This window comes from Pleuronectes platessa, chromosome 15 (genome assembly GCF_947347685.1).
Source record: "Pleuronectes platessa chromosome 15, fPlePla1.1, whole genome shotgun sequence".
Classification (NCBI taxonomy): Eukaryota; Metazoa; Chordata; class Actinopteri; order Pleuronectiformes; family Pleuronectidae; genus Pleuronectes; species Pleuronectes platessa.
The window spans coordinates 18413190-18629235 of NC_070640.1; the positions used below are offsets into that span (position 1 = coordinate 18413190).

At 41.5% G+C, this 216046-nt stretch overlaps 8 protein-coding genes and 1 long non-coding RNA gene across 21 annotated transcripts in view; 4 read left to right on the top strand and 5 right to left on the bottom strand.

Annotated features, from left to right (window-relative positions):
• The window catches only part of abr (ABR activator of RhoGEF and GTPase), a 139091-nt gene extending 94543 nt beyond the window's left edge, over positions 1-44548 (top strand). For 5 of the 6 annotated variants that reach the window (XM_053440916.1, XM_053440918.1, XM_053440919.1 and 2 more), the window contains 9 exons: positions 3223-3320; positions 3408-3539; positions 37157-37216; positions 37538-37647; positions 37780-37919; positions 39073-39207; positions 39356-39461; positions 40620-40776; positions 42968-44548. In XM_053440916.1, the coding sequence (XP_053296891.1) occupies positions 3223-3320; positions 3408-3539; positions 37157-37216; positions 37538-37647; positions 37780-37919; positions 39073-39207; positions 39356-39461; positions 40620-40776; positions 42968-43057 (1028 nt within the window). In that variant the 3' untranslated portion in view covers positions 43058-44548. Of the gene's footprint in view, positions 1-3222; positions 3321-3407; positions 3540-28632; positions 29214-37156; positions 37217-37537; positions 37648-37779; positions 37920-39072; positions 39208-39355; positions 39462-40619; positions 40777-42967 lie in introns of those variants that run through there. The other variant, XM_053440922.1, reaches the window with a different exon arrangement.
• A 495-nt stretch (positions 44549-45043) lies between these two features.
• timm22 (translocase of inner mitochondrial membrane 22 homolog (yeast)) lies at positions 45044-48590 on the bottom strand. Its single transcript, XM_053440923.1, has 4 exons — positions 48338-48590; positions 47212-47408; positions 46412-46484; positions 45044-46330 (listed from the first exon to the last, which is right to left on the bottom strand). Exons 1-4 carry the CDS (start codon positions 48588-48590, stop codon positions 46254-46256), a joined length of 600 nt encoding a protein of 199 aa, XP_053296898.1. The 3' UTR covers positions 45044-46253.
• Positions 48591-57162: 8572 nt separating this feature from the next.
• On the bottom strand, positions 57163-59813 carry LOC128456684 (uncharacterized). Its single transcript, XR_008341878.1, has 2 exons — positions 59561-59813; positions 57163-58132 (listed from the first exon to the last, which is right to left on the bottom strand). It is a non-coding gene; the product is annotated as an uncharacterized LOC128456684 (long non-coding RNA).
• Positions 59626-117052, top strand: specc1 (sperm antigen with calponin homology and coiled-coil domains 1). The gene is made up of 15 exons (XM_053440958.1): positions 59626-59826; positions 63981-64166; positions 64321-64456; positions 84197-85743; positions 87939-88146; positions 89128-89201; positions 90482-90657; positions 94473-94636; positions 95803-95903; positions 95995-96070; positions 96737-96881; positions 98394-98496; positions 108936-109052; positions 111141-111200; positions 115613-117052. Exons 2-15 carry the CDS (start codon positions 64005-64007, stop codon positions 115700-115702), a joined length of 3159 nt encoding a protein of 1052 aa, XP_053296933.1. The 5' UTR covers positions 59626-59826; positions 63981-64004; the 3' UTR covers positions 115703-117052.
• A 660-nt stretch (positions 117053-117712) lies between these two features.
• adora2b (adenosine A2b receptor) lies at positions 117713-132803 on the top strand. Of its 2 annotated transcripts, XR_008341930.1 has the most exons (4): positions 117713-117953; positions 118119-118588; positions 130034-130918; positions 132058-132803. XR_008341930.1 is itself a non-coding variant. In XM_053442235.1 (3 exons), exons 2-3 carry the CDS (start codon positions 118269-118271, stop codon positions 130758-130760), a joined length of 1047 nt encoding a protein of 348 aa, XP_053298210.1. In that variant the 5' UTR covers positions 117713-117953; positions 118119-118268; the 3' UTR covers positions 130761-132803. The 2 variants fall into 2 exon arrangements, 1 of the variants encoding a protein (XP_053298210.1); XM_053442235.1 differs by having other exon boundaries at positions 130034-132803.
• Positions 128218-146758, bottom strand: zswim7 (zinc finger, SWIM-type containing 7). 2 transcript variants are annotated; one of them, XM_053442241.1, is made up of 6 exons: positions 146599-146758; positions 145024-145045; positions 142143-142245; positions 136108-136212; positions 133433-133550; positions 128218-128894 (listed from the first exon to the last, which is right to left on the bottom strand). In XM_053442241.1, exons 1-5 carry the CDS (start codon positions 146672-146674, stop codon positions 133440-133442), a joined length of 417 nt encoding a protein of 138 aa, XP_053298216.1. In that variant the 5' UTR covers positions 146675-146758; the 3' UTR covers positions 128218-128894; positions 133433-133439. The 2 variants fall into 2 exon arrangements, with proteins under 2 accessions (XP_053298216.1, XP_053298215.1); XM_053442240.1 differs by lacking the exon at positions 128218-128894 and having other exon boundaries at positions 132111-133550.
• A 1374-nt stretch (positions 146759-148132) lies between these two features.
• On the bottom strand, positions 148133-199394 carry ncor1 (nuclear receptor corepressor 1). Of its 5 annotated transcripts, none has more exons than XM_053442231.1 (46): positions 199239-199394; positions 196329-196518; positions 192713-192807; positions 192250-192457; positions 191621-191803; positions 189925-190038; positions 187953-188009; positions 187757-187809; positions 186948-187014; positions 184473-184645; positions 183593-183683; positions 183191-183369; positions 182979-183033; positions 181940-182041; positions 175571-175701; positions 174638-174933; positions 171607-171672; positions 169137-169273; positions 168930-169023; positions 165604-166042; positions 165384-165507; positions 164388-164565; positions 163561-163728; positions 161221-161387; positions 160264-160378; positions 159069-159154; positions 158122-158290; positions 157907-158032; positions 157734-157817; positions 157386-157636; positions 156506-156812; positions 155966-156193; positions 155657-155857; positions 155085-155234; positions 154250-154435; positions 154018-154153; positions 153387-153859; positions 153058-153174; positions 152556-152701; positions 152235-152452; positions 151991-152137; positions 151511-151614; positions 151246-151299; positions 150954-151157; positions 150690-150866; positions 148133-150568 (listed from the first exon to the last, which is right to left on the bottom strand). In XM_053442231.1, the coding sequence occupies exons 2-46, from the start codon at positions 196437-196439 to the stop codon at positions 150309-150311; spliced, it is 7227 nt and encodes a 2408-aa protein (XP_053298206.1). In that variant the 5' UTR covers positions 196440-196518; positions 199239-199394; the 3' UTR covers positions 148133-150308. The 5 variants fall into 5 exon arrangements, with proteins under 5 accessions (XP_053298206.1, XP_053298205.1, XP_053298207.1 ...); XM_053442230.1 differs by having other exon boundaries at positions 151472-151614; XM_053442232.1 differs by lacking the exon at positions 171607-171672 and having other exon boundaries at positions 151472-151614.
• A 386-nt stretch (positions 199395-199780) lies between these two features.
• On the top strand, positions 199781-212952 carry pigl (phosphatidylinositol glycan anchor biosynthesis, class L). 2 transcript variants are annotated; one of them, XM_053442237.1, is made up of 7 exons: positions 199790-200274; positions 201666-201765; positions 208237-208327; positions 209441-209508; positions 210887-210918; positions 212000-212133; positions 212497-212952. In XM_053442237.1, exons 1-7 carry the CDS (start codon positions 200028-200030, stop codon positions 212623-212625), a joined length of 801 nt encoding a protein of 266 aa, XP_053298212.1. In that variant the 5' UTR covers positions 199790-200027; the 3' UTR covers positions 212626-212952. The 2 variants fall into 2 exon arrangements, with proteins under 2 accessions (XP_053298213.1, XP_053298212.1); XM_053442238.1 differs by lacking the exon at positions 212000-212133 and having other exon boundaries at positions 199781-200274.
• On the bottom strand, positions 212281-214621 carry cenpv (centromere protein V). The gene is made up of 6 exons (XM_053442239.1): positions 214373-214621; positions 214129-214222; positions 213923-214015; positions 213635-213704; positions 213435-213549; positions 212281-213117 (listed from the first exon to the last, which is right to left on the bottom strand). The coding sequence occupies exons 3-6, from the start codon at positions 214012-214014 to the stop codon at positions 212966-212968; spliced, it is 429 nt and encodes a 142-aa protein (XP_053298214.1). The 5' UTR covers position 214015; positions 214129-214222; positions 214373-214621; the 3' UTR covers positions 212281-212965.
• Positions 214622-216046: the final 1425 nt, after the last annotated feature.

The window sequence follows — 216046 nt, forward strand, 5'->3', positions numbered from 1 at the left end:
CGTTCTGTTCATTTTTAATTATTAGCCCATCAAAATCGAGTCTGTATCGACTGGAAAATATTCTTTATCCAGTTGTGTTTCAGATTGTTAAACAGATGTGGGATCATCTACAATGGCCTCTTTGTTCATTGCTTTCATTGAAAAATCACATAAGCTTGTACTAGAAGACCTTATTGGAGTTATTGTGTTATTTCCCCTCAGTGGGAAAAGACTTAGTATTCAGCCCGGGGCAAAGTTTTCAAACTGGGTCATAGCAGAAGGAGCAGGGAGTTGAGCTTCTCCCAAAAAAAAAGGAAATCAGTGGAAAACATGACCTAGTAGAGAAACATGTCGCTTTGTTCTTGGTTTGTTTTTATGTATGCATGATTGTCAGCCAGTGATCATGTGTGTTGGACTCAACTGCTGCTGCTACTCCATGTGGTAATAGTGTAGGGCCCGGCTACTTAGGAACAGCGAGCACAGATCCAAACTGAACTGCCACACTTTTTTTTAAACTGAGACACAAATCACACATGCATTTTAGGTGAGCCCAGCTGCATTCATGTGTGTGTGTCGGCCACATGAGCTCGTCCATATGAAGAGATTTCAACTGAATTTAGATTTGATCTATATTAAACTAATAATCGAGTCACAGTACAGATGCTACATGCCAATAAAAAAGTATAATAGCGATGGTGATGCTTTTTGCTTTATCCGAATAAACTTCCCCCCCCCCACTACTGGTCCCTTTCAAATTACAGCTCAAACACTGGTGGAATTGCACAGTCCCCTTGATTTCTGCGTTTAATCAATCCAGCCACGGCTGCATGCAGTGTAATGCGTTGTTTGCCGTATTTGTTTTTAGTCTTCTCTCTCTGGTTTTCATGAAAACAATTCAGTTACATCCTGATTTCATTCCCTCAGAGGAATGTTTTTACTATCTCCTTTTAGCCTTTAAGCCTCAGGATGGTGGTTGTTGGGACGACTGATTATTTTTAACTGATTATCACTTCCCTCATAATTCTGTGAACCTGCAGTTTGACCCAGCATTCACCGCAGCCCCAAGCAAAGATTAGCTTCTCCGTATAAGATCACAGACACATTACAGGGGCTGCAGTCCTCAGCTAATTGAGGTGGAAAAGGATGGTATCCATTAACCCGTAAATCTAGGGGTCACAGGCCCCAAGCTGACCAAGTAATCCCCCCTCATACTCTGAGCCTGATAGTAAGTGGCGGGAATAACAGAAAAAACATAGAGTTTGGCCTCTTTCACTCTGTCCTACTTACCAAAACCTTCCTGGATCCACTGCGAGGACACAAAAAGACCTCTCCCATGTCTGGCCCTTTTTGAGTTTTCAGTCTGGACACATAACGCCCTTTCAGATGGAGAGGAAATCCACTTCCAAAGAGAAATCTCAGAGCTGACCAGGACTTATGAATGCCTCTACTCATGGCTAGATGAGAAAGAAAGGTCCAGTGTCTAGAACTAAAGATCTATCTAACTTTAACATAACCAAACTTCTGTTTGTAGTCATGAAAAGTGACTGAAACGCAACTTTGTCCCTCACAACAAACCGACTGCTTTAGTCTTGATACACCATCTCCTCACTAAAGCAAACTCTTGACAAGTAGTCTGTGTGTTCTTGAGGTGTCGGATGTCGAACCAGAGGTGGCTGTAACAAGCTGTTATGCTTCTGTACGAAGCGTCAGAGTACGATAACTGCTACGTTTAATAAATATCCCCCAGATGGTCACAGTGAATTCCCCTCAGCTGAACTTCCTTCATACCACAGCTGCTAATCTCTTCCTCGTTGGGAGTAATTATGCCCGAACCTCTCAGGATGCAGAGAAAACAAACACAGAGGGAATGAAACCAGATGGAATGAGGTTCCACTATACATTGTAACCCTGTTAGTCATAAATGTACAGCTGCATATGTCCATGCTTTCACCTGAAGGTCACTGCTCACACTGGGTGGATGGTTGGTATCCTTCCACAATGGTAACCAGGCTTTGGTCAGGCTGTTGTTTTTGATGTTCCAGCCTAAACAGGACATCTGCCACTCTTTACCTAAGGGTGTGTTTATATATTTGTATATGAGATTCAGCCGACTCCCCTGATTCTCTTGCCCAATCTTGGTGACTCTCCTGGTGAAAGGTCGAGCCGAACAGCCATCCATCACTCTGTCAGGCGGAGGTGCACTCAAGGGACCGGGTCCAGGCTGCAGGACGAACTACAGACACATAACAGACAGCCGGTAGCCCGCTCTGTAGGAACAGCAACAACATTTGAAGAAACACATTAACAGACTTAATTGCTCCGTGTAAGAGCCGTGTAATGTGCTGGACTATGGCCCACTGTATTGCAGCTGTCCCTCAGAACGGTTCCACGCGCCCCCCCCCCCCACCCACTGTCAACAGTCCGCTCTAGGGCAGGGGGGCGTGGCGGCGTGAGTGGCCCAGACCTTCGTATTTCTTTTTATATTTGGCCCTCGGGATAAAAAGTTTGGACACCCCTGGTCTACAACATATTGACATTTGGAAGGGCTGTTTGGTTTTTGATTGAACATGAGTCTTTTTCATCCAGTAACTGGACATTTGTTACAAATCTGAATTAGCTATTTAATCATATTCAGTCGTCGTGAAAACCTTGTTTAAATGTCTTTAAGTACAAATGGTACTTTAATTTGTGAGATTTATGTTTTACTTACATGATGTTGACTGCTGCTAAAGTTTAAAGGAGATATACATTTGTATGAGTAGAAGGGCACTTGGAGAGAGCAGATCTGCCACGTTATCAATGCATCCAATGTACATGTATTGACAGTAGAAGCATTTGGATACACAACAAATGCCAACTGTCCTTAGATATTATCAGTATATATAATATATATTTATTAGATATTAAGATATACTTATATATATTAGATATTACAGCACAAATATTTCCTGGATGTGTTCTTTATGAAACTGAATATTTGTTTGCTAATTGCTGTCTCTAATTATTCAGACCTTTTGATGAAATGATTGAATCTCCATTTTGTGATGTTATGTCCCCTAAACATCTGTTTTAACGACTAATAACTATAATAGCTGCATTTTTACCAGATGACAAAAAAAAGATGTCATGTAACAGTCAAGCAATCCTAATATTTATTCAGCCTTGAGGTTTGAAACTGCATTTTGTTACTGTTGCTTTATTTCAGTATCTAATGGACGTGTCCACCTTCTTTGTTTCCATTAGATCTGTACTGCACCCTTGAAGTGGACGCGTACGGATACTTCGTCAGCAAGGCCAAGACCCGAGTCTTCAGAGACACCACAGATCCTCATTGGAATGAAGTCAGTCACTCAAATATCTCCTTCTACCGCACATAGCTCACAATGAAAGTTAAATATCTAATTCTCCCCTCCTGTGTCATCCAACAGGAGTTTGAAATCGAGGTGGAGGGCTCCCAATACCTGCGGATCCTGTGTTACGAGAAGTGCTACGATAAAAGCATGCTCAACAAGGACGACAACGAGATCGTGGACAAGATGATGGGAAAAGGAAAAGTCCAGGTAAGAAGAGAACAGATGAATGATGATGCTTCACACAGCGAGAGACGTCTGTGTCGTCTCGGGGGAGATTTCCCAACATGTGACTCATTTGAATTAGCTGTCTAGCCTCTGTGCACAATGAGTTGGTTTTGTTATTGTGGCTTCTAATTACGCTGGTTGGTTTAATAGTCTGAAATAGAGTTTATTTAAGGGGGGGGTTCCCCTGTGTTGTTGTGAGAAATGTCATAAAAGTCCCTTTCAGAGACTTATTAACTACAAGCTGCCTTCACAGTGGAATCTGTGGTCTCTTGAAACTGAAGCACAACGCTGCATCCTTGTTTAGGTTATAGAGTGCAGCCTGAAGAGGAGTCACGTTTCCATTTTTCCAGAACTTCTTAGGAAAAATGCTTTAGTTAGGTGAAGCTTGACTCCTGTCATTTACCTGCAATTCGATCAAATTGCTGCTGCACTAAACACTTCCTCTTCTGCAGCCTGCTGATCAATAGAGCTTCACTTTATGCATTAGAGTCAACTCTGAGGGTTTAAGTTGTTCACCTAACGTCCTCGTGTTTAACTTAGGAGATGCACGTGTCAGTGCTAGAGAGGAGTTTGAAGCAGGTTATTTTTAAACACTTTCAGCTCTCTGAATTTTACAGATGAAATAAACCAGTTAAAACATTTCACAGTGTGTCTGTTGCTGCTGCTCATAGCTGGCAGTTTGAATACAAATCTCATGTCTAACCTAAAAAGTTGGGCAAACGCCCACAACAACTGTCGTAGCATTTCCTGTTTGTCACAACTTTTCATGCGCTTCTCATTGACTTTGTTGTTAATGTCCTTGAATGTTACTTTGGATTCTGTCTGGGGAGCAAATGGGAATGTATCTTAAGCCGTTTCAAGACACGAACTCCGGAGAATGTCCAAACAATTGAGTCTGGACATTTGCTGGATCCTGAGATATTTGTATTCTTTTATCTTTTTTTTTTACGTTTCTGGTCAGTCGCATGTTGGAAAGGTCATCAACACGCCCATTCACTCGACTACTTACATGTGCTCACTCGGACATGATCCGGAGTTTTATTAGGGGTCTGGCAGAAAAACCTCAAGGGATTGTCCAGAGCAACTGACTCTGAACTTTGTGGTCTTACGTACAGCTCCTCTGGAGATTGTCAGGAGATTATAGACTTCAGTCATGTCTGAAAGCAGCTTTAAAGTGACATTGGTTTGTGTCTTGTCACGAGTGTTTTCCCAAACATATTGTTCTCAGTTGACGCAGAAAAAAGCTTTAATGAGCACACTATTTAAATCTTCTTTTTTTGGTTACAAAAAGGTTCAGTTGTTTGTCAATGGTTCAGCATTCAATCTTTTCCGACAGTGAAAACCACCCCCTGGTATGCTGCCAGTCAAAGAGACAAATGCTGCTGCTGCCGCTGCTGGGAACATCCACTTTCAGCCAAAAGACCAAATATATACAGTACATATTGGGCTGACTCCCTGCAAGAGGGGAAAATAAAGAGGGGGGGGGACGGACAGGAGCAGAGACAGAGAATGGCATGTTTTGTCCCAGACTCTGAGAGAGAGAGAGGGTGGGAATGCTGTGCTAGCGTGTACTACAGAGGGGGTTGTTTGGATTAAGGATGTGTAGTCGATAGAGAAAGAAGTGGATGATTTTGATAGAGTCCTCGCTGTCACCTTCACCACAGAGGGTAAAGACTCTTGTGCTTGCAGAGTTGGTTCATTGTCACTAATACGTGGTGAAATCCTGAGCAGGACTTTAGTTTTGTCATATAAAACAGTAATCTCTAACACATGGCTGTGACTGCCGAACTGACTCATTCACTGAAACGTTTTGACAGTGAATTAGCTGCAGGGACGCGAGTCTGCTCCACAGTCCAGAGTGCGTATCTAAAGAGACTTCCACTTGGAGCCAAGCTGTTTGCTTTCCTGGTGAAGCTGCGTTTAGAAGGAGCCCTCAGTGTTTTGTTTGCCTCTCTGGAGACCCTCTGATTTATTTAACAAGCTTGTGGAATACTGACTGACCGTAAATGGGCATATTGGGCCTGGAGTTTTCTTTTCTTTTTAACCCTCTGCTGTTACTTCCCTTTGTTACTGATGGGAAACGTGATCGGAAGATGATATGATTTTATTTTGGCAGTGACTGAGTATTTTATATATAGGGTTTTTATGCAGTCTCTTCTGAAAATGGTATGCTAGTATAGTCAGCAGGTATAGTGATAGTGAAGTCCACCAGTGGGCATATGCACACACATATCTGTTCGAAATGTCTTGCCTCTGGGGCTTGCAGCGTGGTGGTATGTCATGTATTAATTGTTATATGAGCAAGGAGCGGAGTCGTTTTAATGAGGGTGTGTGTGTTTGTGTGTGTTCACGCTCCAGTGTGTAGGTATTCATATAAATTAGTGTCTAATAGATGGTGTCATTTATTTTGTTCCTGTCCCCTGTCATTTAGGGCTGTGATCTGTCATATCTGCATCATATACACCCTCTACGGCTACACACACACACACACACACACACACACACACATACACACACACACACACACACACACACACACACACACACACACACACACACACACACACACACACACACACACACACACACACAAGATGACAGTAACGCTCATTTTAGCTTGATCGAGTGGCTGGTCCACAAGGGAAATACCTACCAGTTCATCCTGCTGACGTCCCCCACAGCAGATAACCTCTGATCTCTGAGGTCACGTGGCTAATCCTCCATTAAACAGCAATGTCGGGGTTCTACTCCCCCCTGTCCTTCAAACTGGCATTACAAATGAACTCTTTAATGTTTCCAAGCAGACATTAACAGTAAGTTATCAGTATCGGCTCTGAAGAAGGAAAAGAGCTGCTTTGTAATTGTTTGGCTTGTTGTCAGTTTTTTTTGTTCTTCAAGCACCTGATTGTCCTCTGGCTAAACAAACCTTTATTCAGCAACTCCGATTATTTTTGCTTTCAGACCTCAGACCCTCAAGTGGATGTGTTTTGAATTAAACCCTCTTCAGGACTAAAACCATAATACAATAGAACTATTTTCTCAGAGACTGTGCTCCATCTTGGTATAAAGATACACAGAGTCCTGAGCTGGTTACTGTTGGAAAGTGCAAACAGTCTCCTGCTTTGCCTCATGCATTGTGCAAGTTCTCCCAAGTGACCCTGATGTACCAGCTATAGCTGCAGATACTTGTCTTCAGAGGAGCGATTATATAACTGTGGGTTAATCGCTGTAGTGCTTTGTGTCGCAGAAACTCTCATCATATCACCCAGCATCAGTGATGCTTTCATCTGGTATCCCAGCCCATAGCTTCCCACAGGGCTCACCTCTTAGCACTTTTATTACTTTTCTTATCATGGAAGATGTGTGTTGTCTCTCATACGCCCACCAGCACCTTCTGCAGCTCAGTCTGTCGGCTGTTTGGACGACCGGTTCAAATCAAGAAATGGGATGTCTTGCGGTAGACTGACATTTTGTCCATTTTCAAAGTGCGAGGTGAAAGAGAGCGGTGTATGCCAGAGAGCTGGAAGTTCATTTGTGTATCTCGGCCAGCCTGACAATACAGTCAGCAGCTGGAGCAGCAGCAGCAGCAGCTGTGGTCCAGAGGTCAAGGAGGCAATTAAGTTACTTTAAACGCTTCATGTCTGATTGCTGCAGTTGGCGTCACAAATCACTGTCTACTCATACGGGCATGATGCACTGACAGTATTTCAGGCTCAGTGTAACTTAAACTTACTGGGCATATCATAATCTCCTCCGGTCACACATACACGAAAGTCAAGCTAATATGGCGGGTCAAAGTTTAACCTTAGACGAAACAATGCTGTGATTCTTCTCCTCACTCCCATAGATTGGAAGTGAATGTACGAGTGAGCCGTGCCCTAACTCCAGAAGTTGCCTGACAGTCTTAATATTAAAGTAATCCAGAGATAGCTGTCTGTACAACCGTGGGTGCATGGCCAACGGGAACAGCTAATAGCTAAGTCAGCATATGTGATGGTTCCAATTTGCCAAAATAATAATTAAAAGGGCTTGATTTTTATCCCACAGGTAACTAACCTTACTTCACGGCAGCAATATGAGTCTGTCACTGAGGAGGTGCTGGCCTATCCCCACGTGGTGCTTGATGAATGTCCTGCTGATACTGTGTAGCTATATAGAAGCTACTCTATGTACTGTAGCTGACTGCGGCAGCCATGTTTCGGTCTTCCCTTCAGTCACGAAACATGTGCAGTAATGTCCCCCAGCAAAGAAACAACACCTCAACTTTTCCTTTCCTCTTCCCATCATCCCTCAGACTCTCTGACCTCCCTCTGCATGATGCTGGGGGGGGGGGGGGGGGATAGGGTTGTTTTTATTGGTTTGCAATCTCCGCTGAGCGTAAGTCAGCCCCCGATGTCAACAGTGTTACAAGGCCTCAATAAGCAGTAACATGATCGTTTTGAACGGTTTCCTGGAGATAATGGGAGCCAGGAGAAGTTGGGCATTAGGAATGAATAGGGAACCTGGGTGATGAAACATGTTTGTTCCTGGCAACTCTTAGCTCCAAAGCTGAGGAGGAACAGGGGTGCACACATTAGCCATTGTTACTGTAAAAGTCCGGGTTCAGAGGGGTTGTAAACTTTGAGGCGAGCACATATGTGCACTCTCATCCCCACTTAAGAGCCAAAGCTTTTTCCTACATGAAGCATTAGATGCAAAGTTTGACGTTTTATTAGTTAAAGCGGCATTGTTTGGCCTAACAGCAAACTGGCCATCTGGATAATCGGCCGTGAAGTTTTTGCAGCCCAGTGGCTTTCAGCCAGCACAGGATGTGAAGTGCAGGCTCTGATCTAATCTTTCAGTGTTTGCCATGCCAACTTCAGGCTGTCATGAGATTGAAATACGGCCTGGTAAGTGTATCTAGAAATATGTTCGCTATGTGTAAGCGCTGAGGGAAATTTTAGCAGGACAACACTGAAAGTATTTGTCAGCAGACGGGTAAATAAATCTGCAAAGAAAATCCCCACAAAATTAAAAAGTGATCATACGTTTCTGGAATTCTTCATTTCTAAACTTCATCTAAAGAAAGGTTTTTTGTCGCAGTGTAGCATACAATTTACACTGATGGGAACAAAATTAGATTTTTCTCTATTTTGCTCTGCATGGGGAAAGCCTGCACTCCCAATGTTGTGTTCTGGGATGTAATATCTGTTCGAAATGTCTTGCCTCTGGGGCTTGCAGCGTGGTGGTATGTCATGTATTAATTGTTATATGAGCAGGGAGCGGAGTCGTTTTAATGAGGGTGTGTGTGTTTGTGTGTGTTTACGCTCCAGTGTGTAGGTATTAATATAAATTAGTGTCTAATAGATGGTGTCATTTATTTTGTTCCTGTCCCCTGTCATTTAGGGCTGTGATCTGTCATATCTGCATCATATACACCCCCTACGGCGCCACACACACACACACACACACACACACACACACACACACACACACACACACACACACACACACACACACACACACACACAGCTGTCAACAACCCTAACAGATGGGATTCTGCTGCATGTGTTCACCCCCCCTGGAGACTCACACACACAAATGGGTGATGGGCTGATGCATTGTAAATGATATCAATAACTCCAGCCTGCTACATTACGTAGTATTTATTAGGCCTGTGCTTCCTTTGTCTGCCGTGTGTGTGTGTGTGTGTGTGTGTGTGTGTGTGTGTGTGTGTGTGTGTGTGTGTGTGTGTGTGTGTGTGTGTGTGTGTGTGTGTGTGTGTGTGTGTGTGTGTGTGTGTGTGTGTGTGTGTGTGTGTGTGTGTGTGTGTGTGTGTGTGTGTTTTTGTTTTCATTCAGAAACAAAGATTGCTATTTTATTCCCTTTGTTCCCTCCACAGTCTTTTTTCTCTCAGTGATGGTTTTTAATGAGTCTCATCCCTCATAGTCTGTGTTTAATCATACAGCGCTTTTTTTTTACAGACCCGTCCCCATTAAGCTGAACTTCCTCATCAGACAATCCTTGATCTGTGGAGCTGATAGAAGCGTTCCGATGGCATTTTACACTTTCCCTGTCATCTCGCCTCAAAGAAAGTTCCTCACTTTGACAGCTTTCGCTTAAAACATCCTCGCCCTGCCACTTGGGATACACATGCCCTAAATAGCTACATGCAAACCTGTAAGCGGTCTTCTTAGATCATGCAAACATGCAGGTACCCACTTCTCGTCTCTTTGTGAGGAGAAAAGGAAAAACCCTCTGACACATTTGATCAATATTTGTTATGCAGCTTAATGTTTTTATTATTTTCTGGGCTTAATGTCATCTTGGTTCAAGCATTGGAAGTTATAGTGTATTTAAAAAAACATCTTCTTACAGAATATACTTTGGACTGTGCAGATGCAGACATGCACTGAACTCAAGATGATATGTGGAGGGGCTGTATATGAGTACACAAATGTCTGAGTCAGTTGTGGTAGACGTTCTCCAGAGTTCTCAGCCCCGAGTCAAAACTCAGAGTGAGAACATAGCAGAAAATGTATTAGGAGGATTCACCATGAGCTGGTGGGTGAGGGCATTTCTAAAACGCGATGGACCAAAAACTGTAATGATAACTACAGTCATTCCAGTCTAATCCAGTCTTTTTAGTTTTTGTCAGTTAAACTGGAAAGTGCCTATTTATTAGAATCTTTAAAATCAAAATCCCAAGTCATACTCACTCATATTATATCAAGAGAAAGGATATTCCATCCACTGAGTCTGACTGGCAAGCCACCTCTATAACTCCATGCTGCAAGTGTGGCTAAAAACTAAATAAACGCCACTTTTGAAAATGATGAACAAACTCTTACTAAATTCAGAATCTAATCAGATCCAATATAAGTGAAGGGGTGCCAGAGTAGGTTAAATTCTCAGCTGCTGGACTCTGTACAGTCGGAGGCGTTGGACGGTCTTTATGATTCAGCCAAGTTGAAAGAGTGAACTGTGAACCGCGTAGGAAGAGAAAATCTGAAAAACTGTTCTGTAGCTTTTGGATGACTGAGGACTCTGTGAACGAATAAAGTGAGACCATAAAAAGGCCGTTTGAAGGCCGAGCGATCTGTGGGACTTCTTTCTTTCTTTTCCCCTAATTTCAATAGCAAAAAAAACACTGCTCTCCTGCGAACTTCCAAAATGTCGGGGGAAAGCCGCATGATAATTGGTCCTCATTATGACATTGCATAATCTTCCGAGGAAGTGTAATAGATTGACAACAGATGTATGATTTCCTACTATGAACATGCATATGTAGCACATGTGGAGAGGGCAGAGACAGAGATGGAGAGAGAGAATAGGAATGAGATGTCCCAGATGGTGGCCAATTATGTGATGCTGGGAGTTAAAGTGAGAACAAAGGAGCTCATCACAGCGTGACGAACCAAACACTCTCCAGAGAGACACTCCACGCATTTACCACCGTCCCTTTGTCTCGTGGAAGAGTCAGGGTTCAGAGATAATTGGGAACAGTCCAAAGGAGGGGGGGCTCTGCTAATACATAGAGTGTCATATTTGAACACAGAGCTCATCAAGTGCATGCTCAGATAATACTGTGAGAGGGATCAAACCTCTTTGTCCAATTATAAGAGCTTTAGTTTTCCGTTTAGACCAATGAGGATCAGCTCACTGGGTTGGTTATAAATGTCCCACTTGCTCTCTTAGGATCAGCTGCTTATTGGAGCTGGAGGCTGAGAGCTGATAACACAGAGGCTCTTCAGTTTAAGAAGGTAGAAGAGGCCATTACTAAGACAAGTAGACTGCAGAGCTCACCGAAGGATTGTGTAGGTCACACTCAGCTGAAAAATCCCTGTGTGGTCGATGGAGGAATGTTCTGCCTGGAGATGCACACTCGGTTTCTGAGCTCTCCTCTTTGGTCGATTAAAGGTGTGTCTATTGTTGGCTATTATGTTCGCATTGGATTGTGTATTGTTTTGAATTAACCATCTAGAATGACATTCAGGAGGTCCAACAGTCTCCTCGTGGTAGCACATTTTGATTCACTAGATCCACTTTTCATAGATATCAGTGGCCTTAACATGACAGATTTTTTTTCATCAAGATCCAGGAATTATTCTCTGAGAAATCAACACACATTTCAAACGAAGCCCTATGTCACTATGTTGAAGATCCGGATCCATATCACAACCTGGTATTTGTTCAGAAATTAGCAAACTATTTAAAGGAGTAGAGTTTGACATCTTGGGAAATGCCCTTGTTTTTCTTCTTTGTGAGATTTAAATGAGAAGATCATAAAGACTGGAAATGGGGGTAAGCTGCTAGTCTTGCCCTGTCTGACATATCTTTTAAGCAGCACCTTTAAAACTCACACAATTACAATCTGTATAAAATTTTTTAAAACATCAGCTATTTTGGTTTTATTGCGTGTCTAAGCCAACCAGCTGCAGGCTGTAGCCTTTAATTTATCAGACAAACATGAGTGTGGTATATAATATATGTCCTAAAACTCTTTACCCAACTATTAAGTGTTTAAGTGCAGTATATTTCCCAAATATGCTGATTTAAAGAAGCGCCACCTCTCTCCTTCTCACTTTCCTCCTTCGTCCTTGGATGACAGAGGGTGGAACATCTCCTCAGAGACAGGCCTGCCTCTCTATCTTCTTTTCTTTCTTAATCAGATTTCACATCACTGCCAGAACTGAGGCTGTGACCACCAGATGCAACTCTGTCTTTTTTTATCCCCTAGAACCCAGCGAGACCAGGACACTTTCTCCCTCATCCTTTCCCTCTTGCTGTTGTTGGCAGCCTCCTGGCCATTATTAAAATAAATGGGCCCGAGCAACACGCTGTGTCCCAGCGTGGAGAGCTCTGGCTTTCATGTGTCCAGTCAGGGGACCAGAGTCGTTTGTACATCGGTGAGATGTGATGGATATCCATCTGTTGCTGACGTTCGCTCCGGGCTGCGTTTGTTTTGATCCCCTCATTACCCTGGGGAAGCTGGTGCTCAAGGTTGTACAGTTATGAAGCCGTAGCATTGACTCAAATGCCACTTTGTTAAAATGCTCCTCTGAGCTGTTTGTTTAGACGGGGTGATTGTGCAGGAACGTCGATGCTTTCCATATGGCCCGAGCTGGAGTCTGAGATTGAGCAAGTATTCTCCCGCTGTGGTTCTGCACCTCATTATGCATGGTTGATGAACAGTGGAGCCTGTACGAGCTTTCCTCTCAAAGGACTTGGAGATATTGTGTAGAGGACAGTGGGGCAGCGGTCTGCAACAGGAATACTTGGAATTCTAATTTTTGGCAGAATGCTGTCTTGTTTAATGTTGTATTGCCGAGGCATGAATCAAAAGCACATGCAGGAATTTCTCAACTTTCTGATTTTCAGCTATTTTCGGTATATATTTACTGACCTCCTCTGGGAAGTTCTCGTTCTTTAACCCTTCTAGGTTCAAAACCTTAACCTCTTCAAGTTCCGATGTGTTGCAGGGTGACCTCTCGGTTCTGCACTGTTTCCAACTACAGCCTATGTACTGTTTAGCATTTCACTCTAAATGTTTCTCCAGAACAGTTTTTTTTCTCTAAACGTTTCTCCATAAGACTGGGATTACTGACATCCTGGTTTTCTGTTCTGCGACCTCTGGAAGATCTTTGTGAAAGCAGAATCCAACGACAAAATTGAGTGTCAGCAGCAGTGGTTCAGATCTAATGATGTTTGTACAAAGTTCGGTGGCCTCTCCAAACAAGATGGGAGAAACAGCTGACAAAGAGCTCACTACTGTGGTTCTGATTATCAGCCATAATATTTTAACCATCCAAGGTAGATTCACTACATGCAGAGATTGTTAGACAACGTTACAGGCTCCTGTATAAACCATGAATCCATATGATGTCCACTGCGTTTTAAGAAAATTGTGTTTTATTTGCAATGTCAAGGAGAAATATTTCACTACCCACAATCCTCAACTGCAGAAGATTGAAGCTGATTAGAGCTTGCTTTTACCATGGAAATGTTTACCACAACTGTGAAAATCCTGTTGGATGGATCAGTGTAACATGATTTCTACGCCAGAGCACCACAGAAAATAACTACGGGGTTAGATTTAAAAAAGGAAACACATCGTTACAGGATAGTTTCTTCACTCTTTAAATAATCATGTACACAGTGTAAATATGCCCTTTTGGACTTCCCCATACTTTTTTGCTCCAAATCAAATGTGTATGGGTCATGATTCATCTCGCAGCTGGTCGGCCTGATCCCAGGCTTTAAACTCTGTTTATAAGGATTTTGTAAAGCATCAATGGAGAAAATGTTTGAGAAATTTACTTCTGGAATCGAGCCATTGTTAAAGTGGGTGCACACTGTTACACTCCCTTTGCGATGTCTGTTTAATTGTGTTTTGACATCCCTCTTGAACATTCACATAATTTTTGAAAGATGAGCCTCAACACTGGTGTGTGTTTGTGTGTGTGTTTGCTCCTTCCTAGGGAGCTCCTTGTCCTTGAACCCTTAGTTTTTGTTGAAGTATCTATATCCTGTGTCTGTGTGAAAGCCTCAATAAGCTGTCAGATCATACTTTATATGCTCCGCTTTGCCCTGAGAGCCCCAATAGCTCTCCACACTGCCCCTGTCACTAACAGAACTCTGCTTAATAAGGTGTTCAATGATCATGCTATACAAGCTTGTTTTTAAGGGAAGTGTTTATAATTTACAGTTTCTGAGCTCGTCGGTTTCCCAAATCTCCAGATAATACAGTTCCTTCACAGCACATGAGAGTGAAACAGTAGCTGACTCTGAATCAGTAGCTTGAGGTACTGCAGCTGTTATTTTTTAGGTTGCTGCGTGCAGGTTTTGTGCTGCAGAGGCATCTGCTCGGCTCCTTTAGAGATCCACGGGCGAGTCGAGAGAGAAAAGCTCCCAACCACAAACATGCATACTGAATTTGCCTTCGAGACTGCAGGTTGAGGAGAATGCGCTTATTAATAGTGCTCCTCTTCTTCTCAGGCTTGTAGGGAGATATTGCAAGGTCTCTAAAAAATGGGCCTTTTAGCCAGTAGCCTTCAACCCAAACTGTAAGCAATAGCCTGACGTACATTGGCAGAGATGAGGTCCAGATTTCTACCAAACCAAAACAGAACAGTAGGTCAGAAGCAAATAAACAAACATCAAGTGAGGGCATGTATTTAGATTTATGTTGTAGAATCGAGATGAAACTTTTAAAGTTTTAAAGCTCAATGTTTTTTCTGGTAAAAAGCTATATATATCTATAATGGTACTGTTAAAGATAGCCTTTTATAAGTCATTATTACTCATAAGGTATTTTACTCAGTCGATTCAGGTCATGGCTCAACCCTCTGTGCTTTTGTGTTTGTTTTCCCTTCAGCAAGTCCAGGTGACCTTTCCATTTTCCTTCCTCTCCTCTTACTGGGTATGAATTCTCAGTGTTTAATGTGAACGTAGAAGAAACTGACTGATCACGAGTAACATTTCAGCCACATGTACAGGATACACGTTCAGCTTCTTTTAAAGGATCGGGCTTTTGAAACTTCATGGTGATTTAGAAGTTGTTGTTGTTGAGTCTATTACATCCCGTGACATTTTGCTTTTCCTACGGCGGGACCGTGAGCAGTGCCCCTTGTTTGATCCTGTTTTATGACTTCCTGTCCCAGGGCGAGGGAGGGAGACTGCCCGTTTCCTGTTTGGACTGTACCGACTTTATGAACCCTGGCTGGTGTACTCGTCACTCAAGCTGTCATCTAATTATGTATTTTTAGGGATGTACGATATGGATTTTTTTCAGCCAATTCTGATAACTGATAATGACCTGCTTAACATTGGCAGTTATCCATACCAATAACCAGTAATCTCACTTTTTTATATTCAAAAAGGATTTTCATAAAACCTAATCGTTGTTGTTTGTGAACCTGAGCATGCAGCACTGCCTTTCAGAGCCTCATCCAGCCACTGAGCCGTCAAACTAAGGGTATTCACTGGATTCACAGTCAGAGGCTTATATGTCCTCGGAAAAAAATGTAAGCTTATGTCACGTACGTTGGTACATTGGCCTTTTCACTGGCAAAACCCAGATTGATTGCTTTAGCCTCTTGCTCGTCACTAGCACACTTCTTTCTACTAATTTCCAAATGCCTAAGGAATTCAAATCCTTGCCGAACATGAACGTCATGAGCATGATAACTTTTTCCCTGCAGACTCCATCTCTGCTACCCACTGGTGTAGTAACATCATTGCAGTTTTCTGCTCTATTTATCAACTTCAAAAAATATATATTATATATCCCTTTACTGGCCTATAATTTATCAGTCCCCATAATTATTGTGCATCCCTATATATATTTTATTTTCATCATGCAATATCAAAAAATGCCTTACAGCTTTCTTCCAGTCCTAAATTCATTTTGTGTGTCATTAATGTTTTTATAGTGAGAATCCTCACTGATCTTTCTCCAGTCCAGCTTCACAGATGTGTAGCTGACAGTTGGTCACCATGACAGGTCTTAATCTTCATTAATGAAGCAAAGCATTCCTCACTTGGCAGAAACACTTATGATGTAATGAGTTAAATTATGTAAACGTATAACGCTTCTACATTCTGTGAAACACTTGATAACAAAGCTCTTGTTATTGGCTTCTTGGATTTCTGACCCGAGACCCTCGGCCTCGGGCCCCCCTTTTTTTGGCCTCTGATGATGTAATTGTTTTGATGTGGAGGAAATGTTTCTCAAGTCCCTCCAGACATCTCACATGGATGTTTTGAACTTGTCAGCTGTGTAAAAGATGAGATCACTGCCAGTGTCCACAGCCTCATCAAACCCGGTGTGGGTGATGCAGAGCACGGCTGACACTGTGTCTAACATGTCCGGAATCAAAGAAGCATTTCAACCAGATCTACTGCACCTCTTCTCACATCACAAAAGATTGTTAGGGAATGTTAAACCTGTGCTTATGGTCCATTCAAGTGGAGGCGGAATAATTGGAAAAATTAGTTCCTGACAGGGAAAATTCACATGAATGCATCGTCAAGCCGGAGCAAAATGACGGAAAGTTGTTACACGATTTGCCAAACTGCTGACGTCGACTATAAACTAATGACCATAATATTACGATCAGCTCTAAAATTTAGCTTCTAATGTGAATTTGTCAAATGGTATATTTGTCACGTGCAAACTGCATGACCATCACTCTGTAGCCAAATCAGATGATTGTGTGATTGACATGCATAAGTTTTAAATATTCTATATGCATGTCACACCTGAATCTTTTTCCTTTGCTCTTTGTTCTTATAATAATATTGAAAAGAGGTGTCAGAGTGTTGTTTAAAAGTTATAAACACACAAATGCAACTCCATTCTGACTTCGAAGCACATGAACACACCGAAGTAGGAACAACAATGTCACAATTGGAACATCCAAGGATCACGTAAATGCACAAGATATTCAATCCTTGAATTTTAAACTTGCTTTTAGTTACAAAAACACAGCAACAGTGTTTCTGTCAAAGGCAGCAACTCACACTTTCTTGAAACTTCTTGAAAGTTCTATGATGTTGTAATGCAAAACTTTATTAAGGCACAATTAAAAAGTTTGCAATCGTAAAATATTCCACCATAAAGTGAACTACAAGAGTGCAGCAGTTTGAACAACCTTGGAGAACAACACGGTTCTCTCCGGCTCTTGGTGCTTCTCAGATGACGACTCCCCTCTGTGTGTTGCCTCGCTTGAAGCACCCTGTTGCATAACTGGCCTTTTGTTTCTGAATTCATCTGAGAAGTCTTTTTTTAAAAAGCGTCCCAGGCGGAGGCATAAAATGTGGTGATCCGGCGGGGGCGCACCGGCTCGGAGTGTGTACCTGTTCCCTGTTCTGCTCCTGCTTTCAAAGAGCTGCGTGGGAGTTTATGAGGGAGGGCACCTGTAATGTCTATCTCACAGTCACAAATTCAAATTTTATTATGTGTGTTGTACAATAGCCAGGAGAGGGATGTGTGCTCCTTGTGTGAGATTCAGGAGGAGTGTAGGAGTTGTTTGGGTCGTTAGCATCTCTGGCTGCTGTCTTGTTCCCCTCCCTCCACTGTGACCTGATAATGCTTCACTCAGCACACATGTGGAAGTGTCGTTCTGCTACAGTCAGCGAGAAGCCACCGTGATCCAGCCACACTAATCACTCCAACGCCTGCTCGGTATCGATCTGTAATGGGAAACACAAAGTAACACACCATAAGAAAACAAATGGCTTGAATACAAAGTGCTACAGAACAGAAAAAAATAGCTAAAAATACAGAAGGAAGTACATACATGATATTGTTAATAATATAATAGAGATAAAGAAAGATAATACCCTGGCATGGTAAAACTCTTGTTTAGTTTCTTATACGTCTTCTATACCTGTGAATTGGAAAGTGAAACCAGGCGAGTCTCAGAGCAGAGTGAAGGTGAAAGGAAAGAGGAGAGTAGAGTGGTACATCAGAGACGAGGCGTTTAGCTGCAGATCTTCCTCTTGAGCCTGAGGTGGTTTGTCTGCCCTGCTAACACTGTTACACAAAGACTGGTCAACATAACAACCCAGTGACCAGGGTTCATGTCTGGAGCCGAGGCCGCCGCAGTCTCCATTGACTGAGGAATTGATTTTCCACTTGCACATTGACTCATCTTGTTCACCTGCTAATGAGGTTTTGACCTGACACCGATTTTTTTACTCATTATTGGTGACGGAGAGGAGGATCTTGAAGGGTGTTGGGGCTGCTGTGAATTAGTTAGAGAAATAGCTGACCAGGTCGTCCAAGGAGGTGTTCCCGATGGGTGTATTATCACAAAGAGGTTTTCACAGATGTCCAAGGGAGCTCTTGATGGTAGAAAAACAGGAACATTGAGAGACCTGATATATTTTTTTCAAAATGATGCGGTTTGATTGAATTTAAGGGGACTGTGGGCCTTGGTGGAGGAATGTGCACCACTGATGCTGATACTCTAACTGGTACGGAGACAAAAAGCTTTTGTGGATAGAGATGTTTTAGTTTGAAAATGGCATTTTCAAACTACAACATAGTAGTATTGATGTAGCCTTAGCTTAGCGTAAAGACTGAACAAACAGGAAAACATATCAGCTCTATCGATATCTGCTTTAATCCAAGTCTTGGTTCAATGGGATGTTAAATCAGTGACCCTCTGAAGTTGCCGCTGGTTGCCTGGTATATTCGTAGACGTCAGCCTCCTCTTCATAACACTGGGAAATTTTTCACTTTGGAAGCACTGAGTTGGTTTTGACACTGTGGCTGTTTGAATCTTGAGTTGTACCTGTGTAAAACATAGTCCTATCCAAGCCTCTCGTCCTAACTTCTAAATACTCCTATTTGATTTCCCCCCCTGCACATTTCCCCTCAACCTCCAGTGGTGTAATACTTTCTTATCTCATTTCATGTCATTGACGACCGTCCTGTCACACCTCCTCCTCCTCTCTGTTATAGTCCCGTGTCCCTCCTCTCTCTCCGTGTAATCTTCCAGGTGGCTGCGTCCAGTCAGCCACGGGTTCACACTTCAGAGTGAATTATTCAAGCAGGTCAGCGGTGGTGTCGTCCTGTGAGGCTGCACTCTCTTCATCACTGGAACTGGGTCACACCGTTCGCTTCAGATGTAACGCAGCCGTGTCGCAGTCAGGCAGAGACCTCCACTTCAGTGTGCTGGGTTCACAGCCACATCACTGGAGGACAGGGTGGTGTGTATTTTCAGAAATCACAGCCGACTCTAGTTTACAGCAAAGAACATGTCACCTCTCAGACTCACTTCTTGAGTTTGTCCTATTTAAATAAATTAAACTACTGCCAGGTATGACAGCAACCTGTCTGCGCCTTTTCCAGAAATACCTGATAACGACAGTGATGCTTAAACATCAAATATGTATTTTGATGATAGTAGTGTGTAGTTTTATAATATTAAGATGTTTGAGTAGCTTTAGTGATTAAAATTTATTTAACACCAGTATTAGGGGTTTTGAACATGTAAACAGTTTTTTTTTTTCTTTTTCTATTTAAAGCAAAACCCAAGCTGAAGGTTGGCTGAGAATGTAGCTGCAGTGTTTGCTGGGGATGGGTGGATCAGATGTAATTAAAGAAAGTTCACGGTGTTGTTGAGCTGTAATTATCCCCACAGAGAAGCTTCTGGTGTGTATTCAACAAATACACTTGGAGCCTAGGGAGGACGCATTTGAATTTTGGTGTCGACTCTGCATCTAATGTTTTTGCCTTTATGGCTTTTTTTTTAGCTGTAACTGTGTCACATACAGACATTAACTCTGCTACTTTTCAGATATCAGGCTGACTTGGTTCAGTTTTATATTATTAGTGCTAACTTCGCTTTATACAGATACAGAGAAATCAACTGTGTCGTTAATCTTTGTGGGTAGCCATCCGAGTGATTTGAATGTTAATCAAATCATAATGAGGAATTAAATTAGACCGGATAAATCACAACTGAGCATCAGCAGTTAAAGCAAATGAAGTGGAAGTATAAAGATGTAGTAAAAATGTTGTATGCAGACAATGACCTGGATATCTGGATGGATGCTGCATGCTGAGGTGCAGCACCTGCAGTGTTGCTGCTTCACCATTTGCTCTTGCATCACTCTGCTTGTCAACTGCTTTGTGAGCTTTGCTTGCTCATGCTCAGTTTACCTCTCTGCTCTGTCCTTATCTGCCTCCAGTTTGTTCCATTTAGACTCAAAATACAGGTATAAACACCACTTTAAAAGGCTTTTCTAATGAGCTGATACCAGATTTACATGGAAGTGAAATATTAAGGCTTTAAATATCAGACTATTCATTGCGTTTCGTCCTTTTTCATTCATCCCGAATGCTTTGTTTTTCCACCCACTCTCCATCATAGAGAAGATGCAAACACACTGATCTCCATTTCAACTCAACCACACCCAACAACAGACTGGAGCTATAAATGATAATGTAACCTGCACCCAGCTCTTTCTCTTTTCTTACCCCCTCACTCTCCATCACCACCTTTTGTTCTGAAGTGCTTAATAAGTGATGGAGCGCTTAATCGAAGGAAGCCCCCCCCCCATTGGCTCAGATGAAAGAGAAGCAGGAATAATCTGCGGAGCACCCTGAGGCTGTGATTTCCCACCCTGCCAAACCCCCCTCCCACCTCTGCACTCCCATTTTAGCACTCACACTGTACCCTGAAGGACCCTCTCTCAAACAGCCCCCACACACACACACACACACACACACACACTCACACACACCTCCTTCTTTACACTGTTTACCCTTCCTATATCCTGCTTTCGAGAAACCGGCTGCAGAGATCAAAGTGGGAGACTGGGTCATCCCTTAAACATACTTATAGAGACCCTTCATATTTTAATCTGATTGAATTACACGTCCACAACATGGCTTGCGGCCATCAGTGTCACTGAGTCGATCATGTCAGTCACTCACAGGCCCCAGAGAGCGCACATGATGAAAACACAGCACTTTGGTGTTTTTGAAGTTAGATAAGCTCGATGCCGCTTCCCTTTTATGAATTTCCTTTATTGATACGCATGTCACAAACGATCACCTCTTTGCTCACAAAGGAATAACAGTTGGAACAGTACAGAGGTGAGGACAGGAATGTAAATGTGTTGGGATTGTGCAGCATGAGTCGGAGCTGCAGTTCAAAGTGGGGGAATCAAACTGTGGACTCTCCTTCTGTCTAACGGAAAACTGCTTTAACATAAGAGTCAGTATATATAGAGAGCAACATTAAACAGTGCATTGTGGACATTATCCTTGTTCTTTCAATTTCTGCTCGCTGTGTAAGTTTATTGTAAAATGTCCCAAATATTCAGTTTTAAAAGAACAGTTTGAAGTTTTTGTGAAATATGTTTATTATCTTATATGTCAGTATTTTAAAGTACCGTATCTAGCAATGTTTATTCATTTGCTGAAAGTTTCATTAGATGAGATGATCAATACCCTTCTACTGTCCATAGCTTAGTTTAGCATAGACTGGAAACAGGAGAGCATATACCTCTGCCAAGGCCCAACAGTCCCCTTATGAAACCACATTTAAATTCACTAGATCCAGATTTTTGTTTTGGATCTGCACCAAAGCCCACAAACTCATAAATATCAGTCCCGAAACAGATTTTAAACTTTTTTCATCAAGCACCATGAATAATAACATGGGATAACAGTGTAAACATTGATGCCCTAATTCATAAAATCAGCATAGTGCATAGTGCATCCTTGCATAGTGCATCCTTTCACCAAGTTTCGTGGTAATTAGGGATGCACCGATATGGAAATTCTTGGCCGATACCGATACCGATATTTAAAATAACGATCTGGCCGATAGCCGATACCGATATTTGTTTATTTTCTTTTTGTTGTTATTCATTCACCCTTTTGTGCCAGAAAAATAATTAAATCATTATTTAAAAAGCACTATTTAAAAAATGTTCAGCCCTTCATCACTCTTGTCTTTTAATGAGCACAAATTGAATCAGATTTATGAAACAATCTTTGATTTAACTAAACTTTATTTAACAGAGACATATTATGCCCATTTTAACGCAAGTTGAAATGGTTCCTTGGGATCTTAATGAAATGACTGTAACATATTTTGGTCAAAATACCACAAGGATCATTTAAAACAGCACCATTTTACCCTGTCTAAAACAGCCCTGTTAAAGTATCATTATAGAGAACGCTCTTCTCATTGATTTACGGTAGCAGTATTGCCCGTTTATTAGATGTGTTATGGCTTCTGTGTGTATGACGTATGTTGTCAATTCCCTTGTTACCTGTGCATGAGAAGGATGAATAGAGCCGATGCACATGAGAATAAAGTATTTAAATAAGTACAGACGCTACGCTCATACTTTTTACGCCAAGTTAAACTGCGTGAGTCAAGATAACTTAACAAGCCCTCCTCAGTTTGACCTGTTTTTAGTGTCGGGCAGAAATCACATCGCGTCAACACCCACCGTGGCCCTTAGCGATGCTTGTTTTAATTAAACAGTCGGATTCCCCTGGTCCGCACCAGTTCTCAGTCAGCTGCTAGGCGCCAGCCGAGGCGCACCGCAGGGTGCCCCCCCGCGCGAACGGAGGGTTCCCCCAGCGGTCGCCGTAGCTGAGGTGATCCGCGAGAAGGGCCCGACACGCGTCCAGAGTCGCCGCCGCCGACCGCCGTACCCGGTCCCCTCCGCCTTCCGCGCCGGCGATGGACACCACCCCGCGGTCCAAGAGAAAGAAAGCCCCCGCACCAGTGACGCCGTGAGGCGCCACCGGATGAGGACCTCCCGGTGCCGCACACTGAGCCTCTGGCGGCGCGGAGAGGAGGGCGACGGAGCGACTGCTCTCCCAGCCTCGGCACGTGCCCGGCGGTTTTACCACAAATATGAACATTGGCCAATGATATCGGTGAAAGTCAAGTTTATTACCGATAAGCCGATATCAGTAAACGAGGCGAATATCCGCTACCGATGTTCGGCCGATAAATCGGTGCATCCCTAGTGGTAATCCATCCCAACGTTTTTGCATAATCCAAACCAACCCACAATCAGACAGAGGTGAAAACATAACCTCCTTTGCAAAAATAAATATCTACCAACCTCATCTCTAAAGAGCTTTAATTAACATGTTATATATAGATACATAGTTATTTGTACACCAAAATGTAAATATGGAAAGTTATTTATTTTTTTCCAGGTCTGACATGCTACAACATTTTCTCTCAGGATACCTCGAGCCTCCACTTTTGAGATTTAGAGGTGCAGGTCAACCTCAAATCTCAAAAAGAAGCCAGTAAGTTTATTCTCAAAATAGGAAAATATTATTTAAAAAGTGGACTATACCACCATCCATTCATATTTTAATGGTCAGGAAGGACAGGACCTACAGACTCCACAGAGAGAGGCCCCAGCTGGATTTGAGCCTGGAACAATCTCCCTGTGCGGAGAGACATGGTTCGGCTTCCTATTCCGAAATATGGAGTTGCAGTTACAGGATCTCGTTCATGTCAGATATTCCAGCTATGTCATTTATGACTTAGTTACATCACACACTTGGTTTGTTTCATGCAAAGAGGGAATATAGTGAAGGTCGGCTACAAAGCATTTACAGGCAGATGTTTTCAGCAGCTGTAGAAGGCTCACATGATGTGAACTGTAAAGTAAAACAGGGGCTTGTTCCACAGCAAACACCTGACTGTCGACTGACTTCATCACAGGAGCGCCAGGACCATCCTACGTTCAATAACTAACCAGGCATGGATTCCAACCTGCTCCGTATTCATGTCATGGCACCACAGTCGTTAAATTGATCATTAATTTATCTCTGGCCTCTCGAAGGTCTCTGTGATTGGCAGGGTAGTGCTGAAGCCTGCAGGAGCCGAGGCCAGAGAATCGCGGAATCAACAGAATCACGCTGCTTTTCAGGGAGCGGCCGCGCTCTCTCTCTCTCCCCCCTCATGGAGTTTGGAGTAGAAACCAGGACCTCGTTCAGCGCTCCCTTCCCCCTTCAGTCTGGTCATATGGAGCAGCTTTACGAGGGGCTGTGCCACCCAGCCCATCTATAATTAAGAGCCAGGACTGGTCCTGATGTCAGAGCACAGGCACTCAGACCTGAGCCATCTGTTCTCTCACCTTTTTTTGATTTATCTGCATATTAACATTAAATAATACCCCATTTTAAGATAAAATGTCGGTAAATTGACCTTCAATAACTTGGTGGTAAATAAGATGTTCTGTGGACCTCCTGTTGTCTTTGTAATGATGGAAGAAAAACAGAAGAATTAAAGTACTATAACCCAGCCTCTTTAACACAGCAGAATGGAGTGCTTAGCCCCAAACCTGGTAGAAAAACATCGCAAGGATTTCCACTTTTACTAATTACTCTCTGCTCTTTCATGTAGATTCCCATTCCCACAAGAACTTAATCTTATCTCCCTGTTGAATGCCCTCCTACTCCTCCTCCCCGTCTTGCATCTTCCTCTTTTTTTTTTATCATTCCCATGTCTCCCAGGCTCAAGGCCCCACACAGTTCATCCTCTCATACAGTTAATTTATCTCTATGGTATATTTGTATCTATGCCAGGGCCTTTTAGGAAAGGAAGGGCCCATTATTCCACTCCTCTTACGCAGAGTGAAACCAGGGAGCTGAAATATTTTGCTACCGACAATATTTAGACAAACATTATTGTGATGCATCACTCTCCTGTTCTTATTTTCCATTTCGATGTCACATATGGAGTAAATTTGGGTTCTGGTGAGCTGCGGCGGTCTCGCTAACTGCGAGGGCTATTTTAATATGCGGAGCTGCGTGAAGTGAACCCACAGTATTCTGGGTTAACATGTCTGCATGCACAGTCAATGTATGGGCATGGTGGTTTTTACGCCATAAAAAAGTTATGAGCCAGCACCAGAGAGAGCGAAGCGCAAGATGTATGAATGTACAGTATGTGTTTGTGTTCCGTCGGGGGGAGTGCATACGTGCGTGTGTGTTCGCTCCATGATTTTGTGGATGTGATTCGTTGTGAAGTCTCAGAGGCTGGTTGACCCGGTCATAGAGACGCCTGGGAGCTGCTGCTACTCTATAGGAATAACTGCGATCTGTGAGTTTTTATGAATTGAGTCTACCTGGATGACCACAGGTGATCAACTTCATTATTGGGATTTTATTATATATGAAGAAAAACAGTCATAGGAAGTGTCATGGGAAATAAAGGGGTTAGAGAAGACAATAACATGACACACTTTTGGAATGTGAGGGAAACATAACTCTGTTATGCGTTTCTGTTTTTGGGAACTGCTCCTCGGTCACTATCCTTAGAGTTTGAGGCTTTTCTTGACGGTTAAAGATAAAACCAGCAGCCGAAAACATTTGAATGCAGCTACAGAGCAATGTTAAAATTAGGGCCGTGCATGACTAAACAGAGGGGAGAGGCATCAGCCACAATGTGAGCAATGTAATGTGTGATGAGCAGCAACCACTGTGGTCACAAGTGAACGTTATGATTTATTGGTTAGCACTAAGACATGGAGTAAGTGTAAGATTCAAACAGAAGATTCATACATCCACTTTCAGTTACACAGCAACACTGATGTGGATTTTAGAGAATAATTATTGATCTTGTTAAAAAAATCTGGCATGTTAAGCACAGATCCAAATAAACATTCAGATCTCCTGAATTTAAATGAGTGGAGAGTTGTCCGAGGTGTCCGCTCTACTGAGTGCCATTCTAGTTACTTATCAGTTGTCATTTTTTAGTTCTAACACAAAGAATGAGTTTTTTCTTCTCTCAACAACTACATAGCTTCACTTTACAGTCTTGAGAGTTGGCTCTACCAATTCTCAAGACTATTAACCGAATTACATCAGTCGACCCTAAAAAAGTTGCAATTTACATCTTCATTTTGTGTATTAAATACTCTGTTCTTTGAGCGTCAATTAGACAAAATAAAGAAATTAGTCACATCACCTCAGGGATTTAAATCTTACTAGAACTATGTCATTACTACGAAGTCAAAGAAACAGTCAGGGATGCACTAATCTGATGTGCAGGATCATTACCGGTGCTGAATCCTCAACTTCATCAATCGTTGTGACTGATCCACATCGAACTCAGATCTTCCTCTTTTTGAAGTTCAGTGTTTCAGTGCTGTCAGTTATTGGCACTTCAGATTTGGTGCCACATAAATCCACACAGCGAGTTATAGAGTTTTTGAATTTGGGGGAAAAATAGAGCAGAGGTCTCATACTGACATATGCACTGAGTTTGGGTTATGGGGGAGAAAAATGTGGATAAGTGCATCTCCATCAAACATGCATTGACTGATTCAGGTCAATTCCAGGCAATGATGATGACTATGATTTACTTTTTTATTTTCCTGCCTTTGTTCGTCTCTTTGATGGATGCTGTGGTAACAGACCTGTCTTACATCAAGACTGACTGAAGCACATATATAACTCTGAACATACACACAGTCATAACACTCGTCTATTTCTGTGTGCCCCTTCTCTCTCATCTTACCCAAAAATATCTCCCATCTCCCTGTGGGTTTTTCTTTTTCTTTTTCTTCCCCCAATTTTCAAAACATGGTTTTCCCAGACATTCTTTCCACGATGTGACGCATGCAGTGCGCATATCTCATAGTTACGAAGCCTGGCAGTTAAAAATACTCTGTGGCGAGGGTTGGCTGAGGTCTCCTCCATATCAGCCCACCCCACCCTCCCCTGGTCTGCTACGCTGTCGCCCACTAAAAGTCAGACAGTCTTGTTTGATGCTTGATCGTCGCCACACAACACACACTAACCCACATGTTAGTCTAAAAGATTGTGGTGTCAACTGTCTTCTGCTATCTGAGACGTCTCATGATGACATGATCAGTTTGTTTTGTTAAGCTCAGAGCTGACACAGAATTAACAACGGTGCAGTTCCAGTTGTAAACCTGCCTGTTTCTCTTGGCTTGTGTTAATGGTCAGACGCTACCTCAGAATTACTCCTTTGCATTAGTGAGTCCTCCTCAAACAGTGTATGTCCAAAGCTTTTTATAAATACGAGGTTTGTGTTTCATCCTACCTGGTTTATCTGCAGATCGACACAGAGTTCAGACCCAAGTTTTCAAATTATAGCTCTGTCATTCAGCTCAGTATATAAGAATCATGTTGCATTTTATCTTGCTAAAGAGGAAGTGATTCTTCAAATGTTGCTACCATTACGAGGTTCAGTACCCGTGTATCAGTCTGATATGGTGAAATGAAAACGATCAAATTATCAAAATAATCTGGCGGCGATTTTGACCTGCGGTTTGACCCAGTTACCAAACATTGCTGTTGTTTATCCGAGGATGGAGAAGAAGACGTGTTAAAAAATATATTGTGCGCCTAAATCGTACCAAATTCAACACAGCACTTCCTCGCACCCTAAACAAATGCACCTGCCAATTTGGAAGCCGATCAAATTAATCTTTATATCAATCAATTAAGGCTCTTGATGTTGAAAAATGTTTCCTCAGTGATTAAATCTGATTTTTTTTTTTTTACATTTGTGGGGAACATGCTCCTCTCCTTATCTGAACCCTTCATGAACCACTGTACCAGGCATCGGTCTACCTGCCTGCGCACAGCAGCTCTGAATCATAACAACCATTCAGCCCGGCAGTCTTACTGCTCTAAATGCAGCCTCGTGTCTGTAACCTTTCCCCAGCAGCTTGTTTCCCCCTCTCCTCTAATTCAAATGAGATGGGACAAGGTGGATGGAGATGGAGGTTGACAGGCACACACGCCGGCTGCCCCTTCCTCCGATCGATCCAATTTTCTACAGAGGAATACGCTGTTTTAAGAGCAGCCGGGCTGTCCTGTTTAATAAAGATGGTGATTCACTCTGCAAGTCTCGCAGGAGGTGTGAGCGCCTCTGTGGTGTGGGTGTCTTTGAGTGACTTTCCAATGTCAACAGACGGGGGTTAGGCATTGTAGTGGAAAAATGCACGCACAGTCGCACACACATTTACGCTGAGTGGAAAAATGGAAATGGTGGACCTGAAGAAGAGGATTGTGGTGAGAGAGAAAAACAACACAGACAGGAGGAAGGAGAGGCTGGAAAGAAAAGGAAAAAATGTGGCCCCTGTCACATCTACGTGGGACATGACAACGTGGAACCTTTTTAAAGCTTATTCGGTTGTTTTATCCATTAGAACATTTATCTGCTGTTCATATTTCTCAATCAATACCTCCCTACTTTATAGTTTCACACCTTCACTGCCTCTTTCCTCTTTATCACGTTCCTCCCTCCACTCTCTGGGAAAGGTTGACGAGGGGTCAAAGCACTGAAGAAGAAGCAGTTGTCCTTCTTTCATCCCTCCTTCACTCTCCATCTCTCTGCCCCACTCGCCTTCCTCATTGACTGTTTATTACTCCCACCATCCCTCCCTCCTCTCTTTTGGAGGTGTGTCCATCAACATCTGGAGGAGTGGGGGCTGCTCAGTGACAACGGGACCTCATTCACTCCCCCTCCCTCCCTCCCTCCCTCCTCTTTCTCTCTCTCTCTCTCTCTCTCTCTCTCTCTCTCTCTCTCTCTCTCTCTCTCTCTCTCTCTCTCTCTCTCTCTCTCTCTCTCTCTCTCTCTCTCTGCCTCGCTCCAGCGCTCTGTGTCTGTGTTTGCCGTTGTGGAACTCAGATTTGCTTAGTGAGGAGATGTTGGCTGCTGACTGTGGAGTGAGCTCACAGATAGGGACAAACCAATGCGGAATTATTATCAGGCTTATCAAGGAAACCATGGCAGCATCCTGTCCTCCTTCCTTTCATCACTCTCTCCTCTTCTGAAGTGAGTGATCATCTCTTGGAGCCTTTTTTTTGTTGTTTTTGGTGAATTCCCGGAGTGTCTCTTCACCAGCATCACCTGGTCCGCTGATCTGTGAGAGGTTAGCGTGGGGATCCAGCCAACATCCTCCACCTGTGTTTTGGTGGGAGGGGGGAAACCAAGAGGCGTTGGGATGACGGAGATCATGGTGTCGGATGTAAATTTGAACTCGGTGTGCGAGCGTCTGGAGCAGCACTGCTGCGTGGACCAGAACCAGCACAATCTGTCCAGCCAGCCGCAGACCCCCGTGCTCAAGAGGCACACCAACACCGGGGCCAAGCTATGGGGCCGCGTCCGCAGCAAGCTCCTCAGACAAAAGGTCTCTGGCTGACATATGCACACACACACACACACACACACACACACAAACACACGTCACACACATACACACATGTCACACACATACACACATGTCACACACATACACAACCTGTGTTTCCTCTTCTCTTTTATTTCGCATTTGTTCTTTCCTATTCATCACTGTGTCACTTCCATCTGTTTGCTATGTGTCTCTTTTATGTTCAGTCTGTTCCTCTCCATGTGTGCGCTCTCTCTCACCGTGTGTCTTTCTTTCAGTTGACTATTGTTCTTATCGTAGCGGCCTATTGACTGTCTCCACACGGCAAGTGATAGTGCGAAACTCTGAACCTGCAGTCACATCCACTACAACACATGCTAAATACTATTTATATTCATTTTATTAAATTTACTATAAAATCTTTCATTTAGGCCATTTAACTTAACTTTATCAGGGGAAAACGGTATATGTTTATCTGATATTAGAATTTGTAATGTATTGTATGCATTTATAGCTTATTTCCTCCAAAATTAAATAAATAAATCAAAATAAGGTCAATGCTGTTATTTGTTTCAGAACATCCTGATGTTAATGATTTGACAAATAACACCAGAGACTTAAAAGGCCAATTATTCTTTGGATACTAGACTATAATTGCGAGAGGTGTAAAGAATTGTCATCACCGTCCGTGTTTATGGAATAATAACTTCCTCCTCCCTATTGCCATTCCTGTCACTCTCTCCATCCACCCGTCTGTGTTTTTCTTCATATAAAGCTACTAGTGAGGACTGCATGCGATTTCCAAATAAATGGTAAAGCTCGTAGTTCAGTATCAGCCCGACTCCCTCTACTGCCGAGTGGAGGTACTGTCTCCGTCTGGCAGAACTGATCCAATGCCCCTTTGGCATTTTAAGCTCAGATATTTTTATCTGCCTCCAATAATTAACTGTCACATCATCCGCAGAGCTTTTTCCCACTATTTATCAAATAAGTTTCCCGACAGTGTTTGGCTATTGATGGATCTGTTACCCAAAGACGGATACACACACACACACACACACTTACACACAAACACAAGTTTGGTGCTGCATAGTTTAAATGCAGGTCTGGGATTGTGACTCATGCATGGGTGGAGGAAAAAGGAACATTTTCTTTTTCTCCAGATGCTTTTTGTATGTGGAAAATGGAGAGGAAGCACGTGAGCCCTTTTCTTGTTCTATGCATAGCTCTGCACACGCAGCTAAAACTATGACTAATGTGTCCAGATATGAGTCCTGGATGAATTTCTCTTTTTTAGTTTTACTGCATGTTTGCACATTTATTTAGCAGTCCTCCTCTTCTTCTTCACAAGTGCATCAGCAGCAGTTTGGGCTGTGGTATGAAGTGTTTCAGAAAAATAATTCAAGTCTAGGGTTGACTTGACCTTTCCTTCAGCGCTTTCCATTATTCAACAGGCAAGACAAAGGCTGACCCCTGGTTATACTGGAAGGGATAAAACTTGGAATTACTTTCTAAGCCCAGACTTAAATGCATTGACCTGCAGGTCCTGTATTGATCATTCTTTCCCCTGTACACACATCCCCGTCTTAATGTCAAAGAATGTGACTTTAAGACCATTTCTCTATTTCATTTTCATCTCAATATGGCAGCGTTATATTTAGTTTGACAGCATGTGATCCTGCCTTCCAGCCCATCACCCTGAGCAGAAATCCCCTCTCACCCAAATGCTCTGTTCATTCATTCATTTTGAATGAAGCGTTGCATGCCAGGTTTTATGAGTAAACTTGTGTTGCAGTCTTTTCCTTTTGATCCTTTCAGCTTTCCTACCGTGCACCCGCCCCCTTGCCTGGATTTCTGCCTCTACACGGTGGCTGTGAACGCAATGTTAGGTCATCTGAAACAGGAACATGTCAGGGGGCCTGAGTATTCAAAACGCATCTGCAAACATCAAAATCCGGAAAAAAAAAACATTATTTGCATAACATTTTTCTCCAATCTCCAATTTCTCTTTTATAGCTTAAATCACTCATCTTCAACTGGAATATTTATTTTTCTCTCCCATTTTCTCTATAAATTGATAAAACTTGCCTCTAAAAAATCTTGACTGTCCCTTTCTAAAACATGCAGCTATCTACTCTGAGAATTATTTATGAAGGATTCCCAAAGACCACAGGGGCTATTGCTTTTCTGTTTGCGAGCCTCTGTGGTATGCATCATATTATTTGGAGGAACATTGATCTTAGCGGATGCATGGCGGTATGGAAGCACAGTGTCGGGATTGTCCTCAGCCTAAAGCGGCACCTTAATTAAGACACAGTCTAATGAGATGCTGGGCTGGCACGGAACTCTAATTGGCCTCTAACCAGACATTGTGTGTGCGTCCCAGCAGAAGAAGAAATGATGATCAAGCGGTTAGCGGGTTGTTGTGTGTCTAACTTCACGTTTGGCTGTTTTTGTCGCTGGTGACCTGCTTGCCGGGCACGTTTTTGTTTATATTTTTTTTGTAGACTTTTCAGCGAGCTTAGCGGGAAGAACAATGGAGCTGTCGTGCCGGCTTAGCAGTGGAAGAGAATCTGATCCAACCATTATCATCCGTGCTCACTCTACCTCTCGCCCCCGCTGCATTTTAACCCACATTCAGAATTATGCTCTCCCATTTGAGCACGTTGATTAGTGCAGAGGAGATATTAAGCTTTCATCCTTCCCGTGTGCCTTAAATGCCAGGCAGTCCCATTATAGCCCTTTTATATAGGCCACATAAATCTCCGTCTGTCCCCACCGGAGGGCATAGCCTTTTATTGGCCCCAATCCATCCCCAGTGTGTGAGATCTGCCATTGGTTAATGAGCTCCAGGAGAGAGAGAGCAGGTCACTAAAGCATTCTGAGGTTGGTGCCCACAATGACCCGCTCGGCTCTGGTCCCACAGCCGGCCGTGTGCAGGTGGGCTTTAATCTCAGTGGGGTGACAACAAGGCATTCATCATCTAATTAAGCTGTGAGAGTTGGGAGATGGGAATTTCTGGTATGTTGTTAATGTGCTTTAACAATCGTCTGGGCCCAGTTAATAATGGAAAAGTTGTCATAGTTGTACATGAAGATGATGAGTCAGTTACAGCTGTGGTGATGCTGGTTGGAGCTGCTGCTGCTAATCGAGACGTTCACCTGTGTATTAAAGGTTCAGTGAAGCTCGGCTCAGTATGCGAAACCCTGAACTGGAGAATTGAATGTTGTCGCTGTTGAACTCACCGATCGTCAACATCAAATACGTTGAGTCCTAAATGCTCCTGCTATTTTATTCATATTATCATGTGTCCACCTTGCACCAAGTTTGACATCGTACTTCTTTGGCCCTTAACGATACTCGTGCCAAGTGTGAAGCCACCAAGATGAATGATTCTTGAGATGAGTGTTTCACATACATACGGATGTGTGGCTATAATTAGTAGATGGATGGATACTAGAGGGCCTTTAAAAGGGTTGCAAATATAATGTGTCATACTTTTTTGCAGAAAAACGTTAATCATCCATTTTTACTGAAGCATATGGGAATAGAGTGTATTAGACAGGGATATTTTTTGCTTTACAGCATCATTGAATACAGTAAGTATGTATTCAACTCAAATCCAGCGCATTAAAGGGCTTTTTCCCCCTTTTCTATTCTTAAGTGTAGGATAACTCACAATTCCTTCCACATCAGTGCTCTTACTCACCCAGGCTGCAGGCAGGGCTGTGTTGCATAAGTGTACTATGAATCCTGTGTGTCGCTGTTTACACGCCCTGCCAAACACACCGCCTGAGAGTTGAAAGGCTTATCGGCGAATCGCAGCTCTCCGCCGGCCCAGAACCCGAGCCGATTGGCCCGCGCGTGGAAGTCGACGGACGAGGAAACATGGCAACTGAGTCACATAGGCCTCAAATGGCCACAGTGACATCAGCAGCTGTTGACTAAAGACACTCTCACTGATGCAAACATAAACATTGTGCTTGAGTGGATCATGAGTCTAAAAATAGTGATCCGCTTGTATTCGAGGCAAATTAGACTGCAATGTAATGTGTTGGGAAGGAATGAAAACAACAACACAAGACTCAATCACTGCACAAACAATTCCTGTAATCCTGCTGGAGTTGAGGAGCCCTGCAGTTTGAGCAGCGTTCTAATTAAAGCACTAATAAAACGCTTTCTGCAGCTGAATGAATATTTAATCAGCAAGAGAGCATCAGAGGAAAACTGCCATGAAACACCAAGGACAAATTAAACAGAAATTCATTAATTTAGCATATCAGAGGATCAAGTTGTGTTTTGAATATTATCACCAGCATGTGGTAACTCTGCACAGCAGCAGTGGGCTAATTACGTGTGTGGGGATTTAATTATTGAAGGCTCTACACATCATTTCAGTTATTGTTTGACATAATGTCTCCTGCTGCTTTAGAACATGCATACTAATTGTTTTACATCTTAATAAACCAGCACTCATTTCTACAGACTCTCCACATACTCACTCTTATCATTTACATTGACTTTGTTCTTTTTTTAAATATACATTTTACCAAACAGTACGGTGTCAATCATTCCACGAACAACTTTAAAACTCCTTTTACAAGTTTTTCGTTTTCCAGTAAAGAAAGCTTTCATGTATAGTTTTCTAATGGATGATCATGCCACAGACCATGTTTCAGTGTAATGGCTGCAGGAGCCTGCCTTTTTTTGTTCTCCTGCTGTAGCGTTGCATGTGAGGAAGCACGTCTCCAGTGTGATGTGGGGGGTACAGCCCCAGAGGGGTACAGACCTTTTGACTGTCCCTCTGTGTCAGTCTGTTGTTGCCGTCAGTCTCATGATGACTGCAGCCGTGTGGCTCACATCTCACTGGAGAAGGAGGATTCAGTATCAGCCGGTTCCCGAAGTGTAGTGGTTATCACATGAAAAGTCCTCAATTTCGAAACTGGGCCGGAACACTATTTATTGATCTATGATACAGTCCCTTAAAGATCCAGTGTAAGATGTAGGTGAAAGGAATCTATAGGCAGAAATTCAATATTAAAAGAATCCTAATGATTTTCTCACGAGTGAAATCACCTTAATTGTACTAATTGTTGTTTTCTTTACCCTAGAATGGGCCTCAGGTTCTCTTTCATGCTAGCAAGCGGAGGGTGAGGTGATGGGTATTCAGCTGCAACATGAAACCTCTAGAAGTCACTATACCCACATATATCAGTTCCCTATATATGACAAATTCATCAAGATCCGCCCCATCTCACAATATTAAAGAAAGGGATTTTTTTTTTTTTATATAAACAAACAGGGTAAACTAACCTTTAGTGATTGTACCTCTGTACCAAGTTCCCCTCGCTGCATTTGCTCTTTCCCTGCATTGGCTATATGAAAGAAAGAGCATGAGGTAATAGAACAGCCTGACTGATCTTATAGTTGTTTTGTGTGTGTGGAGCAGTCAGGGCAGAGGACAGGCTCACAGCTCGCTGCCTCTGCTTTTGAAGTTGAGACTCTATTAGATATTTGTGCCTGTGCTCCTCTTGACTGACAGCCAGTCCAATCAGAGGCTGGAAAAGATACTGAAGTCAGCCATCCGTTTCTGTAGGGCCTACAAGTGGCTGCCACGTGCCCCCTGTCGCACTCATTTCAAATGCTTAAACACAGAGAGGAAGGATAGCATGATACTGTACAGAGTGTGTATCTGTCTGTCATAGATGCACAAATGTATTTATTGTATTCTATAATAGGAAAAGGCTGCAGCTGGGTACCACAACTGGAATGCGTACAAATCCTTTTTAAATGCGGCCCATGGCACAAATGAGTGAATGCAACAGTCGGCTACATTCAGAGTACGTCGGTATTAGCTCCAGGCTGCTGTCTGCTGTGTTCTCGCCTCAGTCGTGCCCCCTCGATACTTTTCACTACTGTCCTACAAAGAGAGCTTTGACATCACAGTGATGCCATCTTCATCTGAACCATATAAGCCTGAGGATGTTTCTAAAAAAAGTTAAAACACAATCACAAAACAGTTTCTGACTGGTATCTTTTTCTAGACTTTTGCATGAATGCGCTTAGATGTTTTATGATGTTTCTCCTTTAAGCATTCAGGAACAGTTTTTATTTTACTTCTCATCTGTCTGGACAGAGGTAAAAGGACAGATCTGTCTGGACAGAGGTAAAAGGACAGATCTGTCTGGACAGAGGTAAAAGGACTCAAAAACAACATTAATTCAATGTCCACCACCGTCATATTGAGACGAACATAACCAGCTTTATCACTTTATTTTGTTTTCTAGGCTATGTTAAGATTGACTCTCCTCTAGAGCCACACCTTTGTCTCTCGAGTCTTCCAGTTACTTGCTGTTTCTTGTCATTCAACATAGTATATTAAGTCAAATATGTGGCTCTGAGTTTGCTTCCTGCAGGCCTCCTCAGCCAAGCTGTCTGCACTCATCCCTTTAAACCGGCTCATTTCCCAGGAAAGACAGAGGACGGGAAATGAGCCAAGATCCTCAGAATTTTTTAATAAAAGAAAAATATTTAGCCCAGTCGAGGATACAGTTTTGAGATGGGTCAGTGAGTGTAACCACTGCCTGTAAATGATGCTTTTTGTTTTCACAACCATATTGGAGTTCATTCATTTTTAATGAGTTTTTTGGTTTCGAGCTTAACGGGGGGTAGCAAAGAGGAAATAAGGGGAAGGAACAGTTTTAGTTTTTTCAGTGAGTCCATTTTGCGGGAGGCATCAGCAGCGAGTCCTGGATCTTTGCCTGCCTCTCTTCTTGGCAGTTCTTGTGTAAAGACCAGATTGGGTTGATTACCTGTCCCTCGTGTTAAACCCAAACCCTGCTGGGAAAACAAGCTCTAACCATAATAGAAATGCGTGTAACCGATGCCAAATGGCCTTTTTAAGAGGTAATGAAATATGCCCAGTGAGAAGTTTTAATGGTTGCAGCCTAATGCTGACAGTAAGAGAAGTGTGCTGCCCCTGTGCTCATCCAACAATCATTATTTTCTCGAGTTCAACGCCATGGGGGGTTGTAATGATATAACTGTGGAGTGCGGCTGCTCAAACAGCCCATAAAAAAGACATTAGCTGTTGTGGCCTCAGCTCAGCGGGCACAGACTCCACGAGATCCATCTATTACGTCTCAGAGGGAATCATGGGACTCGCGTTCTAGACTTTGAGAATGTGTGCGGTGTAGTAGGCCAAGTGTCTGAGCCAATATTGAGCCCCTGTCGCACCCCCAAGAGACTGCAGAGGGCAAATTTGGGGAACATAAGTGGCATCATTCTTCTCCAAAGTAGACTATGAGACCGTGTTGTTGTAGAGCCGCAGTTCCCGGAGACACACACCCCCATGACAGCTCGACTGTGATCTGGGTCAAAGGTGAGAGATGTGGAGGATCGGTTGTGAACTCTGGAATCTCCGAACTCGAAACTGGGCGGGACCAGTGTCCTTTGGTCTCTAGCGTGATTGGATCCATTTCTGCAGAAATACTAGATAAACTGTCACTGTTCATCAACTTCTGAAGGAGAAAATGAGGAATGAAAGTACTTCACTTAAAAAAAAAATGAATCCTCTATAAAGGTTGTGTTATTTAAAACCAAATATAGTTTTCAGCAGATGTCACTTTTAGGTAACGTTGGCCTAATAATGTAGATTTTCTTTTCCCTGAGTGGGATTTTCCTTTGTGCCAAGTGTATTTTTCATGAAGGAGAAAAAGCATATTGTTTTGTACTGGTGGCTCGTTCCCTCGCTGCTACAGCGAACAGCTGCTTCTCTCTCTCCACTGTTAGTTGCTGTCATGCAGAAGTGATGTGATGCATGAGTTTTCATTTGTGAAAAACATCATCTAATGATCTGATTAAGCTGTGTCATCCTGTGGGAAGATCTCTGTTTGAATTCAATCATGTCTTTATTTGATAAAAGCCAAAAACTTACCGTCCAACGTGTGTGTTGTGTCTTTCAGCTGGATCCTCAGACGGTGCAGTCCAAGAACTGGCACCTGGACGTCATAGAGATGAACGGGGTAAGAGGAGTCTAGGGATTTTAACTGTGAAAGGGATTTAAATCATAACATACATACACTAAGTATTGAAATCATATTTGTTTGGCATAGGTAGTGTTAACTAACCCAGCTTTTCTCATAACCAAATCTGTTTCCTCACATTCCTGCTGGAAGTCTAAGAGCGAGTTTAGTCCTTGAAAGAATGAGTGCTTTCTTTTTTAAAAGAAGAACATATTTTTAAACATAAGCTATAAAAGGGGGTTGGTGATTGTCCCAAAGTCAAATTCTGGCTCCCTCAGAAAAATGCAGTTTACTTTAGCTCTGTTGTTTGTTCATCGTCAGATCAAAGTGGAATTCTCCATGAAGTTTACAAGTCGGGACCTCAGCTTAAAGAGAACGCCGTCCAAAAAACAGAGCGGGGTGTTTGGAGTCAAAATCAACGTGGTGACAAAGTAAGTATGTTCCTGTTATTGAAATCAGGATTCTCAAATCTAAATATATGAATAAATACAACCTTAAAACCCTGAATATTCACCCACCTCAGAAATGTTCTCACGGGTGTAACTTGCTGTTTCCGTCCACAGGCGTGAACGCTCCAAGGTGCCTTACATAGTCCGTCAGTGCATTGAGGAAGTGGAGAAGAGGGGGGTCGACGAAGTGGGAATCTACAGGATCTCAGGGGTGGCCACTGATATCCAGGCCCTCAAAGCAGCTTTTGACACCAGTAAGTCTCCACTCACTGGTTTCTGTGGGACACTGCCCTCCATCTAACTGGGGATAAAACAACCATACTGATATTTTCTGTCACCACCATGCAGCAGGGTTGGGAATCAGAGAACAGGCAAACTATATTAAACTCTACAGTATATCACAATGTATCAGTTACAGAAGGTGGGAAATAATTCAAAATGAAAAGTGCAATTTAAGCCTTTTCAACAAACACATACATAGATATATGCAACGTTGCATATTTACGAGAAAGAAGAGGAGTTCCTGAGGGAATTGTTTGCTGTGTCAGAAGACCACATCTTTGACTTAATAACTCATTAAAAGTCATATGGGCTGTGTACAAAGTAAATTTAACAAAAAAGCTGGCAAAAAGTAGAATATTTGAATTAAATAAGCTTATTTGATGGTAAAACAATGATCTTCAGTACTATTTTGTGTAAACCTAAACTGGTAAACTCGAACCTAAAGAACAAACCAACTTTACTGTACTGTATCTGTGCTTTAACCAGACATACTTACATGCTCAGTACACTCCTCTGACCAATGACTGTTTCCATTGTGCTGTGCCAATAAATGATATTGACTTAATCTGACAAAATACATGAAACTTAAAAATAATTAATTTTTTTGTCCCATCAGTGTAGCATTAAATAATTCATCCTATCAAATGATCTGATATCAAGTCAGCCATAAAGCATAAACCTAGTTTGTCCATTGTACTTTCTCGGATATGTAGTTTGTGCATAAAGATTGTACGTGTGGACGTTTAAGAGGAATATACTTTTAGAGACGTTACCGCAGCCCAGCGACGCAGTAAACAAGGTGTTGACTTTAACAGTCTGTAGAGATTAGATCTGTGGGAACTGTCAGCGAGTCCTGCTGAGGAGCAGCAGCTGTCAAGTCTTCAACTTCCTGATGTATAAGAGTCGTTCACAGCTGCTGTTACGTCACCAGGGTCCGACCGAGCAGAGGCCGTTAACACCTCTCCTTTCTGGAGGTGATATTCAACACATCTGCATCGGACTCCAACTGAGTTATGAGAGATTCCATCATTCCTGGAGACAGAGAGAGCAGCTGTGTTATTGTGGGTCTGTGCTAATGCAGTGTGTTCAGTTTCTAATCCCTCTGTGTCTGTGTCTGACCTGTAGATACCAAAGATATCCTGATGATGCTGAGCGACATGGACATTAACGCCATCGCCGGGACTTTGAAGCTGTACTTCAGGGAGCTGCCGGAGCCTCTGCTCACCGACCGCCTCTACCCCGCCTTCATGGAGGGCATAGGTGAGAGCTTCAGTAGAGGAGGTGTTTGTCAGCAGCAGGGGGCAGTTTGAGGATTTTACATAGGAGTTATGTTTGCCCATCTGGAAGGGATAAGGGTTAAAGTTAAAAAGCTTAATTGGACCTGACGTCTTTTTCCTCTCCCTCACAGCGCTCTCAGACCCAGCAGCAAAGGAGAACTGCATGATGCACCTCCTACGCTCGCTGCCGGACCCCAACCTCATGACCTTCCTTTCTCTGCTGGAGCACCTCAAACAGTAAATGAGCGCATGCACACACGCGCACACACACACACACACGGAAACCCTCCCCTCATACAGAAACACCCCATGGCCAGAGCTTTGCCTAAAAGGAGGAGATTTATTTCTTTCCAGCAGAGTTTTTCTGTCTCTGTTTTTTCCTCCAGTGACTCATATTCGATGTCAAAAACACAGCGACAACTGAGAAGCTCCCTCACCTCACCATCTTGCCAAATTAGTGTGTTCACCTGGAAAAAGGGCTTCATTGAGAACCCTTATGAGCCACATTTAAATTCACTAGATATTTCAGAGATTTTTATCTGGATCTGCACCAAATCACACACACTCATAAATATCAGTCCCTTAAACAGTCCAGATTTAGATCAACAAAAATGCGTAAAAAAAACAACTTATCTCTCAATGATAAAGTTAGTAATATCAACCTTCCTGGTTCCGCCCCCTGATCTGTATCTGCACCAAAATTGAATATGTTCTTTTCTGACTGATTCCACATCCTTTTACCAGTTTCATGGTAATCTGACCAGTAGTTTACACACAGTCCTGCTAACTAACAGACAAACAAATTCTTTCAGACGAAAAACATAACTTCTTTGGTTAAGGTTACTAGAAAAGTGAGATCATTCATAATCAGACAACATATTCACACACTTCTTTCATCCCTCCTCCTACATCCAACTCTTTCCTGATTAAAAACGTTTAACCCACTCTCAGGTTGTTGAACCTGTCAACATATTAATGTTTGACCAAATATGTACTGATTATTCAAGTCAAAAATCATAGTGGGAATCCTGACTCAAATAGGCGGTCAAATCAAATCATCTTATCATCCAATGGCCATTTGTCACCCAGATATTGCCATCCTGAAATGAATTCATTCAAAATGACATATTCCTTGAGGTCCTACGGAGCATTAATGACTTTTTTATATTGCTTTGCTGATATATTACTTTTCATTTAATTAAATGTTTCTGTCGAACTTTGCAGTAAGAGTCAGCGTCACGCACTCACCCACAGATTCCCAGTTCAACCACAGTGTTCTGCCTGTCTGCTGTGTTGTATGTGGCTCTGTTTGTAATGACTCCTCACCCGACTGTACCTTCCTGAGCATTAAGCCCTGTCCGTCCTGACTTGATGTCCTGTCTGTCTTTGCTACAGTAGTGTGGCTGAGAAGGAGCCCATCAACAAGATGTCCCTCCACAACCTGGCCACCGTGTTCGGCCCCACTCTGCTCAGGCCCTCAGAGGCCGAAATCGCAAAGGGACAGCACATCACCACCGCCTCTGACATCTGGTCACACGACGTCATGGCACAGGTACATACACACAGACCCACTTCAGACCGGGTATTAACATCCATCCTCAGTGATCCTGACAAATTGCCAGTGCTAAGCACATGTCTGAATGCATTCGAAGGGTCCTGAGATCTGATCACCCAAACCACATTCAGATGTGGTCATATTCTTTTCGCTGAGTGAACGTAAATTCATGCTGGACCCAATCTGAAGGATCAACTGCTAACTGCAGTTTCACAATAAATCATCTTTTCTTTGTACGCTTCTCTTCATATAAGGAAATAATGTACCTGATTATTTGCATACAGAACAGGGAAGTAAGATCCACAAGTTGTCACAGGAGGCACATTCAGGACACGCTTTAATTCCAAGTGTGAACACATGTGCTTAACGTTGAGCTCTTGTGAGCGGATCTCTCAGGACGGATGTTGATGCCAAGACTGAAGGGCCACAGTCATATCTGAGTTTAAGTTTTGGGTGTAATTTAAGTTTTGGGTGTATTTTCTGTATTTTTTTTTTAATTTTAACCTCTCAATGTGAATCCACACATTGAAAAACTCAACATGTTGAAATCTTTAGTTTAGTTTCACTATAAGTCTTCATGATACTGACTAGGAGTGTTCGCAGTAGACTGGTGTGTATTTTTCCTCGGTTGCGTCGTGTGTTTTCCAGATTCGTTTTACTCCCACGTCGCTGAGTGACCCCTGTCACTGCGCTCTGTTCTCCCAGCTGTATTTAGGCTGAGGAACATCCATTCATCTCTACTGAGAGATGAGCTTCCTGTGCACAAATGTATTTTCTTGGCAGAATAAACAATATCCAGAGTAAATCATGATAAATGGGGCAGCGAGCACATGTAGGAGGCCCTTCAGGCAATCACAGGGAAGCTGAGTGTTTGTAATGCAGCTTTTTTCAATTGTAAATGTTTATTGTCTAAGTATACAGAACGTCAAACACCAAAGAAAGATGCTTCCGCTCACAGATCCTGAATATAATCTCAGTGATGTATTTACCCTCATTCCAAAAAAACTACCTAGCAATTAAATTAAGCTCCACTGACTCAAACAAGACACTTCCTGAGAAGCTAAATGCTTTTTGTAAATTAAATTACTCACTTGAAAACTTATTTTCAAGGTAAGCTGTGAAGCTGCGCAGAATTAAACAAACCGTAAATTAAATTAAACTTTCCAGACGTATGTCAGTCTGATGAGACTGATTAATGGGGAGATTAAAGGACTAAAGTGCAGCGCAGCAAGGGAGCAGCATTAGACTGATTCATACATTTTCATCAAGAGGATTGTCTAGACATACAACAACATTATGAAATGTTCTAAAGGGATTTTGCTCCAGTGCCTTTCAAAAGTGACAAGTTGCTTAACAAAATAAAAGTGCAAAGATATCAAATCATAGAAAAGCCAGATCATACATAAAAGTGATCAATAGAATCTTAATCTGAATTCTGCTCCGTGGCCCAACATCAAAGCAGCCTGCTCACTACTTGGATATAAACTTTAAAAAATTTGCTTGCAACAAATCCAGATTCATTATTATATAGTTATAAATAATGATAATTCATAATATTTTTATTATTTAAACTTCACAAAAAGAAGTATACATTTTTTAAGAGAATAAAGTTATGAGGAAACCGAAATTAGTGATTAAATTATTCACTAATAATCACTTTAACCATTAATAAAAAGTGTTAAAGTTCAAAAGATTAAAAACCTTTAATGCCTAAGAAATACTTATATTGAATAGTAGAACTAGGACAGTTGATGCAATAGATCAGCCGCTGCAGCAGTGGCTATGATACAAACACCTCATGGAGGTGATCAATGTTAAAGTTAAAACCTCTGTGCTTGATTTATTCAATTTGCAATAAATCTCATTATTTATTCAATGTATTTCAACTCCACACACACTTCCCAAGGACAACATGATATACAGTAGATGTCCATTGCAGATACGTTTTCATCAGTATCAGTCATCTATCGAAAGTACATCCATGGGTTCGTTGCTAACAGGAGCTGCTCATGGCTAAATAGGGGGTGATGCAGTTTCCTCAATTTAATTTGACTTCCTGTGAGGAGGCTGCGCTGTCAGATTGTGAAACCCTCTGTATAACATGAAGAAGTATAGATTTCAACAACCAAGATGATATGTGTTATAAAATGACCTTCCTCTCCTCTCCTCTCCTCTCCTCTCCTCTCAGGTCCAGGTGTTGCTCTACTACCTGCAGCATCCTCCCATCTCCTTTGCCGAACTGAAGCGCAACACGCTCTACTTCTCCACTGACGTTTAAACCCCCCCCCCCCCCCCCCCACCTTCCTCAGGGTGCCACCTGCAGGTGAAAGAGTGGAAGACTCCATCCTGCCACTCGGTCCTCTCCTCCCAGAAGGCAGCTCATCTCAACTGTACAGCCCCCTCCCCTTCGATGCACACACACACACACACACACACACACACATAAACATAAACATCTCCTTTTCACGCCTCCAAACCAACCGCTCCCCCCCCCCCGCCCTGAAGAGATGGAGCCGAACCTGAACGGAGGTGGTGAAGGAGATTTCCTAGTCATCTAGTAGTCATGCGTCATGTCCTGTTTGTGATGTGAGGAGAGCAGAGCCAGCCCACGCCTCCCACCTGAAGACAACAAGGCATTCTGGGAGCACATGGGGTAAAGGATGAGGGGGGTCCAGATGCCGTGCCATGGTGGCGTGTGCTGTGGCGTCACCTTATGAGCCCTTTCCAGACTATCAGTAGTTTTGTGTTCTCAGAAGCCAGTCGACTCAGCCTCCAGCTGTTTTTTCTTTTCTCCCTGATCAGAGGCATTCCAGAAAAAACACGTTTTATATTTCCGTTCAACAGCTGTTTTCGTTCACTGTTTCTGTCTTTGTGCATGTGGTGGAGGACACTCGGGGATGTGTGAGTGACAACGTGGAGGTGTTTGAGTGACTGAGTGTGTTTAAGGGACTATAGAGGAACTTGTGAGGTTTCAAAGAGGCTGGGAAGTCATCCTAAGAAATGGCTGGCAACGTGTCTCTCTCTGTACTGACAGACAGGAGAGAACGGCCCTCCCCAGTGAGTCTTGGCTGGAATTAGCCCTATTTATTTTAAATATATATAATATGTGTGCCTGTACAGTTCTGTGCAACTAGAGAAAAGCTCTAAGGAGTCTGTTTTTTGAAGTTTATTCAGGTAGTGATGTTATTTTTAGTCCCATTTCCTCACTCACCATGTCCATGGCTGGTAAGCTGTGCAGAAAAGATCACCAGGACGTCTGCCGACCCATTTCAGATCACTCAGTAGAGAGAGACAAGCCCCTCCTTCGTATAAGGGTTGTTGGGGAAAGAAAAAAAACAAAAGAACGGACTTTTTTTTTTCTTGTTATTGCATTGCAAGCCTGTTCCAAGTTTCTTACTGCACTGGTATAATCTATAGGATGATTTGCGTAGTTGCCCTCATTGCATGTTCAGCTTGTCAATCAAACCAGGCCGGGTAACACCAAGGTTAGGTGGTCTCTGCAGGGCCCATGCTACGACTGGCCAAGTCCATCACTGCTATGTACAATGCAAATCTTTCTGCTATCAAGCCTGCGACATATCTTCAAATACTGTAAGCACTGCTAGATGAGTACTATTTGATATTTTTAATATAAGATGAAAATGGAATAAAAATGTTGTATTTTACTTCTTTTGAGAAGAATTTCAATATACTGTACTATTGAGGCTAAATGTCAATGTGAACTTTCCCCCCCTTTTTTAGTAAAATAAAAGCTCCCAAAACACTCTCACTTTGTCTGTTTGTGCCTGAAGAGTCGAGAAATACTATATCCCATTACATAAACATCAGGTTCCAGCTGACTATATGGTACATGTAATAATTGCCACCCTGACTGTCCATTCCCGCGATAGAAGAAAAAAGTATACATTTACAAAATTAGATTTATACACATTTACGGTATGTAATTTTAAGTGTTTGAGAATCCCATTTATATATTTGAGAATTGTGACTTCCACAGTTATTTCATTTTTGTATTCATTGTAAATAAAATTTACTATATCTTAGTTTAAGATTTTAAATCTTTACATACAGCGCCACCCAATGGTCAGTTTTACAATTGGTTCAAAGTGAACTCAAATGAGTGGCACTCAGTAGAACACATTTCTCCACTGAGGCCCAAGTGTCCATAAACTTGATCCATCTAAACCAAATTTCACACTCTCAGATATCAGTTCCCTAAATGTGCCTGACTTTCATCAAGAACCAATAATTGTTCCCTAAGAAATAATAGAAAATATTTTTTTTATTGAATTATTAAACAAGCACAAACAAAAATAATTTCCAGGATCCGCTCCCTGATGCAGATCATTAGTTATTTCTTAGCTCATGTTCCATAATTATAGTTTCATCAGCAGTTCAACACTTTTTGCATAATCCCGCTGACAAACACACAAACCAACAAACAGGGGCGTAAACATAAACTTGTTGGTTTGAGCGTTTTTATTATTGAATAAGATGGTGACTGGGAAAAATTCCATCTATTCCCAAAAGCTGATTACTGAGACGATGGAACAGTTGGCTCTGAACGACAGGACGTGCAGGTGTAATCACAGCAGGGCCTGTTGTGTGTGGACGGGACTCAAGCTTGTTTTAAATAAAGCGTGACTTGTTTTATCCAGACCCAAATGATCTTGTGCTTTAGTGTCCATATTAAATTAACTAATGTCGAGATATTCTTTATTGAGGTTTAAGGTTTATAGATGTTAAGTCTTCACAGATTTTTAGGTGGAATGTTGGTACTTTTATGACAATGAAATGCTTTTAGCTCATTAGTACATATTAGATTTTATAGTTTTCTTTTTTTTTTTTGGAGAGGAAAATAATTTATGTGACTGCACTGCATGTGTTTGTCCTGTGTGCATTATGCCAATTTCTCCTACACGCAACCGTGGTTTACACACTTGAAGATGAGGTTGGATCTGTGCCTATAATACATTTTTGTGTGATTATTTTGAGAAGTTCTGTTGTTGACTGCGCTTCAATATTTCCCCTGTACCCATGATGCACTATGAGTCATCATATTAAAAGGGATGGATGCCAGAGTTAACAAAAAAAACATATTTAATATAAATATCCTGATGTGGATTAGTTACTGAAAAATCATATCAATGTCCTGACTCAGAGTAACAGTGACTTTCATCTAACATTTATACATTTTACCTCTAAAGCTTTCAGCAGAGTTTCTTGATTTTCCATAACAAGTTGGTTTGTTTTGCTCAAACTTCCCAACAGACAAAAGTAGATGAAACACAGGAGGAAAACAGAAGTCAGGTCTGTTTCAGTTCCCGGTGGCGTCACTGTACAAACAGGAACCTGTGACTTCCTCCAAATAAATCAGTTCTGCAGAAATCCTCCATGGTAGATATTCACAGTGAGTCCTCACAGGCTCGTCCACATGTACAGATTCAGTTCTCACTGAGCCGCTCTTTAACGGCTCACCGCCAGTAATATTCAATGGCAGCAGAGAACGCAGCAAAACCTCCACATCCCAGGGCCCCAGCTTTCAGACCAGCTGCACAACAGAAGAAAAAAACCATTAGATGTAAAATACCTTGAATGTATAAAATGAGAGTAAATGTATCAGGCTACGTACCACGGAATCCAATTGCTCCTCCTGTTACGCAACCGCTGTACACTGCGTTTTTCCAGTCAGATTTACCCCGATGCTGCAAATCAAGAGCAGACACAGAAATAGAAATGGAAAAAGTGAGGAAAGAGTGAAGGTTTGTTTGTTTTGGATATCTACATAGCGTTGTGCAACAGTCTAACACCAGGGGGAGCTGTCACTCCATTTTGAGAAAGCAGAGGAGCTCTACAATAACATCTGTCAGGAAATATGGAAGATGAGGCATTTCCTTAAATAGTTAGTACTTATGGTACTTGTATAGCTTCAGTCCAAATACTGTCAGAGATCTGCTGAAGCAACACTGTGAAACCAGACAATGAATATTCCTGTGTACTTATACAAACATTTAAAACTGATTTCCAGTCAGTCAAACAACAATTATCAAATACAATTACTAACCTCTCCACACACCCCCCCCCCCCCCCCCCCCCCATCACACTGAATGAACACACCCCACTCATGTAGCTGTGTAAGTTTAACAAATAAACTTCGGCGTTAAACAAAGTGTTAACATTCATGCTACAGAGATCATTATGAAGTTTCTTAATTTATTTCTTTACTTTAAGCTCTTGCCTCATTCATTTATTCTTTAATATTTAAATCAGATTTCACACATAACTGATGTGTAGTATCATATATAAATGATTGATTTTTTTAAACCACATTCTAATGACAGTCTTTCATATCAGTCCTGTTTATGAACTGTGTGTTTATATCCATCACACATGATGAAGATGCCATGAGGAGCAGCCAGAGTTGGGACTTACTGATTCTATGACGCACTCTGTGCAGGAGAACATGGCGCCCACGATGGCAAAGTTCTTGGCGTAGGACATGCCCCTCGAGCCCATGTCTTTGAGGACTTCTCGAGCTGTCGGAGTTCTCAGGGGGTCTTTAGGATCGAAGCCAACGTTGGTGTCGATGCCGGCAGTGAAAACACCAAAAGCTCCTCCAAGAACGAAGCCTGTGGAGAGAACACACACCGACATGAGTGAGGTAATAAATAAAGCACGAGAGAATCTGCAGACTTCAGGAAGAAAATACTTGTGTAGTTCAGTCAGACAACTCATGTTAGAATGTTTACTGCAACCGTAGAACGTGTGAGTGTTTGGCGTCTAGGCTCCGACTTAATGACTCCCCCCCAATATGATTAGATAGATATGATGGGAATGATGAGCAAATACTTATAACCCCAGTTGGAGCCTACAGGTGAATGCTGGGCTGGTGGAGGGGCTGAAGGAACTGGCAGCAATAGGGAGTGATGGGAAATGTTCTCTGCTTATAAAGTCGGCCTAATAGGGTGGGTGTGTATTATAGATTGTGGAGAGGGAGAGATGTCACATGATGTATGTCACATGATGTATGTACGCTACTCCACTATGACTATTAGACCGTGACTGGTCATGTTAGTGTGATGTGTAGGAGACATGTGGGATCGTGTTGGCAGCTGATCGTGGATTATGATAATAACTCACATATATATATATATATATACACTACTACTGACCAAACCTTCATCATTAGGCCTACTGCTCCCTTCTACTCTGAAGACAAAAACCTCTTCATCTATGTTAGACACAGTCTTTCCTCATGAATGTAGTAAATATTGTTTTCTTGATGTGCTCTGTTACAGATGAAATGTATTGCAACACGACAGATCCCTAACTGGTAACTCACACTGAGGTCTTTAAGATTTTCTCCTCATTAAAAGTTGTTTTGGGGTTGTTCTCACTCACTGTAGTAAAGTGTAAAGGGTAGAGGAAGTCTAGCCTTGTACAGATCGTTAATGTGGAGCTTTGAGCCCAGAATCTAACAAATCCTCTATGATGTATACACAAACCTGTATATAATACACCTGTATATTAAGGGTCTAAGCAGCTGAGGTGTCTTTACCTCCCACACAGGCCAGCACGGACTTGAAGGCGCAGCTCTCCATTCCTCTCTCGATCATCTTCTGCTCGTCGCTCTTCATCGGCATCGGCAGTCCCCCCATCACCCCGGGGCTCAGCTCCTTCAGCGGCCGCTTGTCCCCGATCAGGTGCTCCAAGATCAGGCTGTACTGGATGGTGTCCAGACCCGGAGCAGCCGGGCCCGGCCCTTGCGGGTCTGAGGCAGCAGCGTCCGCAGCTCCCGTGGAGGCGGCCATGTTTCTCAATGACAGATCCTCACGTAAATGTAGCCCACGCTACGACAAACGTCTGCAGATTCGTCACATGTTTAACGCAAAAACACAGAAATAACCAAAATAGAAATAAATAGACTCATACGAATGAAAATTAAAACCGGGTAATATATTTATTAATTTTAATAATACTAATCTTATGTTCCAATAAAGAGTTGCAATTAGATTATTGTGTGCACTTTCGACACAAAGTGAACACGTGATTAAAACAGCCAGTGATCCGGACCCTCCAATAATGCGTGTGATTCAAACTTTAACTTTAAAAAAAAAAAAATTGTTTTATGTTCCACTCCAGTTTTTGATGACCCTAATAATAAAATTGATGGGGATGATGGAAATAATAATAATAATAAAAAACATTAATAATGATACAAAATAATAAATGTATTAACTGATTATAATAATGACAGCATTTATAAAAAATCATAACAATAATAATAATGTGGATTATAATAATAATAATGAGGAGAAAATAACAGAAATAATTAACATAATACTATTGATGAGAAGAAGAAGAAGAAGATGATGATGAAGAAGAAGAAGAAGAAGAAGAAGAAGAAGAAGAAGAAGAAGAAGAAGAAGAAGAAGAAGAAGAAGAAGAAGAAAAAGCAATGTGGTGTACATTAATGAGTATTTATAAGTAAATATAACATATAACAAACCACTATCATTCCTGCAATGAATGCTATTTTCATGCAGCTTAACTCTGTATATATCTGTGGCAGATGTTTTACAGATGTGTTTCACTTCCGGTTTAAATAAAGGGAACAACCAAATATGACTAAAGATAGTACTAAACTCCATGAACTCTCGTATGACATTATTTTATTTTTTCAAAAAAAAGACTACGTCTCCCAGGATTCACCTCGAGCACTGCGTCAAATCAGCTCGCTGCAGCGCGCGCTCCACCTACCGGCTCCAGCGCGGCACGAGCCGTTGGTGGCAGGAGTCGCGTGCGCGTGTCGGTGGCAGCAGCATCCCGATGAGAGGAGACACCGCGGACACAGCGGACAGGTGAGAGCCGCTGGTATCCTCATTACACCGACACCTCACACGACTCGAGCCGCTTTGGAACGTCCACTGCGTCCGTAAGTGTCCACCTCCCCTCCAGTGCGTCTCTGCTGTGGCTTTTAAACGAAGTAACGCGTGTGTGTGAGAGTCGCGCGGGACGTGTTGTTGTGTTGTCGCCAAACCGATGACAGCACGTTAGCCGACAGTAACAAGTCCCCGCTGGCGCGCTGTGCCTTTAATTTAATGAGTAATGATGACTAATCATTGAGGAGCGGACGTGTCGTTTGTGTTTTTAACCTGAGGACGTGTTAACTTCGTGTGTCATCGTGCGACTGAGATGTCAGGCGACATATTTCACATTTCACGTGGCTCCATCCTTGTTTTTTTGTCTCATTTTGCTAACGTTGCACCATTCCTATAGTCGTGAGTTCAGATGGATCCCTGCTCTCCACCTGCCTCGGAAACCTCCCTGTCACTGGCGCACTTCTTACCGCACCATGTCACAAGTCAGATCCGACAGAGATGGTGTTTTCTTACCGAAGCCTGGTGTAACCTGTCACCTCTGATCGGTCTCCAGTGTGGAGGGAAATACTGCAACTCAATCAAAGCTGGGCTCAGGATGTTACAAATACTGAATCTCCTCAGTGCAGCCATCCTTACAAAAAACAAAAAGTATCTTAAATACACATTTTCTCGCCTTATATGGATGAGGAAGAGTTTATTAATTAATTAAATGTTAAATGGTTTCCACTTATCTTAATCCTAATCATCAATCTCCATTCATATTCTCATTGGACTTTGCAGCCCAGCTATAAACTTCGGTCTTAAATGTTTTTTTTTTTTTTATCTTTAAAGCACGTCGATCAATAAAATGTTTAATCACCAGTCTTTATGTGCTGTAGCTAAACTCTGTGTAATTTGCTCCTGACAGGAGCCTGTGCTGACAGATGGAGTTCTAACTGTATTTACCACATTAGCCCCACAGCTTTGGCTCCCTGTGTTTTTATGTGCGTTTCACACTTTGCTGCTGTCAGCTCTGGCAGCAAAATTTTTTTAAATTGGAACCTTTTCAGTGCACGACAAGCGTTTTTCCCCCCCACAGACCCACCTCAGTGCGCTGCAAGTGGTTTCTCTTCACATGATCCGCTCGCCATTTGTTCCTCATTAGATCAGTGCCATGTGAAGCAGCGGAACAAAGTGTTGCTGTGTTAGTTATCAGTAGAGGTTTGTTCTCTGTGTCTTAAATAGGTTTGTAAATGCTTCAATGTGGCAAACTAGCATCCTGACTGAGCTACTGTGTATCACTCTTTTCTTACCATAAAATCTTCTCTTGTATACTGACAAAGTGAAGTCAGTGGCAGAGAAATTACTTAATTTTTTGAACCTATGCAATCAGTGTTTCAGAAACACTCGCTTCAATAATAAACCGTTGCTATTTTGGCCATGTATCGCTGTGGCTCATAATTGGATGTGACAAAAGGGGAAAGCTTTAAAAATAATCTAATTGCAGAGCTAATGTTGTGTTTAGAGGAGAAACCAGACTTCCAGTGGTACACGGCTCCTTCCTGAAAAACCCAATGTGCAACAAATGACAGCATTCACTTTCTTCTGATCCCTTTGATTATGCCAGTATAGTTCAAATAGGAGCAGTGCACCAGTCATTTATGATGCAGTCAATGTGCATGTCGTTTGTAGGTAATTACAGCCTTTGTTTTCCTCATGGTTAAACGCAGGCCTCTGTGCTCTGTGCTACACAGCTACACATTTGGTGCTTGATCTCCGTTCCGATGTATTCACGACAACACAGACATCTCCTGAGTGTTCAGGTGTGGGGGGGGGGGGGGGTGCAGGACAGGAGCAGCAGCACAGGAGCAGCAGCACCGGTGTCAGCCCATATCGCCTAAAGCTCCCTTGACAGCTTTGTCGATGTCATCTACATGAATGGCACTGCTTTTCCATCCTGAGATGTTTTTTTTTCTTTAGTGTTGCTTATTTAATGGGTCTCTCGTATGTTAGATGTCATTAACACGCTCACTGTGATTCACTGGGTTTTGAGTTCTGGTGGAGAAACTCTCAATTGGACATTTGCATTCTCACACACAGCCTCTCCGCATAATTTCAGGAGATTATCCAGAGTTCAGTGCTTGTCTTAGAGCAGCTTTAGGGTGTATTATTGATTACTTGGCTTGTTTGTTAGCCACTGATGGAGGAACACACACAAACAAACACTCTTACCTGGAGTCACACTGTATGTCCTTGTATAGCCTGGATCACTGAATCTCCCTTGTTTTGTTTTTTTCCTATAGCTGCGTTCATCCTCTGTTCAACTCATTATCCAGGCAGTTAGTCATTGGCTTTCATAGCCAAGTGCTATGTGGGGAGAACCCCTGGCTTGTTGTACAGTGGTGGTATGGCTTGTTTTTTCCTGAGAGGAAGTGATTACTGGTGATCATCCTGACAGCTGAAGAATTTAAATGTATGTGAACGTGACATTAAAAGGACAATTCTCCTCTCAGTCTCACACACTCAGGTATATGCCCTCTAAGTGTTGGTGTACTAGATTTACTTATGGTCACTACAAAACTGAGGGACACTTAGGGATGTCCTTCATGTGCTGCTGTAGCGGACATATGAAATGACTCAGGGTGGGGGGTGGGGTAACATTAGGAATGACCTTATCCAGCTGTGGTAGGAGCGGTGAAAGACTGTACTGCAGGGATGTGGTGTTGTGCTGTATGACTTCACATTCTCTGATGCTGAATTTACTGCCTAGTGATTCCACTACTCTATGGAAGGAGATCCCATTATAATAAGGACCTGTGAGACATGAGTTTGGGTTTGATTATGTAACCCCCGGCGGTCCTCCTGAACCTGATGCTGATCCTGTCGGTGCTGAATTCAGCAAGACCATTAGTTGCTGTGTAGTGTCAGCCGTTAATGACCTGTCAGTCAATGTAGATGGATCCAAGGTGTCCCCGCCTCTTGTCCAATGTCAGCTGAGATTGACTCCACCTCCCTGCACGACCCACAAAGGATACATGTTATAGATAATGGATGGATTTACAAATAGTCTAATTTATAAAGTAGCTCTATTATCAAATTTAATCCTGAGTAATGATAAGCAGTATCTTTGTTGATTAAAAAATTTAGATTGAAATTAATCTCTAAACAAATTCAAGACTAGATAGATCATTTCCTGCCAGCTGGGTCAGAGTAGTGCAGTTTTTGGAAGCTGGTGCTGGGTGCAACAACCAGGTTTCTAAATATACCAATCTAGCAGCAGTTTTCAAGGAAAACATCAGTAACCATGGGTCACTCCCTGTCTGATCATTACACTTTTTAGGCCACACAGTCACAGATAACGATGCCAAAATTTCAAACTTCTATCTTTCTCCCTTAATAAGGATCTCAGACAGATGTTATTTCAGTTCAATAGGTTTCTAAGATGACCAAATCATAATGAAAAGTTCAAGTGACCCCATTAGGAACTAACTGTTAATCCAAGCTTAATGTTCAAGTTCAGCGTTTTCCTAACCGTTGCATCAACAGGACCCTCATCCTCTAAGAAAACACATAACACATGTTATTTACCTTATTTATTCTTTTTTTCAGCTCTGTTTGAGAGTCTCTGATGCATTTAGCGTTCATTTACAGTTCAGTGGGAACTTAGAAGACAGACTTGTTATCTTTCCCCAGGAGGCGTGGCCTGGTCTGCATACAGATGGAGTGGCATGTCATTTACTGCAGAGGAGGAGGCTTTAATTGAGGAGATAAGGGGAAATGACCTGATTACTGCTGGAATGAGAACTGGTGTGAGCTTTAGTCAGTAAATAGGCAACCGCAGGCCAGACTCCTCTGGTTTGTGGTTCCTCGATAGTGAGAGAAGCTACCAAATGCTATCGGATCAGGGGCGTCTTGAGGACTCATCTCCTCTGAGAGCACCTCCTCTCCTGACATCCCCTAACGCCTTTATCTCATCTCCTACACGTTGTCTTATTGAACAGACTTACTACTTATTTCAAGGTCTCCACTGCACTGAAGCCTTAGTGGTGTACCTCAGATGCAAGTCACTTTAGATAAAAGCATGTCCCAAATGATATATTTATGTTATAAATATTAATAGAAGTGTCCTTATTTCTGACAGAATTTGAAGCTGCTCAACTAACTGGTTGCAACTAAATGCTGTGTGATATTTAAACTAAGTATAAACTCAGTACTGCCAGAGGCCAGGGTAGTTCCCTGTCTCCACTTCTACCAGAGACCTGTGGAGGAAAGTGCAGTGCAGTGGCACGACATTGCTTTCTGTCTGTGAGGTGTAGAAGTTCGCTGTGAAGGAAGGCAGCTCCAAGCATCGTCTTCCTGTGGCTCTGCTTTTAATGCAAACACCGTCCAGGAAATGGACCACATACTTGACAAGCATCACAATCTAACCCGCTAGCTTCAAAGAATGCTGCAGCTTCTCTAAATGGGTCATCTGGGCCCACTTCTGAAGCAAAGCTGAGATGTGATCACACTTCTCTTTTGCCTCCTCCGCAGCCTGTGAGCAACAGCGGCAACCTGCAGGGAAGTGTGATCTGCGAGTCGAGAATAAGTAGATGATGTGATATTATTATTATTATGATCCCTTCCAGGTGAACAGGACAAGCGGGTTTACAGCTGTGACGTTTGGCGTGTGCAGGGAGTGTGGTTTAAGTATTTGCTCGGTAGCTGAAAAGCTGTTTGACCCATTATAATCTCCTCTGGTCTCTCTTCACACAAGTGAAACACACCCACAGTGCACATCAGGTGGTTATTAGGCCACAAGTCTGTTGCAAACTCAAAGGACGTAGGGAGGGGAAAGCTCCTCCTGGGTTGGACAGTTATTCTACTCAATGGCTCTTATACTAAAATGTTCCGTTGTGGAAAAACACTGAGCTCTGTTGTCTTTTTTTATCCCCTCACGGTTCTCATGGATGCTATGCTAGTGTTTCTATGGAATCCGCCCACTCATACCAGACAGGAAAGCAGCTGAGGACTCTGCAACGTGGCTCTGACTGCCTGTTTATTAGACAAGAACTTTGACACTATCCGAGCAGGAAGTTGGTCTCTCGAGGGAGCGCAGCTCTGAGAAAGATGAAACGCAGGATGAAGTAGATGAAATATGCAAGAAGACTGTATCCATATACTACTTAAGGCCTGGTGAAAGAAGAATAGTAATTTTCTTGAGGGGGTAAGGAATATCTCTGACTGCAATAAGTTCATCATTTATTCTTTTTGAGGATGGGGACAAATAGATCTGGATGATAATTCTTGATTACAAGTTTTTTTAATCTTATTTATATGCATTAAGTTGATCAATTCCACACATAGCATATATCACTAACAGCAGAAAAGATAACACTGGCATTTATCTTGAGAGGACTGATACTTTATTTAATTTTTTTATCACTGTGTAAAGTTTGTGCATTGGTCTGTAATCCGAGAATGTGAACTTTAAAAAAAGTTAAATTCAAGTACACAATATAATGAAAATAGCTGTGAATATTCTGTCAATAATCCGATGTTAGCTTTGAACTTTGTATTCCTTCTGCCTCTTGGCCATGATACATCAGATTTAATGAGCCTAGCAAACACTTGTTTTTTTGAAAGTTTGGTAAGGAGGAGTTTTTCTGTGTTTTTATTTATATATTATAAAATCATTCTCGAAGGCTTGTTAGGGCTCTGATTGACTCTTTCCAGCAATATTTAAAGCAGTGGCTCTGTATACAAAGGCAGTTAGCTTGAAAGCTTATAGCATCAAACAAGATGTATGTGCAAACCTACATAGTTCAGCTCTTTTGAGGTGTTGAATCTTGGCTGGATGTTCAGGTTCCTTCTTCCCAGGAGTCTGAACACTTTAAATAGTGTTTGCACAGCTGTTCTAGTTTGTTTAGCATATTGGTTGTGATCATAATTCTTGTTTGCTGCTGTCTCTGCAGAAAATGTCACACATTTACAGCTGTAATTGTGTTAGTCATTCTGTGTGTTTGTGTGTGGGGGGTTGGGGGGGGGGTGTTGAGCATCAGTTTGACTGTTAGACCTTTTGGATTTGTTTTTTTGGGGAAAAGTGAGGACATTCTGGCCCTCACAACCTCAAAGGGCTTTAAGAGGGTAAAGACTTGGTTTCAGGGTTCAGGTTAGGGTCGGTTTTAGGTTAGATTCGATTAAGGGCCCATGGAATACATACACTATGTCAATGAGTGCCTGTATTAACATGACATGACAAAATGTGGCTTTGCAGACACTTACAAAAGCAAGTGAGGCAGTTTTGAGGCCTTCGGCATGTACAGATCTGGTCACATGCAAGCGGATCAAAATGAAGGCCCACTACACAAATGTGAGTTGTCAAACAAAGAGTGCTGAAAAGTGCCTACATTTAGGCCAGTATTTGGTTTAACTCATGTCTCGTTGCATCCCAGTTCAATCAATCCTGTCCACTGTAAGACATCAGGTAAAACTACTTACCATCTTATGATTTGATTAATATAGTATAGACAACTGAGAACTCATGGTTCATGGAACAAGTTCATGGACATTGTTTCTGGTGTGATCCTACGCTTTCTAGTTTTATGTGAAACAAGCCTGTCACTTCCTTGATGCAGTTTTTAGGGAAGACGGTTTGCGTCTTGTTGTGGACGAGTTTCAGGTCCCTCCAGACTAAAGGGGGAACCCAGAAGGAGAACAGAGACCGTCTCACAGCACGAGATGCAGACTAATCCCACCCTCTTCCTGTTTCACTTCAGCTGAGATAATGAGTTTTCACACTGCACTTTCTTAGACCCAGGTGCTGTACAGATGCGTCAGAGCTGCCAACGTGGTGAAGCACAATTATGAGCTTCGGTTTCACCCCATTAAGCACACATGTTTCTCTCACTTGCTACTGCCAAACTACTGATATAGTAACAGAAATCTATTCTGCCTCTATTGAAGGGGATGGTCACATGTTCAGCTGTTATTATGGCCATGAGATCAGTAACAGTAGCAACACATCAACAGCAAGAAAAACACACATAATATCTGCTTTCATTTTTGAGAAGCTTATTTCCTGTGTGCTAACACTGTCATCCGTATCATGTTAACCTTGTCATATGAGGTTCTAGTTAAATTAGACTCCAATATGAACTTTAGTGAGTTTATTTTATTTATAGATTAAATAACACTAGTGAAACTAGTGTAATAGCTAATGAAATTATTGTATCACATTATAAACAGTTTCAGCAGCTGCAATAATATCATTCATGAACATTTCTTTTCTTAAAAAATATTTTTTTAAGTTTTGCTTGACTTTTACCTTGACCGTTGATCTATTTTGAATTATGAAAATGGGTAATGCCAATTTTCCCTTACTCCTTTGTAATGTTACAATCACCGTATCATCCTTAACACCATAGTATTGCGAGCTCAGTGAAATCACAGCTTAGTCAAATTACAGATTGTTTTCAAAAGAATTGACTCACAGTTAAAATCTGTTATTCTGTTATTGTTAGACAAGAAGAACCAAAACTACTTGAAGTTTAAATCTTTATGTATTTTGTCAAATAGTTTTGCAGTCTCGAAAAATGGGAAACAAATATTTATTTATATTTAATTGTATCATTGTTTTTATGAGGACAAGTATACATCACAGAGTAGTGCTACGTATCACACCCACAGTAAAAACTATACATTGGAGCAAAGTCCTTTATGTTCTAATTTGCCCTTATCTCAAATATGTATTTGCATTTTCTAAAACTTCGTCAACATTTGTTAAAATGTTATAGATTTATAATGGAACTATAGGCTCAATTTAAAGTGATCATGACATATTTTAGTCTTATTTTAGCCACACACTCTGCTGAATGACCGTCATTTCCTATTTTGCATTTGTTCTCATATCCTGTGTAAATGTGTTGTGTCTGTGTGGAGAGTCGGAGTCAGTCAGTGCTGTTTCCTGTGGCCAGAGGAAGGGAAAACACAGAGAATCAAGATGCAGGAGTTGCCCAAGAGCCTGCTGAGGGGTTTTCACCCCTGAGACCTATCTCACCTCATCCAGCCACATACAGGCTTCATGTTCCATCATGATTTATTAATGATTGGCCTGTTTCACACTGTAGAGGCCTGCTGTTCCCCAATTCAACCATTTCTGTGTTTGTTTTTTATTTATGTATAAGGTCTTGGCAGTTTGGAAGATTATTCCTGTTGGAAACTTCTTAAGAAATGTCCTCATACATAAGTTGTCATTTTCAGTATGCTGGTAATTACTGGTCTATCTTTGCGGTGCTTGTGAGTAAGTGAGGTGGACATGAAGTCAAGTGGCCCTTTGCTTTTCCTCCAAGTACATGTTCTATATTGGGATACCTTGGACCGTTATTGTTCTTATAACATTATCCCTTTACCAGTAGAAAAGTGAGTTATCAATTTATTTTTTTGCTGCACTGGTGACTCCTCTGGGCACCTCCATGGAGTTGGACGTGTTCAGATCCGCTGGTGACACCGAGCTGTATGAAATTAAGCAAAAGGAAAGCAACAGTTATTTTACATATCATAGTATCTCATTTCTAGTATTTCTATAGTACTATGGCTTTTTCTTCTCGAATCACAATGAGGTTGACCTTTATTTTTGTGGGGAAATATTTTGATAGATCAAAAGATGACACAAAAGTTTGTACAGTGAACCTTAGTGGTCATGGTGTTCACATTTAAACAAACATTTTGGAACATTAACCACTGTTCGGGCTCACCACATTTTTACTTTAGTTTTATTTTTTTATAATAGAAAGGATTGAGTTGGTCTCCAGACAAATTTAGTTATGGGTGTGAATCTTTAAATGATTACTCCTGTCAGGTGTGTCTGCCCAGCAGCTGACAGTAATCGACAATAAATAAAATAACTTTTTGTTTACTATATCTCTTCAGATGGTTCCATATAGTCATCTTAGTGAAGAGTCATACTGGATGTGACCACAGGCAGTGAGTAAAGACAGGAGTGGTGCAGTGTTTAGACAGCATTTACCAAGGCTGCAATCAACAGAGGTAGTGTTTTTCGGGGGAAACATCACAGAATCTATGCAGTCAAAAACATGTAGCACTCAGAATCTTTATCTCTATCTGCATCAGTGTGAAACAGAGTGCAGCCTAAAAAGTGTTTCTAAACCCTTGGAAGCGCCCTTTTAAAATGAAGTATTTGTGGTGGTGGAGGGGTGTGGTCGGACCAAGTTCCTCAGTTTACCACTTGCCACAAACTGAAGCTTGTTTCATCGCAGTCCACAGCGCGGTATGATCTCTACCCACACGCTTTATAGCCCTGACATGCTGTACGTTGTTGGAATTAGACTGAAATTAGACCAGCATGGGAGAGCACACAATGGAGACCCCTACACAATGATCCACCCTCGCGTTAAGAAGTGTGTCTGACGGACAAAGATTGGCTTTATCCGTGGCGGTAGCTGCCAAAACAGCCTACAGGTCATTTTGAAATAAACAACTAATTTTCGATGTCATAAGTCATTTTTTATTCTTTTTTGTCAGAATGATTAATATGATGTAGTTTCACTGACACAGCACAAGAATGTGCTTCATGTGGTTTTAAATTTAAGACTACAATGGAACCATTATGTGTTGAACCAGACACAAACACACTCTCACACACACACATGGTCCCAGGTTAAATCAAAGTGCACACCACTGTGCTGTGAACAAAGTGCAGGAACCTGCCTTTCAGTGAACAATAGTTTAGGCTGTGTTATCACTCATAATAAATACCACTACCCTTATTCAGACAATGTATGGCACAGTAGTCTCGATGCAATATTTTGTAGCTCTATTTCTCCTCCTCCTCCTCCTCCTGTTCTGTTCTCCCTTTATTGCTGTTTTTCCGTCACAAGTAAGGAAGAGTGTGGAAAATCTGTGAGAGGAGAAAAACATACCCATGGCTGAGATTCTCTTGCTCCCTTCCTCTTTGCATGAGAGAGAGTGAAAGAGGCAGCAGCACACACAGCACGGCGGTTGGCAGCCTGCAGTACTTCCTCATCCTGACTGCTGTACAGAGGCAGGCAGCCGTTGCTCCTGACCCTTCATTTCGCCCTCAGAGGTTCTCCGCGGAGCTCGGTAAAGGGAAACTCTTTTTAGTGAGCTGTGCTTCAGGGCACTCGGGCAGAGGGCAGGCTCTAGGAAAGTGTCCAGCACCTAACACGTGAGTGAGCTTCACCACTGTTGGTTTGTTTGTGTATTTAGTTGTTTCTGTCTTTCGCGCTCTCTCTCATTTCTCACCATGGTGATATTGGCATATGAGGTGGTGGATGATTGTCTGGCTGTAATAGGAAAACCTGAATTCATTTTTATTAAAAGTTTGGAAGAAAGTGAGAACAACATCTGCTGCTGATGTTTCTGCCAGGTTTCTCACACAACTGTCAGTGAAATGTGGCCTTTGCTTAACTCAAGGATTAGTATATACAAAATGTTTTACAGCATTGGCTAACCAAAGATGACTGTATTTATGCTTTTGATGTTACAAATTGCAGTATGTTATGTCAAGGCTCATTGAAGCTGCTTTTAAAGTTAAGGTGCCAACCAACCACTGAGCATAACCACAAAGCATTTTTGAGAGGATGTGATGACACACAGAGACATTTAGCCGAGTATCTTATAGGTAATTTGTTTCTCTCTACCAGTGCATTTAAAAAAAACTATGCAACTAACATATGTACCTTTTTGCTAGTAACCTTATATGACGTGATAATTGCTGTCAATGTTGTATGACCTGGCCCAGGTCTAACCCTTTGAAAAGCAAATGCATACAAAGCATAAATGTCATTGAAATTCTTTAAGATTGACAGTCATATCTGAAAAACATCAACTATAATTTATTGTAGGAATATACAACAGCTGTGAATCTGTGTTAAAGTGAAGCCATAGTTTGGGACAAAGTCTAAAACAGCGCAGTAACAGTATGAAACTGTGGAACAGCACATTCAAAGCCGAGTAAATAACAGGTCTTTAAAAAAAAACTGTAAACGTGCAGCCACAGAATACCTTTCCCTCTATCTTTCATGAAATACTGTTGACATTTTAGCAAAAGCTAGCTACCGGAAATCACTTCCTCTTTGCTGCTGTAGAAACAGTACTTGCCAGGGGCAGTACAGCGCAAGTGCTGTGTTGAAGCGGCTAAGAAGAAGTGATTTCTTGAATAAGAAAATTGCAATTCTATCAGTGTGAAAATAACATTCTTTAATGATATGTTCTACATTAAGCTTTGTTTATGTTAATGTAATTGTTGTGAAATGTTTGAATATCTAGAATAATGAGTCACTAAATGCTCTTAGCCTTATAACGTGCCATCACAGTTGGGCAGCAGGTTTTGCAGCCTGTTGTAGAACTGCAGTTTCCTTTTTAAGGTCTATGAACGACAGTGACAGTGCCTTCGCTCTTATGCACAGAATGTTCCTGGCGCTGGAATTTTATTTCACTCCCATGTGCTCCATATTCTACACAAAAACATCAAGTGAACATTTAAGGGGTGGTGCACATGGCTCGTCCTGCAGTGTACCAGAACAGCCCACATTTAAGGTCAGAGAATGGTCAGGGCTGGTTAGCTCGAATTTCCTTCCATAATCTGAGGCAATTTGTGGTTGTGGCGAGCTGAGCTGGACAAGTTACATATTGGCTCAATAAATGTGTACATGCAGGGTATTTTCCCTGTTACAGTATATACTGCAGTAGGGGGTTGTACAGAGTAATTATTGGTTTAGTCTCAACATCTGTGCTATTTTTGCTGAGCAGTATAGTTCTACTGCAAGTTATAAAACTATAAATACCACTTTTTCGTACAACTAAATTATAGTAATTGTTGTCATGAATAATGGGTAGAATATAGGACTGGTGTCATTATATCTTATTTGACATGTCAAATTTGACCTATTGTATATCTTGACTTTAGCAATTTGCACGAGTTTCGATCTTGGTTGTGTGAAGAAAGCACATCATCCTCTCCCACAGGTTTGATTCAGATCAGGTGATATTCAAGAGACTGTTTCAATCAGACCAAAACAGATAAGTATCAGCTGGTATTGACTCCTCGTGCTTTCTCCTTATCTCATCGCAGCAGAGAAGTCGAGCAGCAACCGTCAGAAAAAGTCAAAGGACCTCCTCTGTCACATATTTTGCCTTTTACAGTCATCAGCCCGTTTTTGGAAGCAATATAATTAGAGTCAATGACAACCCATTACTTATGGCTGTGGAGACAACAAATTACATTTGTTTTTCTAATTTAGTATTTTCAGAGCAAATTCAATATTTAAGCTTCTTTTTTTTTGTTTAAGCCACAATGTCGTAATCTTACATGTTGGTACGTGGTTAAGTTCAGTAAATGTTTATCATTTTTGTAAGCTGAGTTGCTTCTAAATAGAGATACCAAAGTCACTGTCTTAATTCCGGGTTTGTTCAAGTTCACAATACACCTTTGCTGTGTGTCTCTCAAAGACATATCAGCTTGGTAACTGGGTCGTTTTAAAGTAAGTGGGACACAGCTCTGGCTTCTGAGAATCAAATCTCTGCAGAGTAATATGGAGATGCATAATTAAGTGGTCCAAAGAAGGTGGATGAGTCTGTAAGATGTTCAAGTGTTTAAGCTGGTTTAACCTTCACATTTACATTTTCAATCATCACACTTCACAACTCTCTGATTGAATCTGTTATTTGTAGTTCAGTTTCCCCTTTTATTTCTAGAACTAAAATAATATAGCCTCAAGGGGAACATCCTAAATTTCCCCTCGCTTCCTAGTTGAGTCAACATCAAGAGGACAGCCGGTTAAGAAGCAGGTCAAACGTGTGCCTGGCAAGGGGCGGTGCTCTAACCATGAAAGCTGATCTGAGGGGAGGGGAGCTATCACACAGCTGAGGTCTGATACCGCCTGGACAGGGGGGTTAGTCAGAGGATCTTGCCTTGAGAGGTCTTCGTATCATATGATGGATCAGCAGGCTCTCATACAGGCAAATAAACAAAGTGCATACATTGTGTTCTTAAGCACAGTCCTTAATTCTCAAAGCAGCAGGGTAAAAGGTCCAACCTTAGATGGCAACAGTTGATGCTGACGGGTGTCTCTTTAATGTACTTGTAGTTGGCTCAGGCCCTCACTTGTCCTGCCTTTAGCTGTCATGATGCAACAAAGGCAACATTTCAGGCACTGCAGCAAAACAACGAAATATAAATGGATACAATCAGAGATAAGATGTTGTCCTTTCGACGGCCATGTCCTGAGATGGCTTGTTCACGTGCATGCAGAGAGGAGAGGGTTTCCCCACGTCTGTCAGAGGCAGAGGATCAGCTTACCTCAGCCCTGATCAATGAGTCAGCCCATCCTCTGGGAGTTGCAGAGCTTTTTACCAGTGCACTCTCCTCCAGGTTAAGTGCACTTCACCATCCTCCATTTCCAACAGCCACTCGTTGTCCAGATAAGTACATTTCCTTCTGGACATCACATTGCACACCTTTAACAATCTGTGTGACCACATCCTGTCGGAGTGGGAAAAACTAAAACCACCAGCTGCCCTCTGCAGCAACCCTTGGCTTGTATATTTTGGAATGGTCACAAATGCCATTGTTAGACAGTTCTAACACAGTGTAGTGTTCTTATTCACAAAATGCAAAGATATACTGCCTGTTGTTCTGTGCTTTTATAGCCTACAGAGAACAATTCTAATTATTACTCATTCAGAGTAGTTGTATTGTACAAAATTTGAACTAATTACCTCCACTGTCTTGTGTCACCCCCTATATGTATGTTGGTTGGTTGGTTGGTTTGTTTGTTTGTTTGTTTCACAAAAAATTTACAAAACTTCCTGATGGTTTTCCATAAAACTTGGTTGAGGAATGTGGTATGATTCAGTGAATTCTGACGTTTTCACTGATTTCCCAGGGGAAAATTATTGGATCTTGTTGAAAACTATTTTGTAAACTGATTTCTCTAAGTGTTTGCAAATTGTTGTAATTTGATTAAACATAAAAAGCGGTTTGGCCTTGGTGAATGTATGACCTCAATAAGTGCTATTCTAGTTTTAGACGTTTTTATGTTTTTCTTGTCAGTGCTTCTTTAGTTAATGGCAAATCATATGTTCATATTTGCACCGTGTTTCCTTGAGGCAGAGACAGTGGCATGCTGTGTTAAAATAGAGCAACCTTCAGTTAGACGATACTGAAAGTCTGTGTTGGAGGAATCTGCCCACCAGCTCTGATCTGCTGCACTGCAGTGAATACACAGGCATATCAATACTCCTCTTTTTTCCCTCTAGATAACAATATAGAAGGTTTTCGTAACTTCATTTTTGCCCCTTTCTCTGGACTTTTCCCAGGTGTACTTTAGCGTACAAACAGCCATGCTCAAAGCGGGCGCCACCAAGGTGGGGCTGCCCAAGCCCGGAATCCAGGAACGGGCGAAGCAAGCCTCCTTGGTCCCCTCCTCTTCCTCAACCACCTCTACAGCCATGAAGACCTCCAGATCCTCCAGCATGCTTGCCTCAGAACAGCGCCTCAGCAGGGTGAGTCATGAGCAAAAGGCCATTTACCACTAATATGCTGACACATTTACATGAGGGATGTCAGTTTGAATGAAATAACTTCAGGACATTACTGTAACCTCATTAGACCCGTAATGATGGTATTAACAGCAGATGTGTTTCTATGTGTTTCTAGCTGAAGAGAGCGAGCAGTGACGATGCGTTGACAAAGCCTGCGCTGGGAGCTGCTGCTTTTGGCTCACGGATGAAGAAAACTGTGACCACCGGTGCAATCTCCGATCTGGCCGAGGCCCGTCCCCGCAGCCTGTCCGGTAAGGGACCACAATAAATACAGAGGAATGAAAAATTAGCTTTGGGAAGTTTCAGATCGACATGTTCAACAGAGCTCCAAACCACCATTGTCAAAACACCTGATGACACCTGTAGAATTTAAGACTGACTCGACACTATAGTTGTTCTGGTGGCTCAAGGTTGCCCAGCATTATACTAATGATCTCTTACAGTTTTGGTTCGATGTTTTTAAAAAGCAATATAATGCTGAAAACATGGGAAAGAGCTGTAATCTTCAAAAATGTTGACGTGATCCTTAAATTGCATCAGGGTTTAGAGATTATCACAGTAAACACCATGGTAAGAATGTAACTAACCACAATAGGCCACTAGAGGGCCACATTACACCACTTAAATCACAGTACACACAGTCAGTGCTGGTGGTAACTGCTTTTCTTTACACTTTTCTCTTCGTGCTTAGTTGGCACTGGTGGGGTGCAGGTGGCTGAGGACGAGGGTTGTCTGGGTTTTGATCCAAAACTAAGAGACTGGGTGCATTCATAGTCTGCTTGGACAATATCTGCAATTTTTTTCTATCCAAGTGCGAGAGAGGAAAAAATGATGTTCCTGTGGTTATTAGCTGGTGTTTTGTGTTACTTTGCTTCAGTGTGTGTACTTGTGTGCATCATTTATGCATTGTGGAAGGAACAAAGCTCTTAAGAAAAGGAGCACATACAGTATGTGACAATAGCTTTGTTATGATACACACACAGTAAATGCTGCTTTAGCACACAGGATTTTCGACAAACCTTAAGATTCAACTCCAATGGAGTTGAAAACTCCAATGGAGTTGTGGAATTAGGTAAATTGATGGTTGAAATTGTTGAGATTGTTGTCACCTTAAATATAAAACCTGCCAAGCGGGACATGGTGAGTATAAGCTGGCGCAGTATCAGTTATCAAGGATATACAGTTACCTAGTATTTTGTGTAAACTTACATCAGGGGGTAATTAATGTGTTATTTTGGGTAGTAACCTTTTGTTTATCATAATAATGATAAAAGAAAGTCTGTTTACATGATGTCATATTCATATATGGCCAAACATGAATCAATCATTCCTGTCAAGTGGCTTGTTTACTGTAACAGTGCATTCACATGCTCTTCAGAAGCTCCCATTTCAGGAGTTGCAAAGTTGTTCCGACTCTGGTAATTGTAATTATGTGTTTGTCCCAACGCCTTGACACATCTTTCCAATATTTACATGATAATGAAGAGCAAAGAAATAGGATCAGGTGTGACAGGCAAAGAGATATACAGATAGATTAACATCGGCACATCAATGATAACACATATTTGTATTGGCTAAGAGGCATTGTGTTAGACGCTTGTGAGAGATCAAAACACACAAGTGACAAAAATGCTAAATTTAAGAAGTGTGCATTAGAAGCTACTATTTAGAGCTGATTGTAAAACGTAGTTAATTGGTTTATAACTGATCTCGACTTTGCAAGTTTTTTTTTGATGAATATTCCGTCACCACATGAAATATTCACCAATCACAAATGTATTGATTAATAATATTTATTTATTATTTAACCTAATCCCAGTCAGCTGTCTTTGTACTATACAAATTTAACCTTATACAGTTTTTCACAACTGTGCCGTGCCATAGCAAAGTGTTGCTTGCTATGGCAAACCAAACAGTCAACACTGTGATGTCGGTGAGATGCTTTTGTACTTGCTCACTTTCTCTACCAGAATGTTCACCTGGGTGCAGCTGTCTGTAAAGGTGTGGCAAAAATGAAGGGAATGAATTAAACCAAGATTTGCACCTGCAATAATTCAAGTGACATTGTGGTTCTGGTGTTAACATGTGAAGGCCAGAAGAAGGGTAGATATACATGACAGACCACATCTTTGTGTTAATATGCCTCAGATGAAATGCAACACATTGCTGTTGTTTGGACGCTGTGGTCCATTCCTTCCATGTTCCTTTCTGTGATTGAATCACATTTCTGTGTGTGTTGTACAAATATGGATGTTGATAATGACAGGGATTTGGTTGCAGTAATTATTGTTGTTCAGAGCACACTCCTCAGTGAGGGATAGAACTGTGTTTGTTTATGGGGGCTCATCTCCGCAGCGTGTTGATCCTGTGCTCTCGTGAGATTTGTCTTCAAAGGTTTTTGCTGCTGGAGCAAAAATAATTGAATTCTACGTGACAAAAGACTCTGGAGGAGCCTAGAACCCAGGGCCAAGTGAGGCCCTCAGCTCTTTCAAACACAATTAGACCATGATCAGCTTTCCCTGGCCTGAGTGCTAATTAACCAAAGTTTAGTTTTTTTTTCACACCCCAGAACAGGAACAGGATCCCACTTTGTGCTGTTCATGATAAATTCATGATTTAAAACGTACTGCGGCTGACCTAGTTTTACTGTCTAATTACTGGTAACCAGCCAAAGCTGACGAGAGGATTTATGTTAAATAAAATGTTTATTTGTAAAAAATATAACCATCTTTCATAGAGGGCAGAGTGTTTTGCTTTATATGAAATAGCTGCCCCTTTTTTATTAAGCTTGCTTTGTATTGTGGTCGATGATTAGGATGTTTATATCATCTGTCAGATTGGATGTTTGTTTTTCCCAGAATGTTATCCTCAGTGTCTTAGCCTCAAACACAATAACAGTACACAATAACCAGCTTTATTTACTTTTACGTTCCTAATTAAAGTATTATTGATGTTTGATCTCATCAAACATATAAGATAAGATTAGATGGACTTATACATAGAGCGTATTTTAAATGAAAATAAAAAATATGAAGTGTATATGGAGAAAATGCAGAACCAGTTCTTACTAGAAATACCATTTGAAATAAAAACTTCCCTGAGCTATTAAACTAAGCTAAAACTTTATGAAATACTCTCAAACTGGTATTAATTCCCAGTTATTATAATATCCTATACTTGTGTATAACTGCAGACACATGGCAAGAATGGTGGTTTTGCTAAACGTGACATTCCCATCAGGTCGTCCACCTGGGCTGGGAGTGGGACTCTAAGAAGCCACGTGTCAAGACGTATGAAGGCAGACAGTGAGAGGATCTGTCAAACAGGTTACAGAAAGCGAGCTAATCAGCAAGTGGAAAATCACATCGGACACCTGAAAGAGCAGTGATGGTAAACTATGCATGCAGGCAAGCAGTGACAGTCATCATTTAGTCTCCTGCCTGCTTCTAAGTGACTGCACCTGACCTGAGAGGTCTGCTGAAACATCCACACAGGGAAAATGGCATGATTTGAATATAGATTGAGGTGATGATCTGTGGTATTTTCAACTCTTTGAGATAAAGTGCATTTATTCATGTGGAAGGGAGTAACAACATCTCTCTGAAGATGGTTTAGTTTGTGGATGAAAAATTGCAAACATTGCATCATGACATTTTGGAATAAACATGTTCTGGACTTATTCGGCTTTAAGTCACAGAGCAAAGATGGTTCATCATGATGGAAAGTATTCAAGGCTTTTCTCAAAGGCTGTCAAGTACATGTTGTGATTAGACCGTGGATGCGCTCCATCGTTGTGCAACACCAAATCTAGTGTCATCTTTTCATGGACGGTAATTTCACCCACATCACATCACATTGAGCAAATCATTAATTAAACGTTAGGAATGAGGGCGGCAGTGGTGAGATGCAGTATTTATTTTAACAAGCTCCATCAGAACTAGGTCGTGCCTGGGATACTGTGCATACATAGAAAATCAAAGAAACAACACAGATGATAATTAGGCTAATCCCTATCATTTGGAAACTACTGCAGTGCTTTGAGAGCACACATTTTCTCCCATCTTTTTATAATCATGGAGCTGATATGTGATGCCCTATTTCCCTGGATGAAATCAATCCAGCCTGCCTACGCTAGGCACCAACTACTATTTTTAATCTTGATCTTTTAAGATATTTTGTGGTACCTTCTCATCTCCAATTCCTACTAGATATCAGACAGCATTTACCCGCAAATGGCAGATTTCATTGTAGTCAATATATTTTTGTGATAAAATGACTATTTATAAAAGAAGGTTATTCAACAGACAAAACAAAAAGAACAAAAAGAACTTGAGGGTATAAATCAGAACACACACACGCTGAGTGACAGTCTTGACCGACAGTTGGACCCCACCCTTCCCTGCCCTCGCAGCATGTGTCAAAACTGTTATTGTTGCTAATGGGGTCTTGTCGCCATCCCAGTTGGCACTTTACCAATTCTACCATGCTGTCAGACAACGGGTTAAAACCCAGCCACGTCCTGATAACTTATTTAAAACGTTTCATCAATAATTCAGCATAGCTTTCACTCGGAGAGAAGTCCCTGTAGAGCGTGCATGGAGAAGAGACAAAAGATAAGACTTCCTGCTCTATAAATAACAAGCCCAGCAGGGGTGGCAGCAGGGCATAACTTTGTAAACTGGCACTTCATTGACAGGCATTTTCTACACCTCTTTTCCCTCGATGCGTGCACACTGATCGTTAATAGTAGTGATTAGCGGCATATAAAAGTCCCTCAGCAAATCTTTACTGCTTTAGATTGTCTTAAATAACAAGTGTCAGCTTGTAAACACTACTTCAGCGTGTATCTACTTCTACTGATACTTCACCTCTGTTTCATTCTACTGCTGCTTTTCTAAGTTGTTTCACAGTTTTGTTTCAGTGGTGATACCTCAGACAATAGATTTTGAAGAGTCAGCAGCACTAGCATCACAGTGGCATCACAAAGACTATCATAGGAGATTATGTGTTTATTATAAAATAAATGATTGCAAAAAAATAAACTTTTGTGTAATCATTTTGAGTACTTGTACAGGAATTGTTGTAATTGTAGGATTTTAAAGTGTTTGTAGTGTTGTGCTTTAGTGTTGTTTTCATAGTGTGTTCCCTGTTACATTTGAGAATATTTGCAGAATCTAATATCACATTTTGCCTTCAGGTAAAATTGAGAGCAAACATTTTGAGTCTTTGACTGCAAATTTGAAAACACGTGCGCCTGTTGGTGTCAGTGGGTTTCTTCGTTCTGAGTGGGTGGCACATGTCGGGGTTATACTGCTGATTCAAAGGCATCGTACAAGGGACCAAATTTATTACTTTCGCCAAGGAGGTTATGTTTTCACCCCTGTCTGTTTATTTATTTTTAAGCAAGATTACGCAAAAAACGACGTTGTATTTCCATGAATCTTGGTGGAAGGATGCACTATGAGTCGGAGAAATCATTACATTTTGGTTTGCATCCGGGCGGATCCAGTTTATTTATTTTTTGTACTTTCTTTGACATTGTGAGATTTCACTGATTTCCCAGGGAATAATTCATCTTAATGAAAAAAGGCATTCATATTTTGGGGACAGATATATATTTGGTGCAGCTTGAATTGAATTTAAGGGGACTGTTGTCTTGGTCGGGGGTATGCACCTAGCTACTGTCATAGTGTTTTGCTTTGTCATTCTTTATTAATCCATCAACCTAACCTAACACAGGTGAGGTGACTATTTGTGTTATCTTCCAGTCTCTGCTGTAGGAGAGGTCTGTTGTCAGAGAGTGATGGATATAAGGTTCCTCTTAGTTTGTTAGTCACATGTGAGTCTTGTTGGCAACATCAGATCACTTTCTGTTCCTGATCCGCTCGTAGCCTGCATCATTTCCTTATAGCGCCAATTGACTGTCGGGGGAGACAGGCGAGGATGGATTTATGATGAAAATGTAAGATGACCTCAACGGTCTCAGTCAAGGAGAAGATGTGTGTGTGTGTGTGTGTGTGTGTGTGTGTGTGTGTGTGTGTGTGTGTGTGTGTGTGTGTGTGTGTGTGTGTGTGTGTGTGTGTGTGTGTGTGTGTGTGTGTGTGTGTGTGTGTGTGTGTGTGTGTGTGTGTGTGTGTGTGTGTGTGTGTGTGTGTGTTTCACTGCCCGACTCCAGACACCAGCAATGTATTCCCAGCAGGGCCCTGTCAGTGTGTGTCCGGGTTTGCGAGGCATCAGAGGGGAGAAGTATGGTGCTCGAGCTCCTCATATCTGTCAGATAAATTAATCAAACATGGCTCAGTTCACTGGGACGCCCCAACCTGCATAAGCACTCAGCCATGACAGACGCACAAACAGCAAGGAGACATATACGGGTCAGCATGCAGATGGACACTTAAAAAATATGCATGCAAAGTTACCCACACCTTCTGCATCCTCCATACTGTCCTCTCTTAGAAGTAAGATATACAGTATGATCTTTTACCCCTCCGTTTATTATGCATGCAGTATAGAAAGGATTATGGTAAGCTGCGATAGCTTTACACCTACTCAATACTGTGGGTTTGTTTCAAAGGCTAGAATCAACACTGTGTTTACTGATCAACTGACACAAAAAGACACATAGCCCTGTTTTTGGTTTGATGACCAGAGTTTTGGCATCAAATCTGAAATTCCTCTCTTTGTGACACCACTAAGTCCCCATAAAGATGCACGACAGAGTGAAACGGTCTTGCCAGATCTTGAAAGAGGCCTGAAGGACCCACAGAGATGGACGTCCTGCGGTGAGGAGAACATTCTTAGCTGGATTACTGGCATGTTTGTTTACTGAGGTGAACGTGCTGCTCCAAGATTAGGAGAGAGGAGAATATTAAGAAAGGGAGAACAAACTACCAGCGGTGTGTGCATCATTTATAAGATAGGAAAGGTTTGGAACCAGCCGTGTACAGTATTGTAGCAGGCAGCTAAGTATTCATCCTGACATGAGCAAAATCACAATGCAAACTAGCCCTTCTTTACAGCCTGTGGATAATTTTTAAAAGGCTTTTCTGGGGCTGAGAGTATTTTATGCATCAAATACATTTTTCACTTTCATTTTCATGGTTCTTCTCAGCGCTGAGCAGGAATGAAAAAGGCTGGTAGCTCTGAGCTTATGCAACACACTGTAGGTGCCCATACACCTAAAAATATCAGTGCTTATCCATGTCAAGCATGGCTTTAAAAAAATATAGTAAAGTAAGGATGAAAGGATTTTAAGAATTATTACATTAACATCAACTGTTATATGAATCAGACATTGTTCCTCCCTAATATGGGAGGAACACATTGCATCAGCAACTGTTTTTAATTTATAAAGTAGTGTTGTTATACTTCCTGTGTTTTTTTGTTACTGAGGATTATTAAAGTAATTCTTGATCTGGAATAAATCATTTTAAGGACAAGAATTAGGCCAAATATTCTGAAAGCTGTTAACACACATTCACTCACTATGACACAACATTGAACACTGGAAGACACTAAATATGACAGGTCATTCTTCATTCTAACTTGGTTTCTCCCTGTAGCTCTTGCCATCATAACAATGTAACCAGTGCGTGCATTGTGAATGAGAACGGGCAGAAAATAACAAGCCATCCTAATACCAACTTCACCCAACCTCACCGAAAATAGAACATGACCCCCCTCTGCTTATACACATGTACAGGCAGACTCACATAGACACACACACACATGCATGCTATTGTCTCCTGCTGGGCGTCCTGCAGGGGGAAAAGAACAGAGTCTGGGGTGGCCTCTGATCCCCGGCACAGCATCTCCTCTCCCCATTTATGAAGACATCTGTTGGGTAATGGCAGTTGTGAGTCTATGTGGGGGGGAGGGAAAGGATGGGAGATTTTGTTAGAGGTCCCAAGCTGCAAGTTCACTTGAAAAAAAAAAAAGACAAGAGCTGTACTGTCCCCCTCTGCCAAAAACACAAATAGTGCCTTTCCTTTACTTGAGCTCTTCTTTCCTTCCTTTCTCCCTCCACCCTCCTTTCACTCTCTCTCATACTTGTCCTTTCAGTACCAGTGAGAGGGACGGTTCATCTCACCATTGTTTAACCCATAGTGGTGTGAGTAAATTGGCTGACAGCAGTGGGAGGAGGCGTGTTGATGTGTGTGTGTGTGTGTGTGTGGCCCGGGAAGCCACTCCTCCTCTGAGCTGATTCTAGTCATCACAGCAATAATGAAGTGAACACGACGCTGCCTACCCGCCTCCCTGCCAGTGTGACATACTGTCACTGCTCTGGAGGACACACACATACACACACACACATAGTCACTCACTGACAGGACACGCAGCCTGCCTCCTCACAAATGCATACACACACTCTCACAGTCCTGGGAAGGATTGGAGACAAGAACAGAAGAACAGAAGGAGGGAAGAATACGTCTCATGATTTCCTCTCTATTTTACTGAGCGCTTTTGGTTGTGAGTGCTGAGCAGAGACAAAAACCTACACACGCTCACACACCTCCCCTGCAGCCACGGATTCTTGGATTTGTCCACCCCGGTGTGGAGTGTGGGAGTCGCGGAGTGGACCACTATGGGGAACCAGGCGGGGAGACAGGAGGAAACAGAGTCAGGTCTGCTTCTATTGTATCGTGATGTTCCTCAGCATCACTCGTACCTCTTTGGGTCTGTCTATCTCTGTTGATGTAAAAGGAAAAGACATTTGTTTGTTAAATAAAACAGAAATGAGCTTAATCTCCTGTCATGTCATATTTGAGTACATCTCTGACAGACAGGTCCTGACTAATGCGTGTTGACTACAAAATAGTACTGACTGCTGAGTTCTGATTAATATAGCCTGGAGTTATAGCAGCTGTTTCCACGAGTTTAAATTTTTTTGTAGTGTCATGGAACAGGTGTATCACGTTTCTTTGTTCAGTCAGTACAGGTCTGTTTGTGTGTATATGGGTGCACCTGTGTGTGGATCTTCCGAGTCAGGAGGGGGAAAAGGCTGAGGGAGTGCTAAGCGTGAGAAAACCTGCCCTCCACTGCTCTGAGCTTGCTGCTCCTCAGTAAGATTTCCATTTCAAAGTCCCTCTGCACTGCATTCGGCAACAACTTCACAATCGAGACACAACCAACCTTCTCCTCATTTCTAGCCTCTGAATTTCACAAACAAAACAAGAATTTGCTTATCATGTGTTGTGTATAAGCACATATCCCCCTCATGTTTTTACAGTCACACAAAATGCATTTGTACAAATAGAGCTTTATCGTATCTTTGTGCCGGTATGTGATTTTATTTGCATGTTTCCAGCTAAACAAAGTGGATACTGAACTGAGCAGACTCGCACACAAACACACAGTGGAGTGTTATGTCAGCCGTGGGTGTTAAAGCTGCATCATTTCATAGCAGTTGCATATGTTGTTTGAAGATAGAGCACAGTAGGCTCAGATTGGTGGTAGCAAGCTGCTGCATGCTTGAAAAGATTAGCTCCCAGTTTCTTCTCCAGATGCACATACAGCATAGTGCGGAGTGCGCAGTTAGTGCATGATACACAGAGCCAATGATTGTAGAATAAAGACATAGGACGAAAGAAGGCTATTAATACTGTCTTCTATTGAACAAGTTAATATGTATTTATTGTTAAAACATCAAATATTATTCTTGTTCCACAGGCTATGAAATATATTTAAACTCTGCTTCGTTCAGGACTCCATGATTTTTCATTTCCAAACCTACCACATGAACCAACGTTATAGCTGACTCAGCTATATGTTGTGAATTGATTGACTCCCCACTTCGAGCCTCTACAGTAAATGAGAATTGATTATTAAATAGCTTGATTTTTCATTATGTCCATTTGTGATATGAAGCTGTAGATGAATGAGTAATGAGGGAGGGGGTCAGATAAGCCCTTGAATCAATTCTCAAAAGTATAACAATAGTAAGCATGAAGACTTTTAAACCTCTAATTGAAGCACTAGTTCATTATCTGCTTTGTTTGAACAGCAGGATAATAATGGATAAGAGCAGTGAAGTCTACTCTCTCCATGTTAGCCTCCGTTCTACCCAGATGCCGAAACTGAGCCAGCTGAGGTTTGTCAGACAGAATAACAGCTCTGGTGCTGGACCGAGGGAAAGAAACGTGGGAATATGAGGAACTGTTCAAATTTGATTGATGGCGTTATCTGTGAAGTGGCAGGGTAAGGAGTAAGCTGTCTGCTGCAGCGATAAGGAGGTTGTTATCAGCAGCAAACTACACCAAGGGCTACTACATTGAGCCTTCCTGTCTCCCCACTGGCTCACCAGGAGAGCAGCCAGGACAAGAGCCTGTGGTCAGCATGTTGTCAGCCGTTGATGAATTGTCAGTAATATATAGCCCAATAACAGTGGGTCTATTTTCAGGACTCGGTCGCTCATACCCGTTTTGGCTCAGGATCAAACCAAAGCGAAAACATGTTTGTGTAGTGAGGTAAAATAGATTGTTGTGACTTACATGTGGGCAAAAATGGAAAAGTTCGCACTCTTGTGGTTTCTGCCGAAGTTTGATTGGATGCCTGAAGGGAGCTGTAATGTTGAGGACACTGCCAAAAACATGGAAAAGCAAAGAGTTGGGGAAACTATCAATATAGCAGTTGGCATATTGTCACTTGAATAACATTGTTCTTTCTGTTCACAGCAGCACAGCAGCATTAAGGATACATTTGAATGGAGATTGGTATATGGTTGTAGAATCCAAGCTCAGCTAGCTCCATGATAAGGACATCCAAGATTTGTCTGAAAAACTGAATATAATTTCACTGACATATATTTTTAGGATTATTTCATATATGATAGCCAGATTATTTTAGCTGAATAGTAAACTTCCACTTTTAAATACAGTTGCGCTGTACTACTTTTAATAGCCCCTCCACAACCATGGCAAACCAGGTGTTTTCACTACATCTACCTCTTTAGAGTGCTTCACAGCAGTGTGTGGGTGTGTGCACATGATTTGACGTCTACCAGCATCTCCTGTTAGCTTTGTTGTATCTGTCGGGGTTGGGTCATCTCACACATTTGTCATTTTAATTTGTACGTGGCAGTTTAGTAACCTCGCAAGGTTCCCATCATAGATTATTCTAACGGAGGGCTGATCATGTAACGCACCTTTGTGTGGGGGGGTTGGCCTCGTTGAAATTTATCCACCATCTCAATCATAGCACGATAACTAGATTGTATTCCTCTACCTTAACTTCAATCAAGCTACACCAAATTTCACACGTGCCATATCAGTTCTCTAGATATGCCTCTATTTGTCATTAAGATCCACGACTTATTAGAAGGAAGAGATGTGTTTTTAAGCCTGTGGCGGAAGATGTGTAGACTTTGTGCTCTTGTGATGTCAATGGGGAACTCGTTCAGCAATTTCAGAGAGAGGACAGCAAACAGACGTGATTTTGTTGAGTATCTAGGTTTCCCTCGCAGTGAGGGAGCTGCAAGCCGATTGGCCGATGCAGAGCAGCGTGGAAGGCTGGGTTGTAAGATTTAACCATGTCCCCGATGTAAAATGGGTTCGTTTCACCCTCAGAATGGTATGCAGATACTATGTCTTGAAGCAGATCCGGGAAGCCACTGGTAACCAGCAGTGAAGCAGGTGCGGTCTGGATGGCGGCTACCACAGAGTTGTCAATGGTGATAGTAAAGTCATGGGTGGGAGAGCTCTTCAATGAAAGGAAAAGTAGGTCAGTCTTCTAAAGTTGGATTTTTCAAGGGGTGTGCGGACATCCACTGAGGGTTGTGTGTCAGACAAGCAGATATTTGTGCTGCTACCTGTGTTTCAGACTTGGGAAAAGAGAGAATTAGTTGGGGGTCATCTGCCTAGTTTTGGTAGGAAAAGCCATGTGAGTGAATAACAGAGCCAAGAGAGTTGATGTACAGAGAAAAGAGGACATGACCCAGGATGGAACCTTGAAGGACCCCAGTAGTAAGAGGAAAAGGTTCTGACACAGATCTTCTCCAAGTTACCCAGTACGTACAGTCTCTGTGGTAGGATGAGAGCAGGGAGAGAGCAGAGCCTGAGACACCCAGATCCTGAAGGGAGGAAATAAGGATCTGGTGGTTCGCCATGTCAAACGCAGCAGAAAGGTCCAGAAGGATGACCACAGAGGAGAGAAAGTCTAGCAGTGTGAAGTTGTTCAGTGACAGCAAGGAGGGCAGTTTGAGTTGAGTGGAATGACTTGAAACCAGACTGTTGAGGATAGAGAAAGTTGTTCTAGTTTGGAAATGAAGAGAGTTGCTTAAAGATAGCATGCTCAAGTGCTTTGAAGAGAAAAGAAAGAAGAGAGACAGGTCTGTAGTTGTTTACTTCAGATGGGTTGATGGTGGGTTTCTTCAGGAGAGGGTTCACTCTTGCTTCCTTCAGAGAGTTAGGGAAGGAAGAAGGTGGTGAGCAATAGACTGTAGAATGTGAGAAGGGATGGGGTCAAGGGGATAGGCGGTTGTCGACAACATAAAAACCAAACGAAAAAAGCGAAACATAACCTCCTTGGCTTAGGTACTTAGGTCCCAAGAAAATACTAATTTCAGTTTAGTGGTTGCCTCACTTTGAGGTTGTGGAGTTCTGCTGCCTGCTTTTCAAGGTTTTTTCCTATCTTTATTCAAGAACTCATGTAATGTTCAAGTTAACATTCGTTATTCAAGACACTTCTAACACTGATAGTAAATACATTCCTGTCTTTATTAATGTCTTTTGAAGCACTGATTTATTGTGCCTGGTGAGTACTGCTCCTAGCCGTAGCAGACACTGACACCGCTGTGAGCAACAAGCCAAAGAATGTGGAAGTGCGTAGATTGCTGTGCCATCTCAACACCATATCAGAGGAAATTGACACAGGGCAGGGATTCAACATGAGGAAACAAGTTTGTCCAACTTCTGATAGCAGGGACACCATGAGGAAGTTAGATCAGTCATACTTTCCATGGCAGGGAGCAGCTGGTACAGTATACACACCCGCCATTCCACACTGCTTTGTGTTTGCAGAGGGAGGCGTGTGCTGGTTATATGTCCTGTTTGTGTAACCAGAGACAACAGACTGACCATCAGAGTTCATTGTAGCCTTAAGGCCTGAGGTCACATCAGAAATCATCAATTTATGGAACTAAGATGTGTGTATGAAAATGACACCTTACGTAACGGGAGCTGGATCTGAGATGTAAAGCCACTCACGCCTGTGAGTGTGTGTTTACTGGATAGCGAGGCAAAGTTGTACTCATGAGGTTTGCGTATCTGTCAGATGCTTGCGGAAGTAGTTGATCCTCACTTTGAGATTGTTGAGTTCAGCTGCCTGCTTTTTAGTTTTTTTTTCCCTATCTTTATTCAAGAACCTGCTCTTTCAGTTGGAGAGCAGGATTTATTGATTTCACATTATTGGTTTCAAGGCGGGTAGGCAGGAAAAGTTATTCATCATCACTACATCCTTCTGTGGGTTGCGGAATGAGATAGACTTGTTGCACACAAAAATAAAAATTCCCCAAAAGATCTCAGCAAAAGAAAGATTTCAAGAACAGAGGAGAAATCAAAGTGCAGATGTTTCACTTACACAAAAACAGCGTGAGTGCAAGGAGAAGAGTTGAAGCTTGAGCGCAGGAAAGATGTCCAAGCAGCCAAATATCTGAGTGCAAGCAAGCAGTTGATCACAAGTAGAGCAAATCTAAGCACAAGTGGGGCTATCAAAGTGTCAGTGCAGAGACTTAATTAAGAGCATTTCAAAATCTGAACATGAAATCAATCAGTCCTGCTGCCAAACTGAAACACTCTTGACTCAGGTCATGAGTGTCAGTAATGACTGAGATGTTGTTTGTCTACTTAATTGTACTCGAATGCACTGCAGAACCTTTTTCGCTTTATGCTGAATTTGTTGACTCTGTTGGTTAAGTCTTAGACGGTGCATCACTTGAAGAACCATAGCAACTTAAATGGTGGTTGATAGTTTGCATCTTGATCTTTCCACAGAATTAGTTTGTATATCCTAGTTGTGGTAAATCCAGGAAAGTAAATCCTGCATCTACTTTCCTGGATTCCCCAAAAGGAAACATTTATTGTAATACATTGTTTATTATAAAAGTATAAGGCTCAGATAGAAATGAGTTCAGCAGTACTCATTCCAACCTTTTACCCATCACATACACTGCTGCTATAAATATGCAGTTATTTGAAAAGGCTTATCATTATTTCTTCATTGAGGGCTGCATTTAACTGTTTTCCATCTGAAGCATTGAGACATTTTCTCTCTCAGTGGGCCGGCTCATGGGCCATGCTATTGGATATATCTCTAGGCTATTGGATCCATAGGCATTTTGAAGCAGAAGGTATCAGCATACGGAAACTGTGTTAAAAGTCTAGGCATGCGGGCCAGTTAAATGATTCAATTAGATTGATTAAAGGAGCACAGGAACCCAGGCCAAGTGGCACTTTGTGGCTCGCCAGCTCTCATGCTGTGCTGCAGAGGAAGCACAGAGCTGTTTGCGTTTCAGTCAGCGGCAAGCAGCTCAGCTGAGAGACACAATCAAGTCTTGCAAACTGTACTTTTTTTTAAAGGCAGGATGGAAGGTTTGCCCAGTCAGCCGTTGGCATGTTTGATTAACATGCTGCCTGCTGACACAGTCACCGCAGTGACTTCAGACTAACACTGGACAAGGATGTTTGGCTGCACTGCGGTTTACATTTAGGAGGTTAGAAATACTTCATGTGTTAAAACCACATTGTTCAATTCTCCTTTTAATGCTTCATTTTTCCTTGATATTGAGTATTCTCAAGAGAATAAATATTACTTCACCTTACATCAATATAGAACAAACTGTGTGTGATATTTTCATTTAACTAGCCTCCAAATTGGAACGGTTTTGATGTCAATATGAGGACCTAAGAGATAACTGTGTAAGGGAAATTGATTATGAGGGGGAAAAAGAACAAAAATCCACTGTTGGTTGAATGCTAAAAATGTTTTACATGGTTCAGAAAATCCGTTTATGATTGTATAGCAAGTCAATATCAATCTCCAGGATGTAGGCGGGCATGTTTCTTTGTCAACAATAAAGAGAAGAGGTCATGACCAGAACCTTGCGCAGAAACAAAACTGTTAGAGTTATGGAACAAAAAGAAACAAATCAACTTCTACCAAAATTATGGAAAGACGAAAGTGTGGATAAAAAAGAACAGCTCATAAGCATGGTGCTGGTATTGTTGTGGCTTTGTGATGTATGGCACATGAAATGGTTTCATTGCTGAAAAAAGCATTGAGGTGAATGTCACACAGAAGCATTCTGTTCTCAGATCAACTCAAATACATCCAAACCCATTGGAGGACATTTCATCATTCATCCGGAGAGAGATCCTAAACATATACAACCAAGCAACCAAAAAGCTTTTCAGGCTGAAGAGGAGGAACATCTTTGTTTGGCTGAGCCACTCACTGGACCAGACTAAATGGCAAGCAGTCATTGACATAGTGATTATCAACTAAATATAAAAAAATCATAATCTGTGTTTGTTTGAATGGATTTTACTGTATCTTATATGTAGCACGATTCACCTGATGCCAGAGAGAAAGATCTCTTGCGGTGCCTAAAACCAATTCAAATCAGTTCAGTGCTTTGTGTGTAAAGAAATAAAAAAAACAACAAATAAACACTGGTGAAAACCTAACGTCCTTGGCTGAGGTAACAAGGTAACAAGTGATGCCCTCATGGTTTGCAGTGGCACATTGGACTTTTGTGATACAGTTTACAGAAGCATGCAGGCTAATCTCTGCTCAGCCACTGTGGCAGTCATGGAGCCTCGGCTCTGACTATCTTCCACTTCACTAAGAGGAATGGAATGCCTGTGAGTCCCAGCAACTGGCAGACGGGCGCCTGTTGACCTATTCCATACCCTGTCAGTCGGACAACAGGAAGGCCAGAGACGCAGACTGGGTTTTCTGTCCCTCGTCTCCACTTCCACCTGACTGAAAACGAACTGCCCACAACATTTCCTGGAACCCAGAAGGGTTGACAGAAAAGTGACAGCCAGAGATTCCCGTCCAGCGCTTGTTTTGAGGTGATGAGGCCAGTGCGTCATTTCAGCTGCCAGCTCTCTGACACTTGACCACCTGCAGTCAGTAATTCAGTGTGACTCCTCACCCGTAACCTTCCTGCTCTGTAAATTGAAGACTCTGTGCACTGGCTGGCTCCATTTAACGGGCTGGTGCTGGACTGTTTCCAGACACGTAGCTCATGCTGTGGATTTGAAAGCTTATCTTCATTAGAAAGAAAGAAGCCGGACTTGTGCATTACTGTGATCACAGCGCTGACTTCCCATAAAATAACTGGATGCCTTTGGATTACTGGAAGTCAGTCTGAGCAATACAATTAGATAATTAGTTGTAAACCACACAACCATTTCATATAATTCTTATTTATGTTTATTTAACTTGGCAGGTCTGTCTGTGTATCTATTGTCTAAATCCATTCATCCATTATATATAGCACTTTTCCTTTCCGACGGTATATTATTATTTGCTTCAATCAATATATGGTTGACATTTATTTAGTTTATGGAAAGCTGGAGTGTAAATCCCTTTCTTAGACACTGAATCAAAAAATAACTTTCTGTTTCATTGGGAATGGTTTTCTTCTAAGCTGGTGTTTCACAGTATTTGCGCTTTGCTATCAATAATAGCCAGTCTTCTCACTGTGCATGAGTATTTATTCCCTGCTGGAGGAGAAAAGCTCCTCTGTGAGCCATTTAACTGCCCATTCAACTCCTTTTCACAGATTTAGTGCTTATCAGAGCTGGTTCCTATACGGCTCTGGAGCTGAGCCGGCCTACATTGAAGACGGCACTAAATTAAGACTGAACTGACTCTTATCCACAGGGGTGTTTTATATTTTTGCTTTGATCTGTAAAAGAAAATGTCGCTTTTTGTTCCCCATTGAACTCAAGAAGATATATACAGATTGAATTTAATTACAATCCCTGCTTTTCATTCAAATTATTTTTAAAGAGGGTCCTCTAACATTTGGTCAGTTGCAGGATTAGCATTTTTTTAATCTTCCTTTCAGGGAGTTTGTCACTTAATACACAAGGCATTAAAACAACTGTGTTGAAAAAACACCCACAAATAAAACCTGCTCTGCACCTGTGTTTGTACTGCAAAATACATTTGGTATTTGTTTGGCTGGATTCAAATATGGTAATGTATACACCACGCAATGATAACTATATTTTTGGAAACAGTCTCAGGCCTTGATGTCGAATTAAGAGCACCCCTAACAATCGGACACACTATTCCAATGACTCTTTAGCATCTTGCTGTTGTGCATGTGTTGGCTCCTTGCATCCAGACTGGTGTCATTCCTCTGCACACATTAAACAGCTGTTGTGATGTCATGGTTAAAGAGGTGGGCGATCTAAAGATATGTGAGTTCATGTGCTCCATCTGGGTTTTATTGACTAAGACCAAGAGGAAAACAGAATATGAAGGAACAGCGAATGAAGAGGCTGTCCAACAGTCCCAGTCGTGACATCACTCGTCCTCATGGGAATGGAGTGATTTTAATCACATCGGACACTTCTCTCTCTCTCTCCGTCTAACAGGGACCCATTGTCCCTCTCTTTGTTCCCACCTTTATCCAAATTATGACAAATGGCCATAGATTAGACAGGACCTGGTACATTTCTTTCTATTTCTGGACCTGTAGTGCGAAATAATCATTCACAACACGCAGTGCTGACTTGGTGTTAAAATCTTCCATGTGACAGGACACAGTTTACTAGTGCACGCTGTACTCGATCTGTCAGTCATGGATTCATCCTCTGTGAAGTGCAGTTATGGCCCAATGTATCTTTGTGAAGTGCAGGCCTGTCCAGTAAATCCATCTCATTGGAATGAAATGCTTATTTTTGTAATGGGTATGTGTATAATATGTATCTTAAATCCAAGCAAGATTGATTTCTATTTAAAGAGCATCTTTTAACTGAGAGTCTTATCACATAGACGTTCAGAGTGGATAGAGCTGAACATCTTTGCTTTTTCCTTTTGAATCTGAGCCTTTGGTGTGTTGATTATCATTATAAAGTCAAACTTATTAAACCTATATATATATATATTTTCATGATTTTACATTTACCCAGTGATGCATCTTTGCGTCAATACCTAAAGCACCTCACTTCTCAGGCCACAGCTGCACACTCCAAGAATGTTAAACAGCTTTGTTGCCGAGATATTGTGCCAGTGTTGGCAGCTTCTCACACAGTCACCAGTTTATTCATTAAGGGGATAGTGTGAGCAAAGTGCCTATCAATGGCAGAGTACTTAAAGATCCCAAATGGGTATAGGATTCCTGTGTGCTTGTGCGCGTGCGTGTGTGTGTGTGTGTCAGAGTGATGTGCTGTCTATCTCCTCACACAGGCTGTCTGTCTAGCCCCCTGCTCTGTGGGTTTGATTATGATGTGTGCACGTGAGAGACACAGTGCTGTCTTTGTCCGTGCACTGCTCAAGTTGCTTTATGCATGAACGCGCTACATGCACAGGGACCTTTGTCATCCTTTGAAACAAGCAGCCCCCTTGTGTCGGCATCGCTGTTTGTTGATGATCTGAAAACAAAAACAAAAACCTTGTCAGGCAGCACCCAGCTCGAGTCAGACATCGGCAAATACTCTCCATATTTGAGAGGGGTCTGGAAAAGGCTCGCTGGCAGCCCACGCTGATGCCTTTTGAAATGCCACAGTTAAGCTCTGCTGCGACAATGAATGACCACAGACCGCAACAGACAGACAGTACCAGGCAGATGCTCTGTTGTCCAAACAGAGAATATGTGAATAGGGTACAGTGACCAGCAACATGAAACTGCTGAATAAGTATGTGAATGTGACACACTCTCTATGGTTCACGGTTCCAGCATGTCACTTTGCTGATTCTATTAACCTTCTTTCTGTTTAAGGCCTGCTAAATGGTGATTCTATTTAGAATAGTTCAACCCCTGAAAAAGTCAAAAATTCACTGATAGTAAAGGGGAGGTTGAGGTAAGGGGTATCTAATAATATAAGTTTATAAATATTCTGTACATGTATGTTTGCATTGTTATTGTAAGGTTTGTAATTATTTTTGTAATATTATAAATAAAATTTAATAGAAACATCTTAATATTTACCTATATTTAAAGCTTCAGTGTGTAGAATCTGGTGACATCTAGTGGTGGAGTTGCTTGTTGTAGCTGAATACCCCTAACCTCATGCTCCACTTCCAAACATGAGAAGGAACCTGTGGCAGCCTTCAGTTGTCATAAAAACTCAAAAGGTGTTTAGTTTGTCCAGCTTGGGCTACTGTAAAAAAAACATGGTGGCCTCCGTAGAGAGAACCCGCTCCCGACATTTAAATATAGAGTATTTACATTTCAAGGGCCTATTCTATGGTAAAGAAACTAACAATTCCTACCATTTAGATGGTTACACACTAGTGAAAACATCACTAGGATTATTTTATATTCAATTTCTGCCATAAGATCCTTTTGACATAAATCTTACACACTAAACCTTTTAATAGCACTCGTTTAGTTTCATCTCAGGTAGAGAGTCTTTGCTGTAGTACTGCTCTCATCTCCTCTACTTTCTGTTTCACCATGTCTGCATCTTGGCCTCTCCTCACACACATGGAGCAGAGACCATCAGAGGAGAGACAGGCTGTCACCTCATTATCTTAGGTGAAATAGAAGCTTTCCGACCAGTGCTATATTACTCTAAACCAAAGAAAGAAAGATGTCAACTTCAAATGTCTGACAATCATGCTGAAATCAATCCAACAACATTGGTGGGGATGCTATTATCAACAAACATGTCTACATTCCTTTGTACAGGACAAACAAATTTGACACAGGCTGAGGTCCTCACTTCTGTGAATGGAATAAGTTCTGAATACATTTCAATTCAATCATTTAAGTGTGTCAACACTGTCTCAATATGTACTTTTGTTTCGTTAAGGTATTCAAGGAACCAAGAAGTCCGGTATCCCAGCACCCAGAGAAATCCCTTCTTCCATAACAAGGGACCGCATCTCCCTGAAGGACCAGCTGAGGAGCTCATCTACGAAGAGAATGGTTTCCAGTGCCAGCACTTCAAGCCTCTCCACCTTGGCAAAGCAGACTCGTAGCTCAACCAAGTCCCGCGGAGATGCAGAGGGCCAAGAAAAGGGTCTTCTGGAGTGCCAGGTGAAGGAGCTGCTGGCAGAGGCCAAAGCTAAAGACCTCGAGATCAGCAATCTTAGAAGGGAGTTGCAGCGCTGCAAAGGTAAAGCCTCCGCTGTTTCCTCTTCGCCCTCACACAACTCTGTTCCGAGCCAAGATCCCGCTTCAGATACAGAGCAGGAACAGGTCACGGAGGCCCTAGTTCTGGTCGGGGAGCTGAGGGAGAAGAATGGGAAGTTTCAGAGAGAGCTGGCAGCCCTCAGAGAAGAGAACCAAGTACTGAAGGGAAAGCTGCTTTCCTTGGAAGCTTCTCCACTCTCTAGTGCAAATACCCCCTCCAAGTCTTTAGAAAATGGCCTGCCTTCAGACCCCCACTCCTCGGCTTCACAACAAGACAGCCCCCCTTCTACTGCCAGCCCATTCAAAACCTCTGTCTCTTTCAGCTCCGATATCACCAAGGATTCACCTTCACCTGACTCCTCGGAGTTTGAGAAGATCCCTTCATGCTCAGAATCAGTGAGCAGTAGTGTCAGTTGTGAAGTTGTTGCACCGGGGACAGCAACCAGTTTGTCGGTACGGAGCCTAACAGAACAGATTCACAAGATGGAGGAGAGCCACCACAGTACAGCAGAGGAGCTGCAGGCCACTTTGCAGGAGCTGGCTGACCAGCAGCAGGTAGTGCAGGAGTTGACGGCTGAGAACGAGCGCCTGGCTGAAGAGAAGCGCCTCCTGCAGACCTCACTTCAACAGCAGAGAGAACGTCTGGAGATGCTGGCCCAGAAGAATGAGGCACTGGCTATCCGACTTCAAGAGCAAGCCCAAACTCAGGCCCAGAGGGAGGAAGAGCTGGGTAGCCAAGGGCCGCGGCTGGCCGAGTTGGAGCAGAGGTATGCCGACCTGGTTGAGGGCTCACACTTTGAACGGGAGAAGCTGGTGGACATCCAGCAGCAGCTGACCGGCAGCTTGCGGGCTCTGGAAGAGGAGCACCAGGAGTCCCAGGGCCAGGTACGCTGCCTCAGGGAGGAGATGGACAGACTACAGGCTCAGCTGGCCCAGGAGTTGGAAGTTGGAGATCAGGCAGCACAAGCTGCAGAGGAGCAAAAGGCGACAGCAGAGTGTCTCAGACTGGAAAATAGTAGGCTGAAGGCACAGGTGGACATAGAGAGACAGAAGGTGGGTGAGCTGAAGGCTATGCAAAGTGCCAGCGACAGCACTGAGATGCAGAGCCTGCTGAAGACAGCCCACACTGAGAGAGACAGGCTGGAGGTGGAGCTGACAGAGCTGAGCCAAAAGATGCTGCAGGCTCAGGCCGAGACTGAGCAGGTGCGAACCACAATGTCCAAGGTAGGAAGGATGCTTACATGGAAAATCAGTCAAAATACCACAACAAGCATCAGTATTTATCATTTAATAGAACATGTTGTTCTCAACAAGTATAATTTAGGATAAGATAAGTTAAACTTAATTGATGCCATGTCAAGGAACTTCACTTGTTACAGCTGCAGATAGTCAGAATGAATTGGACAAGAAAACATGAAAAAGTAACTTTCACCACAGACAGAAATATTTTATGTACTTAAATAAGGTACAATGGCACAGGATAATTTCTCAAGGATGTATACTGTATATTTGCACTATGTATGATATGTTGAAATAGATGTATACATATATATGAACATATATACATATAGATATATCAAAATATATTGGCAGGTATGTTATACAATATGAACATGAGTATTACAAATGATATGTGCTATACATAAATATAATCACCGTAGTATTCTTAAGAGCTGTATACTTTAGTTGCTTTTCACAAAAGGAGGCATACATATTGAATAATGTAATATAATTGTATAGATTATACAGATTGAAAAGTAATGTGTAAAGGAAAAAAGATGTCAAAAGGACAACTTTATTAAAAACTTTGCAAGTAAATGGTGAATAGCTATGATATGAATAGAAGGGCAAACTTATTTTACATTGCAAATGGTGTTAAAGAATTGGACAGCAGTGGGAAGGAAGGACCTGTGAAGTGTATTTGAAACTGGACGGTTCTCTGGTAAGAGAACGTCTCTGTACAGTTAAAAGTTACAACATTTTCCACTTGGTTGATTCCATTCTGTTGGTGTGTGATCAAACCTTCTCATTTTATAGTTGTTCTCTTAGTGATCTCATTATTTGTGCTGTGTTTGACAACCTAAAGGAATCCCCTTAAGTACAATCTCTCATCCATGTTTACTGTAATCAGTGAAAAAGCTAATCAAGCAGTTCACCCATAGAAACTGTTTGTTGGTTTCTGTTGAGATGCTCTAGTTGTAATGCAGTGATGTATATGAATAGCACTGAAATAAACCATACTGTTAGTTATATGTCTAGTTACGGTAAATATAATTATACCAACAAAAAAAAATTATAATAGTCCTTGGCTCAATCCCCAACTATATATGAGAATATGAGGAAACTTATCTTACACAATAGTTAGGATATGACCATTAAACAGAGTTCACGGCTGTCATTGGTTGCTTCTCTTCACCACCACAGCACATGAACTCAGTTTCACTCTTAACGGTTCTCGTATGTTTCTCAGTAGTCACTTTGGTTTTCCCCTTCAACTCCACACACACTGAGAGGCTGAGGGAGTGTTGTCACCACCAGCTTAGTGATGTCATCATTGCTGGAGTATGACTGTGGTGTGCCAGCAGTAGGGTGGTACACCAGTGTGCGAGTCACTCCTGTCTTCTGCCACATGGGTGTGAGGGTGAGGCTCCTCCATAACTTCCCCTCACAAACATCTTATTCTATTAGAGCCACATGCTGCCAGTTGGACCGTGTCCTGCACAACTACATCATGTACTTGTTCTAGTATATTCTGTTCACAGAGATCTGCTGTACGGTGTCATTTCTGAGGATGACTGCAATCACCACAGTTCATTGACTTCAGTTTAATAGTTGGAGCAAATAACACAGTGACGCAAAGCAGTGAACTCTAATTACTGTGAGTCCTTGCATGAAGCCTATTTTCACAACGCCTTACTGTGTGAACCTGACCCGAGCCTGATGCAGTTAATGTAAAAGCTGAAGTGAGTCTGTTCCCTGTCCCTCACATGCATGGTTATCGCTTGATTTCCCTGATTACAGACATGTGCAGTGTAAAAAATCAGGGGGCACCTCACCACTACATGAACTTTCACCACCTTCACCCCGTCTTTGCAAAGCTTGTTGCCAGCTGGCAAGTCATGTTGAAAATTGTGTGGTGCGAACTAGGCTTTGCCCTCAATCAAAACTTTTTTCTTTCTTCAGCCTTCCGTGACACTCGTGTTTGATGAGAGCATCTTTATGTAATTGTTAGAAATGTGGAGATTTAGAAAAGCACCATCACGACCAAACTGAAATACTGCACCACAAAGATCTACGGAAGATCAAAATAGCTTTACTTGACCCAAAGGGAGCCTAAGTACATGTGACAGCGAGTTATCACTTCAACATGAAAACCTGCTTCTTTGTTTTAACACAATTCTGCTCTGAACGCTACACAGGCAGAGGCCAAATGCCAGCAGGTTCAGGATTGGGCTGAGAGGAGGGAGCAGGAGCTCAGCAACCAGGTGACTTCCCTGGAGGAGGCTCGGAACCAGGCTGACAACCAGGTGAAGGAGCTGAAGGAGACCATCTTCGAGCTGGAGGACCAGGTGGAGCAGCAGAGGGCCGTCAACTGTCACACCAACCAAGCCGTCCTGGACATGGAGAGTATGTTCATTTCACTGGCTCTTCTGTTCTCTATGGCTCAGTCTCAACCTGCAGCCTTAAATCTTCTGTACACATATAAATCAGACAGTGATTTGTAATATTTAGTTTATTCTCTTTTATGTAAATGAGGGGCGACAGATTAATAGAAATAGTTGATCAAGTTGAATCAGCTCCTCTTAAAACAGTTCAAACTAAAATTGAAAACCATCATGAAGGTAGCACTTCTAGTAGGGCTGCAAACTAACTGTAGATGTCTTATTTTAAATTAGATATACCACATCAATAGCTTCATGAACTGACAACTGAATGTTCTGAATGTGTTTACATATACACTAGTAGCCCAGTTATGAGGCTTATTTTGGTTTTGATCATATTCAGGAGTGTTCACATGGAACATTGAGAATTCTGATTTATATCCTTGTATACATGATACATACAAGTATCCTGGTTACTTGTGTGCTGTTTGCCCAGGCACCTGTAATGTTTAAGTTTACCACGGTTACAACAAAACAGCCTACTGAGAATTTTGATTCCTTTTGGTGACTATTGAAAATGAGGCCACATGGCTGATAGCAGGCTGAACCAAGATTGCGTTGCGGATTTGGCTCATCCACCTTATTGGCGGCAATGGGAGATGAGAGCTACGGCAAATATTAAACATGTCCTCCACCTCCAACCAGGGCGCAGTGGGTGATAAGCAGCTGTGACTGGTGGTATTGGGTCGTTATGATGGAGTTCAGTGACACTGAATGGAGAGAAAACTTCTGTATGAACAGGCCATCCTTATCCTTATAACAGTTGTGTGTCACAATACTTTCTAGACGTAACTCTAACTTTGATATGAGCCTTTGTGCTATAGATCTAGAGCTGCAGGGTCACTCCTACACTGAAAGCTGTAGTGGATTCTGTGTTCAAATTCTGCCTGATACTACAGCACTGAAGTTGGGAAGCGGCTCTAAACCTTCAATTTCCTCATTGCAGATCTCGTTAAAAAGATGGAGGAGCAGAAAGCTGAAGTTGAGCGGCAACTGAAAGTCTTTAACAGACAGATGAAGGTGAGAAAGCTGTTTTTATAACAACTGTGGTGCTAATATTTATTCATTAGAGACTTTTAGACATTACAGGCTGAATACACAAGCCAACTGTAAACCAAAAACTAAAACTGTTCAGTCTATGTTTCAGATGATATTAAAGAAAATTTCAACAGTGGAAATTGGGGCTAACCTGCGGTGTCACTTTTGTATTTTGAAAAGGAAGCATGAGACTATGACATTTTGAGATCAGATCTACCTTTTTTTAATCTCCTTTCTCTTCTCTAGGTTTCCTTCTTTCTTTCTTTCTTTCTTTCTTTCTTTCTTTCTGAAATAAAAGCAAAACTGCCTAAGTAATTAGATATGCCATTTCTGGTTTTGGTTTAAGAGGTTTGAGGGGAGACTACAGTATGAGAAGCACATTGGGGTGAAACCTTTTCGTATTTAGAATGTACGGCAGAACAGTGGATTATGCAAGTTTGTCGCTTTTTCTGCCTAAACAAGGTTTTTACAGCCATTCGTCATCTTTTCATGAGTAGATATAATTATTAACAACGAATTTTAGGTGCACGGTCACTTTAAGGTAAGGATGATGCTCAGTTTTTCCCTGCTTTTTAGCCAACATGTCTGACCTTGAAGGAATTTTTCCATTGTTCCAGTACCACTGTGGATCATGCAGGAAGTCTGATCAGTATGTATTTTTTGGCAGGCACAGATTTTTTTTTTTTCCCAAGCTTTTCTTCTTTGAATATCACTTCTGTTTAGTGATTGTTTTATATCACATTATCAAGTGCACCAGATCATCTTCCTGAATTTTACTGTTACATCTTTAACAGCTGAAAATATGAAATTATATTTGTAAATTCAATTTATATAAAACCTCAGCATCTTTTGCCTCCCACAAACCACAGCGAAACTGTTATTCTGACTCTCCTTTTGTGGTTCAGAATTTTCTCTCTTGAGATTCCTCCTTGCCTTAGGGGTTTCTGCTGTTTTACACAGGTCTCAATTTAAAAGCAAAACAGTTACAGTCTAAATAAGATAATTATTCAAGAGGTCCATGTACGGTTCCAGAACTAAATGTGTAAATGCTCTACCTCTGTTGTTTTTGCAATGGTCTGCATATTATTTTCTAAATCAGATTAAATTTGACTGTTGTTAGACTTCATTTTAGCACTATTTGAGTGCTGGCATCACAAAAACTCCCCCTGTAAGCTTATCGTTTACTAACTTATAAATTTGATTGTATGTATCCTTTTTAAGGATCTGCCTTCAGTATACATCCATATGTTTGTGTCTTTTAGGATGAAAAAGAGGAGTGGCGTCGGTTCCAGGCGGACCTCCAGACGGCAGTTGTGGTGGCCAATGACATCAAGGTGGAGGCTCAACAGGAGCTGCGTGCCCTCAGGAGGCAGCTGCAGGAGGAGCAGGATCGCAGCGCAAAGCTTTCTTCCGACCTAGAAGCCGTGCAAGGAGTCAGGTACCATCCTCACCATACTACACCAGTCCCCCGGCCCCCAAAAAACCCTCCCCTCCTTGGCTCCCCTTGTTTAGCGTTGGGCTGCAGTTCCTTTCTCTCTCAACACAACGTGGAAATGAGATACCTGCCAGAGTCTCGCCATATTCTCATTCAGAGCCATGTTTCATACATGTCGTTAAAAAGTTATATATTGTAATCTTAACTCTGAAAAATCTCTTGCTTAAGAGGTTTCTAAAATTCCAACAAGACCTTAAAGCAAGATCGTATTATTCATTTCATATCTTGGTGTTTCACCAGATTAAATCTTTGGTGTTTGAGAGTGGAGCTTTGTGGGATTTGGCAGACTCTGTTGGTAAATGAGCAGTCTCCTGTGGTATTTCCCTCTGTTTATTCTACTCCTTTAAGCTGCTGCCCTCTCTGTCTCCCTCTTCCACACTGTCCATTGCCCTGCAGTAACATTCAAACCTCATACTTCACTATAAACCACAGTCTATTTATTAGAGATTATTATTTTAGGAGAATGCAGCCGTGGTGGCAGATCTGCTCGACGCACAGATACTGCTTAGTTTTTTCCAATGCAACACTGAAGCCAGTGTCCTCTCTCTACTTATCAGGGAAAATGTTCCAGAACAATTTATCATGCTATTAAAGAGTTCATGGAGTGTTGTTGCACTGTGGCCATGCAGTATTGTGATTGATGTATTTATTAATAGCGTGGCATTGGTTTGTGTGCAAATATAATGTATTTAAGTGTTTGAGCATGCAATTCCATGGAGTTTTGACAGTGTTGTCACCTTCATTATCATAACAGGTCAATATATTTGTACCTGTGGCAAAATCTGCTTAGATATATGCTGCTGTTTATCTGTGTGGCCAGTTACAGTGTTCTTTAAGCACACAAATAATCTCAAAATTATTCCTTATTCCCTCATTCATATGTATATTATCACCTCATAAATCTCATTAGAGCAGTTGTAGTATGTCAAATATTGTAATATTTGGTTTAAACCAATGAGTATAGTGAATATAATTGAATTAGTATATGACTGGTTTTAGACCATGGCTAAATCAGCAAACTCTCCCAAGATTAGCTGTTACGCTACAACCGCTCCCCACCTCCAGCAGCTCCCTGTGACGACTCTGTCAAAGATGTCCCTCTGACACGACTCCCTATGTAAAGTCCAGGTGAGTTCCCTGCCCTGTCAGCTCTCTCTCAGCCAGCCTGCCTCTCCCTGCCCTGTGTGCTGCTGCCACTGCTGTTGCTGCTGTTCACTGACTTCCTACCTGTTTTTGGCTTGGTGTTGCTGTTTCAGCCTGACTCTGTCTGTCTTTCCATACACAGGCTGACTGTACTCTCAGGGATCGTCTGTCTTTACCCTCTTTCGATTTGCTTTGCCTGGTCCTTCTAAACCTTCCATTCGAGTAGATGTATCTGGTGCCCCCTGCTGATCTTTGAATGAATAACCCTTCTACCTTTTGTGGTTAAATAGCAGGATGATCTGCACGGCATGACTGGATTTAACTCATGCTATGCATCATCTGCTGCAGATCAATTTGCATAGCATCTTCATCACTTGTTTAGCCACACTTGACATCATGAGTGACCTTATTAGTCAAATATGGTCTGCATGGAGCGGTAAAAAAAATAGTCCAATAGCCCAGAGGTCTGCATTTCATAAAAAAAGACGTTAAGAAGTTTTGCTGCACATGTACAACTGCACATGTTTAATACAGTCTTCATAGAGTAATTATGTACAGTAGTTCATCTTCCTCCTTTTTTGTTTTTCAGAATAAGCACCGGAGCCACTTTTGAAACCAAGACGGCAGTAGAGGGGCACTAGAGAAGTGCCCTCCACCTCTGCACCAAGTGAAGACAGTGTTATTATTGCACTTTTTAGCTTTATGTGTTATTCAAAATGTAAAGTGGTAAACGAGTGAGCGGTCAGATGCAGTACCCAAGCAAGAGTCTCATGACACAGTCTGGTTTCCATTACTCCAATACTTTACATTTGTGGAACCTTCTGAATAATAATGTGCTCTGTAGTATTCTTTCTCGATGAATGTACTCTTATTGTTTGTTATTTTCTTGACTCGTGCTGAAGAAATGCCCTTTGTTTGAGAGACTTTCCTTTTTACACTCTGCAAAGTAGATTTGTGCCTTTTAGAGAGTTTAGGGGAGAGAAGTGTGTGACATGTGAAAAATAGAGTAAACAATACTGTTCAGCCAGTATGACACAGTTAAGATTCCGAAGGCAGACTAATACCATCAGAAAATACACACGTCAAGACAAGAGCAAAGCAAGAGGATTGAAAGAGATTTTATTCTAAATCAAAGTGGCATATTTTAAGCAGTCAAATTACTTTAACTTTGACCTGTGTTTACTTTAAAACTTTTGATGTAAAAACCAAACAAAAGGTAACTATTCTAAGACCTAAGTTTGGTTTTGGCTCTGTGGTTGGAATTAAAAACTGACTGCTAAGTCATATTTAGCCATTAGATGGCACTATTGAACCCACAATTACCATATACGGGACTTCCAAGTGGATATACTGGTAATGTCTCCTCTGTTTGTCTGTCTTATATTTACACAGCAATGTATATCATTGTAAGCCATGCTGTCAAAATTAGATTTTACAACTGTGACAAACACTGACACCTGTACCTCAGGGTTATTTACTCTCCTACAACAAAGATAAGGTTAATGGTCCATTTTAACTCAAAGACCAAGAGACTGTGCTACAGGTTCCTGAAGGGATTGTTTTTATCCTTACAGCAAATGTCAAATCATCAATTAAACTACATTTTCTATCATTCCACTTTTCATTACCCACAAATTGTAGATGTGTAGATGATGTGATTGATGATAGAATCAACCACTTATCACTTATCCAAACATCAGAGATCACCCAAGGCTCTGGTACTTCTTAATTAATAGTGATTCACTATGTTCAATATTTACAGTTCTTCTTGAACATTCTCCTCAGTGTGTCAGATATTTGTGATGTCACACGGTTTAATCTTTTCAACTGAACGCTTACATAATATGGTGTTGTTGTGGTTTATTGGCAAACAGTTGTCTCAGGTTTTACTTAAAGTCCAACTTTTATCACAGATATTCAATTTGTGCATTTTTATTATTAAAAGCCATATTTTTCAGCCAGATATTAAAGCGCTGATGCTCAAACTGCTCTTAAACAATATTTAGAAAAAGAGGAGTTGGGATTGATCATTTTTAAGCCATTCAATGAACAATACAGGGAATGTGCTGTTTATTTATTCTTCAAATAAAGACCCAGAAGCATTTGGTGACTGGTTTTTATGCCTGTGAAAGAGACAGACTAGTGTGTTGTACATCTGTATGACTTTTGTTCATTAGGTCAATGAATAAATGCAATTACACCAGTCCAACTGTGGTTTTGTCTCTCTGTCTACACTCTTTGGAGGTGAGTTCAACACAGAAAGTCCTCATTGTAATTCACTCCTCATTCTTCACTGATAAAGACACGCTAATCCCACACCTTTTGGCCTACAGTGCAATGTTCACCAGGGTTAATGGTAGATGATGATCGATCCATGATTGAATTAGCTCAGATCAATAAGTGAAGATCACCTATTTACAATTTACCATAATCACGATCCTGTCAATATACCTAAACCTTTTATGTACACATTCATCGTAATGAGCAGGTAATCTTGTAAGAGGAGATGTAAAGGAAGAGATTTCAAAGTCCAAGCCTCACTAGTGCACATGCTCTTGTTTTCAATGAATGTATTGTGTCTGTCTACACAGCAACCAATTCATTTTGTCTGTTAGGTCCCAAAGTGACGAGGGGAGAGTGTCCGACTCTGATAGCAGCCGTCACTGGTGTGGCATCTCCATGATCCCGACCACGCCCTCCGACGCCAGTGGAGATGCAGAATCAGAGCCCGGAGCTACTGTCAAATCCCTCATTAAGTCCTTTGATACTGTCGGACAGAGTGAGCACCGAGCACCTCTCCTCACCCACACAGACAACACTCACTCTTTCCTGGGAGTCCCACTGCAGCAGTTTAACTATAGAGAACAGCTGGTGAGATATCCAGTGTGGAGATCTGTCATTTCTCTGGAACACAGTTCTGTGTAATGGTGTTGAACTGTGTGGCCTTAAACGACCTCAGGCAGGTTGGAGAGTCATTTCTGTTTCGGTCAGTAGAACCAGTGGTTTGTGTATGTGTTTGAAAAACTGATCAAGATGTACTATTTCATTTTTATTTTTGAAGTATAGCGCCACTGTTGAAATGGTTGCTCTGGTGAATGAGTCTTATCAAGTTCACTATGTATCATAATAAAGTATACTTTAATTATTAACATTAATATTAATAACAAATACTACAAATTATGTGGAGCTAGTTTCGATAACGGTTTATATCACTTGACGTAATCTTAGTGATTTTTTAAATATAGAAATCCATAAAGCATTAGCCGATTTTTGTAAGTACAACCCTTTATCGATTTTTTTTTTTTTATTATTGATTTGTTATTCTTTATGAGTTCATAGTTAAAGGTGGCACATTTTGTTTTGAGGTGTTTAAATTTGATGTCCTCCCCATTTACACACAGGAGGGGGCAGAGTATTACAAACACTTTTCACTATAATGCAGTCAAGTAAAACATCAGCACTAATTGGGAATTCAGTGTTAAAACAATTGAGTTAACATTTATAACGGTGTTATAGATAACACAACAGTACACTTAATGGCAGAACATCTGTATTAGATTACATTAGAATTAAATGTCAACAATACTTGATAGTGTTTAGAAGTAAATCCACAAAGGTTTAGTGCATCCGTCTCTGCTGTAGGCCTTGTTTTTCTACTACGTCCACTTTCTTGTTGAATTCTTTTAATATCGTGGGCTGCACTAAAGACAGATGTTCCAGTCATTTTCTAATGAACTTATTCATTTACTTCTACAGTTGCAAAAAGAAGCTTTAATTGTTTTCTGTACTGGAGTAATGGTGCCCTTCCTCTGTAATCTATACAAAGCTGCTACACACTATCTGTCTTCTCTGTGGCATTGATTCTCTGAATTAATGGATTCATTATTAACTTGAGGCTCTTTGATAGAGAAATCAATTAGTACTTCATTTGTTTTGGTCTCTCAGATGGACCAGCTCACACAGTTCAAATGCATTCCTCCCCAAGAAGCCCACTGAGCGGGATTCCTGTCCGCACTGCCCCTGCTGCCGCCGTCTCCCCCATCCAGGTATACGCCACGACATGTTCCTTAAAAAAATGGAAAACACTCACTGCATGTGAAGATGTTTGAGACCCTCTCTTCTATCCCGTCCCCGCAGAGACACTCGTACATAAAGCCCCTGTCAAAGATGTTGGAAAAAAGAATCAATCAGGGAGAATTCTCTCATCCTCACGGTACGTTACACACAGATTGTTTTATAGGTGTTCAATTCGCTCGTCTATCCATATTTCATTTAGCACAAACGAAGGGCCTCGCATGTGCTTTTATATTATATTTTATGACAGCCAGCCAAAGTACTGCTATGAGTCAGTGCTTTTACAAATTATATAAAGCTAACACGTCCAATGTAGTTAGTCTGTAAACACAGTAAAATGAAGAGGAAGAAGAAGACAGAGGCCCTTAGGTAGATTAATTTTGTTTAAAGCTAAAGGTACAGCTTATTCTCAGTCAGGAGGGTAGATTTGAAAAAAGTGACATTTATCATTTCTTAAATTATATGAATGAATTTTCTCCCGATTTACATTTATTATAAATCCTTTACCTGGGAAATCTGTTGGACTGTGGTATTTTATATTGTAGGATCTATATTAGAATACATATTATTAAATTTTCAATTTCATTTTTTCCCAGGGTTTTTTTATATGATCTATTTTTGGAAATGGATGCTTCACCCAAACATATGTTGCAGCCAAACTTTACTCCTATGTGAATCACTTTACCGGGTGATGTGTCAGATGTTCTTTATAAATTAAATTATGATCCCTGTGTTTCTGACTCACTCCTCACATTCTTCTGTGTTGTGCCTCCCTCCCTGTTTGGGCATTCTCCGATCCCCTCAGACAAGTTGTCGGGCTGCGGCGAAGACATGAAACCTAATAGCCTTATGAGGAAGAGCCCTTCCCTGGAGTCCGTCATTAAAGCTCCAATCTCCTTCAGCAGCCGCACAGCATCCTTCAGCTACAACCGAGGCAACAGCAAGCTCAGGTGGGCTTTTCCTCTCCTCTGGTCTGATAGTTCCAGTTGTTGAGCTGTGCAGGCCTCAGCCTCCTCCCCTTAGTTTGAAAAGTGCAAAAATCACAGTAGAATAAGTTTCCATCCGTGAGACAGAGGAAGACAAGAGAGAAGTTTGAATCAACCATGCTTCTGACTTCTGCTGTTATTGAACTTCATTTTCCCAAACAGCACCACTCCTCCTTATGTAAACTCAAAAAAAATCATTGAGTATGTTGGACTTCCTCCACCTGTACCAGGTCACAGTCAAGGTAGATTACTCGATGATCAGGCTCGCATTAATGTGTTTTCACAGAGAGACAAAGTTATTTTAAGCAGTCAGAGACTTGTCGATGGCCGAGGACAAAACCCTCATCTTCAGCTAAGACACTGTTTACATTTATAATCTCCACTCTCAGGGATCTTACAGTTAAATAACCTGTCTGTCTAGTCTCATATCCTCCGGTGTCATGAGATTGTTGAGCTTTCTGCGCTTCACAATCTGCAGTTGGTGCAATTACTGTATAAGTGCCACCAGCAGCGATACACTTTTAATGATCACACATTCAGACACGTATGTTACGCTCTTCCGTTACATATATTTGCGAGTTATAGAGCTAAAAGGCATTTTTCATCATGTTGCAGACGGTCTCTCTCAAACAGCAGTTTAGCAGCCGTACATTCATGTGTTTGTTAGTGTATTTGTGTTTTAGTGTTGTGACACAGCTACTTTGTCCCTGCCTCTGCCTAGTTAATTGGACAGGGTCTAGCTGCCTCTGGCCATCGCTGCATGTTGAGTGTTTAGCATTCTCAGTGTGATGTTTGTGTCTGGTGGTGCTCCCATACCCTCAGCTTCGGAGCAGACCCTTTAAATAACACCCAAGATGGCCATTAGACCAATCTGATGTATTACTGGTAATTTTCATTTGTCTTTTGATTACGCAGTCAGTGTACTGTTTATAGACATTAGAGCATGAGCCAAGAGTTTATATATGAGCTGTATATTCTTAGTGTCACAAAAGTCCCAGGATTTCTTGAATTGATCAAGTGAACTTAATTCGATAGTTGGATGTAACAATGTACTTTTAATTTGTTACTGTATTTAAAGGGATAGTTATCCGAAAAATTAAGTCCACTCATTATCTACCCACCACTAAGCAGATGGAGGGGGGGGGGGGGGGGGGGGGCACTCCCATCTCTACGTCCACTACCATCACTAGTTTGAGTATTGGACTTTTAGGCTTGATCACTGCATTAGGTATTAGGCTACACTCTCCAAGTACTTTTACAATGAATACTTTATTTAAATTTGGATTTAACTTTCTTTTACTCAATCACAAACTTTAAAATCCTACTTTTATTTTAACTTAAATAGATTTGTAACTATTTCTTTTCTACTTTTACATGGGAAATCAAACACTGCACTTCTCATATACTGTTGAATGACATGCTGAAACTGTCCCTCTCTCTCTCTATGCGACTGCGGTTTGTGCACACTGGTCACAGTGTGGAAAGAAAGGACCCCTTGGCTGCACTGGCGCGGGAGTACGGAGGATCTAAGAGAAATGCTCTACTGAAGTGGTGCCAGAAGAAAACCCAAGGCTATCCGGTAGGGATCAGAGGCCAGAGACCTCTCTCAGATACAAGGCAGGCTCCATTCACTTTCACACCCTGTTTTTCTCTCAGCATCTTTGTGCGACAGTTGTATTTTAGTCTCACGCTCCTCGGGTTCTCATTTGGAAGTCCTCCCCCTGTTTTGATTGCAAAGATGCAATATTGGTGTGTCACTGCCCTCAGGTTCACGAGGTATTTTGTTTGGTCAACCATCTCTGAGGTGTTAGACTGTAGTGGCACATTACTGTGTTTGCAGACCCACCATTCAGCCAGCGGTCATCTCACTGGACACATGAACTGTGCCACAGAGGTAATGGAAACAATGAAGCAAAGTGCTCAGTGTCACATAGACGCTGGATTTATGCATGTGTGTATTTTTATAGCCCACCATGTTTTAAGGCATGCCCCTTTGTTTATGCATTGTTTTTCTGTTGTATTACCATCTGTGTTGCCTGTGTCCATGGAGCCAAATGCTGACAATCACCTGGCTTAGCTGCTCTCCTAATATCTAGTTTTATGGAGCACATTTAACCCATTGGGATTAGAGATTTGCCAATGTAATCATCATGATGGTGTGCCAGTTAGCTCATTCTAAAACTCTTACCGGGAGGCCGGCTGGTCACAGGCTGCTAACTCTACATTAGCTTCAACTCTCTCAATGCTCTGGTAGAAGATGAGCAAGTGTTTCTGTCCTGTTTAGGCTCAGTGTAAACGCCACGAAGCTGTAGCTCGATTAAGTATGAACGACGATAACTGCTAAAAATAGACCTGACCTCCTCGGTGGTTAATGGTATGAATAATTGGATGAGCAGTCAGATCAATAGATCCTATTTCTCAGGTGCAGCGCTGCTCGGTGAACTTTGAGTCACCCTCTCTTTATCTCCGGTCGGATGTTTGAATGGTCACACGACGCATGTGTTGGTAAAATACAAAAAACTGATCCTCTGCGATGGAAACATCTGAGCAGATGAGATAACATTGCTGCTGAATAACAGAAAGTCTGATGAGCCGCTTGATAAGATGCTGGATGTGTGTACAGAGCACTGTGGCTCAAATTGTTTTAACATGAGTGCAATGTTGGGCAATATGAGTGTGTATAAAGACGCTGGTGTGTGATGAAAGGTCTCTGCTTTATTTGTGATATCTGTCAATGTCCATCAGCAGCTAGGTGCTTAATTTAGAGAGTTGTGATCAATTTTCAAGACAAAGTTGCTATTGATGATGTGTTATTAGAATTATAGATATCAGTTTTATTGATTTATAGGTATAAGAAAAAGGCAGACAATATCAAATTTTGACAGTTGTTATTGTAAGTTGATGAAGCTTATTGAAAATAAAAAGTGCAGCACATACTATTACAGTATTATATACACAATTTCAAGACAACAATTTCTATTACACAAACACAGCTGATGTCTGATGTCTTCCTGCTGTGTAAGTGTATGACATAGGTATTTGCACCAGTGATTGATCAAAGTAATATCCAGTTGAAAAATACTCTATTACAAAAAAAAGTCCTGCATTTTCCAAGAATATAATATTAACAGAATTTTACATTTTTAAACTAGAGAGATGCTGAGAGCAAATTATTCACTCTGCAAAATCTCCCATTCACACTAAGTGTTACATCATTATAGATTTCAGGACCAAATATGTAATGAACATTTGAATATATCATCTGGTTAAGACGGAGCCAATTTTACACTCCACACACAAGTATCACATTTTATTGTACGAAAAGTCTGCAACATAACAAGCAACTTTATCTGTCAAATTAATGTGGTGAAGTGAAAAAGTCCAATGTTTCCGTCTGATGCCAAAGCACAAAGCATAAATATTTTAGTACAGGTTTTTCAATTTTCAAACCAAAGTGTTGTACTTGAGTTGATACACTTAAACCCAAATGGAATTGCAAATCCCAGTTCAGTTTGTACAGTGAGTTCCAGCAGCAAAAACAAATCCCTTAACAGAACTTTATTCCCTCTGGTCTGGATTTAACGATGGAACCTATGATCCCCTCTCACAAAGGGTTTACTAAGAGTGTGATTATTTGCAAGTTTCAGGAATGCAGTAAGAAGATTGGGCTACTAGTAGTGTTTCGGCCTGTGGCTTAATCACTCCCCTCCTGGAGCTGATGGTTGGAGCTGTGATCCTTTGTGCATTTTCTCCATGTGCTCCATTTGCCTACCCTGTAATTGGAACTTTTCACACTGTTGAGCATTTCACCTTAAGAAGTCTATTTTTAGAAAGACTGTGACTGCCTCGCACTGTACTCCTTCAGGGGAAATTGATCATGAGGCATTTACATATCAAATCAATATTAATCCCTGGCATTTTTTTGACAAATATGTTCAGATTAAAGCTTTTGTTTATATCAATGGAACAAAGATGTTTTTGGATTTGTCCATCAGACCAATTTACAAAATAACTTCTCAACATTATGTATTACAATAAATATTCTGCACATTTGGTGTTTAACTTAGGTTTCTCTGCAGAGATTTACAAGATCGGCCATTATGTGCCTCTTGAGGTTTCTCAATCTGCTGGTCAATTCCACTACCTTCCACAGGGATTTCTATTTTCGAGAATGCCTGGACATTTGCTGTATGTTTGTATGTGTTTGTGTGTGTGTGTGTGTGTGTGTGAAGTATAGTTTCTGCATCACTTAAACTAAATTAAGCTCCCGGCACCAGAAGACATGTGACCACGGGCCTCTCATGGGAAACTAAGGGAAATGGTTACTGTCAGAAGACGTGTTGAACTCCATATGTCTGGTGAAAGGTCAGGTTGTTACAGCGTGATGAGGCCTCTGTCCACATGCAGGCTGCTAAGTACCTGTCTCAGGTCCAGAGGCTCTGACTGACCTGTCATAGGATTTGTAGCTCCAGGAAAGCAAGGCAGTGGGTTTTTGCTCTGATAAAGGTTAGCGAGGATCAGCTTTATCGATACATCTACACCCACTCTGCAGTCTCTCTCTTCTCTGCTGTGGACTAAGGTCAACGAGGTAATAACTCAACACTAATAGGCTCTTTAGTATGGAGCCACCCAGTTGTAATATATGTCGGCCTCTTCAGTCTGCATAATTAATAGTCACTTTGAAGAGACAGCTTTGGCCATCACTGTTCGCTTTCCATCGAACAGTCTCCTTTCCAAATGGCAGAGTCGGAGGAAACAAGCTCTTATATCAGGCTCACCTGCCAGCACAGAGCCAGGGAAGCCACTGCGTGTGAGGCGAGAACAAAGCCGATGGGAGGGTCCGCCCCCCGTGCCAGTTGTTATTACAGTCCTATTGTTGTCGGACCTTTTGGTCAAACAGCATCCTAATTAAAGTGAAACAGAAAACGGGAGCTATTGTAAGCATGTCAGGTGATTATGTGATGTTGAGGTGCAAATAGCTGCCGGGGGCACAGTAAATCTGTGTGATTACAGCTGACTGGAAGCCAGATGTCCTGTTTACTTTGATCAATAGAGGAATGAGGACCCAAATGGAGCTTATGTTCACCTTAATTATTGTTTCATACGAGCTACCGTGGCTCTGCAAATTAAAGTTTTTGCGTTTTTAATGAATATAGATGACATTGGAAGGCGTTGCCATGGCCTACGTGCCTCAAGTCATGGATCCAGCTGAGCTGCGAGTGCGTGTGCGCATGTGTTGGTGTGATCCTGTGTCTGCTAGATGGACTTGCTTTCTGGATAGACTGTGACCGTTAACACTGCTAGAGGAAGAAAAGAAGAAAAGGGAAAACAAGGCAAATGGCATGCAAGTAAACACACACAATAGTAGGACATCCGTGCTGTCACCATGGAGAGGAGCCCTTAAACCCCAGAGGGGAAATGGAGAGAGTGAAGGGGTGTGTTTACCCACCATGCACTGGTGCTTGGAGCCGCTCATTACCTGACCTGTGGTAAACTCTGAGTGGAGGACGAGACATGAGCCCAGACAGACTTCGTCACACCTCAAATGTCAGATTCTGGGAAGCGTGGATCGATCAGTGAAGACCTTAAGCTGGTTCTGATTGACTCTGCCCTGTGGGAGAGACTGAAGGGGCCTCTCACCGGAAATTAGCATCGCACTGTAGTATATTCTGCTACCTTTGACCTTAGTATGAACCAGAATCACATGTTTAAGCATGCGGCCCCCATCTTTAGATTCTCAGTAACTCTTCTATGCATTTCTTGTTAGTTCTCTCCCCTAGGGTATGATCTCTGACCCCTTAATGGATGAGTGTAGAAAATGGGTTTTCTTCTATTAAGCATGAGGTATGTCGTTATGAATTCATCCTTACATTTACATGTTATGCACTCAGATACATGCAGTCATGCACCTCTCAACCATGGGATGTGGGACGTTGTCACAGGCGTAGACAACCTCTATATAATGTGGGCTTGACTCCTTCAAAGCAGGCTTCACTATTGGCATGTGAATGTCTCTGGATTTCTAGAGTCCGTCCTGACCTGTAAAGACTTCTGTGTAATAAACTTTAACTATACAAGCAAGTTCTGGGTCTGCGGAGAATTCTTCCTTCAGCATCAACTTCACCATCATCAACCTCTCGGCTGCCCAAAATATACGATAGCACGTCAGCAGCCGGCTGGACTCGAACTTGAAACACGAAGCTGCGACTTCTGTTGCATTGGTTTTCAAGTGCATGCTGCTGTTATGTGTTTTCTGCTGTGTCTTCCTGCTCTGCATTTCAAAGTCTTTACATTGATTAGAATTAGTTGTGTTTGGACTGCAAAATCCAGCTGGACCATTTTCCTAATTTTGAAGTTTTTAGTTGATATGTTATATTTTCTGACAAAACTTTTGACTTAAATGTATTCTATGAATCCATCTTCATTCCAACACAGCTGTTGTCACACGTTCAGAAGGGTTTCTATAAGTTTCCCTTTTTGGCAACACTCAAACCTCCCTCTGTATATTTATCAGGCGTTTTGATGTCTTAATTTAGGACTGCTTGGGACACTTTTTTTTCTCAATTAACCAGAGAAGCCAAACAAATATAAATGTCCTGTTTGTTCAACATGGGAACAATGAGCAAAGGCTCTGAGCATGAGGCTCAACTGGGCCTGACAGAGCACAGCTCATCCGGTCCTCGTCTGGGAAACACACACACACACACACACACCACACACACATTCACAAAAGACATTGAAGAAAGAGGACTGGACCTCCAGGCGAGTGTGGAATGGAGGTCAGACTTCCAGGAGGGGAAGAGACTTGGAAATCAAAGAATAGCCATTACTGTATGGTCTAATAATGTGGTGTTAGCAGTAATAGTTATAGAGTGAGATCATCTGTGTGAATTCACAGATTACTCACTGCAGCTGAAATTATGGAATATCTTGCAAATAATCAGACTTCCTAAATGCTAATCATGATGTTCACGTCTATTGAGAACAAAAAAAACGTTGAGGCTCATTCAGCTTATGTGAAAAAAATGCACAGTGAGGAACATTGACACTGAGTAAGTGAATGTGCTAAGTGGATATTAAATTCTCAGTTATAACAATGGGAGGAAAGGAAAGTGTATTGTACAGTTAAAGTCACAGAAATACAATCTTTTCTCTGAATAAGATGAGCAGATTGAAATCATGTACAGTCCAGGAAGTGTTGTGGACGAGCAAAGGACAAGCGGAGCTAAAGTCATAAAATTACTGGGATAAATTAAATGACTGGTGCAGGTGTCTAACTGACTGACTATGTTCAGGGCTATGATATAAAAAAAGAATTGCTGTAGTCGTAGCAGTTTACCATCACAGCTTGGTACACTGTACAAGATGATAAGTATAAGAGTAAACTGGAGTAAGATGAAGTAAAATCGCCTTGTCAGATTTTATAGCCCTATGAGACAAACTGTGATTTGTGAATATGGGCTATACAACTAAAATTTGATTGATTGATAGTGTAGTTAATGTTAATGCATTGCATATGAAGGGGAAAGTACCACACTGAGTGCAAGACATTTTATTAGATCTTATAGTGCAACAAGGAGATCAATGATAAACATAACCTCTTATATGAGCTCAGAGAGGTGAACATTTCTAATCAGAGACACATTTATCACAATTCATCTGCACAGTTGATCTGAGCGCTCGTGTGGCTTCATGTGACCTGTGTCTCTCTCTTTATCTTCTCCTATGTGTGAAGGGAGTCCATTAAATCGTATGTAGATGCGACTGGGTCGATGGAGAACAGCTCCCACCAGCTGCACCAGCTCTGTGACCTCTCCCTTTTGCCCCGTCTTTTTCTCCACGCTCCAGCTTGCCAGGACTTTTCAGTCATTGCTCGTAACTGTGACTCATTTCAAAACCTACGAGGGCGTCAACTCCCCCTCTCTCCCCTCAACTCTTTCGATCTTTGTCTCTTCAGTTATGACTGTCTTTTGTAGAGTTAGTCTTCCCCTTCATGCTTGTTTGTTTTCCCTCTTCCCTCATATGTACGAGCGTTTTCATTGGGGTTGTCCGTGCAATCTATGTCAATATACGTACAGACATACATACTCTGCTGAGCATGATATCTCCAGAATGCCATTAGACATTTTTGGCTTTAACTTAAGAATTTAGAAGCTAATTATGCCAACATTTTAAAAGGTAATGGTCTGGGGCTGCTTTGCAGCTTCAGGACCTGGACGACTTGCCATAATTGATGGAACAATGAATTCTGCTCTCTACCAGAAAATCCTGAAGGACAATGTCCGGCCATCAGTTCGTGACCTCAAGCTCAAGCGCACTTGGCTTATGCAGCAGGACATTGATCCGAAACACACCAGCATGTCCACCTCTGAATGGCTCAAAAAAACCAAGATGAAGGTTTTGGAGTGGCCTAGTACAAGTCCGGACTTAAATCTGATTGAGATGCTGTGGCATGACCTTAAACAAGCCGTTTATGCTAGAAAATCATCCAATGTGGCTGAATTAAAACTATTCTGCAAAGAAGAGTGGGCCAAAATTCCTCCACAGCAATGTGAAAGACTCATTGCCAGTTATCGCAAACGCTTGATTGCATTTGTTGCCGCCAAGGGTGGTACAACCAGTTATTAGGTGTAGGGGGCAATTACTCTTTCACATAGGGCCAATTAGGGTGGATAGCTTTTTTCCCTTAATAAATGAAATCATCATTTAAAAACTTTATTTGTATTTACTCGGGTTATCTTTGTCTAATATAAAAAAAAGATTGATGATCTGAATCATTTAGGTGTGATACATATGCAAACAAATAACAAATCAGGAAGGGGGCAAATTCTTTTTCACAGCACTGTATGTTAATATATATATATTTTTTTTTTGTTTAAGCTTTGTTGAGCTTCACTACTGTGAGAAATTCAATTTTTTACAGTTCTATGTCCTTGGACTTTGGACTGTTGATCATACAAAAACGAAATATTTTGCCCTGGAATATTAATAATCATTAGAATAATCATTAGCTGCAACGCTAGTCATGCTTTCTTTTGTGAAAATATCACAATAAATCCCCAAAAAATTCCCACAACTTTTTCCTCCTGCCGCAGTTATACTATATCTGTAATAATTGTATTGGGTTAGGGTTTTGTGACATTATAACTTGGGTCTTTTTTTTAAGAGTTGACTATTGTTAGAGTGTGGAGCCCCTCATTTCTCACAGGAACAGCTCAACGTGTGACACATGTCTGCCTTTTGTTAACTAATGAAAATCTCCAGGTTCATTTTCACCCCTAATTTAACAAGTGATGATATCATAGATCTTATCTGCTGTTCACTTGGAGTCAGAACAAAGCAGCCACACGCTCTGCGCAGTTCTCTCGCTCTCTGTACAGTCCCCTGCTCCCCTTATACTCTCTCTCCCTCTGAGCTCTAAAAAGCGACAGCTCGGCCTTTTGTGCCGAGCGAGACGCTTCCTGTCGCTTGATGCTGTGTTTGCTTTTCTGAGCCGGCTCCCAGAGAGCTGTTGTTGTCCACTGCTGTTTTAGCATTCATGCTTCTCCCTCTCTTTCTGTCCCGAATGAAACAGCCAGCCCCCACCTTCCTCTCCCCACTCCCACCTTGACCTCAAACATACCTACCGTCCCCTGCCTTGGTTAGGACATGTGCTCTTCTCAGACCACCCCAATACCCCCACACACTCAGCCCCTCACAGACAAATAAACAAACTGCCCTCTACAACCTCATTTACCAGCTAACTTGTCATTGTCTATCTTTGTCTCAGTCCCTCTGGGGTCTTACTGGGGACTAACCCCCTATCACGACCTTGTGTGTGCGTGTGCATGTGCGTGCGTGGGTGTGTGCGCGTGCGTGTGTGTGTGTGTCAGTCAGTGTGCACATACATCACAGACACAGTGCTAATAGTGGGGCTGCTGAGCCAGCTCAGAGAGAGACGGGGGGAGTTATGAGAGGAATGCGAGCTGACATGACTGCACAGGTCTGCCCTCCAGACATAATAGAGAGGCAGTGACTGATGGAGAGGAGACTTGGGCTTTCAAAACCCACTTTCAGCCTTTGTTATGCCATCAACAACTAATGTGTGTTTGAAGGATTACCTCAGTGCTATTTGCAGGAGACAAATCACACTTGGGGAGAGATGTGAACCTTTTACTGTTAATTAATGTTCATAGGTAGCAAAGTTGGGCTAAAACCACATAATGATTGGGATTTTTTTAGCGATTGGTGTTGAGTTGTGGCTGTTTAGGTGACTGTGAATCCCAAAGCCTGATTCCAGAATGATTTGGCTGTAGCTTATTTCAGATGAAGCTGCTGCTCCTTTAAATCCCATTGAGACATTGACAGTTGGCTAAACCCTTTAAAGACTCATGTAATTCCTCATTTCAACAAATCAGGTACATTAGTGTGATTGCTAAGTTTGTGGCTTAAGGTTGAAGGAGATTACTTAAAGGGATAGTTAACCCAAAAATAAGTGTTTGAGTTTAGGAGTTTCATGGGTAAACAACGTTGCAGCCAAATCCAATACAATTAAAGGAAATGGCGAAGACTTCTTCAAACGTAACAAAACAACAGAAAAAAACATGAAATGCCTCCATACTGCCCCTGTGGTGTCCAGGTGCCTGCATGCACTGACATTCTAATTTGACTCAAAACAGCATCATTCACAAAGAACTTAGCTCAGTGGATATTCATGACTGCAATGAGTTAACGCTGTGATTTGTAATTCCTGTCCTCGGGACCCAGAGTTCTGTTGTTTCCCTGCCCCATCAGGTAGTTAATCACATTTACCTGATGTCACATGTATGGATCAGTCTCTGATTAGATTTATAGAATGAAAATCAGCAGGTCCTCAGGGTGACGGTCGAACACCACTGTCTCAGAGCAACAATCAACAACAAACCCACGGCTGCATCCATCAGATTTTTAGCATATCACTAGAGCCAATGCTTTGTACACAGACAAACATCAAACTTAATGCAAGAAATTTCAATTACTTTTGAACATCTCAGAAACAGTCGCATAAATTTGAGTTTGTTGTTGTTTTCGATCTTTATGCAGTACAACAGGAACATTTTCTCATCTGGACAGACATAACTATGTTCCAAGCTGTGGCCGTTTCACACATATCCTCAGAAAATGCCCCAAATTTTATTTTAAGACTTACATTTATTTAAAGACTTTGGATATCCTTATTACTGTATAAAGCACATCAGGAACATTTGTGTTAAGGGTTGGCCTAACCCGCAGAAGTTTCATATTCTAGCTTCAATTTATTTTATCGCATGATTTGAAAACTGGATGCATGTCTGCTCTGAGGGCTCAGAGTATTTTTACCTGCACACAATGGACATGGACTATAATACTTTATCTTTCCCACGCTCTGTGGGAAAGAAGTGTTGGGGTCATATGGGGGCCTCACAGACAAAGTCATGACTCAGGAGTCTCTCTAGCTTTGAGCCCCATTCCCAAAGCTCATACGAGGGATAACAGAGGAAGACACTGGAAACAACTTATCTGTCCTATGGGGGGCCTGAAACGGCCAACAATGGCATGGAGGAAGTTTTTCCTCCAAGCTTTCGACTCTTATCTGGCCCTAAATATGTTGCATATGGCGTTTGAGGTGACGATGCTCTGTGAATCACATACACACACGAAAACACAACAACAGACTGGACGTGCCGCTCTGCACGTTTGTCACACAGAGGAGAGATCAGAGAGAACATGGGAGGATTAAAGGAGAGCTGAGAGAAACATCCTCCAAAGCAGACATTAATGGAGTCTGAAAGACCAAGAGCATAGTATGAAAACATAAAATGTTATGGTCATGTTGTTTCCTGTGGTTCTGAGACCTAATGATTATTTTCATGGCCTGTCAATGTTGTCAAGAGGCTATTAACTGAAATTACGGGCACTTTCTACTCATGATCATTGTGTGATATTGATTTTGGTTTGTTCGTGAGTGTGACCTAAATCATTTTTTTCTTTGCCTTGCTCATTTCTTTTATAACCCTTCAGAATATCGATGTGACCAACTTCAGCAGCAGTTGGAGTGACGGTCTGGCTTTCTGTGCCCTCCTGCACACGTATCTTCCGGCCCATATCCCTTACCAGGAACTCATCAGTCAAGATAAGGTATAAAACTACGGAAAGACTGCACACAGACACACACACACACACACACACACTCTCTCTCTAAATACTATAGACATGTCAGCCTCCAGTCTTCCTGTTGTACATGTAGGCCTCACCAGCATTTACAACACATTTAGTACAACATAATTCATGCACTCCATCTCTGCTCAGAGACCTCAACATATTCATTACCATTACCATTGACCTCCATATCAAACTACCTGGGCACACTTACATATTTGGATTCATTCATCACTGGGCTGTGACCAAGATATTATCCAAACATCCATATTTGGGCAGTTCTGTGGTTTCCTGTCAGGTTGGACCAGTACAGTGCACCATGTTGCAGATAATAAAAATAATAACTGTATTTGCACTTATCTAAACGAGGTTACAAAGTGCTTCACACAAAAGTCCATGGCAAAATGAAGAATCGATTGTAATAAAAGATGTTCTGTTCATTCCAATTTAAGAGCCAAATCATAACATAATAAGTACCTTAAGTTTATAGAGAAACCCAACAGTTCCCAAAATGGGCAGCACTTTGTCGTCTGTGGAGAGTGAACACTCCCTCATTAACTGGGAGAGACCTCTGGCAGAACCAGACTCAGTGTGGGCGGTGATCTGCCTCGACCGGTTGGGCTGAGCGGAGAAAAATGGGGAAGAGAGGAGAGGTTGGTGGCAAAGAGGGAGTAGAAAAGAGAGAGAGAGAGAGATGGGGGAAGGGAGCCTAATCTCATCAGGCAGGGAGGTCCAGAGCCTTGGGGCCCTGACAGAGAAAACCCCAGAGAAAAGCTGTATGTGAGGACCAGCCCATGTTGAGCTTTAAAAGTCATTCAAATAATCTTAAAAGGAATCCTGAATTTAACTGGTAACCAGTGAAAGCATTGGCTTGATATGAGCCCCATGGTTTGTTTTTGTTTCAGATACGAGCAGCCGATGACACAGCTACAATACGTTGTGTCTAAGTGCTTGTGTTAATACAAAACTGACTTCACAAGGATATTTATCTATTAGACCTTGAGCAGGAATTGAAAGTAAAGTAACTGTGTGTTCAGCCTCTTGTTTTGAATTGTGCCTCCAGAAAATACCACACATTAATTCACTAACATTACACTATAATGCTTTGAAGCCATTTTGCCAGGCGTCATTTTTTCCACCAATAAGCTGCACTATAAACCTTCTTTATGAAGTATACATTTGACAACTCAGCCCCAGGATTATTTATGAAGTCAGCATATGTTAGTCACTCTGAAGTGATCCTCGGCACGGTCCAGTTGCTATAGCTCTGTGATGACTCCTCTGTAGTATGGAAGTGTACGTTGTATATACAGGGTTAGGGTTCCTCTCTGGGGATCGCAGTACTTTCACCCGCTACAATAGACCCCACACCTCCGACCGGGCCTGACGCATCTTATGTGACACATTAGTCATGTGTGCGTGCGCTCAAGCTCGTGTTGGTCGTGAGCGTGTAACATTAAGCTGATGACAGAGACATCGTGTGGCTCATCTCTCCGAATAATTCAATAGACGTGTGAAGACGTATGTGAAGACGTATGAAGGCAAACGTGTGTTTGCCTTCATAACTTGCTGTGTGATTTAGCCAATCTTTTCCTATTTATAATCCTTCCAATAATCCCATCACTTCCCTCCTTTATCAGTTATCACAGATGTTTTCAAGAAAAGTTAGGTTTGAAATTCAGTAGTTTACAGCTGCAGAGCTAATTATTATGAGGGATTTATTATTTATTAGTTCCCTATTCTAGCTGTGTTGATGTCTAGAGGCAGTTACTATGACAGAGGGACCTGAACTCACATCCATAAACTTCACTAATATTAGTGAATTCAGTTTTCTATCAATTGCAACAGTTTGCTTTAATATAGTTTGTATAATTGTTATTATCTTAATTTGCGGTATGTCACTTCTTTTCTTGGAAATAATGATGCAACAATCTCCACAGTCCCATAAGGAGAATTAGGTAAAAATCTGCAGGGATTTCATTCATGGGGATATTGGTTAGGTCACAGAGGGGTCTGAGATATTGTCCAGTATAGAGTTACCCAGTGTTTTTTTGTTTTTTTTTCCAGGTCCGGAATCTAACCCTGGCCTTCCAGGCAGCTGAGAGCATTGGCATCAAACCCTCCCTGGTGAGCTGAGCTGATCCCCCACACACAGCCACACAGATAACACACAGGGACCATATCAGGATGCAAGGCTTCAGAACGGAACTGCTCTACAACCCATTTATTGGACCATCTCTGCCACTGACAGTCGGGAGCAATAACCTGTCATATCAATTACTGAGTCCTGTATTGGTGATCTGCCTCCAGCCTGTGCTCCAGCACCGCACACTGGTAATCTGCAACAGGAAAAACCAACCTATTACATAATTCAGATGTGAATTGACGCTCATTTGTTGAGTTAGTTTGTGAAAACATTAGCTGCTCTCCTCTGAAATGGGTTTGAGTAAAAAACAAAACCTCACGTATTCCGACTCTGTGAGCACTTCCATTTTTAACATGGCATTAACAAAGTCATGTTCACATTATTTCCTGTGAAGCAGTGCAACAAGTATAAGGACAAACTCAAGTCAACTGTAACTGCCATATAGTTACACATTAAAGGATTTTTTTCCCCCACTGAAAAACATAAAACCGCCTAGCTTAGCAATATAGACTCTCAACCAGGTTAACGGCTAGCTAGAAAAAAAAATTACCGACCAGTAAATGTTATTATCATCTTATATCTATAGATTGTACATAGGGCTGGGTTTCGTTTAAATTGTATCGCTTCCGATTCTGCTTATTGATACCTGTTACGTCGGCTTTTTAGTATATTCCATGTCCCATCCACTAACATGGAGGTGGCATGATTTATGGTCAGTGGTGCAGCCAGCCTCCAGGTGGCAGACTTTGGTTGTATCTTATTTGTTTAATCCACACAAGTCAGAGGAGTAACGAGGCAGAGTTAAAGTATGTAATTATGTATGTATAATATCATAAAACATGACATTAACAATCAATATTACCAGTGGCTCTTTGAGCTAAATGCTAATCTCAGAATGCTCACAATCACTATGATAACACTGCTAAAACATTGCTAGTTGAGGATTAGCAGGTATAATGTGAACCATGCTCACCACCTTGTTAGGATGCTATTTAGCACTAAATACTAATTACATGTTTAACCTTGTCTTCCCTACTTCACTTATATTCTTTTTAATAAAATCTAAATCTATTTAAAATCATTTCCAACCATGCAACCTTCATTTTACAAATTATTTCTGGCCCGATGAGAACACAAAAACTTCAGGTAACGCTTGAACAAGCATGGCGATCCAGTAGGTGGCGATAAAGTCCACATCAACAAGATGGAAAATACCGGAGAATAATGCTATGAGCCGGCAAATGAGAATAAGTGAGCTTATTCTCATTCGGCTGCAGTAACTTCCAAAACCAAACCAGTAGTAGCTTGTTATGTTTTAGTCGCATCTTGGCTCATAAGATGGGGGGGAGGCAGGTTGTTGCTGGCATATGCTCATTATGCAAAGCAACAGTGGGCGTGATGTAAGCTGTGACCTCATCGTTTCCCCAATGTTTTAGTGACTTATAACAATGTTTGAGTGGACGAGAGACTCATTTCTACACTTCAATGTGCAAAGGGCATGAGAGGAAATATCATTCATCATCAACGGAGGGAAATACCCAAAGCATGTTCAACTATGCTCGACAAAATTGTGGTCTTGTAAGAAGCTGATTGAGGGAAAACAACTTATTAGGCCATTTGAAGTCATTCTTTGAATCTGATGCAATTCTTCAGTTACATCAGGTGATGTTTTAGGATCAAACTAAATCCTCGTGTTTGGGTCATGAATGTCACAGTCACAGTTCCTGACTCATGTGTCTCATTAAAAACAATTCACTTCTCTGCCTGCAGGTCATAGTTGTCATGAAAACACATCATCACGCAAACGCACACAGGCCTTTATGTTTTTTAAACACTTTCCTGATTTTTAAAGACCAAGTAAAGTTCTGTACATGTCAATAAGTGATTATTAAAAACATGGGAAAATAATGGTAACTATGTAGTACTGAATTGTGAAGTTTGACCGTGTTACATCATTCCTTGGTTCCAGAGTTTTATGAAAGTCTGAGAAAGAGACCGCACAACGTCATCATAACTTGTATTGGTCGACATGCATCACCCCCAAACTATATGATAGAGCACTGTAGCATCAATGGTTCTGTCTGGCTGTTCCCTTACTTCATGAGGGGATATGACAACAAGGCCCTTCTCCCCCGATCGCAGGTGACTAGCGGCGGAGCTATGCTACACGTTAGTGCCTGCACAGAAGCACACATGCAGGGGATGAGTTCAAGTAGGGACGTCAGGACAAAAGAAAGCTGTGAACAGACGACGCTGCAATTAAACACAACACTGACGATATTTGATACAGGCGTAATTAATTCTAAATATTCTTCGCCCGGAGCCTTTAGCTTTTACTCTACTCTTGTACTTTAAGGCAGCACCTGGCCAAGCAGCTGTGGAAGCCAGGCCCAGTTATGAAGAGCGGTGTGACAGCAGAAGAATTCTGATCATTTTCTCATGATTTTCAATCCTATTTAAATATACTAGCCCATTTTCTCTAAGCTATCAACTTTGCCTGGGTGGTTGAAAACACATTGCTCTGTGGTGTGTGACAAGCTCAAAAAATGTATTTTGAATTGCTGTACATGGTCTTTAGAATGTTCATTCTCATATAAATTAACACATGTAACTACCAGTGACTTAGCGGGTACTAGATAGTTTATTCTTACCAGGTCAAATGAACTCCTCATGCACACAACTTCCAGGAAAAAATGGATAAAAAAAGGACAGTGGATTAATCAGAGGAGTAATCTGCGTCAACTTGCAGCCAATGGGAATAAAGCTTTCATTAGTCATCAACATCCTGGTGTCTCTTTTAATCATGTTCAAAAATGCTGGAAGTGGATTTAAAATACTCTGCACACAGAGGGGTTAAACTACTGTGACCTCTACTTCCTGTTTATTGTCGGCGCTCTTGCATATCGCATGTTCTCGCTCTGCGCTTCCGATAATGGCTTCATGATTTAAGGAACATGGTGAAACACATAAATTAGAAAGTTAAATCTGAGACGACTTTGTAAAATACACAAATCTGCTCATTAGCTCTAAATCTGGCTGGACCTCAGCAGAGAAGTGGGTTTGGCTGAACTCTTGGAGCAGATCAAAGTTCACCTCACTTTATCTTGATATTTCTCCATTACGTGCTTATGGTTAGGAGACTGAATGTGGCAAACTGGTTCCCATGTCAGGGGAGGAGTTAGTTCCTGTAACCCAGCATTAACTGTTTCTCATTCCCGACATGCAATGTTTTTCATCTATCTCTCTGCTGCATAAACACAAGCCGAAGACACAGCCCACAGAGAAGTAACAGAGGTGACCGTGCTGATGCTTCTGTGGACATCTGAACTAACAGAAGATTCTGTGACGCCACAGTCATGTGAAAGTCCACTTCAGCATCTGACTCACCACTGTCACACTGCGTTTTTGTCTCCCAGTGGCTGAAAGCAGCCTGACATAACAAACCGCCATTCCTGTAGATTGCAGATCTGTGAACACTCTCAGTCATCCAGGTCACGGTCACCGAGTTGAATTTGGTGGAAGATGTTTTCGCATCTCATCCAAGATGCTTCTGAACATGGACACTGTAGATTACAGGTTCTCTCACCATAGTTCACATAGTTCATCAGTTCATTCTGAGAAGCACAACGCTTTCATTTGTCCATTTCTCCTGAACAAGCCAATCACTCACTCAGGAAATGTAACTCTTGTCAGAAAATAAATTGAATTGTTTAAATCATTAAATCATCAAATATTCTGTGTCAATATAAAGAAAGCGTGTTGTTATCACTTCCCAAGAGGAGCTTGTGTTTTCACCCATGTCCGTTACTTTGATAGGTTGTATCCAAGGTTATGAAAAGACTTCAATGAAAGTTGTTGGAAGGATATGTTGTGTTAAATTTAACATTCTAAGATTTTTTGTTGATTTCTCAAGTAATAATTGATGGATCTTGATCAATAAAATCTGGCATGTTTAGGGGAATCATATTTATGAATGTGTGCAATTTGGTGCGGATCCAAATGAAAATCTAGATCAAGTGAATAGTGTCTCATGGGTTGATTGAGTAATAATGCAGTACCTCAATAGTTACGTCTCCTCCGGACTGAATACATCTCCTGACAGTCATGCAAATCAGGGTTTAAAAACACAATCTGACAAACGGGGGGGCTGTTATTTCAGAAATCTCTCACATTTCTATTGGCAGATGCTTTAATCGGGAATGGCTTCAGTATGATACTGCTCATTGCTTAAGATCAAAAATTACATTCAATATTTACAAATAAGAGTATAAAATATTTGCTGCAGTTTTGACTCAACAGATCTTTCAGCCTGATGTGTGTCTGTTTCTTGTAAAGCTCAAATCCTGTTTTACAAACCCTGAAAAGCCGTAACTCATCACTCTGTCCCGAACAGGAAATCGAGGAGCTGATGAAGACCGACAGGCCGGACTGGCAGAGCGTCATGCAGTACGTCTCTCAGATCTACAAGTACTTTGAGACCTGAGTGGTGAGGAAGAGGAGGACCTGGAGCTCGATGAAGACCGGAGGCACTGCAGCACTTTTCTGCCCCATCTGTCAGCACGACATTCACCTTTCAGACAGAGAGACCAACTGCTGCCACGTTAACCCTTCTCCTGCTCACTGGTCCGCACCAGAGACACAGGACAGAGGACCAGTTCTGGTTGTTGAGGAATGGATCAGTCATCGATTGATTGACTGATTTCAGTGCAGCGGTGGAGAAGGAGACACAGCACCATGTTCATTTTTACATGTTCATTTTTACAAGTTTAAAGTGTCGGTTCAACGAGTCGGAGACAAAGTTTAAACCTACTTTTTAAGCTTTGTAGCGGTTGAAAGAATTCTTAATATTGATTCAGAAAGTGTTTTTTTTTTTTAGAATAATCTGACAAAAATACAATTTAAAAAAAACATTTGTCATACACTGGCTGTCAGTCGGAAAAATCTAAAATATTTTCTTCAGATCAAATTTTTCTGTTGATTTTGGATGTCCTCCTGTGCTTCCAACTCTTACTTCTGGAGCTGTTTGACTCAAACGCTCTGTGGAAATCTTCTTGGTGCCAAATCCTCTGCCAAACACAACTCATACGAACTCTCTATGCATGGTTAAAGTTTGGAGTTCTGTCTCAATGTGACGTCTCCTCTGAACAACGTGCAGTCTGGACTAAAACCGGTGTGAGCACGACTTCCGCGAGATTTGGTTTCCGTTTGCTGAAATGTTGCTAAACAGGATCGACACTGACTTCTTGATATACATTAGCATTTTGAACTGACGAGTTTGAGTTTAGCTGAAGACTTTGTATTTTCTTTATTTGTGTATCTTGGTTTGTGATAAAAAAAAAGAGTACAGACAAACCGGAGCTGTCGACACTAAAATGATTTATCACTACGAGAGCTGCTGAGTAGTTTTGTAGAAATGTTTTTTATGAGACAGATTGATCTCTATGTTTGTTTACATTGACTCAACTGACACATTTTGCTGTTCCTTCCTGCTGTTCCTTGATCTAAAGTCTCTCCACAGCGACGGTACTGCAGACGCTTTTTGCCAAATATATGTCTCTATATTTCGCATGGCATGTTCAATAATGAAGGAGACGGTGACTTTTACATGTAAGATGTGAGGCACAAGGTCTTCTCTGTGGTGGGGTGCAGATTAAGCCTCTGTTTGAAGACGGCCGTATGTTTTGAAAGATTAAAAGTGTTATTTATTTATTTACAAGACATGCATCCTAAAAAGTGTAAATGTGGCCACACATGCACACAGTTTTCTATTTACAGATATCCGATGGGGGCCATGTTTGATGAAGATTATTCAATAAAGGATGGTGAAGTTTTATTTTCAATCTCTCTTGTTTTATTATTCCACTGTGTATTTTAAAGCCTGAACTGTGCCAGGGCTATAAACACATGTGGGTGTGTGGGACTGATTGGAAAACGGCTTCCTGCTTTATACAGCACACCTTGGTTACACATTTCAGTGACAGAATGAAGCAACACTTGGAGATAATATCTGAAAAGAGACTAAACAAAGGCTGGAATAAAACAAAGTCTGTTTGGTTTTTAATTAAGAGATCATCAGCCAATCAACAAATCATTTCAGGTACATGAAGCGCACTTCCTCTGCTTGACACGGATTTCCATATGCAAACATCTTTCTGTTCTGACTTCTGTCTCATGCGTTTGTGTCACACGCAGCGGAAGTTCGACAAGAGTACACCAACACTGTAAAATAAAACAAGAAATAACGTGGGTGCATCCAGTTTTTACGATTTGTGTTTCCCGGCCCGGACTCTGGTTTCGGGGCAAAAAAAAAAGTGCGATTCCGGCCTAATTGAAACCAGATGCAGGAGTGTGCACGAGTGTTGCGGATGCTACAGTGTGTGTTGTACAAACAAGAGATAGTTTACATAAAACGGAGAAGCACGTGGGGGCGTCGTTGGATGTTGACTGAGCGCGTAATTACGCACGGCGGAGCGGTGACGCTGGGCAGGGATTCCACGTGAGTGTGTGTGAGAGTGTGTGTCTGGGGAGTGGCTTCTCTGTGGAATCAGGTCTACCACCCCCCACCCCACATACACTTTTTTCTTGTGTTTCTCCCTCCACTTGGAAACTGCTGCCGCGGTGAAGCAGTGTGACACTGTGTCTCCGCTACAGAGCCACACACTCCGCTTGACTGCTCCACAGATCGGTCGGTGCTGATGTGAAAACATCCAGAGACGATGAGCAGGTTCATTAAGGTGAGTGGACAATAAGATCCGGTGACTTTATACGTGCGTTGTGTGCACGTGTGTGCGTAATTACGCAGCTACTCCAGCTTCTGTCAACTTTGTGATGCAGCAACAGTAAACCACTACTTGTGTTCCTCAGCATGTTTGTAAAGTAAAGTCCCCTCTCTGCTGCAGATGGCTGACTGTGCAGCTCACACTTGTGGAATATTCCTGGATTACGGCAGAAAGACCTCTTTACTCCTCCGGGACTAGACTCGGTGTCTTGGGCTGATTCGTCTTCCCTGTGAACTGCAGTTTTTAGTCCTTTAACACACTTTAGCTGACATGGATAATTTATACATCGTGATTGAAGTAGTGATTGCTGTTCTCTCCATCTCCGGCAACGTGCTGGTTTGCTGGGCTGTCGCCATCAACACCACTCTGAAAAACGCCACCAACTATTTTCTGGTGTCTCTGGCCGTGGCTGATATCCTGGTCGGTTGCCTCGCCATCCCCTTCGCCATAACCATCAGCGTCGGCATCCGCCTGGACTTCTACGGATGCCTCTTTCTGGCCTGTTTCGTCCTGGTACTGACACAGAGCTCCATCTTCAGCCTTCTTGCCATTGCAATCGACCGATATGTGGCAGTTAAAATCCATTTAAGGTGAGTGTTCATCTTATCTTCTTGAACTGATCAGGATCAAGTGGAGTTTAAAGGTTCAGTTGGGTCTTGGAGCTCAGTTTGGGGACAATCCACTCATCGGTCAATAATCACATCAACTTCAATCTATTCTGATTTGTAAAATAGAGTTCATTCAAAGTCTCAATGTGCTTTGCAGGAAAACATGGAAAATATGAAACCAAGGAGATAGAAAATACATATTGATTCTCTAATAAAATAACCTGACAGTCAACCTCACCCGCATCCAATATTTATTCTCTCTCTCTCTCACACACACACACATACTACTAACAACCAAAAGCCCAAGAGAAAATAAATGTTTTAAGTTTGCTTTTAAAAGAAGAAACAGCAGATCTCAGATCATTAGAGAATCAGGAGAAAAGCTTCACAGTGACTAAATGCACCTTCACCTGATTTAGTTTTGATTCTCTGTACATTACACATGCTTCTAAGGGATCTGGCCGGGCTGGGATCAGTGAGCATGTCACAAATGTGTCTTAGAGCCATCGAATGTTGATGTGCGTTGTGCTGAATTAAGAAATAGACAAATTTCCATTTAAGAGCTCAGCATCTGTTCTCAGAGCCGCTCCATCTTGTCATGTGTTCTCATTGGAAATTATATGACTGCAGGAGCTGGATGATCAGTATCAGCTCTGTGATCTCATGAGTCAGTGTCATGGTGAGATGAATGCCTCTTGTAAACACAGCAGAGTTAATCTGTTAACATGGAATGATAATCACATTATACTTCCGTAAACAGCAGGGACAGAGTTAAACACTTTTGATGATGTCATAAACTAAAGGGTTTCAGTGTGTGTGTGTCTGTGTAATAACAGCAGCAGTAGTGCAATGACTCAATGACTGTTGGTTCTGATCCAACTGTGAGTTTTTTTATCTGACGTCTTCTGCAGCTCATAAAAGGTGCAAAGATCTGTCATGTAGCCGTGTGATGTGGCACCTCAGGAGAAGTCGCGCCGGATCAATACCTGGCCACAGCCTGTGTCACTTCCATCGATCCTGATGGCAAAGGTCACAGAGATCCAGCTGCAGCTGCAGAGCGTCCAGAGTCCGCCCGAGGAAACAGACAAACACACACACACACACACACACACACACACACACACACACACACACACAGCATGGTGCTGCTTGATGTTTCCTTGAATTGAATTGAAGAACAAGAGCTTTATTATCGAACAGGGAATTGTCAGTCTCCAGGCGCACCTGGTGTTTTTGGCATTTCGCTTTGTCAGAGTTGACGGTTTTGTTTTTTAAAGGTTCAGTGTGTAGAATTTAGTGACGTCTAGTGGTGAAGTTGTGTGTTGCCGATGAATACCACTCACCCTCTCCTTCCAAAGATGACACAACCTGTGGTATCCTCCAGTTGTCATAAAAACTCAAAAGTTGTCCAGTCTGGGCTACTGTAAAAACATGTCGACCTCCATAGAGAGGACCCGCTCCTGATATAAACATAAAATATTTAAATGTAAAGTGCTCATTCTAGGGTAAAGAAATAACAATCCGTACCATTACGCACTTTTATATTCAATTTCTGCCAATAAATCTCTTTCCCCTAAATCGTTTACACTGGACCTTTAAGGGCAGCGTTCAGTGCAGTGAATGTCATGGGCGCTGGATGGGTTTCAGGGGCTGTTTGTGCTGAAGGGCTGTGATGTGCTGTCATTTCCATTACACTCAAACACTGGCAAGAAAGGACAGTTTGACACCAGACTGGGATGAAAGTTGTGTCCCACCAACCAAGTGGTTCGTAAGCTCTGTATTTGTTCTTCTATTTTTGACGTGTAGATGGAATCCAAACCTTAACACACCTCATTTACCTCCTCACATACAAACACTGACCTACATTCAAAGTTGTGTTTCTGAGACATTACACATTAGTGAAGTTGATTAATGGCATCCCAAACAGTGAAAGAAGTCAAACTCACTTTGTGTGCGTGTGTGTGTTGATGTTCTGTGCCCTTTGTTTTGTTAGCTGGTGCAGGCCCACATTCATGTTAGTGCCTGTGTGTACATGTTAGCACACGCGGGCCCCTCCCTGTGAAACTGAGGGCCCTCCCCATGTTATTAATCAATATAGCAGAGTCGAGGTTAGATGCAAATGACCCACAATTCTCTCCACTGAAGAAACCAGGAAAGTTCTGTTTGCACTGGACAACAAACCAGTTCTAAATATCTGATGTGTCGTCTTCAGTGGGAAAGGGTACGATCTGTTCCTGGGTCAAATGACTCTGCAGTTGTCCCATGTAGTAATCGGCTCAGATCAGCAGTGGTATAAACGGCACCTTCTGTTGGCCACGTTAATCCTCAACCCTTCTCCACAGTGCGTTGTCTTTCAGAGCACAGGACTACTGTAAACTGCACTTCATGGTTCAGAAACACACTCTATTTCTATTCAGTCTGTGGACTAATCAGCAAACAAAGGCATTGCTAAAAAATGCTAGCCATGATAACCCGCTGCAGTCCGCACCAGCTCACGGATGAGATGTAAGGGATCCATTTGACCAGTCTGCACAGCAGCGTGCTGGATTGGGTTTTTGTCGGCTCTCTTGTACACAGGGTCATTGTATTCTGTTAGTTGTCTCTTTAAGTGGCATTTTCACTGGGCTGCACAAATTGACTGTATAGGTAACACCCACAGACTGTATATAAAGATGGAAAATACTGCTTCATTTCCCACAATTACACCAGAATGAGGCCAATATATCCCAGATACGGGCGCTGCAATAATGTGCCTGTGATGTAATTCAGAGCCATTCTGCACTGAAGTGTTCAGGGGATGGTCGAGCGAAGCGAGGTCCCGCCTATACGCTCTTTTGACCAATTGCAAGTCAGAGTCAGCTGTCAATCATGAAGTTTGACCGATATCAAATAACGAATTAAAACCGAATTTACTGGAAATATAAGTGTGTGAATTTCCCCAAATGAGAGAAACCATCTTAAAGCCCACGTCCTATCCACTAACATGGAGGAGGCTCGGTTTAAGATCTACACTGCAGTCAGCTACCAGGTTGCGATCCCGATGTTTTGGCTTCACTATCCGGAGTTGTCATGCGGGGGACATTTTAGGAGAAGACAGGGGTTGGGCGAGGTGTGGCTGCCAGTTTTTGTTTTGGTCCAAGACGCTGTGGTTAGAGCGTCATCCAGTGGCAGTGAATATCGTGGATATAACATATAACTGCCTGTAAACCAGCGACACTCTCATAACATTCCCTGTCTAAAGTCTTCAACGTGACATTTTATAGTTTCCTCTAAAGGCCTGGTTCCCTCTGTCACAACACACACACACACACACACAGGTAATAAGATCAGTGTGTGTATGCTCAGCTCAAATTACATGCAGCAATGTGTGATGCTTGTGTGTGGTCTGGGTATTTAACATGTTGCGGGGACCTAGATCTGTACACAGCCACATAAAGGGGACAAACAGCGAAAGTCATCATAACGTACATCATTCAAATTTAAAGTGAAGACATGTTTTAGGTTAGAGTTGGTTTAGGTTCAAGTTTGGGTACGACGGCAGGAAATGACAATTTAATCTCCTCTGAAGTCATGGAGACATGTGTGTGTGGGGGGTGTTTGTGTGCGTGCGTGCGGGTGGGTGGGTGGGTGTGCGTGTGTGTGTGTGGGTGGGTGTGCGTGTGTGTGTGTGTGAACTCGGCCAGTTCCGCAGCCCTTTGGGGCCACATATCTCTCTAAGATAGAAGTGTTTTCACAGATGGTTTAGGAAAAAGTGAAAAGCCAGAACCAGATGTTTTAAACCCTGAGAGACGACGGAGCCGAACACCCACCCGACGCTCTCCTCCGGCCCCCGTCTTCCCTGTAAGCATTTCTCTTGGAAAACCTCCTCCAGCTATTATGTCCCCTTGCTCCTGTTTGAGCTTTAGTATGACAACATTTAGCACAGCGTAGACCGCAAAGGATCATCTCCTCCCACACCAGCAGCTCTGTAGACAGAGGAGTGAGCATCATCTTGTCTCTGGCTGCTGATTCAGCACATTTCATCCTCATCATTTTAATGGGCTGTGTAAGAGTCTCCTGCTCCTTGTTTCAGCCCGTGTACGGGTGTAGAGGACGTGGTGAAGTATCATCCTCCATGTGAATCCTGCTTTATGCTACAGGATGCAGACATCGCACTGAGGCACACAATAAAGTCAGAGGGCTGAAATGACCTGGGAGCAGCTGTGGAGGCAACACTTAAATGCAGAGCGATGATTTAGGACTTGTTGTCAGAGTTGCGTAACTTGGGATTCGTGTGAGATTCTCAGCTTGACAGTATCTGACATTTCCCCACCACAAAAAAAAAAACCCCCAAAGGGCTAGATGAGAGAGCTGATATTACCCCTGTGCGCTAAATGGAAAGCCACAGCCAGGAGACGGTTAAGTTATCACGTGGAGAGGAAACAACATAAAAAATACTCTGCCCCAGCAATAGTGTTAGATATAGTTTAGGGTTAGATGCCGGTGCTGAACCATCACTTTCAATACAGCTCCGGGGCCTAAACGCTGCCACAACCGATATCTCTTTCCATAGAAAAACATTATGCATTATACATTATGCCATTATTTTATTGCTAAGGCAAATGAGAATTTTAAAGGTATCATTTAACTGTTTGAGTTTTAATTATACTGAACTGAAATATACAAAAACAAATAAGTGCAAAACTATTAAAACATTTACTTTAGAGTATCACTTACTAAATGAAACTTTATCTATACCCATACTACGATCATTTTACACTAAATAACCATTTCAGTGCTTAATAGAGTTTTAAATAAAAGTCTTCACCCTATCCTGATCACCGCCGGGGCCAGGGAAGACGCCCACAGTGCCGGCTGATTTGCTGGGCATGAGGTCACACAACCACATCCCCCCCCCCCCCTCCCCAGCACCTTTACCACTCATTTAATAACATGGTTCATCGTGTTCCTTTAATCTGCTCAAGAGCCAAAGTGAAGAATCCGACCAATTGTGGTTATGTGGTTGAATAATTCATCTGCTGGGTGGAAGAACTGCAGTAGTGCAGTATATAAATCACACATCATATTAGAGAAATAAAAGCAATAGATATAATGCTGTGTGATATGTTGTGTTTCTTAGCTTCAGAGGTGTGGGTGGAGTATTTCTGAGCTTCAGACAGAGTCAGGCTAGCTGTTTGTACTTGGACGATATGGCCAAACATGATTTGGGGATAAAAACTGTTCTTGCAATATGCTTGAGACCTTTTAAGAGTGAACCCTGCCTCTCATCCAGTGACAGCTGGGATTGACTACAGCCTTCCCCCATGCAGATATGCGCTATAGATAATAAATGGGCGAATGGAAATTAGTGAAGGTTGTGGTTTTACACTCGTTCATGAGCAGAGAATGAAACTTGATAAAGAGCAACAGCATTTTGAAATAAATAATAACTAACTAATATATACTGGACCTCTGTTATATTGATATTCATTTATATTGTGTTTATTATTGATATGGTTTTATTTTCCAACTTTATTCAAAACGGTTGGATTCACATTTCCCTGTAAGGAAGCAGCTGCATTTTATGTATTTGTACACTCATAGGTTTGTCCTTTAATATGTCACCAGTGTGTGTGGATGTTTTACACACATGAATCGGTTCTGGAGGTAATGGGTTAAACCAACTCTGACTGCTGGCTGGAAGCTGCAGTGAGTCTGTATTATCAAAGTGAAACCGTGCAGACCCCAGCCTCCATTTTCTGAGAGCAAAAAAAACCTTGTGTCAAACCTGCAGGAGCCGAGTGTGACGCACTGAAAACACAGATTGTGAAATGTTGTAACTTCACATAAGACACACGGTTACATCCTGGCAGAGCAAGTTCTGCTTCTCCATTTAATGCACAGAGATAACAGTATCTGTATTTACTCTGCCGTCAGTCAAAAGAAGTCTCACCTGAGCGCAGCACTAACAGAGCGTGAAAAGTTTTCTAATTTACATCTGTGTTGACGTGGTTTCACTCTCAACTTCTCTTTGTTGCGTTATGCAGAGAGATACTCACAAATACAAAACTCAGTCATATGCAATGCAGTTGTGTCTGTATACACACTGGTCGCCTGGGTAAAGTATGAAATCTTGATTTGTAAGTGTGAGCGGCCACATGTTGGATTTTGTTTTCGCCGAACTGGTGGTTGTGTATGTGCTGGATATTAAAGGATCAGTTGTGAGCACAGTGAGATTCTGTGTGTTTGTGTGTTTGGAGAATGGTGCAGGAGGAGACAGCAAAACAAAGATAGATGCTGGCGTGCTGGTGTCATGCCACCGCTAAGCCACTGAGCCCCTCGCCCGTCCCCTGCCTCCAAAGAGAGAAAGAGAGAGAGTGGGCGGTGATTGGCAGGGGAGCAGACGCTTTCTGGGAAGTGGACGGGGTCATGGTGGGCTCTGAACCCCCCCCTCATCCCTGCAGGCAGAGTGCTGTATTATTCACGGCCCCCGGGGTAACCTGCTCGCCTACCCGGAGGAGAATGGAGGATGGACCCGCTCACCACTGATGAATAATTGACTCTTAGTATAATTATGATTTTACTAACACAAATTCTCTGCATCTGATTTCCTGCCTGTGGCCTCAGCCAACACTTCCCCACACCACACACTCCTCCCTCCCAGCATTTTTAAGGGAACATATTATGCAAATTCCACTTTTGTAGTGCTTCTACACGTTAATTTGGGTATCTGGCATGTCTACCGTTCCAAAAACTCTACGGTAGAGTGCGTCGAATGGGATTACGACCGACAAATACGTCATGTTCCAACCATGCCCATGTAGGGAGTCTCGCTACATGGCCTTGGACGAGTGAGCTAGGGGGCGGGGCACTCAAAACAGGTCAATCTGAGGAGGGCTGTTTTAGACAGGGTAAAAAGGGTGCTGTTTTGAATGATCCTTGTGGTATTTTGACCAAAATATGTTACAGACATTTCATTAAGACCCAAGGAACCATATCATCTGTGGTAAAATGGGCATAATATGTCCCCTTCAAAGGAAGACTCCCTAACTCTCTGAAGGAGGCAAGAATAAATCCTCTCCTGAAGAAACCCACCCTTGACCCGTCTGAAGTAAATAACTACAGACCGGTCTCTCTTCTTCCCTTTGTTTCCAAAACTCTTGAGCGCGCTATCTTTAATCAACTCTCCTCCTATCTTAACCACAATAATCTTCTTGACCCTCACCAGTCTGGTTTCAAGGCAGGTCACGCAACTGAGACTGCCCTCCTTGCTGTCTCTGAGCAGCTTCACACTGCTAGAGCAGCCTCTCTCTCCTCTGTCCTCATCCTTCTAGACCTCTCTGCTGCATTTGACACATTGAACCACCAGATCCTTATTTCCTCCCTTCAGGACCTGGGTGTGTCAGGCTCTGCTCTCTCCCTGCTATCTTCCTACCTCAATGAACGCACTTATAGGGTAACTTGGAGAGGATCTGTGTCTGAACCTTGTCCTCTCACTACTGGGGTCCCTCAGGGTTCAGTCCTTGGTCCTCTCCTCTTCTCCTCGTACACCAACTCTCTCGGCTCTGTCATTCACTCACATGGCTTTTCCTACCATAGCTATGCTGATGACACCCAACTAATTTTGTCTTTTCCCCGATCTGAAACACAGGTAGCAGCACGAATCTCTGCCTGTCTGACTGACATCTCTCAGTGGATGTCTGCACACCATCTAAAGATTAACCTTGACAAGACTGAAATACTTTTCCTTCCAGGGAAAGACTCTCCCATCCACGACCTGACTATTAACTTTGACAACTCTGTGTTAACCCCCACTCAGACTGCTAGGAACCTGGGTGTGACACTCGATAGCCAACTCTCCCTTACTGCCAACATTAATGCAACAACACGGTCCTGTAGATTCATGCTGTACAACATCAGGAGAAAACGCCCCCTTCTCACTCAGAAGGCAGTGCAGGTTCTGGTCCAGGCTCTGGTCATCTCACGCCTAGATTACTGTAACTCCCTCCTGGCAGGTCTACCTGCTACTGCCATCCGACCTTTGCAGCTCATCCAGAATGCAGCAGCTCGACTGGTTTTTAACCAACCGAAATTCACTCACACTACTCCGCTCCTCCGCTCCCTTCACTGGTAACCAGTGGCCGCTCGCATCCGGTTCAAAACACTAGTACTTGCGTACCATGCTGTGAATGGATCAGGTCCAGTCTACATCCAGGACATGGTCAAACGTTACACCCCAACTCGTTCACTCCGCTCTGCTTCGGCTAATCGGCTCGTTGCTCCCTCACTGCAAGCTAAACACTTATCAAAATCACGACTGTTTGCTGTCCTGGCTCCTAGATGGTGGAATGAGCTCCCCATCGACATCCGGACATCTGAAAGTTTACACATCTTCCGCCGAAAACTAAAAACACACCTCTTCCGACTGTACCTTGAATGAATGAGAAAAAAAAAAAGAAAAAAAAATCTTTGAAACTAACACTTTTAGTAGCACTTAAATGGCACTTACTTATAGCACTTTGTAGTTTTGTTTTATTTTGAAGAAATTGTACTTTCTTGATTCTTGTTGTTCGGGGTCTGTACCCTCAGGGTTGATGCACTTATTGTAAGTCGCTAAATGAAATGTAATGTAATGTAATGTAATGTAAAGACAAAAGTTTATCATGCAATCAATTAATCAATAACATTTTATTTGTATAGCCCATATTCACAAATCACAATTTGCCTCATTGGATTTAATAAGATGCAACATCCTCTGTCTAACATAATTTGAACAAACTAACAAGTATTTCCTGTGTAGCCAGAGCCTGATATTGCTCATCAAAAACATTAAAAAAAAGAGTGATACTGTCAAACCGGGCGAGTTTTTCTGCACAGTGGAATACACACATGTCCGACTGAGAGTGTGTGTGTCTGCACAGAGCTGCTCGCCGTAAGTCTGGGCAGAGAGTCCGCAGAGAAACAGTTAAGCCAAACACCGACGTGTTGCAGCATCAGTCAGGGAGATGCTGCGCAGCTCAGGAGACTGCAGGTCGGGCTGTGTTGTGCTCACTGTGGTCAGGAGCACAATAAATACCACTTAGCAGACTTCAACCATGTTTTTATAGTTACCTCAGCCCCGGGAGGTTATGTTTTCACCGCGGTCGGTTTGTCTGGTTCCTTTGTAAGCAAGATTACGCAAAAACGACAGGACGGATTACAATGAGACTTAATGGAAGGATGTCATATGAGTCAGGAAAGAACCCACTGCATTTTGGTAGAGATCCTCTCTAACATTGAGAGATCGTTTGTTTTTCAACGTTTTCCTTTTTCAGAGAATAATTCATACATCTTAACAATCAGACATGTTTAGGGGACTGGTATTTATGAGTGTGTGCAACAATAAAATCAAGATCCAGGGAATTTATATGAGATTTTATTAGGGGACTGTTGGACCTTGGCGGAGGTATGTACACATTATGGTCAGCTGTACTTTATAATGTAATTTACGACAGAACAAAAAGTTTGGGTTCTCTCGTCCGTCCTTCACATTGGAGTTGCAGTGTTAAGGTTGTATATGGACAGGAGGATTGATTAACCCTAACCAATAATGCTTTTGTTGTATGTAAGAGCATGAGTCCTTCACAATGAAATTATTTGCAGAATTTTTTTTAATCATATACACAATTGATCATTCACAAAACAAAACAATAACGTGGCGAATTGGTACTGGTACTGTATGAAAATGTGTTTGTTGATTTATTGTTTTTTTCACCTTCCTTATACAGAATAAAAACAATCACAGAGGACTTACAGCGGAAAGTCGTTTTAGCAAAAACACAGTAATCTTGAATTACAACACAAAGTACAGCGCACATATGGCCCGAAAATAATAGAAAACTTATTATTCCATCCTTTACTAGTGGCTTATTGATGACTGATCATTTATTACACAGTTAATGCAACAGTCCCATGTTAACTTCTGATGTAGTGTGTTCATGCAGTGTGCAGTAGTGTAGGTCAGATGGATTATTTATGGCACCTACAGCTCTACTGCTGTGCTTGTGTGTGTGTGTGTGTGTGTGTGTGTGTGTGTGTGTGTGTGTGTGTGTGTGTGTGTGTGTGTGTGTGTGTGTGTGTGTGTGTGTGTGTGTGTGTGTGTGACTCATTACCATGCGGCCGCTCGCCTGACTCACTTTTCGGAAGCTGCTCATTTTGCTTCCAGCACAGTTCATATGATGTGGAGAGTCAGGACGCCACTTGTGTGAATGAGCGTCTGCTGCTGAGAAGTTCACATCATATTTCAGTCAAGCGATGCCTCTGCAGGAATCTGTGCAGAATGATAAAACCAGAGAGAAAAGTGAAGATTCAAAATCTGTGTCTGCAGAGGTCTGCTGTGTTTCATTGGCTTCTTTCATTTTTAAGTCGTCACGCTGTAACTGTGTGGTCTGAACTCCCACCTTGTCGGAATACATATGGTGACATGTGAACCTGCCTCTCACCTCAAATCAGTGGTGGTGTGTGAGTTGAGCGATGTGTTTGTTGTATGAACCGGTGATGTGGAGCTGTCAGAGATAGCAGCAGGCTGATGATGTGTTCGGTCCGTTTCACTTTCTACTTTTTGACCACAGAAAGTAGAAATTACTCGGCCTCTAGCTTATCATGTTGAGCTTTCTTTTGTCTCGCTCATGAGCTGAGTATATTGAATTGAATTGAGGGTGTATCCTCCCCTCAGAGTGCACGTGACAGGGTGAGATTGACGTGATGAAAGTCCGTGTGAATCTTTCTGAGGTTCATTAACTAAGAATTAAACCGAATGGAAGCAAACAATGAACACACGCTATTTTGTGTGTGTGGTGCTTTCACAGGTTTGGCATCAGACAAACAATTCTGTATGCTCAAAAACTATCTTCTCAGAAAAATGCACACAAAAACACACACACAAACACAGACACTACTAATTATTTGAGTAAATAAAGAGTTCGTGAAACTTGGTATACCCAATACTAAATTGCCCAAACTCATAAATATCAGTTCCCAAATCTGTTCGTTTTTCGTCAAGAGCCATGAATTATTCCAATTATGTCAAAAGAGGCCCCATCTCGCGATATCAAAGAAAGCGGGAAGAAATCCTGGAATCCGCACCTCACTTAAATCTCTTCTTTCCTGACTCACACCGCATCCTTCTACCAAGTTTCATGGGTTTGTGTTATATTGATTACAAACGTATAACCTACAAACCAACAGACAGGGGTGAAAACATAACCTCCTTGGCAGAAGTAGTAAATTAACGGACGACAGGAAAGGCCCCTGAAGTAACCCTTTAATAACGATCTTACAGGTTCACAGTGTTTTGCCAAGTTGTTACATTTGCATCTACTGTGGCTGAGGTGTACTCAACCTTTAACATGCAAAACTTCCACATTGGAAACATTAAAGTGAAAGTAACTCCTGCTGTGTTTCCTCCAGGTACAAGGAGTTGATGACAGGAAAGATTGCCCGAGAGATCATCGCTATTTTATGGATCCTCTCCTTTATTATCGGCCTCATCCCTTTCTTTGGCTGGAACCTGAAGTATTCCGCTTGTAACAGCTCCAGGGCAGACAACACTACAAATGCCACCCTCATGCCGGAGCTGAGCGGCAGTGGACGCTTGCTGCAGAGTTGCAGGCTGAAGTGCTTCTTTGAGAGCGTGGTGGACATGCACTACATGGTCTACTTCAACTTCTTCATCTGCGTGCTGCTGCCTCTGCTCATCATGCTGGGCATCTACCTGAAGATCTTCACCGTGGCCAGGAAGCAGCTGAGGAAGATCGAGCTCAAGTGCGTGGGGAACGGCGACAGCCACAACCACGGGCTGCTGCAGAAGGAGATCCGGGCGGCCAAATCCCTCTCCATCATCGTGGGACTGTTCGCCTTCTGCTGGCTGCCCGTCCACATCCTCAACTGCCTCACGCTGTTCTACGGGGGGCTGAAGAAGCCGGAGATCGTCATGTACGTGGCCATTATTCTGTCTCACGCCAACTCCGCGGTCAACCCCATCATCTACGCTTACCGCATCCAGGACTTTAGGGACACCTTCCGCAAGATCCTGTACCAGCACTTCCTGTGCCGCAGGAAGGAGCTGTACGTCAGCTCCAACGGCAGAAGACGCAACAGAGACCAAATACACATGACCATCGACCCTCTACTATAGGAGGTCGAGCTGAGGAAGAGCGTCTTGAATTAGATTTTTACTGAGGTTTATAATGTTTACAGAAGAGTGGTAGGAGGTGGAGCTGAAGCGCCTTGAATGTGGACATTTATTTATGAACTGTGCCAAGCGTCAGGGGTCGAGCAGTGAAACGTCGAAAAGTGAGTCTTATGTAACTTTTGTATTGTGAAGAATTTCAGATTTTTTTTTTAATAAAGTGAACTGGATGTGTAGGACTGTGAACAGGATCCCAACTTAAAATGCTATTTATCATTATGAATCCACCCCGCTATTACTAATCTAAACACTTGTTTTATATTGTCAACATTCAGAAACAGTGTTTGATCATTTATTTATTAAAAACCTTGTGTTTGAGAATGTAAACATCAGAAAAAAACTTTGTGTAGCTAAATCTGGACTAGGGGACCTAGAAAGGTACAACAGCTGTCATCTACATCCCACATTCATCCTCATGACCACCACAGGCTCAATATACAGAAGGATGGATCTACATGGTTATATGAGGAGGCTTAAACTATTTTTCACATAATATGGACAAATACCTTTGTATAGCAGATATGTTCTTGCTGCTAAGTGCCAGTGTTTGCAGGGACCCCTGCTGTTGCACTGTTTCATCCTGCACAGAAGCTGCATGCACAGTCGGAGGGACACGGTGGTGGACACAGAGGAATCATAACCAGGCACTCTCCCGCCATCGACTTCACTAGAATAAAATGAGGACGAATGGAAGCTTAACCAAGAAAGAAAAACTTATTTTCCTATCCCATGAATCCTCTCTCAGAACCACAGGGGTCGCAGATTTTCATCATGACCCCATGGGTCCGATCCAGAGGAGGGAGTTTCCGTGGGTTCCTCGACAAACAACTTGATTTGATTCAGACCCGCAGCACCAGAAATAAGTAGCAGATCACCAAGACACACCTATAGTGGTTCTGCCTATTATTTCCATATTTCATCAGACAAAGGATCAGGAAGTGGGAAAATGATTGTAGGCTTCATAGGAATATGGCATCCCCACAGGGCATTTCCAGCTGCTTTTGAGTAAACAAGCCAGTTAAAGTTTCATGCAAATTCCCATGCATAGAATTTGTTCACAGAACAAAAAGCACCACTGCTTTGCTCAGTTAACTGTGAATGAATGTTACTTGCCTGAGGAGTACAGCTGGTAAATATATTTACTTAAGTAAAGCACAGATGCAACATCATAGTTTGAGGGAACACAGCTGCTGCACTGCTCTCCTGTTCTTCAGGCACCTGATGCTGTCTTTCTTCTCCGCAGGGCTGTGGTGGTCAGTATTGTTCTGAAGACAAGGGCAGAGGAATCTCAGAAAAACTTCTGATCTGATTGAGATTAATCAGAGTCTGGTTTTTATGGTGTTTGTAATTTATGTGTTTTCGATCACCTGAGAGCCATCACTACACACATGGAAACACATTGCACTGACATTTTTGAGTATTTCCCACATGGTGTGCTTCATTGGTCATATTGGTGTTGAACCAGTATTCTTAAGTTGAGAACTTGCCTCCACTGCTTCATTACACCCCCCCATGTGTCCAGTGAACGACCTCTGATCTGACTTCAAGGGCTAAAATACAGGAGTGTGCAGACATTGTAGTACATTCCAATGGAGACAACTATACTGTAACTGCACTGTAACGTTGTATTATATTGTCAATGTCAACTGATGTGTGTAAAAAATGTTCTGTAGGTGTCTGTCTTTCTACGAGCTCTTCATTGATGTCAAACGTCAGCCTTGTTCTTTTTGTGATTAAAAAAAAGGAAAGACGGACAATAACAAGTTGATCTGGTTCAACATTCCTGCCTTTCATTCCGAAGTAGCTATCTGTCGGTGTGCTATAGTGAAGTTACTAATCAGGAAAAAGCATCCACTGTGCTCGAGCTGACGTGCAACCCTTTCCAGAGGCAACAAAACAACAGCTGCGAACTGATACTGCTATTTAACATGATGCAATCTGTATGTATGGTGAATTGATTTGTTAATAAAGTTCATGTTTATATTGTTACAGATCATTCTTTATTCGATGAAAAAAACATTTCCAAAATTCTGTTCACAAAATAGAGCAAAGGACAAACATATGTCTGAGGTGACTTCGGCATGCAGGTGCACAATACTTCTTTGAATAATGTGACAAACAATAAACTAAAATGGGAAAGGTCACATAGAAATACTGATGAAAGAGTGGAGTAGAAAAGAATAGAAATCGGACTGAGAGTTTGATGTTTGGTTGGTAGAAATAACAGATTGTGTTTACACTTCCATATAAAATATATTAAGGTTTTAAAAAATGGGTCTGAGGTCACTTCAGCATGCACATGAATAATACTTCCTTAAATAATGGGACAAGAAATAACTTCACAACATCAAGAAGCACGCACTCAATGAACATATGTTTCCCTTGCCACAGATTGAGATTTCTTTCAACTAAATAAAATAAATAAAGCAACATCTGGTACCTCTCACAGAGACTTCTGTAAGAGCAGGAGAGCAGCAGAGTGGCCATACTTTGAGAGCGCTTCTCTGCAGTGGCACAAAATGTGAGTGTGAAACGTGGGCCCTCATTCAGGAGGCTCCATGCTGTCCCTTTGGAGCCAGACGTGCTGCTCCTGCTGCTGAGCTTGGTGGTCAACGTACCTGCGTGTCAGGGGGCTGCAGTCCCGCTGAGCAGCATCGACATCTGCTGATCAGACACACTCTCCTGCTGAGTCACACCCATGGCCTGACAGAGGTAGGCAGCCAGGATGTGTTTGCACTGCGAGAAAAGAGAACGTACGCTTATTCCAATAAATCACCACAGGCACCAGTGTGATTAATGACATGCATATGAAGCCCTGGTAATTTAAGAAGTTTCTGCTGAGTAACCGTCAGTACAAAAATCTAAGTCACAAAGCCAAAGGCAAGAATCCTTTCCGATGTTTATATGAAATTATAAATTATTGATATAAATGGAAAGTGCATGTGATTAAGAGGGTTAAGAGTGTTACTTTCCAAACGGAGCATTTGTGAAAACAATGACGAATAAATCCTGATGTTCATGTTGAATGACAGATAATTTTGTATCTTTGCATGTGACACTGAACAGGTGTCATTATTATCAGTATGAACATGTTAATCATTGACTCGTTTTCAGCCTCAGCTTGTTTCATGCATTACAAATGAGGTCGTGTTTTGCATTAACAATGAGCCAAACTCCAAGTGTGGTGAAAAGGACAAATGTGCAGGAGGTTGTTTACGAGCTTCTCCTGTCAGCTCGTTTTAAAAAAAACTCATGGTCGCCTACTGTCCGAGGCAGCGCAGCTTTATCTGTCCTCTGACCTACTTGTCAGCAGTGTGGACCTGGTCTGGCCTCAACCAGTCATACTGGAAGCTGTGGAGCCCCTGAATGGACCGAGTGGCTCCGGCAGGGTGGGACTGCAGACTCCATGGTCAAACTCAAAAGTCTCCAGAGTGTCATACAGTTTTGATTTTGGAAATGAGAAGCTACAGTAAAACGTGATCCACCAAAAGTATGGATTTTCTGGGGGGTCAATGCCGATCGTGGAATTAGGAAGCAAACATTTCTGATACAGATACATTGGCCAACACAGGAATATATGTTAAAACAAATTATCAATGACTCCTCAGAAGTTGTCATCGAACCCTTATGACAAAGCAATGCAATTGGGGCTTGATATTTTACAGTATAACTATAAACTTTATTATGAACTATAAATATGTGGTCCTTGGGCAAAACACTGAAGCCCAATTGCCCCCTTAAGTGCTGCACATAGATAGCCTGGATGCCAGACGAACTTAGCCCCGCCCACAACATTTTGGTCGGGCAGTTCGGTCTGGAGTCGCTCCATTGGGAAAAAATTATGGGGCGTGTTTCAACTGACCAGGAAGTAAAATTCCTCTTCGCTCAATTGGATAGACCTACAACCAATCAGAGCAACGTAGTATGTGACGTATGCTAAGCAACGCATTGTGAGTTATTTACTGGGTTCACACCGGACGCTTCAGCGCAGCGCCAAGCCTTAAATAACAGCTGGCTCCCATCCACTCCCATGTTAAAACTTTGTGCCGGTCACACCGGAGGCTGAAGCACCGCGAGGCAGCCTTGACGCAGCGTGGTGCTTCAGCCTCCGGTGTGACCGGCACAAAGCCGTGCAGCGATCTACTGGATCAACGGGTGATATTATTAGCGCTGCCCGGCGGTTCAGCGTCGCTTCAGTGTCCGTTGTGAACAGCCAAGCGCCGGGGCGATAGGGATTAGCGCGGTGCTTTGGCGTCGCCTCCACGTTCTGTGTTCCTCTTTCAAAATGAATGCGCTGTCGATGTCTTCTAAAACAGACTCAATGGCAGCATCTACACATCTCAGCTCGCCAGCGGCAGGCATGTTTGTTGAAAACGAATTCAACCCGAGGGCACTGTGATGACGTGGTTGATTACGTTACCGTTGATCATCTGTCAATCATCGTATAAAGCCCGCCCTGACAATCTGATTGGCCCGGTCCGGCCATAATTGTTTCCCAATGGAGCGACCCCAGACCGAACTGCCCGACCAAATCTGTTGTGGGCGGGGCTAAGTTCGTCTGGCATCCAGGCTAGCACATAGATGCACTGTGTGAATTTGTGTGTGAATGGGTGAATGGCAAAAAAATGCACTGTAAAGTTCTTTGAGTTGTCATGGAGACTAGAAAAGGGTTATATAAATAGAGACAATTTACCATTTAAGTTGAAATTAGAAATAAATGCACATTATTTCTGTAGTTTGTTCTGGAAGATAAGTTTCATATGAGCAAACATAAACGCAGATATCGATATGTCTGGGAAAGGCTCAAACTGGCTGATTTCTATTGGCCAACAGATAAATCAGTATGTTATTTGTCTGTGTGTTTTCATGGGGAACCAGTGGCATGGGTCTGCTCATCCGTAGCAGATCTTGGTTCTCACACTGATTTTAGCAGCGTTCTCCAGGGAAACAAATCCCTGTGATACTCCGAGCAGCAGCTGAGCTTGTTTGCTCGCAGATATTTGGAAGCTCAAACACCCAGTCGGGGCGGAGATGCCCCTCAATGACCAGACAAAAACATGACCAGACCACAGTGCATCTGCTCAGCACACATTTAAATGTGCTTCTTCTCATTTTTGACTGAGCAAAGGTTTTTTCTCCAAGACGCCTGACTGACAAGAAATAATGGTTGTAAAGCTGACTTCACCTCTTTGTGTAAAAATGCTTTTGTATACACTGTACACTGTATATATATATAAAAAAAACTCTTCCATTTGCAGCCCAATCTGGATGTCACTTTCTGTGTGAGACTCACCAGGAGACCTTCGTTTCTGCGGAGCACAGTGTAGGCGAAGGCCGGACACGGGCAGTAGTGACAGGACACAAAGCATGTGTACAAACGCCCCGAGGCTCCGATTACCTGCAACAGAAATATGCAAAGCAGTTCCAATAAGTGGCTATTTGTACACAGCAGCTTGTGTGTGATGGGCCATACAGAGTGTGACAGTGTCAGTCGTATAATCACAAGTTGCAGCTGAGCAGCAGTGGAAAAGTAAAAGTTTGAAAAAGTAAATAAGTCCAGAGATGAAAGCTTTTGCTCTGAAGAGCAATAAAACACAAACATGTTTCCAAGTCACAATCTACTTCATCTATCATTACAGGATGTTTTCGACCGCCTTGGACTTTCTTTTCAAGTTTTCCTTTTGTAACTATGATATTTTTTGAATTTATTTAAAATACAATGACATCAACACAAAGTAAACTTAAAAAAAAGAAGGAAGGAAGGAAGGCTTTGGCTCTCTAAGGTTTTTTGTTTTGCATTGATGCGGGTTTGAATGATACCTTAAATAAGGAAATCCAATGTGCATATGAAAACAACACAACCATTATTAACGAAGCATAAAAAACCACATGAAAACAAATCCAATGTCATATAATGATGACACAAAATGATAACACAAAACAAGCCACCCACTTCCTCAGATCTGCTTTTCATGAAGTGCAGTTTATATTTCAAGTCATTTACTTTTATTAGCTGTCTCTGTTTTTAACCTTTGTAAATTATCTCTGTGCATTCTTAAAAGCAAATGTATTATAAACAAAAAATGTTAATATTAATATCTTCCAGTGTCTCTTTTAAGGATAACTCTATTCTGGACTCTCCTTGTAGATGTTTAATTACAGTGACAGACCAGTGGTTGAGTTGAAGGTGATGTTTCACTGACCTCATCATTTCACATGACTTGCAGGTAACGAGATAGAAACAGCCGATGTGTGGAGGCTAATGGCCTCGGCTCCCAGCTACAGTCATTCAGTCTCGTCCTCATGCACATGACACACGAGGACATTCAGTCTGTGGATTAGCTTGATACTTCACAATAACTAATGCTTTCCTAGATGGCAGAGAAGGGCTCCATTACTTTCCAGGGCTTCCATTAATTACCTTTCCCTGTGACCTACTAAAGTAAAAAACACCTAATTTGTCCACTGTGACACTTCATTATAAATAAGGCACAAGAGAGACCATCACATGGTCTTAAAAATCCTCAGTGAGGATGAATAAGGCACTACACACAGCAGGATGGGGACAGACTCAGTAGAACTGTGTTGGCCGAGCCAAGGGCTGCTACACTTTGTAAAGAGCCAAAGTTTATTAAAACCCAGCTCACACTCGGGTCCTTTTTGTTCCCACGCTGGCCTCAAAGATTGTGTGGCTCTACCGCAGCTCACTCTGCAGAGCTGGAGGCTAAAATCATCAACACACACCGCACAAACTGGAGGCGTCCACTGCCTGGCAGGGATTCAGAGCTCGCCAACAAACACCACACATTCAAATCTGCCGTTCACCACTCGCTGCAGATGGAGCAGCGAGAGTTAAAACCTCAGCAAAGTCCCTTCTCTCTCTGAAATGTTCCCTCTCGTGGGAATATTTCTCAGGCCAGGAGTTGGGACGGCCCTCTGTCCACTGGTTACGCACTACAATCTGGGGATATTTAAAGCTCTGGGAAGTCACAGAGTTACACAGCCCGTGAATCTGTGCTCCGACATCACCAGTCACCACAGAAGGGATGCAATAAATTTCACCCCTGAGTCTTTGGCTGATGAACTCCTTCTTCCTTCTTCTTTCTTTCCAAATACAGTTTATTGTAAATTGCAGTTGACGAGCCGAACAATATTATTATGAAATATATTTTGAGGATCTCTTAAGCTGCCCCCTGCTCAACTCTCACTCTTTTCATGCATCTGTACTTTACTTAAGTAAAGACCTGCATTCAGAAGATGGCACCACAGAGACTTAACCATTAATTAATATGACAGTGTGTTTTTAGTCGCATCATCAGCGTTCTTATCAATATGACAGTGTCTGTATCATTCTTATATTAAACAGAATATACAGTAGGCAATGATATAGTAGACTGTTGCATCAGGGAAGATGCTACAATCGACAGGCACTTTCACTTTTAATACTTTGATTATATTTCAAAGGAAGTACTTGTTTAATTATACTCAAGTATGATGTCACCAGGTCAAACAGATGGTCCTATACTACACGCATACTTAGTTCTCTTCATTGGCTCTATGTCACTGACAGGATTCAGTTCACAACTCCCACTCTTACATAGTGTTCACTGTATCATCAAGCCCCTACACATTTAACACGTTTAAAAATGCATTCAGGTTACATATGTGTACCAGGTCTGTCTGTTAATGCACTTTACTGGGCTCTGTATAATTCATTTTAGTGTGTGTGTGTGTGTGTGTGTGTGTGTGTGTGTGTGTGTCAATACATTTTGTATGGTGTAACTCTGTATTTAAATTTAATCAAAAACCAAAAGTTGATTAAAGTCAGCAACTATTTAATCAGCAACCAATAATAGTTTAAGGAAAAAACTGACTGGTGAGGGTGGAGTTTTATTACTGCTGAGAATACACTAACGACCTCCTTTTCACAAGAGGCTCCGATACACCAGAAAAGGTCATGCATAAGGTGAAAAGCAGCGAAATGCCAAGAGTTATTCATCCCTCTGAGGAAAGAGGTTAACAGATGTCAACATGAGTAACTCGGTTGTGTCCCACGGGAAATTACAAAAGAAATTGTGTAATTTGTGAAATCATCAACTTCTGTTTCTCTCAGACACAGAGTCCAGTTAGCACTGACTGTACTCCCAGTGAACCCGTGCTGTGTGGTGTGAGAATATTATTTTTGTATCCAAACTGGGGTCTCTGGGAATCTAACTGGAAATCTAAGCATAGCATTTTGTAACTTGTTGAGATAAATCTGCTCTCTTCTCTTCTCCCTTCATTACAGGCACCTTATGAAGACAAGATGACTAAGTGCATTAGGGCTTCTTTTTTTTTATGAAGGCTCTTCAAACTTTCGTCACTGCGTTCACTCTCTTCCAGAGGTTTGCCCATGGTCGTCACGTGCAACTGGACTTTGTTGCAGATACTTGAGAATCTCTCATCCCTTGGTCTGTCAGTGCTTCTGGCCGCTGTAGCAGAAATCATTAGAGCTTTTGGAGTCAGAGTGTAAACGGCAGTCTGTTGATTACAAACGCTGGACACACTGAGCGAAAATACAGAGCGCCCTGACCTTAAATGTCACGGCTGAGAGGTGTCTCCTGTCCTTTTGTTTCCTAGAAGTAAGACACCTGCTTTGATAGTATTTAGCCAGAGCCTAAATTATAAAACAATGCCATGTCAACTACGTTCTGCTTTCAGGCAATAAGTTGAGAGCTTGGTTTGTGTTTAACAGCGGCCCACAGAAGTGGAAGCTTAAGCTAAATATTTGTGCCATGGCTCGGTGACGGAGTTTGAACAGACCCTGTTTAAACTTCAGTCTCACTTAATGTATCCCAAACTGTCACAACGTAAAACAGAACCTGGCCCCTTCACAGCAGCAACACTCACTAAATGCCCCAAAATCAACTCAATCTTCAAGATTTATGACAGAGAAAGGATGATAGAATGTGTTCATTCATGTTTATGTAGTAAAACTCTAAAGAGGAGTTTACATGCAGGCTGAGAGTGTCAGAAATATTCAACCAGGAAACATCTGAAAAGCTGAAAAGTTAAAAAAAAACTAAAAAACGTTAATTAAAGTTATTAGTTATGTTGCTCAGAATGAAACTGAAAAAGACTGTGAAACCTTTGGAATGACCCAGTTTTATTGTATTAACTGGTCATAAAAGGTCAAATGTGCATTAAACTCTATAAGCAAGACATGGTTGGTTAATAATTAGGCTTTGAAGGGTCTGGTAGGTAACCAACATGTTCTGTCATAGCCAGGCAATCTATTCCCAGCTGTATCCAGTCTGATAAAGAAGGCCCCATCTTAAATACCCATAATCCATTTTGAACAAATCATCTCATGTATCTGCAATACAGAGTATAAACATAGTAGATATCATAATAAATATACATAGAAGAAGATACAAAACATCAAATATAAACTCACTTCTATAATTCATGTCACATCAATAGTTGGTATTCCATAACAGATTCTGGCTCAATAGAGTCAGATGACCACATGCAGGCGGATGAAAGAGAAATATCTAGAGGAAATGTGTAATCAAGAGGAAAGGATGGAGGAAGTTAAATCACAGTAGTGTTCTAAGATCAAAGTCTTCATTCAAACCTAAGTTCCCATTATGTATATCTAGAAAAGATCACGTTTTAAGAGCATGGAGTTAATATCTCCCCATCTGCCGGGTGTCGATACCTGAGCCTCATGCTCAAACATCACTAGCAAATATATCCTGTTACTGGTGCTTTAGGCGAGAGCGGATTTTCTCTTTTTTCAAAAGTTTGGGCTGTTTTCTATTTCTCAATATGTTGAACTTTAACAGATTATTTACATCATGATTCTACAGCTGTATTTAAGTCAAGGCCGCAAGTGTTGAGGGGGGGTAAACAGTGCAGAAATAAAGCAGAGCACAGTAGGAGACAAGTGTGACCTTCAAGTTCACACTATTGCAAACGACCTGATTCATTTCCACTGACAGACACCAAACCAGAATCAACAGGAAAAGATCATGTGTTCTCAGTTTAGCAAATGACATGAGAACTGTGAGATTGAGAAGAAATGGTGTGGACAGACCAGGATAGCAACTACCGTCTTTTTGTCGATGAAATGATAACATTACACATGATTAGTGTAAAAACACATCAACATTTCTAAAGTGATTCTTGTTTTGTTTTGTTTTGGAAGATTGGAAGATGGAAGCAGAAAATGCTAAACTGATCTACACTGAGTTGATTAGTCACTAACGCTCCAGTAAAGAATAAATATATGGTTAAATCTGCAGCGAGATAGCAGATCTTAATGTGTAAGGGTTCATCAGAAAATTCTTAAAATCTGTAAGTGTCTATTCCAATAATAAGAAAACATTTTATTTTATTTCGGGATTAATTTGCAGGAAAACAAACAGGGGTTTCAAAAGATAGATAATTTTTCTGAAGAGATAATAAAAAAAATGTTATTGAGTTATTTAGTATCCGGTTCATTTTGCTCCACCACAAATATCCAACAACTAAAACAGCAACATTTGGGCTGAAAGTGTCCCCACAAGAACCCATGTCTTTATTTAGCTGCATTGTATTTACAGGAGTTTCCAGGAAATTTGGGTCACAATGACCATAACCTCAGTGGACTGCCTTGTTCTCCCACCACAAGGAATTCTGCATCCTATAGAGGATAACTTTGAACTTTCAGAGCACCATGACTTAGTTTTCAGAGAATAAAAAAGGAGTAATGTCCTTTTTTCTCAGATAGTAAATAATGTGGTAACTGTGGAGGATATCCTGTGTTTGTATGGGTCTGTTTTTTTAAATTATGTTTAATGTTTAACAAGGTTAAGGGTCCTATCTTACAATTGATGCAAAACCACACAAAACACAATGTAATTGTACTGGCTTGTTTCAGATGGACGCAACTACAATTTCCCATCTTTTCTTCATTTTTTTAACACAGCAACCAATGTTGTTTTCATAGGAGGGATTTATAAAATATTGGCCCTGAATAACGATCCGAATCATTTTGAATAAGGAAACAAATCTGGTCATTGAGGAACCAGACGCTATTAGACTTTGAATCATGCTTTCATTAGAGATAAACCCTATATGGTGGGTTATGGACCTTAACACTAAAATCAGACAGACTTTGTTCCAGTAAAACGTTGCTCCTCCACCTTTTCCTTGAAAAAAAAAGAGGCCAAACCATCAGATGCTGATGATTTTCTTGATCTACCGCATATCTATATTTTGCAAACTGCTATTAAACTGATTATCAGCTTTCTTGGGTGAGAAGTGGAATAGTTCCTTTGCTTTCTGTTTTTGGAAAATACAGACCTGGAAGGCCTTACGTCCACTGGGAGAAGACAGACAGGTGACTGAACGTTGGTCGACCAGGTCCAAAGCCTGTAGCGCGCAGGGACCAAAGACAAACTTCAGCCTGAAAGACATGAGGAAGCAAATGTGAGAGAAAAACACTACAACACCTTAATTTTGAAATGTATGGTATACATGGCCATACATGAATATCAGTCTAACTGTTTATCTGTCAATCGGTCGGTCTGTCAGTCAAAAGTTGATTTGTAGAGCACTTTTCATAAAGGTTAGTGCAGTTCAAAGTGCTTCACAATTGACTGAGTTGACAAAACTAATAAAAATGCTGAAAATAAGATGCAATAAAATAGATTTATAAATAAGTTATAAAAAAAAATCTAAATGCTTTTAGACCAAACAAGGACCAAAGAAAACATTGAATATATACATATATATGTTTATATATATAAATATACAGTGGGTACGGAAAGTATTCAGACCCCTTTAAATGTTTCACTCTTTGTTTCATTGCAGCCATTTGCTAAAATCAAAAAAGTTCATTTTATTTATCATTAATGTACACTCAGCACTGATCTTGACAGAAAAAAACTTTTGCAAATTTATTCAAAAAGAAAACCTGAAATTAACATGGTCATAAGTAGTCAGACCCTTTGCTGTGCCACTCATATTGAACTCACATGCTGTCCATTTCTTCTGATCCTCCTTGAGATGTTCTACTCCTTCATTGGAGTCCAGCTGTGTTTAATTATACTGATTGGACTTGATTAGGAAAGGCACACACCTGACTATATAAGACCTTACAGCTCACAGTGCATGTCAGAGCAAATGAGAATCATGAGGTCCAAGGAACTGCCCAAGGAGCGCAGAGACAGAACTGTGACAAGGCACAGATCTTGCCAAGGTTACAAAAGAATTTCTGCAGCACTCAAGGTTCCTAAGAGCACAGTGGCCTCCATAATCCTTAAATGGAAGAAGTTTGGGACGACCAGAGCTCTTCCTAGAGCTGGCCGTCCAGCCAAACTGAGCATTCGTGGGAGAAGAGCCTTGGTGAGAGAAGTAAAGAAGAACCGAAAGATCACTGTGGCTGAGCTCCAGAGATGCAGTAGGGAGATGGGAGAAAGTTCCACAAAGTCAACTATCACTGCAGCCCTTCACCAGTCGAAGCTTTATGGCAGATTGGCCCGACGGAAGCCTCTCCTCAGTGCAAGACATGTGAAAGCCCGCATAGAGTTTGCCCAAAAAACCCATGAAGGACTCCCAGACTATGAGAAATAAGATTCTCTGGTCTGATGAGACCAAGATTGAACTTTTTGGCGTTAATTCTAAGCGGTATGTGTTGAGAAAACCAGGCACTGCTCATCACCTGCTCAATACAATCCCAACAGTGAAACATGGTGGTGGCAGCATCAAGCTATGGGGGTGTTTTTCAGCTGCAGGGACAGAACGACTGGTTGCAATTGAAGGAAAGATGAACGCTGCCAATTACAGAGATATCCTGGAAGAAAACCTCTTCCAGAGTGCTCTGGACCTCAGACTGGGCCGAAGGTTCCCCTTCCAACAAGACAATGACCCTAAGCACACAGCTAAAATAACAAAGGAGTGGCTTCGGAACAACTCTGTGACCATTCTTGACTGGCCCAGCCAGAGCCCTGACCTAAACCCAATTGAGCATCTATGGAGAGACCTGAAAATGGCTGTCCACCAACGTTCACCATCCAATCTGACGGAACTGGAGAGGACCTGCAAGAAAGAATGGCAGAGGATCCCCAAATCCAGGAGTGAAAAACTTGTTGCATCATTCCCAAGAAGACTCATGGCTGTGCTAGCTCATAAGGGTGCTTCTACTCAATACTGAGCAAAGGGTCTGAATACTTATAACCATGTGATATTTCAGTTTTTCTTTTTTAATAAATTTGCAAAAATGTTGTCAAGATGGGGTGCTGAGTGTACATTAATGAGAAATAAAATTCACTTTTTTGATTTTAGCAAATGGATGCAATGAAACCGAGAGAAAATTATTATATTATATATATTATTCTACCATCTCCATATAAATCATGATATAGCAAAGGGATGCAAAGTATTGAAAAAACAATTATTTTGATTTAAAATGGAACTGTTTTTTTTTACATTAAATAAGATTAAACTCTGAATGAACACAAATGTAAATCGTTTTTTGTTGTTTCATTTTTGTGCAATCAATAATGTGGACAGCTGAATTGTTTACTCTGTGAAAACCAGCAGAAAACTATAAAAATACATCGACCTCTGCTTGTGAAACACCACAAAATGCAAGGAAGAGCCCTTAAACCAGAGTGTTCCAGATAATAAGACAGGATGTGGCCCTGTTGACGCAGACAGGGAGCACCGTGTACCGCGTTCTCCCTGTAACTCAGACCATTATGTTGGGAAATGTTTGGGTAAAGATACAGAGCAGCATCACAGCCCCATGTCTCACAGCTATGTCACTTTGGCAAAAGTCTCCCTCGACCTCCTCAGTACGGTTTCTGCTTCACTTCAAACCCACTCACATTCAGTCATGGGCAAACCTTTTCAGTCCAACAATAACTCACCCAGTCAAAAATAACTTGATTTATGGTTTTAAAGGTCCAGTACTTAAGATTTAGATGAAAAGGATTTACTGGCAGAAATTGAATATAAAATAATCTTAGTGATGTTTTCACTAGAGTGTTTCATCTAAATTTATGAATTTTTTGTTTTCTTTACGCTAGAATGGGCTCTTTAAACTTTCAACTTCACCACTAGATGTCACTAAATTCTACACACTGAACCTTTAAAAGTCTCACATCTTGAGTGACAGCAAAATAACATGGCAGAGTTACCTATAGATATCCGTGATGGTAATACAGTAATGTACACTTACGCGATAAGCAGGTCATCTGGAACTGCAAAAAAAAGAAGAAAACATATTTTTTATTAATAATCCAATTCCAATTATTTTAAGCATAAATAAGCTGCAGACAAATAAGGTGGTAATCTATGCTTTACCTGATTTAATCTGTTTAGATATACTACAACAGAGGATTCACTAGGAAAATACAAGGTACCTCAGACAAACTGTTATTAGAAGTAGAAATAGTTTCTGTTTTAACATCCTGCTTTTGTTGTTGTTGCTGGGGCTCTAATTAAGGCTACCTTTGTCCTTTTTTGGTTTGACTTTGCTTTTCAAGAAAGGTTTATGAGTAAAGCAAGAGTTTTCTGTTATTTTACAAACTTACAAAGAGGAAAGATGATGGACAAACAGTTGTGGATTCAATACGAATGGTCCTGTCAGACAACATAGGCAAACATAGACAACCAGTTGACACAGCCTTGGGCCTTTCAGTGCTCTGTCTGTGTCAACTCTTCAAACCTGCAGTACTGTGCAGGCCCTCGGCACGACTTCAGTAAAGATCCAAGCAGCTCCTCCCTCCTGCTCCCCAAATTTAAAGATAAAAATAGAAGAACAATAAACCCTTTTTTACTTAACGCAACTGATAACATAATATGACAAGACCGCCTGACAAGATGAGGCCTGTAGATTCAGCTACTTATTTAAATCACTTCTTAAAACATATTTTTACTTATTTGACTTCAGGTGAAGTTGTCTTTTATATCTTTTTATTGTTTTGATTTGCTCTTGTGAATAGATGTCTACTATTAATTGTTCCTATCCTTGTTATTTGTAAATACTCTAAATAATCCTTATTTGTGTTGTCTTTTTATTGCTTCTTTGATTGATTGATTAAATCAGTGTGAATGTGTGTATCCTGTATGCTTCGTCTAAGCACTTTGTAAACCCTGTACTTAGAGCAATCATCATCATCATCATCATTATTGTTATTATTATAAATGATGTCTCAGTTCCATTTGAATTACCCAGCAACAACAAGCCGTTTCCACAGCACAGACAGACGGGCATACAAACTAAAATCTGTTAAGACTGAATTGTCTCTAGCTGCTTGTGTTTTGTGGCCATGGCTCAGTTGTACACTTGAGTATATATTGTGAAGGACTTTCTAATAACATCAAACTATGACTAGTCAAAATGTGTGAAGAGGGCAGGAAGTGCACACCTTCATGTAAAAGACATTAATATAATTCATACATCCTGTATAGTGATGAAGTGTGAAGAAGAAGGTTAATCTTTTCAGGTGTGGTCTACAAGCACAAATGTGTTGCAGCAGCGCCCTCTAGCGCTAGTTTATTAAACCGCAGTGTTGAAAAACAGCGGAATATGAAAATGATAAAGTGCATCATTGATTTCTCTTTGATGCAGAGTCACGACAGGTGTGTTTGAATAGATCTAAAGAGAAGTTAACTCTTGTTAAGATCAGGTTTGCACGTGAAGACAATAAAATGACTGCGCTTGTCTCGGTCTTGCTTTTTGCAGCTCTTAGCTCCTGATGCTAACTTATGAACTGAAGTTGTCCAGGAGCCAACCGTCACATTGTCTTACTGTGAGACGTGTCCCGGTATGTCCTCTGGATGTCCCGGAACAGTTGTTCAGCCACTGCAGGGAGAAGTGAAGACATCTCTCACTCACAATCACATCAGCACAGCTTCCCTCCACAGGGCACAACCAAACATCACAACTTCCGCCTGCACGTTTCCTTTCGCCTCCAAAATAAAAGCCCTCATTGCTAATAACCAGCTTCCTTGTTGCTAGTCTTCTAAGGTGATGATGTGTTTAGTTTATTGCTCCTGATACCACACAGACACTTGTAGAAAACAGTGGACAAAGCATCTTTAACATAAGTTCAACCCATACACTGTATAAAAGGATATGGTTGCTAGTAATAATACAAAATAGTAGTATTATCATTATTAATATTATTATCTCACAATGTTAGAGAAAAAGAAGAACATTTCCTGGATCCACCCCATGATTTCAGATAGGCACCAACATGTTATGGATTCTTCCCTGACCCACACCTCATCCTTCCATCAGTTTTTGTTGTAATCTATCCAGTAGTTTTGTGTAATATTGCTTACAAACCGATAGACAGGGGTTTAAAAATAACCTCCCAGTTGTTCTATTAAGAACTCCTGGAAATATTATCTCTGCTCCACCAGAAAACTGAAATGTTCATACCAAACTATACCTGCTTTGAGTCATACCATTTCAATTTATTTTTTTTGCCCTGTAATTTTTTCCAAACCAATTTTTTGGAAATCCTAATTTTTTTCTAATTGAAATTTGCTTATATATAAAAGGGGCCAAGACATACAAGTCCTTGGCTTATGTCTGACTCTTCCCATGAGTTTCCATTTTCAGAAACATACAGGTGTTAGGACACATGGGAACAGCAGCAACAGGCCTGTCTTCCTTTAGTTCAGGTCTTAGTAATACTATATCAATAATAATACATTAGTAATAATATTATTAATTAACGAGTTAACTTAAAAATCCTTTTTGACATATCATGCCAGCAAAAACATGGGCGTTATTAAAAAAGACTAATGGCTCTATTCCGGGGTTCAAGTACTGAGCACTGAATCACTGACATGGAACAGAACCATTATTAATGTTTTTAATGACTCCTGCCATGCTCCTACAATGAGAAGTTAAATATTTGTGACGTGATGCAGGCGTCTACCCGAAACCTGACGACACACCTGAATGGAAGGAAATAATCTCTACACCTTTGTTTGACAAACTGCACCTGCTGTGAGAAAGGTCTATTGTCTTTCATTAGCTGGTACAAAGTCAGTCACTGACTTGTGACATATCATCATTAATGAGTGTCCTAACAGGATATTATGAAGATACCATCAAAGGCACTGCAGCAAGTTTTATCATCACAAACAGTTTAAGAAATAGAAAATCGGTCATTTAAATTGTATATAAAATATACAGTGACGTACTCAGACCTGATATTAAGTAGAACACCCATCTAATTTTATTTATCTTCTTTTTAACCTGGCAGCAGTAGAATTTGGGATGAGGTGCATAAGTCACGGCGAAAATGATGACACCCATTAAGAACCTAGACGTTTTTCAGTGGTGGAGAACTGATCCACTTTATTTGATTGGTCTGAACTCTTGTAATAGCCTACTAAGAGACATTGTGCGATACAAACATTGCATTTCAACATCATAGGATACACGGGTTTTTCAAGTCTTAATTTCCAAAAGACAAAAAAGTCACCATTTTGTGTTTGATAAAGAGAGCTGAAAAGATGCTCCAATTCTTTTTCGGCTTCATGTTGGATTTTCTTTAAGATTCAAGTTTGTAAACTCTTTTTTGTCATTGCCTTTGTAAACACATAGCATCCCATCTAAATAGGATGAATAACAAAGATGTTGAAAATTACAAGAAATAAAAATCTGAACATGTGTAAAGACAAATGATTCAGAGTAAAAGGAAGAAAGAAAATATCAAGTTTATAGCAGAACTGATTAGTTGACTGAGTAAAGTGAGAGCAGAAAAAGCCCAAAATATTGTATTTCTTTGACATATCTAAAATGAAAAGACTTGCAAAGGAACGTTACTGCCATTTATGATGTTGACCAAGTATATTAATATTCTAAGCTTTAAGCCTGTTGATTGATACTATGAAAGCAGAGATTAAGTGATCATGGTTTTGAATGACCATGACAGCAAGCTCCTAAACATTTAACGGTACCATACACTTAATAAAACTGTAACTGTGATGCAAGTGTCACACTACAAACTTATGTACCAGCTACAAGAAAAGACAGGTATTCAAAACATCCAGATTTCTGTGAGTTGTGGGGGAAAAAAACCTTAAAGCACATCCTAGTATACTCCTGTGCTGGAGGATGAATAAGTTACACAGCAGGTAGTATGCTTTTTGTTGTCAAAAGCTACAAAGCAAAAAAGTGCAACAATGGTGCAGACCATTCTTTATGTTTGGTTAGTTTTGTCTTTTTGTGTAACTGAAAGACAATTTACAGAGTTCAGATTTTTGTCAGGATAGTATATAAAAAAAAAGGGACTACAGAAACAAATACAAACATCAAACACCAACGTATGTATCTCTGAGAAAATTACTTAAAGCTGCCTTCTTTCTCAAGTCACACGGCATGGCAAAACTGTCCAAAGAAAAAAAGGTTCCTGACAAACTTAACTGTTTTTTACCATGACAACATTGCAGAGCAGATCATTCTGGACAGGCTGGAAACTATAGAGAGAGACAGCAACATGTGTCACACCATGGTCAGCTCTATTGGAAAAAAAAAACCTCATTGGCTCACTTTCGTCATTCAGACTGGGTCCAGGAGTAGTCATGAAGATATATTTTTTCGTCTAAATGAAGCTTATATGACGCCAGTGTTCTCAACCTTTGAAGACATTTTTCTGTCTGTTCAGAACTGGGTGAAAAGTTAACATCTAACATCTGATAATTACAATCCACACATCATCTTCACTGTGTGGCGAAAGCAGGCGTCGGATATTGAAGCGGTTTGAAATGTTAGTCTGTGTTTAGTCTTGTCCTTGAATATCTGCGATGTTCAGGCTCTGGTGGTGCTTGATAGACGGCGCAGGGCAGCACAATCTCTGTGCTCAACTCATGGTCAAGTACAATGCACAGGCCTGGTCTCTCTTAGCGTCGCTATGGTGAGAATATTAAAAGAGGGGTCAGGTGACATGGGGGTGGAGATGGACTGGGAGAGACCAACTGTGATATTAAAGATTAAACCCCTACTCTTACCATTTAAAGTTGATCAATTTAAAAGCGACATTAAAATAAGAAATAATCAAGGTAAGAAAAACACTGCAAAAGGTTACTCTATTTACATACAATTCATTTTCTTGAAGACAAAGTATATCTTTACAGAAATCAAACAAAATTCAGAAATAATCTCTTATGTGGTTTCTTTTTACATATTGACTTCTTCATCTTTACTATAGCTCAATACAACCCTTAAGTCGAGTCTTGTTTACTTTCCCGATAGGCTGGTTGGGTGCTTCCGGACCAAAAGCCTGTCTCATTCTGGAGAACCCTGCCCGTCACAGGCTGCTGCTCGTACTCTCGGCAAACAGCGAGGGGGCGCCATAGCACCAAAATTAAAAAAAATAACACCACTCCATCAACATGTCACACTTGCCAGTGAGCAAGGTTAGTTCTGGGAGAGGGGGTGAACAGACAAGCCTCAGTGCAGGTGTCTCTTGTGGTTATTGGAGCTGTTGCAAGCAGGGCTCAGTCGTCACTGTCAGACAGGGTCTCATATTGCTCTGACAGGAGAGACTGCCAAACGCGCTGCTGGGCCACAGGGGCTCCGCCTGGAGGCTGCTGCTGCTGCTGCTGCTGTTGTTGCTGCTGTTGCTGCTGCTGCTGTTGCTGCTGCTGCTGCTGCTGCTGCTGCTGCTGGCTCTGTATGGAGGGTGAGGATATGCAGGTTGGTGGTGTGTTGCTTAGGATGCGCATGGTCAATGGGTTGTAAGGGAACTGCATTGATCCTGAGGAAAAAAAGAGAGGAAAATGTTACAATTAAGCTTAAACGGACCAAGGTCTTTTCTGTCTTTGATTTAAGCAGATGGAGTTTTTGCAGACACTGATAACATGGGTTGGACAGCTCACCTGTGGACGAGGGTCGGTCATCCCAACTCCACTGGGGCTGGGCTTGGGCTTGTCTGTGATAATCTCCCTCAGAATGGACGGAGGACACTGAAGAGGGACGTTCCCCTCCAGCGTAGGCCTGACCCAGATTAGGTGACTTGGATTTCCGGCTGTTGGCTTTGCCCTGTTTCTGCTTCCCTGTACATTCATATAGAGAGAACATTTGAATTACCAACATGGTAAACGTAGGAAAGTGTGATTAATAAAAGTCTGATTTGTGCTTACCCATGCTGGGTGATCGGTTTGCGTCCTGGCGGGCGTCACTGCCTGCGCCGGGTGTGTTGTTGATAGGACACTGAGCCCCTAAACCTCCCTGGTGCTCCTCCTGTCTTTCCTCTAAATTACCCATCAACGCTTTGCGGATTATGTCCTCCAGGCCCAGGTTACTGGCTGGATCACTGAAAGAGTGATTCCTCGGGTTGATGCCACCTAAAAACCAACACAACAAATCAATGAGGAAGGAAAGATCAACACAAGTGAGGTGATGAGTGTCTGAGAGAGTTTCACTGCTACTTACCGGAGCTGGTAACAGCAGGCAAGTTAAAAATCTCTGTGCCGGGTTGTGCATTTCCTGCAGGACAAACAAAAACTGAATTTCTGACCAGATAGGATATCTTAATCACAGTGTCTAATGAGTTTAAAAAAGAATAAAAGCCGTGTGAGTACACATCAAAAGAGTTTGTTTCATCATCTGGTGCATGCATGTTAGTTTGAAGGAAGATGAAAAGAGAGGACCCACTTACCAACATCAGAATCACCGACACCAGAAGAGTTCAACTTACGAAAGATCTCCTGCTTCTTGGATTGCACCATTGGCGAGGTGTTCTCCAGCTTGGTGAAGAAGGAAGGCAGATAGCTTACGCTTCCCGGGGACCTTGAGTCACTCCTTGAACAAAAACAGAGGGTAAATAGTCAAAGAGCAGAATGGTAACTGGAGCAACAAACTCTTTCTAAGTCCACAAATACTTTTCCGTATCAGATTTGATGTTTTTTGTGTATTTTGGGGCCCAATATGTTGATGTACTATGTATACAAAGTAACAGAATAATTGTCTAGGATTATAGGCAATGTCGTGCAGAAAGACAATAATAATGTCATTGTAAACATGACTTGTATGTGGTATACAAGGACACCTTCACAAGCTCAAAAAATTGCCCAGGACTCCTAAAGGTACAGTAAAGCTGTACCAACTAAGACATGTACTAGCTTGTTGGATTTATAGCTTAAAACTATCAAGTTTGCAAACTGTGTAGCACAAGTACCTGATCTCAGAGTTGTCAGCATCTCGCCTCTGAGGTGGAGGCGGGCCGCCAGCCTCTTGCTTGTCCATGACTTGGTAGCTCTGTGGTGGAGAAATGGGTTCGTAGTTCTCCATCAGCCTGCCTCCTCGCTCTGGAGACTTACCCGGCCTGGACAGGAAGTAAAAAGACAGATTTTAAGACACATGATGCATAGTAAAACAGACTCACTCCCATTACGTCAGAGTTAACGATCTGGTCCAAGTACCTGGATCTGGGCTTGTCAGGAGCATTCTCTGGTGAAACTCTACTGGAAGGTCTTTGGTGGTGTAGGGCCTGAACCTGGTTCTCAGGACTGTAGCGGCTGGGCACCTTGGCACGACCTGAAGAGGACCCAGATGGCCCCACGTTCTGGAATGTTGAAGAAGATGAGGAAGAAACCTGGGGAGGGTCCTGATTCCGGGCGAAGTCCTGGGTTATGATATGCTGCATGACAGGGACCACAAAAACAAGGCGAGTTAGGTATATCAGGATGATGTACTTTTGATACAAACTGCATTACTTTTTCATTTTCTTCCACGCAGCTTACCGAAATGTGATCTGCCAAGGTCATGACTCGGTGAGTCTTATGGTGCTGAGAGTAGTTATCTGCCTGGGAGGATGGGGGCTGATGGGAACTGGGTTGTGGCTCCCCTGATGGTCGGTAACGACTCATATCGTAGGCCCGCATGCCAGCTGGTGAAGGGAAAATGTGTTTCATGACATACATAATACAGTGCATGGCAACAGTAACTGATTTACATTTGCTTTCAGGACAAGAATAACTTGAAGTCAAGTCAGGTGACTAGTCTGCTGCAGAGGAACGGTGTCAGATGGTCTCAAATGAAAAGGTCAGTCAGGGATAAGTCATTCAAGTTGTTAGCTTTACTCCACTAGCAGCTATATTTAGAATTCTCAGTGACAGAATCAGTCTCACTGTTGTTGCATGTCATCTAGGACATGAGGTTAAAAACCCTTTTAAAAATGTAACTGAGACATTCAGTATTCATCTTCTAAAAATGAATATGTTCAAACTGAGTTTGTGTTCATACCTGCTGTCTGCTGTTGCACTTCTTCTGGTTTGTCTTGTTGGAGCTGGACTGGGGAAGTAGCAGGACTGATCACCTCAATGGCTCCTCCACCGGTATTGTCATATCGATTAGATGACACTGCAGGACAAGTATGAGCAGAGATTAATTTCTGTAAAGGTTAAGGTTTAATCATGCTGCAGAAAGTTGTGCTTGAAGAAAATTATAAGTTTTAAGGTATAACTTATTTGAGTTCAAGTCTGCTCAGGTAACTGACAGTATCAGATAGCACTTAAGTTCACGCTTAACGAGGTTCAGTTATTTCCTTGGCCATGTGTAGCCAACACACTTACAGCTGCTAGAGGAGTCAGAGCTCTGCGATCCTCGCTCTCGTGAGTCTTTGTCGGACGCTATCTGCCGTGTGATGATGACATCAATGAAGCTAGCGGCTGTGATAGTCGTCTTTCCTCGGGTCCGAAGCTCCTCTTCGATGCGGGACTTTGATGTCTGAGGTCCTTTATCCTTAGCCCCGACGGTATGGCCCTCAGCATAAGCTGAATGGGGCTTACCTCCCGGCAGAGACATAGCACCATATGGGGACTGCATGGATCGTCTTTCTGCCTCCTGTTGCTGATGTTCGGCTGCTCGCCGAGCAGCAGCCGCTGATGCCATTTCATCATCCCGATCGTGTTTGTTCTCCTTCACCTTGGACACATCCATCTGTGGAGCAGAGGCTGCAGCGTCCACCAATGCAGCCAGAGCATCCGCGGCAGTACTGTAGCGAGAGTTACTTTGTGCTGCTGCTGTTGCTGCAGCTGAATGAGGCCTGATGAGGAAAGGAAGAAATTAAGGCATCAAATATATTTCCTGAAGGATTGGTTAGTTAGTTATGAGATGTATGTAATGAATTCTAAAATGTACTAGAGCTATCTGGAAAACAGATATTGAGCAGATATAAACAAAGTCCAAAGTGTTTAAACCTACATTAAAGCGGTGATGACACTCTTGCCCTGGAAAATGCTGGGCCGTTGTTGAATCACTACGTCCTGTGTTCTTTGTAAGGGAGAAGGGGAGTGCAGATAACCTCGACTTCCTGGCCGGCCTGGTTGTTCTGGTCCACCTAATACACAAATTCATCAAAAATTTACCAAGAAGGAATTTGAATGTAGACTTTCAAAACATATACTACTCTTTATGCAACAAAAAAACAACTCACCTCCACGCATGTATTCATTGGTTCGCTCCCGGTCGCGGTCGCGTTCTCTCATTTCCCTCTCCCGCTCCCTCTCCCTTTCACGCTGCTCCCTTTCCCTCTCCTTCTCCTGATGCTCACGGTCACGCTCCCTCTCCCGTTCCCTCTCTGCACTGGCGGCAGCAGTTGCAGCAATATGGGCTTGGTGACCTGAGGAGAACAACGACAAACACCGGAGATATGAGATTTTGCACACAACCGTCATGTGGCAGGATGGGCCAGAGCCTTGCTCACACGCTTGGAATCTGTCACAGCACAACCATGGTAATTTTCGGTCCGGGGAATATTGCCATCTTTACCACTTGACATGAAACGTTGACTGCAAAAGACTGCTGCTTTAGTGGTATATATGCTTAGAATATATATTATTATAATTAGGGACTTTTAAGATAATCATAATCCTACTTTGGGTGAAAAATAAACAACATCTGGAGACCTATCACATCAACCATTTTTATGCCTCTAGGGTTTATATGGCTTATATTGAATTTGAGTCTAAATATAAAGTATGGTGAGATAATACAGCTAAGAATTACAAGACATTAGAGAGTTTCGGCTGCCACACTTCAATCCTACATGTTTTGCACCAACAAATTCTATGGCCATTCAACACAGTGTGGTGAAAAACCCTTCCCAGTAAGATTCAACCTCATCTGTGACTGGACAGGCGGAACTGACCTTTGACACCTCTTGCCTACGCAGGGTTGCACTCTTACAGAGGTGCGAAGGCACATGGAGATCGTGGCAAGGCAGATAAAGGAACATAGGGTGTAGGGGTAGGGAGGGGAGGGGTCCTCACCTGGCGATATGGAGGTTGGGTTGAAAGCCCTAGGAGGGAAAGGGGACTGAGCTCCGGGGAGGTAGGCGGTGCGTTCCAAAGTGGGAGCACCTGTTCCCCCGGGGTGAGGCAACAGGATAGTTGGAGGCATCTGGGCTAGATCAATAATCCCTTTTACAGACAGAAGCAAAGGGCCAGCGTTGAACAACAAAAAACGAACACCGAACACATTTAGCTGTAACCCATCACCTCAATCTGTTAGTGCTCCCAAATACAGATTCATCAGATAGCAACAGGGCTGCAAAGAGATTGGAATAGTGGTCAACTTGTAGGAGGCCACCACTAGGCAAAGGGAAATTTGGGAGACCAAATCCACTTGGTAAATTGAGTTGTAGTATCAGCCGAATCATTTGCAGCCCCAATATTAAGATCAAATTGGCGAAATTTCTATTGGTCATTTGCTTCTGGGCGTCTGAAAAAGGTAGCCACTACTTCACAAGCACACAATCTGCCCACTACACCTCCCCTTGCCCACAGCCTCTCCCCTGTCAGATGTAGCAAATGAGAGAGGGTCAGCTGGTGGAGGGACATACCTCGTGCTCCAGCTGGGTAAGGGATAGCGCCAGGTTGTTCCCTTGGTGACAATCCCCGGGTCATGTCAGGCCGAGGAATGACTTGCATCTGCTGGGAAGTGATATAATCATTGAGGATGGTCTGCCGCGTGTTCTCCATGGTGTACATCTGGTAGGTGTTGTGGTAGTTTGCTGGTGACTGCTGCCTGGCGAACATGAACGCTGTGGCAAAGGACGGGAGGAAAACAAAACATATGAACAGAAGGTTCACAGATACTGATCGCTCATGTCAGGACAGCTGAAAAAGGGAAAAGGGTTTAAACACACTACCAGGATCAAGCACTCTGTGGAAGGCCAGGGTGGGGTCAAGATGCGGAGGCAGGTGCGGTCGGTAAACTTCCCCAGGAACAACAGGCCGGTTGTGGAGGTCGAAGGGGCTGTGAGAGGCTACAGGGTCCCCACTCGACACAGGGGACTTTGCCGGGACATTGTCCCTCTGTGTTGGGGTCATGACACTCTTTCTTTCATGTGCAGCAGATTTCACAGAGCTCATACCACCTTTGTAGGAAAGAGGAACCCACATGACTCATTCAGTTAGTTAAACAGGAACAGAACACCATCTCAAAACATGAATGTGTGGCAGAAATCACAAATTCAGGAATTAATGTCCACCCAATGACCTCGGCAGTGAGTGCATATCACGTAGGACTCCTAATATGCTTATTATGGCAAACAAGAAGACCAGACTTAGCAAGATAACAAATTCCATTTTGTCTAACAATATAATTGCCTATATTGCCTATTAAGACAATGAATGAATGGCTAAGAACCTGCAGACCACAGTGTGAGTAAAATAAATATGGAACATACCTTCAGCAGCACGTCCCAGCATAGGTGAACCTCTGGATACGGGATTTGTGCTGTAGTTGACAGGGGTCCTACGAGCATTGGCATCCTCGTACATGCCCGGGCTGAGCTGCGATTTGCTCGCCTCTTGGTGTGTGGAGCGAAGGACTGAGGTGGAGTTGACCACAGAGGTGTGGCGTACTGCCTTGCTCTCCTCGTATTTGGCCCGTTCCATGGCCTCAAGTTGAGGCATGTTGTGGGGAAGCTTGGAGGGACTGGTGATGAGGGACTTGACATTGTGCTTGATAGTCGTCTGGTTGTGAGGGTGAATCTGGGAAATGGAGGCCAAAACAGGTCAGTGACAAATTCATCCTCCTCATTGTTTCATATATCATGTATATAAGATGATGCAAATTTGCCCAGATGCAACGGTTTTGTGCTTGTCCCTAGAGTCTCATCCACAATGTTATTATATTAAAGACACGTGAAATGGTTTGTGATATACTGAACTGGGAAAGGCAAGATTCATTATGGGAAATGTAATTTGTTGTTTTTTAGTGCTATTTTAGCCTGCAAAAAAGTTTGACTGTTGGCTGACTATTTAAGCTAGGGTAGATTTTGGTAAACATTTAGTCAGCTCTTCAGAAACCCCTCATATTTCAGGTGGTAGTTTTCAAACGATGCGTGTGCCTTAAGAGTGTGGTTTTTTTCAGCCCCTAAGGTGTAATAATTGGGGCGGCTGTGGCTCAGGGGTAAAAGCGCTCATCCTCTAACTAGAAGGATGGCAAAGTTTCCTTGGGAAAGATACTGAACCCCAAATGCCCTTGCTGCACATACAGTCGAATGTGTGTGTGAATGGGTAAATGTAAAACTGTACTGCTCTTCAAATCTCCAACTATCTTACCTGAGATATGGATCCCTCCATAACCCTCCTGTCTGACATGTCAAGGGTCTTGCAGAGGTCCTGGCCAGACAGTTCTTGCCGGGGGATTTCGTGAATAGACCGTCCCATTTCTTTGATAGTGTTCACCCCCTCATAGGGCTTGCCTTTGCCAATACCCCCTTCGAAGGACCTGATCGGTGGGCTCTCTCGCTTGATCTGTTTGCCATATTTCATCGCATCTTCATACGTCTCTGCAGCAGTTCTAGGAGTTCCTGGGAATGATTTCAAAGTATTTCAGATTTTTCTCCTTGTTCTGCTAGTAACAGTGAGCGACTTAGGGAAAGTTGAGAAGCTTGTACAATTAGCTACCTTGCATGATGGATCCAGTCATCATTGGTCTTTCCTTAGAATCACCATGGCCTCCTTCTCTGGGCAAGGCTCTGCTAATTAAACCTGAGAAACAAATAAGCCCCATCACCCTCTTGATACAGAACGAAAAAAACAGAATACGTGTTGTAAACTCAATGACACACAAGCAGTACCCTCGAATGGAGCTCCTTCCTGGCCGGTGTGTCTCCTGCCCATGGATCCCTCCATCATGTCGTAAGAGCGCTTCATCTCATGGCCTGTTCTGGGGCTGCGGGTGTTTTCCCTTGGGTTCTTGATAGCTTTTGGACACATTTTCATGATCATGTTTGTATTTTCTTAATGAAAAAATACACTTGTTAATTTGTATAACAATAATCAAAGCCCTTACCATCAAAGGAGAGGATGTGACCACTCTTGCCTTCGTAGATGACGTGACCTTTAGCCAGCTGTTCTCCTCTGGCCTTGTCTTGGATGTTCAGGTCCTCTGTGGCCAGCTTTGTGATTGTGCACTTCAGGAGGTCAGCAGCAATGCTGGACTGGGGCAGGGCCGGTGTGCCCTATTTAAAAAAAGAGCAAAGATGTAACACACCACAGACTCCACTGCTCCAGACTGTGACCGAAAAGATTTTAATGCGCAACCAATTTTGTGCAAATTAAAATTTCCCTGGGTCACATTCAGGCACGATGATGAATAGGCTGTTTTGATGCCTCTCCAGCAAGTTTACTGCCTCTGTGTTTGGTTCAAAGCAGTACTTTGTCTTCTTCACTGGCTCAGTTAGTCTCTCTGCCTGCACCTTCATCACACGTGCACGGATGATGACGGTATGAAACAATCCATTTAGCTGTTAATTGGTTCCAAACATGACGCAGTCTATGGTCGATTACTTTAAAAACTAAATGTGCAAAGAGAGGAAAAGGATCAAGTAGAGGGAGAGCCAAAGAGAGTTCCTGACTCAGGCATTACTTTCAACCACAATGGCTGACGCAGCAATGGTTGTTACAGTAGAAGGGGAATGCAAAGCTTTGTGTGTATTGAAAGTCTTGTGGCTCGTCCATAACAGCCAACTCTTAACTTGTCAATGGGACAACATAGTTTAACCATTGAATTGGGAGGGAAAAAACCCTGCAGGAACCTATGCATCAACCAAAGCACTGACCTCTCCTCACTTTTTTTTCATTTGGTAAATCGTTCAACACAGGAGAATGTAATAGTCAAGTACAATATTGCCTATAACATAATGAAAGAGGAACACCCCTTGTGGGAAAAGTGATTTATCCATTCATAGCTACGATCATACCAATACTCTAATAGAACCCATTTCATCCAGTCATTACCTGAGTAATTGATCCTCTGTAAGTCAGACCCTCGCCCAGCTTGGCTTGGTTGCCTCTGCCATCCTGTATGGATGAAACTGCACCTCCTAGAGAACAAATACAGAGCAAAGTGATGAGTTATTAGTGGAGTTAAACCAAAAGCTTTATTTTTTTTAAATCGGCACATACACTGTACTTGTGTGAAGCTTTTCTAACTTAGTGGACAAAGATCACACACACACACACACACACACACACACACACACACACACACACACACACACACACACACACACACACACACACACACACACACACACACACACACACACACACACACACACACACACACACACACACACACACACACACACACACAGGATATTTAGGCTCAGTTTCTTACTCAAGGATAGGATGAGTGGGATCAAACCTACACAGACTCATTTGTAAGAGTTCCCTGTTCATTATCCATCTATGTGTCTATAATGTACAAGCGAAACAGCACTGAAACCAAAGTTTGGATTTTGTCACGCCAGAATCCAAAGCCTTCAACAACTTTCAATCTACACGGTAAAATTATGTAATATCGATTATTAAATTGGTGGCGTAACAGTTATGTTTTCAGCAGCAGTGTTAATTTAATTGACTGCTAGGGTTGACAATAGGAATCCTATAAGGGGATACATAGAGAGTATGTAAATATTTGACAGTACCCTTTATTCTATAGTTTCCTCAACATATATTTAAGACACCTTTTTGTTGTGATTGAGGATAAATGTAAAGTAGCAGGATGCATAATAAGTATGACCATGAAAGATTTGGATTATATGTTTTTTTTCAGAGACAGTGGCTAGACATGTAATCTCAGATTAGAGTGATATTCTAATTTGACTCCCTTATAGGATGGATGGTTTTTCACATCTTTACTTTTCAGTCATAACATAAACTGGCAAAAAGCATGCAGCAGATTTAAAGTGCACCATCAGTACTGCATCTTTTTGACTTGACAACAAATTTATCAAATAATAAAATGCTATGATGTAGCAAAAGCAAGTGTTGTAGCTCGTTAAATTTAATAATCCAGGCGTCACTGCAAAGCATTCAAGTCCTCTGATACACAAGAAGTCTCTTGTTTGGTTTAATCTGAATGGGGTCCTGTCCGTTTGAACTGTTTGATGACAAAACAGTGTAGCAATGTGACCTTCTGGAGTCATACCAGGTTTGCTGGGATCCTGCTGCCGAGGCAGACCAAGAGAGATGGAGCCCACGGCGCTCTTAGTCCCCTCTGAGCCGTATACAGCATGGGGTGGGAGGTATGTCCCAGGAGTTCCCTGGAAAAGCGAGGTCAAAGAACAGTTTTTAAGGTCAGGTCACTCTGTTCATGAAAACAAGACGATAAGAAGTGGTTCCAATTGACATTTATGTGTTTCAGCTATTCATTTATAAAATATGGTATGTGAAAACAAACAAGTAATAAAACACTTAATTTGTATCACTAGTACATCTTTTACAAAGGTCCAGTGTCCAGGTTATGGATCTGTGTTGAGCATTACCATGTGGTAACAATGTAAGCATGCATTAGTTTCTGTTGAACTGAGATTCCAAGTGAGCTGAGATCAAGTAATGACAGTCGAGAAGCTGTGCACTGGAAAAATAAGACTTGGTGCACATTTTCAAACTTTCTTCATTCCCTGCAAATATACAATTATTTGCACTGAATAATTCTCCTTAACTAATTAAAAGTAAATGAGAAATTGGTGACTGTTTATCTAAATGAGTTTCTAATGTAATACATGGGTTTTTGCTGTGCCTTTTTAATTTATAAAAAATGTTAAGCTCTCAGAAACTAAATGACGGTGGCGTCTCCTCCTGGGTCGAAGCTTCTAATTCTCAATTTTAAGAGTTTTAAAAGTCTATGTTGCTATTAAGGACAAGTTACACAGTACTTCACTCTTTTAGTTTGTCAATTACCTACAACCCATTTGGTCCAATTTTGGAAGAGAATAAGGACAATGCTTTTAATAAGATGGTATTTAATGTCTTACTGCCCATCAGACCCAGGTTAGTTCATTTAAAGCTAAGAGGAAATTGATCATTTAAGAATTGTAATTGTTGACATTTGTTAATCTGGGACCACCACTCAATCAATGTCAAGGTCTCTCTGGTGTCTTACCTGGGAGATGGAGCCTCCTTGGATGAAGGATGGCTTGTCCGTGGGCTTGGAGGTTGGAATGAGTGGAGGAGGAGAGGGAATGTTGGGAGGACGACTGGGTCTGCTGAATGTCACACGAACTCCATCTGGCATACTCTGGACCAGCTGGTTGGGAGCAGGGTGAAGGACTGGTGGGAATATAAAAAAGGACAAAACATTTTTTTTCAAATGTTTCACAAGCCAACTTTTGGGAGTGAAATACCATATGTGCAAAGAAATTGCAAAATCAGTTATGATTGCCGGGATGCTACTACGATCCAGACAACATACATGTTCCATTAAGTTTAAATTGCAATCAAAGACTGCATGATAAAATATTCAGCTTCATTCTGACAGACTCTAGTGAGTGGTGAAGTGAGTATTGAAGACATCAGTTAACAGCTTGTTCCTCAGCCTGAGGTGACCTTGTCCCAAGCCTACTGTCTATTTAAAATCTCCCGGGGAAGCAGACGAAATGGATCATACCCCACACAAACACATACAGTGTCAGTAACCTCCCTGCAGGGTGTGCACCTCATGCTTTGCACTCTATAAAATCAAAAATGCTAATGTCTGTATGAGAGTTCCTCCAGCGGGCATGGACGTCATCGTCCTGCTGGCTCATGCAGGGACAGATGAGAAAACAAGCAACTCCATGACGAATTTATAAATCCTTGTTGCAGGAAGACTGTGTGTCAAACATTAACATTCATGCTTCATTCACCATAAGGGACAACAACCTAATATGTCAGGACACAAGAAATATGTTTGCATTGAATGGCAAAAAAAGAGAAACCATTGCAGTCAAAATTCAGTAACAGTCCAACTGCCTCTTCCTGTTGCACAGCACCCTTTTGTCCTTGAATTATAATTCTGTAAATATAGTTAATCAATGCAATTCTGTAAAATACTGATAAAGCACAAATTGCCAGCAAGATCAACAGCAATCCTACTTCTGCTCCCACCATAAGTTACTTTATTCTAGATTCATAAAAGTCTTCCAAATTACTGAAAATGTTCAACTTATGAAACTTTCTATCAGTATCACAACAGCAATAAAAGAGGGTTCATGATGTAATTCAATTGTATATTTCAAGCTCTACTAAACAGGTAGTGAACACCATTAAAAGTAGACAAAGTGATATTGGATGAACTGTAGGGACTAACCCTTAGCTCATTTGCTGGTCATTTCATTAGTTAAATAAGATTTTCTTATTTAAAGATTGGTAATTCTCCATAACAACAATTTACAGAGGTCATCTCAGGGTGCAATAGTGTGGGTGTTCTTCATTCAGCGACTAAAATATACATGCATGCAAAACTGTGTTTGTTATTAACTGTTGCACATTGTGTAGGTGATTATGATTTAAATAGGTAGCTGTTGTGAATTTATAAATTACAGAAGGTGACTGACTGAACAAATTTTTTCAAAATGTGGGTTATCTGCTCTTAGTCATTGAAATGTACACTAAGTAACACTGGATTGAGAAGTGAAGTACATTTTCAAATATGTAATGTTATGTTATTCTAAGCCACAGAAACACAAAATTATATGGATGACCATGGCAAATACTGATTGGCAATGATTTACAAACCACATTAGCTTGAAACAAGAATGTAGCACAAAGGCCATGATTAAGGTTACAAATATGTGCCTGTGTTTTCTTTGTGCATTGGTGGACAGAATTAAAAAATATATCAGATTCATACACTGACGTACTTGCTGCAGTCATAAAGTGGCCAGCCTACTTAAGTGTTAAAACCAGAAAAAGCTGGCTCCTGCTTGTTTTATCTGTACTGGTGCACATGCACAAGCACACAGGGCATTAACCACACAAAGGAATCTAGATTCTGCGGAGCCTAAGAAGCATAAATACATAATGTTATGCATCAATGAACCAAAGAAAAAGACCCAATAAATACAAAGAAATATACTCTAATTTAACATTGGTCCACCCAAGCACCTATTAAACAAAACATTACCTATAAAAACAAAGAAAACTACATATTCCCGGGCAAAAACTATTAAAACCATTTATGACTCGGTTTAAATTAACCTTTCTGATTCAATATCCCTGGAGAGAGACACCCTACGTATGAGAGTAAAATATCAAAACATGTCATACTGAACCAAAGTAAACTCTTTGTCAGTCCAAACTATATAAATAAATATCCTGCTGCCGACAGTCAACAAAGTGCCTCCATTGTCAAACACAAAAGGCTCAATGTGCGTCGGACGAAGCTAGGTTATATCAGCACAGGAAGGGAGGAGGCAAGAAGGGAGAGAGGGGGAAGGGGGGGGGTGAAGATGTGTGCTTTTACCTGGCGGCACACTGTAGCGGGAGGCACTGGGGATGTTGGGGTCAGGCTGGGGTGAGGCCCTGCTCAGATCCCTGGGAGAGAGTCTGTAGGGAGAGCCTGGCAGACCAGAGTGGGCTTCCTGGTCCAGAGCCAGCTTCATGTCATAAGGCAAGTAGGATAAGAGCTTACCTGCAGTACACAGGCATAGGGACAAAGGGAAGACAGCCACTATTAAAACAAGAACTCAATGCCAGTGAGCATTGAGTTGACCTAGAAGGGACGGACCTCTCAACTGACACCGCCACCTGGACACACCCGCTGAAACCTATGTAATAAATATCTTGGTGCCAAAGCCCAGCAGCTTACTGACAGCTGCTCTCCTCTTCACCGCACTAAGGCTAAAGGGTGCTAAAAGCTTTGCAAAAAAAATAATACAGTCTGCCTAGTGACTTCACCACTCTCCCTTCAGAGGCTAAGTGGCTAAACTCAGACTGAATGAACAGACCCAGCAAGTGTCCTAAGCTGACACGCTTACGTCAATCAACTTCAAAAAAGCACCACAGTCCTTTTCTTCCAAAGGCAACTCAGGAGTTGCACCACTGCACACCTGTGTAAAACAGGGTCAGATAACTTTTTTTGTCTTGGCTCAGGCGGAAGCACACTACAACAGTCCAGATCACCTTCAAACGCTTCCTTTTTTGAAACTGCACAAAAATGATTGGTGCCAAAAAATGCATTAGCTATAAATAGTCCACTGCTCACAGCAACAGGGAACGAGGCTGATGGAGCGATGAATAGGGAGGCGGAGTGATGAGGACAGAATGAGGATAGGTTTTTCTTTCACTTACCATCTCTGTCGAGCATCGTGGGGCTACGTATGTTGAAGGGTGGTCTGCGATCCAGATCTGCCTGATCCTGCCTCTGCTTCTCCTCCTGGTGGGCAGACTCGTGCACCGCTTTGATCTGGTGTTGCAACATGGCAAAGCCACTGATGGGCACGCCACCAGGTCCAAAAGGACCAGGCAACTAGAAGGGTAATGATGGAAAAGGTTCAGATTAGGTGAAATTAAGATACTGAAGCACTGCACAGAGACCACAAAAAATCAAAAAATCTAATTTGTTCTCTGCATATCTTGGAACTTAAAAAGATATGAGACACATTTCTTGACCATAAATAAAAAAGACATAAATACAAATTCTAGATTTACAGATTAGAAAACAGTCCATTTAGGGGCCCATCAGCCTGCATCGGATGATGAATTCGCCTCAGAGGGTAATATCCATCATTTTGTGACTTCTGAGGTAGCCAGCAGATATCAGAGCAAAGACTGTCTTCCTTTTTTCTACACTATTTACAGTCTGACTTGTTTCTTTTATCACAATACTCAAATGTTTCACCACACAAAACATCAATACTTTTTGTTGGTGCTTTAGGTCCCAACGACATTTTGGCCAATTTCGTTTAAGAGCTATCTGCATATGAATGCACATTACTAAAAAGCCTTGCCGATACATTTCGGTCAATGTGATCCAACCGCCTTGCTCTCCACATGGACTGTTTACCTGCGGGCAACCAAAGCCCGCACAAACGTGATTGGTCAAACTAGAAACAGAGACAAAAAAAGGCGTCCGGACCCAAAATCTTGTCCCTCACCTACAGATTCTGCATATCTGTTTCTAGAGATTACCAAACAGTTAACATCAACACAACAGCACCGAATCGCACGGCCCAAGAGTTTGTGATCTGGCCACATTGCTCATAATGATTGATGTGTACGTATATTTATAACCTGCTGCCTGCCTCTGTCCCACCATAGATGGATCAACATGAAACTGTGACTAACCATGGCTGGGATGGAAGCTGCCCTCTGATGAAGCTGCTGGATGTTGAGCTGGACTTGCTTGGGTGAGGACACCAGCACAGAGCCTGGAGGGTTGAGCAGTGAAGGCTTATCCATGGAGAATATTCTGCCGAGACAAAAGGCAAAGCATATCAGTGTGCCATGTTCTTGTTAACTGCAATTTTGTTCACACAAGTTGAGAACATGTCAGGTAAAAACACACCTCTGTCTTTCAGGCTCTGCTTCCACATCCTCGTCAGCACTGCAGGTGGCACTGGAGTCATTATCGGAATGGAGATCCCTATGCATCTCGCCATGATCACCCTTTTCTCTATTTTCCTTCATCTCTGGCTCCATCTTCACCTGAACCTCTCCGGTCTTCATGTCCACATCCTGTGGTTCAGTTTTGGGATGTACTGAGCCAGCATAGGGAGCCCCCCGGGCCCTTTCTTCCTGAGATCCAGTCTCACTCTCTGGACTTTTCTCTTCCTTGACACAGAGATCCCCGTATGAGGTCTCTGGGGCCTTTCCATTGCTGCCCTGACCTTTGTCCTGGTCAGAGCACTGAGCATCTCCCGCAGCGTTCTTGGAGTCACCAGACTTTGAGGAGTCAGTCTGAGAGGGGGAGGGGGCGCTCTCTGTATCGGAGCTGTTGTCACCACCTAAGGAATCATGACAATATGAATTAGTACATGTCGAGGATGAATGAAACCACCTGCAACTGACAGGGAGTTAGAGTCAATTCAATATTTACTTAAGAATAAAATTAGACAGGACAAGACAGAAAAATATTATGTAAAACGAAAAATGAACGGAAAACCCCTACAATTAAATCTATCCTTTGAAAATGGTATTAAAAAATGTTTTTTGCATTATTTAATAAAAACTGTGATAGATAATGTGACACATTTGAATGTCTCATTCAGCAGCATTCATATATCTGATCAGCACACACTATATCTCCTGAATAGTGGAACAGTTTCCTCCACTTTTGAGAGGATGATTTACCAACAGTTGCAATACTTAATAAGATACATCTTGAAAAGTTTTGAGTCGGTCGTTACTGTTGTCTGCTTTTACCAGTTCTTGGAAGACTAAATACAATTACACAAGAAGTGGCCACAGCATAGCTAAGACAAACCACAAAGATGTGCAGGCAGCGATATTACATTTCTAAAAAGCTAATTAAACATTACTGAGTCAGGTGTCTTTAGTGCCGCTATCAAACTGATTATGAAACCATTACTTTATGCCTTACAAATGTCTTTCCTATCCTTCTGCAATGTACCCATATATAATACAGACATATACACGTAATGATCAGTTCCTTCAGTTCACTTTAAGATGTTGCTTTGTACAGCGCAAATTAGGGCTGAACGATTAATTGCATTTGCGATAAAATCGCGATATGATAAAACGCGATTTTCTAATCGCAACATGCGCGATTAAAACGTGCGAAAGAGAGTAGGGCACTGGGCTGCTGTCCTCACCCGCAGCAAGAATGCCGCGGGACCACAAAACTCCTCTGATCAAGAAGATAACGAACCAAGCCTGCATCACCTACAGGGTCCTAAAGTCTTCGGACGTGGCGGACTCACAGAGCGAGCTCATCCCGCTGCTGACCGAGTTGCGGGCGGCGGACCTGAAAATCGCTCCCCGGAAAAGCAAGCCGTGCTCCGGGGCGGCGGGGCTCCAGAGCCCCCCGGTCACCTACATGCACATCTGCGAGACGGAGGTGTTCAGCATGGGGGTGTTCCTGCTGAGGCCCGGCGCCTCCATACCGCTGCACGACCACCCGGACATGAACGGGAATCTACGGAGCTGCTGATCCGCAAGCTGCCCTTCCAGCGCATCCAGCTGGCCCGCCGCATCCGCGGACACAGAGCTTAAACTGCTGCTGCTCCACTGACTATAACAACGCCGCATTCCAACACTTATAAAATACAATTAAATGTGGAAGTAATCCAAGTATTCACAATACGTATATAGAATATAGTATCCTTAACCAACACTGGAAATGTTACCGACTTGAGAGCAGTAAGACTATAATTTATAAAAATGTTTTTCTCGAGACGGTAAATTTTGCACACAGGTTATAAAAAGTGAATACCTTGTGTTTATACTTACAATGACTTTGATTAAATTACTTAAATGCACACTGATTTGTTGTTCTTGTTTCTGTAATGAGCCGTTAAATTAAAATGTGGGAAAGAATATTGTACAGTAAATGTATCTAATATTGTGTTGGTCATATTTAAATCATTCATTATGGTTTTTTTGGGGGGAAAAAGAAGATAAAATAAAAAAATCGCATATTAAATCGCAATCGCAATATTTGGAAAAAAAATCGCAATTAGATTATTTTCCCAAATCGTTCAGCCCTAGCGCAAATATGCCAAAGCCAAGACCAAGGCCTAAAAGATACAATATCGTGATACAAACTTAGAATTTGTTTTGTTTATCTCAAACTGAACACAGTTTCTCAAGCATGTCACTGAGCAAAGCACCTTTTCAGTCACATCGATCAATAATTAATATCCAAAATTCATACACCATGATGATAAAAACTGTATGAATCTACCTGCCTCTGTTGGTTTGCAACTGTTGTCATGGTGACAGTAGTCCAGATGATATGTCTATGCAAAAACCTTTGCAGATGAATTAAATGTATCAAACTTATATCAGAAATGCAGCATTACTAAACATGAAGCCGCTTGTGGCTTCATGTTTAAATATATAATGTGGGATCTGCAGGCTGCAGATCACCGAGGCCTGTACAGTGCAGTTTGGGCTTTTTGTGAGAAAAGAAGAAAGTCAAATAAACATGACAAAACCTTTGACCTCCTGTTGTTTCCACTGCTTTCTTGTGAACTGGGGGTTTTCTAAACCTGACCACTTTCCAGAATCTTTCAAATGAAGCATAACATGTTTATTTCTTTACTAACTAATAATATTCAGTGTTTATCCATATTTCTACAAATAGCTGTCTTTTTTTAATCCCTGCACCATGTAATGCCAGAAAACATGAGGACTTCTGGCAAGGAGTGAGGCGAGTAGACAGACAGGCTTACTGGATCAAACAAAAGAACTAGCACTTTGTGTTCAGAGAGCAGGATTTGTTGAGTCTTCAAAGCCAAGAACTCTTATGCAACAGGCATCTATGTAGGCAGCGTTGGTTCATATCTTATATTTCTTCCTCTCCCCCTTGCCTTTCATTCCTTATGTGACCCCCCCCCTCTCACATTAAAACTACAGTTAACAGACAGCAAGCACATTGCAATCAACTGAAATTATTTCATGACAATTGTGAGGCCTTTCAGATCAGGATTTACTGCTTTGCACTGTGGTGATGACACTACAATCTTTCTCTCTTTAATCTATTTACTAAATACTTGGTAGTATCAGGCACAAAAAGTCCAAGTATCTTTAACACTTGTACCTCAGATAAACAGGAAGAAAAGTCTAAAACAAATGTGTGTGAGCATGCTTGAGTATGCCTGTGTGTGCCTAACGATGAGCACATGCTTTCATATTATCCATCTCTCTGACCTTCACTGTCATCTGCGTTGTCCTCATCATCATCAGGTGATGCTGTGGCTAGACCTTCACCTTGAGACCTATCAGCACGAGCCCGCCTTGTATCCTGGGAAACACAGAAAAGTAGTATCTTTCTTGCGTTCATACATTACAGTTACTGAAACACGCAATGACAATGACAGATCAAGGGTAGAGAGCGTAAGATCACCAGAAGCTTACTTGTTTATGCTGCTGGAGCAGATTGTCCAGGTTGTGGCGTCTCTTGTAATTGAAGTAGAAGTTCTTGCACTGCGCCTCACTTTTGCTGCCCACCATTTTGGCAATGGCTGTCCAGTTTCGCCCATGCTCAACTAGCCCTGGTTGAGGACAAAGAGAGACAATGCAATATTCAAGATTTGCGCCCTTTTAATACTTGCCGAAACAAAAACTAGTAAGGCTCAAATGTATATAAACTAAGGCTATATTAAAGTTACGCTGTATGTATCGTAAAGGCACAGCTTAGTGGTATAACCAAGAAATCAAAACCTGATGTAACAACCCCGTTCAGACCTGGTATTAACATATGTCCTGAGTCATCTGATTAAAAGTGGTTAGTCCAGGTCTGAGTGCTCCCAAATACAACCTCGATGCGTCCTGAGATCCAATAACTCAAACCACATTAAATGGTCTGGGAAGCAAGTGGCCACGTTCTTTTTCACGGTGTGATAGTGACACAAGAAAAGACCCTTCCGACTGGGTAGTAACAGCCTAATTTGGTCTTTTTGTGATTATTTGCATATAGAGCAGGGAAGTGAGATTCTATTGCATTCAGCACGTATTTCAATATAAGTTGTTAACCCAGGGACTTATGGCTGATCACTTGTGATCAGATCTCTCAGAACGGATGTTAATACCATGTCTGAATAGGGTTGAATTCGACTTACACTGAAATTCAACAACACTCTCATATCCAATTGTTGCTTCATGTTGTGTCAGGGTGATAATTATGATCCACGCAGAGGATCTCAATGTATTCTTCATAGTCTTTCTTTACAATAGAATGCTGCTGCAGTTTTTCTTGTTGAGGGAAAACTTTGGAATTGCTGCAAAATTAAACTATACTCCTGTGGTCAATGTTGCCATGGCTTCTTTTTAGTCTTCCCCATCCTGATTACCACTGAGCTTAACACACAATCAGCTTAGATGGTCTAACTAAACTAGCTGCAGTTAACTGGCAGACAGCTGTTTACCTTTGACATAAGGGCAAATCTTCTCTAAATCCTGTAACCCCTGTGACCTCCCCTTCCTCCCAGCCTCACTGAGACAAGGGCTGGTGGTCGACAAATGACGAATCACCACAGAGCTCAGCACAAAGCCCCATTACTTTTCACTTCACTGAGAGAATGGGGGTATTGGGACTGTTAAGAGTGACTTGGGCCCTTTCAGAGTTGTTAAAACATGCAGATAAAAAAAAAAATTGAATCAGTATCGTGAATTTTATAACATAACATAACATTTTTCGCAAGTGAAATGTTCACACATTTAACGAATTCTGCCCATTTTTTTATTTCTGGATCTGCATAAACTTTTAGAGAAATAACAGTGCGATGGTGTTACCATGGCAACAACCTACCCACTGTTTTTGTGCAAACATCTTTGACTTAAGATTTTTGACTTGAGATCAAAATCTGAATTTTAAATTTTGCCTTGGTAGATTCTTGCATGTCAAGTATATCATAATTATTGTAAATGTTACAAGGAAAACTTCTCTTGTGTCATAAGATAGTTTAGCAACCCTGCAATAAAATATCGTCTTTATGAAGCTTATAACGTTACTGTTTTTCTAACAGAGGGGAGCTGGTGAGTTATGCTCATTCAGATCAACAGGTTGCAACTAAAACAAAGGGGGAACTGTATTCAATAATCAGGCAGGACCAGCCATACATGGCAGCATAGCATAGAACTGATTTCTGAACATGTGCAGTCATATGACTAGAGGAGGTTTCTTTTAGGTAGACTAATCCAGACACAGCTAGAATACAGGTCTGAATGCCTGAAGAGATCATAGCTGCAATATATTTCTGTAAAGGGGGAAGCAAATCTCCAAAACCCACCAAACGGTCTTAATTAATCCACATTAAATCCCCAGTGTATGGTTCTTGGCACTAAGGGAACCCTTCACAGAGCCAGTGAAAAATAGGGAGAGGGGGCACACACAAATGGCTTATGACCTGACTGCAGCAGTGCACTCTGAGAGCAGCATGTAACATTTTAAAGAATTTACGAGACCAAAGTGACTTTAACATTTTTCGACAGGATCTGACAAAGTGTTTGAATGTGAATAATAGATAGCGATCTCTGGAGAAGCCACAAAAAACCACTGATGCTTAATGGATGGCCTTAAAAGATCAATTCTGAGAATCCAGCAGAGCGGTGGAGCTAAGAGACATAGAAAAACCTTCATGGGTCTCTGACAGCTTCCAGTAAAGCAGCAGCAGCACAAGTTTATATTAATGCGAATGCATGTGCACGTTCATTTCTGCGTGCATGTTAGAAACAGGTAGGGGCGAGGCAATATCAGATTATCAGAGGAGGAAAAGAGAAAGACAGGAGGGGGGGAGACAAGCAAAGATCATAAAAAAGTAGAGGAGCAACACAAAAACACAAGGACAGAGAGATAAAGCCATAGAGAGATTAATTAAAGCGCTACCTTTTTTGGCGACCTCCATCTCCTCCTCGGTCCAGCGAGAAGTTTCTCCGGTTTCAGCAGCACCAGCTAAATCACAAAGAAGAGAAAAGAGAGTCCCATAAGCGCTGACAGGGAGAAGGACAGATAGAGAGCAACAGAGAAGGAGGGAGGGAGGGAGACAGACAGAGAGAGAGAGAGTGGCAGTCCTCTGTTCAGCCGTCTTCTTCTCATGGCCACTAATCTAATAATCTGTTTACATTCAGGGGCCGAGACCTGCTCCCCCACTTACGCTCATGCTCTAGCCCACTCTCACAATCTCTTTCTCTCCCGCTCTCTCTCTCTCTCTCTCTCTCTCTCTCTCTCTCCCCCTTCCCCTCAGCCCAGTACATAGGCTCCTCCTCTCTAATCCATGAGGGGAGGGCCTTGGTCAGCTGATGTAGCACCAGACAGTAGAGGAGTTAAGAGCCGTGCCGCCCTCTATGGGAAAAGGCCTTGGATGGAGACAAATAGTCAGATAGAAGAGCCAGCCCTCCCTCCCGCCCCTTCTACTGTGACACCGTGCATCTCATACACACTCCTCCTTCTTGCCCTGGTTAAACTACGCAGATCCACATCCCCCCACCCCCACAAAATTCACAAAAGTGCAAAGTTAGCGTGGAGGGGGCCTAGTGAACTCTAGCCTACTAACGCACTGAGACTGAGTAAACATTTGGACTAATATAGCAGCAGATGTACCCTTGACATTAACACGAGGCTTGCCCACCACCCACACTCACCTCGAAGATGAGATCAATTCTCATACCAAAGGTCCTCACAGTCTGTTACACTCTACTGGACTACGCTTCCGTCTCCAATAGCAAAACTAACATGTTCTCCCTGTGACAGCCTAGGCCCCATTGGGGTGGGCATTAATCTCTGGGCTAAGAAAACAGGCTGAGTGTCTGTCTATAGCATAACATTTGACCTAACGACAGTCACACAAAAGCCCAAAATGAATCAGCAGCTTCCTAAACTTTCCTGGCACCATTTGAACGGGGAAAGGCTGACAGATAGCTTCCCTTTAGTGTCTAGCCCACTTATTTCTAAGAAGTACCGTAGCTGGAGGGATTACAACATAGCAAGCAAACAGTTGACACAGTCCTGCGTAAAGCGTGATATGCCCAGAACAGAGCCAGAAAGGTCAGAGGGTTGACCGGATGGAAGGACATAATCAATCACATTATAGAGCTGACTTTGCATAACTTTAAGATTGCTGATTGAGGTAAAGCTCGACAGACGTCAGCAGTGGCAGGTGGCAAAGAAGCACAGCACAGTTATAAAACAGTCAATTAATGATTCAAATTAACGACACGCGGGCTTAACACACAGGGACTCGGATACCTGAAAACCTGAGCTAACACCGTCAGAGAGTGAGACTTCAAAGGGTGGAAGAGTACAAGTGCATGACTAAGTACCATGACAACAGCTAAACCAGAGCCGTGGATTGCCATGGTGATGGACAGACTACAAAGCCCTCCCTGAGTGGAGCACAGTGCAAGACAGAGTCTGTCTGACACCTCGCACTCAGAGTATGAACCTATTGAACCAACTGTCCGCTCTCAGGATAAAACGGATCGGTCAACTTCTCATTACAAAACGAAGAAACTGCAGCACTAAAGCCCGACATGTCTCTTAAAATAAGATATACTTTTATTATTATATCTTGCAAGTGTCTTTTCCATTCTTCCAAAGCATAACATAAGAAGAATACAGTCTGAAGTTTGTATGTTACATCGGTGACAACACCTAAATTATTCATCAGCGAGAAAAGAATATCTTTTCGCCCACTGTGACATTCATGAGGCTTAAAGGGATGTCTGACTGGACCGGGCTCACTTCTTTGTAACATTCTGTGTGCTTTATGATAACTTGTGAAAAATCTTTAGATGTATAAAACGGTATAAAAACTGCATTTGTGTGACCCCACTGAGATGTGATGTTCAAGTGAAAAAGACCACCTCAACTATATTCAATATTGAGATAACTGTGTATCTAGCTTTGGTCAGTCTCATGCTGCTGAATCATAAAACACAGTGTTCTTTTCTTCAAAAATGTATGATAAGTATTTTATGGTTTTATCTAGTCACATTATCACACATAGTTGTCACACCCCCCCCCCCCCCAACCCTAACCCTAACCCTAAAATATGATACATTTAAAAAGCTATAAATCCTGCTCTTTGTTCTCTCCTGTGTTTCTGCTCTTTTTGCGTACCCCCCGTAGCCCCGCCAACAGCCAATAACACACAAGTTAAGGATATCTGAATATTGTCATTTTCTAACGTGGATGTATAGGTGTGTTCGCTGTGTTCAGTTCACACCTAAGGTGAAAACACTTTCATTTTGTAGACAGCAAAATAACAAAAACTAGAAAACTCAAGGCCCTGCAGTCACATCATAACAAAAATAGTTTTCATGATGAAAGAAGTGTTGTTTGTATTTAATGAACAAAGTTGCTCTTCATTCATCAATAGACTTCACATGACAATATTCATAACTTGGAATATTTCTTTGAAAAACACTTGATTCTATTAATCAGTGACCCTAATGAACTGATGAAAAAATGTACATCAAACTTTACAACCATTTCAAAAGGTAGAAAGTTACCATTGTGTTGCCCACTTGTTGGTTTACAATGCAACTAAATGAATGAATTACGCCGTTTTTCCTCCGGTATGTGTGAAGCAAATTGAATGGTTGAAATGCGGAGAATCTAAACATGCTAATGATATGTGGCAGGTCAACATTGAAAATTGTAAAAGCTTTTATGGATTTATGCCTCCTGCTACAGTGCCTTGCTCAATCGTTTAACTGCTCCCCGGAGACCGCCTGGGTTCAAAGAGGCACTTGTTTATTTACATGATACTATCATATATATTATGTATATGAATGTACACGCATATATTTTGCATGTATCATTAAAATTGTGAACTCCCTCTCTGTGTCAGCATATTTGCTCCTGTGTAGTAACATATCTTCAACAACTTCCAGAGAGCATGCCCGAGATAATTCACCTTTATTAGCATCCATGGCAGACACTGGAGTTTTAGCACCCTCCTTCATGGCCCTCTGTGCTGGATCCGCTTTCGGGAGCTGTGGAGGATCTGGTAAGGCAGGCTCAGAGGAAGAGGGAGGTGCTTCCTCAGCCGCCACAGTTGCAGCCTCATTGGCCATGGAACGTGTGGTGACTGTCTGCCTTCCCTTACGACGGCCCTGGCTGTTGGCAGTCTTCCTGCCACGCGGCGTGTTTTGCTCCTTTCCGTCCTCGTCCTCCCCACCGTCACACTTGTCTTTGTCCTTGCCAATGTCCCTGTGGTTTTGGAGAAGGAGAGCACAGCGTTAGAGAGCATGGGTACGGCAAATATCCATTCCCTTCTGACTCAGCAACATGCCTTTTTTTTAAATCTGTTCTCCCCCCCCATGACTTAACGCAACAGGGAAAAAAAGGGTTTGTCAACACTCAAACTGAACAGACTTGTTAACAAGTTTCCAAGTTGCAAACTAGTAGCAGAACACCACAAAAGATACTGCTCTTCCACTTCAAAACATCTCTAGACCAAAAACCTGCATCACTCCACCAAATGCCTGGGGATGTAAAGTCTTATTATAATGGGCAACAAAAAAACTATTTATTTTATGATTAAAAAAAACAAGACCAGCTACATTAACTGTGAAGCCAGCTTTGTAAATTCTTCACTCTTGTACTCATTCATTTTAATTGTCAACAAGTTACATCCAAAATTGTTTCAGACAGCACAAGCTACAGTCATATCTCTTGTCCGTGGGTTGGAAGCATACTGTTCATATACACAATTGTAAGTCAAATAACTCCAACATTTCCTAAAATAATCCTAGTGTATGGAACTCAGTCTGACACTTTTTAACTTTACCTTCAGGGCCTGATGGGACCGGAATAACACAGAGACAGACAACTATTCCAAACTCACCTAGAATCCTCCTTTTCATCTTTCTCTTCCTCGTCCTTCTTTTCCTCGTCCTCTTTTTTCTCGGACCTCTCAGATTTTTCCTCTTCGGTTTTGTCGTCGGCCTTCTCTTCTTGTGAGGGACGCGTTATTTGCTGCGGAAAAAACATAATGGGAAATATTAGTTTTTTTCTCCTTGAAAAAGGTCAATGTGAATTGGAAAAAAAACAATACAAGACAGTGCTAGCTACTCTGTCCACACTGATATCAATATTTTAATTTATAACTGCCACACACACTCTATTTGCCCTGTGAGCCCAGAGGACCATGTTAAATTATACAACAAAATATGAGCCTGACCTGCCTAAAAATTCTGTTTGATAGCAACAGAATACAATTCAGGTGAATGGCAAAGCTGGATGCCATCATCTGATGATTGGAGTTTCATCTGATTATTTTTCTCAAAAAGTAGGGACAATAAGAATATGAGGCCTCTAGTTGCACACCCTGTGCAAACAGATGTAAGGCTACACCATGTTCGGATGATCTTCACATGGTCCACTATCTGAAAAATCATACAAAATGCAAACCCACCACATTGCAGATTCTGATCATTCTGCTTTGATTTTAAAACCATGAAATTTATACAGTGGCTGATTCTCATGCCTTATTTGTCTCAGTAAATCCCAGTAAGAGAGATGAAGGATTAAATACTATGAATTTTCTCCCAGACTCCAACGGATACAAATGTAGAAAGTCTTAAGCAGAAAATGAGAAGATCTTCGGATTTTAAAAATAAAAAAAAGGGTTGGAGGTTGAGTTCAAATCAATATCACTTTCTATAAAAGAAAAGTGAAAACTCCATTGAAAAACTTGATTTCAAAACACAGGTCCAACAGAGTGATGGAGGGCAGAGCAACATTCTTTATCATCACCGCTGGCGCGGCACACCACAGAATGCTTCCTCCTGCATGCTCCATGAAAGCGCTGTGCTGGAACAAGTCTGGCTATGCCAAGCCAAACATCCCATGCTGGTACCAGATGGGGTCAAGGAATGTGCTTCACTCAATGGCAAAGGCAAAAAGAAGTAGACTGAGGCAAAGAGAAGGAAGACAGGGCAACAACATTAAAAAAAAGATTAGTAAGCAGGGTTGTGGCTGGTCAATTTTTCAACAGCACGGCTCTACACATGAGGAGACTGGCGGCCAAAGCACACAATTAAGCCAAATGCAGAAAAGCCTGACACCTTTCTAGAAATAGTCACACTGATAAAATGATAACAGGTTATCAGAGTCAGATTTAGCTGATCAGACAGTAGCTTTTTTCATGCCTGTGTCTACTGACTTGCAGTAATTGCGCCGACCATCTCTAACCAGGAACAGCCAATAACCAGCAGAATTTTGCCTTCCAGGAGCGGAGCTACATGACGGGCAAAGGGAAATCTGCAATATTAAAAAGAAAACTCAATGTGATGCGCTATTAGATTTACGCTGTATACTTTATATAAGTCTGATCAAAGCCCCCCCTTCGTGCCCCTTGAATCAATTGTAAACAAAACTGTAAATTTGATAAGTAGTTGATGTCACTGCTATTATCTGTTTATTTGTCAAGACCGTTGCTTACATGATACGTTTGCTCTTACTTTATGCTGCAGTTTCAGTCACGCCAGAATTCTGAATATGATTGTGCTATCAAATGTGTTGACCTAATTCTAGTCCTGCAGAGTCAGAGCTCAGAGTGTAAATTGATGTATGCCGGACAGACATGACCACGTGAATTTAAATTCTTGACTCATGAATGTTTTGGCAAGAAACAATTCAGAGGCGTTTTTTGCAGCAGGGAAGTTTGTTTTTTGAGGCAGATTTATTCTCCCCATTCATGTCCTCCATTGAGATGCTGTTCTGGTTAGGTATGGGAGCGCTTGTGTTTGCTTTGGAGGTGGTCAGAGAGCCGTGGCATTCCTGCCTCTTCTCCCACATTGCGTAAAGAGCCTCTCCACACAGATGTCCTCCAAAAGTCAATGAGGCCCTGTGGTTCTGCGGTTCTGTGGGTTTCCAGCATTTTAAATGAAGCTCTCTCCTGACCTGGCTTGAATACTTTGAGCTTTAATTTCTCTGCTCTTTTGCTGATTCACAATCACAAGTCCTGTTTGATTTAGGAAATAATGGAGCCACAAGTCAATCTTCCCTTTCCTACCACAGAATTTTGGCCACCAGAGGAATCTCTCCCTTTTGTTTCAAGCTGTTGCAATGCATTAATAGGAACTAAAAGAAATATGTATTTGATGCTGATAATTATAAAGCATCGCCTCCATCCTTGCAAATCATTACAGTAATTGTCATCAATTAACTTTTCTAGTTAAATGAGGAAAGTGGAAAAGAATAAGAACTGGTCAGCCTTTATAGAAACCCAATCAATAGGCACAGACATGAGCAAAGAGTTTCCCATATTTTCTCAAGCTGAACGTGTGATAGAATTTATACTATTTTCAAATGTACCGATATAAACACATTAGGCTAAAGCATAGGGAATTAGGTAAACAGGTAGACAGCCAGGAGACAAATAACAATTATTTGACAACATTTCTGTCTGCTCTTATTTTTTACATTTTAAGAAGGGTCTATTTCACCAGAGTGCTAACCTTCCAAAGTCAAATCAGTTCTTGAGTGGGAAAAGATGGCTCAATGTCAGAGCATAAGAAGCTTGTAGAATATAATCATCAAAATGTCATGGCTGATGTGTTTCACCAACAGGCATCAGCATTTAAAGTGTTGACAACAAGGTGCTTGTATACAGGACAATCAGGTCAATTAGTTGATTAAATGGGTGTACAGAAGACCACTCCCTGTCCTTTGTGGCTTCTTAAGAAAGTAAACTCCCCCAAAACATCATCAGAATTGAGCGTTGTCATATTTTTCATTATTTAATGTGTAAACTCTTCTAATTCCAACTAGCAAATTACTACCTTTTGAATCCATGCTGGCATATTACCACAAACACATGCTCTGCACAATTCTCAGTGTCTTCTGATGAATGTGCTGTGTCAGAGAACAGCACCTGGCCTGAAGCGTAGGTGTATCGTTTAGTGTTTCAGATGAGATCAAACTTAATGGATGGTTGTGGTAAAACTGGATTTCACCTCGTTGGATAATGGAAGCTGTAATTTCTGCCCAACCCTCCTCTCACAGTGTGCAGTCCTTGTTTCACCTGTTTTTGGTTCTTCAGACAATGGCGGATGAACACTGGCCCCATTAAAATACATCAGAGAAGATATGTGATATGCACATATGCAATCAAAGAGTTAATTTGTTTAAGAAAGAATATACATATTAAATATTCTAAAAACTGAACCTAACCTCATCAATAAATTGTGATTTAAGAGCATTGCCAAATAATGCTGTGGGAAGTGCACAACAGTGGAGCTCTAGAAGGTCACTAAAATAATTATAAAGTGACAGCATCATGTTATAATCACTGAGGGAACACACCTCCCTTTGCTTTAATGTAGATACAGATTACACAGTGATAAACCATTATCAATGCCATAAAAGAGAGTATCATGTAGACACACTTCATTATAACTGGTCCTAATAAAATTTCAATATAAACAGTCAAATGCAAACAAAATGAAAGCAGCATAAAAAAAATACTAATACGTTAAAATGGTCCTTGACTGCAAAAACCTTTTAGTTGAGAAAATGTTTAAAGTGAGGACCTAATAGCTAACATAAATAAAGAGATGCTGTGTTTCTGTCAGACCAGTCCAGCATGAACAGGATGACCCTCAGACAGAAAGAGATACTTCTACTTAACATTAACCAGTGAAATGGTTGCAGACATGGTGGGGGGTGCAGCCTGTACTGGCTTCCACAATAGTGTTTGTTTTGAGTGTGGAAGTGATTTTAGTTTGCTTTTATTTTAAATATTCATTTAATTTCATGTCAGTTAAGTTGAGCTGCCATGTTGGAAATACACCTGAAGCACATCTACTCAAGAAATGTAGAATATATAATGTCAAAGTGTCTAACGTCAAATAAGCTCTGTTAAGTAGAATTTTACATGAAGGTTCGCTCACACCCCAGAGCATAAACACAAAAGCACATGCATGACCACGCTTCCATGGCTTGACAGTTAAATTAAAGACCATGTCTGCACATGTCCTCGAAAAAAAACTACCTTAAAATAGCCGAGGGTGACCGCATGCAAGCCTGAAGTAAACATGCGGGCTAAGAAACAACCTGCACATCAGCAGAAAATATGACGATAAACCAAAAAATGACAAAACAACAAAAGTGTTGCATCAAGTAAAAATAATTTGGTTTCATATCTAGTCACATACCTGTAAGCTCATTTGCTGCTCATAACACCCCCTTGCTCTGCTGTGAGCCACAGCTTACTGGTTTAGCAAAAGTGAGTTTACCCTCCAGTAGTTCCATAGCGCTGGTAACGATAGCAGTAGAGGGGCAGGACAGCACCATAGCAGAGCTCCTTAGAAGGGCTGCCGGGCCACGGCACCGCAGCACATATTCCAGGAAAGCGTGTCATCAGGCCGCTTAAGCCGCCCAAAGAATTGTCCATCTCACATGCACACACTAATCTATGCAGGGTCACTCAAGGTAATCCCTGCCGTGCACTCCTCTTTGATTGGCACTCACAGCAGCACAGTGAGTTTTTTGGACCCGTCAGATGGCTGGGCTGTACCAACCTCGCCGTTTCAGAGGGGTGACTTTTTCTCTCTTTCGCTCTCTCTTTTGCTCTCTCTTTCTCTCTCTCAAAAGGAACAGAAGAAAGAGGAAGTGGAAAAGAAAAAAAACAACAGCACATACTCCACCAGATAAGCTGCCAGCGCTGACTCTGTCTAGCTGAGGGTTTTTTCGTTTCACTCGCTCACCCTACATTCCTTTGCTCTTGCTTTTGCTCACTCCGCCTTCCTCCTTCCCTCTCTAATGATTCGCTCTACTCACTTGAACTGCAGTTGTGAAGTCGCACCAGTAGCTTAGAAACTCACCACCTCCTGAATTTAACTGTTTCAAATCACAAAGCATTCATCACATTCTCAACGAACACATGATGGTTTGGAGACGACGACGAAACTGAACTTTGACACTGATAACCTGGTATTTATCAGCATTCACGTTATTTCACTGCTATCTAATGATGGTTCAACACCAGAGAAAGAAAATTTATGCTGCTCGTATTTCTCACAATAGACAATGCTTTCTCTTTATTTAGAAAAAGGAACCTGCTGTTTGAAACAACCACGAACTCCAGAAACACACGGAGATAGTCTTCAGGAAGCTGCTATTAACAGAAAATAAGTCATCTCCAAACTGCTGACATGTTCACCCACGAATGGCACAAAGATTAAAAAGTTAAGCCGAGGTAAGTCGTCCATGAAGAAACTGTGCCTGTCACTTGGAGAAATCTGAAGGACCATCTTTGTGTTGAAGATGCAATCATGAATATTTGTGCTCTCCAACTCCTCCTATATAAAGAAACAATCAACAACAAACCCATTGTGTTCCACAGTAAATGTACTTGACGCAGGGACAGAATGTCCTGTACAGGGACTTTGTCATCAGTGAAGCTACGAGAAGTCATCGACGAGAATGAGTGAAAACAATGTTTAATGTCACCCAACAGACTTGGGAGATGGTGCATCAATTAGTACTGGATTTTGATGCAAAGACAAAAGTAACACAATGCTCTGGTGATCAACAATATATCTTCATAGTAGTAGGCACTTCCTACTTGCCCACACATTAAAAGAAGAGGCATCGCCACTTAACCTCTATTCTATTATTATTTTGTGACAAAGCAGCAGCAGACACAACAACAGGATGATGCAGACATTCATAAAACAATCCCAAAAATATTTGCAGTTGCTGTTACTGATTTGGTGAAACAGATTATTTCATTTACATTTAATTATGCTCTTTTTGTTTATATATTTGAGTGTGTCCCAAGTTTCCCAATGTTCTGAATGTCCTCCTTGCTCTGGCCTAACCATTTGTCTCCCTATGTGTTTGGACTGCGAGTGGGAGCTAATAAATGTTTCCATTAGATTAAGTAATCATTTTATGTACAAAATATTAGTTTTTTTTTAAACATTAAAATGTCCTTAGGCCTTAGATGTGTCCTCAAATTTGTTGTCGTCTTTTTGTCAATCTAAACCCCAGAGTGTGCATTCTGTTTCCTGTTCCACTAACCTAATATTAAGTTGTTTCCAACTCTGTTATTGTAAGCTTGTTCAGATTTCAAATGGTACACACAGTAGCATCTTTATTTAAACCAAAATTGAACTTACTACTTTGTTATCTTCAATATTTTATTGCTGTTATATTCACCAGAAGAAGCATTTGAGAAATATGCTCAGGAAAAAACAACTCTTACCTGGTTCCTTCCTCTCCGTCTTCCATAATTTCGCCTCACCAGCGTCTTGTAGTTGTGGTTCTTCTTGGTTAAGTAGTAATATAGGACACAGTCGGCAACACACTGAAACAAGAAATAGCAACATATTCAGCCACTTGCTTGTTTCTTTTGACATGTCTTTATATGACAACATGTTATATGTATTACTGCTGTACAGTATAACATCACAACCATGTGTCTTCCCGAGGCAGAAACCACTCACGAAGTTTATTATGAATCAAGATGGAACATTTATACATACTGGAGCAGATTTAATATCCGTGTTCATTATATATAAATACATGGCAGGGTTTTTACTATCATTACAAGCAGCACCAAGCCGAATGAACACAATATACTGTACTCAACTATGCTGAGTTCTCCACTGCTGACAATACACTTTTTCTGAAACATGGGTTAATGAAATGAAGTTGCCTTATATTTCAGGATTAAACAATGACATGTATATTCACCAATGTCACTACAGTCCTTCAAATAGTCTCCAGGGTGCATTCTGGGTTGTTAATAATGTTGCTAGGCTACCAGGCTTTTATCAATCTGTCTAAAGTGAGTCTTTCAGAGTTTTAATCATTGTTTAGTTAACCCAGTTTAACCTGCAGAAGTCTCCAGAGCAAAATGTAGCATGTTCTGCTGGAATAGATGGTGTGTTAAAAAAGAACATGAAAGGTGTTAAATGCAAAAAGAAAATAACTATGAGAAGAATTAACTCACTACAATAACTACGTAGATTAACTAGTAGGTTAACTATGGATGTCTTACTGAACATAAAGCAGCCAGACACTGTAACACTGGCAAATGTTTACGGGAGGAAGAAAAAATGTAAGCCTGGCTTGACCCATATAGTTATTGTGTATTGTATATCACTCAGTGTGATGAATCCCAACAATGTGGAAGATTACTTTTAATCGTTTGTTTCTTTTTCTTCTAGCTAATATCTGTTTATTGTGGAAAGCAGCTACCTGTGTTATGTTTTCAAACAAAAACACAAGCAGGAGTTTACCTTTCTCTCTAGATATGAGGCAATCAGGCCGAAGTTCTTGGGGTGTTGGACAAACCTACAAAGAGATGACAGCTGTTACTCATGTGCCGAAGCCAAAAATAAACTGATGCAAATAGACATTAAGGTTCATAAATCATTTGTGCACAACACATTCCCATGGTCAAACTGTGACCTGGCCACGTTGTGTCACCCACAAAACAAAAACAACTTACTTCTCCTTAAATATCTCCTTCTCATGTTCTGTCCAAACATTCATGAACCCTCTGGCTTTGTACACCTTCATTGGGTCATCCATCAGGCCATTCATGTTGATGAACTTGACTCGCCGCTGCTCTGTATCGTACATCATGGGAGGGATGACTGACAGCTGTCTCATCTGTTTCTCATTGTTCTGCGGAACATGAACAGAAATGTTAACTGAGTAAATCCAGAGCAGTCGCCTATTTTTCTACTTGAAAATCTGCTCCCAGGCTTTGTGGCAGATTGAAACAGTGACAGTTGGGATCATTAAACTTGTTTGTTCATGAAAAAGTCAACAGGAGATTCTAAGTTTTGAATTTGATAACTGTTCATAGCAACGCTCATATGTTGGTTCAGCTACAGTTTGTACCCACCTCCTGTTCAGACAGGCCATCAATGATTTCAGAAATTTCATGTTCGCTTCTTGCAATTGTTGCAGAAAGGCCTGTTCCTCTTTGTCCAACCCTGTAGAAAAAAGGAACATATTGCATTATAAACTGTTACATTACATTAACTGTCTATTCGATGCAAAGTAGATATCAGTTATGTTCCATCATTTTCAAAGAAAATGCAATTTACAAGCTTGCATGACTCTTTCACAGTTGTGTCCTTCGAGATCCATACTGAGTGAATTAATTAACATGAGCAGCTGGAGAAGTTTTTGAACTCTAAACAAACAGAATCACAGTTCCTGTTAATAATGAAATAACTATCTCTGACTAGTTATTTCTTGCTTCCTCCTTCATGGTCTAGATGTCTGCATAAACAGTGCTTGCATGCAAACTCTTAACTTGGAGATATCAATGTAAGTACAAAGCATCATCTCCTGCTAGAGCTTTGTTAGTTAACCATGATATACTGAATAATGCGGATATTTAGAGTGGTGGGCCATGTGTGAACCTTGCCATTCTTTCAAATATACATTTCATGGCATTTTATAGATCAATGATTGTGAAATATAACCAGTTGATAAATTTATAAAAAAGTAGTTAGTTCCAGCCAATTCCGATTGTCAGACCCTGCCCTTTTGCAAATGCAGCAGACAACAGTTGGGCAATGTCTAGGAAAGTGCAGGGTTGCAGAGCATGTCTTAAAGCTGCTCTATACAACAAAAACTGCCACACACTAATAAGTTGACAAGGAAGATCCTACAGAAGAATTGCATCAGTGTGATTCTGAATAAGATCCAATCATGGCCAATCTGCATATTGTGCTGCAAATATAGTCATTGTCCTGACTGGTTAATGGTGTTACCTCTGGAAGCGCTCCTGCTGCTCTCTCTGCTTACGGATCTCAGGGAATTGTCTTTCATAGTACTCCCGTGTTCTGCCGTCCTTGGCTTTGCGTCTGGGGTTGTTCTCCATTCGGTCCACCTTCTTCTCCCAAGCCTCCATCAGCTGGTCATACCGCTGGCAGATCTTCTGTTCCTGTGTGCACAGCATGACAGATGTGTATCAGGAGTAGGCACCAATAACAACATACTAGGACTAATGTTACTTCCAATGCAGTGATTAGGTAACTTTTATTTACTTTCGCACCTTTCACAGGTAAAAGCAAAAGTGCTTCACATGAGTAAAATCAGTCATAAGACTCACAAGGGATTAATAAGAAGATCAGATGAGGGTACTGATCAAATCTCTATATAAAATCTGGCAACTACAATTAAAATTAATTATAAAAATACTACAGTAAAAGGGAATCTTCAGTTGCTGTTATTTTACCTCAACACAGGATACTTAAAATAAGGGCTTTTTGTTTAAGTGTCCTAAAAAAGTGAGAACAGAGTTCAGTTTGCTGAATGTGTGTTGCTTGGTCATCCCATGTCACTGAAAAGAAGATGCAAATAATATAATCCAAAAGAGTAATAAAAACCAAACCATCAGGTTAATTATCAACAATGTCCACGACATTTCTCCTTCCAATGGGCTGTGTAGGTTAACATGCATTTATCAGTGTTTTTAAACTCTTAAATACACCTGTCAGAGAAATCAGCATCATGGTTTATCTTAGAAAGTGAATGTGAAAAGATAAGTAAACAACTACAGACAGGCTGCAGAGACTCAGGGTGAGTGCTTTAGTCTGTCAAACTACTTCAACAATTCAAGATAAAAATACTGTCACTTTGGGGATATGTTTGCAGAAAATGACAAGTGGTCAGTCCTTACAGTTAAGGAACATTGTCAGAACAGGAAGATGGAAGCCAGTTTTCTTCTGTTAATCTTGTTTGTGTCTTGATTCATGCGGCCTTCTCAAAGAAAGTACTGCCTGACTTCAGCCTTATTGAAGCAATGATCCTACAACAAATCAACTAGTGGGCCCAGGCACTGCGGCTCACATATGAACAACGCAGCACAAGATTTTTCGGTCAGATGCATTAACAACACTCTTTGTCTTGCCGAATTGACATCTTTGTTGGTGTCTTCTACATGTATGAAAACTCTTTTTCATTCTGAGATATTCGTTTTCATTTTTTTATAATAATAATCTGCAAGTTTTTACTAGGGGGCTAACATGAAACTCTGAAGAAAGTCTGGAGCCTCCGAATCTGACATTTGCTTTCTCACATACAGCGCTTATGGATAATTTCAGGTCGTTATCCAGAGGTCAGCGCATGTCTGAAAGCATTTCAGGTCTCGAACCCCGAGTTCAACAGACTAAAAAGGGAGGACTGCCATACATAAAGTGGCTGGTATAGGGGAAAAAAAGTCAAACTCATTTCCAGAGGTGTAACAGTTAAAATGTTCAGAGAAATTTTGGAGAGACGTCTGTACTGGGAGGACAATACACCCTCGTTTCCACTCTCTGCAGCAACGGAAAAACAATCACCTTCCTCTTGGCACGAGGCCATATGCACTTTGCCATTGTTCAGAGTCCAAAAAGGTCTTTCTGTCCCCGACAGCAAACAGCCAGACAAAGCTGGGACCCACTGAGCCAATGCAATACAAAAAGCGCCAAGTGTTTCAACATGGCTAATTCAGAAATATTTACCGGCTACAGATAAGAAGGACGGAGAGACAATCGTTTGGACAATGTAGTGGTCAAATCTGTTCTTTGATGTGACAAGATTTGTTATTCTACTGCATATAAAAGCAGTTTCTAGCTCACATAATACGGATTCAAACAGGGGAAACCTATGAGTTCCCCATGACTCACTAAAACTAATGCAATGCCATGCAATGTTGGTCAATCGTTCCATTAGTCTAGTTACTTAAATAACTCAACAACTATTGGATGGATTTTCATGAACGTTTGAAGACATTCAGGCCTTTGACTTCTATTATTATCCAACTTTTCATGTAGCACCACCAAGAGGTTGACCTTTGAGGTTTAAATTGAAAACAACTTAATATCACCAGGCCCAAACTTGTATTAGATGGATGGTTTTTGGTGCAATTAGCTAACGTTCATGTTTAAAGCGAACTATGACAAAGAGCATTATAGCTGCGAAACATCAGCACGATAGTAATGTCACTAGGATTGTGCTGGCATCCTGATGTTAACATGAATAGAATCACAGAGCTTGAAATGGCTACAGGTCCTTGGTCTGGTAAAGCCCCATATTCCAAATTTCACATTACGTGCAAAAAAAACCTCATCATTAGATTTTGTATGAACTCTAAAAAATCTGCAGGTTAAAAAGCTAATATTTACTGAACTCTATAATTTAACATTCTGCTTAACAATATGGATAATCAAAGAAGAGTGCAAAGTATTAATGGGGACACTTACCTTTTGTTTACGAGCATGATTTCTCCGCTTAAAAAACAAAATCAACTTCTTCCTCATGACTTGGTTGCTGTAATACAACAAAAACAAAAACGATTGTAGCAATTATAAATCATATAAACCTAAATGACATATACAAAAATAATGTAGGCATAGAGGGCTTTTAGTCAAGGAGAGAAGATCCAGAGAGTACAAAGCTCATAAAAAAGTATAAAAGATTCTTGGTAGAGCTTGATTTATTTCACCTCTGGCTAAAATAAATTGAATATATCATTGTTTATTTGCAATATGGCAAATACAAAACACTGACAACACTTGTGCAAAACATTTTTACTCACAATGGGGACTGTGGGGAGAAAACAGTGGGAGAGCTAGCCCTGAGAGTGTGGCCAATATTGCGGATTCAAACAGGTGCTGTCTGTCTTGACAAAATGCTGAGCCAGATGGGTCGCTCCCCTGGCACACACTGATAAGGGTTTTATCCTAGAAGACATGACCTTCAGCCCCAAACACAGTCCGTCCTCAAACATACCTAATGCAGACACTTGTACATTATTTCGATCCTTTTTCAGATCACTCTCCCTGGTGTCAGTTGGGCAACACAATCAGGTGACTCAGCAATCAGATTAGACAGAATTACCAGCTTGGTTTATCTTGTTGAGGTCAGCGTTACCTCCAACACTTTGCTCACATGAGACGTTTCTACGCTAAAGATGTGGCGCGTGCATCAAGTCTGCTGTAACATTCTTGTACGTTACAAAGCCGACAGATGCTCATATAGATTAATCTGTAGAACCAATGCAGATACTTACGTCTTGATGTTGTCATGGTACACCTTTGTGTCTGATGGCTGATTGTACAGGGGCTAGAAAAAGAAAAAGAAGACCAGGAAAGGGAAGTGGATTAATCCTTAGTTATTAGAATAAGCACTAATATGATCTAAAATGATACTGGACCAAGAAGCCACGGAAAGAAAAAAGTAAAACAATTCTCAGAAGAAGCACATACCAGCTCAACTATGGGACCAAAACCTTCCAGAACTTTATGGGCTTCCTCAGCTTTTTTCTAGGAAAATGGACAAAAGTTGAACATATATTTACAAGCTTTACCAAAAGCAAAGTGAAACTGCAATATGAGCACTTCAGAGAACGAAACATTGTGATATAAAATCATATCTGAAGTTCAGTATTATCTATGTTACTATTGATCGATAGTACATTTGTATCCGTCCCAGTACCTGGAATTTGCATCCGCCTCGCAACAAAATTACAGTACAATGGAAACCACTTATAGGAATCACGTTTGTCCAGGGCCAAATTCATCACTATAAGCGATATCTTGCTATAAAAAATTTGTCTAGCTTCTGTATGATAGCACCGGCAATTGAGGGAAAGGGAGTTGTGGAGCTCTGCATGGCTCCCTGGGTGTCTGCACCATTGACTCGCATTTGTAGTGACTGTGTGCACTGATCAGAAATGAGCATGGCTTGGTCACATTCCAGTGCTGAGTCACATGGTCTTGCTCTCTCTTTCTATATTTAACATATACTCTCTTTCACTCTCACCCATTTACACATACTCTCTAACCCAGATGCGCTCACAGGTATCATGTCATATATTTTAAAGATCTATTCAACTTTTACAATGACTTAATTATGCAATTAAGTTACTGATTAATCATAATAGATCTGTTAAATAATAATGAAAGATTCAGAAAAACTAAAACTTAGATAAGAGCCATGGAAATTGGAAATTATGTTTGCAGAATCATTTGTAAATGCATTTAATTTGCTCTTGAAGTATGGTCTTTTGCAATTTGTCAATTTGAAAAGTGCACTGAATATACTGCTCCTTTCTGGGACAAACATCCAGACTAAATGCTCTGAGTGCACTGAGCTGTTGCAGCTTCAGAGTCTGAAGGGTTAATGGCTAACTGAGAAGGAAGGCGCTTCTCTGCACTCACTAACCTCAACACTGTCTGACATACATGAACTACAGGGACCTCTATATAAACACAAAGTCACTCCCTTATTGTTCTTGGGTAACACAGATGATGACTTGACATTTTATCGAATGTATTCGCAGGGCTGCAACTAAAAAATATTTTAACAAGCAACTTTTCTGAACTTTAAGTTTTTACTTGACTAATCAATTAATCCCCGGTTGAAAAATACCTAAAACTCCATAGCAGGTAATTTTATATAATATAAGACGATAAAGAGGTCCTAAATAATCCCATTTAAGAACCTGACATAACAGTCCATCACATTCCAACAGCAGGCTCACAATATTATTTCTGAAAATTAAAATAGTTATGCTAAATGCCGTTATTGACGGGGTCGGGATAAACACACACAAAGAGCTGAGTAATGACCTACAATGATCATTCAAACCATTTTTATGTCATGTACATCATTTTTACTGGCACAAGCCATTCCACTAACTCTGTGACAAAAACATGGCATTTCCACCAAACTGCTCAACAGCTCTTACTGGTAGGCCAATGAATTGTTGAGTTTGCATTAGCAGAAATTTGATACAGTTCAGTTATGGCTAAAAGCAATCTTAAAACAGTGATGTTACAAACATGCATGTTGGAGTGAAACTATACTCCGAACCACAAAGATTAATTTGGAAGCTACAAAAGTAATGACAGCTGAAGACACATGTTCAGTCATTAATTTTTGTAAGATTGCTTGTTTTGAGGGAGGAGAGGAGAGGAGGAGAGTCTCTGGTTTGCCAAGGTCACCATGGCTATTACATGCTATAAGAACACAGCAGAAACACATGTTCTCGCTTTGTGGCACAATTTAAGGGGGATTAATCAGGCAAATGGAAAAACAAAAGGCTGCAGACACAGAGATAATAGCTGACAAAATAGCTGAAGTTCTCCAGAGCTTAAACAACATGAAAGGAGATACTGATGAGAACTGATACTGGTTGTTGTTGTTGTGTGTTGGTGTTTGCAGCAGACGACTAACCCTGTTCTCATCGTAGATGATTTGGACTATGCTGCGGTGCTTGTGCTCCACTGGGGGAGGGGTCACTGGTTTTTCGGGCTCAATTGGCTTGGCTGCTTCCTCCTCCAGTTGTTGCTAAGAGACAACACCAATACACAAAAATGTGATCAATAGAACACAATAAAAGATGCACAAAATACACACATCAATACAAGAACCCTCTTTTCTTCTTAACACTTTGTATGTTTTTGTCTGTATTGATTTTCATACACAGGAAATGGTGGAAAACAAAGATACATCTACACACTCTTGACCTGATTTTAGCTTCTGGTGTTATCAGATGATTCTAATTGTTCTTGTCTTTTTTTAACCCAACTATTTTCTGCCATTGAGTCCCTGCTGATACTGACAGACAAGCTAAGCTTAATTGTCTGGTAAATCAATGTTTAACGTTAAAGGTTATGTAAACTACCAGGTTACAGGGACAAGATTAAGAGTTCCTGAAATACCTCAAATAAACAAATAAATCCCAGAGAGAGAGAAAATACTGAGAGGTTCTCTCCCAGAAAAGCTGAGTTCACTTTCATATCTAATGAGACAGAATAAAAAGAAAAAGACAAAAATGGCCACAAACAAGATTAAAAGCAAACTAATGCAGACAGGAAGATTGGCTGAAATAACAAGTTTAAAACCAAAAACAATGTTTTTGAGAGCACTTTATTGGCATAAATATACAGTCTATGGTGGGTAGAAGCAGTCAGATATAAAGACCGACAAATGCAGCTTAGACATCTGTGTGCTGATTTAACACCTCACTGAGAATACAAGCTAGCCTCTGGATTAGCAACAACTCCTCATAAATATCGGGTAAGGCTTGTTACCTCTCTCCAAACTGTATAAAACAGCTGGACAGATTGAGAGGTCACTGTTGTGCCACTTTTATTTGGTTATCACAGAGCCAGATCGTCTGTGTAAAAGGGAACCAGCATGACAGAGCAGGGTGCGGACGCTGTTATTTTACACGTCACACCTCTGACTCTGGAACGCAAGCACGCTAGCACGCCATCTAAAAATCACACATGGGGGCAGCAATATGCTGGCTTGTAAGGTTCTGTGTAAAGGAAACAAAACAAGGACTCTACTTCATGGAAATAAAGTGAGATCTCTGTACAGAAAGGACTATCAACGGTAGGTTTCTAAAGGAGGCACAAATGTATTATTCAAATTGTGAGTTAATGTTACACTACACTAAATGCTCAATGTGATGTTTCTATTCTGATACATCACTGTACAAACAAGCTCTGTCTGTTGTGACTCTTCTACAGATTGATTTAGGCCTGTGTAATAGATTTCTATCAAAATCTAGGCTGGATTGGACTGACATGTAAACAGTAACCTGAAAACGTTCATCTTGTTATGGAGATCAAAAGTTAGAAAAGTATCTCACCTTTCAAGGCACCGTAAAACTAGCTTTTTCTGATTCTATTTTATCAATACTGAACAAAAATAAATTGGAAGACCTTTACAGCTTCTGCCATTGTGGTTTATGATAACACACAATTTTACAAAGTGCAATAAGTCATTCAGGTTTGTCCTCATTGCTGCTCTAAAATCCCCTCAGTGTCTCATGGGTTAGTGCTTAATTTAAAAGCGGTTACTTGTGCCAAGTTTTACAACGAAGCATGTTCGAGACAAAAAGTCCCACTGGGTAACAAACCTGCTTTTTCTTCAACTTGAAAATCTGCTGCTCCACTTTAGCAATCTCCCTGTCCACCCGGTCCATACTCTGGATCAGCTCCTCTTTGGATAGTTTGGAGGGAGAATTGTCCTGATCTTCCACCATGTGTAGTGAATGTCCTCCCTGGGAATGGGACTCAGCTTTGACAGTGAACTGAGATTCCTGGCAAAAACATAAATGTTTATTGGGTAATTGAGAATCCTGCAGTCACATTGTACAAACTTCAAAAAGCAGTGTCAGAAAGGTTCTATCTGGGGACTGTATCTAATTATTATATAATATTACGCATACGAGAATTAAGTCAGCCTTTCAAAGACTATCTGCAATGCCATTAAATGCAGATATAAAAAGTTTATATTCTTAACTATAGTTCTACCTATTTTTTTTGTGTGTTTTTTTATTTCTAGTTTCTAGTGTATCTCAATTCCATTTATTTTTCATAAAGGTGTGATAACGACAATATAAAAATACTATCCATACTGGTCTGGCTCTATTGTTAATATCCCAGTAAATTATGTTGTTCTTTCAATTAATATAATTTAATATCAATAGTGAAAAACAAATATAAATGTGACCCAATCGGGTCATGAAGTCAACTGGGTGGTTACCTTTTTGACGTCCACACCTGCTCTGAGGCTGTCCTGTATGCTATGAGGCATGGGCAGGATAATACCCCCAGCAGTGGAAAGGTTTCGGGTAATGTGGCCCTCAGCAACACTGTCCATCCGAGGGCGTTTAGAGTCCAGTGCATCATGATCAGCCTGGGTTGTGATGGAGTGAAACTGCTGTTCGTATCCATGGCGTCTCTCCGGGGGCCTGCAGTAAAGAATAAACAGGAAGTTTACTTATGTACAGTATCTGAAGCTATCTGGTCCATCTCAGTATATGACTCCCACACTGTAATCTAGTGATTTCTATGGCATCCTAGAGTGAGTTCAGGTGGAAAAACTACTATTCGAACAAAAAAAATTGAAGAATTAGAAAAAAATTATCTAGATGGCATTTATAAGCATACACTTAACTTGTATAAGATATTTAGGCAACAGGTGATATTTCAAGTGAAGCCCTTACCTTTCAGTTCCAGGGTGGAATTCAGAGAGTAAGGATGGCCTTCTCCGACCCTGTGCATCCTGCATGTGATTCCGATAGTCTGGGACGGTGAAATCCTGAAGGTAAGTGGAACCCAACAAAAACAACTGTATAAAGAAATCTGAACAACATCATTACTCCTGAAACACTATAAAACATTTCACAGGTGAAGAAACTAAATCATTCTTATGGAGCAGCAAAGTCCTGCCTGCAAGGGGCGAGTTTCAATTGCTGTTTATATCGTCTGTCTCTGTGTGAACAGATGCACACGGTTTAAACTGTCTGCTTTATTCACGCTTCAGGAGCTGAAACATCTCTTCAGCTTTTAAACCTATATGTTTAAGAAAAGGACTATTTATAATTTCCCCATTTAAGTCTGGTCAGGGACCTTTGTTGCATTCACTTCCTGTAAGCATTCTGTTGTACAAACTAATAAGAGGCAGGATGGAAGCGGGACCAATCAGGACATGGCATGGGAACAACAAATAATCAAAGCATCCTGAGAGAATGCAGCTGTGGGGGTTCCAAAATGACAACCTAACTGGGCCAGTGAATCCAACAGAGGAAGGTAAGGCGCAGCTGCAGCTAAGAGATGCAAACTTGTGCTGCAGAAACAGACAAGAAGGAATCAGAGCTAAGTGGAGATCCAGAGTTCTACTAATCCTTTCAGCTGGTAATAGAGGACGGCCATTCTTCCCAAGCAGGATCTCCATCAACAACAACTGCAAAGCTCACAGCTGACCATTGTAATGAAACACCAAGAAGGGAACCCAAAAGAGGAACATCAGAGAAGCAAATCTAAAACTCCACAATCAAGCTGCAAACAGCCAGTGACAACAATGCATGGAACTTGTAAATGAGTGACACCTTTGGTGGAAGTCATGGAGAGAGGCAAGGATGAGGAAAAGGAAGGCTTGAACAACAAGTGGAACCATTTCAAAGTAAGACTCACACATTCCTGTGCGGGCTGAAAGGGTCAGGGAAGACAAAAGGTGCAGGGAGAAAGCATGGACATCTTCTGGGACCCTTTCAAGCGGGCAAATGGCGCTGCTGAAGGAGAAGATGACCAAGACACTGCAGACCACTGTTCCATTCAAGTAAAAGGAATATCAAGCTACAATAGGTTGTCCATCAACAAAATCAATGAAAACCAAAGTAAAATTCAAGTAACTTTGTGGAGGAATATCGCAGCGAGCGTGTCTGCTCATCTTTGTCATTCTGTTTATATACGTGTCTCATAAACTCCAGGTTTAACCAAACAAACACAAAATAAACCCTTAGCACTGCACATATCCAAAGAAGAACCTTGGATCAGTGACGGGGTCCACTGTCAAAGTGCAAGGTGAGTGCAAGTTAGCGGGGGAGCGGGGACATGTGGCAGGGAAATACGGCAGGTCGTTACAAGGACACCAGACATGCAATGTGCACCTGCCCCAATCCCGAAACTGCCGTGGGAACCATCCTGCAGTGGTGGGTCGGTATTTGTGGGGCCTATAGTACATCTGCCCCCTCCCTTGCATATCACAAGCAAGGTGGAGGGTGTTCACTTGTCCAATGCAAGTTGGTTGTAGAGTCTACAGTGGTCACCCTAGCAGTTCCTGAATTATCTTGGAATCCCCAGTTCCAAGATGAAGAAGGCTCTAAAAGACCTGGTAGAGCAGGCAGACCAGACAAAGGGCTAGCTGTTGGGAAAGCAAGCATCCAAGAACTAGCTGCAAGGGGTAGTAAGAGACGTTCCTTCCACTGTTCCACCACTAAGAGATGTTCCAGGATTGAAGGGGCAAAACATCAGACTAGGGTGGCCGCTGGCTGATGATCCTGCACCTGTCCCAATGGCACAATGGGAGGGGCATCAGCCAGAAATGCCACACAGGTGGACTCACTTGTGCTCAGATCCAAATAAGTCAAATTCCTGAATTAAATAACAAAGACAGGAGGAAGTATACCTTACTATAGAAGAGCTGGCTCTGAAGTGGGGCAACAGACCTCCTACAATACAATGTCTCATCAGTCATGCACAATGAAATGACAGAAACCAGTAGCACCGCTTTCATCAATAAGCTCACTCACATAAATGTTATCAGCACACTGTGACCTCCAACGAAAACCTGAACAAGCTAAATCAGTTACAGGAAATATTTCCAAAGGCCCGATTGGTCCCAGATTAAAGCAAACAATCCAAATGCTCAGAAATGAACCCCTGATACTTTTCTGTGAAAGAAAGCTTCTGAGAAGTATGTCAACTAAAAACCGCAAACAAACATTATCCAATATTCACAATAGTCAAAAGTATCATCTGGAAAATGTCGTGAAAATGTCATGAATTCCAAAACTCTACAAAACTTATAGAGTTGTAAAAGTACCTGAAACTGAACTGAATATTACAAGTATTTGTTCAGTAATGAGAGCATGACTATTACAATTACTCGTCCTAAATACATTTTAAACAGACAAAGAGTTTGGATGCCTAAACCTGAAAATATGTCTCAATTGGAAAAATGTATGTGTATATAAACTTGTTTTTTCTTCACAGGAAGTGAGAGTCTATTTAGATTTAAAATACAAATGAAGCCATAATCAGCATACAATATTTCAATCAATAATAATGCCACCACAACAAGTAGAAACATTTCACTTTCAGATTGTAGTACATACTGAAAATGCTGTTGTTACTGAAGCATGGTTCGGTTGACCGAGTAGCAGCAACGGACACACTTTATCTATTGAGATCAATGGTCACCATAGGTTTATTTGTTTATTTAACAAATAGGCCGAAATTGCCCCACAACATTTTCATAGATTTAATCCTAACAGTCTGAATTCAGTCTCTCTATCTCACCGAAGCCTCAACTACAGTCAAGAAGAAACCAGAAAAGGTAAAAACACAGTATCTGACTGGACTGGGTATGGGTTAGCTAAATTTAATATTTGACTGGTGATTTCTTCTTTTCCTCTCATACACACATAAAGTCTGCATTTTGCTCATAGTTCACTTATGGCATCCTACCCCACATTGGACCGTACCTAATTGGGCTGCAGACAGCATTGCCCTGCCATGTTAAATCAGCCAAACGCCAGTGGTTTCCGATTTACCTGTACATGTTCCCATGATGGGCTTGAACTTTTCAGCATGCAGAGAGAACTCTGCCAACACCTGACTACAGAGCCAAGAGCCTCAAAGTAGCCAACAGAGAAAAGTCGCCTTCTTCAATAACATAAAAGTAACTATTTGCCCAAATGGTTTTGAAAGGGCAATTGCCAAAATTCCAACACTTGGCAAATTAACCAGTGGTGTGACTTTGTCACTCGGTAACTCACCGACATTCATGTTTATAGTGCTGGCCCTGCTGTAGCGGTCAAGCCAAAAAGAAATGACTTCTCTTATTTGGAATGTTAGCCTGCCACTTGCTGAGTGATTTAACAGGAGAAGTACGACAGTGAAATAAAAGCATAACAAAAAGTGTGTAGTCCTGAGCCATAATCTGCTGTCTACTGCACTCAATAACAGAAAACCTGGGGGGAAATTCAGATTTTAACGTAATTTATTGTAATTCTAAATGTAAGCGGACATACAACAAAGCTAAAAAATAGGTTTTACCTGTTGATGGCGTGTGCCAGTAAAGGTGTACTGGACAGAATGGGAAGGATATCGGCCCTGCTCGCTGCTGAAGCTCCCCTGGGTGGGGGGGTAGCCTGAGCTACTGGACATCCTGGCTCAGTGCTACCAAGCTGCTGCGGCTTCACGAATCAGATACTTCAGCTAGACCATGTTTGGAGACACAAACCACCTAACCAAAGACAAAGACACATATTTGTTTGTTAAAAGTCAGATTCTAATCATTATAGTGGACATATAAAACACTCATGACTATCTTTCTGCACAAGATTCAAACATAGCAAGTTAGACTGACAATATTGGATCAAAGAAAATACAGCAGTTTGAAACATGCTTCTGCAGCATCAAAATAAAAGAGTACTACAGGATATGAGCTGTGTGGTCTATTGATACAAGTTAGTATGCACAACACTACACACAACCGGACATGTCAGAAATGTTCATATTAAAGTATATTTCATAAAAAAATATATTGATTTAAACAGATGAATCCCATCTCTTTTCTTTGCATGTTCTTCTTTTTTGAAATCAAGATAACTGTTTCCATGCAGGTGAGTATTGGAACACTGCCCTGCTCATATCCCTCCTGTTTCTAGTAACATGTAAAAAGGTTACAATCAAATTCTAAATACACCATTCTGAATGGTCTTGGTGCAGCTTGACTGAATTTAAGGGGACTGATGGGTCTTGGTGGAGGTATGTGCTCAACTGAGTGCCATTCTAGTTAAAAAGGGATTGGCATGGGTGTTGTTTCACCGTTAAGATATTTTTGGAATGTATAATGTTTCTAAGGTTTTTAATTAACTTGTTTGCTTAATAAAGTGTCATGCAGCAGTGGAAAGAAAGTGTTCTCTCTAATCTCACATCCCATGGCAAACAATCTGAATATTGATCATGGTTTTTAAATTTCCTCTCATGTTGACACTACTTCAGAATAGTATCTATCATGCCATCTTTAATTATTCGTATTTTTAAGGATTAACAAATCCACCCCCACTTGAATTTAGACAAATATGTTAGTTGGATAAAATTAGCACGTTTATTTTAGCTGCATAATATGGCTTGGCTCAGTGAAGCAATGTGCAAAGAACAGGGACCTGACCAGAGCAAGGGAGCAGCGACTTTTGATAAATATCACAGTGCTTTGCAATAGAACAAACAAAGATTTTCTTTTGGAATTTGATATATTAGGAAACAAAAACATGCTGCTAAACACGTGCAGGACACTTTTTTTCAGGATATTTCCTTCGTTCGTTAGAGGGATCCATCATGTGAACTTGTGCTCTGTTGCCTCTATCATTTTATTCTAGGACTGCGAGATTTTCAGCATGGCCACCATGCCTAGACAGTATGATGCCAACTTCAGGGTTGGAAAAGCTGCAACCACTGCCACCATAACCAGGGTGGTTTTTCTTCAATCCACAGGCCACAGCATTCAGCAGGTCACAGAATTGAATCCACTTTCACGATTTCAGAAATACTTAAAATTATATCAACAGCAGCTGGATAACGTCACTTGTTACTAACGAGCTATTGTTGAAAATTCTGGCTTTACCATCTAAATAAAGAGTTGGTTTTATATTTACTAGTTTCTCATTTACATTGATGGAACTTTGGAAAACTACAAGCAGTGACAAATGGCGTTGTGTCCTCTACACATAACAGGTCATGAATCTGATTCTCATCTGCAACATGTTCCGACTTTAAGCCAAACTAACTAGGAACAAATAAAATGATGAACCTACGTTTTAAGTCTTGCTTTTACTGTTACACTTGTCCACGACTCGTTCAATTTATTTCAGGAGACTGACTTCCTCCAATGGGTCAAGTTTTGACCAAAAATAAGGCACATGCTGCAAGGAGGGGGGGGGGTGTTGATGATGTCATCTTCATCAAGTGAGGTCCTGCTCTGCTGCAAATAGTCAACAACTTTCCTCCAAGAATTAAAAAACTAACTCATCATGCTCCCAATTGAAGGAAAAAAGGAGAGCTCCTGGGTTGAAGTCTGTGACACAGCATGTTTCATCGAGTCACTGGGTGTCTGCATCATTTTTTTGTTTTTGTTCAAAGGCAACTGGGAATTCAGGGTGATATCAAAATGTCTGAAAATATCTGAATCAGCTGCAGCAGCCATTTAGAGTGCCCTTATTATCCTCAACCTGCTTGATCAAATCGATGATGGGAATAATTGGCTGGATATATTTAAAGGCCAGTTGAAGCTGTACCACTCTCTCATCCCTGTTTCCATAGATCATGGACGTAGGTGAAAGAGCTGGAGAGAACAATACATACTCCTGGGGGTTTTCTCCCATATCTCTATCATCGCCATTTAAACAGATTTTACAAATATTAACCAGGGGGGTTTAAGGCATTTTCGGAGCACGGGCATGAACGTTGCTTTTGTCGTCACCCGGTGATGCTCCCGGTAAAGTTAATTTGAGAAACCAGTCGCAGTTGTCTCTCTGATGCTGTGAATTCACACAGCGAGGACCGGGGGCGCCGCACACAACGCAGCCGTGAGAAATCCCGCTGCTGTTTGTTGTTATTGTTGTCTCTTACCACCACAGCATCACCTAAACACAATTGGATTTGTATCCTATCTTTGGGTGGGGGGGATGGGTCAACAACAGAGAGCTCCCCGGAAATGCACCAAATACATGCGCCACGACGAACGCAGATTGCAAAGTGTATGCTACTTTGCCACCCCGGCGTTGAAGCGTGACGTTAGAGATGTTGTTGTTGTCGCTAGCTGGCTAACTTAGCCTGTAATTCACCTTTGAATTCCCAACCACGTCGCCATCTTGCAAGGCAAATTTTCAGCGTAGACCGGGGCGCTCAAAAGCGTGATAACCATACATGTTTCTATGGTTGACAAGAGCAATTTGCACTCACCTCATATTTAGAAATTATACGGATGGCCGAGGTGGGGATTCCCGGGCAGAAATCTGTGTGAATAGTTGATTGTAAATCCGCGGGTCTGGGACTGTGGACGACTGAGCAGACTGAAGGCTGCGCCGCATTTGTCGTACGATGTCCTGACAGCATAAAATTAAGTGTCCGTACTCGGTTAGTTTCACTGGATACTGTTGCGTTTCAACAATAAATCTTACATGAACACAATTATAATGTGTACATTAATTAAGTTGATAAACTCTTGTGCCTGTATTTTGATTAATACAAATACATGTTCTCTGTGAATTTTTATCTGCCTGTAAGGACAAACCGGTGTGACAGCTAAATCTTCCCCTCAAACATGACTACGGTTGTGGTGTTTGTGTTTTTCACATTTAAAAAATAGACATTTCCACTTGATACTTTAACTTTATCCCGTTATGTATAAGTCTTATTTATTAAGATGCGGCAGCCAGTCATTTCCCAATATTTGTATTTCCTGTTCCCCAATTTGTTTGGTTAACCCTAAATGAACTGAGAAAGCGACAGTGACTCCTGGGGAGAAAAATACAATATTGTTGGGCTAAAAGGGGCAAGATGTGGCTTTGATGGTTTCACTTTTAATTATTTGATGCTTTAAAGAGGAGGTCGCCTAAGATACAGCACAGAGACTTGAATGTACCCCGAGAGAGGAAGAGGGAGGATACTGCGTACCTGTTTTACACGTGGAACTATTTACATGTCAGGCTTTTGTTTTCACACGGATTGTTTACAGTAACGGTCAAAATAATGACTATTTACCTTGGTGTCTTCGTAGTTTTATCCTTTCTAATATGGATAAAATGCATCTACCGTCGACAGCGAGGAGCGTTGTTGAAGTCGTTGAAACATTTATCGAGCAGGGAAACAGTCGGATCTGATATCAGAGCTCTGGTTGTTACTGCGCATCCGGATGATGAATGTATGTTCTTCGCGCCAACGATTATTCGACTCGTGGAGTTGAATGCCAGCGTCCATTTGTTGTGTTTATCTGAAGGTACGGTGACAACACAGCGGTGGTAACACATCAATCACATACTAATGAGTCAATGTGAAGTTAGGGGACGAATTGTTATGAGTGTGGTCTGATGCTAACTAGTGTTAGCCAGTCCTAGTTACATGTTATACTCATGAGAGTTAAAAGAGAATAACAACAACACCCTTAAAGGAGGCAGAACATCACACAACATCACAAACGTGTAGTTACAGTTTACGTACATTATCTGTCTCTGGTTCAAAGATTACTGGGTCTGATTTATACATCATCAGTTGGCAGGTGAGGTGCTAGAGACAATTCTACTCTACTGTGCACTAGTTTGATCTCTTAGGGCCTCCTTGCCTTTAAGTGGTTTATGATAAAACAAAATTATTGCTTTCATTTACTGAAAACATACAGAGCTGAAACACATTTTCATTTATTCGATTGAAAAAGAGCACATTGATGATGAGAAGTATACATACAAAATGTAAATATTCTAAAGTTAAAGAGTTAAATGAATCACACTACCTCTGTTGTCGCTAGGCCGCTATGGAGCAAAAAAAAACTCAAAGTCAGGTTTGATACTTTACACGTAACAGCTACAGACACCATTATGCTAATATGCAAATCAAGAAAAGGACAAAACACATGACACTCGAGCTTAAGTTAAATTGATCACAGCTCTTGTTTTCCATTAGCCATTGTTTGAGATTACTTTGATGACTCCAACATTTACCTCCCTTTACTGGCTGCACAGTCTGTCCAAATGCGGTACACCCACATGACACCATCAGTCCTGTTGAGTAGGGCCATTAGCATTGTTGCCAGTGTCGTTAAAAAAAGAAGAGTCTTTTAGATAGACACAACATCATCAACCTAAACAGCCTTGCAGAGATTGCTTGCTGGTCTTTGGATTGGGATTTCTGAATGGCTTGCACGCAAGCAAGCTTTGCATATCTTTAGTTTTTTCAGTGAAGTTTGGAAAGATTTCAAGAAAATTTGATCTTGAATTTTAGGTCAAATTCGGATATTTAGAGAAAAAAAAGTAACCCCACCAAACCAAAATATGACAAGCAAACTAATTTATGTCGTAAGATTTTCAACCGCAACCATGTTACTTTTCATTAAAAAAAAAACATACATTTTTAGCCACATTAAAAGTGAAATACAAATGTAGTCATTTGTCAGTAGAAATATCCACCTTTGTCACACAGTCTAATGAATTTCCAAAAATGGGGACTCGTAAAAATATGTCTACTAAGAATTTAAAGCAGCACTCCAAACTTGTGCCACATTTTCATTTAGATCCAAAACAAGTGATGTTATATATTTCAATTTGAGATGAATATTTCACAGAGACAGAATATCCTTTCATTTTTCTATTTATTTTGTCTCCAAATATTGCACAGGAAACTACTACAATCAAGGAGCACAGCGTAAAAAAGAACTTCTCAACAGCTGTGTCGTGTTGGGGATACCGGCCTCCAGAGTCACCATAGTCGACCACAGGTGAGCAGCCTTCTGTACCAAACACACAACATACTGTATATGACAATATTTCCCTTGTGTGCCTTTGGAATGTTGACAGCACTGTATTTGTGTTGCTTATGATGTGTGATGTTGAATATAAAGATTTGTGTGTTAAACATGATTGTGTCGTCTATTGCAGAGAACCAGTATTGTTTAAAAAAGACTAATTGTAAGCTATAAAAAGTAGTCCCATAGTGAGTACTGAAATCTTAATTTCAGGACTCAGGTCTCAGCATTTCAGCCTGGTTGAGCTTATCAGTTAGAGCTGACCACAAATCACACTCGCGCTACTACAACAGAGGCAAAACAATCCAAGTTTAAAAATACAGTAAATGTTATCTTTTTGTGATCTGGCTTCAATAAACCCAATATTGGCTGTCCTGGTAACCTCTACTATGATACTGTATATGAAATGGATCGTTTAAGCCTGGCTTTGTCTTTTATGGGTACAAGCACGTACATGTGAAAGAACTACATGGTTCAAACGATGTTGCCAGCTAACTACAAGCAACATCTTCAGAACCATGAAAATATATTAATATGATATGAGAGGAAATGCTGATACCTGCAGGTGAATACAGTTGTAGCAGCATCCACAAGTGATATTCTGCAAAAAAAATTAAGCTGTAAGATCATATAGTTAGAATAGAAAATATATTTTTATTAAATTAAATTAGGCTAAGCATATACTGTCAATAGGAACAGTAAGTCTTATCTGTTTGACACATAGCCCCCTAAAACCCCCCTATCTACAGTATAATCAAAATCTACGCATTTATTAGTGTATCCTTCTCTAAAAATATAATTAAGCAAGTTCCAAAGTTTTCCCCAATGCAAACTTTACAACAGTTTTTTGAGTTTACTAACTTATTTTAGTGGGACTGTGTTAAATTCCTTGTCATGTTTGCAAAACTGAGCAGTTTGTTTGCTCCGAGCAATCTATCAATCTTTTTGACAGTTTTGATGGATCAGTCAAGGTCAGTATCCGCATTTGAGTGACTGTTGGGCTGGTTTACATGTTTTTTGGCAGCAAATACATTTCTTAGCTTTCTCTACTAAATTAGATTATTAGATATTTTGGGCGTTTCCCAAACACAATCCCTCATTTAATAGCATCTGCTTCACCAGGTAGCTCAGATTTGCATTTTGATTTGCAGGTCACATATTTAAATGTCAATTGATATTTGTTTGAGTTTTTTGTCTGGGAAAACCTTTGAGCATATCTTCCTCTCAGTGTTGTCAATGAACACTGACACTCTGTGTCAGTGGTTCCCTAACAAAAGCAGTGTTAAGAAATATTCTGGCTTTTGTATGTTAGCTTATTCATCTCAGTTCTCCAGGGAAATCCATAAAGAAAATTATCAAATGAGAATATATCACTTCACTGAATAAAATATAAAAAAATGTAAATGCTGTGAACTATATAGAGAAACAGATACATTTTTCTTATTCAGGCTATAAATGCCTCCAAGTTGAAACAAACCTAATCACAACAATTGTCATTTCATGTTCAAAGTTGACAGCACTTCAAACTGTATTGCTGTTCCTCTTGTGTTTTTTTCTCTTATATTTTGTTTTCTTGTGTATGCAGCTGTACGGCTTTCAGTCCCCATGGCTCTGGATATTGGCAAGGTCAAGTTACAGAGAAAATAGTTGTTGAAGGTGTTGTTGAAAAAGCAGGAATTTGTTTTCCCCCCGTGGAACGGATCAACCCTGCAGCTTCCCTTGAAAATGTTTGGAGTTTCCAGGAACCTCAGGGCAGTGTACATGTGAGGGTGTGCATGTTGGCTAGCCAGGAGAGCTGTATGAACTCTGGCACTAACCTGGAACTCAGAGTAATAAGCTGGCAGCCTGCCGAGGTCGTCTGCCCCAGCGAACTCTGCTGTGTGTGCGTGTCCCTCTACTTATAGCATTGTGAGGACCATTTTAAGCATTGACGCTACAGAGTGAGGACATTTATATAAAGTCTGGACATTTTAACGGGTACTCTCTTTGTGCTGTTTGAGGGGTTAAGAATTGGTTTGAGGGTTAGAATTAGGTTTAGCTTCGGGTTAAGCATTTAGTTTGGATGGTTAACTTTAGGGTATAAGTGGCTAGGGAATGTATTATGTCAATGAATGTCCTCACTAAGATAGAAGAACAAACTGTGTGCGCATGCGTGTGTGTTTGCATACTTGTCTGTGTGTGTCTGTGACATCACAGTTTTATCATCTTGTGCACACAGAATATAGCTGAACTTTGATCTCAGTGCTGTCTGCACTTCTGTTGAACTGGAGTGGTGCCCATTTTCCCTTTCTGTGTATTCTGTTGTTTGCTCAAAACACACACCTAGTCAGAACTTGGAGAGCCCCAGCCCCGCTCACTCACAACCAAGCGCTCTCTCTCTCTCGCTCTCACTCTTTCCCTCTCACTCCCCCCCCCCCCCCCCCCCCCTCTCTCTCTGTCTCTCCCTCACTCTCTCTCCCCCCTCCTCCTCTTGTCCATGTCCGCTGGAGCCAACTGCCAAGGACTGTGGATACATTTTGGCAGCCCTCTGAGCGCTGCTAATGTAGGTCATTCCAAACAGTTTTTCTCTTTGTGTGTCTTTACATGCTTAGCGAGGCTCTGGCTTTTCGCTCTTAACCTTCTCTGGCCACATATGACCTGCCTTGTTTTTCTCACTGGTCATTTTATTGTGCAAAAAAGGGGAAAAGGGAGAAGACAGTGCAAAATCAGTTGGCAAGTTCATAAAAACACAATACAAGGTTGAAAAATAGTGCTTCAGCTATAGGCAAACCTTAAGTTTAAGAAATAAAGTAAAACAAGCTAAATGTCTTTAAAAATAAGGACCTTGACTTAATGCAGATCTTTCTACATGGGCAAAAACATTTGCCACCGTTTTGTCTGCCAAACTACACTAACCAGGACATGTGCTCTGCTTTGGAAAGTCGGCCTTGTCTGTTTTGTTCACAAAAAACATCTTAATGAGTCTACAAGAGTGAGGAAAACCTGCCCCCAAAACACCCCAAACATTTTAATGTTAGAAAAAAGAGACATATGGGAGGTATCCCTCTCCCAGGACAGACAGAAGGCAAATAGATGTTGCGTTTAACAAAGCATGTCAACAAAATAACAATATTCATAACATTCATGAGAAAAGACAGCGTTTAAACAGTTTATGGTCAGTAATAGTTATAGTAATAAACAGGTTAAAACCACTGTGTTTTAAATCATCTTATATCAAGAAATACCTTCCACTGTCTGCATACAAGTAAATGAACATCAAGAGATTATCAGACCTAGTCAAACTGTATAAAAACTTTGCAGTAAATGTTGTAGTAGTCACAAAAATACTAGATGAATGCCATCGCATTGTGGGGAGTTTCAATGTACTGTAATCTCATACATTACAATGGTGTGATGCACTGACGCCACTGGAACTTTACAACAGAAGTCAATGAGTGTGGGTTATGTTTCCTGATGACAGATTTGGCTGAAACTTTCCCACTCGTAACCACAGCCCGGTTCTCCAAGAAAAACACATGGATCTGTTGTAAAATAGGCTTTTCACTTTAATGCACACTGAATAGGACAGCTGTGTTGACAGTATCTGGGGCTCCAGTGCATGTTGGGGCCTTTGTGATCAAGCTGGATCTGAGCACGCTCTGCTGCCTCTCCATTTGCACTGGCTTGACCTCTGTCTGCTCCCTGGACTCCATTATGACTGCAAAGATCCAGCCATTCCACTTCTTCATTACATTATCCATCAGACTGACTGAGGCCTCTCAGCCATCACATGTCTCAGTAATTCTAAAAATGTCTCTCTGTCCCTGATAACACACCACTAACATATTAAAAAAAAGCAACTTTTAAAAAGGGAATATAGAATTTACTGCAGTAACATTTAAATATACATTAATCAATGGTAAAACATAGCCCGGGCTGACTTATAAGCACATGGCAGGGCGCAGTAAATTATGGAGAGATGTTCCAGCCCTGCCACTGACCTCAGGCTGTGCTTTTATCCCAGATACATTTGTCACTACTACACACTGGCCTCTGCACAGTAAAACTCCCAATTATTGAATTTTGAAGGGAGCAGAAAACTGACATTTATCACATTAGATTGCTTTTGTTCTGAATTACAATATTATTTCCTTTTACTTTCCTGACAGCTCATTTCCTAAACATGCCCGGAATATTAGCAAAAGTTTATAAATCATTGGATGGGAAGAAAGACATATATGTTTCTGTTGTTACTATAGTTGTAAATACCTTATTACACTTGGATATTGTGGGTGTACTGTAGGCATTTAGTGGCATCTTAACCCTTCCCAGCAGGACATATAATCTGACTGTGTGGACAGAAGTCTGGCACTTTCACAGGCCTGTGGTCCATGTGACCAGACTAAACAAGCTCTCTCTCTCTCTCTCTCTCTCTCCCTCACACACGTACACACACACATGCAGAATCCCCTTACTGGGCCAAGGTTCAACAGCTGCATATAGATGCCTGCAAGCAATTAGGCATCCATATGCAAAGCTAGAACAGGGAGGCAGGGAGGTTACTTTAGGACATTTTGTACTGTTGCCTTGGCGAAGTTGACACTGCATCCTGCTTGAGAAAGGTCAGGTGTCTGATATCTTTTGTTCATTTTTCTTCCCCCCCCCCCCTCCTTGCCGACTTGTGCTTAGCTACGGTTGTCAGGCTGTAAGACATAATAATACATTATAAATTAATAAATGCAGCAGAGCAGAAGAGACTGAGTGTTGAGATGCAATGAAACTGAATATTTGGCTAATTCATATGATGCACTTTGGCACAAACCATTACATGTTCCCATCAGCTTTTTTATCTGAAACACATGGAGACATTGAGGTTGTATTTTATTAATTAAGGAAGTATTTAGCTTTTCTCCAGATAAGAAAACTTAAAATTTTAATAAAAACATGCCCTCTCAGCCTTTACAATATGTCGGTCACTGGTAGCAAAGTGTCACAGCAACACACTTTGACAATGACAGACAGTTTTAAACTATCTCTGAACCTCCAACTCTCCGCCCCCTAATCCCCCGGACATTATCGAGCCCTCCATCCCACCCCCCACTCCCAGAGCCCTGACCCTCACATCGCAGGCAGCCAATAGATTTGTGGCCTAATCCATCACTTCCCTGCACCGGCTCAACCGTCCTGACTCATTGTTTGCCACCAAGGGGAGGGGAACAACTGTTGACACATACTGAACCCAACTTTATGCACTTTCAAATACATACAAGCACTATCACTCGCATCCACCGAGGGCCTCCCCACGTGAACAACAACCCCTCAAATCAGGGATCGTGATCCTTTCCTTGTCAAAGCAGCACCTCCACTGTTATGCAATTATTTCAGTGTTTCTTCAACATAGTGCAAAGAATTAATCTATTTAAAATGCATTACTGAAATCTTTGCCTTTTTGTGTGAACTGTTGTGTTCGAGTGTGTTTTGAAGCTCTTTTCTCCCTTTTTTTTCATGAGGAACCGTCATAAAAAGCCACATTATTATTTTCTATACTGAGAAAAGAAAATATATCAGCCTAAAATGGAGTCTGTGAATGTAATGTAGGCTCAGAGCTGGTCAGGTGTCAGTGTGTAATCCATGTTTTCTCAGGCCGGCCTTTTCAGATGAGCAGGATGCTATGAGGCTTCCCTGCATGCCCTCATGTTTGCATTCGACAGCAGCCTATTTTCAAACGTATGGGTTAAATCTGCTCTGTGCAGAAATCCTGTGCTTTAGACAGGAATGAGACGGTTCAGCCTCAGAAACATTCAGTGAGCTTAGGTTGCATAAACGGTTTCTGACTCTCAGTTACAGTGGAGTTTTGGTTGTATCTCAAGCTGTCTCATACATGAACTCTGGAAAATGCCTGGACAAGTGGGCCCAGGCATTCCCCGGCTTTGCCTTTGAGATATGAAGAACGCAGCAGGAGATTGTCTGAGTCAGATGCATTAACAAGAACAGTAAAACAGAACAACAAACAGAACTCAGGTGAGGGGTGGCGTCTGGGTAGAGCACACAGGAGGCAGACTGTTTTGATTACAGCACATAAACACCCACCTCGGCCCTTATCACCAAAAGCTCTTCAATCTTTGCATCTGTTACATCATCAAAAACGCCCACATGCTCGTGAATTCTCCGGACATAATACTGCTGTATATTCACATGGGCTCATTTGGACCCTCTCTGGAGATATTGGCAGGGAAACCTGGAGCAGTTGACGTAGGGCTACAGGAAAGCCAGAGTAGGACAGTTTGTTGGCCAATACATCTCATTGTCCATGTCTGGAACAACTGACATTTGAGTTTTCACATCCCTGCCCTCTGGATAATTCAGTAGAATACCCAGAGTTCAGTGCATGTCTTAAAGCTGCTTCAGCAAAACAAAATAGTCATATTAACTTTGATAACCAGAGTCTCTTTCTTTGCACTCCAGAAAACTTCCAGACGACCCCAAAGCTGAATGGAGCATCTCTCTGGTCTCCTCTGTGATTGTGAAGCACATTAGAGCCCACTCCTTCAACATGGTATGATGTTCATACAGTTTCTTACCATTCTGTGAAAGGATCCTATATTGTTTTGTTTTTACTACATGTTTTGAAACACTCCTAGTTCATTATCCTAGTTCCACTGTGGTATGGGTAGTAATCCTGTAAGCCTCATCTCTTTTGTCCAGTGCAGACTGCATTTCCAGCCTCCCTAGAAAAACAGGGGAAATGGTCTCTGCTGCAGGAGAAAGTTTGGATTTAGTCTCTGAGATTCTTATCAGCCCCAGATCAGTTCTGAGCTATTAGCTACTGGGAATGTGGCAAATTTAGAAATAAGGAATTTTCATCCAGTCTGTCTCAACAGGGATAAAACAGTCAAACAGCTTGATGAACAGAAAGTACAACAGCAATTGTAAAAGAAAACAAGTTCTTTGGGTTGATAATTAAGAAGTACAGCTGAGTTCCTCTGTTCTTTGGCTGCTGATCTCTTTTGTCATCAAAGACCGCAACAAACACACATCCTGCCTCCTCCCATCCTCTCAAGCTCAACAGTATAAGTGCTTCCAGACAATTAGAGAATCATGTCAGTCTCACAGCAACATCTGTTCTGTATTTTCAAACAGTGATGTTTACATACAACCAGATGTGAAAAGTTGTTAATTCCCCCCTCTTTTAACCGGATTGTTTCAGTAGTCAAACATTATGCCATTGTTACATTACATTTCATTTAGCTGAGCACTGTCTCCCTTTTACTCTGCAACCCAGCCCAGTCTAACAGATTATGGGTTTAGGAGTTTACTCATAATATGTAGTGGTTGGGAGTTTAAACTTATGCTTGATGGTAAAGACATAGTCGTGGTAGAATACGCCTAAGCATAGCACATGCCAAGTCTTTAGTCAAGCCCTTTTTCTTTCCCTTTGACCTGATTCTTTTTTTACTTGCTTCTTCCAGTGTGCAAGCATGCACACAGAAAAAGGCTTTTTAAATATCAGTTGTCAGCTGCCAAGCAGCTCCACAGTCAGACACAGAACCCCTTTAACTAAACCTACCAGCATCTGCCCCTCTGTTGTTGCCTCAGTTTATTTAATATCACTCTTAGATATCCTGACTCTGGCTCTTCACCCGTACAATGAGATATTTTGTTGTTTCAGGTGCTGACCTTCGATGGAAGAGGAGTGAGTGGCCATGCCAACCACATAGCCATCCATAAAGCTGTAAGGTACAGCCTGAACTTTAAGGCTTTGCCATCAGAATATCTTATAAATTTAACTTAGAAGGGCCATCTTCAGGGATATGATGTGGCTCACACACATGCACACAGTAACCAGCCTACTCCATAATCGTAAAAGGATCGCCAGGAAAATGAAGAACATTTAGACTCACATCAACATCCATCTCTCCAGATCCTTCACCACAAGCACACATGCACATACAAAAACGCACACACACACACACACCATGTTTTTCTGAATTGTTCTCTTACATAGCTGAGAGGTCATCCAAACGTTCCTGGCTCTGCTTCCAGAGAGCAGAAGTAAATCCTGTCCCTGATGTGGTGAGTTGGAAGGGCAGCTCTGGTTTGGTGAGGCCAACCAGCAAGTTACATCCGACTATTGTTTTTTTTTTTAATTGCTCTGGGAAGTGTAGATTGTTGTCCCCATATTGGACTGTTTTTCCCTCACTGGGCCTATATACTGTAGTTCTGTCAGTCTGTGGGCCTCATCTTTTCAAATATATATAATATGTCAAATTACATATCATTATTCCCAGTAGGATGGAACCCATAGAGATTTGAATTTATGCTCCTAATCTCATCAGTTTGCTTCTGGGTTTGGTTTTTCATCCATATTTTTTTAACTATGCATATAGAAATGTAAGCTTGACTGTGCTTGCACAAACACTTGAAGAACTAGAATCCCCTTAAATTGAATCAAGCTGCAACACATTTTACACACTCCTATATTAATCAGTTCCCCATATGCCTGATAGTTTTCATCCAAATGCATGAACTATTCCTTGGGGAAACTGAAGGAATTGAAAAATGCCTTATCAGCAATGTTAAAGATTTTTTTCTGGATCCAACGCCTGATCCTGATCTGCGCCAAAATGTAATCAGTTCCCTACTGACCCATACCTTATACCATGGTACACTATGGAAGTATGTGTATATATATATATACGTCGTCCACCGAGTTTTATGGAAATGCGCTCAGACGTTTTTTTCTTCATCTTGTTTACACACAAACAAACTCACAGGGGTGAAAACATGATGCTGTGTGTGTATATATATACGAATTGAGTTTCATGGAAATTCAGTCAGACGTTTTTTTCGTCATCTTGTTTACACACAAACAAACTGACGGGTGAAAACATGATGTTGCTAAACTGAAAAGAAACCTCCTTGCTGCAGCACTGAGTTTACAGTGACTGACTATATCCATTTGTGTTGAAATCAGTGTAACCAAAATTAAATCACAGTTACATATTATAAGTAAAGCATGACATACAGATGTACAGATGTATGATCTCTGTGACAGTCATGTTTGGATCCTGGAGAGTTTCATTGTGTAACATTTGGTTTTTCTCTCCTTCTACAGCCACCTTGCTTCCACTGGACAAGTACCCGATGGTATGTTTGACATAAAGAAAACTTTAAAGATGTTTCTATTTTCAAAATCTCAAATCAAATATACAGATCTGTCTCACAGCTAGACAAGACAGGAAGAAGAAGCATAACCTCGCCAGTCTGCATTTTTCATATTGAGAATCCTGGAAAGGACTGTGGACACACTGGGCATTTTGTTAATGTACAGCGCCCTCTTCTGATCAAAATGGTTTCTTGATTCTTGTGTCTCTTTAATTGTTTGGTCTGCTGGTGGCAGCAAAAGGCCATTGGATCCTAGGACAAAACAGTTGTATAGCAAATGTTTCTTTACAAGGGTGTGCCCGCAAACTAAATATAATGTCAATCCAAATGTTCATGATTTTTACTTTCAGTCTCATGATGACTACCATGGGGATTTTTTTTAAATAGAATGTGAAAGGGAAAGTAGGACAGTGAGGGGGTTACATGTTACAATAGGAAGACTACTTTGCTTGTACGGAAAACATTCAGTTTCACAGAGCTTGCAGAGACCATGATAAGAAACAAGAATCCCATGTAGATAATTATACATGTGATCTAAAATGTTCCACCACTGTTGAATGGCTTCATCGTCCTAGCAACAGCGAACACACACACTTTATTCAGAACAAAAATACTTTGTTCTTCCTTGAACCCTCTCCCTGCAGTGAGCAATCTTGAAAACACGCACACAGGTTACACATTATACAGCATCTAACCTGCTGGACTGGTCTCCCTGTGGCCTGTGGGGGAGGCAGGAGAGAATTAGGCACAACGTGACTGTAATAAGCCTCCTCACCTTGCAGAGCAGGGAGATTCCCTGATCATTACCAGCAGCTTGAAGCTTCTCCTGCTCCACAAACTGACAAATGTTACCATCGAAGATGCCGTTACCATATTTGCAGTCTGTGCTTGCTAATAGAATCAGATAGTTTTACACTTAACTCCCGTCAATTGGTTCTTACAACCTACAACACAAAGGGCCGCTTGAGTTTGCTACTTTGAGCATGTCCTGATTAACTGTCTGCTGCTTCAGTGAATGTTTAACAACATTAGCAGCTAACTGGGTCTCTGTCTCTTCTCCCAGACTGTTGTTTGCTCTCCCTGGTGACCGTCGGCCTCCTCAGGAAGTATATCTCCTTCCTGGAGCTCCCCCTCAGCTGGCTGCTCTCCTCATGTCTCTGCTGTGTTATTGGCTCACAGGGCTACAGGAAAGCCAAAGTAAGACTGTTTGTTGGCCAAGACCGGTAACTGTAGAGTCTTAGAGGGCAAACATCATTTAAACATGTGCAGTATTTGTGCTGAAAAAGGGTTAGGGTTGAGTGGAGATGAAGTTAGTAAAAAGAGACGCTTCACTAAAGTGGGGAGTTGAGTTTTAATTATTTTATTAAGCTTATAGTACATGAAATGAATACCTTTACAATAGATTTAAACTGTATCAATCAAAACAAATTAATCAGCTAAAACACGAAAAGCTTCAGGTAAAATCAAGTGACATTAAAAACTGTTTCCAATGTCCAGTGCATGTTTTAAACGTCACTATCATCTAAAACAGAAAATCATAATCTCTCTTTTTCTTGTCAGGCAGCAATGATCTGTCATCGCACTCAACTCCTGTGGTTTCGGCATCTGTACGTCGCCTTCTCGCGCTACATGTTCATAAACACATTCCAGATGATTCCACAAGGACCAAAGAACCTGAAGATCTATTGAAAGTTTGTTCCATCCTGAATGTTACACTAGCCGGGAATTTACTAGCTTGTTTACACGTCTGATGAGCTGTTTGGATCACAGTGAATAAAGATGTATTGTTTATTGGCTAAAGTAGCCTGAATACTGTTTTTCACAAGACGTCCACAAAAGAAGCTGACAGTCGTTTTCAAATGGCACCAATAGAAATGTCTGTTGCGTTGTTGCTATAGAAATGTCTTTATGGTTTTCAGTCATTACACTGTATAAAAACACTATGCTATGAAACAGGGTCCAAAATACTATACAGTATCTCTTGTATACTACTGATTAAAAACATATTTGATTTTGGTATCTTATCCTGTTATTTTCTTTCATCCACTGTGTCCGGTACAGGTCTAGACATGTCCCTGATGCTCTTGTGAGCTTCCATGCTTTCCTCCCACTTCTCCCCACAAAATTTCTCCACTGTGGAACTTTGCACTGTACCTGGATCCAGACAGTGTGGAGCAATGCCTGGGAAGAAAAAACAATAGCAACAAAGGGCCATTAATTTGTTTACATATAAACAATAAAGTCAACAGTCTGCAGCACATTTTAGCAAAAATTTGCTTAACCGGTGTACCACCTCAGATTTCAGTTTGTGCAAAGTATTAGGCTTACAGTCTTTTCCTGAGGTCAATGTTAGTTTTCAAGTCCCAACATTTCTCTTTATATAGGTATATGCCATGTAAGTGGGGCATTAGAGTGCAGACAGGTCAGCTTGGAGTAAACACGACAGGAGGATGTTGAAATAAGTTTACACCACATGTGACAACGTGTCAGGGTCGTACCATATCCATCTGGGTTGGAGCGAGGTATGAAGAAACTTTGAACTCCACAGGTCTTACAGAAGGTGTGTTGACTAACATGAGTGCCGAAAGTGTATGTCGTCAGACTATCCAACCCCTAGAAAGAAATTAAAAAAAAAAACATTATTTGCTATAAATGTTTGAGAGAGTTAAAATTTATAATGAAAAGCATTGTTTCCTACCTGTAGGAGTGTGAATTGATTTTTTGCAACAATGAAATGATGGCATTGTTTCTTTGTACAAATGCTACAACTGGAAAAGACAAAATACATCAGTTTAAAATGAGAGAAAAATTGGTCAAGCAACAACACTTTGTTGGAAATCTCTTTATTATCATTGCTTAAAATATTTATTCTGGGCCAGAATAACAATTGTGGCAGAGGACCACCCATTGATTATAGATTTAAAATATTCTTGATGTATTTTTTCATATGATTATGAAACATTGAAATTAAATCAACTAAACGTACTTGCAATCGAAAACATGGAGGTTTGGAGAACTCCAGACTTCAAATCTAACAGCTCCGCAGTGGCAGCCACCTCTGTGTTTTACAAAATCCATTCTGTTGGAAAGAAAAGATCAAACCATTGTGTTGAATACATATGTTCGTATTGTTGTATTATGGGATGGTCAGCCGGAATTCCGTTACTTTGCTGGCAACCGGAATGTATTTACCCAGCTCCTCCTTGAAGTTCTGGAGAAACTTGTGTGACGTGTTTGTTGTGCAATCTGCTGACGTGGGACAAGGCGTTCCAACCTAACAACCACCCTGTTGAGGAAAACATAATGGCCCTATCAAAGTCCATCACTGATAACAGTCACATTTACATGAAAAGCCTCCTGTCCTCAAACAGCTTTGACCCAATCACTGCTGCTGATGTAGTCACTAAATATGTCAATTCATGGAACAAGCACGTACCTTTATGCTGACAAAGCGTCGAGTTTGCTGTTCCAAGCCGAGAAAACTTTAAAGGTGTGTGCTCACAGGGTCGGTTTCCACAGTTCTCGGCTGAGCCTATTGCTTGAAAAATTGTTTTTCCTGGAACACTTGGAAGCAGCACATAATAGTTCCAAGGAGAGGGGGTAGGGCAGACTACAGCTGGTTTCGCACAAACACATTCGTCAGAGCTTGAACAAGTTCAGTCACACACCCAGAAGCCCGCTGTAAGGCCCTGGGCGGTTCATCACGAGTTGGGTATCATATGACAGCGTGCTGGAAGGGTGGAAAGGGAATGTTGTGACCTAAATGCATTAATTATTTCTCTCCTTGCTGTATCATATCTGTGACCCAGAAATAGGAACCCACTAGGCCACAGACCCCAGCATGTGAGCTTTAATTTAGATTACAGTGCCACATATGTCTTTAATAGAGGTGGAAGATAAACATGGAACAAACAGTGGTCAGCACTTGAAACTGCCAGGAATGAAGTAAGGCAGCAGCAGCCACTATCTTACTGAACTACATTTGTGCTATATTGGTTCCCACAATAGGCTATAGAGAGTACTGAGCCAAATATCAGATGCTGAGATATGTATAATCAGTTAAGTCATTCTCTCTGGGACAAAAAAAAAACACATCAAATGAAAAGCCTTGTCTGACTGACTTTTAAAGGTAAAATGTCCGGTTAATCAAAGCCTTCTTCGATCAGTGTTTATCACTTGAGAATTTTCCAGTCAAACCTGCACAGTTGGACCCTTGAAGCATTTTCCAGTAACATCGAGTATAAAATGAATTTAACAGTTCACCTTGCACTCCCACCTACTTTTCAGAAAGGTTGGAAATAAATCGGCAGCTAACATTACATCCTAATCTGCACTGTCCGAGTCATTCGTGTTCAGCCTAACAATACGCCTATAAGGCTTTAAATAATCTTATCATGTCCTGTAAGGAAACAAGGAGTGTTGAGAGGCCATCCACAGCTTTTACACTGCAGTTATAGTTATACGTGAACTATTAAAATCGATTTAGTGATACTATATAGCTACATGGGGAGGCCTCTTTAAAAGAATAACAGTACAACAGTAAAATCTACAAAATGTTTTCTCTCCGGGTCTCAAGTATCCCGAATCCCTTGTAAGTTCATGACCCATGACGTTTATGGTCATGAGACTAAAGCTGCGCCGGCAAGATAATCAGCATCAGATAAGTCCCCTTATTGAAATACATAATTTGCTGTGGTGTTCAGATTGGCAGTAGATCAAGAACGTAAAAATCTTTATTTAGATGGTCTGTGCAGTGGGAAACCTGGCGTTTGCAAGTACATGAAGTAAAGTGGTCATGGGGAGACCATCTGGGCCAAACAAGAGTGATCTTGTTTGGCCCAGATACTTGCGCCTGTTGTCACAACAGCTGGTAGCAGGTTTACCAAACAGGTTTCCATCTGTTGACAGGCACGTTTCATGGAGATCGACGGTATTCTTGCCTGCACATGTCCCTATTTAGTGTCACAATTAATAAGTGCCTGATAAGTTCTTTATAGAACAGTGGCTTCCTTTTTTTGTTTGTTTATTTTATGGAGGTGGGACATTTATTGAACAAACGCCACATGTGTAATACACAAGCCACACTGTCCTAGCCTGCTGTTATACAAGG

Excerpts from the sequence above, each read along its gene's own strand:
- timm22 (XM_053440923.1), bottom strand. The coding sequence starts at position 48,590 with ATGGCCGCCTCCACGGGAGCTGCGGACGCTGCTGCCTCAGACCCGCAA. Across the intron at positions 47,409-48,337 it reads CGTGCTGGCCTGTGTGGGAG|GCTTCGTTCTTGGAGGAGCT; the intron begins GTAAAGACACCT and ends TTCTCTCCACAG. Across the intron at positions 46,485-47,211 it reads CAGAGTGCGTCATAGAATCA|CATCGGGGTAAATCTGACTG; the intron begins GTAAGTCCCAAC and ends CTTGATTTGCAG.
- specc1 (XM_053440958.1), top strand. The coding sequence starts at position 64,005 with ATGCTCAAAGCGGGCGCCACCAAGGTGGGGCTGCCCAAGCCCGGAATC. Across the intron at positions 85,744-87,938 it reads TGCGAACCACAATGTCCAAG|GCAGAGGCCAAATGCCAGCA; the intron begins GTAGGAAGGATG and ends AACGCTACACAG. Across the intron at positions 89,202-90,481 it reads TCTTTAACAGACAGATGAAG|GATGAAAAAGAGGAGTGGCG; the intron begins GTGAGAAAGCTG and ends TGTGTCTTTTAG.
- adora2b (XM_053442235.1), top strand. The coding sequence starts at position 118,269 with ATGGATAATTTATACATCGTGATTGAAGTAGTGATTGCTGTTCTCTCC. Across the intron at positions 118,589-130,033 it reads GCAGTTAAAATCCATTTAAG|GTACAAGGAGTTGATGACAG; the intron begins GTGAGTGTTCAT and ends TGTTTCCTCCAG.
- zswim7 (XM_053442241.1), bottom strand. The coding sequence starts at position 146,674 with ATGTCTTCACTTCTCCCTGCAGTGGCTGAACAACTGTTCCGGGACATC. Across the intron at positions 145,046-146,598 it reads ATACCGGGACACGTCTCACA|TTCCAGATGACCTGCTTATC; the intron begins GTAAGACAATGT and ends TTTTTTTTGCAG. Across the intron at positions 142,246-145,023 it reads CCAGATGACCTGCTTATCGC|GCTGAAGTTTGTCTTTGGTC; the intron begins GTAAGTGTACAT and ends CATGTCTTTCAG.
- ncor1 (XM_053442230.1), bottom strand. The coding sequence starts at position 196,439 with ATGTCCAGTAGCTCAGGCTACCCCCCCACCCAGGGGAGCTTCAGCAGC. Across the intron at positions 164,566-165,383 it reads CAGCTTCCATCCCAGCCATG|TTGCCTGGTCCTTTTGGACC; the intron begins GTTAGTCACAGT and ends TTACCCTTCTAG. Across the intron at positions 154,154-154,249 it reads CAATGAATACATGCGTGGAG|GTGGACCAGAACAACCAGGC; the intron begins GTGAGTTGTTTT and ends TTTGTGTATTAG.
- pigl (XM_053442237.1), top strand. The coding sequence starts at position 200,028 with ATGACTATTTACCTTGGTGTCTTCGTAGTTTTATCCTTTCTAATATGG. Across the intron at positions 201,766-208,236 it reads GTCACCATAGTCGACCACAG|AAAACTTCCAGACGACCCCA; the intron begins GTGAGCAGCCTT and ends TTTGCACTCCAG. Across the intron at positions 208,328-209,440 it reads GAGCCCACTCCTTCAACATG|GTGCTGACCTTCGATGGAAG; the intron begins GTATGATGTTCA and ends TTGTTGTTTCAG.
- cenpv (XM_053442239.1), bottom strand. The coding sequence starts at position 214,014 with ATGGATTTTGTAAAACACAGAGGTGGCTGCCACTGCGGAGCTGTTAGA. Across the intron at positions 213,705-213,922 it reads CTCCATGTTTTCGATTGCAA|TTGTAGCATTTGTACAAAGA; the intron begins GTACGTTTAGTT and ends TGTCTTTTCCAG. Across the intron at positions 213,550-213,634 it reads ATCAATTCACACTCCTACAG|GGGTTGGATAGTCTGACGAC; the intron begins GTAGGAAACAAT and ends ATTTCTTTCTAG.